The 287,705-nt window shown below is 42.2% G+C and overlaps 10 protein-coding genes, 1 long non-coding RNA gene and 3 other non-coding genes across 35 annotated transcripts in view; 7 read left to right on the top strand and 7 right to left on the bottom strand.

Annotated features, from left to right (window-relative positions):
• The window catches only part of PBRM1 (polybromo 1), a 56,462-nt gene extending 48,338 nt beyond the window's left edge, over positions 1 to 8,124 (bottom strand). For 2 of the 16 annotated variants that reach the window (XM_039558815.1, XM_039558826.1), the window contains exons 1-6: positions 7,997 to 8,053; positions 5,528 to 5,659; positions 4,354 to 4,509; positions 3,549 to 3,646; positions 2,829 to 2,976; positions 399 to 539 (exon numbers count right to left, since the gene is read on the bottom strand). In XM_039558815.1, the coding sequence (XP_039414749.1) occupies positions 399 to 539; positions 2,829 to 2,976; positions 3,549 to 3,646; positions 4,354 to 4,509; positions 5,528 to 5,575 (591 nt within the window). In that variant the 5' untranslated portion in view covers positions 5,576 to 5,659; positions 7,997 to 8,053. The other 14 variants (XM_039558818.1, XM_039558827.1, XM_039558819.1 and 11 more) reach the window with 11 other exon arrangements.
• Positions 8,125 to 8,161: 37 nt separating this feature from the next.
• GNL3 (G protein nucleolar 3) lies at positions 8,162 to 15,091 on the top strand. Its single transcript, XM_039558698.1, has 15 exons — positions 8,162 to 8,250; positions 8,543 to 8,601; positions 8,716 to 8,853; positions 9,462 to 9,575; positions 9,741 to 9,824; positions 10,065 to 10,200; positions 10,677 to 10,780; positions 11,042 to 11,177; positions 11,650 to 11,737; positions 12,102 to 12,285; positions 12,690 to 12,832; positions 13,515 to 13,651; positions 14,149 to 14,372; positions 14,568 to 14,649; positions 14,739 to 15,091. The coding sequence occupies exons 1-15, from the start codon at positions 8,238 to 8,240 to the stop codon at positions 14,825 to 14,827; spliced, it is 1,731 nt and encodes a 576-aa protein (XP_039414632.1). The 5' UTR covers positions 8,162 to 8,237; the 3' UTR covers positions 14,828 to 15,091.
• Positions 10,256 to 10,331, top strand: LOC120410707. The gene has a single exon (XR_005603026.1). It is a non-coding gene; the product is annotated as a small nucleolar RNA SNORD19 (small nucleolar RNA).
• LOC120410708 lies at positions 11,479 to 11,552 on the top strand. The gene has a single exon (XR_005603027.1). It is a non-coding gene; the product is annotated as a small nucleolar RNA SNORD19 (small nucleolar RNA).
• Positions 11,959 to 12,034, top strand: LOC120410709. Its single transcript, XR_005603028.1, has one exon. It is a non-coding gene; the product is annotated as a small nucleolar RNA SNORD69 (small nucleolar RNA).
• Positions 15,092 to 16,672: 1,581 nt separating the features above from the next.
• GLT8D1 (glycosyltransferase 8 domain containing 1) lies at positions 16,673 to 24,183 on the bottom strand. Its single transcript, XM_039558700.1, has 10 exons — positions 24,038 to 24,183; positions 21,719 to 21,774; positions 21,509 to 21,607; positions 20,862 to 21,078; positions 20,091 to 20,208; positions 19,460 to 19,544; positions 19,133 to 19,245; positions 18,459 to 18,625; positions 18,192 to 18,304; positions 16,673 to 17,547 (listed from the first exon to the last, which is right to left on the bottom strand). Exons 2-10 carry the CDS (start codon positions 21,732 to 21,734, stop codon positions 17,357 to 17,359), a joined length of 1,119 nt encoding a protein of 372 aa, XP_039414634.1. The 5' UTR covers positions 21,735 to 21,774; positions 24,038 to 24,183; the 3' UTR covers positions 16,673 to 17,356.
• A 31-nt stretch (positions 24,184 to 24,214) lies between these two features.
• SPCS1 (signal peptidase complex subunit 1) lies at positions 24,215 to 26,957 on the top strand. The gene is made up of 4 exons (XM_039558701.1): positions 24,215 to 24,408; positions 25,385 to 25,444; positions 25,763 to 25,849; positions 26,771 to 26,957. The coding sequence occupies exons 1-4, from the start codon at positions 24,373 to 24,375 to the stop codon at positions 26,891 to 26,893; spliced, it is 306 nt and encodes a 101-aa protein (XP_039414635.1). The 5' UTR covers positions 24,215 to 24,372; the 3' UTR covers positions 26,894 to 26,957.
• Positions 26,958 to 27,517: 560 nt separating this feature from the next.
• Positions 27,518 to 40,942, bottom strand: NEK4 (NIMA related kinase 4). Of its 2 annotated transcripts, XM_010389954.4 has the most exons (16): positions 40,759 to 40,942; positions 38,158 to 38,424; positions 36,955 to 37,152; positions 35,998 to 36,105; positions 35,186 to 35,340; positions 34,415 to 34,556; positions 33,147 to 33,572; positions 32,688 to 32,741; positions 32,328 to 32,465; positions 31,386 to 31,502; positions 30,970 to 31,033; positions 30,467 to 30,573; positions 30,269 to 30,357; positions 29,431 to 29,636; positions 29,168 to 29,301; positions 27,518 to 28,484 (listed from the first exon to the last, which is right to left on the bottom strand). In XM_010389954.4, exons 1-16 carry the CDS (start codon positions 40,849 to 40,851, stop codon positions 28,392 to 28,394), a joined length of 2,391 nt encoding a protein of 796 aa, XP_010388256.1. In that variant the 5' UTR covers positions 40,852 to 40,942; the 3' UTR covers positions 27,518 to 28,391. The 2 variants fall into 2 exon arrangements, with proteins under 2 accessions (XP_010388256.1, XP_010388257.1); XM_010389955.4 differs by lacking the exon at positions 32,688 to 32,741 and having other exon boundaries at positions 28,042 to 28,484.
• Positions 40,943 to 42,056: 1,114 nt separating this feature from the next.
• On the top strand, positions 42,057 to 62,362 carry LOC104683226 (inter-alpha-trypsin inhibitor heavy chain H3-like). 3 transcript variants are annotated; one of them, XM_010389953.4, is made up of 22 exons: positions 42,057 to 42,153; positions 46,293 to 46,316; positions 47,465 to 47,631; positions 48,626 to 48,730; positions 49,155 to 49,317; positions 50,022 to 50,132; positions 50,600 to 50,725; positions 51,151 to 51,267; positions 52,036 to 52,204; positions 52,524 to 52,649; positions 52,896 to 53,077; positions 54,074 to 54,259; positions 54,571 to 54,710; positions 55,105 to 55,259; positions 57,043 to 57,048; positions 57,807 to 57,830; positions 58,694 to 58,744; positions 59,102 to 59,215; positions 59,787 to 59,991; positions 61,036 to 61,208; positions 61,691 to 61,802; positions 61,903 to 62,362. In XM_010389953.4, exons 1-22 carry the CDS (start codon positions 42,064 to 42,066, stop codon positions 62,030 to 62,032), a joined length of 2,676 nt encoding a protein of 891 aa, XP_010388255.3. In that variant the 5' UTR covers positions 42,057 to 42,063; the 3' UTR covers positions 62,033 to 62,362. The 3 variants fall into 3 exon arrangements, with proteins under 3 accessions (XP_010388255.3, XP_019136016.3, XP_019136017.3); XM_019280471.3 differs by having other exon boundaries at positions 57,804 to 57,830; XM_019280472.3 differs by lacking the exon at positions 47,465 to 47,631 and having other exon boundaries at positions 57,804 to 57,830.
• A 3,235-nt stretch (positions 62,363 to 65,597) lies between these two features.
• On the bottom strand, positions 65,598 to 83,034 carry ITIH4 (inter-alpha-trypsin inhibitor heavy chain 4). 2 transcript variants are annotated; one of them, XM_010389951.3, is made up of 22 exons: positions 82,946 to 83,034; positions 80,780 to 80,934; positions 80,282 to 80,386; positions 79,245 to 79,407; positions 79,046 to 79,156; positions 78,833 to 78,961; positions 77,844 to 77,960; positions 77,102 to 77,270; positions 76,027 to 76,143; positions 74,355 to 74,536; positions 73,778 to 73,960; positions 73,062 to 73,201; positions 72,287 to 72,441; positions 71,776 to 71,808; positions 71,120 to 71,152; positions 70,642 to 70,695; positions 70,281 to 70,319; positions 69,693 to 69,806; positions 68,880 to 69,054; positions 67,360 to 67,514; positions 66,498 to 66,597; positions 65,598 to 66,012 (listed from the first exon to the last, which is right to left on the bottom strand). In XM_010389951.3, exons 1-22 carry the CDS (start codon positions 83,018 to 83,020, stop codon positions 65,937 to 65,939), a joined length of 2,580 nt encoding a protein of 859 aa, XP_010388253.2. In that variant the 5' UTR covers positions 83,021 to 83,034; the 3' UTR covers positions 65,598 to 65,936. The 2 variants fall into 2 exon arrangements, with proteins under 2 accessions (XP_010388253.2, XP_019136018.2); XM_019280473.2 differs by lacking the exon at positions 70,642 to 70,695.
• A 2,785-nt stretch (positions 83,035 to 85,819) lies between these two features.
• On the bottom strand, positions 85,820 to 89,537 carry MUSTN1 (musculoskeletal, embryonic nuclear protein 1). The gene is made up of 3 exons (XM_010389950.3): positions 89,228 to 89,537; positions 86,385 to 86,505; positions 85,820 to 86,164 (listed from the first exon to the last, which is right to left on the bottom strand). Exons 1-3 carry the CDS (start codon positions 89,234 to 89,236, stop codon positions 86,058 to 86,060), a joined length of 237 nt encoding a protein of 78 aa, XP_010388252.1. The 5' UTR covers positions 89,237 to 89,537; the 3' UTR covers positions 85,820 to 86,057.
• Positions 89,538 to 91,906: 2,369 nt separating this feature from the next.
• On the bottom strand, positions 91,907 to 125,668 carry LOC104683437 (store-operated calcium entry regulator STIMATE-like). Its single transcript, XM_039558963.1, has 8 exons — positions 125,495 to 125,668; positions 109,549 to 109,597; positions 107,660 to 107,755; positions 105,471 to 105,592; positions 98,699 to 98,811; positions 97,715 to 97,792; positions 96,802 to 96,951; positions 91,907 to 95,911 (listed from the first exon to the last, which is right to left on the bottom strand). Exons 1-8 carry the CDS (start codon positions 125,661 to 125,663, stop codon positions 95,795 to 95,797), a joined length of 894 nt encoding a protein of 297 aa, XP_039414897.1. The 5' UTR covers positions 125,664 to 125,668; the 3' UTR covers positions 91,907 to 95,794.
• Positions 125,669 to 128,082: 2,414 nt separating this feature from the next.
• On the bottom strand, positions 128,083 to 260,997 carry SFMBT1 (Scm like with four mbt domains 1). Of its 3 annotated transcripts, XM_020583733.2 has the most exons (32): positions 260,878 to 260,997; positions 260,432 to 260,572; positions 259,316 to 259,461; positions 257,955 to 258,052; positions 255,133 to 255,217; positions 249,940 to 250,027; positions 246,683 to 246,871; positions 229,387 to 229,702; positions 226,554 to 226,656; positions 226,296 to 226,428; positions 218,951 to 219,018; positions 210,079 to 210,173; positions 163,932 to 164,093; positions 157,558 to 157,652; positions 152,703 to 152,943; positions 152,259 to 152,347; positions 151,088 to 151,334; positions 150,281 to 150,378; positions 149,425 to 149,526; positions 148,390 to 148,540; positions 146,481 to 146,563; positions 144,447 to 144,573; positions 143,643 to 143,756; positions 142,210 to 142,252; positions 141,254 to 141,318; positions 139,672 to 139,811; positions 137,719 to 137,828; positions 135,869 to 136,044; positions 134,931 to 135,109; positions 134,562 to 134,807; positions 134,196 to 134,324; positions 128,083 to 133,563 (listed from the first exon to the last, which is right to left on the bottom strand). In XM_020583733.2, exons 13-32 carry the CDS (start codon positions 163,957 to 163,959, stop codon positions 133,423 to 133,425), a joined length of 2,604 nt encoding a protein of 867 aa, XP_020439322.1. In that variant the 5' UTR covers positions 163,960 to 164,093; positions 210,079 to 210,173; positions 218,951 to 219,018; positions 226,296 to 226,428; positions 226,554 to 226,656; positions 229,387 to 229,702; positions 246,683 to 246,871; positions 249,940 to 250,027; positions 255,133 to 255,217; positions 257,955 to 258,052; positions 259,316 to 259,461; positions 260,432 to 260,572; positions 260,878 to 260,997; the 3' UTR covers positions 128,083 to 133,422. The 3 variants fall into 3 exon arrangements, with proteins under 3 accessions (XP_020439322.1, XP_039414896.1, XP_039414895.1); XM_039558962.1 differs by lacking the exons at positions 210,079 to 210,173; positions 218,951 to 219,018; positions 226,296 to 226,428; ... (7 more) ...; positions 260,432 to 260,572; positions 260,878 to 260,997 and adding an exon at positions 202,814 to 203,034; XM_039558961.1 differs by lacking the exons at positions 210,079 to 210,173; positions 218,951 to 219,018; positions 226,296 to 226,428; ... (7 more) ...; positions 260,432 to 260,572; positions 260,878 to 260,997 and adding an exon at positions 201,703 to 201,783.
• Positions 203,075 to 212,666, top strand: LOC109143358. The gene is made up of 3 exons (XR_002043473.3): positions 203,075 to 206,878; positions 207,739 to 207,876; positions 211,318 to 212,666. It is a non-coding gene; the product is annotated as an uncharacterized LOC109143358 (long non-coding RNA).
• Positions 260,998 to 287,705: the final 26,708 nt, after the last annotated feature.

The raw sequence follows: 287,705 nt of genomic DNA, 5'->3' as shown, positions 1-287,705 counted from the left end.
CAGACACACATCACACTGTTAATGAAAACGTGCATCCCAACATCACAAACACCAGGCAAGCCCAAACTTCCTCTCACAACACTCCAGGAACAGCTGCACTGACTGAATGGGACACTTGCTGATACAAACCTCAATCCTGGCATGAATTCAAGCACACATCATATTATTCCAACTAAACCAGAACTCATATAAGAAACCCTCACAGCTTTTTTTCTGCTAGGCAAAAGTGAAACATACAATGCTGTGAAGTGATTAACTAATAAACTTGCATAAAGAAACACCCCTTGGGGCATAATTTAACAATGAAAATATTACTCGATGCTTTTTCACCCTCTCAGAGTCACCTGACATCCACAGTTACAGCCTCCTCCTTCCCCAGTTGTCATGGCCACACTTACTAATTCAGAATTTGCTTGATTGTCATGTCCTTCCTCATCATCATCATCCTCCTCAGCATCACCTTTCTGAACAAATTCATTTTTTGTGCGCAAATACAGCTCCCATAGTTTGCAGGCAGCTTTATATTCAGGAGAATCTGGCTGCAAAAACCAATCAGACATTCCAGTCAAACTTCAGAGCATTCTCATCTGAGGGAAATTTTAAGTTATTAGCTGAAAGGTATTAAACGCATTCAATGAGTAATAGTAAACCTGGGAAATTGCTGCTTCATTTGTTCTTCAACAGAGGAGTTAAGAATCACAGTAAGCATTTGAAAATATAACCTGTATCACTCAAAAGCATCCAAATCTTTCAGAAAACTTAGCAATAAAATTAGCTGGGTTGAGGCTTGGACAGGCCAATTAGATGAATCTGGAGAAATCACTGGGTTTTGTTGAAGCACAACACCAGCATTTAAAACAGACTAAATATCAATATGCCAGAAATGTGATTTAAGCCAATACTGCTGTCATTGCATGGCACTTGAAAATTAACTTCTATAGAAGAATGCCAATAAATATCTTTAAAAGCACTGCAATGGTTTATACTCAGCATTAACTGGGAAATTCCAAAGAACTTGACAACATGCTACCACCTGGGTACACCTCAAGATACATCTTTTAGGAGAGGTAGAAGCATTAGTTAGAAAATGAACTTTCAAAAATACAGAGCTGGCAGTGGCAGACAAGCACGTGCCTATTAACATTACTGCCTAAGAACATTACCCAGAACAAAGACAGCTTTTCCACCCATGTATTTTTCTTTCCCTTTCCTCTGTCATTTAAGCTCTATTTCAGGTATTCCTGCTGATAATGTCACCTTATTACTGCTGATTGCACTCTTCTTACTTCACTCTCTCAACCTCTGACAGCTTGTAATACAAATGAGAAACCAACATGAGAACTGTTCTTAATCTTGCCGTATTAGGCGCTTAATATTCTCAGCACATTAGACCAGGTGTTGTTTATGAAGAGCAGATTTTTAAGGGTATCCTGTTCCACAAGTCTGCTTCCCTCTGTATCAATGCAAGATGCTCAGGAGTGTGAGACTTGACCAGAAATACAGAACACCTAAAGGCTGCTGTTCTGCTGTAGCACTGCCAATAAAACACCTGCTGGAATAAAGACCTTGGCAATGAATCACTGTGCCTGGCTTGTATGTGCCATGGAACTGCCTGGGAAAGGTAAAAGGTGAAAAGAAGTTAAGTTTGTGTGCCACACCTCCAGATCACAGCTCCATAATTCTCTGGAAATGCCAACATTCCTTCATCCTGGAAAAATGGATACCTATTTTTAGTCTAATGCAAGATCTTCATGATACAGTTAAATGTTGAGCCCACAATTTTATAGGCAAAGGCAGCACACATTCTGTAAAACCCTGATCATTCTTTCCTACCATCAGGTCCTTTCCCCTCATGGAAAAGCCCATTAATGTTGGGTTTTCCATGCTGAATTCCTTGCAAAGCTCCAGGAGTACACAATTGATTTGGAAATCTTTGTACTTTTTCTGCTGGAAGCAGAATGTGCAAATGCATTAACATCTGTTTTTCAAGAAGCTACTACACACACACACAAGCAAAACAAACACTGCCTTTCTGAATGTCACCTGGTTACACCAGCTGGGTTATTCAGTATTTGGATCATCTCCAAAGTCAAAGATATGTGAAAGGCAGTATTAGCAGGTTTTGATTTGCTGTATCATATAATTCATCACACACAATTTCACTGGTTTATGGATTTAACACAACCTTTCATTACACAAGATTCATCCAATTTTTTTCCCACTTCGTTTTGAAAACTGCAATAAAATCCATTAATATCCATAATAAAACACACACCCAGTCTGGGGAATGGCCATGGGGGTTGTAGCCTTGATAACATTACACTCACATCTATCATCACTGACCATGACAGTGAATGTGCCTTTTTTTTCATTTGATTAAGTAGCAAATGGAAGAGAAAGATTCAACACTCCTACTGCTGTTAGCTTGCTGTTAGTACAAACAATTCCTTCTGGGGGAAAAAAAACAATGAATCTTTCACCATTTCAAAGGGTTACACAGAGTGTGTTGTAAAATGGGAAGGCTTTGATAGAGGAATATTTTTCTCACTTTATATCTCCATTTTTGCTTTTGATCTCTTTTAGAAAACTACATGAAGATCCTCCCCACATTATTTTACAATTTTCCACAGAAAAATTGCTACAGTAGGACATCTCAGAAAGATACAGCCAACATTATGGAAATATATGCAAATAACTGCAATGTGTGCTGTTCTCTTACCAATAGTACTTCAGGCTAAACCGAAGAGGTTTCAGCCAAACCAAGGCAGAATTTGAACATTTCTACCCCTTTTACAATGGATTAGAGTCTTTAAATGTAGTTTGCTCACCTTATAGTAAGCCTTTGCATTGTTAAAGAGAAGCTGGAAATCAGCAGTCAGCACATTCACATCATCATATTCCTCCATCTTCAGCTTTTGTTGGATTTTCATTAAATCAATTGGCTGAGAAACCACTTCATAATAATCTGGCTGATTTCTGTTGCAATGACAAAAACAGGCATCATATTCCAAGCAGTAAAACCAAAACCACAGCACTAAAGCTTGTGCATGTTTATGACCAAATAAACCAAAGAATGTTCCAATATATTTTTGTTACAGCTAAAAGATCTGGACAGTGGTCTAGCAGTCAGCTCACTTTATGTATGTTCTGTTACTGTCCTCAATTTTCTGAGTTTAAGAGAAAATTCAGCCCCTTATTTAGCTACTGTATTTTCAAGGGTCACTTCTCTTAACCTTCCCAAGCTATGTCCTTAGTATTACATCCCACCACTTATATAGAGTATTTCATAATCAAAGGCATAAATGTTTCAGGCAGGTGTCACAAGAAACATTTTAAATTAATTCAGTGTATCTTTTTATTTTGCTGAAAAAGAGATGGTAAGCACATCCCATTGAATAATTACATCAAACGCTTGGATCAAACACCAGTGTGAAGCTACGAGAAACGTAGCTTGGATTTTTCACAAATTATTGCTGAAGTATTTATCAATTTCCACTCCTCCCTAATTAAATCTCAGGTTCAAGGTTTAACCAGACCTGTGGTCTTACCTTCTCTTCGGTGCCCTGATGAAGAGCTCACAGAGGAGCCTGCCCTGCTCATCTTTGTAGTCTCTGATGGTGTTGTAGAGCTCATGGCAGACAGCAATCTGAAATGCAAGAGCAATGAAGTAAGGAAAAAGGAGACAATTTTAAGGAGGTGACAAACAAAAGCCTGCTCACAAAGCGAAGGACAAGCTGCCCATCCACAGCACGCCCTAAAGCAGAACTGAGAAGCAACTGGAGCACCTCACACTTTAGCAGGATACCTGACAAGTGTGCCAGGTACTGCAGAATACAGGGATCTTTATTTCAGTGCTAATTCTAAGTAAAATATCCAAAATGTAAATTAATTCAGTGCAATTCTCTCCAAGTCACAGGCATCTACAATAACAACAGGGGTTCTTCTGCCCTGCAATTAATTAACATTACACTGCTCATGCAAAGGCATAGCAGAGGCATTGTACACTTCAGCAATCACTGCTTGTGCCATTCTTACTCCTCTCTGCATTTGCTACGCAGACACTGCTCTCAACTTCTGCACAATATGATTTCAGCTCATTCTCCAACATCCTTCCATCTGCTAAAATCATCAGCAAAAAGAGAAAAGCAGCAAAAGCAAAACAGGAAAGAAAAAGATGAAACTGGGGAGTCAGTTTCATCCTAAACAAAGCTCAACCAAGGCAGGAACAGATTCAGGACCAGTGTACGTGTGCTACATATGGTCATTCATTTTACAGTCCAGCATATCCCACACAGGGATACAGTATCCCCAAGAAAGAAAGAAAAAAGGTGCAAGTAGTAAGAAGGTACTAACAGGATCTACAGTTGGGAGATTGGAAAGTCTCCTCCTCTTCCTGCTTGGGCCTGGTATATTGGTGGAGTGATGGGCATCATCGAAGTCTCCTCCGCTGACGCTGCTGGAAGGAGAGGTAGCTCTTCGCCTCTTGGAACCCATGGAATCCAACTTCTTCTATAATGAACAGAAACATTCTTAAAGCCCTGGCATTGCATCCAAGCCCTCTGCTGAGAGCTACCTGCAGAGCTAGCAAAGCTTCTGATGACGCATTCGCCAAATGCTACAGGTCAGTTAAGCCATTTCTGTAAACACCAACTTTGTGAAAATTCCCAAGAGTAAAGGGAAATAAAAATGCTCCTTCAGTTTTATAGTCACCAGTGACAGCAAGGCCAGAAACCCCCAAGCTCACAGTAATGGAGGTGAATTTAGCAGCTCTTGGCAGAATATATTCTTAAACTCCTGACATTTTCATACCCCATCCCATGCATGACAACTAAGCAAGAACCACTGTTTTCAACCAAAATGCTGTACAGAGACACATGCTCAGTTCTGGTATAAAAGCACTTCATTCCATGTCAAACTAAGAAAAGACAAAAAACAGGCCAACAAAGAAAAGAAACCCAAACAAACAACCAAAACAAATTAAAAATGTAAAAGGGCCACAGAATACCTTGTGTTATATTCAAGTGAAAAAGAAGTCTGGACCACTGTGGGACCTCCCACTCCCACTTTATGTGTGGGATGAATGGCTCAACCATGGAGAAACAGAAAAAGCCCCCTCCTCTTTTGGCCATAGTTTTGCATTTACCAACACAAGCAGTGACAGATGAATAACCACCATCCAACAACTATGGTAATTTATGGAACAAGTTGTTGGCTCTTGCCCAACTTCCAGTGACAGCATCAGAAAAATATCTTTATTTGTGGCTATCTCAAAGGCTGAGGACAGAACAGATGCATCCATCCCAGCCTATCCCCATTTTCCAACCAAATCCCGGGATTTCTTTTAGGAGGCACTCAGGTGATTGACAAGGTATGGCAGCACAACATAACTGCATTAAAGCATTTTTGTTAGAGACAGAGATAACTTCAGGCACACACACGAGATGAATAAGGTAGGAATAATTAACAGTTAGGAAAAAGAAAAGCAAAAGGGCAAGGCAGAGGAATGGAGATACAATCAATAATTTACCAGATTTACCAGAGTAGAACCAGCACCTCGAAAAGCCAGTCTCCTCATAGTGTCTGATGGCCAAGCACAGATACTGCGAGAAGGTGACACTCTAAGAGTGGCAAACCAGTAATGGTGTTAGTACAGCCACAACTGGAAGACAAGAAAAAGGAAAGAGAGAGAGAAGAAAATTCAGAGTAGGTAGATAAAGAATAAAGTCAAAGAATAAAATGGATAATTAGAGTGACAGAGAAAAAAGCAAGAAACAGAAGGCAACTTTTTTTAGCCCAGCAGAAACTCTACGAAGTAATTTTGTACACAGAATGCTAGACACTTCTGTCATTGTCACAGTAAAAATATATTTCTCTAATGTTCCTGAATATGCATTACAGATTTCACAGCCACTTGCTAGAGAATGATTCATCAAGCAGAGCAGAGAGTAAACAGAAGTGATATCTGACCTGAGAGTACAAACCAGAGAGCTGTAAAAGTTACAGAATGCAAAGCAGTACAACATAACAACATAATCTTAAGGTCAACAAATACTTAAACCTCCATCACCCTTGAGAGTGGATTTTTATACTCAGAAGTAAGCAGTAAGTATGCAGCCATACACTAAAAATACACTGTTTCAATTTCTAAGCAGTCTCCAAGTTTGAGTTTTTTCCCAGAAATTCCATGTGAAATATACAGAACCATTTTATGGCAAAATGTTTGCTTCTATGTAGTTCATCCAACTCCTGCCTTCAATCAAACCCCAGAGAGATTCTTTTCCTGTTCAGCACTCTGGACATTTTCATAACACGGATGTGCAGAGAAGCTCTGTGCTTTATTGGCAGGCAATTCATCTGGGGAACTGACAACCAGCCTCATGCTTTGGCACTGCCTCCAACTTTCATCTGAGAGCCACAGTCTGGAGTGGCTCACCCAGGCACATGCTGGGAAACACAAGCCCTTGGTTGTGGAAGAAAGGCAGGAGGGACTACCAGAATCAATAACTCTGCTTCAACCAGGAACCCAAAAGTACACTCAGTCCAGTCCCATCCTGAAATAAAGATTTGGGAACCTCATAACCGGCACCTGCCTGCAAACTGCACATCAGCTGCTCCATGCCCGCTATCTGAAGCACAACGCTGTGGCTCAGCCATACTCTGACACTGGTGTGATCAAGACACCCTCACCACTCACACACAGCCTCCAAAACACATTTTTCCCCTCTAATAACCGTGCAAAACACGTGTTAGTCTGGACAACATCACAAACACTCAGTGAGAGACCTGCTGATGTACAACTCTTACTGAAGGTGAGGCTCCAAAACACAAACTTCTCCCTAGATTTCCACACTGCTAAGCACAGAGAACTCTGCTGTGCACAGAAACACACTGTTTTACTGAAGAACCTGTCTCCCAGAGTTTCTTCTGCAATCTCACTGCTGGCTCACAAGCCTCTCGACAGTCACACCAAGAATCTCCACCACTACAAATGAGCCACCTCCAATGCAACAGGAGCCTGAGCATCTCCTTAGTAATTGCTCCCACCAGCCATAAAAACGTCACAAAACCACAGCAAGAAATGCTTTGGCCATTACTAATTCACGTGTATACTGACACATACACAACGGGGGAAAGGCTGTCTGTTCCAAAAGCTGCATAGACTGACCACAAGTGTCACCCACTCCAACCTCGCTACACGAACAGGTTTTAAACATACTGGACATAACACACTTAAAATAAAACAATGCATTCTAGCACACGTTTCGTTTTCTGCCTCTAGGTAGAGGAGAGCTAAAAGCCCATAGATACCCCGGGTAGTACTTACTGCTATCAGGATCTCCCACATTTCGCCAGACACACTAAACATGATAAATTTAGCAAAGGGAACAAGGGAGGGAAACGCAGCCAGAATTTCCCCTAGTTACCGATCCCATTGAAACCTGCTACGGGATGGGAAGAGGGGGATGGCAGCAACCAGGCACTGTAAAAGGGCAAAGCTGGCGAAAAAGCGATAGGGACAACACATCCATCGTTTTATCAACACCGGGACAAGAAACAAAGATGCCAAATATGTAATTTCCCCGAAGCGCCGGAGCCCCTGCCCGGGAGGTGAGGTGTTATTCCCGGCAGGACACAAAGAAAACCCCTTTCCCGGCACGGGCGGACAGGAGAGTGTCCCGGGTCCGCCCCGCGTTACCACCACAGAGGGCAGGACCCGCCGCTGTCCCCAGGCCCGCTCCGGGAGCAGCCGCTGTCACCCCTCGGGCCCGGCCCGGCGCCGGGACGGGGAACACGGCGGGAACGGGGCGGGAAGGGCTGAGGCGCACCCGGGCCAGGGTCCGGGGACCGGGACGGCGACAAGGCCCAGGCCCGGGACAGGTGACAGGGGCAGGCGCCGCTCGGCGCCGCGGGGCCGCTGCGCGCTCGGGCGGCGCCGCCACACAAAGGGAGGCAGCGGCCTCCAAGCTCCGGCCCGCGCCCCGCCCGCGCCGCTCACCCCGCCGGCTCCGCTCCGCCTCCCGCAGCCGCGGCCGACCCGGGGTGGGTGCGCGGCGTCCGCCCGGCCCGGCCCGTCCCGTCCCGCCCGTACCGCCCGTCCCGACACCGCCGGTGCCGCCGCCGCCGCTGCCGCAAAGCGCGCCCGGCCGCCCAACGCGCCGAGCCCGCGCGACACCCCGGCGGGGCAGCGCCGGCGCGCTTTACGGCAGCGCCCGCCGGCGGGAGCACGTGGCGGCGCCATGAAGCGGCCGAGTGAGCGCCGGGAGCGGCACCGGGGGGGCACCGGGGGCAGGAGGAGGCGGCAGCGGGAGGCGGCCTGGCACCGGGGGGTGGTGGGCGCCCGGTGGCCAAGCGAGCGGCAGCGATCGAGGACGGGGGAATCGGGGACCGGGGCGAGGGAACGGCGGCCCGGCCCGGCCCGGCCCGGCCCGGGGGAATCGGGGCCGGGATCTCAGGGGAACGCGGGGGTGGGAGCTCGGTCGCGCCCCGGTGGCGGGGGATGTGTGTATCAGCCCACGGCGCTGACGGGCGCGGTGCGTTGCAGAGCTGAGGAAGGCGAGCAAGAGGCTGAGCTGCCACAAGCGCTACAAGATCCAGAAGAAGGTGAGTGAGTCCCGGCCGTGCGCGGCCCCCATCGCTGCGGTTTGCGTTTCTGGGGCCGGTGCTTTGATGGGTTTTGGCCTTAGACTGAGAAAGTTTTCTTGTTCTTGTCTACAGATCAGAGAACACCACCGAAAAGTCAGGAAGGAGGCCAAGAAACGCGGACACAAAAAGCCCAAGAAAGATCCCGGAATTCCCAGTGCCGCGCCGTTTAAGGAAGAGCTTCTGCGGGAAGCGGAGCAAAGAAAGCAGAGGGTAAAATACAGTTTGTGGTAAAGAGGATAAGAACCGAGACCATCCCTGTCTTTAAGGAGGCTTTATGTGCATAAGTGTGCGCTCAGAGGTGCAGTCATGGCAGACTGTAGACGGTCCTAGTAGACTCGTGCTTTGGAAAAATAATATATTTATTTCCAGCGTTGTACAATGTGCAACGACTTGCTCTTTTGTTTTTAACCTTCGTTTTCTCACTGTGCATATAAACATGCTGGACGTGGCATTTCTAATGTAGTCAGAATTACCTGTGCTGCTGGGCTACAGAGATGTCCCATCAGAGTGCTGGGAGTTAAATCATGGCATTATGTGATTACACAGAAAATAGGGATCTTCTGTCTGCAGTGTAGACTAGTGTGACATGGGAGCAGCACCTTTATCAGCTGTAGTGGTTGCTGTGGAACTGCCGTTTTGGGATCAAGCTGATGGATGGTTGCCTCTGAGTAGGATGCAAAAAAAGAGTTCCTAGAGTCACTTGGACAGCCAGGACTTCTAACTGAGCTGTCTCAGGAGCTTTGGTCAGAAATGGGGAGAAAGATTCCTTACCACCTTCAAAAATGGTTTATCTGGCCTGGGTTTTTGTTTGCAATCAGCTTGAAGAACTGAAACAAAAGCAGAAGCTCAACAGACAGAAAGAACATGAAAAGAAGAGGAAGCTGGAAGCTAAAAAGAATGCGGCCAAAATCAAGGAAAAAGCAGAGGGAAAGGTAGGTGTTCTGTATGATTTTGATTCTTTGAACCTCTAGAAGTCATCCTGAAACTGCACCTCTTAAGCAGCATGTTACGTGCTACATTTTCATGCTGAATATGCACACAAGTATTACACTCTAATTCTCATTTAAATAATTACCTTTTGTTTTTATTTGCTTCAGGAATCCCCTGGCAAGTCTAAAGGAAAGACTAACAAGCTGCTGAATAAAAATTCAAAGAAATCATTCTGCAGAGAGCTCATGAAGGTGAAATGCTTCAACTATTTTTATATCATTAGATGAGAGTCAGCAATGAGACCACTTGTTATTTTCCTTTTTTTGTATTGCTGTTCAGAACATGAAGTTTGTCTGTGATAAACTAGAACCCTGAAGTAAGGGATTTTACAACACAAAGTGTTTACAACTATTTTTGTAAGCCATAGCTATTCCAGAGTTGTCATCTGGTCTGTGATGTCTTATTTGAATCTTGTCTTTTTTCTGAGCCAGGTGCTTGAGGCCTCAGATGTGGTTCTGGAGGTTTTGGATGCCAGAGATCCAATGGGCTGCCGGTGTCCTCAGCTGGAGCAAGCTGTCACTTGCTCTGGAGGAAACAAAAAGCTGCTGTTGGTTCTGAACAAAATTGGTAAGAAACACAGGTTTTCTCAAAGTGTTACTGGCACTGTGGTTCTGTGGTAGGTGAGCTATGAAGAAGATTTTAAAGGAATCTGAGATTCCATTGAAGACATAAGATCCAACTCTGAGCTCGCTAAAAAGGGTGGAAATTACTGAGTTACCAGCAGCTAAATAAAGAAAATAAAATACCAAGAGCAACAACAAGAGCAAAGGCAGCTTTGTAGTAGAGTAGCCATTGCAGGGATTGTGGGATAATCCTTCACAGAACATCACTCTGTACCATACAAAGTCTTCTAGCTAGACCCCAGCATCAAAAACCTAATACAGAGGCCAGAAATGTAACTGTGATGTGTTCTGCTAAGGCAGAAAAAGACACACTGGGTGTCTTGAGGGAATGTACCCAGTATTTTACTAGAGTTCTCAGCCAAACATTATTTGTCATAATAAGATTCATTTAAGGAGTGAAAAAACTGCTATTCTTTCCAGATTTGGTGCCAAAGGACAACTTAGAGAAATGGTTGAATTATTTGAAGAAGGAGTTTCCAACAGTTGCTTTTAAGTCAGCAACAATGATGAAGGACAAGACTATGGTAAGAGCACTGCAGGCTGTCCTGTGAGGAAGTCATGTGTGTTTGTAGTCATACATGTTGAGCCATCTTTAAAGTTCCTTTTCCCCTGGTTTTGCACTTCCATGACTGATGGATGTGCCTTTACACTTCAGCTGAGCTTTGCAGTACAGTGGGGGAATTCTTACCATTGAAATTACAGTAGATGAATAAATCTAAGTATCCATATTTTGTCTTCCTTAATAGCTCCTGACCACAGGATTTTTTTGCCTTTGAATCCTGTAGCAGGAACAGGTCACAAAAAGACGTGCACGTGTTGATTTCTCAGAAACCTCTCAATATTTCGGCAGCAAATGCCTTTTGAAGCTTCTTCAAGAGTACAGCAAGACCCAAGACAAAGGCATTCAGGTTGGGGTGGTAGGTAAGTGTTTGGAGAAACAGGAGGAGTTTCCTTCTCCCTAAAGCTTTGAGATCCTGTAAATATCTGACTGGGTAAAACTGCTAACATCTGGTTTGCTAATGTGCTTTCTAGTCATTGTTCTCTGCTCTAAGGCTCTCAGTGTTGTAATACTTGAGCTGACAGTGATCCATGGTGCACTTCCATGTGTAGCATGGGGAGCTGTGGGAGCACAAGGAAGGCAGGATATGTGCTCCATTGGCACTGCCTTCCACTTGCCTGGCAAAAATCCCACTGAATGTAGCACCACAAGTACTACAAGTGTGAGAAATGAGGATACATTCTTTGTCTTACTTCTACAGTGAAGACTTCAGATCCAACTCTGATCTCACACTAATGCTGTACCTTAGCAAAGATACCTGGAAGAAGCAGTTTTGATCAGTGTTAAAAGCTGTTTTTTCACTTAACTTGCAAGGATTTATGTGATTTTCCTCAGGTTTCCCTAACGTGGGAAAGAGCAGCATAATCAACAGTCTTAAAGGAAAGCGTGCCTGCAATGTTGGCCTGGCAAGAGGTGTTACCAAGTAAGCTCAGTCTCATAAAAGCTGTTCCTTTCCTTGTTTGTTTTGTTCCAGTTACCTTGAGTTTGTGTTTCAATCCAGTAGGGGCAAAGCACACCTTCGTTGTGCAGTTTTAAATGCACATTAAAATTTGCCAGATGAAAGGGACTGATCTGTGTGATGCAAGCTCTCTCCAGGGGATACAGTGCATAAACGTGATGTTTTGTATGTTTAAATTTCTATCCTACACAAAGCACATGATGACAAAACACTGGAACTGACTGTATGAAGTACATTCAATCCAACACTGAGCTTTGTGTCTTGCATCCCTCACCCTTACCAGTCCCTTCACTGATTATCTACTCACAGTGCTTTTCTCTCTGAATAGGTCCATGCAAATTGTGCACCTCGATAAGCAGACAAAGATGTTGGACAGTCCAAGTATAATTGCAGATCCTTCCAACAGTACCCTGGCTCTGGCCTTGAGAAGTATCATAGACACTGAAGGATCAGACTCAGCAGATGTGCTCGAAGGTGTAAATGCCATCATAAATCACTGCAGTAAGCAGCAGGTGAGCTCCAACACTGCTTTTAAGACCTCATCACACAATCAGAGAGTGAAAAAGGATGATACTCTTTTTGTGTCCTATAGTTACAGTGAAGACCTCAGATCCAACTCTGATTTCACTCTAGTTTCAAGCGAATTAACCTATGCCTAATTGCCTTTCAGTTCTGTGAGAAGTGTTGTCACAGACCAGTGTGCTGTCTCTATACACCCACGAGTCTGGGTGAATGGCAGATGAATTTGTTAATGAAGTAGGCATTTGCTTTGTAATGTTTACTCCCACGTGCAAGAGAAAAACAGCTTTTCACTTACTCTGTCCTCACTGTTACCAACTTGATTTGCTCTTTTATTCCTAAAACTGTGTGAAAGGTGGGCATCCCTTTCTGAATGTGCTGTTTTCTTTTGTCCTAGATAATGATGCACTATAATATCCCAGATTTCAGGGATCCTGAAGAGTTTTTATCTTTACTGGCTCAGAAGAGGGGCATGCTGAAAAAGGGAGGTGTTCCTGACATAGAAAATATGGCTAAATTAGTGCTTTGTGACTGGACAGGGTATGTATGCTGTGAACTTGCTCTATGCTGCTCACCTTTTTCTCACTCTTAATCCAGCACAGCAGAAGCACCGAGTCCAGCAAAGTACTTGAGAGGCTGCTTTTTTCCCTTCCTTTCCCACATTTTACTTGGGTAAAGAGCTGGATTGTCCAACAGATTTGGAGAATGCCATCCACAGATAATTTCCTAAAGTAGTGAAGGATACACAAGAAGAGTCAAAGCCTGTTGCATGTTACTCTATAGACAGTTTGCTGACTTAGGCTGTAACTCTGTTATGGAAATCTGCTTTCCTCTCAAATACCAAGTCCATGTAGTCCTCTTCTAGACAGGAAAGGATGGAGCAAACTTTCTGTGGAAATTTAGGGTGGTTCCTATATTGTGAGGGTACGCATAAATGTAACTCAGAATCAGTAACTGACTGTGACTATCTCCCTTGCTCAAGTGACTCAGCTGCTTTTACAGCTCATGCTTTTACAGGTGACCTGTGGTGACCACTTAATACTGTTGGACAGCTTCAGAGTCAAATTTAAATAGCTATTGAACTGCTGTTAAACAGATATTAGTACATGAGTAGTTAAACTCAGCAGTTTGAGAGCTTTATGCTTTGGGTTTTATTTTTAAATACAGCAATTTAACTATGTTATCTTCAGTTGTTTTTTAATGCTGATTTTTATTTTCTCAGAGCCAGAATAAAGTACTACTCACAACCTCCAGGATTTCAGAAGCCACCACCCTATCTTACAGAACAAAAAATAGCTGAAATGCAGGAAGGCTTTAATTTAAATAACCTAGAAGAAGAAAACAGCAACACTGTTCAAGGTAGGACTGTTATTGTAACAGACTCCCATTAACCATAGAGTCACAGCAGATTGGCCTGGGTTAGAAGGGGCCTTAAAGACCATCTTGTTCCAAACCCCCTGCCATGGGCAGGGCCGCCTTTCACTCATACTCAGAGCCCCATCCAGCCTGGCCTTGAACACTTCCAGGGATGTGGCAGCCACAGCTTCTCTGGGCAACCTTTGCCAGGGCCTCACCACCCTCACAGGAAAGAATTTTTTCCTGCTATTTAATCTAAACCTACTTAGGTAAACTTACTTACACTCAGATCCAAGTTTTCCAGTTCCTAGTAGTTTTCTGTAGATGCCTTAGGGAGAGCTTTTCTCAGAGAATTGTCCTTGCCTTGGTGGCAGAACCCTGTGTGGGAGCCCTGTCTATGGCAGGGAGGGGGCAGAACTGCAGTGTCCCCTCTTGGAGGCTGGGCTTTACATCTGTGCTGGCTGACAGGGACTGAACAGACACTTCTGTGTTTTCTGCAGCTTTAAAACACCCCAGCCCAGCAAGCAGCATTGTTTTTCAGTCAGCTGGTATGACAAATGGGACAATAGAGGAAAATAAAGTGATAGAGGAAGGACCAGAGTGGGCAAACATGGAAACAAGCAAGGAAGAGGAAGAGGAAGAAGAGGAGGAAGAGGAATTCACAGAAAGTGATGATGATGAAGATGATGTGGAAGAAGATGATGATGATGATGATGTGGAAGAGGTAAATGAGGGTTTCACTAGGGTTGGGCTTTTTTCCTTAATTAAGGAAACAGCACTGTTCCAAGTCACTTGGCCTCAGCAGCGAGGCTCAGCTAAGCAAGGGGACACCCACAGTATCCCCAGGCTCTGTTAGGTTTCATTTACATGGGAGATTTCATTAGTGATGTTTAAATAATGTCTGACCTCTGACTTTTAGGAAAGCCAAGTTCAGGTCACCAGAAGAACAAAGCCTGGAAAAGGACAAACAAATCCTACAAATTCCAAAGAGCAGACGGCAGGTGTGTATTCAGAACCCTGGCTTGAAGGATGGGCTCTGGTACCCCAGCACTTGCACAGGTTTCACTAACTCATGATTTTGTCTTCTCAGGAAATGAACGTTCCAGATCACTGTCCTTCAGCTTAGATAAACCAGCAGATGAAGATGATGCCTATGATTTTAATACAGACTATGTGTAACAAATCAGGTGGGAAGGCACTGTTTGGAGAGTTACTACTGCCTTTCAGAAGAGTCAGGAAGACTTGGGTTGCAGCAGAAGCTGGAGTAGTGCTGCATAACCAGAGCTGCTGCAAAGACTCAATTGTTGCTATGTCAAATAATGTACATAATAGTGCATCTCCCTTGACAGTTCCAGATTTTATACAGGTCTAGAAAACTGTTACCCAGCTTTAAGTCTTACAGTTTATTTCCTGTATTAAAGCCTATTTTAAAAATTCCTAATAGACGTGCTTAGTCTGTTCATTTTGCCTTATAAAAAGACTTTTTAAGAGGACAAACACTTCATCTTTGAAAAAAAATGATAAATGTTTCATTCTAGTCATGTTCAGACAATTAAATCTCAAAGTAAATTTTCATGCCTGCACAAAATTTAATTGATTTTCCTAGAGAATTACAAAGACTTTACCCCGAGAGCATGATTTCAGACAGTAACTTTTCAGTATATTTTTGCAGAACTTGTAGAACTTTCACATGTAAAAGTTAGCTAGAAAATGCTCCTTTTACAGTGGAGTAACTTTAGGTACTTTATCTAAACACTGTTTTATGTTCTGAACCTTCACTGGGAATGGTAGCTGAGATTATATTAGTAATCCATCTCCACTGGGGAACAAGTTGATTTATCTTACAGTGCTCTTGAACAAGAGTGTTGTTTCCTGATGGCACCTGTTACACCTGGCAATAACTGGTAAATATAAAGCAAAACACTGCCCTGTGCAATAAGGATGTGCTACTGTGCTTAGCCTGTAGCAGAACTGGTAGAGCAAGAGAATTGCCAAGAGGCCCTGCAGCTGCTCAAAGAATTAAGCGTTTACAATAAATGCCTGACACTAAGCATCTTCCTCCTGTGCATCTCTTTTTTCCCTATTAACTGAAAAGTATGATTTCTGTGTTCTTTGATAAATGTGTTTTCCCTCAATGTATGCTGAGGCATAGATTCTCATAGGCAGCTTAAAAAGGTGTCAAGTGCAGACACAGTTCCTTTAAGCCTGCTAAAACACAGCCTGCTCAGCTAAATTACATTGGCATCAGCTAATCCAAGTAAAGTCTTTCAAAGTTGGTAAGTGAATTTACTTCATTTTGCCTAACTGCTTCAAGGACAGTAATGGTTCTTGTTCATCAAAACCCAGGAAAAGAAACAATAGGTAACAAACCATATTGGCATATCCATGACAAAAACAACTCTAGGCAGTGACTGCAAAGAGAAAAGCAGTTTGAAATCCTTCTAAAGCAAAACTAAAACCATATTCAGTCATGAAGTAGTCCTTTACCTCTGCTGCCCTGTGTTTCAGACCAGGCACACTCAGCTGTTACTGCATGAACACAAAACCTTTTGTCTGAACATCTTCCACTGAGGGCTCTTCACAAGCAACTTGAATGCAAACCTGTATTAATTGGAATAGTTGTCACAGTGGCTGCTGGGATATATTGGTTCAATCACTCAACAGTACAACTATGAAAAACCAAACCAGCTTACCTGTAGCACAGGTGAGGGGCAGCTGGCTGCAGAGGGCACAGGCATCTCACTTGATGAGTTCCCAGACAAGGAAAGGCACAGCAGGAAAAACTATAGCAGAGCCAAGCTCCCTCGAGAGAACTATGAGGAACTCAACAATAACAAAATTAATCTGTAATTCACACAGCCTGGTCTCCAAATATGTATTTTGTACTATTTCAGAATTAGATTGCTCTCACAACAACCAGAGCAATTCACTTTGGCTTCAGTCACTTGCTACTGTGTCTAAGTACAAAGGAAACACTTCTTAGATCAAGACTGGAATTAGATTGCCATTTACCTGAGGCTGAAGTCAGCATGTTACAATTAGCTTTATTTTTGAACAAAGTTTCATCCACCACTTTACAAAAAATCATTTAGTGTTCACTGGCAGTTAAAACCATTTTGCATAGTGAAATAATACTTGAAGGATTCATTTTTCAAAAAGGATTCAATTTTGCAGAATTCTGTAAGAAAGACTTAAACAGAAATGGTAGGGGAGAGATTTCATGCAAGACAGGGTTGTTGAGGGAATTATTTCACAGGATAACAAAACAAAACAACAAAACAAAACTCAGAACAAAACCCAGGCAGCTCTTAATTACAGTACATTACTGTGCAAGATTTGCTGGTGCAAGGACCAGCTAAATTTGTATCTTGTTCTTAGAAACTTTGTTTCTGTAATTGACAAAATGATCCTCCCCTAGAAGACTTGTAGTAAAGAGCAGGAGAATGCAACTGAAACGACATAAACAAAAGTACTCGTTTATGGAGATCTTCTCTTGTTTTCTGTAGTGCTGCTGGAGTAGCATCTTGTGTCACACAGGTGACACGAGCCTCCTTTGGACCTGTGCATTTCAGAACTGCACCTGAGTAAGTGCATCACCTTGTGCTCCAGAAGGCAAGGATGGCTCTGTAATACAAATTGGCTAAAAGAAATATTCTGCTTGGCTCCAGAAGTTTCCTGAGAAAACGTCATCATTTATTCAAATGGACTCTACTTTGCTTCGTAGGCTTCTGAGTGTCTGCGGATCAGGTTGAACTTGCCTGTAGGGTCAGGGACATACCACTTCTCCCAGACTTCTGCATAGGAAGCTGTTCTTCCCCAGGGTTTGAAATGTCCATTCCAATGGAGCAGCTTGGCAGCTTTCACAAACTGAAGAGAGTACCTTTTCCCAGCACTTGACCCTTCAATTGAAAAAGAAGCATTAGTGCTTGAAATAAAGGCAGCAGATACACAAACATGCAATCATTAACTTCAAAACAAAGGATTTAACAAAGGAAATCTTATCATTTATGGAGAAAGGAGGTGATAGGGGAGGCAGAAATAAGGGCAAAGTGAAAACCAATCAGGTGCAATGGAATGCCACTTTGATCTCTCTCAGTGTCTATTTTCATACACTGCCTTAACTTCCAAGTTCTTTAAAGCCCGCTTAACACCCAGATGAATTGAGCAGCCAATGTATTGCTCATCAGAAACACAACCTGAAAAAGCTCTCCCAGCACTGGGGTTTCACCAGTAGGACAGACCTGAATGTCTGTTCTTCTCAACAGTTTTGGAAGAAACACCTTGGATCACATCAGGTACAATACATTTGTGGAAAATGAGAAGGATTTTGTGAGTAAGTCAATTCAAGAACTAACCCCCAGCAGTTTGAGAAAGACTCAAGCCCACAAGCCCCAAGACGGTTTTGCAAAGATGTTTTTCCTTAAAGAACAAAGGACAGAGTAGGGGAATAAAAGCTCACTTTACTGCATCATCCACGAGGTGTCCAGCTACAGACCTGGAAAAACACCCTGAGGGAGCAGTACCACAAACGCTTCATACGTACCGAGATGTCGGACGTTCCACATGGGATCAATACTGGAATGCTGCTTGTAAAATACAATTAGCAGTGGAGGTGTTGTGACGCTGCCAGCCAGAGTCTTACTGTAGAGTTCCTCTCTGGAAGTTGAAAGGATGCTGATCAGTTGATTTTTCACTTGCAGCAGCACAACAGGAATCCAGAGATACATGTGCAGCCCCCCATTCAAGAGGGAAATGCCACCAGCAGAACCCAAGCCCTGAGCAGCTGCCACCCCCAGCCTGGGGAACTTACACCACATTAAGTGCCATCCACTTCTCCAGTTGTTTAGTGATGTTCTGTAATTTCCATTCAGTCAAATTGGCAACGAAAACTCCGGGATTGAAAGAGCAGGTGTTAGCTTTCATAGCAAGCTTTCTGATGGTTTCCTTTTTGTAATCTAGAAATCCAATGTAATTATACTGGGGGGAAAAAAGAGAGTAGAAATTAGCTTCAAATACGGTGAAATTCCTTAAGAAAAGTTCTGCACAACTCACAACAGACAGGTGTAAGTTGAAGTTGTTAGAGCAAATATCTCTTCCTTTAAAATGAGAGAAAGAAAGCTTAATAGGTATAATGTTTTAAAAATATGATTATATAGACTACTTATTTTAAGGAATGCTGCATGCTCTTAATATATTATTAATATGGTACCAATCTCAGATAAAGTACTTTTTACACATTCAGAAATGAAAAATTGTCCCTCAGATGTTCTTAGACTTCCTGCTGTTCGACAATGAGAATTGCTCTCATTGTAAAGCACAGCAAAAATTCCAAGTAATTTACTGTGCCTGAACAGAAACTGCAGGTCCCATTTGTAAAACTGGTTTGGGCAGGGACAGCCACATGTTTAGGTTTACAGCATTTGGAACATTCCCAAATGCCTGAGATCTACAGCATTATTACCATTGAATAGGACTAAAACTAACCTGATTGCCTGCTCCACGGACAGCAACTTTACTACTGGTTGAGTCACAGTCATCTGAAAATGCAGCTGCATGTCCAGGTTTCAATGGAGTGTTGTAAAGTTCAACAATATCATCTGGAAAATGGAAGTAAGCACAGGAAAATCAAAAGCAATCCTGACTTAGTGCTGAGTTAGGCTTTGTTCAGTCCATTGTTACATCAAATAAGCCTACTCAGTTTAACCCAATTAATTAATATTTCCAAAATTTTTACAGAAATGTCTGGGTTCTGTGAGAGATGAGATAGTGACTTCAGCATAAGGCCAGTGGCAGCTAACAAAGGTCCCATACCTTGCACTATTACATCATCATCCACATAGATGACCTTCTCTGCATGAGGTACCAAGTTGGGCAAGTAGAATCTTGCAAAGGTCAGCTGTGAGAACAGCAAAGCAAGAGAAGTGAAGAATTAAATGAAAAGAATTGTTCAAATAAATGTGAAATTGACTAATTTTTCTGGCACTTATTTTGGCAGTAATGTCCAAGACAAAATGTATCGAGGAAGTAAAATAGGCAGCAATATCCTACAAGTAACTTAAAATAAACAGGTTCCATTAATTCCTGGTTTACCATGAATGTATGCATTGATAAACTAACTTTAAAACTGATCTATATTAGAATTTCTTATGTCTCCATATAGATCTGCAGCATCTCTGAGGTGTTGGCATGCTTGACATGCCAGCTGCTGTGTTTCACTGTGGCTAGCAGCAAAAAATGATCCTAGCCATGCATATGTAGATATTCAAATCCATCTCTCACTATCCAGAAATTAATTTTCACTGAAATCTAGGAAATTGATTTTATGAAAAATTGCTTCTTTGCTAACAGATTTGGTTTTGATCTCTGGTTTTGTGTTCAAAAGCCAACATCAAAGTATTGTTATTAACCAATAATTGCAAAAAATAATCGATATCATCCTCACTGGTTTGAAGGTGTCTGCCTTTTGAGGATCCACTTGTACTTTGCCTTCTAAGACACGAGGGTCAAAATCCAAAATTCGGTATCTCATATTTTTCAGAGAAGTGCTCCTCAGCCACATCCTGCAAGCAGGAGAAAGGCACAGATCTTGTTAGGTGAGACAAAACCAAGTGAAAAGCAAGAAATCCAACTGACAGTGACACAGATCTTGATGTGGCTACTCACTTCCTAACCAGCAAAGACATCTGGGATGTAATCGGTGCTGGCATCGGTGCTGTCCCGTGTGGCCACAGGGGCAAGCCCAGGGTCAGCAACTGCACACCTGGGACATGTGAAAGGTACGAGGTCCCTTCTTGTTTTATCAGAAATACACAGTCCTATTATCACAGGCCCTTCCCAAAACCATCCGTGTGGACAGAAGGGGGTAAAAATAACAGGATCGAACAACAATCTACAAAAATGGAGAAACATGATTGCCAGCATTTGAATTGCTTAGATGAAATGTAGAAGTACCTTTCACAACCCTTCCACCAACAAATTCCACCCTCACTGGTTGGATATAACCCCACTGGAAAAGATGTCTCTTTTGCATCCCTGAAGCCTGACCGGAAGGAATGGTGGGACTCCCACAGCAGCCTTGTCAAAAAGCTGCCATAAGCAGCAGCAGATGGAGCTGGGAGTCAGGGGAGTGCAGCTCCAGGGAGAGGCAGCTCACTCTCTTCTCAGAAACACAGAAGTACACAGTGCTGTGGGAATCCAATGAAAAGATCATTACCTCAAGTGATCCACAGTATCATTCAAAGTAACAATGTGGAAAACCACGTTGGATCTGGTGTGCTGGTAAATGCTGTTCATGGCTGCAATTGCACCCCCGAGCCTCTCATCCGACGCTGCAATGACCACAGAAATCTCCTTGTCATTCCCCTCATCTGTCAGACTCTGGGGAGCTGCAGGAATGAAATCTATAGGCTGAAGTCCTAAGGGGCTTGGATCTGTGGAGTATAAATGACGTACTTGTTTTTATTACTATATATTATTATTACCACACTAAAATTCCCAACACTTCCATTATTTCTGCTATACACTTGGATGTCTGAGCTGAGGTGTGGATTACAGTGAGCCAGTATCAAACACTCAGAGCATCGCTTTTGAGAATCTGAGATGCTAATAAATAGAATACACACACATTTACAGAAAACTGCACACATTTAACCACACATTCACACACAGCACAAGATATTAAAAGGCTGAGCTACAGTAGTCTGCACTTATCTTTGGTCCCCTCTGCCATGTCTATAACCTCATTAACTTCCCCCCCACCCAAACCACAAGGTGGGTTCTGTCTGGCCAGAGCATGTGTTTTTCCACCAAATCTTAAAACAATATTTACTTTTTTTTAAATTAAAATAAAAACCAACATACCTGACAATTCCCGTCTCAAGAAGTCACTGAGGCTTAGGAAGTTATGATGAATAACTAGCAAAAATATGACAACAGCCACTATAAGGATGGAAATGTTCACTGAAAATTAAGAAGAAAAAACTTTATCAGTTTAACCAGAGAAGGACTGAGAAATCCAGATACAAAAGATATTAAAACAAACCAAAACAAGACAAACACAGATTTACATACCTTTCCTTAATGTCATTTTTCTTTTCTTATTTTATTAGAATGAGACTCCTGCAAACCTGCAAGAAAAAAATACAGCAGTCACTCCCAGTGCATTCTTCCATGAGGCATGGTGCACTATCACCAGGAGTGTCACAACAGTTTCAGTGGCAAATGCAGTGAATGCTTCCCTCTGTCAAACAGATAAAACTGTACGTCGCATTTTAACAAGTAGTATGGTCTCAGTAAGCATCTAACTACAACCACAGAATCACAGGATGGGTTGGGTTGGAAGGAACCTCCAAGATCACCTGGTCCCAACCCGCGCCATGGGCACAGACACCATCCCCAGCTTCTCTGGGCAACCTGTGCCAGGGCCACACCACCCTCAGCAGGAAGAATTTCTTTCTAATACCTAATTTAAACCTGCCCTTTGACAGTTGACAGCCATTCCCCCTTGTCCTGTCATCTATGTCCTTGTCCAAAGTCCCTCTCCAGTTCTCTTGGAGCCCCTTTAGGCACTGGAAGGGGCTGCAACAGGTCCACATCCTTCTCATGTTAGGGACCACTCCCCACATACAATGACATATCTAAAGATCTCACAGATAAAAAAGAGACATGCAGATCTTGCCACTTACTTCACTGTCAGAAAAAAAAATAAAAAAGCCAAACTCCTGCCAGTCAAAAGTAAGTTGAGAAAATCTGGAAAATTATGTATGGTTTCTTTACTGTTGAAACAATTTATTTAACTATCTGAACTGGAAGCACCCAAACAATAAGATAAAATGTTACATGTTTCTCTCCATGCTTAACCAACAGCAAGATTCTGGTGCTTATGAGATTTTAACAAATAGGATTCATTACATGCTTTAAAAACCATTACATTCTCTACATAAAATATATATATCAGAGTATCACCTGAAGTGTCATCACATGGAACAGGTCACAAAAGTGGGAAAGAAGGCAGCACCATCATATTATAGAAGGGGGTAAAAACACAACACTGATGCAATTTTGGTAGGAAATTCAAACATGCTTTTTCATGATTTAAGGGTCAAGGTGAAATCAGAACAAGAGTTGCATATCCTAGCGTGTCAAGGAGCTCTCAAGTAACACAGAGGAAGATCTCTAACAACCTGCAAATTTCCAGAAACGGTGACAGACTTGTGAAATACCTACATTAAAACACCACAAACTGTACTGCGACTGTTACATGTATCAGAACCAACCACCTCCTTCCCGCTGCTGCATTTCTACCCCAGGGCAGACACATCAGCGGAGCCCAACAAATCCCTGCCCTGAGCCGTGTCTCGAGCACCACCGCACTGCTGGCAGGGGCGGGACACGGAGCTTTGCCTGTGGAGCACAACGCCACGTCCCGCTGTGGAACGAAGCACTTTGCAATTCCCAGCGCCGGGACTGAGGCGCACACAGACCCGGCCGGTGCCCCGCACACAGACCCCGGCCGGTGCCTCACACAGACCCGGCTGGTGCCGCGCACACAGACCCGGCCGGTGCCTCACACACAGACCCGGCCGGTGCCGCGCACAGACCCGGCCGGTGCCGCACACAGACCCGGCCGGTGCCGCGCACACACAGACCCGGCCGGTGCCTCACACAGACCCGGCCGGTGCCGCGCACACAGACCCGGCCGGTGCCCCGCACAGACCCGGCCGGTGCCGCGCACAGACAGACCCGGCCGGTGCCGCGCACAGACAGACCCGGCCGGTGCCGCGCACACACAGACCCGGCCGGTGCCGCGCACACACAGACCCGGCCGGTGCCGCGCACACAGACCCGGCCGGTGCCGCGCACACACAGACCCGGCCGGTGCCTCACACAGACCCGGCCGGTGCCTCACACAGACCCGGCCGGTGCCGCGCACACACAGACCCGGCCGGTGCCGCGCACACACAGACCCGGCCGGTGCCGCGCACACAGACCCGGCCGGTGCCTCAGGTACACGCGGCAGCCGGGCTGGGGGCACTGACAGAACGGCCCCTGCCCAGGGATGGTCACGGACCACAATTAAACACACACCGCGCTCCCCGGGCTGCTCTGCGGGGACAGCCCCGCTCCGGGGCCGGCGGGCCTGTGCCCGGCTCTCCCGCACCGCCCGCGGCGCCCCGGCCCCTCACGGACCGCCCGCCAGCGCTGCCACCGCGGCAGCGCACGGCCCGCGGGTGCCCGCCAAGGTGCCTGACCGCCACCAGGCGCCGAGCCCGCGCCGCGCCCACCCCGCCGCGCTACCGGGGCCGCGGCGGCTAGGGCGGGAGGGCGGCCCGCGGGCTGCCGAGTCAGTGCGGGTTCCCGACAGGCGGCCCCACGGCGCTTCGCACTTGCCGGGGTCCTGCGGGGCGAAGCCACCGTTGCCGAGGAGACGCGTCCCGGCGGGTGAGGGGAAGCGGGACCGGAACAGCCCCGGGGCGGCGGCGGCGGCGCGAAGGCGATGGCCGGGGCTGGAGGCAGCAGCCCCGCCCGACGGAGCTCTGGGCGGGGCGGGCGGGTCGGACGGGGCGTGCTTCCGGCCAGCTCAGCAGCCGCCTTCCGCTCCGCCGCGACCAGCGCCGGTAGCCGCGGGGAGGCCGCGCCGCACCCCACGAACAGCAGGGCCCCGACCGGGAGCCAGGAGACGGCTGCGAAGAGGAGCGGGAAGAAGCCGGAGAGGCGCCGCCGCCATGCTGAGCGTGTTCCGCTCCATCCCCACGCAGATGGTAGGGCCCGCCCGGGCCTCGGCACCGGGGCACTGCGGGCAACACGGCCGGACGCGGGTTTTAGTGTCCCCTGCCCGCCCGGCGACACGGCCGGACGCGGGCTCAGCGGCCCCTGCGCGGTCTTGGCACCCGTGTATGAGGCACGACTAGGGGGATGCAGGATGAATCCATGTAATTCCGGTTTTTGACCTGGGAGTTGGGACTTTGAGGTGCTGTAAAGGGATGGTACTACGCAGCTGTTTAAGGGAAGCCCTCTCTGTGCTTTCCTGCCTGTGCTATAGGCAGACAGAAGGGAATGTGTCCTCCAGAGATCCACGTTTTCTAACGTCATGCAAACATAAATTAGCTGGGTTTGGAAGGAACCATTAGAGATCATCCAGTCCAGCCCTGCCAAGGCAGGATCACCTGGAGCAGGAACGCATCCAGGTCGATTTGGAATGTCTCCAGAGAGAGGGACTCCATGACCTCTCTAGGTAGCCTGTCCCAGTGCTCTGCCATCCTCAACATAAAATTCTTCCTTCTGCTGAGGTAGAACTTCCTGTGTCTTAGTTTATGGCCATTGCTCCTCATCCTGTCACTGGGCACCACTGAGGAGAGTCTGGCACCATCCTGTTGGCACCCACCTTGGAGATATTTATATGTCAGTCATCTCCAAAACACAGGTGCCTTCTCAGGCACCCCCTCTTCTGTGGTGATACAGCTTTTACTTAGTGATGTTAAGCTGACTGCAATGATATTTTGAACTTGCATTACCTACCCTGGTCAGACAGTGCTTGCTTCTGTTTCTAGGTGATGTGGTCAAGCCTGCAGAGGAGGTGTTTACAGACACTGTAAGAAAAATAATTCCAATCTGGTTTGAAAGTTGAACAAAAATGCTGAGAACCCATGGTCAGGTAGACTGTAGGATCTAACCTGAAAAGTTAAGTGGGCAGGTTTGTGTTTTAAATCACTGACTAAAAAGAGTCTCTTTCCACAGGACTACAAAGGCCAAAAATTAGCAGAACAGATTTTTCAAGGAATCATTCTTGTCTCTGCAGTAAGTATAGTAGACCTGTGGGTGAGAACATAAAAGACTATTTTGTTTTCTGATCTTACAAATATTTTTCTTACTGTTTAGGGTCACTAAAAGCTTTAAACAAAGTCAGAGGGACTGTCATGGCTTAAAAATTTTCTTCTTCCCATCTTTCACTTTCATTGTTGGCCTGCAATTTTGAAACTGTTAGAAAGATGTATGAACTGTGCTTTTGAAAAACTTTTATTTTCTTACCTATATCCACTCCCTGCAACTTAATCATGTCATGGGAAATGCTTTTCTTCATTTAAAGTTTGATTTTTTCTAAATTATATTTTCCAGGTAATTGGTTTCATCTATGGATACATCACTGAACAGTTTGGATGGACTGTCTACATAGTTATGGCCGGATTTGCTTTATCGTGTTTGGTAAGAATGCTTTTTACCCAAACCAAAAAATACATGCACTATTTAATCTGGAGTAATTGTTAAATTGAGGGGCTGTCAGCAGACTAATGTTTGCTATGTAATTCAGATTTATTAATACATATTTGTACTTCCTTTGATCTGCATAAAGTGCTCTGCAGGCCACTAAGTGCTTTTTTTGAAATGCTAGCAGGATTTTTGCAATTTAATACCACCTTTGAGTTCATATTTCATTTCAGTTAAAAGTTAGTGTTAAGTCCAGCTGGCAGCATTGTTAACAGAAAGGACAGGGAGGCTTTCTGTGCAGTAGCAGCTTGTCATGAAAACTTTGCAGCTGTTCCCTGCTGCCTGAGGAGAGAGACAAGGAGGCAGAGTATGGAATTGCACAAGTAATTCCTTATCTCCATGCATGAGAGGTGTCCCACTCCTATTGGGGCATTCCCAATTCAGTTTTACACGTGGTTCTTATATCTTTCAAGCATTCAGATAAAACCCGATTTGACCAATCTCTACTCAAGCCACACACACACATTCCACTGTTTGAAAAGCCACTGTAATTCTCTGGCATCATCATCCATCTGCTCCTTACTTAAACATCCCTTAGTCCGTCTGGCTGCAGTTACTTACCCGTGATGCCAGGCAAGGAGAGGGTCTCAATGCAGTCTTGGAGGTGCTGGAATGCTGGTGTCACCTCAGGAGTCCGGGGTGTCCTTTTTACTTCAGAGTGGGTGCTGTCCTCCTCCTTGCAATGACCTGGGCTGCTTTGGTCACATACTTAGTATGACTTTGCAACATAAACTGTAAATGAGTTTTCTTAGGACTAATAGATAATTAGTTAGGGATGAAGATTTTCCTAAGAAGCTGTACAGAGCAGCTCTTCGGCATCTCAGTGTCCACATTCTGACTCCACTCCTTTGCCCTCAGCTGACGCTCCCTCCGTGGCCCATGTACCGCCGCAATCCCCTCAAGTGGCTGCCTGTCCAGGAGTCGGGCACGGAAGAGAAGAAGGCAGCAGACAGGAAGCCAAAGAGACATGCTAAAAGCTAAAAATGATGGTTCTTCACGCTGTTACTTTGTTAAATTTTGTTAAATTAATTTCCACTGAGTAATACTTCTTGGCTTAGTGTTTGGGTTTTTTTCTTAGTACTTTGTATACTACCATGAGTACAACCAAGCTCTGCAGGGAGCATGAAGGCTTGAAATTAGGTCTGGAGTTTCAGTCGCTGGGAAGTCACTGGGAACACAGGGATGAGGGGAATTATTTCAGAAGGCTACTGGAGGTCACACCTCAAGTATTTCACTAAAAAGGAACACAGTGAATCAAATGAATTCTAGTTAAGCTGTTGCCATAGCCTAAAAGATAATAAACAGCTGTCCAACTATGTGTAAAACAAGCTGTCACTAGTGCCAGGTTGTAACAAATACTGTGAAATGGTACATACCCCACAGTTCTGAAAATAACTGTTCTAGGATAGGAGACTGCAGAGGGGCAGTTTTTGTTTAGAATAAATTTCCCTGGAAAGAGCAAGTAGCAATACAGCTCTTGAAACATTGTAACTTGAGCATGTAAGATCCATAGGTTTGGTATTTTTTTTTCTACTGTCATGTCAGTAACCTCCCTCACAGGTGCTGGAGGTTACAGTATTTCAGCTACAGGCAGGAAAAGAGAGAGGTTGTTCATTTATAATTTTATTTTACAAATTCGTTCCCTTTGACTTCTTTATTATTTAAAAAAACATGTGTTTTCTGTAGGGATGGTACACAACAATGCCTTGGGGTTGTAGTGAGATACTCTGGATGCAAACAAAGAGAAATAGGGGTTTTATCTTTGTCTTGCGCACTTTCATTCCTAAAAGGAATTAGTATTTGTAAGGCAAAGGGATTGTTCTAGCTGGGACCATGGTAACCATGGCTGCATTCCTTTCAAACATTTTCAGACTTATTTTACCCAGTTACCAAATAACTTTCCCCCACCTTGGTGACTGCCTCAGCAACAAAACACAAGAGCAAAGTGTCTCCTTACAAGCAGTACAGCTGCCTCCTTCAGCACTTGGACTTGGCAATTTACAGAACCTGAGGATCTTAAGTTCTACAAAAATTAGTAGTTGTCTCTTCATGCTAAATTTTCGCAACTATCTGATGTAATAGCTTCTAGCTTATCACACCAGAGCCTTGGCAGAGATTTTGTTACTGTATTTAGTATGAGACCATACCAAAAACCTTTTGCTATGATAAATTCAAATCAGAACATAATCTTTTCTGACACTCCTTAGTATACAAAACTTGGTATCCACCCCTACTTGCATCTATGAAAAGCTTTTTAAAGTTTCATTAAGAGAATAAAAACTAAACTAAACAGTTTCTCTTCTGAGAAAGTGATAGCCTGGTTCACATTTTAACATGAAAAATACTACTACAAACTGTTTCTGCAAGTTCACCTCCTTATTCCAGCAAAGGAGATCAACGGATAAACGTGCTTTTTAAGCTGGTCCAGTCTATCAAAGGAGCTAGAAAACAGTTCTTTTCTCCAAGGAAAAGATTCTGGTCAGAGCTTCACATTTTCTTCAAGAAATTTCAGGTGCCGAGCCTTCGCACTGTAACTCACGTACTTATCTCCCATGTGCTCCCGCAACTGCAGCTGTTCAGATACACAAAACAAAACCCACAACATTACTGACACTGAAAAAAAAGCAGGAGCTGTCAAAATGTTAACAAAAAATACCAAAGCACTCAGCTGAAATCAGCATGTGAAGCTTGGCAATGTAGATGGGAGAGAAGAAAAATGAAAGTCATTGTTGTCTAAAAGCAAGAGACTTCCAAATCCCACCCAAAAATTTAAAATATAAGATCTTCATAGGTTACAAATCAAATACTGTATGGGTAAGTGTAACCAAGTTTTGAATCAAAGGAGCTGGAGGTATTGCTCATTCACCTCTATTGGGGATTGACGTTAAACTATTTCTTATTTTGGACATAAGGGGCATGAGGCAAGTAACGTGAAGGCAAAAATCTGAGAGACAGAAGATGTTATTACTGGGGAAACAGCACAGAGTAAAATAATGTGCATCCCTTGCATCTTCCCAAACTCAGGGACCATGCTACAATTCTAAGGCTCTGATGGTTTCTGAAGAAGTTGCAGTTGAACACAGTCTACATCTAGAATCAAATTTAAGAGTGAAAATTACAATATACTTAGGCCCTTGCCTGCCCCGACTACATAAGGACTTTTTGGAATCAAAGTTTACCTATCTCAATAGGGTAAAGACCCTGCTCATTTATCTAGGTTTATAAATAAACAATTTAATTATGAAAGACATTCACCTCTCTTTTCGCTTCATCATCTTCTTCCATGATTCTGTACACCTTCTCAAGAAGTTTCACTCCCAATCCTTGCACCACATCAGATCTCAGGATTTCAACCATTCTCCTAATCTTGCAGGGGACGGATAACATATCTGTTAAAAATAGAATACAATCAAAAAATCAGTGCAGTAGTAATTACTTTCAGTACAGACAATTTTCATACTCTGCAGAAGAATACAGGATGACTCGAAGTATTACCACAGAATCCTAGAGCAACAGACCTGAAGGAATGTCTTCCATTTTTAATTCCTCTGATTCATCTGGTGATTTTCCATGCAAAATCAAAGTATCTCGGTATTTCCTATTTAATTTAAACTCTGGGGCTGGGGTCGAGGTTACACAGCACTCAGAGTTCTCCTTGGAGTCCATTTTCAGTGTCCATGTCATCAGCTGCACCAAGTCATTCATTTCATTCACATTGCTTTTCCTAGGAGAGAAGGAAGAAATAATTCAGTCACCATCATAATGCAACTTCCACCCTGCATTCCAAGGACTTTTAGTAAGTTTAGTGAGGTCCTAGTAAGTGTTCCATGTTAAATTACTTGTTGTAGTGCAGTTTTATCAATAGCAACATCAGTACTATTTCATCTAACAAAGGCTCAGAGCCCGGTCACCACAAAACTCCACAATCCTACTGGCCACTGCTGACTTTGGTAATGCAACAAATTGCATCATTTGAAAGCTGCTTACACTGACAAAAATCAGAAATAAATTCAGCCTCATTTACAGTGGAAAGGAAGCACACTGGCACCTTTTAATTTGTGCTTTTAATGCATCTTGACAGCAGATGTCCTTTGGTGCTGGAAGATTGGTTTCCTGGGAAGCTACAGTTCACAAAAACCAGAAGTACGCAATCACATGGCCCAGAAAGTTCAGTATGGGAAGCGTATAGTCACAGAGAGACAGTAGTTCAATGGAGCTGTTTTCCTTTATGCATCACATACTTTTTCAATCACTCACTATACAGAGATAAAGTGTGAAAGCCATTTTTTTTCCACCCCAAGTCTAAGTCCAGTATAGCAGTGAAAATTCTTGCACAGTATTAAACAAAATCCTTACCTCTCCTTGGAATCACCATCAGACTTGTCTGTAGAGCTTGTGGAAGAGCTTAACTCATCATCAGACAGGCAACAGGCTTCTTTCTTTCTCTAAGGGAAGAGGGAATAAATGACAAAAATGCTAATAACTGAAAGTAATTCAGCAGTATGGCATAAATTATTGTTCTTACATGGAAGAAATACTTTTGACAAAGTTTACCTGAGAAATACTGGGATCTGATGAGGACTGAGGAACTTTAACACAATTTTCCACAAGTGATTTCACTTCAACTACTGCACCATTTAATGATTGTCTTGCTGGAACCACTGGAAGGATGACATTTTGACAATATTTACAATTAAGCTCAACTGTATTCTGAATTAGTTTCAGGCTCATGCAAGTAAAAGTCTATCACCTGGCAGAAGACAGGCAGGGAGGTATTCTGCTAAGAGAAAACATTGAAGCTTCTGTCTGGAAGTGAGTATTCTATGTTTCATGTACATTTCAAAGACAAGTTATCAACAGAGGACACAATTGAACATAACTAAGAAGCAGAAGAATACAGACATGTTAACAGAAATTTTTATTTAACGCAGAACTAGACCCTTAGTGCATCTTTCTGAGGATGGCAGTGAAGAACAGACAAGAAGTTATCATTTCTTCACAAAGAAGTTATTAGCCTATTTATATATAAAATACTAACATGTAAACATAAAAATTACCAGAGGGAAGCATCTCCCGAGACTGTTTCAGCCTCCTCCGTTCTCTTGCTGACAAGGGCCGCTCCTTCAAAGGAAGATAATTTGATATTAATTTACCATCACCATTATGGCTTTTGTTATCTAATTACCTATTAAGCAAAAAAATCCTTTTCAAGTGGCATGGGATAAAGAGCTATTATTTAATGCTTAATTATTTATTACAAAGCTGTCTTCAATGAGACCAATCTGAACTCTAGAAAACAGGCTTCTGACCTTCAAGGCTCAGTGAGGCTCATGCCACACTGAGCAGGTGCTTGACAGGGCTTTCATGAGGTAGGAAGCTACTACACATTTCTTTACTCACTATGCACCCACTCATGGAATGAACTGCTCAGAAGGAATGAGACAAAAACAAGCAGACAGTATTTATCACTAACCTTTGGAATGGCTGCTTGACTGGGTTTGGCACTGTCTGCAGGCTCAGGGTGCCCTGCACCCCTCTGGGCTGTCTTTGGGGTCACATCAGGTAGAGGCCAAGGAGAAACTGCTCTGAACTTGACAGAGAAGTGAACAAGAATTTTTTTCTTTTTAATTAAAAGTTCGAGTACTCTGCAATCTAGAAGACATTCTTGCATGGTAAAGCTGGATGCCAGAGAGTTTGAATCCTATTGTAACCTCTTCACATCTCCCAGCTTGATCCTTCCTTCTCCACATCTCTGCTTGCATCCATTTCCTTTCTCTCCATCCCTCTATCTTTTCTCCTTTCTCCCAGACTATTTTTCAGCCAATGCCTTTGCAACAACCATCCCCACCCCCAAATAGCAAAACCCAAAGAGAAAGGTTATCAATCACCAATCACCCTCTTCTCTAGCCTTGTGTAGCCAGTGCCTTTCCCAAATAAACCTCCCTGCTCAGTGTGGAAGACTTGACAGGAGTTCTATCCTATATGCATGCCAAGATTTTCTTCCTACAGTTTGCACTCAAAAGCTCAGGGCAGCCCTTACACATCTGTTCTAAAGCACTGCTAAACTACTACCCACCACAGGTTGCCTTATCCACAGAGGTACTAGCTTGTAGTCACAGTGAGAAATCCTGATGGAATTTCCTAGGAAAGACTGCAGCCCAGCAAAGGCACAGCCCATCTGGCACACCCACCTCATCCCTGTGAGGGTTATTAGGATTTGCAGATTTACTCAGGCTGCTTCTAACAGCCACCTTCAGTGATCTGCATTTGTTACCGATGAAGTTATACAGACACACATGAAACAAGAACAGCATTAAAACACCCACCATTTTTTAGAAAATAGGTCCCACGTTTAAAGAAGAAAAACACAGGAGTCTTAAAGGAAAGAGGAGAGGTATTTTTCTAGTATCTGCACCTTCTCTGAGCAGCCTTCAGCAAGCTCTCTCTTCTGCTGCTGCTGTGAGAGAGAGGGTTCACTGACAGAGCTGTGAGGCTGCAAGTGGAAGGTCATTTTTCCCTGAGCATCTCCTGAAGCTCCATGACTGACATCATCCTAATAAGCAAAAGCATTCAAAAAAAAATGCAGGCATGTCATTTCCAGATCTACACACACACTTAAAAAAAAAATAATCAAAACAGGCCACTTTACTATTTGGACAGCAACCACCTTAACATAGCACAGGTATAACCACAATAAAGTCCTACTTGATAGACAGATTAAATACCTGCTGCCCCAGCATCTTTACTAGCTAAACCTTCAAAGAAGGACACTTACTTGAATTACAACAGGAACTAAGGGTGCTAGCAGCTTGTCAGTAGAATCCAAGCTCTACAATAAATAATGATTTCTCATTAAAACTCTCATGGTAGACCAAAATGCAGCAAAAAGACAATCACCACCAATTAGTCCCCTACCCAAAACAAGATTATTCAGGCCTATTTACTACATAGAACAAAAGTTACAAAATTATTCTTACCCTGTCTGTTCTCAGCTGGAAAAGCAAATATTTTCCTCCATAAAACCAGAATTGCAATCATCTAAATAGATGCAATCCCAAAACTATTTCACCAGAGTGCCTTTGCAAATCTGAAACCAAGGCTCCTAACTACTTAAGAATCTCAATAATTGCATCAGCAGCATCCTACTTTAACAGAAAAACATGTGCAGCAGCTCTCTAAATTTTAAGAGCTGGGCACTGGTTAAATCTACTTCAAATAAGCATAAATGCACTACCAGGTCAGGTTGCTTTTGGTCTTTTGACACAGGCTCCAGGAGTTTCAAAGTGTCATCATCATCTTCTACAGAATCAACAGAAGACAGCTTAGACTCAACACTTTCAGCTTTAAAAGCCTGTTTTGCTCTTTGCTGTTGTCTATCTTCCTTAATTGGTGGGTTATTAGATGTTGTTTTAGAATGGTCTGGAATATGTAGATGTTTTGCTTTATTATTCTCTGGGATACACTCACTGCCACACTTCTCACTTCCATGCTTCATCCTTTCAGATAGGGAGATATCAATGTTCACTCCACTGACTGTGGCTATGAAGTCTCCCAAGCTGTTCAGATCATTTTTGCTTGGTTTTCTTTCCAACTCAACAGCTGGTTTCTCTGAGGGACAAAATTTGGTGGCTTTACATTTGCTGATGCAATCTTCTTCATCCTAGCATTAAAACAAAAAAAGTCATTATCTTCTGAGTTTTACACACATATGAAAGAATTCTCTAAGCACCAAAGGAAAATCAGGAACATACCAGAGCACATAAACTGAAAGGAAGTTATGATTAATAACAGATTAGGAGCCTCAAAAAAGTCAAAAATCCACATTTTAAAAGAGATACAGATTTGCAAATGACCTGTGTCAGATATTGGTTTATACACATGGAGTACACCTACTTTTCACCAAGACCGTAAAAGAAAAGTTGTACTCACTTGGCTCTTCCCTAAGGGAGGAACAAGCACCAAGAGTTTTAAAGATGTACTCTACCACGTATATTCAGTATTTCAACACTGAAAGCTCAAACCCAGAACAGCAGACTTATTACAGAAAACAAAAAAACATGCACAGGATTAACCATTATAAAAGGTTTGTTCTAACCACTGGAAAGAATTTCAACAATAAACAACTTTGGTTGTGACTATAATTAGTTTTTAAATATATGTTTTTGATTGGAAAAACCTATTACCACTTGTCATGAAATACTTGAAAAATTATTTGACCCCAAATACTCCAAGAGTAATTCACATAAAACCAGGTGTTGTTTAGTTAACATCTCACAGATCTTGCAATTAGCTTCACTGATCCACAGCTGTTTAATTACTTCCACTCTTATCTAAAAACAATTCCTTCCCTAATATAAATTTTACACATTGCTGGGATTCAGACCTAATGTTCTCAGGAATGCTCAAGGCACTTATAAAACTCAGGTTTTTATCTAGAAAAAGCAAGAGGGATTTGCATTTTGTTAGCTTTTCTTTTTTAAGGTAAAAAACCCCATATCTTACAACTTTGTATTTCCTGGCTGGCTCAGAGGAGTGGTTTTGGTGTGTAACATTCCTGCTGTGAGATTCATTCTTTGCTGAGATGACAGAACAAGGGTCTTTAGGTTTAGAATTCACTGTTTTCTTATGATTTCTAGCAGCTTTCCTGTAAAGAAAATGAAAGTTGCTCATTCAATCACCATCAACAAGGTCGTAAGATATTTCTTTAGATTATACTAATTTAAAAAAAATCCACTCCACTAAAGAGCTCTCATACAAAGCATATCAGATACTGTGCTTTTTCGACAGACTGTGCACAACATCCTCATTTTCAATTCTAGAAAAGGAGCTTAAAAACACAATTCAGACTCTGCCAGCAACAGACACTTGTTCTGCAGAGCACCAAGGTCAGTCCTACCTGGAAGCAGTAAAACAACTGACTAAACCTGACTAAGAAAAATAATTATTATCAGTGTATATCAAAAGGAACTTGGTTTTTCAATTCCCAGACGATAAATGCCCTCAAGAACCATATGGAAAGGTGTGTCTTTTCTACCAATTCTGTTTTCCTAAGCACTGCACAGTTTTATCCTGCATTTGCAGAAAAAACTACTTTCCACTATAATTCCCTCACATTTCTCAAAGAGTTCAAATAAACTCATGTTCATATGCTTTGTAGCTGCACATAACAATTTTTTTTTTATCCTGCTACAAAACTCGGGGAAAGTTAAAAAAAAAAAAGACAACAATAACATGAATATTTTGCACAGAATCACTCAAATGAAAATGTCTTACGCCTTTGTGGCTTCCAAAAACAAAGAAATCTGTTGTTTGATATAGGGCTGTCGCAGGATGCTTTTCACACTAGGTCGTTCCTCAGGTTTTTTACTGAGCATAGTTTGTATTATTTCTACCAGCTGTGGGCTGTAATCCTTTGGCATGGGTGGCAGCTGTGAAAGGAAAGGGAACCTGATATTATTTAATATATTCATCAACAGGGGCTACTGCTAGAATGTTTATGTGTGACCATTATGGTCAGTTACATACTCTGCATAAAAAATAGACTCATTGTTCAAATGCTCAAAGTTACCCAACTGCTTCATGTTAAACAAAATATTGAAATTCCAAGTGTGTGTCTAAGACCTGTTCCTAATTTTATTAATATGAACAGTAAAAGTTCTGTAAATAGGCTTAGGAATTTATATAAAATAAATCCATATTAACTTCATTATATGCCAAAGCAAGAAGACACTTAAATAAGCTAATCTTACATAACAGGAAAATGGCATCACACATTAATTTTGTTTTTATGCAATATTTATGCAAAACCAGAAGCAAATTAAGAAGGTCATCTCAGAACTTTGAAAATTAATCAGTATATTCTTTACATGAAGAGGTAACAACACACTCTAGCCATATCTACAAAGGAACAACTCCCTTGGTCTGGTATCACTTCATACACCACCACGAAACAACAGTCTTACATATGATGATGTATGTTACATTTAAGTAGTTTTAACTCCATTCAATATTTCTAATTAGAAAACATAATCTCAATTTCTAGATAGAAAATCCAAGCACATATAAAAAATTTCAGGAGTTTTTACCTTCCCTTCAATAATTCGATAAGCCAAGGAGTTCATGTCCTTGGCATTGAAGGCGTGTTTCAGTGTAGCCATCTCATAAACACAGCAGCCCAAGGCCCAAACATCAGACTGAAAAAAGGGGAAGAGAAGATGTTTGGGAACTTCTTATTAGTTGAACAAGTTTTACCTTTGGACTTAGTCACCTGCTTTCAAAGAGGCTAATTAAGCCCAAATTCCAACGCAAACCTTTGGCTTCAGTCTCACTCTTCTATTTTTAATTTTGATCAAGTGAACTATTTTCTTACAAATATCCCCAGTTTTTTTCCAAAAGGAAGTGTAGAAATTAGCTATTTTCAGGGAAGGGGAGTTGCTTGTTTCCTTTTTTAGTACAATATCTGCCCTGACTGTAAATGAAAATTCTTGATTTTTCATTGGAAGAAGTTTCCCCTCAGCTCTTGCTCATTGCAGACACTCGTATTTAAGTTGTGTGTGGTTTACAGCAAGAGCTGAACATGTTTGCTTTATTCTGTCATATTTTAAATTCACAGTACCACCGTTTATTCATCTCCTTAGAAATTTCCTTTTCCTTTTTTTGTTTTTTAATGCTGCTGCTATTTCTAATATAAACTTTTGAGTGTAAAACCTCCTGACTGGCATATAATAAATTTAGAAAGTGCATCTCTCTAACACAGACTGATAATTCTGTTCCCATTCCATATCTCTCCAGCTGTGAGAGGTACAGGCAGCCTGCTGAACACCTTGGCTGTGATAACTCATCACATGCTATGAATTCCCAAACACAGTTCCAGAAATAAACATTCCTACAAATCTCTCTCCTATTTTTCTTGTTCGGTCTTTGGGAAGATTACAAAGACTTGGAAGCAGTAAGAAACCAAAAACCACAGATAAGATTGTAATGTTCTCAGACAAATAAAATAAGGTGCCTAAGAAAAGAGAAATGACATTTTCATACTGTACCTTGTAGTTGTAGGGTTTGTTAGAAAAGAGTTCAGGGCTCATGTAGTACGGGGTGCCTATGAGAGTGCTGGCCATGTCATACTGGTTTTCCAACACTCTGGCTATTCCCAGGTCTCCCACTTTGATTATATTTGTTCGTGTCAGGAAAATATTCTGAGTTTTAAGATCTCTGTGCAGAATGTGCTTTTCATGTAAATACTAGAGGAAAAAAACCAACATGTAAATTGGGTTAATTAACTCCTAATTGGTTCTTTTACACCAAAAAGTAAAATTTCATTACACAAGTGAAAGAGGTAAAACACAAAAGCAGAAGAAACACATAAATCACTCTCAAGGTCAGGAGTGTCCTGCTAATACAGTATTGCTGAAATAACATTAAAAGTGACTGATACAGGCAGGGGCCCAAAACCTGGCACTGCTTTAAACAAATCTCCCTGCATGACTCTTGTAAATCAGCAGAAAAGAGAAAATAAAAATGCAAAGTTAAGACTGTAACTCACTTTCTGCTGCTTTCATTTCTTGACAATCTTAGTTCAAAGTATAAAATTTCAGAGGAAATTATAATGTGAGTTTTGTGTAAACAGGGGAGAAAATTAGTCATAATAAACAAGAACAGGCAGTACCATAGACCTGTGTATGTTTGATCACAGCTGCCAACTTTAGGATAGAATTTTCTGTCCAATTTCTTATTCTTTAGTGTTAACATTTATATCTGGTCTTCATTGCTGTAACAATTACCTTTAAAGTTTGATAACCCTCAATTACAAATTTAAAATAGGAGGATAAGGCTTAATAGAAATAATGAATTAATAGTCTAAATTTACCATTAAAAACAGCAGTAAAAAGACTGAACACAAAATGCTTCTGAAATAATCTTTTTTTTTTTCCAAAACTACCATTTGTAAATTTAATCTAAACTTTCAAACCAGAGAAGCACTTCAGACAAGAGCTGCAAACACCCCGAAAGCAACCACTGTCTACTGTGCTACAGAGGCGTGGACATAAAATAAGTCAGCAATTTCTTACTTAAAACAGTTGATTTGACTGCAATGACCCATTTTTCATGTACTAAAAACCATTGTATTTAGATGCTAACCCAGCCAAACAGGAATCCAAAGGCAGCAGTTTAGCTGGAATTTTTAAATGCATAAAAAGCCAAATTAAGTTTATATCTGAAGGTGACAAAATTACACTTCATTGTACCTGCAGGGCCATGGCAATCTGGACAAACCACTCCACCACCTGATTCTCAGGCAAGAGTTTGCCCTTCTGCTCTTTGAGTTTGTGGTAGAGGTCTCCTCCCTCGCAGAAGCCCATCACAATGTAGAGGTGGCCATCGTCCCCCTGCCAGGACTCTCTGTAGGTGACGATGTTGGGGTGTCTCAGCTGGGACAGAAGCTGTGCCTCTTGTTCTGCTGCTCTCTTCTCACGCCTGGAAGCACTTCTAAGGTTTAACTTTTTGATGACATACTGTAAAAGACATGGCAAGGGGTATGGTAAGAGATGAAAGTAACTGCAGAAGGCCTAGGGAAGCATTCCTCAGAGCAAATGCAGTATTTGAAATCTCCACTCGTTATTCTACACAGAGGCTGCAGTATGGCTAAAAGTTATGCAAAATTTCTTCTTTTCTATCCTTACACCATTAAAATGGAATAGGTGTGTTCCATTCATCCACCTGAATACAACTCTGCTCAGGAATTTTGTGGTGTTTTGCTTTCTTCTGACTAATGTTCACATTTATCTTTTTTTTTCCCCACTCTCATTTTAAATGTGTCTGTCATTCATCTTTTAAACCTTAAACCTGTTTGTGCACCACAGTTACTCTCAAACAGGCCACATCAACAGTAACCTTAAATATACATAAGGAAAGTATGTAGTCATACTCAAACAAATGATAAAAGTCATCTGAAAGAGACAAAAGGCCTTATGCCCATTCCTAAATTTCTTTTATTCTTTATTAAGATGGGTCAAGAACTTTTCAAAGCTACATACAAAAGTTATCTACTTCCTTATTATGTACTACATTAAATGTAATTCTAAGGAATTTCAGGTTTCAGCAAAAATATTCATGAAGCTGAAGCTGAGACAATAAAATCCATTTCACCACCCACAACACCAATATTTAGGTCTGACCTGGCCCTATCCTGATGTAAATTTTGTAGGAATCACTTTAAGGCGTCAGCTTTCCACAGAAAAATCATGTCATGGTTACACTCAACCCTGCTCTTATCAGAGAGGTTTTAGATCAAAACTTTTAAAATATTTTTACTTGCTGAATTTTAGCATCCTCAGAGGTGGTTCAGTGTCTGCTCTCCAGGCTGGGCCTACTAATTAGCCCAGTACATTTAATTAGTGCTGAGGAGATGCCCCTATATACCAAGGGAACCAATTACCCAGAAAATCCACAGCACCTCTTGACTTTGTGCTTCAGAAGCCTGCTGGATATAATCTGTGATGATGCAAAGCTTCCAGGAGGAATATCACAAAGCTAATTGTGTACAGCATCACCTGACTTTAAAATAAAACAGAAATGCTGCAACTACTGTGTTCTGTGTGACAAGTCAATTACAATTCTATCTTTGGGCATGGAAACCATTTAAGCTTATATCAGCATCTTTTAGACAATACACTACCAAAATGGAAAAAGCACATATATTAGCCTTAATTTAAACTTTGCATCGATTATATTTAGTTTAATGAGCCCGTTTTTCTGGCAAGATTCTCTACAGAAGTCTATTGCAATGCTCTTCCACCCTATTTGATACCAAATTGTGTACGAATCCCATTTCATTTTGTGTTAAACACTTAAAGCCACTTGACCTTCTCCACAAAAAATACAGCACTCAGTTAACAGCAAATATGCTTTAATAAGACACAGTTTCTTTCACAGAACATGTGGCACTGTGCCAAAGGCACAACAAAAAATCCTGGTCATCGTGCTACAGAAGAAAATTTGTAAGAGTTGGCAAAAGATAAAACACAGTAAACTGTACCAAATATCTATGGTGCAACCACAAATAGAAAGCAAGGCTCCCAGCAGTGTTAATGACCAGCAGCATGACAATGAAATCCAAGGACCTGTATCCAAGTGAAAGTGACCTCAATGCACTGTTTACTTTTAGGATGAGGTTAGCAACTCTTTCGAGGACATTGGACTATGCACCGTGGTGACGGCCTGGAGGGAACAGGTCCTGCCATCACTGCTACCCAAGCCACAGGTCATGGGGATTCACCTCGGGATTCCAGCCAGGGAACTGCTCTCATCCGGGAAGGACAAACCCTCTGATCCCTGCTGGGAACAAACATTCTCCCATCATCTGCAGTAAAATCCCGGGCATAAGGCCCACACACAAGGTTCCTGTGGCACTGCTCTGTGGATGTTCTCCATCCCCGTTCCTTTGCCCTCTCACATTCCCTATCAAACACCTCTGCTTCGGCCTGACAAGACAGATTATTTCAGTTTTCCAGCAAAAATGCTTGTGCTTCTACTCTGACACAACCAAAACCTTCCCGGGAAGTCTTCTCCACACCTTTAATAAAAGTTCTTATAGACAAAGGAAGAGAACAGAAACAGCAGCTCAGGTGGCTGCAGCCAACACCTGGTGATGGTCACAGCCCCACCCTGACAGGATGCCACGTCCCTGGTCATACCCAGGATGGCTCAGGGCCACCAGCCAAAGCCGGGCCACAGCCGGGTGCCGGTCACAGCCCAACCAGACGCCACGGCACCCCCAGCCCAACCCAGCCCGGCCATTCCCCTCACGCCGAGCCGTGCCCGTACGCCGCGGCCCAGCCCTCCGCTACCTGCTTGCGGTCCTGGCGGTGCCGCGCCAGGCTCACCTCCCCGTAGCTGCCCTTGCCCACGGCCCTCAGGAAGCAGTAGGCAGCCAGGGGCATCCTCCTGCCGCCGGGCCCGGGCAGCGCCCGCTGCCATAGAGATGCCCGGAGCAGCCGCGGCCATGGAGCGCACGGCGCGCAGCTTTACGGCGCGGGCGCGGCGCCGCGGCGGCCATTTTGGAAGCGGGCGCGGCGGCCATGTTGAGAGTGGGCAGCGCGCCTGAGGGAGCCGACCCGGGACAGCGCTGTCCCGTCGCCAACGCCGCGTGAGACGAGTCCCTGGCGTGCTGCTCCGTGACATCCCTGCACTGAGCCCGCGGAAAGGCTGGCGACAGGGACACGGCTGTGCCACCACACCCCACCTGCCATGAGCCCCCGCAGAGCCACGGCTGCTCCACAGAGCCATCCCGTCTCTCTGGATGGAGCAGAGAATCGGTTAAAAAAAACTCCAGGCTGGTTGAAAAAGGAGCTCCTGGAGCTCTCCCGTGTCCCTCCCGTGCCTGAGCACCTCATAACACTGACTGCAGGAAAACCAGAAAATAGAATGTTTTGTTATCACTGAGCATTTAAGCCCTAGTCCTCAAGGTCTGTGTTTCATTAACGGGTGAACTGAACCAACTAAAAAGTTTAAGAGAGAATGAACACTGTCAAGATAACATACACAGGAAAATGGCTCTGCACCTGCAGGCTGGGTGCACACTGAGTGTGCAAGATGCAAGACCTGGGAGCTTGGACCTGGTTTCAGCCAGGTGAAGATGAATAGGAACCCATGTAATGGGAAGTTGCTAGACTAGACAGGATACGTGTCAAACAACGATACCTAAATCGGGTACGTGAGTGACATGGAGGATTACAGGGGTACTTTTGAAATGGAGCTTAAATGGCTTTCACAGATTGCAAGCTCTGTTATAGATGCAGTAAATTTGAGCCAGGGAAAGCCTTTAAGGAAGTATCAGAAAGATGACAGTTTTCATTTGGGGAAAAAGTGAGTCTGGGGTGGAGATTAATCTCAGTTGCCAGTACAGAAATGGCTGTGAATTTCTGTTTGGAGCTATTACATAGAAGAGACATTGCTGAAATATTCTGTAAATTCTTTAACTTTTCTTACAGTATTCTGTAGATTATACTAATTCAAATTTCAGCATCTGATTTTTCCCAAATGCCTAATGCTTAATCCCACTTCTCTCATTGGGTTATTTATTAACATTTGGTAAACAAAGCTTTAGATATTTATGCATATCATTCCAATTGGACCCTCACTTGTTTTCCAAAATGGAAAACAATCTATTGCTTTGTATTTTAGTATTGATTCCCGCCTTTGCATCCTCAGACTTTTTGCTAACACATGTCAGAAACATCAAGGTAAGTAATCAACCATGTATGGGGCTCCCACTCCTCAGAGATTAATTTCTTGCAGTTTATCAGCATTTATCAGAGAGTTCGTACAATGCTGGTAGCAGGAGCTTTGTGTTCTCTGGTACCACTGGACACAGGATCAAAGCTGAAACTCAGACTGGGACCTCTAATCAGCCTCAGTTTTCAATCAGCTCTGAAGTTCTTCTCTCTCTCTTTTTAGAAACATCCCTTTCCTTTGTATTCCCTGTCATCACCACATAATGGTGGCATGTTTTAGTAAAGTATTTAAATGTGTAAAGCAATCAGTGCTGCCAGGGAACTGACTTTGGCACCTGTTTAGCAATGCCAGCGAAAAGATGGCTCTAAGAAGCAGAAAACAGAGATGTAACATGGCATCAAGATAAATGCCTACTATCCAATTGTCATGGTAGGATTTTTCTCAAAAGATTTGCATGTTAGCACAACATAAGATACATCTCTCAAAGGGGCCATTCTGGTTTTGACTGGATCTCTGAGTAAGGCAATGCTGCCTGATGTTTTGCCTAATTTTCTTTGGTTAAATTGCTGGCCACTACTCCTCGCCTCGATATATTATTTTCCTCTCTCTAAGTGGTTATGCACTCTGAAAAGTTACAGAGAGCAAGTCTCTTTAGGGAGCATTTTGAGTTACTGGGTAGAACAGGACAAAGCAATTTACAGTTGATTGCTGTTGATTAGGTTATGATCTTTGCCAAGAATTTTTCTTTGAAAATCAGGATAGTAACATGTCTAACTTTTAAAAGTCAACTTGAGATTTAATGCTGCAAACTGGAAATGCCAGGGATTCTTATTATTTAACCATTATGTAGCCCAGATATAATGGAGCTTTTTCCTCCTACCATAGTGCCTGTTGTTCTCCGTACGTCTTGCAACGCTAAAGCTTTTCTAAATGGAAAACTGCCAAAGCTCTGTGCAATGTTCCATCCATACATGCAGAGCACTGTGGAAAAGTCAGTTGATTCTCCCCGTTTGGTTCTGTACTTTATGCAAATGTATTTGATTGAAATGGAGGAGGTTGCTCTGTAGGATGAAGGTCTCGATGCCCACCCGTGTCTTGGCCCCTTTGAGCAAGCAGTATCCAGTGGAGAGTGGTGAAGCGTGGCTGGAATTCTGGCTGGCTGATGACCTTCAAGCTGTCAAAGCTGCTTGTAGAGCCACAGCCAGGCAGACACAGTTGGCAGACCCAATTCTGCTGAAAATGGAACAAAAATCCGCATCATAATTCCCTGTGTGTGCCGGCACACCTTGTTCCTATGCACGCAGCTACTGAGGCTGGGAAGGTTTCTTCTAGATTAAAAACGCCCTGTAGAACTCCAGAGCATGCAAAACACAGGTAGCAATGGCACAGCCTTGCCTTTATGGTCCTCTCATTTTGGCAGCAGTGAGGCTCCTGCATAGCTCACAGGGAGGTTTGCTTTGCACATCTGAGCTGCATTATGGGCTCTTTTCCGTGGCACCCAATTAGCATCACTTGGGGTGTGAAATCTTCAATGTTGCTGTAGATTCAGAGATAATTTTCATGCCTTGTTTTTCCTATGTAGCACTTAGGGATATATGTAAATACCTTGTTCAGTGTTGGGAATTCCCAGAGGTAACTTCAAGTTAACAGTACAGTCTTTGCTGAGTCTTTAAGTCATGCTGTGGTTTAGTTTCCCAAGTTGTACAATCAGGGCTTCTTTCAGCAAATACAGTAATGCAGTCCTCTTTTCCCTCCCTGTTTTCTTGAGAGTTCAAATTTCTCTTTTCCTCTCTAATTTCCATAGATTTTTTGCACCTCTATTCTTTTCTGTTGCCACAGCAAAACAGTATCAAACAAAAGAAGAGTTTGTTGCTGTTACACAACTAAAAAAAAAATAAATTATAACAATTGGTGCACCTGGCAAGTATGTCAAAATAATACAGAAACATTTTATCAAGTAACAATTATCCAGGGTAGAGGATGTTAATTCTCATTTTGGTCTAGAATTGCATAATCATTTTGATTGGCACACTGTTGCTTTCTATTCACATAGTTTAAAATTACCTTGATGTTAATGATGGCTCAAGTTACACCCAAGTGAATCATTAAAAAAGAAAAACTCCAGAACAAAATCACAGACTTAAGAGTCACGTAATCCCCCCCCCTGTGCAAACCAGGGTCAGCTAGAGCAGGTAGCTGGGTGATGTCCAGTTGGATTGAGTATGATTGAAGATCAGCCCAAGTACAAAGTGAGTAATGCCTTTCACAGAGAGATTTTTCTGTAGTTTCAATGGAAATTGCAGAGCACCCCTCAAAATATTTACAGAATCAAAATAGAACTCCTGCAAAACTACTGTTGAACCCATAATTCTGATAAAGAATGTGCACAACAGCAATTCTGTAAAACTTAAATGGGGTACAGTATCTTTCAATTTGGAAGCAGTAGTCAGAATTGCAGAATTTGTAGATATACACATTTTTATAGGTTTAGGGTGTTTGTTTGTTTGTATTTTGTATCAACTGCCTGGTAATTCCACTGTACAGAAAAGTTTGTACCAAACAAACAGACATTTCATGGACTTCCATCTTTTCATTTCCCATACCTCAGTTTGTGATTTGTAAGGGGAAATTACCAGCTGTAATGACAGTATGGATACAGAAAAGATAATTCCAGTATTGGACAAGTTGGATTTGAGTTGGTGCACACTCTATACAGGCATTAAAGGAATCCACATATGCTTGTGAAACAGGAGAGATGGACACACAGAAATCATCTGGATGGCAATAACAGTTTGAAAGATGAATCTAAAGAAACGTACACAGATTTTTTTTTGCCAGACTCTTACAGCAGCAGAGAAGCCTCCTTCCTCAAACCTTGCATTACCACAGATTTAATAGTGTCTTGAGAAGAACCCCAAAATAAACAAAAAATAACCTTCTGTGTTTGTGTTTCCAACTTGTAAAACTCCTAACTGTGAAAGGTACTGAAAGCCTTAAATGTACTTGAGATGTGTATCTGATTTATTGTGTCCTTACCCCTGTATTTGGTGGAGTGGGTAAACAGGATTCCACAAAATGTGACCCCTGAGGCTCTTGAAGCCAAACGAGATAAGGTGTTTGCAGCTGAGCTGATGGGAATTGAGTTACACAAGCTGTTATTTTAACAGTACTCAGGAAGTTTGTTTAATGCCTGTCCTCTCTTTCAGAACAGAGTACGTGATATTGTTGTACAGCTTCTGATATATGCACCTACTCTGGGAGCAAATATGGAAAAAAACCATTTTAACTACTTATTTCCCCCCCTTTCCTCCATGCAGCTCTTTGTAGTGACAGCCTCTCCTCTCTGTAATCCTGCTGAATTACCTTCCGACCTAGTCATGTTAGGGTAAGAGGCTGCTGGGCTGAAATAGGAAAAAATTAGAGTCTGAAAAAATGTAAGGGTGCATCTGCCTGATAGTTTGGATGTGTGTGACTGGGAAAAAAATGTGCAAACTGGGTTTTTATGCTTTGATAAAACCTGGTTTTTTTAATTCCAAAGGAGAATAAGTTTAAAAATACGTACTACAGGACACAGATACAGGAATTCCCAAGAAAAGGATGTCACTATGAGGACAAGATATTTTGGTTTTACTTGAGGTCACCATATAGCCAACCTATACTCAAGGAAGACCTATTAAGCAGATTTCAGTGTGTTCTTTAGTCTCAATGACATTTAATTATGAATGGCAGTGAGTAGTTGAGCCTCTTTTCCTCTCATTCTCCCTCACATTTCAAAGATCCATGTTTATTTTCAGCTGGAAGAAGACACTTTTTGTGTCACATGAGCAAAATACAAAATGAGCAACATTCGAAGTTTAATTTACCTTTCAAATTCACAGTATTTAAGGTACCCTAACATCAAATGAAAACCAAAAGGTTCACCAAAGCTGGGAATGCCATGAGCAAAATAACTACAACCTGCCTCAGATGCCTTGCTTGTTCTTCCCTCAAATTTACTTCAGTTTATTAATGAAGATCTTTCTCAAGCCTTCCTTCTCCTGGACAAATTCTTTTGACTTGTGACAACTACAGAGGTGCTAAGAGATTTATTTCTAAATGCAGCTTTCCAACCTAAGTCATGATTTTCTCTCTTTTTTTCTCTTTACAGAAGCGAAATGCTGATAATGACTTGGTGAGTAAGTCTTGGTTCTGTCCAGGCTACCAAGATTTTATAGGGACAAGAATATTGTTACTGTGTTTACAAAATGTTTCTGTGAGTCCAGTCTGAGCAAATGGATATTTCTGAGTGTGTGTGACAGGGGAAACAGCCCAGAGCTGCTGTTTTAGGCAGTAGGACTAATTAGACAGTTCCTTTCCAAGCTCTGGTGGAAGCTCCTGGGCAAGGAAAGAGAATGAACAAATGATTTTTAATCTTGTTGTATTTGAATAAATACCTAACTTGTTCTGTATCTCTAACAGACATGCATTCTATGTTGGTTTTGTTTTTACTTTTATGTTGCAGTTACTGCTAAGGAAGGCAGGAGACCTCATCTCTGAGGCTGATTCCACTTGACCTGGATTGCCCTTCAGCAATGCTTAAATGTTTTGATTGTTTGGGGACCTTCTTAATCAATCAGCCAAAGACCAGGCCCATCATAAAAACTCCAAGGTTCTTTCCAGTGCTGGTTTTGCTGCAAGAAGCAGACCTTGTTGTGCAGTTCCTAATGGGTCACATCTGTTGTTACCCATGCTATCACTTAGTCTCCAGCAACCTTATACCTGAGCATTCAACAAAAATAAGTATTGCCTTGCCCATCTCCTTGTTTAAAAAATACTGATCTCCAGTTGTTGGGAGGAAGTTGAGAATAACATAAAATAGAATTTGGAGGCATTTGGTCTATTTTTAAACAAGAGGATTACTTACATCCCTGCTCTAGGAGTCATCCACGCCTCTGATAACTACAGTCACAAATACAGTGAGGCAGCAGTAAACACTTGTGCTCTTTGAATAACCATAAAAAGTCACTCTCTCAAGTAGAGAAAAAAACCTGTTCTTATAATGGCAATATTTTTGCTGTGGTGGTGGTATTTTTTTGAAGAGTCTATAGGTATAACTTGTGGAATAGCACTATCATGTCAGTGAAATAGATATCCAATGAACCACAGCTGTGCTCCAGTTCTTATATTAGGTCTTTCTTTTTTTTCTTTTTTCTTTTTTTGCTTTGGAGTGATCAGTGTCCTGCTGTTGATTCTTTTTAAAAATATGATCATGACTGATTAACACATACATCAGTGTAACAGCTAGTGTTCTTTTTGTCTTTTGCATTTCTCAATCTACAGATTGTCAATGGGATAGAAATCTATAGCATGAAAATTGATAGTAAAGTAACTTCCCGATTTGCCCACAATGTCATCACCAGTCGAGCTGTCAATCGTGGAAATGTGTCCAAAGAAGTCTTCTTTGATGTTGAACTCCCTAAGACAGCCTTCATTACCAACTTCAGCATGTGTGTAATCTTTACAGTATTGTTAAAGAAGACTGAAAATCTGTGCTAATTCAACTGGGAGAAACTGAACCCAAATGTTCATTTTTACTTTGCCATTTGAGTACATTTCTAAATGCCTCCTGGGTAATTTTCTGGTACTATTAACTTAACATGCAAGATATGTGGAGAAAGGCAAACATTGGTACATCTACAGAAAAGATGACTAATTTTCAATTGTTTCTATTCATCATCATGAATAGAAGGGAACCTTAGGGAATGGGGGACCTTTCCTGCAGATTCATCCACCTTTTCAGAAATACCACTTACTTACTCTGGTGTTATCAAACCAGGGAATTTCCACTACTTAATTTCCCTGATGGCAGTATAGCTTAATTTATCTTTTCATTTAAATATCATATTTGAATGAAAGGCAGGAAGTAGAATTATTCCTTTACATTTGTACCTGTAGTTGCAATCATATGCAGTCCTCCACCGTGATGAGGTTTGATTCAGTTAATCCATCTCTGCTAATCACACTGTGCCTGCTTTATTCCCAGTGAAGAGAAGCAGTAGCTTTAGGCCACGACCACTCATAATGCACGTTAGAACTTCTGTTCTAGAATGAGGTGAGGAGAAATGGCTGCTTAGTCATCTAAGGAGTTCAAGGATGAAATGCTCCTCTGTAGATAATATCTGAGATGAGTCACATCCAGAGAGTTGGTTTGCCAATAGATGAGGTGGTGAAGCTGCTGAAGTGTAGGAATATGGCAGGTGTAAATCGTGTTGCTATAGCCCAGGTTTGATCTAATTCAAAGTAAAAATTGGTTTAGATTCTTTTATGATACTGAGCACAGAGCTCTTCATTCCAGCTAAATTCTCTGAGGAGCCTGGCTTCAGTGAAAGGGCTCAAATCTTGGCAATAGCAGGTCTGTGAAAGTGGTTATTAGCAAACCAATCAATAAAGGGAGAATTCCTGTAGTAGCATTCAGCTAAACTAAGACTTTTTCATCTGCAGGACAATTGATGGTGTCACCTATCCTGGAACTATAAAGGAGAAAGAAGCTGCAAAAAAGCAATATGAGAAGGCTGTTTCAAGAGGACAGACTGCTGGTCTTGTCAAGTAAGGATCATGTCTTGTGTGGCTTCCACACCACCATGCCATAGCAGACTGTGAGACTGGAAATGCTGTGTTCTGGCACATTGCTGACATATGGGACCAAAGAACAATCATTAAGTTACAGTTGCTGTAGCACAGGTCATAAATACGGTGTACAGCCTCTGACTACACAGGCACTGTCTGCAACTATGGAAAGGCTGTTGCTGCAACTTTCACTGACTTTGTGTGACCTGTTCCTGAGATTAAGCTCACTGGGAAATTTGAATAAATTCTACAGATTGAGTATGATTTTGAGTATTGATTGATGACTTTTAGCAATAGATCAAAATTCTCATCTTTGTTTTACTTTTTTTGAAAATCATATGCCACCAACATTAAATACTGTGAAAGAGGATAAAGATTTTTTTTCCTACCCACTTAAATACAGAGCTTCAGGAAGAAAAACAGAAAAATTCACTGTCTCAGTCAACATTAAAGCAGCCAGTAAAGTCACTTTTGAACTCACATACGAGGAACTGCTGAAGCGACAGTTTGGAAAATATGAAATGTTCATCAAAGTAAAACCAAAGCAGCTTGTCAAAGATTTTGAGGTAAATGGCAAACTGATCAAATTTGACTGTAATTTAAGAGATGATGGAATTCTGTGTATCTGTTGAAAGTGGAGTACCATGTTCATTCCTATTGGTTCACAGGTGAGCTAAAGGCCATGATAATATTTCTCAAGAGTCCCATGGGGAGTCCTCACCAGCATGCTTTAACGCAGGTTTTTACTTGTAAACCTGACAAATTTGCTCATCTACTGAGCATTCCAAAAGAGATCTTGTATGAAAACCTGAAAAAGCTATTACAATGCCTTGGAGTAATTGTATATGCCTTTATAGCATAAACTCCAGCTTTCTCACACCACCATGAACCAACATCATCTTTCAATCATAGTGATGCATATATCACATTCTGGAATACTGCAGCTTTTGTGTGCTAAAACTGGTCTTTGATCACTCCTATCTGCCTTGATAGAATACCAGTATCTAGCTTTCCAACAAGTTATATTTCTCTTAAAGTTTATGTATTTCTAGCTTTACTTTTAACTTCTGTGTATGAAAAGGCCTGTTTGGCTGAAGATGTGTCCACACAAGTGTAGGTTTGGACTGACATTATGAATCACAAAAGTAAATATCTTTTGCTTTTATGAAAATCCCTCTTTCCTGTCTGTAGTTGCTGATCCTCCTGTAAATGGCTGAGTTGATGTATTGTGGTTTAATCAATGACAATAAATTTTCAATTAATATTTCAGATTGAAGTAGATATCTTTGAGCCCCAGGGTATCACTGAGCTGGAAGCGGAAGGAACATTCATCACCAATGAGCTGCAAAATACCATTAAAAAAACTTTTTCAGGAAAAAAGGTACATTTACTACTGCATTCCATGATTTAGTTATTATGGTTATAATTCTGAAATAATAATGTCCTTGCTAGCAATGGCAGCGAGTGAAAACCTGGATATAGTAAGACTATATCTCTTACAGAAGAACTGAATCAGTAACAAGGAGTTTTCCCTTGTCTGGGGATGGTAGAATTCCTAAAACATACAACAGCCTTATCAAAGCTGTCATTCAGAGTGAAGAGCTGACCCCAGGCAGATGGGGAAGTAAGCATATGGAAAAAGCCCTAGGTAGCAGCCTTCATGTATCAATTACCACCAATAAATTTCTAAATACATATGGATACATAAAAACTAGTAGCCAACCCGATAAAACAGATTATTCTTATGTCTGTGAATATAAATTTATCAGCTTTAAAAAAATGCAGATGTGTTCTTTAGAAGATTTTCATCTATTAAGGTTGAGATCTAAGGAAGGCTTTTCTTTTCAGGGTCATATCTCTTTCAAGCCAACCCTTGATCAGCAGCGAACCTGTGCAAATTGCTCACAGTCTGTCTTGGATGGGGATTTTACTGTAAAATATGATGTGAAGAGAACAACTCCAGATAATTTGCAGGTAAATCTAACAACTTGAAATTCTGAACTGTTGAACAGTTTAACTCACACAGTAAAAGTTAGGGAGCAGTGAGGGCCAGCTGTTTCCTAAGGGACAGGGAGCTGAGTGTGAGCAGGAAGTCAGTCTTCAGGGTGGGATCCAAACCAGTGGAGTCCATGGATAGGAAGAGGTATGGCTGTGATACAGCTGGAGACAGATGTTCTGACACTGTAGCTCAGGCAGGGACTAAAGGTCCAGTCTTGCACTTAAATGACACTCCTGGGCCCATGGACAGAGGTGAGACTGGTCAGGGCCATTAAAACCTTTTAGACCACTCAGAGGCTAGACATTAAATGAGGGTAATACCTCCTTTATCTGTTTTACCTTTGTAATATACCAAAGTTTTTCGTGGTGGTGTGGGGTTTTTTTAATGTTTTCTTTTCCAGATTGTCAATGGCTACTTTGTACACTTCTTTGCACCAACAAATCTTCCAAAGTTGTCCAAGAATATTATTTTTGTATTGGATACTAGTGGCTCAATGTATGGAAGAGAAATTGAACAGGTGAGTTATTACATTAGGATAGAGTTCCAGTGAAAGAGCTGGAACAAAGTGCTGGGAGGGGGATGGTGCTGGAAGGGACACGACACCTTACAGTGCACATGTGCTGCTTAAACTGTACCAAGTGGCTTGATGGTGTGACCTCTCTAATGCCCAGTACCATATGTATTAGTCTGCAGTGTTACTGCAGAATAAAAATCTGTACATTTAGGCCATATTTACTTAGAAATGTCATTAGTTCAAAACTCTAAATTTCAGCATTTCCAGAGAGTGTTGTCATGTGTACTTGACAGTTCCAAACAAAGCTGTACGTACAGATTATGTGCATTTTGTCTGTTCATTCTGTATCTGGGATGCAGCAGCTCTTTTCAGAGTTACGAGTGAGCTAATGCTCAGAATTTTCAGGTTTTGGTGCTGTATAAAAATATCCAGGCATGCTTGTTTATGAGCTTCTCCACTAACCTGTTGCTACCCATTTGCCATCCCAGCTTATCTCAGTGTAAGCAACCAACCGTGATGGGAAACCTGATTTTCATCTCAGCTACAAAGATTTACCAGATGTTATTGCAGCTGACTGACTTCCCTAGAGTTACTCTGTAATAGACACAGGGACTGGAAGGAACAGAACAAGCTCAGAATTTTTGCATATATACTATATATACTGTGTAGGAGTAAAAAATAGCCCAATGCTGAGAGATTAATAATGTAAAATCTGTAAGCATCTATTCTGTTAAACGTTGAATCATATATTTAAATGTCTTTGTCTTATAGACAAAAGAGGCACTGCTAAAAATTCTAGATGACATTAAAGAAGATGACTTCTTCAATTTCATATTATTTGATAGTGAAATATCTACCTGGAAAGAAACATCAATCAAGGCCACTCCTGAGAATTTGGATGAGGCAAGGAAGTTTGTTCAGCGCATTTCTGTTCAAGGCAGTAAGTACTTGACTGGCCTTGCCAATAGGTCATTGTGTGAGTTAATTTATTGATTGATTCTGTGAACACAATGCTACAGTTTGTTGGGGTTTCAGATTGCTGATGAGGCACTCCTCAAGTTCAATTGTACTCAGAACACGACATCTATTTCTCTTTATGTTTCCAGAGTCCAGGTACTTTTCTATCTAGACATCCCCCTGCTTGTAAATCCAAATCCTTCATTTTCTTACTGTAATGAAATCTCTTCACACCCCAGTGAAAAATGGACCTTTATTTTGACAGCCTTTGCTGAACCCAAATTTCTATGTCTACCTCATAGTGACAAATTTACATGGTGGTTTGATGAGAGGGATTGATATTCTGAATGCTGCTCACGAAGAAAACCTTGTGCCCAGGAGAAGCGCTTCTATAATTATCATGTTAACAGATGGCCATCCAAACGTAGGTAAGTTTGTGTTGGATGGAATAATAGAGAGTTCATTAACTAACAAAAAATGCTAGTTAAAATTGGCCTTCATCTTTGACTTCTGGATATTTTCGTGATTTAAATGCTACTATACTAGCATCATAGTACTAAATCAAGTTTTCAGTAATGTCTCCTAAGAAATATGAACATGACAAGTCATATTTGATTTCGTGTTAATTTAATCTATTTTTGAAAACAACTCAAACATTTCCTGGTTTGATGCAGGTGTATCAAATACTCAGGAGATTGAGAAAGCAGTAAAGAAGGCCATTGATGGCAAATACACCTTATACAATCTTGGTTTTGGCAGTGGTGTCGACTATGGCTTCTTGGAGAGGATGGCACTGGAGAATAAAGGATTGGCCCGTCGGATTTATCCTGACTCTGATGCAGCTTTGCAGCTTCAGGTGTAGTAATTACCACTTACATGAGATCAGAGATACATTAGGTCAGATAACTATACATACATTCTTATTTTCAAATAATCAAAATCCCTGTGTGTAATCTGATACTGGGATACTCCAGAGTCTGCTGTGATCAGAGTATTAAAATCATAGAATAGTTTGAGTTGGAAGGGACCTTTACTGGCATGTAATTTTCCCCTTCCCTTATATAAGCAGGAAGTGCAAGGACAGTAAAAGGGAGATACTGGGGGCTATGGCAGGGAGTTCAAAACTTGGCATAGGGTGACACAAGTCACAGTTCTGAAGGACACTCTGGTGGTATTGCTGCAATCATTGTATCTCCTGCACCTCACAGATCATGTGGTTAATGTCAAGTCAACGGACAAGAGGGGTAACAGATCATAAAGCTCTAGATATTCTTTCTTTAGAAACTTACTGCAAGCAGGTGTATCTTACCACACTCCTGAGGCATTTTAGAGTTGTATAAGACATGGAAACAGGTATAGACCATACAGGGTTGACTTTTTTTACTTCTCACGTTCCAATGGCAGCCATTCAAAGAATTCACCAAAGGAATAGATATTGGATTTCTTTGCAAGCTCTGCTAAAATCAAATACCCAGTCTTCTTTGATTATGTTGTCATGTCAGTCTCTGCAGAGAAGAGATCTAGAAAATTATCTCTATCAAGTAACAGGAAGCTTGGGATCCCTCTTGATTTATATTGATAGAATTCATCATCCACAGAATGTTATTCTCAAATATTTTTCCTCTCTCTTAGCAAGATTGAAGAGTTTGTATGTCCTTTCTCATTTCCATTATTTGTAGATTTCTAGGCCTTGCACTCTGAGATTTAACCAAATTTCTATATATTTCTTATAAATTACACTTTTAGTTTTGATTGCTGAAATAGCAGGATGTTTCTGGTTACAGATCTACCCACGAATTAAAGAAACAATGATGGTTAAAGGTTTCTTTTTTTTTTTTTTTTAATCCTACAGGGGTTTTATGATGAGGTGTCAAATCCCATGCTCATAGATGTGGAGTTAAACTACCCAGAAAATGAAATATCAGACCTAACTACTAACAGCTTTAAGCATTTCTATGATGGGTCTGAGATTGTGGTGGCTGGGCGCTTTGTAGACAGCAACCAAAACCATTTGTCTGTAGATGTAAGAGGTGAAGGTGTAAGTATGGATTTCTTTGACTTATGTAAGATACACAAAATCTCTGCATGTATCTTTTACCTCCATTCTGATGGACAAAAATGCCATGTGAATGTGGGAACCAGGTTATGTTCTGTAGTGTACGCCTGTAAACTTTCCAGAAACAATGGGACAAAATTCCTCATACAACACTTGCAATTTCCTGGGCAAGTGTGTAGAACCAGACTGGTTTTCAATTTCATAAGATTTTCAGGTTTGAAGGTCTTAATTTTTGGGAAGTTCTGACAGTCCCTGGCTACTTATGATACAGAGAATACTCTTACTCCCAACAGGCTGACAACGCCCTGTCATACACTACACAGCAAGGTGCGGAGCAAACAGCTCAGGCTTTCCAAGAACAACAATACATATTTGGAGAGTACATTGAAAGGCTCTGGGCTTATCTTACCATTGAACAACTCTTGGAAAAACGGTAATTATATCTGGAATAACACCTTAGCTCTGAACCCCTTACACCCTCTGACTCCTGCAGCTTCCAAGACATGAAGCTGGCATTCACATCCCACTGAGCTGCCAATGGGAAAACAAAAATCAGCGAGGGAAATCCACCAACCTATTCTCCTCCCTAGCCTCAGTATTCCTGTTTCAGGTTGCAAATGAAACAATTTAAAATTATTCCAAGTATAAAGCACAGTTTTGCCTTTCATTTGGATAGCCACTAGAATCAGAAGTGCTCCTAGACTGTAACAAAGATACTGATAAATTACCTGCAGAGACATGACTTCACTTTAAAATAAAATATTTGATCTGAAATTTGGTGAGTAATTCAGCAATCACTGATGCTGGGAGTCTCTTCCTGTATTCAGCATTACAGCTACAGGAGAAGAAAAGGAAAACCTTACAGCTCAAGCCCTGGCTCTCTCACTAAAGTACAAGTTTGTAACACCACTGACATCCATGGTGGTAACAAAACCAGAAGAAAATGATAATGAAGAAGGGATTGCTGATAAACCCACTGAAGGTATAGACATCTTCACAATTGTACTGTATTTGAGAAGCCAAGAGTTCCTTTGATGTTCCCCTAAAGAAAGGCTTTCATGTGGGTACAGTTTTAAATATGGATCTGAAAAATTTACTTTCCAAGCCTGGCACATGTGTGGTTAATGCAAAATTACTTCTCGTTGTAAAGCTCATTTCATCAAACCATCCTTCATTATTAAATCATATGGGCAAAGTACTATAAATTTAAAATAAATGTATTTTAAACTAAATATAAAAACAAGACCCTGAAAACCAAGAAGCATTTCTAATCTAGTAATCCAGCTATATTCAGATGACCTCGCATCACTTTCTCCTTTATTTTTCTACATACTTGAGCCTAGGGGGTAGATGTAGTAACCTCTTTCCATATGAAAAGGGAAAATTTGCATGAGCTCTTCCTCAGGCAGGATGAATCAGGTTGTAAAAAGTTTGAGATTACATATGTAAAATATATTACAATAGTAATACATATTGCAGAAAGAGAAGCAAATATATTGAAAGCACACAATTTGTTTTCAACTCCTCTGATATTTAGGCTAATTATGAACTCCTTCTTCAGTGAAACATTGTCCTTTCCTGCAGTTCAGCCTCTCTGTTTAAACCCTGCGTAACAAATACTCTTCCCCTTTGGCCAAGCAGGGCAATGCTCTCTGCTCAGTGTGCCCCCAAGCCACCCTAACTTCATCTCCATGTATTGTTTGAGCCACCCTCATCCTACAGGTCTGACAGAGGCTTTCCAGTCTCTTCTATCAACATCCTTTATTTTTTCCCCAAAGTTTTGCTTAGAGCCCCTAAAAGTTCCTTGCAGGCTCTGTGTGGGCTCTCTGCTGCCTTCTGGATGAAAAACTTTCTAATCTCCTGATTGTGGCATAGGAACTTAAGGCATTTTAGAATAACAGATACTGGAGATCAGTGAGATTTTTTTCAGCTGCAGTAAGTCCTGAAACCAGTGAATTGTTAAGTGCCCTTCAACTCTGAATAATTCTTCAGGCATTCTGCTGATAAATTTTTGCATTATTTTTCATAACTCTCATAATGGAATGCTGGCATAAAACTGCTTCATGATTAATTTAACATTCAAGTCACTACACAGCATAATGACTTTAAAGTTTGCAGCTGGCCTCCCTAAGATGGAAACCCCCAAACATCTGACAGAAGTGGCATCTACTCAGTCATCTTCAGTTCTTTGCTTTCCCTTTCTAGGTACTTGTAGTACGAAGGCTCTTTTCTGAACCTCTTTTCAAGGAAATCCTCTCTGTATATAGATAATATAGAGCAGTAATAGGAGAAAATACTCAAAGCATTGCTCCTGTATAAGAAAAGAAAATAATTTTACTCACCCTGAATTCTCAATTCATGAATCAATTTACTGCATCATCCAGTCAGTATTAATAGAATCACCCAAATGCCTGGAAAACCACAAAATAGTAAAACCAATAATGAACATTTTTCAGTATAGGTATGGCACAACAATAAAACAATTCCAAATAGAGCTCTTGTCCCATACATAATAAATTGTGGTTCTGCTGCTCCACATAACAGCTTTTTACTTTGAGTACATTTCTGTTTGATCTACAAATACTGGGTTGTATCATTGGGAAGAAATAGCATTGAAAAATACTGGAGATAGCTGGTTGAATTGTCAAACAGTTTTGGGGGTTTTTTACAATGTTTTAATAAGAATCCTTCCTGTTTAATTGTATAACTGAAACTGTAAATTTCTATTTTTCTTCCTTTTACTTCTCACCTGCCCGTGGTAACAGCTGAAGGTATGTACATTTCTTATTAAATTTACTCAGTATTTTTAATAGAGATGGATTTTCGACATTACTTATTTGATCTAGGATGCAAGATTTTCATAAAGTTCTTAAGGAATTAATCAAGATCGTGTTATAAATAGATATACAACTTCTCAGATGGATAAGTTTGTAAATAGTGCTTTCAGTTCAGTTCCTGTCTCTGATGATTGCACCATCCCACCACCATGGAATTCAGGCCCAGTACAAGTAAGTTGCTCTCCAGGGCTGGCACTGGGGACTTGCAGGTACCTGTGTGTAGCAATCTCATACAGAGATGTCTTCATTCATGCCATGATTGCCACTTCTAAAGCACGAAGCCCTGTCTTCGGACACCCTGATGGAATTTCAGATGTAGAAAGAGCAGAAGACTAGAACAATGTGGAAGCAGGTGGGCAATTCTTACCTGCCAGAAGTACAGTTTCAAACAAGGTGGCACAGAGGGATCAGGGATGAGCAAGTTTTCCCAGTCTCATACAGAACAAACCCCATGCTCTTGGAGAAGTAACATTTTTGCTGTAAAGCAGGGTGTGCTTTTAGCCCCTTCAAGACTGCTGCTGTGTAGCACTATTAAATAAACTGTTTTGACTAAATTTTTACTTTTTAATATTTAGAAATTTATACATAAATACAAGATTTTTTGGGTTGGTTTTGGAGGAAGGAAGGAAGTGGGTGAGATTGGGTTTTGTTCTTTGTAGCCTCTAAAATAACATTTTGTTTCATTCAAGTAGGGATGTTCACAGGTCCTTTGGTGGGTAAGTAATTTAATTTTAGTTTCTGAATGGAGCAGGATCTGTCAACTGAAATTACCAGATGCAGAGACACCTTTTCTGGCAGTAGAACTGCACTTCAATAAATACTACCAAATTCTGCTCACTGCTGAAAACACACTTAAAGAGGTGACAAAGTTTCAGCTACATAGTTTATAAGGAGTAAATGCCTGCTCATCAAACCACCATTTTTTCCTGAAAGCTGTTTCCCAAGAACAGGGGATGGACTTCACTTTGCATTTCCTTTGGAATTATATAAAGCACGGGACTATGATGTCAGCATCTCTGGCTAAATTAACATGTTCAGTCACTGGTACAAAAAGCATCTGTTTTATTCAAGAGACAGTAACTGATTCACCAAATTGCTGGCTGGGCAATCCTGGAAATGGGAGAGTTAGATTTATGTTTTTGCTCTGGAGATTAGTAACAGTCTCTCTCTCTGTCTCTGTCTAATTTTTTCAAGTCTTCACTGAAAAGACTTAAATTCATTCTGGGGGGGGCAGGGAGAAAAAAAGTTAAAAAGTCAGAAGTTTTCAATGGATGATGCTGCATTTCTTTGTTGCAAGCTTAATCCTCAAGTCTGAAATATTTGTGTCCTACAGATAGATTGCTTGGGCTATATGGAAACCCTCAGAGCAATTTAGACTACAAGTGAAATCTGTCTCTATCCTGAAGCTTTTTTTGATTCAAAAGCAGCACACACACTGTCATTCCATAGACTACATGCTTTAAAAACTAGGATGCAATTAGTGATTTACCTAGCATATTAACTCCTTGACATCTTATACAGACCATGCAATTTTCCATTTTGGTGTGTGTTTTTCTAACAACTTTCTTTCCTTTTGCAGCTTCACCACTATATCACACACATGCACCACAACCCACATGGTATACTAGTGGTGAGTAGTTTGAGTAGTGTTTGTCTAGGAGAACAGAAGAGGGTTTTTAAGGCTAAATTACACAGTTCTTATGAATATTTTCAATAATTCCATAAAAGCAGCCATTTTTCATTTTTAAGGGGCAAGTATTTTGATTTGCTTTAAGCATCCCTCAATGTCTATTAAAGATCAAGTAATTGAAATTATATGTGGTCATTTTCTCAGTCCACCTTCCCATCAGTAGGTTTTTATGTTGATAACTGCCTGTTTCCTATTAAGTAATTTATATTTAGTTATAATATTAAGCAATATTAAATACTCTTGTGGAGCTCTGACCCTGTGTATCACTATACAGACACCAGCGATTTGCCTTTACAGTTGATGGAGATCCACACTTCATTATATCAGTGCCACAAAAAAAAGATGCCATTTGTTTCAATATCAATGAAAACCCTGGTATGATCCTAAATTTAATAAATGACCCAGTTACAGGTGAGTCTTTAACTTTTTTTAAAATACAGAATACTTCTAACAAAATATGTTTAAAGGCTATTTCTCTCTTTATAATGCATAAGCTTTTTTTCCCAGCAAAGTTAGCAGGAGGTCCTGTAGCTATGAGAGGGTATCATTACCATGACTGTTTTCACTTCTTGGAGCAAAATGAACGTTTAAACTTAGTTTGAAAACCACTGTGAGGGTTGAGAGTAGTAATTTTTCTCAGTGAGTTGTAGTAGAAGCAATAAAATAATCCTTAGGCTGCCAATTCGTGGAATATCTGGTAAAGAGAGGCTGATGTCACCCAGACTCTCTGTGCCCATCACACACACTCCGTGCTCTGGGAGAAATGCAACTTTTCTCAACAAAATGATGGTTGGCTTTGTGGAAATTCACAGAACAACCCCCAGAACTCCATTTTACTTTGGTACAAACATGCACAAGTAATTCTTGTATATTTTTCAACTAATATTTCTTAAGTTGTTGTTCTTAAATTTTCAAGACACTCCTTGACATTGGTTGATCAGGTCCTGTCTATAAAACAATACTTGTTTCATTTCTGTATTAGGCATCACAGTCAATGGAGAACTTATTGGTGATAAGAGAGCAAATAGTGATGCAAAGATCCAAAACTCATATTTTGGAAAACTTGGCATAGCAAATAAGCACCTGGATTTCAAACTGACAGTAACTCCTGAGACAATCACAATTCAGAATGGTGATGAAAAAACAGCTTTCACCTGGCTGGACTCAGTCACCTTGAAACAAGCAGGGTAAGACTTACAGAAAGGGTATCAGGTTCTTGTATTACTTTCTAGTCTTCTGAAAATATTTTAAAATGTTGATCAATAATATACTTCTAAGATTTGTTGTGTGAATCTACAAAAGAAATTGATTCAAGCCCTGCTGGATTCTGCTCTCTACTTTGTTGTGTAACTGCTGAATTATTCACGAATTCCTCTGCTTGGAATAAGTAAATGAAGATTTCCCCCTGATTTTCTACTACTGTGACTAAGGTAAAATTAGATTTGGTATTGTGCTTAATGTAGCAGTGTCTTGCAAATACTTAAGGAGTAACTTCAGACATAGTGTGTAATCTTTCAAAGGCATAATAATGTCCCATTAAAAAAATCTCCATTTAAAAAATGGAATTTGTGGCAGTTACAGAATTGATATTTTTTTCTTGTCAGCAGGTATATTTCTCATGGGATCTATTACAGAATCATTTATACCCGTGCAGAAGGTTTATAAAAGGAACAGGCAACATTGTCTCTTCCTCCTTTACATTTCACTGTGTAGAATAAAATTCCTGCTTTCTCAAGGCCTGGCAGTGCAGCAGAAAGAGCAAACTGTCATTCATACACATGCTTTTTTTATACTAAAACAGGCAGTTTGGGAATTGACTTCTCTGAAAAACTAAAGGAAAAATTGTCATGTAGCATCCAGGCAAGGAAGTGATGGTTTAATCAATAGAATTTGTATCACTGAGCACGAGGTGCTGTATCTACATATCACAAACCTATCTGTGACTAGTTATACTGTTAAAGAACAGGTTTTGCAAAAAACATCTTACTGAAAAGTTGAAAGGCCCCATAGCCTTTTCCAGTGTCATTTAATATGATTCTGTGACTGTCTGTGACACACAGAGAGACTCCATGGACCAAACTAGGCAGGAAACCCTCTCTTTTAAAAAACACCGAGCAGTTTATAAAGCCACATTTGTTTCTTGGACATGTTTTGTCTTCTCCCATTTCTTCCTGTTGTTGTTAACTCTGGTTAACACAACACTCTAAGTCATGTTTTTCTTTTTTCCTCAGTTTAACTTTGATAATTAACAGAAAAAAAAATCTGGTGCTCTCAATGGGCAGTGGCGTCTCATTTGTTGTTGTTTTGCACCAAGTGTGGAAGAAACATCCTCTCCACCAAGATTTCCTAGGACTCTATACATTGAAAAGTGATAAACTGTCTGAACAGACCCATGGATTATTAGGTATGACTTTGTTTAGTGTTTCTCTGCTGGTCTTTCCTTATGAGGCTACATAATTTATAGACAGAATATTGTACTTGTGCTGAGGATAATCACACACAGAAATTTCAGAGATCAACACATGCATTGTTTGATTTTTAAAAAGCTGAGGACTTGGAAAACATGTAATAAATACAATGGACTAGACAAGACACCAAGTGAGGATACCTTGAAGGATATCTAGAAAAGGCTGTAATTGTTCTGTGCACTCAGAAGCTGGAATTTACACCCAGATGATGTGGACACAATTCTGGGTTATAAAGAGAAAATAATACCAATAATACATAGGCATATGTTCAGCCATACCTGTAACTTGTTGTTTGCTTATCCAATCAAAACCCCGAAGGCACATGGAAACCAGCACAGGAATGTAGAAATCCTGGGATTTCTGCTTGATTTGCTTCTGTTTTAATGCCTGAAATGATAATTTTGGCTTCTCATTCTAGGACAGTTTTTCCAGCCCATTGATTTCACCATACTTGAAATTCATCCTGGGTCTGATCCCAAGAAACCAGATGCCACAATGATTGTTAAAAACAATGAACTGATAGTAACAAGGTACAAAATTATGAAGTCCTTAGCAAAGACTTAGGCAAGATTGCCTTGTCCAGGTGCAGTTCCTACCTCAGTACTCCCATGGCTGTGTTTTCCCTTGCAGGGGCTGGCAGAAGGACTACAGAAGAGATCCTAAACACGGGGTTGATATTCCTTGCTGGTTTGTGCATGACAATGGAGCTGGGCTGATAGATGGTGTTCACACAGATTATATTGTTTCCAGTCTCTTTTAAGCATCTACAACTTCCTCCAAATTCACAGGCAGGCAATATTTGTCTGAAAGAACAGTATTTTCAACATATAAAAACTATTCAAAGCATATAAGCATACCGTATTTAGCAAGGACAACGGTCCTTGAGGGATGATGGATTCTCATGGAGAGTTTTACTGTGTATTTGATTCAATCTGAAGTGCAAGATCCCTCATCCTCTGAAATGTCCTCATTAGGTTTAAAATTCTGACTTAAAATGTTACTTTGTAAAACATAACAGAAACCCCCTACCCAATTTTTAATTAATAATTGAGTGTCAGGATTGATTAAATAAAAGCATCAGTACTCAGTGCCTGGTTCTGTTATTCTGACATTTCAATGTTCTCATTCCAGTTTCACAAAGCCCAGGGTGCCACATGTGTTTTGAAATTGAGCACAAGGGGACATCTGACAGCTCAGCCCAGATTTTGGGATAATCCCGTGGTACTTGGAACCACCTGACCTCTTGACTGTGCAGTGCTGAGGGCTGCTGCCAGCACAGGAGGTGACTGTTGGCATCCGGGACTTCTGTATTTTAGCATTTTAATTTGAGCCTAACTTTTGAATGTCTGAATCTTGATAAATTAATGAAATACCACAGTTGCAAGCAGCACTCACATTTAAGTAATGATAGCTCTTTTGGACTGTTTCTTTCTTGAGTAAGACCCTTCCTTCTGTTCCCATAAAAGAATTTATGAGCACATCCAGGGCAAGTGCCCCATTTATTTATATATTCATTTTTTACTGCAAGAAATTGCAGTAAAAGAAATTACTTCTAAAGCAAAAAACCCAACCAACAAAAACGTGTTCTATCCTCCCCATATTTCTTATTTACTTCAAGACTTTTTTTAATCAAATCAGCCACAAAAAGGCAGTTATGGTCTCAAATGGCAAAGTAGAAATTTCCTCAACAGTAGTAGGACAAGGGAAGTAATTTTGTGGAAAACTAGAATGCACACACAGAGAAAAGGGGAACGTAGTGGGAGAAACAGATGGTATAAGATGTGATGGGTTAAATTAAAAGGACAAGGATAGAGGTGAAGAAAAATGCATCAGAATAATCAAAGAGGAAAAAAATTGAGGAAAAAAATACTTACTTTAAATTTATGGGAGATACAGGCCATTTTGAGGAGCAAAATCCTTTACTGAAAGCAACAGTTTTGTAGAAGAAAAAAAATAGGTGAGGGGAGAGGGTGTCACAGTGGCTGCAGATCTTTGCCTGCTAAATCCAGACAGAATTGGTGAATGAAAACAGTAATTTCTACAGAAGGTAATAAGTGACTGAAAAATGGAGGAGGCAGGGAAAGCCACAGGAAGGAGTGAGAGAAGACCAGAACATTGAAACGAATAAGGTTAAATTTACATGGTTCTAGATTTTTATTGTAAGAGAATTAATTAGATGGAATAGAATGAAATAAAGCAATGATCCATTTTGGATCCTAAAACAGGAGCTGTGGCACTGCCCATCAGGGCTGGTCCTGTCCTCACTTGCTCCATTGACACAATAAAGCAGAGCAGTGGACCTTGACCTATGCTGGCTGGCAGAGTTTGGGAGCAAGGCAATCCTGGGCCAGACAGAACTTTCCTGTTTGATTTATGGGGATGAGGCAAATCTCTGGAGCTGGCAGAAGTCTTGTCTGTGACTGAATTGGGAGCCACGAGTTGCTCTCAGGGGCTCTGGTCTGCTTTTACATGGCTCGTGTTCAATAAGTGCTCCAAGATTCCTGCAAGGTAGGAGATAATAGCAAATATAGCTAAAGGTAACAGGGAGGGCAGAGAAAAACAGCAGACAGGTGCTCACAGGTAGATAAAACATTTACTCCTCCTGCTGATGGCTACAGTGCTGGTTAAAAGAGAAGTGTGGGGATATATCCTGTGAGATATGTGTAGACCTGTTACATATACACTGACACTATTTTGCATTGGAATTAGAAATTACAGAATGCCAAATATTCATTACTGCATCTGCCTTCAGCTTGGGAGCAAGGGAAAGGAACAGAGGAAATCAGAAACCCACCAGAACTCACTTTGTAGCGTGGAAAGCACCGGAGGGGAGTCACTAAACAACAAATTAAGACACAATTCAAGTGAAGAAGAGTGGCATGGCTCCTGCTTACAGAATGGAAAGCACACGTGCAGAGGGGAAGCAGCACTGTGTAGATTTTGGAGCTGCGGTAGCCAGGCACGCCAGCGACTTTGGGCTGCTGCAGAAAGCACAGAAATCTCTGTCAGCACAACTTATCTATTCAAAGTCAGATAAAATCTTTGAACAATGTGAAGAGTTTCTATTGTGCCTTAATAAATTCCCTGGTGCAGAGTTTCTTTGCAGCAAGGGAGAACTGCTTTAGCAGGGCAGCAGCTTCTTGGGGAACCTCAGGCACTGCAGTTTGAGCGCAGCTCTCAAGCATGGCTGTACCTGCCTGACCCTCACTTAAAGCAGAGGGTCCCAGGTGAAAGCTGCCCCAGCCATGAGCCACTGCTCCCTGACCAGCACTGCTTCTATCCCCGCAGCTGGCAGCAGGGCAGGAGGGGACACATAGACACCCTATAACTGAAAGCAGGGAATGTTTAATCTGCAGTAAGTCTGCTGATATAACCCAAGATCAACAGCTTGTGATTCAAATCCTGAGTTCATCTATAATGGAAACAATCAGATTGGGAAGCCTGTTTTTGATGCAGTGAAGTGAGCAATCTGGTGCTTCCAGTTTCCAAATTTTACATTGTTTGTAATGTAATTTATCCAGCAAAATCAGCACCTTGAAAGTACCAGCAGTTCACACAAACATATCTTGGCATCATGTCTGCACATTTCTTTTAAAAAACAGGCTTCTAATTACACAGTTTGTTTTAGCTTGTTGACTTTGGCAAGAAACTGTTTCTCTTTGAGTACATTGCTTTAAAATAATAAGGTTTTTCCAGTTATATATTATTGGCAGGATAGAAAGCAATTTCTGTTAAACTGCCTACAATCCTGGCATATTTATGGGTTCAAAGATACAAAGGAACTGAAATTGTAAAACAAAATCTTTTGGAATTAAAACTGACAAAAAGCGGAAGACTGAAACTACAGCTTGGATTCCTTGGGCAGAAGCCTCTGTGTTTAGTCTGCAGTGTTACCTCCGAGCACAGCAGGTTGGGTTTGAGCTGTTAATTATTTGTAAAACATCTTCCAATGTTTGCAAAATGTATGAAATGGTGCCAAAAAAAGCTGCTAACTTTTGGGGTTGAAATGCTGTCTTTTGCAACCAGAGGTTTTGCAACCAGTCAATGGCTGTTCTGCAGATGTTTTCAAAAGGGAGCCTCAGAGACTTTTGCAACAACGAACCACACCACAGCTGGTGTGGGTTTGCATCACACACACAGCCCTGTTCACTGCTGCTTTCATGCTTTGAATGGTCTCAGAGAACAACCTCCAAGAGAACCGTGATACAGCAATGAAATAGAAAATGAGAGACATGGTAAACTAATACTGTCTAAACTTCATGGCATTTTCACAAAATGTGTGGTTCAAGAACACCATCATATATAACTGGACAGAGTTTTAGAAATCTATTTTTTGGCTTGGATGATGCCACTACTAATTTTTATTTGGAAACCTAAGTCCATGTGTCCATATCAAATTGTGAGCTGATAATGTCAATTTTATTTAGTTCATTCATATGAATCTTCAACAACAAAACCACATTGCAGATTAGAAACCATTTTCAAATAGCAAACAAGCAAGCACAGTCGCATCTTGAAAGTATAATTATTTCAAGGTAAAATATTTGTGACATTTATGTATAGAGTGATAGTAAGGCTTTAACTGTGTGGTTTTCTTGATGAAAGTATCAAAAATACTTGGAACAGCTTCATTTGCATAAGTTTTCTTCACAGAAATTTTTTTCCTAGGGAGTTAGATCTATTGACCAGCAGGAAACAGGATCACTGGCTGACTCAAGCCTGTAATCTTTCTTGTACAATCTGAAATGAAATCAAAACAAGAGAATTTGTGATAACACAATCAAAGGGCAGGGCCAGAATTGCCCTGACATGCAGATGGCACTAGGATTCGGAGGCCTGTGTGGGCAGAGGTGCACCTCAGCACTCTCAGGATCTGCATACTCATGCCATTTTTTCCACATCACAGACATGTGCTAAAAGCAATTGAAGGATAGAAAATTTTTCTCGTGGCAAATCCAACCGAGGAAACACCCTCCCTTGTCCAGGAAAACCATGCAAGCTGTAGCCCCAGGGTATAATTATTTCCCCCCAATGAAATAGGAGCCTTGAGCCCTGTAGCATCACTTAAACAACAAATTCAGCCTGTTAGGGAAAAGCTAAAGTGCACGTTATTTGCACCAAAGAAGTGTGTTCTTACAAACACTCCCTCAGTTTAATTTCTTTTGATCTCTGGCATTTGCTGATAAAGTACATCTCAAAGCACACACATCCTCCATCTCTGTTACCTGGAAACTCTGTGCTCAGATCCAGACACCCTTAGGAGTCTTTCCACAGCTCTCTGATTGCTGGAGTTATCCCCAAATTGTGCTTTTGAATAAAATTGACCTAAGCAACAGACACACAAATTAATTAGAAATACAAACCAGCTGAGTGTTACTGTTTATTTACCACAAATGGCAGCTCTAACACCAGGAGAGCAGCTCTTTATCTCAGAAAACAAACCAAAGAGCACGTTTGGATGCTCCATTATTAAGTTTAGAAAATTCCTGTTTCAGCTGTGATCTCCTGTAATCCTTAACACCCTCCATGGCAAGGTTCAGCCTTGCTCTGATGAGTTTTCACAATTATTTCTTTCTTGTGGATTTTGGAATATGCAGCCTCTCCATTTGCAAAGTTTCCAAAACAACTTCAACTTAGGTCCCACCAGGATTTTTGGAGCCAAGACATTCAGGAGCAGCTGGCTTTCATTTTCTAACCATGATTGTTTACAATTTTATGTCCATTATTTATAGTCTATTTTTTGACATCAAATGAATTTGCTGCAGCAATCATGTCATTCCACAGCACTGTTGGGGTTAAGCCCAACTATTATTTGTGTCTTACTTTTACATCTTCTAAACCCATAATGGGCTACTTAGGGTTGTGCCACTGGTGAGTGGAAAAGCATTGTGTTATGTGTGTTATGTTTCCAGGGTGAGACCTCCCCTCTTCAGAATTGTTGGGGAGTAGAAGTTAAATGTCCAAAAAGACTTAATTAAATGCCAAGTTTCTCAAGAACTCCCTGAAATAAACCCCCAACTACACTCTCTTTCCAGGAGCTGAGTTACAAGACTGTTATTTGCTGTACACATCCATAATGATACACACCCAGAACTCCACTGACTTTGTCTGAAAAACGGTCAGTGTTCAAGAAATAGAGCCCAAGGAAATCATCTGGAAACCTGACCAAGGAAATTTGCACTGTGACCGTATCAGGCAGTGATACTGTAACGCTCCTTTCCTCTTCAACCGACACGCTCAGTCTAGGAAGTAAATTATGAAATTATTTCCAAGAAGAACGTGAAGAAAGAATATGTATTTAACTGACATTAATTAATCAAAATAATTTCATTTTTGCCTTTTATCTCTTTGCAATTGCATTTTTCCTGTAGTTATTTTTAAGCTAGAAAATACTCAGTAGAATATCTTTTCTCTCTGTGCTGCACTACAGGTCTTGCAAATATACCAGGGGAGAATTCTTTGCTGATGAATACACCTTATTATCCATAATGACAAGAAATGCTTGGATGGGAAAAAAAAAATTTTTCTCACCATTTTAATGAGGAAAAAGGTAGACTAAGAAAATAATTCAATCTGTTTCATGAACAAGTCAAATACTTTTTTCTTGGATATTTTACAAGTTTTTTCAGACCTTGCCTTTCTTCTGAGCCATTAATGTTATTGTTGTCTCAGGTGGGCTTGCAGAACGTGAATGTCACTGTCATTTTACTCCTGCAGACAGGTTTGACAAAGCCACCCCGAGTGCTGGTGCAAGGGCTCGGGTGCTGGATTGAAGCAGGAGGATCATTCTGCTTGGCAAATTATACTGGGACATAAATACAGCAAGTTCTTGGCTCTGTTTGGATTACAAGAATAATTGAAAGCAGTTGTTGTAGGACTTGTTATTGTCTAGAACTGCGTGTGGGGAAGCAGCGATGTGTGTCCTGTCTGCCCCAGGCCAACACTGGATCCTTGTGGAGACTTATTCCAGCAAAATAAAAAGGCTGGGGGAGCCAGCTACACTCAGATCTTCCTTGTGCTAGTGAAGGATCCTGCCCTAATTACTCTAACAAATAAAGTCTGCTTTTAAAGTATCCCTTCTCCTACAGGAGGCATTTAGTTACAGGCAGCTATTCCAACACTTTATGCCTGCCCATAAAAAATGTCAGCTGCCCAGATGGGAGTTACTGCTAAAACTGAGGAGAAAGAAAACCCCAGCCTGTGTGGAGCCAAGTGCTGTATAAAAGGGACAGTAAATGTCAAAGCCATCACTTGGCAGCGCTCGCTTTGCCCTGGAGGAACACAAAGTGGCTGCTGGTGGCACCAGGGCTGCTCTGCATGGCTGTGGGTCCTTTCCTTTGGAACATAAATACATGAACAGCAGGCTGGTGGTGCAGTTGTTCTGGTTCTCTTTACACAGGCATGGAGAATTAAAATCAAACCTACTTCATTCTCTGTATTTGAAATGGGGGATTATGAAGATACCCTGCTGCTACTCACACTGATATACTTGCTGGATAAGGACATTTGGAAGCACTTACTTCAGGAAAATGGGGAAGCAGAGGCCTGAATGAACAAAGATCTGACACATCTTCAAGTTTAGGAAAGGACAGGGAGGTGTTTCTTACCCCTGGATGGTGGAGGAGGCTGACTTCATCCACGACAGCCAGTTGTTCTTGTTATTGTGGCTTATAAGGATCGCGTGAGTGTAGACATGGATTTGCACGGGGGGATTCACATAGTCAATATCAAACTGCACAAAGTGATTTACTCCATTTCCAAGTTTCCCCGTCACAGTAAGCCCTTTAATACAAATTTGTCGGGTGATTCTTCTCTTAAGGTACAAGTGATCTTAATAAATCTGCTTCAGTTTTGTTACTGAAACAACTTCAGGGTCTCATATCTAGTTTTGTGGGGCACAGTACCCTGGATTTCAGCTCCCCGTGCCCCAGGACTGTGGTGGGGTCACTATAGCCTGTTTAACCCCATGCTTCCACCTCCTGCATAGAGGTGTCTCTGTTCCATAATCAGAGCAGGTACCTGGGGCTCGGGCCATGGCTCCTTGAGTACAGGAGTACAGAAAAGCTGCTGTACATCCAGAGCATGCACCTTTCTGTTGGTACACAGGGACCATGAGGTTTAAGGTCTCTGCATCCTCCAAAGCCCCAAGGGCTGGGTAGGAGAAAACCCTAAGGACCAAAGATGTGACACCAGGAGGGAAAGGTGACCCTCAGCCAGACCTGTGAGAGGTGCCCCCAGCTGTTGCACCATTAATATTGTCGAACAGAAAGGCAGAATTTACCACACCCTTTCTGGTCAGTGCAAGGCAGCAGGTATGAGATGGCTGTTCATGAGAGGGGGTTATTCCCAAAGACACAGACTGCACTCACAGACCCAGTGACTCTCCTTGTCTTGGTGTTGGGGTAACATGGCTCACTCACCTTGCTCTGGATCTGACAGCAGGTGGACAGAGCTTTGTGTTGTTTTATCAATATTTAAGCAGATTCTTTCATTTTGTCTGGGTAATTGCAAGAGAAGTTGTGGATGTTCGTCGACTGAAAAGACAGAAGAAATATATCAGCAACAAAAAAATCTAGCCTGTGCCCTGGATAGGCACAGCAAAAATGATTTATAGATTTATACCTAAAACATCAGTTATAGCTTGTATAGGATAGAACAATTAAAAACAAAGTAATAATTGTTGAAAAGGACACCCAGACACAGCACCTCGATATGAATGAAACCAACAGATTTTTAAATATAGTTTACTAAGGACAATGAGCCCTTAAAAAAGCTTAGGCTGTTGAAGACCTGTTGTACTGCATTTCTTACATCCTCAAGTCAGAGAAGTTTTCTCATGGAACATGGGGATAATTTTTACTTAAATGGAAAGAACTAGCCAAGATTTGCAAGAAGAGGTAAAATATTTTCACAGAGTTGATGCAGTCAGAGAAAACATTGTTGCATGAAAAAGTGTACATTGCAGTTACATTAATAATTGAAATGGGACTAGGATGTGTATCACTTACCAAGAGGTTGTGGTCTTATGATGCCTCTGAACCTGGAGACTGAAATAGATAAAATTAGTAAGAAGAGTTTAATGAAACATTTTTCCCTAAGTCAGCTGATTAACCAGGACAAATGCTGGACAGAAGCCTTTTTAACAGAGCTCTTCACTGACTCCCATGAAGAGCTTTGCTTAAGACAAGATGTCCCAATGGGAAAAAAGCACAACGTGCAGTGCCTGTTTCTCTCAGGATGGACCATGCCACGGGGCCATGCTCAGCTGGAGCTGTGGGAGGGTTTAGAGCTGTGTTTACAAGGGTCACTGTGCAGTGTTGAATGCAGCACACCCAGCCCAGCTCCTCTCACCCCACTGTGCACAGTTACCTGTTGAAGACATCTTCTTGTTGCTGCCAGTTTTGAGCTCAGAGCGCCTTCGACCTGAAGAAAGGGGTTTTCCCAATGTTTTGTTGCTTTGGGTTTATGTCTTGCATCTCCCTCCCCACCCTTTGAAACAGGGAATCTGTCCTGCTTGTTGCCCACTGCATTTTCTGGATACCCCAGGACTGGTGAACTATTTTGTTTTTACATCCATTTCTTTCAGCTTACTAATACATACTTTTCCAGATCTTTCACATTTATTTTTAGGAGGTATAATATGGTTTTATTTCTGAAAAGGGATCAAGATTGTTTTCAAAAGTTTATAGTCCATTAGAAAATATCTGTGGACAGAAATACATATAATAAAAACTAAATTGTGTATCAAGTGGGCATCTCCAATCCAAATGCATTTATTAAAATCAATGAACATATGAAATTAACTTCATAGAATTATTCTGAATAGAAACAGAGGAGGAGTACTTACCAGCAGGTGACCCATTCATCATTCTATAAGTACCTGGAGAAAGAAAAGAGAGTATCTGTGTTTTACTCACAATTGCATCACATACCTTACAGGAGTGTTTCTGGTCAGGGAGTTTTCTGCCATTAAACTCCCCAGCACCACTTTGAAAGAGGCAATGTCCAAAAACAGGGCAGCATTGTGATTCCCTCAATATATTTCTGTGACATAACTAGAGCAAAACCCAAGGTTCTTCATCTATAAAATTATTATTAAATAAATGCTGTTTCCAGAGAGGAAAAAAATACTGAAATCATCCTCAGAAGACATTCTTGAGCTGAATTTTTTGAAAGATGCTACACATGTGGTAGAAAGAAGCAGAAAGCATCATTAACACCATTGGCTTGAAGAACTACTTTTCCTCGAGAGCATAGATAATTTTGACCTTTGAGACTTCTGAATGGAAGATTTTCTCCCTTTGACCCTGTTACCCACCCAAAACCCACACAGACTGTGGTAGGCATTGCTTATAATTTACTTCACACTTTTTTTCAAATCTCAGAGACTTCCCTCTATAGAACAGCCACCATGAACTCTTTTGTTTGGTTGGTTGGTTAGTTAGTTTGTTTTTTTATTAGAGACTATGAAAATATGCCACTGGAAAAGAAGAAAACATTTACCTCCTGCTGGAAAACTGCTGGGCTTCTCATTATCTGTCAAGAGGAAGAGGGGCAGATTAGTATCATACAGTCAACACTGAATTACTTTACCCATGTAAACAAGCAAACTGGTGCAAGGGCTTCAGGTGTTTTGTGTTAAAGGATGGGTATATCCTTTTATCCACGTGCAAAACTCTGACTGAGGCCATGCCTTCCCCCCTGCATTCATTTTTCCACTTAAATGCTACAGAGAAAAGTGTGGAACCCTTTTGCATTGTCAGGAATGTAATAGTAAACAATTATTAGACTACTTTTAGTTAATATTTAAACAAATTATTTTCCATTTCAATAGTAGTGCCTGTTTCATCACTTCACCTTTCAAAAAAATCCTGCATATTTTATTTTGAAAGGAAGCCAATCCCTGAACTCCTGCCTCCCATTTGCCTCATTACGTCACTATCAAATGAACCTAAGTGGAAGTCAACAACAATTAATCAGGAAGAGCAGAGTGTTTCAGGGGGGCTGTTTTTACCAGCCTCGGTGGGTTTGTTTGCCAACTCCTTCTGCTGCTGATCAGAGGGTTTGGTGACCACCATGGAAGTGAGGGGTGTGACAAAGCTGTACCGCAGGGACAGATCCAAAGCTTGGGCCTCCAGGGCCTTCTGGTCCTCTTCTTCCACTGAAATACTAAAGTCTGTGTTAATGATGAAGAAATAACGTGTAGAGACTATGAACAAGCCATCTTCAGATGCCTTTGTATATTAGCTGTATCTTCACAGATATTTTTTAGTATTGAAGGGTCGGTCAGTAGTCTTAAGGGGATAACTCAGATGCTCATGTGGCTGAAATTATGGAAATGCTTAATTCTTTGCAAGACTGGAGCCTATGTATGGTTTAAATACATAAAAATAATAGCTACATGATCTATGAATTATCTTATGGACATACATATTGTTCTATTCCCTAGCTATTGCCGTTTCCTTATCGACAGGCAGTATTTCTGGGTGTGCAAGAACAGCTCAACACAATCCATACAATTGAAATCTATTTCATAGTAATGCCATGAAGAATGTTTTACATTACGTTTTCCTATTCCTGAAATGGAATGTTGCAGTGCTATCATAAACTGAAAGGCACTTCATGTTCATCATATAGTAATATAGTATTCTCCCAGTATCTTATGTTTTTGATACTGTCTGGAGAAATATTTCTGTTTCTTTGTGTTTTCTGACCATATAATTTGTGAATAAGGAATTTGTGTTTTGAGAAGTTAGAAGTTTGTTATGTGAGGCATTAAAATAGCTTACGCTTTTTCCAGAAGCTGCTGAATGGTTAAGTAAGCCCACAGTCTCTCTATGAAATTTCCAAAGACGTATTTTTGATTTTGGAATACTTGCTCCTTCTCTTTGACATTTGCTTCTTCCTTAAGAGTCAAGTCACTTGTATGCTGAAGTGGGAGAAAACTGACCATCAAAAAACAGCTCCAGACTTTGTTTACAGTCACATTATTAGACTCAAGAGAACATCTTTCAGTACCAATTGTCCTTCAATTTTGTTCTTTCCCATTAGAGAATGCAACTCCAAGAAATCTAAGAAGCATGTATTTTAAATATATATTTCTGGACTTGAAACAATGATGAAAAAAGGAGGTAATTAAATTGTTCTATTTCAACATTTTTGAGATGAATAATTGAGATTTCCTACTTCATTGTAACAATACAAACCTAAAAGTGCTTAAAAGGACAAAATATTATGGGTTTTGTAGAATTAAAATTGCTGTTTGCTTATTTGTGGATATTCTTCAAGGTTTTTCTTCTGTATTCAAATTCAAGAGAGGGTAATTTTAGCAAATTATTTGAGAGTTCAAACAATGGGAAAACAGCTGCATGCCCAAATGGGGGCATTCCAGTGAGCTGTTCTGATGAACCTATACTAAACACAAAACACTTCTTGAAGCCTCCTATTGTACCACGAAAGACAGAAGGGAGAGATGATTTTCACAATTAGTAAACTAAACACTTACTGACTGAGCTTTAATTTCTACTGGCAAAAGATCCAGCTCATTGCTAATTTTTCCAGACACTATAATTTCAGATCCTTCAAAAAACAGCTTGAAATCGTTCTTGGTTAACCCTTGAATGGAATTTTCTGGATACTGCATTTCAATTTGCATTAATATTGGGGTAGCCACTTCTTGATAAAAGCCCTAAAGAGAAGCAGTGAGACAGAGAACACACACAAATGACAGCAAAATTGTGCAAAGCAAAATGTGGAATGTCTAAAACCCCCTTAAAAAGCTTCTTTAGTAGTGCAAGTCTACTGCAAACTTAGAAATTGTCCACTTCCCCTGGACAATTTCTCTTTCTACAGTACAGAAAATTCCCAGTTTGTCTGAATGTGGCTGATTTGAGGACTTTGAATCATGGATACATGGAGGGTACAAACCCTCAGATACCCCAAAATTGCCTTCCTCCCGCCCATAAATTAACAGGTAAACTCAAACCCAACATTGCATCTCAGAAAATCTGTGATTTTGCTGCTAGGACTGTATCAGCTGTAGCTGATAGATGTTTTTTTCTGGCACATTCCTTCCTCCTGACCTGGAGCTGCAGGGCTGCATCAGCATTTTCATAGATACGCCGTGCTATTCCCCCATTGCTCAGGGCCATTTTCTCCAGGAATTTATAACTGACATCAAACCCAAAGCCAAGGCAGAAAAGAGCATATTTCCCGTTGATTGCTTTCTGAATGTTTTCTTGAATTACTTCCACATTTCTCTCACCTGTAAATGAAACAAAAACATGCTGTTGTGGGTTTGGGTCTTTTCAAGTGCAAAAAGACCACAGCAGGTTAGTGGAAAATCCTGCCTGAAGTTTTTAAAAATAATTCAGAATAAAATACTAAAAAGATATGGGATAGAATGCTGGTAATTGAATTGGAGATAAAAGCATCACTCTGCATATGGAGTGCCAAAACATGATTCTCCCCTTAATGACTTTTACTACATTCTAGTGATGTTGTCATGGCTAAATGCAAAATATTTTAGAGGATTACAGGGCCAGAAGAGGTTTTTAGTACAGAAGGGACACACACTACAAGCTAACAACACGAGGGATGGATACACTTCATCAAGCATTCAAAAGACAAGTAGCATCCATAAAAATTATGTGTGTCAATTCAGAGAAGAATGGATTGGTTAATGGTGCAATTCCAACAAACTGCCAATGAACTCAGCCATGCTGCTCTCCCTGCTCCTTTGTGTGACAGAGGGAAAAGATTTTCACACCATCATCTTATCCCATTTGAAGAGCTGCTGATGGCTACGTATGAATGAAGAGCTTCTCCATCAGCATTTCCAGGCAGAAACTGTCACTGCCTGTAGCAATATCATGGGAGCAGCTCAGATGTTTCCCTCTCAGCTGCTTTGCTAAGGAAGACAGTGTATGCAATAATGCCTGACACTCCACCCTGGCCTGATTTCTAACTGCTGGATGTGGGGAGCACTGGAGACTCACTGTGGCTGTGCTGGGGAGGCAGCACTGTGAGATGAATTTTATTTAAAAACCCAAACAAAATCAACAAACCCCAGAGCAGAATGGTTCACAATCTAAAAAGCAGACTGATCTTATTTAGAGGGCTTACAGAAGAATTAATATTGCTGGCCTTGGAGGATGCTGGTGCCACACAAAACTAAGACAAACCTCTGTTCAGGACAAGAAGTTTGTGCTATTGCACTGGGAGTTGTTGCTTATTTCACCTGATATTTCAATCTCAATCCTTTGGTTTGTGCTGTCACAGCTGATCACTAATTAAGACATGGAAAAGAATACAGAACAAGAAGCACATTGAAAATATCCCAAGTTTGAGGCACAGAGGGTGAAGAAGCACAAGCAGTATCTCTCAAATAGGACTGTACACAGTTATCTGCAAAAGGTCCATGTTTTGTCTCTAGGTATTTTACTTTTCTAATTCAGCTGTGCCTGGAGTATCTCCAATTCCCTCGAGTTTATAAGCTGGGAAGCCAACGGTATGCAGCAAAACAATTCCCAGCTGAAGGATGCGCAGTCACAGGCAGGCAGGCTCTGCCATCGCTCCCTACAGCCCTCACTCAGCAGAGCCCTCTCATAATCCCCCTCCCCAGATCCAGCTGTAGCTCAGCCTGCGTATTCCAAAGCTCTTCTGAAACACAGGCGAAGTCTATCAATATTGGGAAGCAAGTGTAAAAGATAAAAATCCCCAGGGGAGGGCGGACCGAGCGTAGCATTCACTCACCAGAAGTGGGCTGGCCATCTGTCAGCAAAACAATCATGGAGACGCTGCGCTCCGGCAGCCCCTCGGCTTTCTCCAGCACGCCCACGGCAGCCAGCAGGGCACCACTGATGTCTGTGCCTGGAATGAGAGAGCAGGCATCGCTCACCTAAACAGGATAATCATCTGCAGAGATTGCTGCCCTTCATCTGCAGAGGCCCTGCAGACTTGTTTAAAGTTTCCTGCAGGAAGTAATCCTTCCGAGAGAGGAGGATTTAGGGACTTAGCCTACTTGACTTAATTACAGGGTATTATATTGCAATGGCAGTGCTGGAGTATTCTTTTGGGAGCATTTTCCACACATATGTCATGGGAAATACAAACATGTCTAGAGCCATTAAAAAGTGCTTAAATAAACACGCTGTCATCTGTTAACCTATATTTAAGAAAAGCTTCCCTGCCTTATCTAAGAAGTCAGAGAAAAGAACTGAGCATGGGTGGGTTTATTGGTGTTAGTGCCTGGGGTAAGGAAACTTCTGTTACTACTCAGAATGTAACATTAAAGGGAGACAGAGCTCTTGAGATGTGCTGTGAACTAAACAACACCAAGCACACTGAAATGCCACATGTCTATTTTGCCTGTTTTATTTCCATGGCATGGCTTACAAGGGAGTATAACTTTGGATGTGTTTTTTGTTCCTTTTTTCAAGGGGACACTTGATATAAAAAGAAAAATAAGCAAATTGCTGTCAAATGTTGAGTGAATTGCCATTTTTCTGTAGAAAAAAAATGTGCTATCAAGGAATCTTCCAATTATCTCTGTCATAAAAATTGGAAACAAAACTTTGTGGCATGTATGGTTCATATATGATGTAAGCATCTCTTATGTATATTATATATCTATATCTAGCTCATAATGTAGTCACCAGTCTCTCCACTCACAAGCTTTCTTTCCCACTCATCACTTCTAAGTCTTAAAAATTGACTTGCTTTGTAAGCACTGATGGTAGCTCTGGGGCGCTATATAACTAATAAAAATAATTGTTTTCTAAGCAATTCATTTCACTGGGTGCATATTTGTGGCTACAAGCACGTGTACCTCCCCTGGCAGTGAGAGTCTGCACCAGTGCTGCAGCACTGGCCACGTTCTCCTCAGTGGCTGGCAGCAAAGAGCTCTTCCACTCCATCACTTTGTTGTTGAAGGTGATAAAGTTGAAATGATCTTCTGGACGGAGGTCCTGCAAAATCTTCAACAGGGCATCCATTGTCTGTTCCAAGGAGCAAACAATCGCTTTGGTTATTCCAACTTCTTTGCCAGAACTGGGATTGAAATTGCAGTGTAATGAGGGAGTTCTCTACAGCTCTGTTCCAGATGCAGCCCAATGCCTTTATTAAACCCTAAGGGTATGTTTTAGGTTGAGACCATCAGAAGTAGCTGATTTGCTTAACTTACGGACCTGAAAAACCAACCTATGAGGGCTGTAGGGGGCTTGTCTGCTCTCAAGCAGAGCTACATACACAGTCATCAATAAACATAAAACAGATAACAGACAAATTAACTCTTTAAGCTTCATTAAAGAAAAAAATAAACACAAAAAGTTCTGCAAAGATACAGAAAGCACTCTCTGCCTCAATGCTTAGTACCCATGAAAATAGCTGTGTCAGACAAATGTTACTCTTTAATAACTTCAATCTCCGCATATGTATTTTCAAGCATTTCTGTAAGTATGAACGTTTTGCTGTGTACAAAACCAGTGTGTGTTTCCAATGAGAAATTCCCAGTTGCTTCCTCAGAAGGCTGGGGTGTGTGTGCCTGCTGCTAACAGAGGTCATGAAGTTACCTGGTCAATTTTTCTGCCTGCCATGGAGCCACTTCGGTCTATAACAAAGATGATGTTTTTGGGAAACACTGGCATTTCTTGGGGTGCAAAGTAGTGGACAAAATACCCATTGACAATCTGAAATACAGAATGTGAAAACACCTATAAAAGTGCATCTAAAGAAATAAAGAATAAATCTTAACATTCTGGCACAGCAAGTGGTGGGGAGCATGCTCAGCATTCTGCTCTTCTTGATAAGCCGAAATCAAAGAATTTAAATTAAAGAAAGTAAAATGTATTTCCTAGCTGGAAGCAAGACTGTCTGTAGAGAGAAAATTACAAGAGAGCAGCATGCATACATACATATATATTAGACACCTCAGTGCCATATGTATGATGTATGCATATTATCACAGTATATCACATTACCTCTTTATCATGACCTATTAGCACACCTCTGCTGAGTGACTGTGGCTGCCACCTTTTAGCACACCCGTGTATACTTCATTAGTGAAATGATATGGAAAATACTGTATTTTATTCCCTAGAATGTGCATTGGTTCATAAATATTTGTTAAGTTCCTGCTGTATTTAATTGTGCCTCAGTTATCACAAAAACCAAAAAGAGACCAAGCATCATTTTAAGTTATATAAATCACATTCCTCTAAACTTCATTTACAAGAAGGCACAAATACACTTCAGAGGAGCCAAAATAATAATTAAAACAGAGTGTAAAGAGACATCTATGAAATACCAATATAGATTTGGTATTAGAATAAAATTTGAAAAATTAATTGTTTTTCCTGAGTGATCCATTTTTGCAATATACCTGGTGTCTCTGGGGATTTACCGAATATCAGCCTCAGTTCCTGCTGACCCAGGATTAATGGAAAGAGCTTTTCCTGTCATTCTTGGTGTTTCAAAGCAAATGTTGCTGTTTTGCTGATTGCACTTCACATTCAGACTTACCTGTGATCTGAAAGCATTTTCGTTTCTATTTCTTTTTTACCTGTATATCACCTGCAGTGGCTTCTCTCTTTACATCATAACGCACAACAAAATCACCATTGAGGAGTGTTTCATCGAGTTCAGAATTTTTCTTTTGTTGATCTACAGTTGGCTTAAATAAAATATGAGCCTGCAAAGAAACAAGAAAAAAAGATTTAAAGCAAGATAACCTAGAGCTGCCACTGGCAGTAACCTCTGGCAGCTGCTGCTTTACCTTGGTTTCGTTCTGCACTTTGGTGAGTGCCTCGGTTAACTCGTTTGTCATGAATGTGCTGTCTGTCTCCAAGAAGCGGATGCCCTGGGGCTCGAAGATGTGCACATCAATCTGACAGCAGAGAAAAAGTCAGCATCAGCTTCTCAGAGGGAACATAGCTGTACCCAAAAACCACGGCACTGCTCCCTGCCCAGCTCACCTGGAAGTGCTTAACCAGCTGCTTGGGCCGGACCTTAATGAGCAGCTCGTACTTCCCCAGCTGCCTCTTCAGCAGCTCCTCATAGGTCAGCTCAAAAGTGACTTTGCTGGCGGCCGCAATGCTGACAGACACATGGAACTGCTCCAGCTTTCTGTCTGTAATTCTGGGGGGCAAGAACAGGGATTTAACTCCTGCAGGGAAGGCTTCCTTGTGGTGGCTAGAGTTTGTGAAGTGTGCAAAATAAAGGCCAAGGGGCCACATGGGATAAATAAAAAAAAAAGAGTAGCAGTAAATATTGTTCATTCATCACAGAGAAGATTTTTACATTGCAGGCGCTATTACGTACATCACATGTATTTATTAGTGTGCCATGGGTTCAAGCTGAGAAATGGAGCAGAAACCCCTGCATGCCTCAGACTAAACACCTGTGAAGCACAGATTAAATATACCCTGAAATTGTGATCTCTGCTCAAGTGCCGTGGTGTTCCGTGCTTGTAAGGAAGCAGACTCAGCACTGAGCATCATCCCATAGTGGCAAGGTGCTCTCACATGACAGGGAGCCAGGCTGGATGGAGCTCTGAGCAACCTGAAATGTGTCCCTGCCCACGGCAGGGGGGTTGGAATCTTTAAGGACTCTTGACCCTGAGATTAGCTCAATTGGTCAGAGCATGGTGCTAATAACACCATGGTTGTGGGTTCAATCCCTCTATGGACCATTCACTTAAGAGTTGGACTTGATGATCCTTGTAGAACCCTTCGGAGAACATTCTGTGATTCAGTGATTCTATGACAGCAAGTCCCAGGGTAATGCTGAACAGGGACGCTTCCCACTGGAGCCCATTGCAGGACCACATATAAATCGTATATATGTGAAAAAAAATATATACACTCAACTGTCCCTCCCACCAAGAACCCAAGACTGATTTTCACATTTGTCCCCACCAAGATGTAGCTGTCTCCAGGGTTTAACCCGCCCCCAGCCAAACAGGAAGCCAAGCAGGGGTGTTGGAGCAGCCTTACTCAGAATGGCAACGTACTTGACGAGACCGGCGCTCTGCCCTTGCGAGACTGCCGTGTCATACTCATTTTGAGCAGCAGCTTTCTCCTTTATTATTCCTGGGTATACTTCACCATCGATGGACCTGTTTGGTTTCCACAAAAATTAATTAATATTAGAAGGAATGCACTGGGGAAAGAAACTCAAGTTTTTTTGTGGCTCTCTGGGCAAGGGACATGGTTTGGCTCCCAAATCCCTCCCCACCCAGGAGGATGCCAGCAGCCACCACCACCACACCTTGTCCTTGCAGAGTCTTGAGGAGGCTGGAGCAGGAGAAATAACACCACTGAGCACATCTGTCACCCACCCTGTGCAACAGGCAGCCTGGCCCTGGGCACCTCTTTTTTATTTGGCTGCCTACTACTTTGCCCCACAGAGCATTTTTGCAGAGGACCCTCTTTGTGCACTTTGCCCACCAGCTCCTGAGCAGAAAGATGAACCCCCCCTTCTTCACACCACAGGTAAGGACTGATCCTACATGGAGAAGTTGGTGATAAAGGCTGTCTTGGGTAACTCCACTTCAAAGGTGGCCTCTCGGGACTCATTGGCTTGGTTGACAATCCTGCTGGTGATGACAGTGTGAGCAAATCGTGATGTGACCTTGCAGTCCACGTGGAGGCTGTAGATTTCAGGCTGGAAAAAGATAAACAGACTGAAACAGAAACACTCAAGTTTTGATCCCAAGTAGTCCTTACCTGCATGATGCTATTTGAAAAGTCGGATGAAGGAATGAACTATTAGCCTGGCTGGAACTGGGGAGGGGATTGTTCTGGACCAGTCTGCTTATTCCCTTCTCTGCCGGCACAACCCCTGCCCCATGCAAAACCTGCAGCTTCATCTGCATTTTGCTGTTCCACAGAAGCTTCTGTTGAACCTTTTTCTCTCCTTGGGGTACAGTGAAGCAGCTGCTGCATCACCCCAGTGCATTGCCCAAGATTTACCTCAGGAAGATCAGATGCCTCTTTAAGCCCGACCCAGGGAAGGGCCCTGTTTTTTGTGTGACTGTTTATTTGCTGTCCCAGCTGCTGACTTTGCTGCCTGTTTTTCACTTTGGTACCTTGAGTCCCACAGGATGTTTAGCAGATTTGAAATCCAGCATGGGCCTCCCAACCCCTCACTTGGTTGCACAAGCGGAGATGCCTTTTGAGCACTCATGTTTCTCCTGGTCTGGTTCTTCCAGGGCCCCTGATGCCCAAAGGAGGAGGGCACCATTCTGGAGCTGCCCAAGAACACCCCAGAGCATGGCTGGACTGAGAACTGCCTGGAGCACCTGCCTACATGAACACCTCCTTTTGCATTTGGGATGTCTCTCTAAAGATCCTAACCATGTTTCAGCAGTGGCACTAGGAAAGGTTGATCTGGGCATCACCAGACACACAACAGTCCAACAGCTGATTAAAGTAAAAAAGCTCAGCAACAGAGCATATCACTGCACTACTGTTTTTACTTTTTCACCCTCCAAGTCTCTTGAATGGCTAATTGATCTTTAGCTATTTTGATAATTAATCTCCTGTACTTTGCTTGCTAATTAATAGCATCCAGTGGCCTCTTCTCAGTTAGGACACTGGCTGAAATTCAAAAGTTTGCTGACCTGCCATACTCAAACCTGCCCATGGCACATTCAGAGTGAGGTTTTGTCATAAGGAGCACCAAGCCCCAGGCTGTGGCTCAGTGGGGCAGTGTAGGCAGGTGATGGTCATTGGTGCCCCCTGAGGATCCTTCCAACACAGGAGGAGCTTGTCCTGTGCAAAATTTACCCACTGCAAAATCTACTCCGCTGCCAAGTGCCCAAGGGATGCTGCAGGGAGGAGGACCTGCATCTCCTGCACTCGCCCAGCCCCAGCAGCATTTTAGGCTGTGGCCAGCACAAACCAGGGGTCAATGGGATGCAGCATGGGGAGAAGCATTGCTGTGCCCCTGGTGAAAGAAGCAGAGAGGACCAGTCCCAGGCATGTACCCAAAAGCAAAGGCACTGTGGGCCCATACACCCCCATCCATGGCTTCCTGCAGAGGTCCCGGCTGCCCCTGCAGCAGCCACGAGGCCTCGCCCCGCCTCCCAACACCCACCTGCATTTCAGTTCCACTTCACACTTTTCTGAATAGGCACGATGGTCAGAGAAACCTCCCGATTTAAAGCTTCCTCTTCTTCTCTAATATTGGTGTTTTTACAATGCCACCTGTCACACGTACCCCGTGATGGTACAGAACACAGTTTGCTCCTCCAGACAGTGCAAGTAACTTTCTACTTCACTCTTTTCCATTCCATATATATTAGTAAACACTTGTCAGAAACCTCCTGGCACTGCATAGTGCTTGTTTGGTCCTGTGTCAAGATCCAAACCTCATCCGGTGGCCAAGGCAGAGCTACTGATCTCTCAAATTTGGTATCTTACATCCCTGAGGAAGAGCATGATCAGACACATCTGCAAATGCCTCCTCCTACATTTGTACTGTAACAGCCCAAACAAACAACCAAAAAGACCTTAAAATAACCCAAAGCTCTAAAATCTTAACACAATCCACCCAAGGCTCCCCAGGTGGTGGTTACCAGAGGAGTTACCTGCATTACCTGGCCAGTTACCGCGATACCACCACATCACCAATTGAGCAAACGAGATATTGATAATAAAAATAGAGCAAATACCTTCTGATCAATAGTTTCTGCTAATACTAAGAGTGAGGAAAAGACCGTCCATGCAAGCAATGCTCTCTGCTCCATTTTGGAAAAAACAAATTTTCAAATGAAATCTCTATTTATCTGAATCAGTTAATGAGTAACTTGTACTTGGGGATATCACGTAGACTTTGAAGAGACCCAGAAATTTAATATTTACCTGTTAAACATAGGTAAAACTTGGACTTGGCTAATGCTTATTTTTCCAACAGATCTTTGCTGTTAAACATTAGAATTTTAATGTTTCATAACACATAAAATTAAGAAATCCCTAGGTTGTTTTTTTTAAAAATTAGATTTCACTGTGTCATGTGAAATCTCTCAGGGAAATTATTTGGTCTGTGCAACAAGCTGCAGGAATCTCTATCATATTCCACAGTAATAATTTGAAAGGGCACATCCAGGACAAGCAACATTCACATGAGATACTACAGCTGGTGGATTTCTCAACCTTTGTGCCTCCCTGCACAACTGGCCCATGGGAAGTAAAGAGCAGCACTTATGAAACACCTCCTTTGGTGAGGTGACAAGCCATAATCCTTGGTGGGTAATGCCATTCATTGTCATAAATTAACACAAAAACCCTGTGCAAATACAAACATCTGTGTTTGCTTCATGACTATTTTACAAAGTGTCCATGTGGAGAGCAAGTGGCCTCACAGTTGCAAGGAGACACTAAAGCAGAGCTCAATAATTTATTACTCACCAGACATCTACAAGTTCACTACAAAGAATGTGCTAAGCACAGCCTGGTCTTACAAGGCTTGTGCTTTAAGTAACTCTTTTAAAAAATAAACTTCATTCCTCCCTGGCAGACTGTTTATACCACTTGCAAATACCACATCCTTTATAGCAGGACATGTAAATATATATATTTTTAAAGACAAAAAATTAAACTGCTATAAATTCGATTAACTTGTACAACTCGTGTAATGCTTTAAGCCCTTAAAATACACAAGATTAGACACTTAGTGGCCTAAGAGCTGTAAGAGCCAAAGCTTTAGCTTTAATTAAGTGGATCTGTCATCAGTTTTCTAATGCCTACATGTAAAATCACATGGATGTTAAAGAGCTGCTTTCACTGCACAGATTTAGGCTGCATTGTCAGCTCTGCCCCTCACATTTTTTAGATGAGGTCCACATTAAAAGACAGGAAAACTAAAAAAGATCCCCAGTCCTTATCATCGCACTTGGAAGCAGCACAAGTAATTGAACTTGACAACATCCTGGAAATAGAGCTGTTTGCCAAATCCCACATTTCTGGCAGATACCTTACTTGGCTTCCCTGTAGAATCTGTGTGGGACACAGAGGTTTCTGTGCTTTGCTAAATCAGCACCAACATATCCAAAGCAGGGTCTGAAATACAGCACCCCCTGTCCTTTCTACTCCACCTGCAAACCTGCAGGTCAGGCCCTTGTATTGCACAAAAAAAGCAACAACAACATTTTGCCCCACTTGTCCCTCTCCACCATTTTTATGACTATTGAACAACCTCCTGCCAACTTCTCATCGCAGGTTAATTAAGGAGGGTTTGTCAAACCCAATGCAAAGGCAGCTCCAACATTATCAGTGCAGGAATTTTTTCCACCATGATTTTTTTCATGCTCTGGAAGGATCTTTCTTGGGAAAATGCTCTGCCAACATACCTGTGAGGAGTCTGTGCTCCATGGAGAAATTGTGCCCACTAAAGCGAGAAGGCAGGGTCTGGACTGCAAATAATAATCTTTTAAAGTGAAAAAAGCAGGGCAAGGCAATGCACCAGCAATATCTATAAGGAAGCTGTTGCCTTAGAGCCAAAGGATTTGTTGCTGCCTTATGTGAACTCCTCCCCAGAGCCTCTCTGGGATCTGTGTGGACACTGTCACATTTTATCTTTCAAGTGTTTGGGACACAAAAGCCAAATATTATACATTTCATGATAAACAGACAACTTTGGCATCACTTTTATCTCTTAATCAGGTCTAACCTGTGTAAAATAAAAGTAATTTCTTAAAAAAAGGGTGGCACTTACCTTACCATCCCCAGACGTGCTGCAGAGACTCGGGGTGTGTGGAAAGCATGGCAGGTGCCCAGAGAGGTTTCTCTGTGTTTGAGCATAAATATCCAGCTGAGGGGAAACATTCTGGGGTTTGGGAGAAAACAGGTTTGATGTTTGATGCAGCAAATCAAGAAGTAAACAGCTTTGAAAAAAAAACAACTTCCCCTCAGAGTGTGCCGGTGTTGTACAGAGACACTCATTGGCTTCTCATCTCCATGGTCAGGCAGGACATGGTGGCTGGGTCTGTCACCCAACTTCTCACTCGATCCAGTGGGACAGGAGGAAAAAGCCACTGGGGAGCGAGCTGAAATCCCTCCCTCGGTGCTGGGGCACTCTGAGAGTCGGGCCTCTGCCGTCCCAGCTGAGCTGCATGAAGGGAAATCATGGCATTGCTGCCCTGAGGGATGTGAGGGGAGAGATGTGAGGGGGGACTGTGAAGGGGGGAGCCATGAGGGAGAAACCGTGAGGGGGAACTGTGAGGGGAGAGCCGTGAGCGGGAAACCGTGAGGGGAGACCCGCCACCCTGTGCCATGCCGCCACCCTGTGCCATGCCGCCACCCTGAGGTGCCACTGTAGGCAACACAAATTCGGGTGAAATCTCCAAGTTTCTGTGCTGCCTCTTTGATCAGTTCCTCCTCAGCTCCCTCCTGGTGAGGGCGTGGTGTGAAGAAATTACACTGACACTGAGACCATCATCAGGGTGTTTGAGCTTGCATTTGACAGACAAAATCATCGCTGGTAGTGCCAAAGCGCCCATGGAATTAATCTGAGCCCAAACTGAAATGAGTCACCACAGTGTGCCAAGCTGAGTCCAACAACCTTTTTTTATTAAACCATTACAGCAAACATTGTCCAATACAGAGAAAGCAAGCATGTAATAAAAATGAACATGGAAATTTTACTCTTTGATATGAGTATATTTCCTACTTAAGGACTTACAGTGGAAATTAGCTCCTTGAGTCTACAGTGACTTTAGTGTAAGGAACAGAAATTTTGAAAAATGTTACAACAATCATTTGGGTGAGACACGTCCAGCTCCACTGTCAGCCAAAGACGCTCTTGGCTGGCTCGTCCTTTGGTTTCTCAAAGACTGTTTCACCTCCTGTCCGAGCCCGGCTGAATATGGAAGGTGCTGCACAGCCCATTTGTTCTTGGAAAAGAAAACCAGGAGAGACAATCAGTGAAGTACCACCCAAATTTGGGGAGTAAAACTAGTGCTGCTGAAATACTCAAATACACATTTCATAAATACTTCATCTGTCCATCAGATGAGCAGCAGGCTGCTGTTCCAGAGGTGACTCTTTCACTTGAAAAAGGCAATTAAGTCATTGTTTTACTCTGCTTAATTGTTTCCAGTCAAGGAGACTTACCACACTGCCTCATCACTTGGTAGGTTTTGGATTTAATTTCCTGGTTTTTGGTGAGGTTTCCTCTGGCTCCTTTGAGGTCTTCTTCCTTCACTGGAGGACGCTTCTTTTTCACAGGGGCTGGCTAAGAAACAGACCCACATATCAGTATTTTGTGTTTGAAGCACAGGGAACAAAGCTGCCTCAACCCAAAGGCTATAACGTACAAGTTGCTAACACAACTTTTTCACCTATTTCAGTTCTGAGATTACACTCAGCTACTTCGGATCTTCACATAATCACAATTTCACTGCCCTTCCCAAAATCTGTTATCATTCTTACTGTTCTGAAATTGTCTTATTGTACAGCCTTTGAAAGAACAACGGACTACTTAATTTAATGAAGAATTATTTTATTCTTAGATTTTCTTTGTTCAGCCCTGCCTGCTCATTCTGCAGGTAATTCAAGGATATGTCCAATATTTGGAAAGAAAAAATCACTTCATTACTAAGTTGGACTTGTGCCTCCATCTACTTACTACTTCTTTGGGAAACTGGTCAGAGAGATTCCGAATCCAAACTTGCTTTAGTTGGAATAAACACTTGACCCATAGTTATCAATCTTAAATTTAAGAAACAGAAGTATCTGAGCACTCAACAGGGCTCTCTACTGAACACATCTGAAGCACTGGACTTGGAACCCAAAGAAGGAGAAGGAAATCTAATACAGAAACAGATGCATCATCAGGTGGTGCACTGCAACAGCCAAGTACTAATCTGTTTACAGTTTATCCCACTACAAGGAAATAGGGATAACATTGCTTCATATTAGCCTATCCCTATCTTTAAATTAGCACTCCACAGTCAGACACAACCTCAGTCTGCAGCAGCCAACATCACAAGCATTCCCCCTTCAGTTTATTATTTCATGGTCAGATTTCCAATGTCCCACCAGGCAGCCCTCATGGCAAGATGCAGGGCACAGGGGTATGATTAGGAAGAACAGAAGATTCCCATACTCCAACTCCAACAAAATGGATTTGCACACTGAAACATCAACAAGAAACTTCTCTGACCATCACTACATACACAGGGCTTCTGATATTTGGGTTCTGGCAGTGGTGGAGCCCACTCAGGCACTTCAGGCTAAAAACAGATGTGGAGGGAATCAAATCCCTTAAGGTCTACAAATGGCTGGAGCAGCAAGTCCCAGGGAGCTTGCAGAGACAGCACATGCATGGCTGGCTCTTAGTCGGGTGGGCTGGCTCCACTGCAGCCTTTGGCATGTTTTCTGTCTGCTGCAAACTCCTGGGAACGCTCAGAATAGCTCACTGTCAGTCCCACTTGCATGTATTGTGGGAAAAAACCATTTACAAGATCTCCGGGGAAAACACTCATGAGTAGCCAAAGCAAGCAAAGGGAAACGGTGGCAGCAAACCCTTCAAAATTCACAACAGCTTGTGCATGGTTGTTCAGCTGGTGAACCAATTGTCCCCACAGCCAGGGTGTCACCTGTCCTTCTGTAACGACAACTGGCATGTGATGGGAACAGTCCCTCATACCCATGGCATGCTCCACAGGCAACCAACCCAGAAAGGGAAAAAGCCCCTTGCTTTATTAACAGAAATATGAAGTCTGCATAATCTCTGCCCATTATTGGCAACAGACAGTAACTGTGAGGCTTCTTCCCACTGGGACAAGGGAATTCTTGGGGACAGGGTGAGGAAAGGTGGTACTTGGAGATGCACAAAGTTATAGCCAGGCTGAGCAGAGCTCTTGAATGTCACCCAGTCATTTTAAAATAAACCATCTCATGCTTTGATCACAGGAGGATTTTCCAGCAGGCCAGTTGCTGTGGATTAGCTGGCCCCAGCTGAAGAGCAAAGCTGGTGCACAGAGAGGTTATGGTGAGCCCTGGCCAGCAGCTGCCACTGTCGCAGCCCCACCACTGCTAAGTGCTCCCAGATTTGTGAGCAGGGTTTGCCAGGAGCCATTCCCAGCTGGCACAGGCATGCAGCCTGTGCTTTATCTCCTCCTGTCACAAGTCAAAAAGTGCTACTTTACAAGACTTATGACTGGGTTTTAAGTCCTGTTTTCCTTGGAGTAAAGAAAATCAGCTGAACTGAGTTAGACTGTGTGGCTGAAGAACTGTGCTCTCCTACTCTGCCTGTGCTCCTATTCTCCAGCCCACCCATCCCATAAAAACCTCATGCTGAAGAGAGCTCTGCCAGGCACATGCAGCTTGTATTGCAAATATAACATTTATCTGAAACGTCAACATTTCTGAGCTAATTTTAAGAGGACATTGAAGCACTGATTATTGGGGCACACGTTAATTATAAAATTAACATAAAAGTATTCATTTTATACAAAATGTCAGTCTCAAATATCCTAACAGTTATAATTTTCAGTCACACTCTTTTCTCCTGCATGTTAATACATTAAGCTTTACACAGTGACATTTCAGAACAGCCACCTCTTTCCAAAACAGAATTTCAAAATCACTGTCTGAGAAAGTGTGATGGAAAGGCAGAGATTCCTCCTTCTGTGAAACATCCCAAAGCAGAGCAGGGGAAATGATTTTTCCCTTTCTACACAAATAAAAATATTTAAGGTAAACCAGAACATTTTAAAGCTAAATTTATTAACTATGTAGAGGGCAGCTGCTTTCCTTCTTCACCAAATAACCTTTCCTAAGAATGAACTTGTTAAAATATTTTAATCACACAAGTCACAGAGCAGAAAAGCTGAATTCACTGGTTAACGAGAGGAACTCGCTAATAAGCTTTTCCAAGCAAAGCATCCAAACCAGTACCAGGTTTGCCAGGCGCTGCTCCGAGGGCAGGCAGCGCACAGATGTCCCCGTACCTGTGACATAACTGCGGTGCTCCCTCGCTGAAATCCCTCCCAGGTCGTTCCCGGCTTTGATTAAATCCAGCCCGTGAGCTCTGCGAGCGCCTGTTGTTTTCCTGGACTTATATAGAGCATCTGAGTGAAGTCATGAGCCGGGTCATCTTCCCAAAGCAGCGCCCGGAATGATTCAGGTTGAGGGACGCTGTTGTTGTCGGGAGGTTTATTCCTGGCGATGACTCGGGCGTGCAGCATTCACCGGGCTGGGCTGATGGGGGCAGGCAGCTGCGGCAGCGGGACGCGGGGAAGCCTGCTCCCTAGAAAAACGCTTCCCGGGGAGTCCGCTGGGGTTCTATTTATAACTTTAAAAGGCAAAATGTTGTTATGGACACAAAATTGACTCTGAATCCTCTAGGGGGAGGGAGGGGAAAAAAAGAGTGGGCATTTGTTTCCCAGCATAACAAAATATGTGTTTTCTAAAGATGATATAAACCTAATGTCCAACGCAAAACAGCGCCCTGGATCACTTTTGCACAGGGATCTTTAACAGGAAAGTATTGAGACTCTTTTGGAGAGTCAATAAAGTAGGGTATGGTTTTACCGTTACAACTCTATCACTGATCATGCTCTGATGCTGGCTCTTACACAACTGAGACAGTAAAATCACTTTCTACTTCCAGCACTATTAGCAAGTTTAACCATTTCACCCACATCTGTATAGGAACAACTTACTCACAGATAAACTCGGTGTTCCCCACTGCACATGCTGACAGTAGTAAAACCTTTCCTACAACTTTTAATATTTGTTCTCGAAAGAATTTTTTAATTAAGTAAAGCCCCACCACCTCTGAGCATGAATTCAATTTTTCATGACTAGGAGAAGGTTAGGTGGGAGATTGTTTCCCTTTTGTTTTTTTTACATTAAATCTTTACATCATGCAAAAAAATCAGCTTCTGTAACTGCACTCAACACCTACAAAGAACCAAGACACCAGCCAGGTGGGTTAATGTGAGAAGGGCAGCCATGGCAGACCTCCAAACACCTTCCAGAGATAACGACTGTTGCGGTGGTAGAAATCTGCCCTGGCCTTTCCTCAAGCTCTGCCAGTGCTTTTAGGGTACAGAGAACCACAAGAGGTCCCAAAAAATTTGTTTTTTCACTACGAAAACATGGCATCAAACCACAGTTCTAGCGCCGTATGAGCAGGGCTGTGAGATCTGTCGGCTGTGAACTATACCCCAGGCCTCCCAGTGCCCAATCTGCCTTTAGGCTGAACTCTTTCCAGGCCTGAAATCTTCTCCTTTATTGGGGGAATTATTTGTAGGCTAAGAAGCAGTTTGGCTGTTATGTCCTTAGCCATTCCTTAGGCTGATTTTCTATTTTAAACCCATGGCTTAGTAACCAGAAGAAGTGTTTCTGCAGAGCACCAATGCCCTTAGTAGGCCAACAAAACAGAAAACACTGACTTTTGAAAAAAGACAGATTTTTTTTCTATTGTACAAAGTAACACTTCTCTAAGATGTTTCTCTACAGTCCCACAAGCGTCACTATTCTGACTACCTATTATGACAGGAAAATAGCATCCTGCATGTTTAAAGCAAATATTTAGAATTCAAGACACTGAACTATTATTTTCCCTTCGGCTTTCAAAATTGCTTCAGTTAATTGGTACTGCATATTCCTCACTCAAAAGCAACAGAGTTCTGCTTTCATAGCAATTTAATCTATACAAACAAAATCATTACACAAACAAAATCAAACCACTCAAACCGTGTTTGCCATTTGGGGCAGGTGAAGTGCTCAGAGAGGCAGGCAGCACATCCTAAGGTTTCTAAAACACCCCAAAGCCTGGACAGCTCTATTCTCTTCAATTACACATTTCCTAAACAGGCACAACCATTTCCTTGCACAGATTATGGGCTATTTTTCCTCACAAAGAACCCAGCCTTAATCTACAGTTACTTACATTTTAGAGTAGAAATCCTGTTCACCTGGTTGAGGTCCTGACATCTGTTAAACGGGATGTGAATGACAATGGAACAAGATGGCTCATTTATCCAATAGTGGCCATTAAAACCACAAGTTTTAATCTTTCCACAATAGGAATTGTGGAAAACTCCTTTGCTGAGGAATGGTTCCAACTAAAATATGATGATGACCATAGAGAATTTAGTGAATGTACACACGGCTGCCACTGTGGTCTCCAAATCTCAGGGGAGATTTGACTTTTCCTCCAGGAAAGTGCTAACAACCCCTCAGGGGACTGACACTTGGTAGAGCGAAGATTATACTCTGAATTCCCTGTAAGGATGCAGTGGGTATGGGGCTACTTGGATGTGGTAGGTGGAAAGTATGAAAATAGCAGGCAAATGTTACACAGGAGTTACAAAGACAGGATTGCGTCGATACTGTGCAGCTCCAAACCTGAAAAAAACCTTCCTCAGGGAATGGATCTGAGAGGAGCCTACAAGGATTCTTAAACTTGTAAACAAAATTTGCAACTTCAGAACAGTGGCTCTTCCTGATCAAATGGGACTTGCCATTAAGGTAGATGAATGTGCTGAAATTAAAATCAGCGTAACTGCGCACAATGAGAGCTGAAGTTAAACTCAAGTAGCAGAACCTGCTTCCCACAAGAGCACACTAAAAACACTGAAACACAGGCATTTTGAAACAGAACAAGTATAAAACAAGTGTACAAATCTGTAATAAGTCAAACTTTATTGTAAACCATTATACAACGTACATCAGATACCCTTAAAAGTTTAAGGTAACACCACTGATTAAACAATATGGTCCAAACAGGGCAGCAGAATACAGCTGTTGGTTTTGCTCACATTGGCTATACTCTGAATTTACTTACAAACAAACCCCACATTCAGTTTGAGACGGATACCTACGCAAGACAAAAACACCTACAAAAGAGTCCCTTTTTTAAAGATACTGCAGTTTTACTTTGTAAAACCATAGTAGTCATTTTCAGTAATTGAACTGGAAACTTCACCTAAAAAAGTTTGCACGCCTATGCTGTAGATGTGCTCTGCCTTGATGTGGCTGAATTTATTCGCTTTCACTACTGGTTTCTCCTGTAAAAAGCACAGCAAAGTTGCAAACACGGGTTAGTCAAGCACAGTGGCAGAGATTCCTTGTGATGCTCAGCTCTGAGCAGAGCGGGAGAGCCCAGGTCCCCCTCCCCAGGCTCGGCAGGAATCAGAGCAGACACCTGCCAGAGGGGATCACTTTGCATTGCTCTAATTTGCAACTCAGTTTCTGAGTTTTCCCTGAAGAAAAGCTGTATAGTACATTTTAGTTAGCAACATTAACAGACAGCATTCACCTACTTAAAGTAAGACAAGGGGACCTGAACATATTGAAGCCAGAACTTGGAAACCACATATTAGACAACACCAGTGTTTTAAGTTTATGCAGATGTGTCACAGGTCAGATACTAGGAACAGTTAATACATTTAGGTTGACCACTCGTGGTAAATTCCATCTCCACCAATATTTCTGTGTCTCTTCTCTAAGTTACAATCCCTTTCTCTTACTTTGGCATACACTACATAGCTTATTTTCATTAAACAGAATCCTACTTCCTAAGCACAGCCTGAATTAAACCTTTGCTATGAGTTGTCCTGAAGTACATTTGCCAGGCAGAAATCTGAGTGACAATTTGAGGATAATGCAAACATGATGTTGCAGTATCACTGCTGGATCAACTCTTTATGAAAAGTGCATTTCAGACTGTACTGCCAATACATTTCAGTGAGTGGTAAGACACAGTGAAGCACTAGGCACACACTCCCTTCTCACATATGCAAGCCAGTCAGACAAAAGCACGTGTCCTACTCATATTTATTGCAAGAATTCCAATTTTTACCTTACAGAGAGGAAAACTGCCAATCTTACATTTTCCATCTCTTTCACAATGATAACAAAGAATGTACCAAAAAACCCCCCATATTTTGTTATTTAGCTAAAATTCTGAATAAAATTATTGTCTTAGTAGAGAAAGTAATTTTTTTCCCCTCTGAAGGTTGCTCCTCCTGTTACTACTGTTGGTATTTAAAACACTTCTGTGTCTTTAGCTCATAGTGCTTTACTACATCATCTTGCTAGGCATATCAAGACCTCACATCAAGTGACATTTAAGCACTTAAGACATGAAAAATTAGGCATTCAGAACCTTTTCTATGATCATATTCAAGAAACTGCTCCATAGCACTTTATACTGCTTTGTACTTGGTCAAAAAGCTTGAGGTCTGCTCAAAACAAATATTTTTACATGATTAAGGCCATAATTTTATACTGACACTTCACAGACTAAACACGAGACTAGGATAATTTTGATAATTGAAGTAACTGGAGGAGGAAAAAGGAAGATAAGATGCAAGCTTGTACAGTTAAATTTGTGTGCGCTGCTCAGTTATCTCAGCTGGCAAGGACAGCCATGGCTCTGCACTGGGACGCAGCACATGGTCAGGAGCTTGAGTTCACTATCTGAAATAGAACAAATCCTATGCTAAAAAAATAAATGCTGACATTTGTGACAAGAGCCAGTCCTAGCTCTTAAATCCCTTTGGAAAAGTGAGCTGTATGAGACTATTCTGTTGATGAGTTCCTTGAAGTACTGTGCTTTTGGAGATCTGCGCCCACCCAGTGGTCAACAGTCAAGATGACTCACACAATCAATAAAAAAACCCCAATCCCCCCAAACCAGAGACAACACTGATTAGGGACCTTTCCCCATCCCCACCCCCCCATGTCAAAAGAACTCAGGTAAGCTTCCACTGTCATTAGTTTCTAGATTTAGTCTAAAGGAAACACTAGTACTTTAACTTATTGCAGTTCTTACATTTCAGTGCACAGTAACAAAGGTCAGTGGCTCAACTAAAACCTCGGGTTTGGGAAATGTCCCTTTGAGCCAGCTGGACACTCCAAGGTGTCAGAGCATCGTGTCCCCTCAGCAGCCACCGGGAAAAGGGATGCTGGAATAGTGAAAGTAAGCACGTGAGCGCACAGTTCAGTATTTACTAAGGCCCAGTTAAGTGGTCTGGATAATAAATCACATTAAGACCTAGTAAATCTATAAAAAAATGTAAAAAATCTTAAAAAGTTCTGAGCAGTTTTCCAATGAAACTGGTTTAAGGCTTGGAATTTTTCTGGTGTCCAGATACTACAACAGATTTGCATTTAAGGTCTGTTGTCACCTCTTTGACACATCGCCTTGTCCTGCACAAGGTTTAACTAAGCAAGGAAAGCTGTCAGAAACAATAATTTAAAAAATATGCAAAGCAAAAGGATGTCACTGAAAACACATCTGCTAGGTTTCAGATCACCACATGTTCTCAATTATCAGAAGAGACACTGAAAATCCCAGAAATGCTGTGGTAACAACTGCACTGTACCCCTTGGGGTTGTTCTTTTACTACTGAAAGATAATGAGACTTTATGGAAATGGAATAGGAGAAATTTTTTTGTAGTCGCCATTAAGCACATTAAGTAGAAGACTGCTTTTTCAACAAAAAACAAGGGACAGAATTGTATTTGCAATATTGTAGCACAACTGCTTCAATCAGATCACAGTCCTGTACTGCAGGCCCTAAAATAGGAAAAGTATCAGAAATGTTCCGTATTTTTTGGGTCACTTGAGAGGTATGCACAAGAGACTTGGAGAAACAGAAATAATTAGAGTCATCCATAGATACTCATTTCACAAATAACTTAACACAATGGATTTTTGTTATACGCTAAAGTGCACATTTGTCAAATATGCAAACACCACCTCCTACTGAAAAAGGTATTTTCAAATTATATGGTCAAGAGCACACATAGGACTGCATTTTTTAGTGATATTTGGTGACTTCAGCGGTGACAGAGAGCTTTTCCCTTTGCAATCCCTTTGTCTTAAATCAGGACACAAGGATAAATAAGATTTTCACTACAAATCTTTTGACCTGTTCTGCACAAAAAAGGGAACTGCACCCTTTTCTCTGACAAAGAGAATCTTTAAATACAACTGTATGAAAATATAACTTAAATATAAAATAGTCAAATAGATTTGAGAAGACTTGGAAAAAAATCTTTGTTCCACCTATTAGTTCCATAGGTACCCAGTAGCAAGTAAACATTTGTACTTAAAAAAATAACGTTAAGTTACAGCTCGTAACCATACACTATTCTGCTCTAGGAATTATGCTGCAAAAGCCAGTTTTAGTAATAAAACACACTCCTTTAACTTAGTCAGCTCTGATGCCTTTTTGAGAACTCCTTACACTGTCCCATCAGTAACCCAAAAGTGAAAGATTCTTTATTTGTTCTCTCTGATCTTCTCTGACACCTCCCACGCGAATCTCCTTAGTGACTTGTCCCTTTTCCACACATGATGAGGAGACATTCTTGCATAATTGGTCAGTGTGTTTGTAGTGCAACTGAACTGGAAGTCTTCCAACCGCTTTGCCTTCTGTTGGTAGACCTTGCTTGTAAGTCAGTTTGTATGAAAAGGGAGATGCAATTGCAACATTAAACCCCACTGACAGAAGTTTTTGCCATGAAACCTGCAAGTCCACAGGCCAAGGAATGTGTCATACGGGCAGACCAAAGCGATGCTTCTTCTTCTTGATGGGCTTTAAGTTGGTCAGTCTGCGCAGGTCCTCCTCGGCGTCCGACTCCTCCATCTCATCATCTGCTGAAATAAGGATCTAAAAACAAATTACAGCTTCTGAGCACATGGAGCAGTCACACTCCTCCTTCTTTCTACTTTTAAACTTTTACTTTTTTTTAATGCTTGCAAAGCACCTTATTATTTGCTCAGGAAAGAGTTCAGAGAACGCAATTCGGATTTACCGCCACACTATCAAATATCATTGCACATCCTATCAGGAACCTCCAGTAAATTTTGAGGCAGGATGGATGCATATTAATCTCACTACAGCCACTGACTCTGAACCTAAAGAGTGATGCCTGCACCTCCAGAACAGTGGAGGCAGCTTGAGAGGTCTTTATTTAAGCTCTTGATCAACACTGGTAACAATGCAGTCACATTACCTGGCAAACCACATATAAACAGCATTGTTTATCACACAGGAAAGTTACATTAACTTACTAAAGCTAAACCAACTCACCTCCAAAGAAATCACCCATCCTTCAGCTGAACTAAAACCTGCTCACTTAATGTAATTTAGAAGAACATTATGCTAAGGCAACTATGTAAATAATTCTTGAAAATCAGGTCAGTTGCCTCCACCAGCTCCCTCTCACTTAAAGTTATTAACCTCTCTTTGAATTAGAATTGTCTATTAGTTTTGTACTTCCTGTGAGGTTTTATTTAGAAGCTCTTGCAACAGAGCTCACCTGTGATATTTACATACATTATTGTGTCTTCCTGCCCATCTGGAAGGAAATTAATTGCCAGAGTGGTACAACAATGACATTTTCCTTAACTGGTTCTCAACTGCAAATGCTGGGAGCTACTGCTAGAGGTACATGCTCAGAAAATCAAACCTAAGTTGACAGTGCTACAAAGAAATCAATATCAAGAGGGATGAATTGTATTGATATTGCATTAATTACAATAATTAACTCTACATACTTCTGACTCTGACTCCTCATGTGATGCTGCTCTCCTGTATCGCACTTTACTTCCATTTCTTGAATCTTGTCCTGCTTCCTTTTCTTCAAGTTTAGCTTTTGTCTTCCCTTTCTTCATAAGAAAATTATCTACTACCCAGAACATTAATGCCTGTTAAAGAGAAGGGGAAAATGACAGTTCAGCTTTCTTCAGAGTAGAAGAAACATCCAAATACTGACCAAATGAACTTGACAGTAATTCTGAATTGGCCAAAATCTAAATCTTGTATAGGCACAGCGTGACATGGCTTGTTACACCTTGCAGGAGTGCTCTAGAACCCAGCTACTTTAGTCCTTTGTGGAAGAGATGAAAATAAGAAAAGCAGTGACTATTCACAGTGATGATATATTAACTCTTCATGTAGCAATGCTTTACTAGCACTTATTACATGCAAGGACACCCTCTGGCTCTAATTCCTAAATCCCAGATTGCTGAAAGAGTATACTTTGGGAAGGATGACTGCACACTTGCCCTTTTGCTCTGCTCCACCACAGGCTAGCCCCTAATAGCTATGGTCAGACACAGGATACTTCACAGGATGTCTGTCCTTAGACCAACTGCTTCCTAAAGCAAATTTCACTGTAATTTTATAATCTCTATGTCAGTATTTCAGTACTACAGTCAATCTACTGAAGTCATCAGGCCAAAGAGGACTATGAGGCATTCCTGCTGCTCTCCTGAGCCTGGTTCTTTAGCTCCATATGGATTTCAGCTTTGTAAAATCTACATATCCAGACATTTTACCCATTGTTTAACAGCCCTTAAATTAACTTAAGCACCAAGGTACACTGTGTTTTAAGGACTAATGTTAATTAATGAACACATGGCAGAAGGACATCCAAGTAAACATCTCATGGAAGTGAGTCGTACTAACGTTAACAAAGAAGGGAACTATCAGCATGACGATTGCCAGCTCCAGCTGGGGGTTCTCTATGGGATTCAATAAAGCCACCTGTGAAAAGAAAAGGATCAAGTTCAGCTCATGGCAGTATGAGCACACAACTGGGTTAGGCAGGGCAATGTTCACTTACAAGCTAATGTGACAGAAATAACGCGGATGAACCAAAAAAGGGCAGCTTGGAGAAAAGCAAAGTATTTAGGACAACTTATAAATTATCACAGATAAGTAAGTGGGGCTGACAAGAAACTTATCTCTGTCATTTTTGTTTATAGAAGTCTGAGGAGCTGAGTTAGAATCATCTTGAACATTTTAGAGCTGCTCCCAAGGAACATGTTGTAGATTCCATCTTTAGGAAATTTAAACAGAGCAGAGTTTTGCAAAATATACAGTAAGAAGAAGAGAGTTCCCAAAGTAGTCCAGAGCATACAATAGAGCTAACTGGTTTTAATGGGCTGCAACAGCACCACTTTGAATATTTGGCTGCACAGAGTCCATCAAAATAAAGATTTATCCAGTCAGCATCAGTGGATTCACTAATCCACTGCAAATTTCTAAAAGTCTACAGTTAAGATCTATCAACAAGGTAAGTAAGGCAAAGAAAATTCTTTAAAATACTACAAGAATACAAAATAGCGTAGGCAAGAATTAAAGAGTTAAAAAAAAAGAAACAACCACTTAGTAGTTTCAAGGGCACTTTAGACAAGGAGATAGAATAAATTTTAGATATTTCAGTTTACAAAAAACCCCTCAAAATACGGTATGATATTCCTGGCAATGGATAAAGGCCTCATTAGCAGCATTCCAATTAAACTGTAAGAACATACCACTGCCACAGAGTTAATTGGCAATGACTGTAGACAATTATGATGCTTGAGCCAAACCAATAAATGCTACTGGAAGCCTTTACAGCTTCCACCTAAAATTCACTTGTCTGCAAAATGCTGTAAAAACACAAACCTCTTTCCACTGAGGTATAAGCAGCACTATGATGATGATGGTTTTCTCAAATGTCATAATCATTATGTACAGAGCACACTGGCCCACCCAAGCACTGCACTGCAGCGGGTCACCTGCAAGAAGGAAGAAAGGTTCGATGTATGCATAGGTTTGATTTTACTTCATAGTAAACATCTTATAAAAGCAGTATTAGAAGAGGCAGCAGGGCAGCTAAATCCTCTAGAAGTGCCTTCTCCAATTTCTTTAGTGCCACTCCTTCCCCTCCCTCACCCCAGCTTTCAGAAAGTATCAGAAGCTGAATCTAACAGGACTTTGTCCCATTCAGCAACACCTGTGATATGCTCACACTGTTCCACATAACCTGATGAAAGCATGACAGATAAAGTTTCATTGTGTTTCTCATCATATTGTTAATTTTGAGCCTCTATCATGACATATTAAGTGTCTTAAAAGGGAAAATTTGAGGGAAACAAGGCTGGGGAAATGAAAGGGAATAGACATTGCCCTTCAGTGTAAGTATATCTATGATTTCCACCATTGTCCCCAGGCTACCTTAAACTTATTTTTCCTCTCTACAAAACTGAAGCAACAGGTGCAAGAGCTGCTATAAAAAATTTACTGAACAAAAAATTAGGATTATATTTTAGTTCCAATGTGAAAGGGTTTGAAATTCTGCTGCACCTCGAGGACAGAGTGAGGACCTGAGTGCATGAAGTTATCTGCCAGGACAGAAAGAAGACCACAAATATTTGAACAGGAAAGCTTATGCACACTATTAGACTCTTTGAAAGAAGGCAGAGAAAGAAAAACAAGACAAAAAGGGGGGAAAAAGAGCACTGATAAGCCTAACAAGCTTTGCAGGTGAGTTTGAAGCTGCACTTCACTGGAAAACAAAATCAAGGTATGGAGGGGGTGCAGCAGCCTCTGCAATCTCTTCAAAGGCAGCTCCAAACTCTTAGCTTGCAAATGAATAATGGGCAATGGAAAATCAGATGCCTTTATGTGTCTGTAATGCATAATGGACAGTTGCTGCTTCCTTTTCTGGAACACTTCTGAAAGGCTTTCAGTATTAATATTCGGTAATAGTCTGAGACTTAGTGTTTGCTGCTGAAGTGCTACACAGAGAAACTGATAAATCAGACTGGAGTTCAAAACAACAAATATTTCCTAAGTGAGCTTTATAGGATAAGTTTGTGATCAACACTCAGCAGTCCGAGAGGAAAGTGATTAAAATGCTCAAGCTTTACAATTATATACTGCAATTTACAGCTCCTCTTGTAAAAACCCAAAAAGTTAGAAATTTGAAAGGGAAAAACATCAGTAAGTCAAAGTCAAGCAACTGTGATTCTTCTGAAGATACAAGGCCTGAATTAGATCTGAGAATTAAATTTTAGCAATTAATGTCTATACTCTACTACAGTATCCTGCAGTGGTAGGGAGAAGAGAGATCCAACAGGCAGGAACTGTGCAGCAAGATTGATTTATTTAATTATTTTACAAACTCTTTATAGACTTCTTTCTTCATAGTCTAATTGGTCAAAGGATCAGCCACCCCTTGGGGGTGATTGGCTAGAATCCCAAAACATCCATTGTCAAAATATTTTTCTACTGTACCATAAACAAAGCTCTGCAAGGTCGCAGGTGTTCATAGTTTATAGAACTCTGCTAATATCTTCTGTGAGAGAGAAAAGTATCTCACGGGACTGGAAAGAAGCAAGAGAAATTCTTGCTAGCTGTATTTTTGTATCCACAATACTCCACATTTTTATTATAGCATCCTCTAGCTTTCCTCATTAAATAGCAAATACTAAAAAAAAAATTTAGATTTAGCTACAGCCTTACCATTGAAACTAAGTTTATTCAAAGTTCTCTTCCAATCTTTATTTAGTTTGTAAAAGCAAAGACAGTGAAAACAATTCTGCATCTATTGCAACTCTCAGGAGATTCTATACGTCCAAAAACTGTGAAACTCTGTATTAAGAGTGTTGTGCACTCTCACCAATGAATGTTTTGTTCCATAATGTTTTTGTGGGGAGTGGTGTTGCTTTCTTTGGGGTTTTTTTGGGTTTTTTTTTTTGGTACATGACTGAAATTAGAAGTTGCGTATATTAAATTCTACTTGAGGATTTTTGTGTGCCCTACTGCACCTACAAAATTATTTCTCAGCTGTAATTACAAGTGGGGATAACAGGGATGCTGCCTACTATTACCAAGTCCTTTGACAGTGTCCCAATAGTATCCTTGAAGAAAAGCTTGGAAGGCACAGACTGGGTGGATGAAGATACAGTTCTGCTATGAAGGAAAAAAGCTTTCCCAGGGAGAGTGGTTAAACCTACTGGAGTAGGTTGTTCAGATAAAGGGGTTCTTAAATCTCAAACCATGGATAAATTAAAAACTGACTGGACCATGCCCTGAACAACCCATTTCAGCTTTGAAGTTAATCCTGCTTTGAGCCAGAGGTTGGATTATATGACCTCTGGAGATCCTTTCTAACCAATTTTTTCTATGGTTTTATAAGTAATGAAATTCAAGTTAATAACATTACCACACCCAGAAGGTGCTCCAATGAATATTTGGGACATTTGTACATTCAGAGGTTTGGTACACAAACTCAAAATTTTAACTTAATGTTGAAGCCATAAAGCTCTAATTTAATTTCTAAAGTCTCTTACAGTAATCTCTTGAATTCCGATTTTTACCTGTCATGTACAGAATAATCCAGGAAATTAATTGAAATCTTGCTACTGCAAGAAAAGAAAATAAAGAAAGAAACTAAAAAATTATGAATCCTCTGCAGTGACAACTGTAGCAGCATTTTTGGAAAATGCTGGGCAATGCCAAACCAGATACTTGTGTCTGCCACTGCCATCAGCTGCTTTGCGGAAGTATGTTTAGAGACAGTTCTTGAACCAAATACCTGTTATTCCTCTGTCCTGTAACTTTCTTCTGTTCTTCAAATCCTGAAATTTTTTCTTAAGAAAATGCCAACTCATAGAACTACTCCAAAATAAATTTTAAATAGTTTTGAAGTCAGTGCTATCTACCCCACATGGGCATAAGTAAGTTGTTCTGCAAGTGGCAAATGAAGAGCTGGAGGGAAAAGATGCATCAAATACAATTTCTGAGCTCTGCCACAGAGAGGCAAAGCCAAGCAAAAAGGCCACACCACAATTCAGTTGCCAAAAGAGTTTATAAGCACCAGGAGGGATTTATCACCTGTTTTCTACTCGCAGCAGCTAAAGTAGCTCAAGACAAGAAGGGAAGGAGAACGCAGGAAACATTCTTTTCAGTACAGATCATGACTACTTTTCTCCTCTTTACACACTCCAATATATTAACTGATTCTGCACTTCTATTAAAATCCAACTGCAGATGTAATGAATCTGAAAATACAAAACCAGAGATATGAAGACAAATCCAATAAAATTAAAAATTCTGATGTAAAAAAGCCCTCGAGGGAGCGTCATGCTCCTTTGTTCATAAATCAGACTGCAGTGCTGTTTTGCTGTACAAACAGCTACCATTTATAAATGCTGATATTTTGATACCCATTCCTTCCTTGAGGCATTTATGCTTAAAAACTAACCTCCATATAAAGAAGAGGCTTTTCAAACCAGCAGGACACTGCTATTTTTGTGACAGCTTCAAGTAATGAATCACCAGGGATCAAGTAATAGAGCTAAGAAGGGAAATGAGCTCACAGTGAGAACTAACTTGAGACAAATGATTATTTAGGCTCTAGAAACACAAACATCACTCAATCACAAGAAGAGACTTGTCTGGGGCTGGAAGGAAGGCTCCTGTTTGTTTTCCCACACTTACAAACAAACTGAAATCACACTGATCTCCAAGCTGAGGACTTGACTTTACTACTCCAGATAAAATGCACCAAGACTCTGATACTTTTCAGTGAGCCATGGGGTGGAGAAGAGAGGAGACCTTATTGCAGCATTCCAGTACCTGAAGGGGCTCCAAGAATGCTAGAGAGGGATTTTGGAAAAGGCCACGGAGTAAGAGGACAAGGGGGGATGGCTGCCCAATGCCAGAGGACAGGGTTAGATGGGATATTAGGAAGGAATTCTTGGCTGTGAGGTTGGCAGGACACTGGCACAGGGTGCCCAGAGAAGCTGTGGCTGCCCCATCCCTGGAAGTGTCCAAGGCCAGGCTGGATGAGGCTTGGAGCATCCTGGGATAGTGGAAGGTGTCCCTGCCCATGGCAGGGGGTGGAATGAGATGGTCTTTGAGTTCTCTTCCAAACTGTTCTGTAATTCTGTACTAAACATCCACATTTAACTTCAAAATACCAAGTTCTAAACACACTTGCAACCCCACAGAACTGCATTTTAGTGCCCTCTTCTACCCTACTTGCTTTATTTTAAATAATCTTATGAAAAATAAAGGTGTTCTTTGGGTCAAACTGAAAAATTTTAAATAAACTGGTAATATGAGGGTTTTCACTCCAGAAACAACAGGGACACTTAACAGAAGATGACAGCAAATGATCCAGTGCAACTTGTCCTTTTAGATGGAATTTCTCACTGAGGGCCTAACCTTACTGCACAGCCAAAACCAATAACTTTCCATCTGCTCTCTAATTCTCCTTATATCAGAAGCCTCTTCCACATGATTAATGGAAACACAGATTTGCAATATGCTTTAAAATAGTCCCTACAATAGCTCGATTAAAAACCTAACACACTAAGGGCAGGACAGCACATTAATAAAGATGCAGAAAAGAAAGTTAGTGACTAATAAAATGATCTGATATTAGAAAGAACAACTAAGTAAAGAGGATTTCTGTAATTTCATACATCACTTATATACACACACACAGGAGAATACTCAATAAACAGGTTCAGGTGTTTTAGATGTCCTAATTCAAAGTGACAATACTGGAGCAGCCACAGACCACCTCCACAGCAGAACACAGGTCCATTTGTTGATTTTAAGAGCTTAATTACTGAAGTCAGAAATGCCTCATTACTAAAATAAAACTGGGTTAATTTCGAAAGTCAGGAAGAAATAGTTAAATTGCAGGAGAGTGAATGTACTCCCCACATCTCCCCATTCACCCAGACTGCTTATTATCAAAAGAACATTAAAATGGGAAAGGACAACAGATTACACACACAAAAAAACCCCAAAATGTTATTAAGAAGAAATAAAATCTAAGATCTGACATGATTACAAGTACCTACCTATAACTGTAATAGATGCAACAATTTTTTTTCTCTAAATGGAAACTCAAGTTTTATATGGGCTGAAAGCTGCTCAAACATCTTTAAATGGCTTCAAGCCAAACCAACAATCAGAAAATAAGGCTCTGGGCAAGAGGTCTCACCTCTTTCCTTGCCCCTTCACCTTCCCTGGGCATTGGTGCTTACCTAATCCCTTAGAGACACAAGTCTGGGGACTAATCTGGAGGAACTATTTACTTTTTTTACATCTAGTGAATTTTTGATGGTTTAGCTCTCTTGGCCAGTTCCCTGAAGAGTCAGATATGCACCAGTCCAAGGAAAAGAGTGGAAATACTGGACTGTGGCATGTGAGATAAAAGCAGATAAACTGCATTGTGGCAGTGCTGATTTCAACAGCTTAAGTGGCCATAAACTGCACCCTAAAAGATGCACATTAAATCTATATAAATCTAACATGCCCTAATGGTATAGGCAGTTATTTCTCCTAAGCTGCTTGTCATCATCTCTAAACCTCTGACATTAAAGCAAATAGCAATTAATGCTACTTGATTGCAAAGTTCTCAAGCTTTTAAAGTGCTCCAGTTTCACAAGGCCTTTATTTACTCTTAGTTCTGTCAGCTACTTAGGATTATTAAAACCAAAGAAATCTACAAAACCAAAATCCTACCAATAATAATTATAAAACTGCTGTGAAAGCTCTTAATTTATTAGGCAAACATTTTTAACTTTAGTAAACTTTCCCCCCTGCCAAACCATTGGAGTTTTTGTTTTTCTCTCTGATTAAGAGCCACAGTTCACTTGCAAGGCAACATCTCCTCCCATTCCTATCTCAAGGAGCTTCAAATGTGATTTTTAGCATGTATACAAAACTTTGATTTTCAGCAACCTGAGAATAACAGACTGAACGAAATTAAATGTTGATGGTGAGTATGTGTGATACTCAACTGCAGCTGCAAATCCACAACCTCTGCACATCAGTGGACTTCTGTGTAATGTAATAGAAGATAAAACTCTGCAACTTCACCTGAAAGTGATTTCACGGTCTGTCCCTCACACATTTTCCACCAAGGATACAAGCCCTACGTGCACAAGCTCCAATGATCATTACTTGAGGAGCAGCACAGGCCATCTTGCCATTCCTTTCACTGAAGGGATGTGGCTGCTTAAAGAGGGCTGGCAGAATTCTTGGTCTGTATCTTCAGACAATGGCATGTGGTTCAGTGAAAGCTTTAATAGAAAATGACCTTCCAGCAACCATTTTTTCAGAAGTGTTTCAGAGTAAATTTATCATACTGGTATTTTTTCCAGGAGATTAGTCAATATCATAATTTGTTGAATCACTCCTTAAAAAAATAAATATTCAAGCAGTTGCTCCAAACTCAGTAAATGCTCAGAACTTGTTGAGCTTTCTAAGACAGAAGGTGCATGCTTAGATATAGAACTTAAAAGAACCCTCATGACAAGTGAAATATTAAAATGATTGTGAAATGATTTTAGGATGAGTTAACCAATTGCTGAAGTACTCTGAGATTCTACCCTGAGAATCATTTCAGTGCCAGAACAGAAACATTTACCATATTCCCCGAAGCGAAGGGACTCCCACTGCTGCCATTCCACAATGCTGCTGACAGCACGGATCCCGATGTAGATTAGCAGCATTCCTAATGTGGCATCCAACAAGAAATTGATAAGGTACCTGAAAGGAAAAATAGAAAAGAAAACAAGGAGTCAGGGTCCATTTTCTGCAGGCTCAGGGTATTTTAACACCATGATAGATAAAAGATCTGCAAATATGTTGAGAAGCCAGAGTATTGAGAACAATCATTTACCTACTTCTGTAATTACAGATAGCCTGAAATTTAAATAGTTTTAGAAGCCTCAATATTTTATTTCTGTCTTTAAAGATCCCACAACTTTCTAAAAATAGTTATTTTCTAATAATTGTCCACCAAATCTGAGTTTTAATTAACTTCGCATTAGCCAAACATTAAAATCAAGGCCGAGTGTTTGCAGAGGAAGCTCGGCAATTCCGAGCCTGCACGAGTCCCACAGAGGCCACAAGAGGCTGCTGTAAGCCCGCAGCAGGAAGGCAGCAGCAGGAGCAGGGAAAACAGAGGTGCCAGCATCTATTCCACATCCAGTGGGCACACCAGGGATGCCCGAGATTCCCAAACACTCGGGGCTCACCCTGGGATGTGTCCTTAACCTGCCCACCTGTACCTGGCACAAACAGGACCTGCTGTGCTGCTGCCAGGCAAGTCTGGATCCGCTTTCAAACTTAAGAAATATTTTTCCTAACGTAGGCTTCGGTTAATACTATGTGGTTTTTTTTCTGCCATCAAGAATCCGCACCCTTGTCTGAGAAATTATGCAGCTCCACACTGTAATTTCTGTTATGCTGAGAACACTGAATAACCTCACTCTCTTACTTGTTCTGTGTCATGTTACACTTAAAAGTGGAATTTGAAAATAAAAATATGTAGACTGCAGAAGAGAATGCACATGTCAGTAAACCCTTTATTTTGAAAACACAACACGAAGGTATTTTTAGTTTTAAAATACCATAATACACTACTGTGCTACAGTTTTAAACACTGACAATTTTTGGCATGCTTTTGTTACCTTACTTGAATATATACTTTGACTTATAAAAATGGAATGAAAGTAATTTGCACCTGCCAGTTTTTAAACCTATCAGGAAATTCTTAAATCTATGAGCAAGGAAAATCCTACAATGATGCCTGGAATTATTGAAACTGTAATAATTATAATTCAAACTTTACAGTTAATGTGCTAAAATAAATACATTTTGCCTAGCAAAATGCTTTGTGGTGGGAAGAGAAAAGCAGTGCTCTCCTTACACATTTATACCACGCAGGAGCACAAAAGGAACCAAAGGGGAATAAGAGATATAGAAAAGAGGCTTGTGCAGCAACACAAGCATGTTCCTTGAGCTGCGTGTCTCTTTTGTTTACCAAAGAACGACAAGTGAGCAGATGCCATTGAAAGGAACTGGATTGGTTCTAAAAGGCAAATTACTGGGCTTTTAAAAGTAATTTCACAGCTTCCATTACCAGCAATGTGTAAGCTACTTTGAGCATGAGCCTTATCAAGAACAAACCCAAGCAATTACCATTTGCTTCAGGAGCTCCTGTAAAGAGCCTGTTGGGGTCTTAGTCATAAAATCTTCAGGTTTAATACACTACAGAGAAATGCTTATCTATTTAGTCACACTGCTCCAAGCATGACATTGCAGAATTAATTTCTGTACTAACTGCCTGGCTACCAAGCAAGATTCCCCATTTTTAATAAAATGAAAATAATACTGCAGCAGCCAATGTAGGTTTTAGAAGAAAATACAAACACAAATGATTTTTGCTAAATAACCCTGAAAGCAACCTCACTTTGTATTAGAGCCTTGCTTTACTACAGTGAACACAACTGGATGTTCATTTCCTTTGGTCCCAGCACCTTCAGTAAACAAACCTGAACTGCAATGTGCAACCCAAGTCCTCATTCATTCACTGGAGAGGGACAAGTAGAAAGGCTTTGCCCTTGGTTTAAAATATCTACACACAGGGCAGACTCCTGCCAGCCATGAACTTGAAGAGGAGAATTCTTAAACCTCAAGGTTTTTAAAGTGGCTGATTTTTACCATGAAAACTGTATTCTGAGCTCTATCTTGCCTTGCCATCCACATACACCATCAAACTCAGCTACAGAACTTCCATAAAGACCAGTTATTCCAAAATTAAACACTTACAGTGAACAAGGGTCTTCTTCTGTAAGGTCTGATAAGTAGACATTTGCAAAGTGGATGAACAACATCCCTATGGCTTGCTTGGAAGTATCTAAAAACCTGTGTAGAGTAAAAACAGTTCTTAAGACCCACAAACAACACAGCCAGACATTGCAAATTTATGTTAATTAAAACTCCATCTCTGCTATTAATTTTTTTTCTCCAAATGAGAACACCAGAATGATAAAAGTATCATGGTATTTAGCCTTTATTTAACAATGTTCCATTTTAAATTCTGCTGCTATTTCTTCTAACAATAACCCAAATCATTATTAACTTGAAACCTACCACTGTAAACATAAAGTCTACGGATATCCTCTTGGTGTCATACACATTATCCAAGAGCTAATCCTGACTAACTCTAGCTAAGTCTTTAATAACCTCCTGGAAACAATGAGTATCCCAGTCCTGATAGGTATTTTGGACCTTTTATGTTTATGCATTTTTAGCAAGCTTATGGCACAGACAAAAATAAAATCCTCATCATGTGCTTGTGGGCGAACAACCTAATAGTGACTAATGAGTCCTTTATCTACAGTATTTCACTTAAAAGCCAGCATATTTTTCACCTGAAAGCATGAAGTGGTTTCACTGAATTTTATCTATAGTGCAGAGCCCAGAACACACTGCAAAAGAATTCCAACCTTGACAGTATTATCTCCAAAGCAGATGATAAAGTCAGAGAGAAAACAGTTTGTTACTCAAAGGGAAAATATAAACCCCCACTTAGACAGTGATTCAGTATTGACTCCAGCTCTTACCATTCTTTTATCATCATCCTTTACACAAAACCAAAACTTTCAGTGGATGTTTCATTAAATGTAAATCAGAAGAATACTAACAAGAGTATTCTGCAGGCAGGAGTGTATTCTATGTATTATACAGAAAAACAACCATTTTGCCTGTTGTTTCCACATCTAAAAAGATCTAAACACCCCAACAGATCCAAATGACATTTTATGCCTGAATTCATCTACCCTCCCTGATAACTGTCTTGAACTTCAATCTCTTCATTCACTGCATGACACAGAAAGCAGTGCTGGAGATGAGGCAGGAAGCCAGTGAGTTACTTATCTAATCAGTACACCACGCTATAAATAGCAATACTTGAGTCCCGGAACAAGATTCTTTGCTTAAAAATTAAGGGCTATCAATGCACTTGTTAGAATTTCAGGCTGAGGTAGACTGTAGTACACAAAGTTTTTGTACTTATTTTTTCAATAAGATAAAGGTCAGTGTTAGCTTTGAGAAGCAGCATTGTATGAGAGGAATTTAAATCACTGAAGTCTTGAACAAGTGGAATGGCAGCCTAACACACCAGTCTCAAAACTGGTGCATCTTATGTTGGCATTGCTTCAATCCAGTAACTCTTAAAATGTAATAAACACAAATACACTTTTTATACCTTGTATTTTTTATGGTTGATGTACTTGTATCTTTTATCACACTGTTTTCTATTTTATACATAGTAGGATACCTACAAAACATGGAATTTTATTTGAGCCCAGCTGAGATCTTCTGATAAGCTTATGCAAGTTTGTAGATGTTCAGGTGCATCTTAGCGCTGCTCTAAGTTTCCATCTTCAGGAAGAAGCACAACTTGAAGCTTTATGTCTAAAAGCACATCTCTGCAGATTCCTGGAAGTGTTCAGTAAGAAATGTCTAGCCAGGAAACACACAGAAGGTAACCTGACTCATGCATTTTGGTAACTTTTTTGGTTCCTCACTGACAGTTACCAATTTCTTGTCATCACTTTTCTTTATTTTAGTCATCATACACAAACATCATCCCTTCAATTTCTAAAACATGCAAGAAGAAAAAGAAGTTAAGAATGAAGCATGCAGAAACTTACCATATCCTCCAGGGACGTCTTTCATGCTTTGGTTCTCTGAAGCGTTTTACTAGGGAGAAAAAAAAAAAATCATTGAAGACAATCAGCAACTTCCAAAGCAACAAAAATACAGAAAAGTGAAAGCAAATAATCTGGCAGAAATGTGACATCCTTCAATGAATTGGATCTTTCACTACATCAAACTCCAAGGATCCATTTCTTAAGAAACTGTCTCCCTTCTGTCCCCTCTAAATTCCTAGAGCTCCATCCTCTGACTGCCAATATTCCTCACATGAAACAATAATCCACATCTGACCACCATTCCATTGGCCTGAGCTTTTACGACTGCCCATCCAGAAAATTTAATTTCCAACAGAAAAGCAGGTATTAGAAAGAGCTGTTTCTTTTCCTCACTGGAGACCCAAAGTCAAATTTGAAAGTATTTTCATAATATGGGGCAGTCTATAATATCAGAAAGAAATCAAGTGAATTAGTAGCAGGACAAATACATTCTCTGACAAAGTATCTCTATTTTGTGGGCAAACTGAATTACAAAAGGAAAGCAGGACAGATTTTCTTTTAGTCTGATAATCCCTTCACAAAAAGGTTGACAGTTGTTAACTTATTGAAAACGAAAAAAAATCACTATTAAAATTAATGACAACTATATACAAAGGCAAAAAAGTAGGTAAGTTTATCTATTGCAGTTTTAATGCAGTTTATAACACAAACTGTTTGAGCATCTGATAAAAAGCTCCTCTCATACCCTGCCCAGCTACTTCCATGTATTTCCAACCCCTCCCAGGTCCATCAAGAAGGATCCAGATGACTCCTGAAGGAACAAGTGTAGGAAAGTAGAGGGACAAGGGGATAAAAGCAGTTGCTGATGTGTAAACAGTGACTGGTCCATACATTTGCACTGTCTGGTCTGCAGTTTGTCCCACTGTCCTAGGAAATGCCATTTCTAACTCCTTCTGGGCAAGAAAACCTTTTTTCCTGCTGGGAACACACACTCAGCCATGCCACAGTTCAGACCTGGGCAGGGGCTGTAGCAGCCTCACCTCTGCCAGATCTAGCCTAATATCCTAACACAGATTTATTCTTTAATACAGCTCCAAATACTAAATCCTTACACATCCCAAAGACAGACCAGAGATAACAAGGTAATGTGAAACCTTTCCACTAAGAATGGGTTTTACACATGGGTTTTACTTCCTTCTGCCCAAATTTCAGTACCACTCACCAGTTCCTTCAACACAAGTCTTGAAAAATAATTATTTAGGCTCTTATTTCAGAAATGATCTCTTATATTAAAATAAATAAGCCTTGATTCCCCACCACCCCTTCAAATTGAAGAGATTCTGATTTAAGAGGCACAAACCATAGCAGGTAGAGTCAGCAAAATATCAACAGGTATTTTAACCTGCTTCTCCAGATATTAGTGATGAATTTCAGTTTAATATAGGATGCTCTGTGTACGTCATGCTTGCCCAGCTTAAAAGCCTTTAAACCACATTCTGGTTTCTGAACCAATCTTAACTTTTTCAAAAGTAAGGCAATTTTCCCCAAAATCAACTGTCCTCATAAAACCATTAAATAAATCACCTTCAAGGTGGAGGAGCAGCACTTTCAGGCTGTCAACCTGCCATCTCACTGTCACTGCTTCTGACAGCAGAGAGAAACTGATTCACCCCCATGAGAAATTAAAAAGTGACAAGACAAAAAGACTGTACATTTACACCAAAGATAATGTTGTAATAGCAACATTTGCCAGCAGTTTTCCCTGTGAACAGCATGACACAAATATAAAACTTCTGTTAAAAATGAGCAACACTCAGCCAAGTTAACCAGTTTGTTATTTATTACAAGTCCTTCCCAGTCACATTATGGATTACTTTAATTAGTGGCACTTTTGTGTAACAACAGGAAGCCACAAAGCATCACAAAACAAGTGCAAGAAACAGAAGTTTCAACTTACTGTGGAGTTAGTGCAAGATGCTTTTCTGCAGACAAAATGGAATTAAACTGCTAAGGTGTGCCTGCTCTGGGCAGGGGTGAACTCCAAGCTCAGGCTGTTGTCTGTTATCGCTATGAAGTTGTGTAATGCCTGTGGATTCATTAATTTCTTTTAAAAATTCACAAAAATTCATTTTGGAAGAGGTTATTCAAAAGCAATTCAACTGAAAGCACTTCAAATTTTATCTGTACTGAGAAACAGACTTGAGACGGTTTGTGTTTCTCTGGCCAGTTCTAGAAACACAACATTTCACTTGAGTTAACATTAAACAGGAGAGCAAGCTTGGAAAGCCTGTCTTTTGGGAATGTACTGGCTGGCTGATCACACCACAAACTTCTATCCCCCCAAATTAAATGAGTAAAATCTTTAGGAGGTGCAACCTGATGAATATGTACCTGTACATTTGAAAGCCCAGTAGATCCACATGAAAGTGCTGTTTTCCCAGCCCAGCTCCTTGCAGCAGTGTCTGTGAGCATCAGGTGTTTCTGACAGATGCAGACATTACCAGGTACTTCCCAACACATCCCTGATAAAGAATCTGAGCCTTCCCAGTAACTACACTGAGCAAAAACCCAACAGACAACCACACTGGTAAGCTGAGGGTCCTCACCATGCTCGCTGTTACTACATTAATTTTGGAACCAAAAGCCAGCATGCTTTTTACAGAATCTTTATTGGCAATTTTTAAGCACCTATTAAATTGGGGAGGGGAAAGCAATTTTTACCCTTTACCTCCCCCAAAAGAAGTCAGGATTGCTGTTCCCAGCCCCACTCCCGGTTTCTCTTGGCAGTCTCAGCACAAAGCCGGGCTCTGCGTGTGTCAGCTGACAGATGGATCTCAATCTGCCGGCTCCTGCCTGCGAGGACGCGGTGCCGCTCCATATGCTCCAGCTCGGAGCTCCGCACTCGCACCAGCAACGACTCGCCAGAGTTAATATTAATTAACTAATAATGTTCAGAATTTCATGCTGAATTAAATGAAGAAAGAAGTGCTGCTTGTTTATACGTTCAGTGCCAGAATTTTTCAGGAAAGGAAATAAAAGCACTTCTGCCAACAAGCGTGTGAGCTGCCAGATGGACACATAATAGATAAGCATATAAGACACAGTATTGCTTATGCAAAATTCAAGTTCATTGAATTGTCTTCCCACTTCATTGAAATTCTAGGAATAATTAATGCCAGAGAGGAAGGGTTTCTAACACTTACTTTAACATAGCAGTTTTGCAATCAGAATTTCAGAAGACTCGTAGGGAAGAATAAAGGCCAGAACAGAGACAAGAAATAAAATAAAACCTCTCCAAATTGTCAATATGCAAAGCAACACTTGAAATTCAATCCAACCTTCCTCTCCTTCACCTCCTCAAGAAGTCCCACAGGAACTATTTTGCTGATGTGAAGTAACTTCAATATGGATTCAAGAACTCCAAGTTTCTGGATGGCTGCTCTTGTAGCAGCACAAAACTGGCTCATCTCACACCTTTGAAACATTTCTACATATCATGCACTACTGCATTTCTTAGATGCAGGTTCTGGCAGTTCACAGTAAGAATCTTTCCAACCCCAGTAAAGATCAAAGATTTCTCCAGCTCATTAATTTGAAATTAAAAAAAAAGTAAAATCAACATGTTTGATGTCCTCTGCAGCTGCACTACAACAATACTGCTCTTCTGAGGAGAGAGATGGGAATTTCACCTGTGTTTCCAGGGCTTCTCAAAACTCTTTCAAAGATGGGTCACAGACAAAGCATGTGACTAAATGTTTCATTTCGTAAACCTCCTACACATTTCTGTCATCAGAAAAGAACAGCTGAGCTGGTCAAAGAGAAAAGGAGGAAAGGTTGGTGAGGATCATATTTACACGTCACATTCCCATTTCCTGACGTGTGTGGGCAGTTTCATCTGGGACGGAACTGCACCCTTCTCACAAGTGCACAGGCCACAGGAAACAGCCACAAGTTGCAGCCAGGGAAATTCTAGGGTCAAAGAAGTAAAAAATTTCCAGTGGGAGCAATTAAACTCTGCAACAAGTTGTCCAAAGAATGTCCAGTGACTTCAGTCTGATAGACCTTGAGAATTCCCACGGACAATGCTCCAAGCAAGGGGACATGGGCTGGCCCTGCTCTGAGGAGGTGGGAACAGGTGACATTTGGAGTCCCTTCCAAGAAACATTGGTCTGTAAGTCTAGAACTCATTTTTTCATGATCTGATGCTTAAAAAGTTCCAAGATTTGAACCAATTATCAAAGGACTAAAGTAGGGCTAACTGAAAATCAGACACACACATATGCGGAGGGACAGAATTTAACAGTGAGAAATCTGCTGTAGCTTGAGCTTCCCAAATAACGTGTTTGCAACCAGACAGATCCTCCAACACAGCCCTCACAGTGCAAGACTGCTGGGATCTGCAGGCTACTTTGGTATTGATTCAGATGATTTCCAGCACTCACAACAATTATTACAAGTTTCCTGTACAAGGCTGCTTTGCTCACTGAGTGTGGAGTAACAGCTGAAGTTACACCAAGCAGTAGCACCCGAGCTTGGAATTGGATGCAGATTTTCATACGGCCACTCTCAGAGAATGGCACTATTTTCAGAACATTTGGTTATCAGACCATATGCCTCACAAATTTGAACCTGCAAATTCTAACCCTGTAAAAAACTTGTAAAGTCAACTACATATGCAGGCCAGATTTTTATTTTTTAAAATTCTATTTAGGAAGACTTTGAAAAACACTGTTCTACTTGTTAGTATCAACACTTTTCCCACAACAGTGGGAACCACGTCTGTTCTGAACAAAGCATATGCACACTAATAATTCCTGGAAATTCACATGACTATGGAATGACAACTACCAGCGAATTTCATGTTATTTGTGATCTTTATCATTAACTTGAACTTATCTCCCTTTACTGTTAAAGCAAAGCATTTAAGAGGCTTTTCTTGCCATTCCACTTTTCCCCCCTTCCCATTATTTTCTTGGTACCAGCAAAATGAGAATAAGCAATTACATGAGATTACATAGATTTCCCCAAAACAGAATTTTTCTTTTTAGAATTAACTATGCAAGAAACAACATGCCCAATGAGAACAGGCTACAATGATGCCTTACAAAAAATATGTAGGTGTATAAACCATGTATCACTCAGTTGCCAAAAGCTTTTGTGACACTTATGAGCTCAGCATCTCCCCAGTATCAAAGTCAAAAAAAAAAAAAAAAGGAATTCTGTGTGCATCTGTTTTAAGAGAGGTAATAAACATGATTGCAAAAAAGACCAAAAGAATCAGTGTTTTTGGTGTGCTGCTCATTTCTCCAGCCCAAAAATGCACTATGCTCTTGGCAATTCAATTTTTGCCCTACTGGAAATCCTTCCTTCTACTCCTGTGTCCCATTAGCTACATGCCCAAATGCAGCACACCCTGACAGTCTGCTGCTTATTTCCCTACATAAGGGCCCCAGAATTCTACATTATATTTTTGCTTAAGGACCCAGACTTCTCCACACTTGAGACACCCATTATACTGAAGCAGAAATTATACTGGACTAGAACTCATTTCTAGTGATATTACTGCATTGGAGAAAGACACCATGAGCCATGGTTTCTTCATGATGAAAAAGGTTATGGAATAACTCACTCAAGGGAAAATTTTATTCTAGTCAATATTAGACTGACATACTATGAAGTGCATGAGCCCCCAGCTTTGCTGCCCAGCAAAAAGGATTTTTAAAACCTCTGTAAGACAGAAAACAGTATTAGTCACGTGAGTACCCAAACCCTTTCTTAATTCTACTGTGCCCTTGGCCTTAATGATTCTGTAGTGTAAATAAAAACTGGTCCATTAAAGATGGTCACCCAGGGAGAAACTTTATACAAAGCTGGACAAATAAAGTTTAATGACCCAGCCAGTTGGTTATTCAAGGACACGTCACACTAAAGATGCTGTGTCTGGACAGCCACGAGGTACCTGCAAACCACAGATCTTATCCCAGCCTCTCTGTTCCACTGGCAGCAGTGATGATAACATTGTGGTTAAGGCAGCAAAACCTTTGGGGGCCTGACTGGCACTTTTGTCAGAGCAGAGAACAAGGGGCTCTGTTTTACTGCAAAGTTAAACACACCAGTGCCAAGCATCCATCAAGCCCAGCTATCTCATGACCTGGGCTCTTTTGTCTAAGCACAGATGACATGACATGACTGAAAACAAGGTGTCAGCACTGGATTTCACATTATTTATCAAATGGGCAGAAGTGCTTGCTGGATAAATGCTGGTGAAATAAAGTAACTGAAGTTACCTTTGTAAAAACATTTACTTCCTATCTGCTTCCATGACCAGCTAAAAACCTACCTGTAAATTTTGTCTTTACAAAGGTTTAGTGAGAGCTAAAACTTTATAGTCATTCTGTAGGGAATGGCTATCACAAAGTAAAGCTCCCCTTGACAGAGCAGAGGAGGAGAGGACAAATCATGATCAGGAAAAGAACCCTAAATACTGCTATATGAGCTTTGGAATAAATCAGATGATTCTGCTGCTTCAGAAAAGGCAGCCAAATGCATTACATGAGGCTGGTGGGTTTTTTATTCCTAACATGTACGTACTTTAAGCTCCAAAAAATTTTGCTAAATCCTTAGCTTGTACAGATTGGTTGCGGGAGACACAAATAAATCATATTACCTGCATAAAACTCAGCCTAAGACAATTTCAGCAAGACTGATCTCGTGGATCCTGGTAGCACATGACAGTGTGGCTCTGACAGATGCATTAGCTTGGCTGTCAATAAAGGAAACAAATACGTCTTAGCAGAGCCAGCAGCTCAGACACACCACATCAACAGCCATTGTCATGAAGCTTTTTTCCTTTTTTTTAAAGGTAAAGCTTACTTTTAAAACAGCTGAACTAACTTAGCAGAGGAAGAATTAGACACAACTTCTCAGTTTTGATTGCTAACCTATTTGCTGTCTCCCCAGAGAGAGCAGCACTTTAAAAGCCATAAAATGCAACTACACACACCCTGTAAACAGAAGCATCCAGCCCTCAGCTTCCCAAAAGCCATGACAATGCCATGGCAATACTAAAAATAAAGGGCTGCAAGTAACTGCTTTAAGAACTCTAAGGTAAACAGTACAAGTAGCTTAGGAAATATTTATCCAAATAATAAAGTTAAAAGCCACAATTCAGTCTTAAGAGACAGGCATTTGTTATCTTTGCATTTAGCATACACAGCACTGCTGGGTCAAGGTGTGCTCTGTTTGAAAGTCATAATAAATCACAGTTTCCCAGCACTTTCAGAGACAGATGCATTTGCTATTCTGTTTCTTCAGCAGGTACGAGATAGTTAAAGCAAAGCAAATCTAAGCTTCCAGTGGAAATGCCTGTGAGACTGGCTTTAGAAAGTTAATACAGATCCCTCTTGCAAACATTTTTATACCCTGAATCAGGTATCATTAAACAACTAAATGAAAAAGGAAGGTTGCTAGAAAAACAGCTGTACCATTCCTGTCATGCTATACAAGCACCCAGTGAAGACTGAAAAACACAGTCTACTGTGTTCAAGTGGATTTTTTTTCTCTGTTAGAAATCAGAACCATTTGGGAAACATGAATTATTTAGTACAAAACAAATAGAATCAATCCATATTAATGTGCACTAAGCAGCAATTTACGATTCACAACACCATTTTCACGTACAGCATTCACAAGATCACTCAATAATACATGAAGCTTTCTGAACGTTATTAGTATGACAACAGATATCAATGAACTTTAAGTCATTCAAGCTGGTTGTTTTAAATCAGCTCTTGGGAACAGGCAGAACTGCCAAAGCACAACTTCAAACTCAATCACCATTCATTAAAATATTAAGCAAGGCAGAAACTGGAACAGTTTTAAAAGCAGAAAGCAAACCTGAAATATAAGTTCAGATACAATAACGATGTAAAAGGAAAACTGTAAAAACTTTGTAAAAACAATAAAACAGCAAATATGTTAAATCAAGGAGGCCAAAGGTAGATATAAACTGTATGTTCAGAGGCTGTTTAAATTCTAAAGAGCTTTGCTTACCAGATTCAATCTTTCTAGGCTGAAACTATCAAACAAAGAAAGCATTTAAGTCCTGCGTATATAAAATAACATACGCTGTTAGTCACACCACCTGCCTCAAAGCAAGGAAGGTGTGCTGGAAGATGTTGAATAGCAGCTTCTCCAGCACCAGGAAGGAAGTAAAAGTGATTATTCTAAAAAGGAACTAAAATTTTAGGGGAATGGTTGGTCTTAGAAGCTGGGGGTAGCCAAAAACGTGATAGAAGGTAAAATGACTGAAAACTTATCAAAACGTATCAAATTACAAAAAATGTTTGATTATTATTAAAAAAAAAAAAAAAGGTGCAGTGCAACATCTAGAGGAAAGAAATCATAAAACCCAGAAAAAAACAAGTTTAGTAACTTCCTTGACATGACTTTCTCCTGCTGTAGCTCTGCACGTCTGGGAACTAACTCACACCTGGAACTATGAATCTGAACCTTGAAGAGTGAGCTATGAGGAATTTGAACTGTAAATCCATTTTAGCTCATTTTCATTCTCAACCTTCCTTACATATGACAACAAATATATATAAAATGTGTGATCAGGGTAAGTGGCAGAAAAACAGGTCTTCAGTATCATGACCATCACTGTGAACAGGTTTAGTTATTCCTGACTAAACCCTAAAACCTCATCCCCACACCACATCACCAGCAAAGGCAGACTCATGCAAGCTCTGAGCTTGTTTTCAGTTTGCCAGAGATTTAACAAACTGAGTTTCACAGGGAATAATTTTTGCTGAGAACAAGAAATCTTTGAGAATGCAAAGAATTTCCTACCAGTAGGCATGAGAAAGCAGACCTGATTTTTCACTTCATCAACAAAATCCACACAGATAAGACCTTGTTAAATACCACTTTAAGAATGCAAACTTCATTAACCATGAAATTAATATCACCACAGAACGCAAAACTGCACCCTGTGTGTCTGTACAAATCAGCTCCTTACAGATTTAATTATAAAACACTGGTAAAGAAGACATTCACTATGCACTTTAGAGTTAAACACCAGTCTAGCTAACAGCCCAGAAGTTCATCCTAATTAAACACAGCTTCAGAGTTTCTCGATAATTTATCATTTTAACAGTTTACAAGTGTCAGCATAACTTATCCTTTTTCCTAAGCATTTCATAATGTGAATGACATGTGTAATTGTACTTAGAACAATCTTATTATGGGGCCTACAACTACATCCAGCAATCAGCTGAGTAATAAGAAAATGTAACACTTTCTGAGCCAGCAAGACAAAGTAGGGCATCAGACCTAATAAAAAGAGACTTACAGATTGCAGATTATTTGTCTAAATTGGGGCCTTATTTTAATTGTCTTAACTTTTACTGGCATGGCATTTCAAGGACACTTAGTGACAGTAAAATACTAATGACCTGACATGATCAGGACATGAGGACCAATAAAGTGCTATTACAATCTATGTCAACTAAGAATTGGACATCTTGCAAGCAGTTTTAATAGAAAAACAGGTTATTTCCTTCACTTAAAAAGGATCAGCTGAGCAGTTCCCAACCCTGTTATTACTTGCTTTTATACAGCATGAAATTTGTCAGCAAGATTTGCCTTTTTCTGGAGAGTTCACAATGGACAGAATTTATTCCACATAGATGTTCCATATGTTAAAGAGTACTACAATCTTAGCATGGTAAAAGAAAATAATTTACTTTGCTAATTTAGCCAGGGTTGGACTTCTTTCTTCTTCTACAGCTCAAAGTGCATCTCTCCTATTTGTCTCAAGCACAGCTCAGGATGTCACAGAGGCACTGGAAGGGCTGATGATTTATTTAAAACAAACAAGCAGCAGCAATGCTACATGGCTGCAAGCGATACCTCACCATCTGGGGATAAGGAAACACTGGATCATTGTAAGGCACAATTTACTAGGCCGTGACCAAAGTGACCTCACAGGGCTTTTCCAAGTCCTGCAGCTACAAGCAGACAACCTACACACCAACAGCTACTGCAGTGCACTGCGATACCGATCGTCACTAATTGCCATGGAATGGGACCGAAGGAGGAAGAGAATAACACATATTTCTACTACCATCACCCCATCCTGTTTCCTCCCTGGCCCCCAGCCAGCCGGGAGGGAGCTGCCTCAGCCCTTCACTGCCAGGCGGCCAAGCCCTCGGCGGACTGTGGGTCAGGTTAGCGCGTCCCTCCGTCCCTGCACGCCTGCCGCGATGCCGAACCCCCGGCTCTGACCCCGGGCCCGGCTCGCTGTCGGGCGGGGGGCGGCTGTGACCCGGCCAGGGCTGCCCGCGGAGCTGTCCAGGGTCCTGCCCCGACCCCGCCACCCGCGAGTCCTGCTGCTCCCCGGGGAGCTTTTGTCACCTCCTGCTTTTAAAAAATGCTCTCCCAAACCTCGCCTTCTGTCACAGTTCAACAGCACATCTTACTAGTCTTCCTCTACCTGCAGAGGGATTCATCTTCGCTGCTGCGATACCCAAGAGTGCTCCTTAAACTCATTCCCAAGCACACATTGGAATGCCAGCTCTGCATTTACCTGGCAAGTCACCAGGAGCTTGCACTTGTGAAAGTTCTAGGAAAATGAACAAAGTGCGTTTTGCATCGCGTGTTCTGGTGTGCAAGTACAATGCTGTTCATATTTTCATAACTAGGAATGTTCCCATTTGTGATTTGAAACTTCTGTGTGAGACAAGTTTTGATATCAGACACACAAAGGACCCTGCTGAGGGGTCCTCAGGAATTCATGTAAACACACGCTGCGATCACTCAGAGCAAATACATTCAAGGATGCAGCATTATCAAGCCGGAATAATATAAAATCTTTTGAAGAAATGCTTTTATTAATAAAGTTAGCAGGCCACTGCCCAGCATCTCAGGAAATGCCATGCAGAATAAACTAGTTGCTGTTTCTCAGAGGTCTGTGCTTCACGGCTGATGTTAGAGAATACAAAATGTTTGTAATTTCTAAGTCTGCTCAAGCAGAAAGAAAATTGCTATAGAAAACTACTAAATCATATGGTTTACACCTTTTGTATCCAGTAGCTTATTTTATGCTGTTTTGTTAAAGGCAACTGGAATTACTTTTAATTCCTTCTCCCCAGAACATTATTCCCATAAAATTACTCCCTTACCTTCATGCAAATATGAAATAATTCCTCTGAAAAGCACATTTTTGCGAAGGCATTTCAAATTCTACTAAATTACCTACTTAGATAGCTTATTATGTGAAAAAGCATGTCTTCTCCTTGGACAGCTTTTTAAGTGGGAAAACCTTGCTGTAAAGTTAACTAGCATTAAGGATATAGTCTCAAGGTATTTCCTTTAAGGTACTGTAAGCAAAGAGAGGACCTTACAATATAGATAGTATATTTTATTAGAATGGTTTCTTTTTGTTTCATCTGTCACTCTCAACAGCAAACTTACCTAGTCAATTATTCACTGCACCTGTACCCAATCATTCCACTATTGTAAACCCTTCTCAGCCTGAGTACAGACATAAACTGTAACAAAGCCATAAAAAGGGAACAGACTCCCACACTCTGGTCTCCTTTACAGCATATTTTTATTTTCCTCACAGATAGACATAAACCTTCTACATGTAGAGAACCAATTGACTCCTCTATTTCAATAACTCATCAATACAACTCACATCTGATTTCTCAGCCATTCCTAAGCAGCCCAAAACAAACACTGCCACACTCTGATAAGGTACCAGTCTTCTGACAAACAAGCTTAGTAAATAAACTACTTAAAACATTTTGTCAGACAGGGTAAAGGAATGGGCAGTGGGTTTTTCCCTATCCCTTTTCCAGGTTTGGGTAATAAAAATGGAGTTAATTAAACCTACGCCTAATGTCATACATGTATGAGAATACCATGCCAACACCCCTCTCTTATCATTCACTACCAATAAAAGCCCAGCCACAGAATGCTCAGAAGGTGCTTGCAATTACTCACAGAACACATGGTATTATACTAAAGTATTTAAAGCCAGCTTCGTGGCATCAGGAAATAAACACAAATATTGCACCAAGGAACCTCAAACACCTAAACAGCAAAGCCATCATTTTAAATCAAGATCCTTATGAAATAAGAAAAAAATATGATAGCAGCAAACTTTGAAAAAAATCTGATCTTTGGCCTAGTGACCTGCAGCATAAACATACATTTATTCCATTGAAGGAAACTCATTAAGACTTCCTGTTATGAAGTGGCTTGGCTTAAATAAACCAGGGTGAAAAACAAACGTGTACGCAAGGCCAGAGGGATGAGAACAAAACCAAACAATACACTTAAAACCAGCAGGCTAACAGGCTTGAGAGTTAGTGACCAGAGTCCAAGAGGGCTGCCAGTCCAAGCAGACTTGCCAAAATGAGGCGGTTTTTTATCAGTTAGTTCCCTTGGATAGGGAGTGAGAGCCTGCGGTCAGGAGAGACCCAACAGAAGTCGTCTCACCCAACTTCAGTTCAGCTTTTTGTGTACTGGAACTCCTGTAGCACCTGGGTGAAAGTGTTTCACACATCTTTAGCCTCACAGCTGAGCAGTAAAATTAATTCACAGTAATTAAAGACAACACACAGGTGGGCTCTGATAGTATTAGGTATATTCACTACTGATTCAGACATCAGGAAAGGATCTCCCTGCACACACTTCACATCAAGAACAGGAGGGTACAATTTGGAATCAGAGAGACTAAGGAGTGGATTTGTGAAGCCTTAACTTACAACAATAAAAACCACATGCAAACTTCTACTGTTTTAAGGGGGATAGGGAAGCTCCCATATAAACTCAGGATAGATGATCACCAGCTAAAGCACCTTCTACAAGAAAAAGATTAGGGGGTTGTGACAGGTTGTATCTGAATCTAAAAAAACCCAGAAGGAAGTCACTCATTTAAATGGTAGGGTGAGGTGAGTGAGTGAAACTGATCCTCATTCCCTGTGTTTCAGAACAGGAAGGCAAGAGCTACAAAGAAAAGGAAACCTAGGAATTAATTTCAAATGAACATTTTGTCAGCTCAAAGCGAGAAATTCACTGTTTCTGTCACTTCTTGGTTGTGCCAATTCAGTAGTGAGGGAACAGTGGTAGGCTGATAATGTGCCTGGGGCAAAAGCCTTTCCTACAAGTACCAGAAGACAGTCACAGCAGGGCAGTTCCCACGCTCCTCCTGGCAGAGAGCCACCACATCTTCCATGAACTAAAAACCTGATTCTTAACACATTTTAGCCTTTAAAATACGAAGTTTGAATGATGTCATTGGCAGGTCAGCTGACAGCACAGCTTTACAGCACCTGAACACGGGTATGAACAAAAACGTGGCACACTGGAGTGTCAGACCTTAAATTATTTTGCTTTAAGAATCATCCTTCAGTTATTTGCACATGAACATCCAGCAGTGAGGCACAGAAAAGGTCCTTCTTCTCTTACAGCTTACGTTTAAAAATATTTTCTTTTTTTCCACTGAATGCAGGCATGGTAAAATTAATCTAGAAAAGGGCACGTCTGGGTCAGCCTTTGATTTAGCCACTTACCAAAATTTCTTATTCTTTACCTGTCAAATCGAATATTTTTCAAAGAAAGATAGTTTCTGTGCATAAAGAGCAATTGCACAATGTACCTCTGGTGCCATTACTTTAATTTCTTTTACTACAGAGGGTTCAGTACCTTTAATCACAACCAAAGTATTAGAACATCTTCTTCTAGTGTTTCCTTTCAAAAAAAAAAAAAAGAAGACAAGTGACTTCCTCCTTATTAAATTTAAATACCAGACAGTCATGGGTCTTCAGTTCTTTTATTTTTTACAGACAAGAGCTGGAGAAATGATACAGCTGCACACAGAGAATTACCACTGTTCCAAAGGGACCTGACTGCAGTCACAAATCTCAAGCAGCCCCTGCCACTTGTTTCTCCCTCAGCACCAGCACCTCTCTTGTGCCAGACAGCTACAGGACCAGAGCTACTCCAGCCTAAAAGCAACCACAACTCCTCATTTATTTTTCTTGCTGTATCAGTCCTGTGATCCAGCTCCAGCACCTGTGTCATCCCTCCTGCCCCAGCAGCCCAGGGACAGGAACAGCTGTGTAGGTGCCCAGATGTTTGCTAAGGTCACGGTCTCCCTCCGGTCTCAGCCACAAGTTCCTGCTTCGCTGTCACATCAAGTCCCATTTGTTGAGGAAACTTTAAAGGGTTTGGTACAACACACCAGGTGTTTTGCATATGACATAAAAAGGCTAGGAACATTCAGACAAACAGAATTTTTGCACAAAACAGCCCCTAAGAGAGAGAGAACTGCTCTTGTACCAGTGTAACGGGCCCACATGGCATCACCAGCTTCTCCTCCTGCTCAGGGAGAGGCACAAAACACTGTGGAAGAATACGTGTCTGTCAAAGCTGGGACAAACATACCTGTCCCTCTGTTTCTGAATAGATGCACCTTTAAGAATGATAAGTTGCTATGTTTTTGCTCTACTCTCCTTTGGACAAAGACTCCTTTTCTCACCAGTACATTGCGAGGACTGGCTGGCTTCCTTCCACTCCCTTCCGCCACAACTGCATCAACGGTCTCCTCACAGCTCATGGTTTAACAGTACCTAACCCAAGTCAGAAAGTGCAGCCAACAACAAGGTTTTCATTTTTCTTGTCTTCACTTAGTCCAGTGTTACTGTAGAATGCATAAAGAAAAAAAGATACCATCCTGACAACTAACATCTGTAGTTCTTCATCTTTTTATGCTCAATCCATAAGAATTACCTATTTGTATCCCTTAAATTTAAAACCAACACTGTGTACCCATCACCTTCTTACACAGATGTACTCCTGTTTGGAAACTGCTAAAACTTCTGATTATGAGGCTGCAGTCACTGACCAAATGCTACACCAGTGACTACTGCTGCCCTTCTGCCACAGGATGACAGCTACACACATAGCTTTTAGAAGAGCAGTGTAATTGTTAATAGTGACTGAGACACTAAGGCATGCAAATGTCTGAGTTAACCATAATAGTGTGACAGCAGCAGGAAAAGGCATCAGTGCAATTCTAATGTAAACAGGATCTTGGTCTTTAGATCAAACTGCAAAACACATCTGCAAAACATGTTCTCTTTTCCCTCTCCCACTTTTTGCTACTAGCAAGGTCACAGTCAGCTGAGTAATGGCACTGGGCTTCTTCTCCCCTCCTCAACCCAAAGGATACTGACTAGACCACGGGATAGAGTCAAATCCACCAGAACTGTTTCACGTTGTTGTGACTCCCTCACCACAGGGCTGGAGCCACCACAGACCTTCCTTGCCTTTCCACCACAAAAAAAAACAGTGTAAGGAGCTGCTGCCCATCAGCTGAGCTCTTGTCAGCGGCCACACAGCTCTCGGGCTGCTCCAGCTCCCAGGAATGGCCCTCCAAGGAAGCGAGGCACGATCGAAACAAAGTGCGACTTTGCTGCTGGTGACATGACAAGGTGCACCTGCAGTAAAACTGCTCAGCCAAACCCGTGACTTCTGTACATCCCAAACCCGAGCGGCTCCGCACACACCACCTCCTCCTGCTGGCAGTATTCCAAACAGAACACACACCCACCCATAAATTCTATCAGTACGGGTGCAACATTAGGAAGGCAAGTTTGAGAAAGCGAAAGGACTTGAGCCACCGCCTCTGAGGCCTCCCCGCACGGCCCCGCTCCGCCTCACCCGGCACCCACAAAGCGCTGCCGGCGGCTGCGCCCCCCAAGGCCGCCGCGGCCCTTCCGAACCCTCCCCGGCCGGGAGCCCGGGACTGCCCGACCCTTCCCGGGACGGCCTCGGGGCAGCGCAGCCACGGCACCGCTAACGACCCTGACCCGTCCTCGGGCCCGCCCCGCCCGCTCCCCGCCAGGCCGGAGGCCGCGGCCCCGCCACTCACGCATGAGGGTGCTGAAGGCCACGACGCCCAGGAGCCCCTGCAGAAAGATGCCGAATCTGTCCATGAGGGCGCCGTTCTCGCAGCCGCGGTCCCCGGGCCCCGCCGCCCCGCCGGGCCGCGGGGTGCCGGCGGTGAGGCCGAGGCTGCCGTTGGGCGGCGGCGCCCCCATGGCGAGGCCCGGCCGGCGCCCTCAGCGGCGCATGGCGGCCGTGCCGGCCCCGCTGCCGCTCCGCCCCGCTGCCTGCGCTCCCTGCCCGCCCCGCTCCCCGGCCGGCACCGCCCCTCGGCCCGCCCAGCCCTCAGCGCTCCGCCCGCGACAGCGACAGAGACCGGCCCTCGGGAGAGGGTTCTGGCCCCGCGTCCCCGGGAGCAGGGGGTTCAGCCCCAGGGCTGCCCCGCTGCGCTTGGGCAGAGCCGGCCGAGGAGCACGCTAGAGGAGTGTCCGGTGCTGCGGGCAGCCGCCAAACGCTGTCTGGCTCCGGCATCCAAACACTGGCTCCAGCATCCAAACGCTGTCTGGCTCCGGCATCCAAACGCTGTCTGGCTCCGGCATCCAAACACTGGCTCCAGCATCCAAACGCTGTCTGGCTCCGGCATCCAAACGCTGTCTGGCTCCGGCATCCAAACGCCGGCTCCAGCATCCAAACGCTGACTGGCTCCGGCCTCCACCCCCATTTCTAAACCGCGCCACAGCCGTGAGGAATCCCTGGGTCAGAACCACAGCACCCGAGGCTTTGCACAGCCCAGGGTCAGGCAAGGCTGCTATCACTCTAGAAAATTATGATCTGGGTTCTTTAGCAAAAATGTTTCTTCCTTTATAAAGGACAACCCCCAGCCCAATGGATTAAACAAAACATGTCAGCACTTTCATTTGGAAAACTGTGAAACTGGACCTGTTGGCCAGTGAGCTTTGACTGGCCCCATTGTGCCATACCCCTCTTCATCCTCACCAGCTAGAACTGCATCAATTTCAATTTAGGTTCTTATTTTTAGTGCAGGATCAACCCAGGTCATGTTGCATTGTACTGCTTTCTTAGAAAATTCAATTTCTTTAAATATTTTAAAATCCCTGTCTAAATATGAATTCACTTATCAGTATGACTCAGAAAGCACACTGAAGTCTGTCAGAAAACAAAGCTGAGCACATGAAGCAATAATTCTTCAAATAACACTTGTTGTGTCTACATCACAAACCCACCTGTGTGACTGTCCTTCCTGGCAGGTAATGACAAACAGTATTGGCACAGACAGCAATTTTTCTGATTTTTAGGCTGTGCCATTAAATGTCTGGAAATTACAGTTAGAAAAAGAAATGCTGTCAGTTCTCTGACCTAGAGAGCACACAGCCAAAATACTCTGTCCAGTGCCTCTGGCCCCAGGTGAACACTCTTCTGCTCTGAGCTGCCAAAAGCAAGAGGTCAGGAAAGCAAATAGTTACCTAACAGAAAAGACAAGGACCAAAGCAGGTTGCTTTTTCTCCCCCTTGCACACAGTGGTAACAGCCCCCAAACACTGCATTTCCAACCTGGACTTGACCTATTTATTTGTGGCCCAGGGGTGGTGTTTAAGCTTTCACAGCTGCTGCTGAACATTAGACATCCCACACACATACGTGACCTGGACCCCAGTACTGATTAAAGATTTACCTAATGCTATTTACACAAAAACCTTACATTTCAGACACGAATCTGGAAACATAACTCAGAGGGCTTATGCCTCATGTTACTCCATACTCCATGCTTTAAATTCCCCCAAAATACCTCTTCAAGGGTTTCATCTCCTCATGACTCCTATAAGCCCTTCTGAAACCCGTGGCAGACAAATCACTGCCTCCTGCTATGTACTATTCACAAGCCTTCAGATTTCTCTCAAGCAGACAGTGCTCTGTGAAGGCAAGTAGAAGATTTATGTTAAATCCTACATATTTATAGAGGTCTAAAGACAGTGTTAAGCAATTCAGTTCCATCCCACTCCTATACATTTTCTGCACCCAGTGTAAAATCAGCTCAAGGTAACTGAAGTGCAGCCAAGAAACAAGTGCTGAGTACAATCTGTTGGAATACCAAGTAAGGAAACAAGAACTTTGCAAGGCAAAGTTGTTTCTGACACATCCTGTGGACTCTCATGTTAGTCAGAGGAAGCGAAGCCAGCCCTTTTTAAAATTTCAGCTTGCTGAGGTAATGTTAACCTTTACAAAACCATCCAGGAGGAGCAGCAGCACCTGCAAGGTTTGCCCTGGATTGTATCAAGCAGCTTCCAAGGTTCAAAGAAAGCAATAAAAGAAAATTACTCCAATTTGTGGTCCTGTCTTCAGCTCCTGTATATTAATTGGCTTCAGCACCCTGTGAAACAAAACCTGTTAGCCCAGAAGCAGGTTGGATAAAGAGGACTCCTGCATTTGAGGGAACTGAATAAACCCAATCAAGCTCTTTAACATGAAGCCTCTGCAAGTGGTATTTATGTGGCTTGCATTTACCTTTTATGCAACTAATGGAACACGCCAGACAGCTTTCCACAGTTTTCCAAGATGGAAAACTGCTCATGGTGAGCAGCAGTATTTATGATGATATTAATACCAAAGCCATCAGTAACAGTTTAAGTATCTTTTTTAATTTTCTTACAACCACTTAAAACTGTCATATAACACAAACTTTTGTACACTATTTACAGACAAAACAAGTAAAATATCCATCCAAAATATTTTTTAAAAAAATCCTCTGATTAAATTGTTACACCTGCTCAAACAATGGTGGGACTTAATAGGCATATTTTCTTGTGCATGTTTCTCTTCCATGTAGTACTTCAGTCTCACTGCATATATATATTTTCTTTTAAAAGTTAAAGAAAGATAAAACAACAAGCAGAAGGGACACAACACAATATGCATTTAAATCTTTGTTTGAGAACAAGCAGCTAATTAAAAAAGGCAAAATACAGGAAAAGTGCATCAGTTCCAATGAGTTAGTATAAGAAAGAGGCCCACAGGTGCGGAGCTGTCACCCTTTTGGGTAGAGTCTCCTAGAAGACCTCTGATTGTCTATAGAGATTATTTTAAATTTATTTTAAACAGGAAATTATAACCACCAAAAAAAAAAAAAATTAAAAGGAGAGGAGAAACATGACACCTCCAGATTTTTTTTTTTTTTGCCATGAGGTTTCTTGGAAACTGGTGCTCAACAGCTTTCAGAATGGGTGAGAATTCCTTTGTGCCCAGAGCTCAGTGCTGACCCTGTGCTGTGAGTGAGCATGCCCGAGCCCCAGAGTGGCTCCCCTTGGTCTGTGCCAGGCCAGGGGTCCATTTTTTGTGCTAAGTCACTCAGACCCACTGCCTTGGAACTTCGTCAGCGCAAGACCTGCTCGCTTCCATGGCTTAAAGCTGAGCCGAACACTGCTGGCTGGGCACCTGAACAGAGCAACTTTGTCTTCTCATCAAAAGTCCATCTGCATGCCTGGTGCATTGCAGAACAGATGCCACGCTGAGGAAGCTACAAATGACCATGGAGACAAAGTGTCACTAACCTTAGCTCATTTTTGTTGTGTTTCATACAGATTGGCATTTTGGTTTTAGAGCAGTAAAACAGGCTTGTTGTCTCTGGTGTTCCCAAGTCCCATTGTAATCCCTCACCCAAAGGGCTGCCTTTGAAAACAAGGCTACGTGCACATTTGGGGAAGGGTGGCAGCACTCTGAAACAAGGGGTCAACACACAATCCCTTTGAAGCGGAGCCTTCATCCTACATCTGAAGTCTCCTGACCGAGCCTATGTCTTTGTGCTTAGTTACTTTTAGGTAATCTGAGCTCACAGTAGGCAGTAACCAGGCTGACACTACGTGACAGGACTGGTTAAAGAGTAGCTTTGTACAGGATCATATTTTTGGCTTTCTGGTAAGGCTACTTCATCTAGTAACAACAGATTTGGTCCAAAGGCATCCAGTCTCCAATTCGAGCTTGATAGTTTTGAAGCCTGTTTTGCTACATTCAAAAATCTCACAAGCCGCTGGGCTTTTTGCCAACGAAGTACCAAGGCTTTGTACTTTATACAGAAGAATGGAGTGCTCAGTCCAATCGACTGTAAATATATTTACACTTCTGTGGACCTAGCAGCTAAATACTCCTTCCCTCCTTTAAAGCATCACTGGAATAAAGAACAAACACTAGCAAATCCTAAAACAACAACAAAATACTGCTAAAAGTTGTGACAGACAAAGTAATCTTAAAACCCACTCCCGAACTCTGTATGTACTGTTTCCATCAATCCCAGGAGAGACTGCAAACACTCCTGGAGTTCTATACAACACAGAAATTAATCTGCATATTATTTCATTCCTCAAAGAGGAACTTTCAGAAATGTTTAGAGTTAGGAAAAAAGTAGTCTTCATTCACCAAGATCAGTGTTGTACCTCTCCTCTCCTGGAAGGACTGCTTTGAGTTTAGGATGGACAAGCTGCTTGTGCTTTGGGGATAATTCTACCACATTCAACCTCCATGGCATTTTTGGAGGTCAAATACTTCTCTATTACAGAATCCTTGAGTTGGTGCAGAAAGCACAGAACAGTAACCCAACAAAATCTTTCTGCCTAACAAGGCTAAGCTTAGCACAGCCAAAGTGGCACCACCAGGTTTCTAAAGCTATGATGTGCAAACCCAAGATTGCACAATGCACATGAAAATATGCCAAGCAAGAACACAAACCCTCAAGCATGTCAAGCCAAGGGTAAACTCCTGTTACCAGCCACATAAACAGTACACAAGGCTCAGTGGAGAGTTCATTTTCTTGTACTGGAGACATCTGTAGGACACCAGTCCCTTTCTCCTGGACTCCAGCTTTGTTGTACTGTCCGGTGAATGATGTCCTAGAGGACAGCACAAATCCCTGAACCCTAAATTACTGCAGTCCCAGCAATTTCTGATGGTGAAACATTGCTATCACCCAAATCCAGGATTCAGCCACCAGCTACACAAAATCCAGTTTTTAAGAAACAGAGCGACTAAAGCAGCGCGTGAGCTCATTTCAAGTCATATTGGAGTAAGATGAACAAGTAAGTGCAGTTGTGTCATCTGCCACGCATAGAGAAAGAGGAACTTGAAACAGTCAAGTAGAAACACCATCCATCAAGATAAAGCCCCAATTATCCCTTTTAAATCCAGCAATAAAACAGAGTGCATTTTTTTCCAGGAAACAGAGTGTACAGTACCCGTGTGCAGCATAAAAACATTTCACAAATAATGAAAACATCCCTTTTGAAAATCTCAACAAAAATAGATCCCATTGGGACCAGACTGTCAGTGCCTCCCAAAACAAGGCAGAAAAATCCAGCCTATAAAACATGCCAAAGGTGACCAGTAAGTATCCCACTAACAGCTGAAACTGCTGACTGCTTTATTTACTGAGAAAAGGAAGTATGACATTTGTATTTAAAACCCCAGGCACCACGTTAACAGGTCCACTAAATTACACTTTCAGCTCTGTTCTCTCCTGACAACTACTTAAAAAGACATCTATCTGTCTACGGGGGAAGGTGGAAGCAACATCTCTTGGCTATGCAGGTCAATTCTGCCAGGCATCAGAACAACAGAACTCTGGGAATTCTACTGCACTGACCCAAAAGCATCATCTTCCAGCCCAGAAGTTCTCTACTGGTCAAATTTCTCAAGACAAGATGCTGACAGCAAAGCAGCAGTATTTCTTTTAAAATTTTTTCAAGCCTAATGGCTTATGACTGAGCTTGTCCTAAGGGACTGGAGTACAGGCAAATGATCTATGAAGAGCCAAAACATCCATTTATTGGCCACATATCTGGTGTAAGGAGGAAAAAGGGACAGTTTGATTTCAGTTTAATTGTGTCTTCAGACTCTGCTTACAATGTGGGAGAAAAAAATTGTCCTAGCTACACACTGCCCTCCCTCCATCATAAATATTCAGCTAATTAATAGTCTGACATTTATGTTTTAATTCTGGAATGAAAAAAAAAAAAAAAAATCTGATTTTAACACTTGTGTGAATAGTTCTGCCTTGACCAGGCAGTTATTCTAAGCGGCAAAAGCAACAAACCCCAGTTACTGAGCTCTGCTTAGTCCCAGCAGTTTTCACTGGAGGTGGCTCCCCCTCAACACCACCGTGGCAGGTACAGTCACAGGCTGTGCCAACTCAGCTCTCAGCCTACAGACCACATCCTTGCTGAATCCTACAGCTCACAGCTTTGGAATGGCCAGTCACACTGGGCCTAAGGGACACTTGAATCATTCCATTTGACCAGAGTAACCTCTGCTCATCAGAACCCAGTAACTGCATCTTTGCTAAACCGATTCCTGCAGTGAGCACCTTCCTAACTCAAATGCATTCGTAGGCCAGGGGCTTCCTGCAAAGATGGATTTGAATAGGACATAAAGGACCAGGGCTGCACATATCCAGCTCCTGCCTGTGCTCCTCCAAACACTCTGAGAACAGGCAGAGTGAATGAATACAAGCCAGCTGAAACTCAATGCTTATTTGATGCAGATCTTGAGTCTGATGCTAGTTTCCCCACACCTTTAATGGAAAGTAACGTAAGCCCTGTTATTCAATGTGTAAAGCAGGTCCACAGCAAGTGGCTGATTGGGTTTTATCACCCTGGAAAATTAAAATCAGCAGTTCATCCTAATGTGAGTCTACTGATGGAACTAAGATGTCTCACTGGTCCTTTTCCTTTTCTCTAATAAAAGCACACAAATCTCTTTCCAACCCACGACATTTTCACCAAGTCTGATCCTGAGCATCTGCGGCTAGTTAAAAATACAAAGTCAAGCTCATCAGTTTCCAGAATGCAAACATTGGCAGAGCTATGTTGCAGTCCCCTATTGATTGCAGTTTCCTTAGTGTATTCTCTAAAAAGATGTTCAGGTAGCAAAGCAAAAGTCTGCTGACAGGCTCTATGTACATGGCCCAATTGTTTGTTAGAAGAAAAAGGAAATAACTTCACACAATTGAAAAAAAAAAAAAATCTGACAACCCAAATATAGAAAATGCAGAGGCACTTTCTCTTTCCTTCCTTATGTCCTACAGCCTGCCTGTAAGAGAAGTGCAAAATAATTAAGTTTTCTGACATCTGAAAAAAGGAAACACCCATGTTATGCCTACAGAAGTTTCAGCTAAAGCTTTAGAACAGAAGCTCTGTGTGCTGACATTGGTTTGCACTCTGGACATGCCCACAGAAGCAGGACTGCTGTGCAGCCACAGACCACTTGTCCAGAAAGAGCAGTTCCCTCCCTTTTTAGTTCATCACTTCTATTGTTCAGGCTACAGAGGTAGTAAAAACAAAACCAAAACCAACAACAATGAAACAAACCAAAATGAACAAAAAAAACTTGCAAAGGAACCACACTCTTGCTATACTGTACATTCAGAACCCTGTGGCCACGTTGTTGTCCTAACAATGAACAAATTCATTAAAAATCTCAACATTAACACACGAATGTGCAAAGAACACATTCCAAAGTCAGTGCTGTGGTAAAGCAAGTGTTCATCCACAGGGAGGGAAGGGGATTGTGTGAAACATCAGGAACAGAAAGGTTATTTCTGGCAGCCTACATGCGAACGTAAACAGGATTCGTTTCTCCTTTTAAAGTTCTGTGCCAACAGAACTACTGAAATGTCATTTCTCACACGAGGAGACTTTTCTGTAATCATTAAAAAATACATTAAAAAAAGGGAACCATAGAGCAAGAGACTATTGTGTTCCCAAGCTGGCAGCTGGTAGAGTAGCCCCTATGTTTGCATTGGCATTTTGCTCCAGATGTTGTCTTCCTTTTGTTGAAATAGAAAAATTGAGGCTGACACACACTTTTAGGTCATCTGGGCCTCAGTTTAAGTTCATTTGGCTTTACTTGCTAGAGAGGAAGGAGCATGTTTTTGTAGTTGTGCTTCAAAGGTCCACTTCAACTTGGCTGCTCCTCAGTTTGCAAACTGCTGGTAGAAGGCAAGTTTGACCCTCTCAATGTGATGGCAGAGTTTAATAGCTGGTCCAAGCTTCAAGTCCATGCACTCCTGAACAGTGGGCAGGGTCAGCAGCAGCAGTGCCTGGCCATCGATTTCCTGTCAGAAAACAAAAATTCCATAGTGACTTTGTTGTTTTTCTCCCTGCTCCTTCAGCTTTGACTTGCTGTAACTTCAGATTTGTGACCGTTTGTGAATTAGATGTTTCTTTCATGCTCCCCCAGGAAGCTTAAAAATCTCTCACACACACAACAAATTAACTCCTTTCTTAAAATGCCAGCTCAAATTCACTGGCTGAGGCACAGACTCTCAGGAGACTCTATTGTAAAAAAATACAACCCAATGAAAGAAACCAAGGGAATTTCATGCAGAAGGTAATTTTAACCAACCATTGCATCTTTCTATAGAAACAGAGGTTCTACAAGATGAAGTATATCTGGAACATCCACCACCACCAACCACCCTAACCATTAGCTCCAGTAGTACAGTTTTAACGGACACTGGTTTTTATGGCAAATTTTAACCAAGATGCAAAAAAAGTGTTGACTCTTGTAATGGCCTGAGAAATCTGAAAAACTCTGTTCATTCCCTGAACTCTCCTCTCCCAAACTGCTGCAGGCTGCACAAATGTTTACTTCCTCAGAACCGTATTAAAAAAATTCTTTTTCTGACTCCTTAGAGGACAAGAAGCCAAGTGACAGATTCAACATTTAACAGACAAAAAATGATACCTGATCAAGGAAAATCCTTGCCAGTGGAGCACAGTCAGTGGATTTGAGGAATCGTACCACATCAGCCACACTCCATTCCAGAGGGTTGCTGTCCAGCTGCAGCTTTTCAGCAACTTCCATCTTTATGTCCTAGACAAGCCAAAAGAATTCCTAAAATATCACATATGCTTAGTCTTTATTACAGGTCTATGATACAGCCATAATAAGCACAGTGGATTTTAATTACTCTGTAGCGTTTTCACAATGCCTTTCCATGAGGTAACAGAGAACACACGTATGGTGGTTAATACTCTCAAGATACTGGTGCTTGCCTAACAGGGAGAAAGCCAGGACAGAAATCTGTTTTCCAAGGTAATTCCAAGTTACCTTTGGCGAAGGAGGTTTATTTTCATCATCAGAAAAGGAAAAGGTCCTGAGCTTCCTTTTCCGCTTGTCTCGGTCCTGAGCCAGGGAATGAGACAGCTCACTCTGGGTGGGAGATGATGACAGGGATTTCTTCTCTGACACCTCTGATTCTTCAAGCAACTCATCTTGGTGCTCTGAGGTGCTGTCCTCAGTCAGAGACTCTTCATCCACCTCGTCCTGGTCATCCTCCTCTTCTGCCCCACTGCCCTGAAGAGTTAGGAATAAAGAAAAAACATTGTAACCCTGAAGTTACAAGGAACTAATGTTTGCTGTTTCAAATGAAGCAAAGATCACATCCCAGATCTATGAGCGCTGCTGGCAGTGCCTTACCTGGGGAGATCCAGCTGGAGTGTTATCCACGGAAGTAGAAGAACGTTTTTTCTTATGAACAAAGAAATGTTTCCGCCTCTTCCGCCTTTTATTTGGTTTCTTCATGGCTACTTCCAGGTTGCTGTGGCCACCCGGGGGCCGACCTATCCGCTTGTTTTTCCGCTTTCCGTAATAGTGCGCTACCAGGACAGGAGAAAGGAGCACAGTGTTGAAATGCACCTTCAGTGTCACTAGTTATGTTTGCCCCTCATCAGGACTGGAAAATCAGTAGAAGGACATTTCCCAAGAGGAATCCCAACTCTGCAAAACTTCAAGATCGCTATGTCTGTATTTTCCTCTTCAATTTGGTTTAAGGAACAAGAATTACTGATCAATTTTTCTGTTTGCCCTGTAAAGATTTACTTCCTCCATCTCTGGGAAGCCCCCAAATGATCCTATTTTATACAACAATTATCAAAGATTTGGTCCAATTTAATGGCACTTTTTATGATGTTTTGTAGTTTTTAAACATGGCCTCAATGCACTGTTTGTGCTCACAGTGTCAAATGGTTAAAGCCAGTTTACAAAAACCCTAAAAACTAAGAAAGGAGCTTGAAGGTGTTGCATTTTTTTTCCCCACAACAAATTGGTAAAAGCAATTATAATGCCACTTAAAATACAACCTTAGTCAGTTCTTGTCCCAAAAGCTGTTTTAAAAAGATAAAGTTTTAAACACACAACGGAAGTTAAGCCATGGTTCTACCACTTAATACAGAATTAACTTTTTCTCCCCTACACACAGGCACATGAATATTTTGTAGACCTCTGTATGCAGTGCTTGATCTGCTCCTTCTGTAAGAAAAGCAATGTATTTTGGATTTCTTCTGGAATCAAAGCCAAAAGAAGCTAAAATATAACACTCCAAACTCCACCTTGGTATGGATCAGGGAACTACTCACTGTATTTTGTCTTTGTCAGCACAGAGCAGTTCTCTGAACACTTATCCAGCACCATCTGAGGGCCAAAGAGGTTTGGACAGCATTCCAGCTTGATGCATGTTTTCCTGCAGAAATCTGCCACCCGATCTGCCGTCCTCACAACTTCCACGGTGGCACGGTAGCTCTTGCCTTTGTATCTAGCATTGAAAACATGGGCATAATTCAGGAATCTTCTAATTACCAGGATAAAAGGACTTCATTGAGGGGTGTACGAGAGTATTGAGAGAAAAAAAAAAAAAGCAGTGATGAACTTTATGGACAGCCAAGTCCAGGAAACAGGAGCTCCTGCCTCTTACGTCAGCTCCCCAAATAAAGGAAAGCCAACACAGAGGTGGCTGCAGTACCAAACGCAGCAACACTGCCCCATCAACAACTACAAAACATCGTCTGAGAGGACTGCCCCAGAGTTCAGATATTTTGTTTTCTTTGTTCACAGATGGTTTGTTGTCTCTCTGCTTTTATGGGACTGCAGAAGTGCCCACTGTGGACAGCTGGTCCCTCAAACCAAGGCCGAGAGCACCCACTGAGCTCATACAGGTAACATCAGACAGCTTTTGGTGAGCCTTTCTGTGCTCATCCTGTGGAGACAAGGGGACCACTGCCACATTTCTAATCAGCTTTTGTCTAACTGCTGAATAATTCCCCAGGACAGTCACTTGCCATGACTCCAGGTACTGCACCTGTTTGATTTAAAAGAAGAAAAGATTTCTTTTTGTTCCCCAACCTTGCCATTACCCTGAAAGAGCTGCACTGTGCAAAATCTGCCAGAGCTGCTCAGTATTTCTGCTTTGTTCTCCCAGCATAGCTACAGGCATGTGCTGATATCTACCAGAGATGTTTCAGGCCTGCAAGTACATAGTTAATGCCTTGAAAAAAAGAGCTGTATCATCACAGTCCAGACACCCCTGGTGTCACTACAAAACACCACTTTTGGTGGAAAAAGAAAGCAAACAGCAACTTCAGTGAGACTAAACAAATATTTTTTTTTTTTTTATTCCTCAGCTACACCTTCTATTTACACTAACCTTTGTCATCTTCCTATTGCCCAATTCAGAGCAATCCTTCAGTATATGGAAAGATGTCTTTTTATACATGAAACTGATCCAACAAAAGAATTACTGACATGTTCAAAATTATGTAGGGAAGTGTGCAGCAGCACATTGGGAAAATCTAATCTCTAATATGCAAACACAGTGACCTAATTACAAAACCATCCCTAGACTATAAAGGAATATCTGGACTTATCAAATATATGCAAATATGTTCACTGCTTTTTTCCTAGCTGTAAAAATCATCTTGCAAAGAAGCTTCAACCCAAAAAGCTCAGCAGGAAAACTGGGAGTGCTTTAGGGTAGACTGCTGTAGAATGACTTCCATGCCAGGCCATTTCAAAGCTTCTAACTTTATTTCTGAAGAATCTTTTTCCACTAAGAAATTTGTGTGGAAGTGCCTGAGAAGCTTCCTAAGGAGTACATGCTTCTGCTTTAAAACACTGGCAATTATCTTCAGGTGAATTAAATTATCTTAAACCTCACCCACAGGTCTGTCAGCACAATGTTGTACCACTACCACACCAGTCTCTAGCTGCTCACATGCCTGTAGCAGAGTACACTGCCATACCATGGAGCATTAAAATCACATGCACTGCACCAGAATTCATAAAGAAATTTATAAAGAATTTAACATTTAATGGCTGTTGGCATCTTGATACGCTCTAAGCGATTTTTCCTTCCCTGAAATGTAAGTTAAAGCACAGACTGCAGAGGACAGCTACTGGGACTGACTAGACAGAGGACAGGACAAGAATTTACTTGGCTTTTAGGGTCTCTCCATGGCCATGCCATGCAGCCTCTTCATCCAGCTGCAGCTCTCGCAGGACACGGCTGGGTTTGTAGGCGGCGTTGATCAATAGAGTGAGAACCTAGAGTGCGGGAGGGAAGAGCAGAAAACACGTGTAAGTTATTTGTACAATACATCTGTTCTAAAGTGCCAGGGCAGAATAGGAAATTACTCCTATTCATCCAAATTATCTAGCATCAAAGCACTCATTCACAGCAGGATTACAGACACCTCCTGACAGTGCCAAAACGAACACCGAGAGCAGCCGACACTTTGGGCCTTCCCAGCCCTCAGAATTTGTCTGCAGAGCCACGAGTGTATCCAGCAATTTCCAAGTCATTGCCCTTGAATTACACATCACTAAATTAACGCCTGGGGCTGAGTTCTCCCAAACTTGCATAACCTTGGCTAAATCAGAGTGATTATTTTAAAGATTGTATGTCATGTGAAGATGTGCCAAAAAAATGCTGTGGGATTTTGCTGCCTGCCAACCCTCTACTTACAACAAAATTGTAGTGCAGAATCCTAAGCTCTCATCTGTTTTGCTTCCATGAACCATGATAAGGTTTGTATTTTAATAAAATGATAATTTCTTGGGTACTGTAAAGTAACTTGGAAGTTGTGAATAACCTGAAGTTAGTGGGGGATAGTACAAAATGTGCACTCTAATTGTACTTTTTATGTTCACTATGTGCTCATTCCAAATCATTCCCAACTGGGTGCATCACAACCTTGACATTACAAATTTGCAGTTTTATTGCTACTAATGCAGCAGTCCAGAAATCAAAGAAAAGTATTAAATGTAATACAAGTACCAAACTCTCTCTAGGATTCATACAGTGAGCAAGACTCACAAGTGAAATGAATACACAGCACCTGCACATCTGCAGGATTTGTGCACACTTTCTGCTTTCAGGCAACGAAGCAGAGCAAACCTTCAAGGTCAAACAAAGGTGCCACAGAATTTCACATTTGCTCTTTTGCAGTTCTTACATTAGAGTACTGAAACTGGCAGAAAGGATAGGGTACTTTTCTGCATGCAAAAATGGGCCTTTTTCAAGAATCTGCTTGCTTCTTGACAACCAGACCCTGGTTTTACAGCATGTCTGCCAGAAAGTCTTTCTTAAGGTCTCTCCCAAGTTAAGACACCTGGTAGGGAAGGTAAAATTCCTGGTATGTCAAGCCAATTCCTATATATAAAGTGATCATTTCATGACAGCTCACATGTGCATATACAGTCAGTTATGTCTTGGGAAATTTCCAGCCTCTCAGGTCAGATAAGCACCTCATGACCTTTCTTGAAATTTCAGAAAAATAATTATTGGATTGAAGTATCTGTAAATTTGCTGTGAAACACCTTCTGGAGAAGAAGCCCTTTGGCATTAAAGAATGGCCTCTTGCTCCCTCAATTACCTTAAGAAGCCAAACTGTAATTTCACCTGATCTATGCAAATTGTATCCAACTTATAAAACACAGAAAATTCTATTCATTTCCCAATCACTGAACGTAGTTTGCCATTTTGACTAAGAATAATCTGTATTTCCTCTGTTTTACCATCCACAGTGCAGACTGTAAAGGAATTTTGGGATTATCTCCAGCTAAATTCTGTTAATTAAAATGGAAACATTTATTACAGCTATAAAAAGATACTAACTCCTTTGATTGTAGTAATTACAGGTTATACTGTTTTAACAGAAAATAAGATTTAGCAGTAGAAGGCTGAGTGTTACTTAGATAAATGAGAGGCTTTTGCTCTTATCAGCCATTCATAAAACCATTCATGATTTATACTTTATTATATGCAAAAAGACACTCCTTACACATCATCAGCTTCAATTCTTGAATTTCCCATCTGTAACAGAGAAATACTCCAGTGTTTGAGACACACTGCTATTTGCAGGCCCACCCTGTCCCTCCAGCTCACCTCCTTCAGCACCAGAACACAGTTCCCAGGCCCCACGGACTGGGGAAGCTCTGCAATCCTGCCTTTGTTCAGGTAAGGCCCCGAGAAGCACCGGTGGTTGAAGTAGATCTTTGGGCAGCAGTATTTGCCATTGATTACCACTGAGAGGTGAGAAAGGAGAAAACAAATGTTTAAATCACACACTGCAAACGCCCCGGGAAAGAATCTCACAGTACGTAACAGTTTGTCTGCTGTAAGAAAAGGAGGGGAAAAAGCCTTGAATGACAGGGATTTGAGGTAGTTTCTGTATCACGTTTGCCATGGCAGCATTAGTTATGCCATGTTGCCAAAACAGTTTTCATACTTCACACCCATGCCTGCAAACTGTCAAACTGCAGTAAATAAAGATGGTCATATATCAGAAAAGAAACACTCCTTCCTGGCTAGTCTGCTGCTTCATGGTATTACACCAGGGAGAACAGCAAAGACAAAGACAACCCCAACTTTTTGGTAGCAGAAGCAGTTCCTACACAGCAGTTACAGATAAATTCTCCAGTCAATTTTCTCTCCCCCAAACTTCTGCCACCAGAGAAACTGGCAGTTATTCTCCACTGTTTATCCTAAACTGCAGTATCACATTGTTTTGCATTTTCAGATTATTTTCCTTTGATTAGCAAACAAAAGATGCAGCAACTGATAAACTGACCTTTGATGAAGTGACATCAAGCTCTCTAAACCTATTTAATGGTTCAGCATTGCTCAAAATTCAAGTACTAATATATATTGCAACACATTTGTGTACAAAACCAATATTGTTTTACCCAGCAGTGTTGTACTTTTTTGATTGAGCAACACTATCACTTAAAGACCTTAAATTCAGCAGTTGAAAACTGCCAGATAAATGAAGTCAAATTTACATTATGAGTCTATTAAAAGCCAATTAAGATGCTAAACAAGCACACATCATTTTTATCACACTTGCTTTTGGTGAAGCTTCAGATGTGCACTTCACTGTACAGAAAACAGCAGAGGAGGCACTCTGTTGCCAAATGGATGGATCTGTGTGACTTTCACCAACAGATGTACTTATTCATCACATTCCTTCTTGCAACATTTTACAAAATTATTAGATTTTGCCATCTGGCACACAAAGCAGTTTACTGTTTGAATTGCTTTTGTTTATCACCATGATGAAGTTAACATAAAAACCAGAGAGATCTGCTTCCCAAAGCCAGAATCAAACAACTCCAGACCACAGATATAGCACACCTGCTTCTCCCACATTATCAAAGATAACAGGTGACAATAAAAAAGGTCACCTGCACGGGTCACACCACACATTCAGCTCCACATATCCTCTGCTGGAGGAGCAATGTTCTGGTGTAAAAATCTGATTTCCAGGTTTAATGCATATATGAACTGCAGAACGGCAGAACAAAAGCAACTGCATGCTTTTGTTTGTTTCATTCATTTTTGAAGTTCAACAAATCATTAAAGGATGAAAATCTCCAAACCCTTTCCTCCTCTTCCCTCTCCTAACAGTGCTGAGCAGGTGAACTCGTACAGGATTTTGCTTTGTTAGCCTGACCTCTGTGATCAATACCTGAGTCAGAAGAGTTCAGTTCCTGGTTCTTTAGTCCATCATGAACTGTCCTTGAAGACAAAATTCTGAAATGAAAAGCAGGTTGGGAAAACAGACACAGTAAAGACAGTCACCTCTCTGTTACTAAAACACCATTATATTTTTTTCCTCAGCTCCAGCCTTATTAATCTGCTTTTTATACCTTCCCTGTTTCACAGTAATAACATGCAGAAACTACCAACTTCCATTTGGAAAGGACTTCTGTCCTGCTACAGCCAGCAGCAATCCTTCCTTGCTTGAAGTCCATGGGGCACCATGGTGACAGACACCTCCCAAAACAGGAGTTTACATTCCCTGACTCCTTTTAATTTCACCTTTCACGGCACAAGGCAGGGTAGCCTCACCTTATGCATGCTGAAAAAGCTGGATTTTCAACAAAATACAACCAAAATTACTCCACTGGGATCTGGTAAGGATCCCAGTTACAAAACATGGGAGAACAGTCTGCTCAGTATTTTAGGAGCAATGCAAACACTGGCAGGACTACTGACAGCTCTGGTGTTTGTAAAGCTGCAAGAGTCAATAAAGCCAACTGTGAGCATTCCATGGAGCACTTCTGAGCAGGCTCACAAGAATGAGTCCCACATGCATGACAGAGTTTCTAGACTAATTGTAGATATTAGCAGAACTCTTCTTTTGGCCTACTTTGGGCCAAATTTCATCTGGGAAGGAACAATTACAAGGAAACAAATTCCAAGCTTTCTATCTCCTCCTACTGTAGTGCAAGAGGTCTTTTAGAACATCAGCAGAATCTACCAGCATTAACACAAATGGACTGTGGAATCTCTCAACCCTCAGTACAGCACATTTGCAAAGCTAAATCTCCCCTAACACAGCACATTTTCCAATTAAAAAAAAAGAGACAAAACTCATGCCAAACCCCAACAAAAAATAAAAGCAAAAAACCTGTTACTTACTGTTTTTCTGGTTGAACTACAGCAATTTTCTTCTGCTTGTTTACTGAAAGAAACAAAATACCCAACAAAATATAAGAGGCAAGCAAATGAAACATCTAGTACAATACATATAGTGGACTCATTTCTTTTAAGTTATACAGCAAAAAGGATCTATGTTCCCAGTCACTGCAGTGTCAGACAGCTGACCCAGCTGCACGAGAGGCACACTGGCCCAAGTAATTTGAAGAAAACCAAAAGGTTTACTTAAACTTCCATATAAAAAATTCATTAAATCAAGCATGCATATGCCCAGTTTTCAAGGAAATCCAACCTTTTGTGCCTCTCTGTTTGCATCAGAGCCCCTAAACTACCTGTACTACCAGCCAAAAAGGAATGACACGCTTTCTCATTCAGCTCCCAAGGCTATATTGTTCAGCCCAACTTGCCATTTTATTGACACAGTAACTGCAACACTTCAGCTTAGAAATGGAATGAAATCGGCTGGTTAGAAACACAAATGGCTTCAGATAATTGCTATGGAGGGAAACACTACTGCAACCAAGTCAGTCATCTACATGATGGGTCCACTTGCTAATTCTGGCTTTCACAATCAAGTAGTAAAATAAAACAAGATAAAGCAACATTATGCCTCTTTAGCAACTTCAGGCTTTAGCCCCAACAAACTTCTGGATTTTTTTTCACATCATCTTTTATCTAATTAGGATCCCCCCTTCTTCCTCGTCTGTCCTTGGCAGTGCAAGCAGATTAGTTTCTCTTGCTTTGACATGCAGAAAAAGACAGCTCATTTCAATCTAAAACTTTTCTTATCTTACACTTAATGAACACTCAAGAAATTCTTTGGTTTCTCCAACCCCCATTTAACTTTAATAAATGTCTCACCAAGCAGTTGAGAGAAGGCACTATCTTATTCTACTTACTAGTGTAGTTAAAAAGGTAGGGTTTACCTCTCAGCACTTTGTCATTAAGGGATCATCACCACATGGCCCATTGTGAAATCAGTCCCCTTTATTTTGACTCCAAAATGTGCACACACTCCACACTGTTTTGTTGTGGTATTAACTTTACTTTGCACAAGTGCAAATGTAAAATCAGTATCAGGGTCAGACACGTGACAACATCAGACAGAAGTAAATGCAGAGTATGGAGGGTGTGTAAATACACAGATAGGATTTCTTTGTTATCGCAAATGGATTGTCCTCACAGGCTCCTACAGCATTGCAGTGGCCTCAAGCCAACACTGTGGGGTTTGGAGTTGTTGTAGGGCTTCCAACTGGCCCCAACAGCCAGAGAGGCAGTTGTGCAACACACAGATTCTCTGTGCATGATGAACGTTTCCAAATTCAGCGATGCCAGCAATAACCCCGCAGTAATCTGCTCCGGCAGGTCTCACCAGCTCTAGCAACCCACCACTGCAAACAGAAGAGAACTGGTACCTATTGCTTTGCGAGGAGGCCTGAGCTGATATCCATTCGTCTCACACCAACCCACTGGAAATATATTCATTGATTCCACACTCACTATACACTCAGGGACGGGTTTCTTGGAGCCTGTTCAGTTTAGAAAAGGAAAAATTGAAGTAAGTCATAAACCCCCTAACTTGGTTCACATTCACTGTATGTTTGTTAGTGAAGCTGCTTTTACTTATGGTGCATCTGGAACACAATAACAATCATTTATTCATCCCCTTTACTGACCAGATTCTTTCCTGACCTCATTTACTTCCTCCTAAAGGCTGGAGATGGGAATTTTCCTTCCGCAGTTTCGCAGAGATGCACAGCGCATAGTAAGTGCATGCTGATGTACTTCCAATCAAGAAATGGGATTATAATGGAGAACAGCTGACACAGGCTTACTCTATCTTAATGAAGAACCTCTGTAAAACTTTCCTTCCCAGGTCTGGCCAAAGCTTGCTCAGAATGCAAGTCACTCATGTGTGAAACTGTCACAAGGGCCCTGCTTTCCACACGGCCCCGCTCAGCACTTTGCACGGTGCATGAGCCCAGCACTGACACTGCAATGCACAAATGCCATTCTTGGCTTAAATAAGCAGTGCCAGCCAAGGCAAACTGGAAACACACAATCCAAGTGGGTTTTGACTGTGATTTCACCAAGGAAATTGTGACTTGCTGCCCATACTCTGCACACAGTGAGTTTGCTTCAGATGCTCCTCAGGTTTGGGGATGGCACTACAGCAGAACCAAAGAGAGCACTCCTCTCTTCCCCCAAACCAAGCTTACCCTCCAGCTGAAGCCAGAGGTAAGAATCTTTTAACTTGGTGACTGTAGCAATGCAAACTTCTTCAGGATCAACTGGGTTCACAGCCTCGAGTTTCATGTTCTCTTTAAATCCATGGTCAGAAGTTAACTAGGAAAAAGCCAGAATACTTCAGTAAGACACCAGCTGTGTATCCAGGATAGGATATGAATATCCATGAACAGGAGCAACACATAAAACCTTCAGTGTTTGAATAACACAGAAAGATACTCAACACAGACAGAGGAGATTTCAGATAATTAGCACACTGAGTACACATAAGATATGTTAGGAACGACAAAGAATTTAAGTTAAAAAAGGCTCTACAGACAGACCTAGCAAAGAACGTATTTGTCTTCAAAAAATAAGGATGCTGAGGCTCACTGAAGGGATTGAGTGCATTCCCAGCAATCAGAAATTCTCTGCTGCTTGCCACCTGAGTGATAAGTCTGACAAATAATCTGACCAGGTTCTCCATTCTATCATGTTAACTTGGAAATCCATTTTACGCATGCAAATAACATTCCTGCCTCATCTGAGTTCTGGCAGGCAGAATAGGAAGCTTTCTTTTCATTTTACGTTTTTTGGATAAGTAGGGTCTTACTTTATTCACCAATATAGTTTGCATTTATATATTTTTAAAAAAAATCCCTAAAACATAAGAATAGGTATTTATCCAGCTCTGGAGCTCCTGAATTAAAGATAAGAAGTACCAGCCAGACAGAGGACTCTTCTTCCCAGAGCCACTCTGCAATGTAATTACAGGATCAATACATTATGAATTCTGGAACTAGTCTACAGTGATCAACTCTTCTCAGAAAAAGGATAATAAATTCAATGACCTGCTCTAAGATGCTACAGTTTACAAGACAGAACAAGGACAACAAGAATTCATAGCCAGCAACACTCTCTTCAAAAACTGGTAATTATTCATTTTAATTTCTCCCCCTAAGCACTGCAATAGCCCAAGTATGGTAAATGGAACTGGAATGCAGGTGTTAATAGTACCCTTTTCTGCTTGACAAGCTAATGTGCTTTGGGGGACAGCAATACTGTCACTGAACCAACAAAGCCCAAAATCTTGCAAGTCCTTCAGGCACGGGTTAATGTAAAATGATTATTTGGTACTAATTTAAGATGACTTCATATTGATTAATACAATGGAATTAATTTTTCAAGCTGAAAGGATGGAAGATTGCAAGAGTGCCCTAAGTAAATGAAAATAAGGTCTATTAATAATAAAGGCCCTGTTTCCACAGTTACAGGAGTGCCAACGACTGATGCTGTTCTATGTCTCTTCCACGGACTCTTACACATCTCAATTCCACAAAACAAGCATTTATTTCCAGTCTGCTTTATCACAACTGAAAGTCCACTGCTTCCTTATCTAGGAAGCTGGCATGCAGCTACTTCAGTTCACACTCATTTATAGTCTCTTATCTCTCCTGCTTCCTGAGTTACCAAAGGTAAGGTATTAAGGTATTCAAATGTGTTCAGAGGAGGGCAACAAAGCTGGTGAAAGGGCTAAAGGAATGCCCTGTGAGGAGCAGCTCAGGACCCTGGGTTGTCCAGCTGGAGAAAAGGAGGATGAGGAGTGACCTCACTGTTCCCTGCAGCTTCCAGAGGAGGGGAAGTGGAGAGGGAGGTGCTGATCTCCAGTGACAGGACCTGTGGGAATGGTTCCAAGCTGTGTCAGGGCAGGTTCAGACTTGGCACTGCGCAGCACTTCTTTACTGAGAGGGTGGTCAAACACTGGAACAGGCTTCCCAGAGAGGTGCTCAAAGCTCCATCTCTGTCAGTGCTTGGACAATACCCTTAACAAGCTTTAACTTTTGGTCAGCCCTGAAGAGGCTCAGGCATTGGACTGGATAATTGATCATTGCAGGTTCCTTCCAACTGAAATATTCTATTTGACTTGGAAAGGAAACTAAAGTAAAAAACATGCAAAAGGTTCTTCTCCCTGTAATGAAGAGTACCAGTCAGGCAGCAGAAGAGATGTTCCTGCAGGAGAAGCTTACCGAAGGGAAACAGCTCTGGGGAGCCGCCTCAGCACCGCACTGTTTGAGGTAGTCAGCCCAGTCAAAGTCCTGCCCAGGGTAACCTAGGAGAGCAAAGAGCCCAGGGTTAGAGTTTAACAGCTGAGACTCATTTCAAACCCACCTGACACAGAGCACTGAGATCTGTTTGGGTCACTCAGGTTTGTGAGCTGACAGGGCTTCAGCGAGCCATGTGAGGTCAGACCACTCCAACCTGAATCATCAATCTGCCAAGCAGACAAGGGCAGCAACTGAAACATGGGAAAGCAGTTTCACCCTTTTCACAGAGTACAGGTGAAATTCAGGAAAAATTTCTGCAACTGCTGTTGTGTCAGCTCTGAAACAATTTTTTTAAAACAGAGCACTCAAAATGTGCACAATATCAACATGCTACTCTCTCAAAGACATGTTAAATACTAAGTCGTTAAAGAGAGCAGTTAGATGTGCCAAGAGCCTCATCAAGTCTGATAACAGCTGTAGATTTGCACACATTTGAAGGGAAGTGTCTTAACAAGGAGTCCATCAGGAGACAGAGCATCCCTTCAAGGAAAATTAAATTCTTCTTGGGGGAAATACTTGGTTTCCCTGTGATCTAACAAAAAACTGAAGGAAAAGGGGCACAGAAGTGTGCTGCCATGTCAGTTTGAGGCTGGCAATAAATTGGCAAGGACAAAAGTGCTGCACTTATTCCAGTCCCCTTAAAGGGAAACCTGTAACAACAGTTTTAAGAAACCAAAATTTCAAACTCAGTCTAAGGATACAGCATTAACATGACAATCTAAAATCGTAGAGAGCCATAAAGTTTCCCCCACGCCTCCTTTTCTCCAGGCTGAGCCCCCACAGTTCCCTCAGCTGCTCCTCACAGGACTTGTGCTCCAGACCCTTCCCCAGCTCCATTCCCTTCTCTGGACATGCTCCAGCCCCTCAATGTCTGTCTTGTAGTGAGAGGCCCAAAACGGAAGGCCAGGGTTTGAGGAGTGACCCCACCAGTCCAACCTAAATTATTCTGTGACTCTTCTCCTCAGAAAGGGCTGAACCACAGAAGGACTTAATTATTCATTTTTCTCAGTTTTACCAGTGCCAGTAGGGCTCTTGAAACCTCACACAATTCAGAATGCCCACTATGTCCAGGAGGATGAGAACACAAAATCTTTGTCAGCTTCAGTAACATGACTATAAAGTGAGATTTCACTTTTCACATGCAAAATTCTAGCAAATGCTGGTCAGGCAGAGCCACTTTCCATACCTTATGCAAGGAAAGGCAGGAGACAAACACCCTATGGTCTCTGCTCCTCTGATATAAGGAGCAGCAAAACCAAAACATTCTGAATTGTGAGGTGGCAAATAAGAGAACAGAGACCCAGGTTTTACAATACCATTGACATTTCCAGTTTGAGAAAATGAATAAATATTTTAGCAGTGCAGGAACACTACCCTATTCCCTTATGTCCTGAAGCAATGTTTCAGCAAACTGCAACAGTGCCTGATAGGTCCTTGGTAAAAAAAATAGTTCATTAACTTCTGAGTGATAAGATAGCCTAAAAATATTATAAAATATTGGATAACAATGTTCCATTCTAACCAGAAGCAAAAATCCAATGCAAATACTACTGTTTCCGATATCATGTTAATTAAGGCTGAAACCAACATTTCTTTCAGCCCTGGAACACTCACTCCATTCCTTCCAGTGTTCAGGCTTTCATACATGACCAGCATCCTCAGCCTCTCTCACCTTCCCAAATCCAGGCTCATGCCTGGGAACCTTCAGTTCCCCTAACTCAAACCTCCTGATTTTCAGAACTGGATCTTTCTTGTGCTGCTACGTGCAGTTGTTTTGCCCAAGTGCTGTTCTGAGCTGAGGGGTGAGCAGGAGGAGGCTGCACAGATGTACCTGGGGGGGGGCTGAGGTGCAGCCCGTTCTTCAGGCTCCACTGCACCGGGAAGATGCCGGCGCTGCTGACGTGACAAACGTAGCGCTGGCCGGTCGCACGCTCGGGTCTCAAGTCATCGATTTCTATCATGAAATATTTGTCATTGTACACCTGGAGTCAGCCAAAAGAGAACCACAGGCTCTTATGAGAGGCACATTCTGATCCACTGCTCCTTCTCCCCCATTTTAATAAGGTTGTTAAACAGCAATACTGCCTGATGGAAATCCTTTACCTTGAAATATTGTGAGGTTACAAAAAAATAAAATTAAAAGAATCTCTTGGATTCATAAACCAGCAGACTCATCTGCGTTATCCAGAAACTTAACAAATACAAATAATAAAACTTAGTGTCTGAGCCCTTAAAAGATAAGGTGATCAAGTGCTTTAGGAAAATTTCTCATGAAAAATGCACAGAAATTAGCATTTGTGGTCCTCCTGCTATTCTGTAACAACCTGCTTATTTCAACAAGGCTGAACTGTGTCCCAGAATGGACTGTCACAAGTAAACCCACTACAGTCCTGAAGCAAATAAAAGCAGGACAGGCAAATAGCAAGAAAAGTAACACCTGATCATGTTGGAGAGTTTTCGTTTCAACTCTGAAACCCCTTGTTTGGAAATCAGGCCGCCTAAATGTCATATGTACACAGTAATGACGTAACCTTTGCAAAATCAAAACCCCAAAAATCTATCTTCAGATGGATACTCAGATTAAGAGGGATTATTTCCAATTTTAAAAATCTGGGCTTGACAATTTTAGCCATTTGATCTTTTGAACTTGTATCTTTATGGAACTTTTCCCCTCCATTCAAATCCAACGGCTTCACCATCAGCAGTTGTTTTATCAGGCAGCCTCTCCCCTGAGGGAGACACACAAAGTACTTTATTTGAAAACTAGTGCAAGATTTTAAGATAACCAGTTCATGAGAATTCCCTGAGCATCTAAGAACAGCAGTAGAACTGAATCTTAGCAGGACTAGCTTAAGAACCCTGGTACCTTGAGAACTGTAGCAGGACAGATAACAAATGGAGCCATTGGGTCCACAGCTTCCAGCTTCATGCCTTCAGAGAACGAATGCACTCCGATCACAGGTTTATCCTGAAAAATGACGTGTTGCTGTGATTACCTGCCCTCCTCCACCAAAGAGAGATGTACCTCACATAAATCAGCTGAAGAGGGTAAGTTTTTTAAGAGTTTTTTTTAGTTCATTCCAAGAAATCAGCATGTCTGAGCACCAGCAACTTTTCTAAATGGAAGGCCAACAATGCCCCCTGAGACTGACCATTTTTGATGAGTTTTAGGAAATTGAGTCCCTGTGTCCTCTGACATTCTCCACGCAGAAGCAAGATTTGATAATACAGAGTGGTCTTGTAAGTCAATAGAAATGTTTTGAGGTCCTTCCCTGTAACTTTTAGCACTCATCATGAACTGAGAACCATACAGGTCTCCATTTCCAGTCTAACAAAACCCTACAGAACAGGGTTCCTGCTCCACAATTATCTATATCTTGCTCTGTGCATGACCCAACACATTCAAGAGCAACAGCACCTCTGCTTCTACTTATGGGTCCAAACAAAGCTGAGAAAAATGAACTAAGAACCTGAAGGACTAAAACATGTGAACTATGACGACTAAGGACTCACATAACTGTGATGGGTGCACTGTCTAACTTATCAAGAATTGATACCAGCATGATTATTTTTTATTATAATTACATTTTTTAACTAGAGTGAAAAAGGAAATAAATTTTTAAAACCAACAAAACAGGGAAAGAATTTTGGGTGGCTGACTTCCCTGAATCATTTCTCAGGAAAATAGCATTTCCATGGTATCATCCACAGCATTAAACTACCTTAAAAAGATCTGTAGGAACAGATGACTCCTCTTCCTCCTCTTTCACCTTCTTCAGGATCTCTTGCCAATCTGCTTCGCTCCTCAAGGACCTAATGGCTTGAAGAAAAAGAGAGGACAAGAGTGAATAGCCATTTCTCCTCCTCTTTTCCCTCAGAACACAAAACAATAAAGTTTGATTTGTGCCCCTCTAACTGCCAAATTCTTTATCCCAAGGCTTCCCCTCATCAGGAAACATGTAACATCACTAGTAAGCTCATAATCCACCCCTTTGTGCTTCTGCCACTTTCTGCCTCACTCCTCTGATGACCTGCTCTGACACGGACATGCCTGAAAGATATGTCCGCCCATCCCAGCCTCTGCCTCCACTTCCATGCACTTGTTCCTTCTTTTAAGGGACATTTTCATATCTTTAAACAGTATCTAAATTAGTCCAGTGGGCTTGAAGGGTCTCAACTGCAAAAGCTCCTGCTGAGCAGCACTCCAAAACTGTAAGACTTTTGCCACCCCAGGAATACAAACCTACCAAAAATAACCAAATAATGAAGGCAATCCCTTCCTCACTTCTTTCCTTTGCACAAACAGGTGGAAAGTTTTGACAGGCAAAATCACTTAGCAGCTTTTGAATGAGTGGGTGGAAAGTCTTGTAGGACTATTTGTACCTTCACCTGCATTTTATTAGGTACAGGACTTGTCAGATCACACTGATTATGTGACCACCACATGCACCCAGAAGGCAAATTCAGAGCACCAAAGCAGCAGCCTCTACCCTCTGATCACCACATACAAGATCTGTGTTTTCAAGTACCTAAAGGTGGTTGCAGGCTGTATCCATGTTGAGCTGCCCAACCCACTTGGTGAAGGAAAGGGTCCAAGTAGAACAGCCACTGGTCAAATTTGTCTGAATCCTCCAGGCCCTCATATCGCAGCTTAAGCCTCCCACCAACATTTTCTACCACAGTGACTATCCAGGCTTCCAGGGAATCCCGGATGTTTTGCAGTTCCAGTCGGGAGCCAGGTGCAATGAGATCCAATGGATTTTTCCCTCTGTGAAGCTTCAAAAAGAATACAAATTATTCTGTACAACAGAACAAAACAAATGCCATACTTCCACCTCTTTACACACATCCTGTCTGCATAAATAAAGTATGAACACAGAAGCACAGAAATCCATGTCCCTTCCTAACACAAGTCAGAAGTGACAATGTTCAGAATCGCTGGTGTTTGTGTCAGAGCTTCTGCACTGCCTACAGTCACACACTTCACTTAAGTCCTCATTATCATTTTCAGAGACATTATCATTTATATATTCCAGGTTTGAAGGAAACGTGAATAATCTCTTTTTAAAACTGAGTCATCCAGCATACAAAGATGACTAGACAGAAACATACAGACAGAAATGTTAGCTGTAATGAAGATGTCAAAGGCACTTTCCAAAAACCATTATGTTCTGTACTTTACAACCAGAGACTGATATAAGGTGCAAATATTGTTTTAAGTGCAGAGGAGGGGATTAAAATTTGGTTCTTCACTAGCAAAGATGTAATATTTAAGTGAAACAATAACGTGCCTGTTAGTAAAAAATGCCAAAACAAAACAATGCAAAGTGAAAGGAGTCAATTGAGAAAGGAGACAACACGAAAGCCAGATAAATAAAGCATTATTTTCTCAGAGCTGTATGGAGAAGGAGCAGAATAGGAGGAAGACTGAAACCTTAGGGAGTTTAAAAAGGTCTTTCTTTTGACAGGATTAATGAACAACCCAAACCTGCAGCAACAGATATGTTTCAGGACAACACTATAAAAATTAAATACTGTAAATAGGAAACACTAGAGAGTGGAACTCTAACGTCAACAGCATATTACAATGCTCCCTAAACTTAAAAAGGGAATTGAACTGACAATCCAAATAAGGATTCCCTTAATGATGAAGGGCAAAACCAAGACAAAACCCAGTATGCAGCTCCTCGCAGCACTTACCCCCTCCAGCAGGTTAGCAGGAGCACTGCATGCCCCCTTCAGCACTCGCTGAAGGAACTCCTCCTGGTCAGGTATCTTGTCCTTGATACCTAAGCAAAGAGTGAAAAAGAAAGACTGTGATTTTTCCTGCCAGATTATTCAGACACAAGATGTTACCACACCTGCCTAATTCATGAGAATCTGCCACACACCGGTAACAACTTAAAGAAACAAAACAAACAAATAAAAAAATTTAAAGGAAATATCAAAGCAGTAGATTTTGGTGGGTGATAGATTAAGATAACCACAAGCCTCTGTCATGGGGTTTCAGGAAAACACAGCAGATAACCTCACCTTGTCCCCAGCAACAGCACCTGCACACCACAGCAGCTACGCTGCCTGCCCAGCTGATACAGGACAACAGCACCCTTTGGTGCACCCTCTTTCTGCACACAGAGCTGGTACCTTCAGGCACTTTGAGAATCTTCTTGTTCTGCTGACACCAGCCGATGGGGTGCAGATCAGCTGTCAGGATGTCACACCAGAAGTCGGCCTTGCGGTCCTCGCCGTAGCCATCGTAGCGCAGCAGCAGCAGCTGCCCACACGTGGTGATGATGGTGGCAACCCAGTACGTGTTCTGGTCAGACTTGACAGCGACTTCCAGCTTCATACCAGGGGCAAAACCATTCTGCAAACTTGTATCCACCTGAAGAAGAAGAAGATCATCGCATCTGAGCGCATCTCAGAAAGTTTGCTGAATACCAGGGGGAACAATTTAGACAAGTTCATTAGCAAAAAAACTCAAGCCAAATGCCATCCAGTCTCTTCAGAGAAACAGCTTCATCACGTTATGGAACCCAAACTGGAATGCACACAGAATCATCATTAATGAAATCTTCTTTGCATTTCAGAGTATCTTTTCAAGCTTAAACCAATATCGTGCCATTCATATTTCTGCCCTGAACAATACCTTCCCGCATCACTGAAAGGCTTTCCCACTCACAGCTGGGACGTCAACCTGAGCAAAACTAAAGGCCAAACTCTGCACCACAACTTTGACTTGCTGCATTAAACTGTGTCATTCAAGGTCTTTGGACAAAAAGACCATTTAAAGTACATACACATGCCTTAGGCAACAGTATCTGTCTCTTCCACCATGCTCATCTAAGAAGTCACAAACCTGCACAAACTGCAGAATAAGGATTTTTAAGCTCTCTAAAATTAATTTAACCTCTCTAATTTAAAATTAAATTAACCTCTCTAATTAATCCAAGAACCTAAATAATTCTATATGCAGCACTGTTAAATAAACTGCATGGAACATAACCAGTCTGTGTTCTTCACACTTTGACAACAATAAAGCACCAAACACTGGGAGTGCTCTGTGTGTATGTGGGTGTGCTGTGTGCAGGTGACCAATCTGACTGCACAGGATTCAGACAATGAAATGGGAGATTTAAAAGAGAATGCAAACCTTAAGCTTCTTATATCCCTAACTTCTCCTTACTCAAACAATCCCAAAAGAGCAGATGGACCCTGTTCTGATCTATGCTTAATTCCAGGGCATCAGTCCTAATTAAAACTCTGACATGTCAATTCCCCATTCTCAGTTGACTGTAACTGGTGTTTTCTTTCTTTTTTAAGAGGTCCCTTTCCTCTTTGAATCAACTACAAGAAAGGCTTTCAGTATGATGCAGATGGAGCAGATATTTTCTGGGGTATTTATTCCCAGTTCTGCGCTGACAGTTCAGTAACTGCCATAGCTATTATAGTCTCATCAGCCAGCACATATTGGTTTGCTAAAAATAAAACTAAGAGAACTACACCAGAAAGAAAAGCATATGCTTGTGTTAACTGTTCATATCCTTCAGGTTAATGCCCTTCACTTGGAGAAATCTCTTCTTAAAAACATAATCAGCAGGACCCAATACCTGCAGGCATTTTGAAGTGGTATTATAGAGGGTGTCTCTCAAAAAAACCAGTTGTCTTGTTGAAGAGATATGCCCAAAAACTTCATGTTCTGATTCCGGAGAGGAAAGCCTGGAGCTCGACGCAGAGTTTGAAGAATTGGGAAATCTGTGCAGCTCCCGATACCCAACCTTTCAACAAAGCCTCCCGGCAGGGAGAGTGGCGTTCGGCAAAACACAGCGCGGCAGCAGGAGCGTTCCCGCGGCCAGGCCGCTTCCCGGGAATTCCGCGCACGCCGAGCCGCCGCCCGCGCCCTCTCCCGGCAGCGCCGCGGGGCCGGTGACAGCACAGCGAGCTGCGGGCTCTGCAGGAGGGCTCCTGGGTCGGCAGGGCAGGCTGGGCACCCCCCGAGCATCTCCTCTGGAGCAGCGTGGCCGAGAGGGCAGCTTGGTGCTGTCCACAGGGCAAGCTGAGCTGGCCAGGAGCTGTGACCCCAACCCTATTCCCCCTTTCCCATCAGGTGCTGTCACGCCATTTGTGCCGCTGCACGAGCCAGAGCCAGGGATGTGACTCAGCTCAGGGGGGATAAAGAACAGACAAAAAGGATTAAGAGCATGCAAAAACACACAGGAAGTAAAAGTGTTCAGATGATGCTTAAGACCAACTTGATTTTAATGGTCACACACATATAGAAAGAGGCAGAAAGGAATTAAAAACCAGCATTCAACAGGTCTGGACAAAGTGTATTTAGACTTGGGGGGATAACACTGGCATTCATTACAGCTCCAGGTTTTTGGTAAGTTCTTTTTCCTGCTACATTTTATGCCAAACAGTCACTTTGATCTCGATATTGATTAATTTTTAAAATGCTAACAAATTAAACATTAGAACATACTTAATTTGAGAAGTAGCTTAAATTTTCCAATGTGTCTTACTCGTAGCAAGGCAAAACTTTCAGAATTAATATAAGCATACAAATATAAAAAGTCACCTCTCTCATCAGCAAGTCTGGTACTTTGCTGAAACAGTCTGTGTAATCATGGATTACATTTTCTTAACCTGACCATGTATTCTCCTCCAACGTGAGTTGGGTATTTCTCACCCACAACTCACAATGGGAGCTCACAGTCTCACTACTCCAGTATTTAAAAAGAACCAAACTAAAGCCGCACGGTTCCATTTAGAAATGCATTTAAATTAATTAATTTATCATATATGTTCATTTGCTCTTGTGCCAATACTATTCTTCGGCTTAGATTTTTCCACTGTTTTTCTGAGAGTAAAGCTTGTTAGGTCTCCTGACGTTGGATTATAAAAACACGTCACTCTTGAAGTCAAGCAACTGGGACCACAGAATTGAGCTGGAGGGACCACAATCACTAGCACAGCCCCATCAGTGCCTGCAGGCTCTCCACTGAAAATCACTCACCTGATGTATCCTGGAATCACACTAACCTTTTCTCAGTGCTCTGTCACAAAGACAGGCTGTCACTCTCCACTGGGAGGCAGTGAGGCTCTCTGCTCCTCCTTTTCCAACACATTACCTTCTAACGGACCGCAGAAACCCTGAGCGTGTGACCTTGCACTCCTGCATTTCTGTAACTGCAAGGCTCTGATATAAATAAACTCCTCCCTCTGCCTGTCAATTCAGTGTCAGCAGTAACTTCTCAAAATTTTATGCCAAGCTTTTTACAGAGCAGTCTCCAGCTAAATTCTACGGAACTCTGCTAGAAAATGCCCAGTAGTTCCACTTTGAACATGCAGGCATCTATTTCCATGCTCACTGAGGACCCCTCACAGAGGTCCAGGCCCCGAGAGCAGCGGGACAGGGCTGAGCAAAGGGCTGGGCTTCACTCACACCTCCTCACCAAACCACTCTCCACCACAATGTCACCTCACCGACAAAACTGCACCATGTTCCTCACAGGTAGGGATTAATAACAACGCAAAATGTGGAGGTTTTTTAAACCTAATTCTATTTTTACCAACATGGCCACAGCCACCAGACCTTTGACTTGACACAGCTGAGCTGGTGCAGGTGCAGTGAGTCTTTCAAAGTGTGTCTACTGCTGATTAACAAAATGCAGCTACAATATTAATTTAGTTGGCCACTGCTGTAAAGCTGGCATTACAAATAGTTGTATAGTGTCCAAGCTATGATAGCAGGCCTCTTTAACAGAGATCCAGTGAGGTAAATCACACCAAAAGAGACAGACCATTCCTTCTATTACTGTAAAATGCCATTGCTCTGGTTCCATGCTGTGCCCTCAGTGTGGGCTGCATGGACACCACCACTCTAAGCTGGCTCTTGCTACAGCCTCAGTACACCCAGGAAAAATAAAGCAAGCACAGTCCCCTTCCCTTCAGAAATGAGATACCTGAAGTTTTACTTTGACCAAAAAGCTGACAATTCCATCCCAGTGTTCGCAGAGCCTCTGTGAAGTCTGTATTTTCTGCACATCTTTACTACTAACACAACTGACATATTTTAACCGATTATTTAATAGTCTTCATTTCTCCAGGTTACCCTTGGACTCAACATGCTTCGTGATCCTTCACAGACAGACCTCAGTCTGTTTTCCTGCAGATTTAAGTTTCCCCATACTGACAGTCATGGTATTGGACCCAAAAGCACAAGCACCACAGGGTGTCTTCCAAGCAATGTGTCACACACAGTCACCAGCCTGGCACTCGGGAAGGTGCTTTAATTGCTGGAAAAGAACCAGCAGGTTTGGACATCAGCTCTGTACAGCTCACCTTCACTGAGGACCCTGTACAAGAAGGCAGATTTCACATTCAGATCTCCCCCAAAGGGACAGTGCTCTCCAGGACTTTACCAACAAACATTTAAGATGTCCAAGGGCAAAGACAAGGGCTTATCAAGACTTCATCCTATTCATTAAGCCTGTGATCAAACAATTATCCTAATCAGTTTTCTAACTACTACAGTCAGGTGTTTGGCAGAGCTGTTATTTTCTCCCTGCCTCTTTGAGGTCTGACATTAAAGCATTCTTTGAGAGCACATTTGAATTCTGCTGTTCAAGAAATATTCTGCCACCAGCTTTCTAAAGCTACTCCTCCATAGCAGTTGTCCAGTAGCAATCACCAAAAGAAGAAAGAGACTGGCTATTCTGAGCTTCTTGAGAAAAACCAAGCTTTTCTTCTGGTGCAGAAAAGACCTTAACTCCTTAGATTTCAGCACTTGTGGGTGGGGTTACCCCGTGCTACGTACAGAGAGGAAGACAAGAAACAATAATAAAAAGGTTAAATTCTGCATTTCTCTATAAAAAACACAATTCCAGTTAGTCTTCCAATTTGAAAGCAGCGACTCATTCAAAGAAACTCTGAACATTTAGTGTATCACAGAAACGATGCAGGAGACAGTAAGCACACCCACAACTCCCTTACTCACATGTTTAAAAGATCCATGGGGGGCTGCAGTTGCTCCTGTGTCTTCTAGATACTCATCCCAGTTGAATTCCATTTCTTCCACACTGGAACCAGCATCTGGAAGAGAAGCCAAACTTTTCTAATTCAGCAACTCATTGGCTTAAGTTTCAGGCTACTACAAATCACAGCAAAACCCGCTTCAATTCCAAATGACTGAGTACACAAGGGTGCAGTGAACACATTTCAAGAAATGGACAACACTATTTGGCCTTTCTTTGCATGTAAACAGCACTTTTAAGTAGGCTTGGTCTACAAAACAGTGAAATCCTGAGGATTTTGGTTTATCACAAATTTGCTTAGAACTTGTGACAGGAGAACACAGAGCTCTGTATTTCTATCACCAAATATGAGAGACTCAGAACTCTTGGGACACTGGACTGTTGGTGTTTTAAATTAAAAACCACCCACTAATAACAGATTTGGAAAGAAAGCCTAAAAAAACCTTTGAAATATGACTGTGCTCTTTTTAAATTTAGATAGTATGCATTTAGCTGTTCTAAAACACCAGAAGCAAACAGAGGGATTCAGGGTAGTTCTAAAGAAAACAGCTTGAGACATAACTGAAATAAAGACCACTCAACTTGGTCACTTAAAAAGCCCAGCTCATAAGATGTAACAACTTCTTTAGACCAAGAAAACCTCATTATGGGATGCATTTAAAGCATAAATATGCTAAAACCACTCAAATCACAGTTCAAAACTCACTCAGGCTGTTAGGGAAGCATGCACCTGTAATAAGCCACACTACAGATCAGTCAGATTTTCTGTTATTATTGTCAAGCCTGTCCCCCAGCCCTGGTCTCCCCTTCTGTTCTGGCTTGAGCCACTTCCCTGCTCCTTTCCCATTCCCGTTTTATCTGACATGTACCCACTTAGCTAAAAAGACACCAAACGAGCACGGGGTGGATTTCAGGTCCCCTGTTTAGTTCAGCAGGCAGCCACGTGACATTTTTCCTGCAAGCACACAGTGGGATGGCCAGGGAGGGTCCCAGCCCATGCAAGCAGCATTTTTAATCTCAACACACGAGGTTCAGCTTCAGCAGCAAAATGTGGTGGCAGTGACAGGACACAAGAGCAGAGCTTTCATTTTCATTTTCAGGCTCAATTCCACCATCTGCACCAGAGCTGTCTTTATGAATGAACAAGGAAGCTTTCCCCCTCTCAGGACCAGGAAACCTGATACCCTGTTTATATTTGAAAACAGAGAAATCTCTGTGTATCACAAGCCCAAGGAGAGCTCAGCAAAGGTTACAGGACACCAGCATTTCCTACACCCCGTGCCTTTCCTAGGACAGGCAGTAACTGATCTTTCAAGCAGCAGCAGTTGGAGTAGGAAACATTACAAATAAAAAAAATGAATTAAGTACCACCACATGCCCTTATCAGACCCCTGGACAGGCTGAAAACCTGCTTAGTAAGCTCTGGGACAGTCCCCAGTCCCCCAATAGAAAGGAGAATATATTTGTGCAAAAGTCTGAGACACGTTAAATAGGCTGAAAACCTACAAGTCTTGAGTTTAAAAGGTTTGTTTTATCTTCAGACTGATGGTTGAGCTCATCTTTGACTTTTCATTGTGACTCTAGGAGTTATCACTTCCCAAAACTTAAAAATGTATATTCAGTTAGCTGTTGTTTGCTGATGACATTATCTATTTTAAAAGAGGCTCTTATCTCTCCAGAACCCAACTTTGTCTGTTTTTAACTAACCACAGCTGGTTATTTTGGCCTTTCATAAGCCTAAGAGCTCAAAAGATTCAGAGCTTGAATATCACCATCACTTTTAAGGGATAATTTTTAACTTACTGAAGAAATGACCTGGAGAAATGAATAAGGAGTTTTATTTAGAAATTTTTTGAGGGAATAAAAGGTTAAGACACAGACTACAGCTGTTTGCAAATTAGGGTGGAGCTGACCAAAGCTTTTGCTGCAAGCCATTCTAAGAAAAACAATTTCATTGCAAAATGTTGTTAAAATAGATTAACATTTCTCAACTCATTTAAACAGAATTTTATTTTTATACGACCACAAAAATGCTTAAGTTCACAGCTCCAGAACCAAAGTGGGAACAAACATCAGCTCTGGTCAGTCAGACCCAGGAGCGAATTCTAACTTTCGCCCCACCCAACAAAAACCATCTCACCCTTCCCACCAAAAATCACCCTGCAGCAACAACCCCACTCCCCTCCAGCCCCAAAAAAGCAGGTCCTGCATGGTCTAACATGTTCCTGTTTGAAGGGAAGCAAAGCAGTGTGGCTGCTCTGTGCCTCCCAGGCACTCTGAAAGCCGGCAGCTCCTCCGGGAATGCCACAGGGACCTGGGGCTGTCCCCAGCCCTGCAGCACCGAGTCCTCAATCCCCGTTATCATCAGATAACTGCCGGAGGGGCAGTTAAGCTCCTTAAATGAGGCACAGGTCACTTCACACACTGAAAGGGTCAATTAGTAACTTATGTTGCCACTTAATTGCTACAAGGAGCTCCCAGGAAAGCGGGTTTGCTGCTGCTCCAGCGACCCTTCGCCTTTAACTGCGGCTAAACCCATTCCCAACTGGATGGGGACCGCAGCTCCTTTGTCACGCCGCTCACCCACGGGCTCTGCAGCCTGTCCCATATCCAGGAGAGCTCTTTCCTAGCAGGTCTGTGCGGTGCTGAGAAGGGCCCAGATTGCTCTGTACTGCACAGTGCCCAGAGCTCACCAGCACAACCAAAAGCTCACTAGAAATCCATTTTTCATCAGAAAAACAAATAAAGCTCCCCAACAAACCAAACCAAACCAAGTCATAAATCCACGTCCAACACTCATTTCAAATTTACTACTCTTCCCGGTTCATTTTAGGGAGTTTCCTTCAGTCAGAGGGATTTTTTAAAACTTCTGCAAAAAGCACCCACAACTTTTTCTGTTTATTCATTCATAAAAGTTGAACTCAGCTTGTGTTTACACTTTACAGAGGTTTTACAATTGAGGTGATCAGCCTCTAACTTCAACCGCTGAGCCCAGAGCTGGGGAATTTTCCTCCCTTTCAGAGGCTGACACAGCTGAGGGCTGTGCTTAGCTATGGTTTGAACCAGTCTGTTTGCTCCTTCTCACAAACCTGCCACAGCACTCCAGGTTATTTAGCACAGCTCCTGCTGGAGCAATGTGGAGCAGGAAAAACTCACAGAACAAAGCTCCAAGCAAAAATGCAGTATGAGGATTCATAGTGAGAGCAGTAAATTAGCTTTTTAATTGTGGCATGTGGTAGGACTACATAAACAATGAAAAACCTCTGAAATAAGCCTCTCTTTTTCAACATCTGAATGCAGAAGCACTCCAAGAGTGCAGCAAAGGACCATCTCTGGTAAGGCTTTCAGAGTCAGAATCCAATCACTTTTCTGGTTTTATTGGCAGGACAGTGGCAGCAGAGCAGGCCCTGCTTAAATCAAGCCTTTAAACTGTTCTGTTGGCATTTTTGCAAGACCCTATTGCACAGCTCCATCCTCACAGGTTAGCAGATCCCTGGAGACACAGGACCAGTTTAATGAAGCCACATTCCTGAGGGGCCGTAAGTCTGCATTAAACACTCTGATCAGTCTGAGTTCAGACTGCTCAATAAAACCACAGACATTTACAGCAGAGATTCTTGCTACTGTAAGGAAACTTGCAAATCAGTGTGACAGATGACAACAAGCAAAACCATATTTAATGCATTTGATTCTAAAGCACAATTTATTCATCTAATGCTGCATGAGTGTACGTATTTATGCTCTCTCTTTCTCCCCATATCCTTAATTGCTACAAGCCCTAAATGAATTCAGCTTTCCACTATGTGGAGACTTACTTGTCTGTATTAGACAGGATGACTGAGCAGCACATCAGCTCAGAGGTAAAGCACAACTTTGGCAAACGCAGGGGAAGAAACCTGGTGCAATTCCCATATCTCTGGCCTTGTCATGCAACCAGTTTGTGTCAGAAGAACTTTCAAATCAAGCTAACATTTTACATTTTAAGTAAAATCTGAGAAGTGTCCTACAGAGGTTCTGTAGAGAATGTTCATCCACACTGGAGGTGAGAAAATTCTCTGTAAGAATACCAGCAGTTTCCTAGGCAGGTGCATCACTTCCCATTTGTCACTATTTCTACTGGCATTATTGGGAACACTCACTCTTTCTGAATTTTATCACAAATTACATCCTGCTGCTCTCTGATACATACAGGCAGAGAAAGAATATGGAATTATACCATTTAGACTGGAGAATGTAGTGAAATATTAAGGAAGTTAGCCCTTAAAAATATCTGAAATGGAAACAGTCTATGCTAGGCTGTTCTGATCTTTGGATTTGAGCTAAATTCTCACTGCAAATAACTTTCATGCATCTTTAATGTGATTTAGTTGAAGACTGTCACATTGGACGTTTAAGTACATCACAACTGAAGGTCTTGCAGACTTCAGTAAGGCTAACCCAAAGGTTTCTCACCCTGAAATGTAGATATAGTTCAATCTGATTTTAATAACAGTTAATCTTTTTCATCTACACCAGCTGTGAGGCCATGAATAAATAAAGACAGGTTGGAATTTCAGGAGTTGAGAAAGACTGTGACAAGAATCAAAGTTGTGTTTTCCCTCATAGTGCAGGAGAGCACCACAGCCAACAACCTTGAGCTCTGTCTGGGTTCTTGGAGGCAGAAAGCTTGGATGTAAAACCAGAAAAACAGAGGAGAATCTTCAAAAACTGCTGCAAATTATTAAGTGGAAAAAAATGACACCAGTCAAAGAACACGAAGGGAATGTTTCAGCAGTGGCTTGGACTGGTGTAATTCAAAAGCACTTCAGAAAATAGCATTAGAGGGCACAACAAAACCAATGTATTTATGCTTATACAGGCAGCATTTGCTGGGAACTATCTCTGAATGCAAGTAAAGCTCTCATCATTTATTGTTTGCTCTTCACAGCCTCCTGTACTCAAACTTGGCACAAAAGGATGCTCAGGGAAATAGCTGCTGAGTAATGTCAAGCCAGTATCAAACCTTTCCTTAGCTATTCAAAAGCACATTGTGAGAGAGGACTCTGCGACCTGGTGCTTTTTGAGGAAGATGGAAAAATGTCAATAAAGGTTTTAAGATGAGGGATGTGCTATCACAGCCTGTGGACACACCACTGCTGACCATGTAAACAACTCCTCACTGTTCCTCTCCCCTCCTTACACTCTGTGACAGAAGCCAGCAGTTTCCACTAGCCAAGGAAAAAGTATTTGCATGTGCCAGGAGACATTCTACATCCACATCCATGACGCCTTTTCTTGATTATTTGAGGATGTAACATTGACAACAACTTGACTGACTTGCTGTAATTAATAATCAAAAAGCTTATTTCAGCATCATAAAGCAGATGATAGCATTCTCCTAAAAAGCACCATAGATTAAAACTATGTTTAACATTTCTTCAGCAACACTTACAACAATTAGATTTCCATAAAGGAAGTACAAAATTACCAATAGTGAACTGTCCTGCGAGAAGAGCAGTTTGTTGGACAAGTACCAAAGGAAAGTAATACTCTGATAAAATCTTGATCCAATTGTTTACACTGGTAACTACAAATTAAAATTTGCTTTATATAAACTGTAATAGGCAGGGACCTCCTCAAAGAAAAGGACAAGCCACGCCAGGCAAGACAGAAAAGATGGATGGTCCCTACCCCCACACAAGGGTACAATTCCAGAACTGTTTCAGAAAGCTGTTAGTATTCCCAGCCATCCCAGACTAACATTCTTCCTGGCCTGGTGTTCCAAGGGGATCCAAAACCTGAGCTGATTTATCGTAATACACCACTCTGCAGCAGGTTAGGAACTGATATCAGAAGCCTATCGAAGAGGACACACCAAGGCACTTCAGAAAAACAGGACAGATTACAATGGCAGCAAACAGCTTCAGTTATCTGACTTTCCAAACTAGCAGCACAAGCTTGCCAAAATATTAAGAACAAGATGAACACAAGGACAGAACTAGATACTAACCACTCTGACAGAAAAATGCCTTAAAATAGTGCTAACACCACCAAACTTTTCATAAGCCCATCTCACAGTGGTAGCACAAAAAGGAAAGTCACAGCTTCCCAAAAACACAACCACCAAGATGGGTCAGATCTTGGTCTCCCTTAAGCCAGTGATACACCCTGCTTTGACACAGAGCAGTTACAAACACAGCCATGACAGTGCCACAGCCAGAACCTAACTCAGAATCTGTGAAGCTGGAGTTTCTCCCTGTGCACAGCACCAGGCATGTGCACCATGGGACACTCCCTGTGCTCATCTTTCTTCCACATTTCTAGAATAGTTGGCCAGAGAGCTGGGCTGGACTGTTACCTGCATCATACTGCTGTTCTCCATTCATCTCCACAGGAGCCCAGTGGTTGTTCCCAGCAGCCAGAAGCAGGGGAAGCCAAGGCTGTCACTGTTTGGTGGTCATGAGTCGTCTCCTGCCTTCGACAGCAGCCGGGACATTCAAGAAGGGATCCTGGAAAACACCTGAAAGGAACAACTGGTAAGAAAATCTTCATGGGATTTTTAGCTATTAAGATAGAATCCTAGAATGGTTTGGGTTGGAAGGGAACTCAAAGATCATCTCCTTCCAATCCCCTGCCATGGGCAGGGACACCTTCCACTATCCCAGGCTGCTCCAAGCCCTGGCCTTCAACACTTCTGGGATGGGGTAGCCACAGCTTCTCTGGGCAGCCTGTGCCAGGGCCTCCCCACACTCACAGGGGAGCATTTCTTCCTAATATCCAATTTGCAAACCTGCTCCTATGAGCAGTTAAATAATTATTTCACTACGAATGGTAGAAAATGAGCAAAACCATGTCTAAAGCAAGCCCTCCAGTTCACTGGCAGTGAACCACGAGTCTTCTTTCCTTACAAAATTCTCCACAAAAGCAGAGTTGTATAGTCAATAAAAGTCCAGGTAACATGTATCTTTATTAATAACACACTCTGACTGACAACTTTATAAAAATCAATGAGATGAGTGGCCACAAACCCACATAAGATTATTGGCTTAAAAATTCTTGTAAGAAAAAGATCATTTCAATAAGTTTTTGCATTCCAGCTGAATGTCTGTGAAGCACCTAGATTTTTGTTTTAAGTGAGATACCTGAAATAATGTAGAGGACAAATAATCAGGTTCTAAAAAACACAGGCTGTGCTTCTGAGATAAATGCGTTTTGAATAACAATGGTTTCTAAAAAGGAAGTCCCATACATTTGAAAAGTCTCTGATTTCCAGTTTTGAACAGCTAGAGTGTCAGTGCAGACAACCTGATAATCCTTAGAGGTACACAACACTGGTAGCTTCCCTCACACACAAATAAATCAACAAATTTGAATAGAATAAAATATCCAGCAGCAGTGCTCAGTCATGTAGGAAGTTCAAGTACAATCAAAACTACAGTCAACTTCAAAAATTTTCATTACATGTGAAAATGAAAATTTTTTGAGACTAGCAAGAGTTACCATAAGAGCTCCTATTGAATGGCAGCTTAATGCCACAAGAATCTACTGTATGGAAGATATTAATAACTTTTATTCATTATAGCTTCACAGGAATGTGTCTGGAATAGGACCCAGCTGCCAATTTCTGCTATATGCTTCTAACCTGTTCTGCTCCAGCTCAGAAAGTATGTGCTCAGCATGTAACTGCAAGGTCACACGTTAACTCCCAATTCAGCTCTGCCTCTGTGACAGAGTTACTGAGAAATCAAGCACAGGTTCCCCTCTCACTCTCCACTAGTTCCCCACACATTTTTTCCAGGCTCTCAGGACAAAGCAGTGCAGGATAAGATAACTCAAGCACGTGTTCCCAGACTATCCTCTCCCAAGACCTTCCTCCTACACAGACTGAGCTTCCACCTATTCTATCTTTTATAAAGTGATGCTGGAAGATGATGTCACTGGCAGGATGCTCAGCACACAGAGAAGAACCAACCAACAAAACACTTTTTAATCATTAATTAAAATATGCCTTGGTAATGGCCTATCCCAAGTCTATCAGCTGTCACAATGCTTAGCCAAAACAAAGGCAATGCTGTGAGCAAAGCATGTACTCCAACAAATCTGGGGATATGCCACTGCTTTAGAATAGTGAGCCCTGGCAAAGTATCCTCAGAATTAGTTGCAATTAAGCTATTTTCAGTTTATGGGATACAGCTCTCAATTAGCTTCTATAACTAAACTACGTGACGTAACTAAATTCTGTATTTTTTGCAACATGAAAATATTTAAGACACCACCCTTCCCCCCAAAAAACCCCCAAAGAAACCCACAAAACCAAACCCCAAGCACCAAAGAAGCTGTTGATTTAGAAGATGCCAAACACTGGCAGCTCCTGTTGAAGTTGATTGATATTCTGCCCAAGTCAAGTTGGGTTGTTATTCAGGATTTCATAAGCAGTTGTGGTGTTTTATGTACACAAAACTGAGAGTACTTGTAATTAGCACCCACCATGGCTGCTGCTTACAGTCTGGCACCCCAAAGATTATCTTTTGATAAATCTCGAGGGAAGTGGAGCACAAGTGCTGCTGGAACAGAGCTGATTTGGAAATACTTTGGACTCTTCAGTCTCACTTCTGCATTTCAAATCTTCTTTCAGCACATGAAATATTCAGATGTTAGCAACTGGAGGCAGCATTAAAAACAGTTACAGTTCATTAAAGCCAGATGGCTCACTTGAATATGAAAAGAAATCAAACATAAGTTGGATGTTGAATTAAAGTAAATCAGCTGGTGTCTGAGGCTTAATATTATTTTAAAACAAAGGTGCATGAGACAATGGGGACAGGAGACACCCCCAAGGACTGGGGATGGAGCTCCAGCAAGGATCAGGTTTCAGCGAATTCCTTCATGCCAAGGCATCCAGTAAAATCTGTTTCAAACCCGCGTCCACCACAGAGCTGCAGCTGGCATGGGCAGGCAGGAAACCTGTTGCAGCTCTGCCAGGGCAGGGCAGGGGTCCCTTAGCACCTGAAAACCACAGCTCTGCTCCCTAAAATCCGCTGCTAATGCAGCAAGGGAGGTGAAGATCCCGTCCTTTTGTTACTCTTGGAGGTGGGAGGAGAGGGGCTCCTGGTCCCTATGCCCATTCACACACATACCTGTGCTTTTTCACTTCCAGAAATAGCAATTATGCCTTTCCTAGGAGGGGAACTGACACTTCTTCTAAAGACTTTTTCTAACACATTTTTTATTCCAGGACTCACGGTGGGCCCGATCCTGATGCTGCACTGGACAGGGCTCCAAACCACAGGGCACAGACCCCACCACAATCCTTATTCCTGATGCTGCCGTGCACAACTGCAACTACAACCTACACTTCACTTGCCTGTGCTTCTATTATTGCTGCAGAAATCAGCAATTTCCACAGCCTACAAAAAACACCCCAAAACAACTTCAAGCTTTTTTTTTTAACCTTTTTCCTAACCTAACACCACTACAGTCAATGATGAATATAGGTCTCAGCTAGCCCTTTTGCTACATGAAGATGAGATAGTGGCTCCAGGGGAAAAGGGGAGCATGTTGGAATCAAGAGTTGTATGCCACTGGGTACTTGCAGGCCACAGTAAAGCCACTTATCAGTGTACAAGCAGATCTAAGGTAGAAATGCAGTTGCATGGGGTCCTCTGCCCTGGGAGATAAGCCAGGCTGAAAACATCAGCCCTTTGGAAAACACGCTTGCATCTGCTCAGAGGACAAGGAGACTCCACCCAGCCTGACTGAGACTCTGCCAACTCCTCACTGATACAATAAAGTCAAAAATGGAAAGGACCTTGTTGGATGAGAACTTAAGTTGAAGTGTTTTATTAAAAAAATTAAAATTCTACAGCACAAAAAGAACCCAATGCAATGAACTTCTCGGGTAGGAGCCAACTTAATTTTAGGTTCAAGTTACAATGTGTAGTACTTGATTCATAAACATTTTTGTGAAATGCATTCCAGGTATACTGGCAAATTTCTTATCACTCTTAGTTAACTGTTTTCAGCACAAAACAAGGTATGTTGTGCAAATTTCTCAACTAGAACCAAAATCAATGGTGCTGGAGAAAATTACCTTTCAAGCTATTCAGTGTGAGCTTCATTCACTCTCTTGTAGCAATACACTCACAGTTACACAAACAGCCAAACTCTCACACTGGGGTCAGTACATTTCCTTAAAACAGCCCCATCATTTTGGGGGAAAATGTCAAAGACTCTGGCTAGCCACTGCTGCCAGCTTGGTGGAAGGATACAGCTGACTACCTGCCATAGCACATCAGCAACCACTTCCATCAGGCACAACAGCAGATTTCTGCCTCCTTTGAACAAAAATCTCACCCTTGAAATCAGGACTGAGAGAGGCAAAAGGAAACAAATATTCGGGAGAGCATCTGGTGTAAGAAATCTCTAATACCTGTGATGGAACTGTTTAAGATTCACAGATCAGCAAGTGTCTGCACAATCCCTGCTGCTGTGCTTGGATGGGGAGCTCACCAAACCCCACAAAGCTGCAGGAGCTGCGAGACACCAGCACAGGGGTGTTTACAGCCACCAAGGCTTTGCACGGTTTGTGGGCACAAACCCAGCCTCTGTCTCAGCTGCCACATGGAATACGACTCTCATGGTTTGTCATTCAACAACCATAATGATGCTTCTGTCAGACAGGACATTAAAATTATTTTCTCAGGAAGCAAAGTGTTATTGTACACACATCTATGTCCTTCTCTCTTGCTCCATCCCCCTGCCATTCTCCCTGCTGGAGCCCTTGGCAGAGGTCCTGCTTCTCCAAGAAAGGGTCTCCAGGGTCCCATACTTCATGCAAGCTCCAAGTTCTCCAAGCCTTTTACAGTCAAAATAGGGTTTAAGGACTTCCTTGTAATCTTGTCTTCTCTTATTTAGTCCCTACCGGCTGGAAGCATGGATAACACTGCAGATAGGTTCTAACTTTCAGTTGTATAAACAAAGTAAGTATTTCACAAGCCTTCCTAGTACCTGACTTCCCACAAACAAAAGACAAAGTGGAAGATTTCTCACAATCTCCAATTTATGCTGAAATTCCGATTTTCCAAGCCATTTTAATTGCTGTTTTGTGACAAGAAAAAAAATCAGTTCCAGTTGTTTCTGTAGGAAAGAAAACTACCTGCCACAGAAACCTTGGCTCAGCATTGTTAGCACACTCCAAATCTCTCCAAGACCTGCAAGGTCCAGAAAGCAGACTACAGATAAGCAAAATAAAGTTTGATGCCTCTATAACAAAGTAATAAAAATACTACCAATTTCATTAGTCACAGCTGCTGAAGGAATGATCCCATCCAACATGGAGAACAGAAGCCTTTGGCTGACTTGCAGTTCTTTAAAGCATTATTTTTACACACACAAATGAAACAGCCAGTCTGTAAAAAGCAGCTTATTTGCCTGCTCCTGTAAGGATTTATCAAACAACTGAATCACCTTTTACGCAGGTAGGACCACTAACATTTCCTTTAGGTTGTCTTGACTGCATACTGGATATATATATCCAAAATAAAAGCAAAACATTCCTATATTTAAAAAAAAAACCCAAATAACAGGGGCAACTATGTTTCCACACTTCTGCAGTTGGTAGCTCAACAGTAACAAAGGAGTTCATCACCTCTTCTTGCCCCTCTAACCAGTCTTAGTCAAATTGGTACCATTTTGGGCTTTTGTAAGAGGCCATAGGAGCTCTGTGCCAGTGACCAACACTTCTCCAGCAGCTCGGGCTGTGCCTTGCACAGCTACAGCAGCAACACCAACCAACCAGCCTCCACAAGAAATATTTTCTTCACCAAAAGCAGTCAACATTTCTGACATTTCAACCCCTCTCATCTCTCTCTACCAAGTCTCTTCTTGTCAACTTATTTGGGCTTTGTCCTTGCAAGAGCAGAAATTATGTTGGTCTCTAATATTCCACCCCTGCTCCTTGCAAAGTGTTCCTGAAGACAGGGCGCAGGATTCCTGCAACCCCTTTCATCTCTTTGCCTGCCAAGAGCATGCTTCAGTTTTCTTATCTGAACAGCTTCTGTGTGGCCTCTAAGAACAAAACCCATTGAACATGAAGATTATATATGTATATAAATGCAAACAGGAACCATCACCAGAGTTAGATTCATTATTAAAACTCTTAATTAATTAATTTCTCTCACACCTGCACTGAAATCTCTGCTCACAGACCAGTAGTCCTAACAGTTCCATCCTTCCAACTCCCTGCTGCTCCCATGGAATCTGTTTTAGCAGAAGAGAACTCCAGGTTCATCCCTTCCATTGCAACAGCAACGCTAAGACTCCTCAAAGAGAAGTTCATTTAAAGAACACACCTTCTGTTCTTACACTTCCAAAGAAATTCTTGTAAGACGTAAAAAGGGCAAAGAATCTGCTGTGAAGGATCCAGGCCATTGCCAACAACAGCAGGCCAGGCTTACAGAGTTGTGTGGCTCTGGAACATGCTTCACACCTTCCTCATGGAAGTGACCACAAGCAAGCACCCCTGCAGAGGATGCTAAGCCAGCCTGCACCACTGCACTGCAGTGCAACAAGAAACGTATTATTCCTGTTCCAAGGGCTTATCCAAAACAAAAGGCCTGTGTTTGTGACAGCTTCCCTGTGCTGACCCAATGCCCACCATCAAGGTGGCAGAACACCAGCATGGACTGCTCTGTCCACACTGAACCAGCAAACCCCACAGTTATTTACAGGAGTTAACACCACTGCTCTTCTTGTTCTTCACCTCCAGGACCCAGACAGGTGTCTGAGTGATGCACCCCCCACAGCAGCATCCCAGCTGTGCTCCTGGTGCCTCCTTGCCTGCAGCAAAGGGAAGGCACCTGCAGCAGCCAGGGACAGCAGTGGCTGTGTCACCAGGACAGCAGCAGGACAGGGCAGGGCCACCGCCCGCAGCCGACGCTGCACCAGGGTGTCAGAGCCCCTCATGTCAGGTTAAAGGCAGCAAGTGCTGCCATTACACAGTCAAATCAACAGGAACCTCGCAGCAGACTGAAAGGCTACAGCCTGGCAGTCCTTTCTGCCTTGAAAATGTGGAAATGTCTGTGAACGTGCATTTTATTAGCAGAAAAATATTTACCAGAGGAAAGGAGAATCTATTTGGTCACAAAACGGGACCAGTGCTCATACCTTTTAACTTGATCTTTTATTAGAGCTATTGTACGTCACAGGAAAAAAAACCAACCAACAATAACCTATTTAGCAGAATTCTGCTGATACCATATGTGATGATTATCTTTTCCATTTAGGTTAGGTCAATTTAAGTCTGTTTTCCAATCCTGACCCCTGTCTGAAGTCCAGTGGCTTCCAGGATTTGACTCAATGCCTGGATCTGCCTGACCATCCAGGTAACACACCTAGAACCGGGAAGCCTGGTTAATGAATCTTGAAACACTCAGGTCCAGCTCAACAAATTACAGGATCTGACTTTACAACTCGTGCTGTGCTACCCAGCCACTAAAGCAATTTCCATGGGACTGCACGTTAAGTCCAGGTGAGAATGTAAAAGTCACAGTTCTATTCCCAGCTAATTTAAGTGCCACTGGACAGACCAAGCATTGACTTGACAGGGCAGTAACACACAATAGGTGTCCCAAGAAGTTCCCTTATGTTTATAAGTGGTTGCAAATAGGAGCTGTTAAACACTGATCAGTTTGCCTCTAACCTTTAAGGTAGTGGGGAGTTCTGTCAAGTCCTTAAGGCTTGTTTTTCCTTTTTAAAGGCAAAATCTCCAGCATTATTCTGCTCTCCTCATCTACTTTCATGGCATGCAGACTACAAGCACACTGGGGGTTATGGGCCAAATAAAGAAACCAGACAGAACACACTACTCTCTTTTCATTGTTGATTTTTTAAAATTCATATCCTATTGCATGAATACAACTGCCTGAAGTTACAAGTTGGAAAAGAAGATGAAGGAAAAATGTGAAGTTCCTGCTGCTCCCAAGTCTCAGACAACAGCCTGGCAGCTTCTTATCCTCCATACAAAGACAAGCAGCATGAACAAGCAAATATTCTACCAGTCAAATGTAGTATGATTCATGGTGAGATGAAATAGAGCACTCAGATGGAAAGAAACTGACTTGTACCTCTGGATCTGAACCCCTGGTGCATGTAAGTATGGAATCCCATGGGACATAGTGATGGGAAAGGGGATGCTGCCCATGAGGAAGCGATAGGCAAGAGTTTATCTGCCAGCAGAGAAAGGGACCCTCTACACTCGGTTTGAGGAGCTTCTCACTGAAATGTTCCCCAACACACACAGCACTACCCAACAGCTGCTTTCTCAGCTTCCCCAGAGTAACTACATGACAGAAATGGGTATAGCATCGTGGTTTAGACTTTTAGTGAAATGACTGAACTTTTTGTCAGTCACCACCAGTCTCACTCTTCTGGCTTGAAACAAAAATACCTAAAACTCACTCAGATGCTGTTCAGGAGCCAACTCTGAGCCAATGCCAAGATTTGAGATCTGCAGCACAGAGCCCTAGAAGGCAGCCTGTGGGGAGCTATGGGTGGCAAAGCACCTGCATTAGCTCTTAACAACTATTTGCTCCAAAACAAAAGAAAATCACACCCTTTCCATGGTGTCAAGGAAGAGCACTGGCATTGCTATGTGGAAGAAGACAAAGTACCAACGGATGAACATAATGGAGGATACAATACTCAGCTATCCACTATGTGAGAGAAAAGTGTTTTAAATCAAAAACTACATTCATTACACACACACAGGCAATTAACAAAGAAAATTAACCTGTAAGTGCCTGAAACATGAGAATTACTGGAGAAAAAAATCATCTGTTAGAACACCAGATTTGGAAACTTATTTTGATCTAGAAGGCTGTCAGGCTTACAGACAACACAGGAAGGTCAATGCAGTCTTCACAAAGTTACAATAAATAGCTCCCTCATACTGCCACAAGGCTCGATTTATTCAAATAAGCCCTCGCTGCTGACTCCTAGTCTGTGCATATGTTATAGGAAAATCTTTGAATGAAATCTGAGCAGGACACTCAACTTGGCTCAGCACTCAATCACATAAAGGGAAAAAACTCTGCACTATCTTCCAAATCCTTCTTTGAAAATGAACTCCTGTTTCAGAGAACTAACTAATGGATGTCACCACTGCAGACAATACAACAGTTAAAGGAGAAGACTGGTGGGGGGAGGAAGGTACCTTGCAAATAAGACATTTTTTAAAAAGTCCATCACACAAAACACCTCCTGTATGTAAAAGCACACTCCTACTTGTTTCCTTCCTTTGTCATGTCACTGAAATGGTACACAATACAGAAAAAAGTAATACATTATGCTGAAGGGCCTCGGTGATTCTCTCAAGGGCTTCTTCAGCCACAAGCTACACACTGAAAGGGCAGCTCTCCCTGGAATGCCACCACAACCACAGGACAACTCCGATCCCGTCAGCCAGTGAGGGCTCACACCACTACCAGACATTTGAAATCCACAAAAAAGCCCAACTTTACATTTATTCCCAATAAGGACACTCTCCACCCCATCAAGAAGAAGTGTAAAGATTAGGAGCTAAATCTATTTATCAACACATTGATCTCTTGTTCTAGATCCCGTTTTCCTAGGGCAAGCAGGAACTCCAACATATCTCCACAGTTCAATTGAAATTGAGTTCAACTCCAGTTGAAAAAAGGTTTAACTCTTTGGTGCACATCACTTGTGAAATCATAACCAAATCCTAGCTTTGGGTTTAAAAATCGACTCAGTGTTGAACTTTAGCTTCCTATTTTTAAAATATTGGCACTGATACTAGGGGAAAACAAAGGGAGTGGGATTTCATTTATATTTCTTTGCATACATGGATCATTAGGCCTTCTTCCCTGAACAAACAATCCGTTAGTCAAATTGTTACTGGCAGGCTAGAGTGAAAATTAAGATGGAAAATAACTTATTTCAAAGTTTGCTGTTTTGGTATTGTATAATTTCAATCTAAGTAATTTAATCTTAAATAATTCCAATTTTAAAAACCCTTAATCACAGGATCTTTATTTGTTTTTACGCCCACTAATGACATTTTAACATAAGGTCTGTACAGACAGATGCAACCACAAATCAAACTGTCCCACAGACAGAAAACCTATTTCAACAAGCAGTGGCACTAAAAAAAACCCCTCCATGATTGCAAATAAAAGCTGCAGAAGCAAATAGGACACAGTTTTAGCAGAAGCAGTCATCACAACAAATCAAGTTGGATCAAAACAGACTCAAAACTCACAATTATCCATACAAAGAAATTAACTTATTCCTGAGTGACCAGCACAGGTCACAGAACAGGCAAACAAGCAAGGAAGGACTCTCTGCTACCTACTAGCAAGAAGTAAGCCTCAACCTACTAAATGATTTCAAGCGCTGAAGGTAATAAATTTGGAAAGGATTAACAGGAAAGAGGACTCACAGGTGACAACCACACCCAGCACACACTGACCACACTCTACAAAGCCACCTCATCATCAAGGCCATCAGTGCTCAGCCTGCGCTTTCAGAAACGCTGATAAGCAGTTCTTCATTTCAGATGAAACCCGAATAAATGAGGCTACAGACTTGGAAGAGTCAGGACTTGGGGCTTGCTGTTTCATTTTCTTCACAAACCCATGCTTCAAAGTCCAGCATCGTTTCAGGACTTGTGTGCCTCAGGTTTTAATTGTCATAGCTTAATCTCGCTGTTTCATTACCGTGCAAGGCAAGTCTGATTACCAGAGCAGTCCTGGAACACTCCCAAATAGCTCTGCAGGCAGCAGGTGCCAGCACCAGCACAGCATCTGCAGAGAGAGGGAGCCCTGCCCTACCAGCCTGGGGACACGGAGCAGTGAGGACACCCCTTCCTCCTCCTCCTCCTCGCAGCTCCTGCAGCCTGGGACTGACCCACTCTTCCCAAAGTCCTTCACCAGAACAGAAACACCAGCAGCAGAGAAAATTAAACAGCAGTCGGTTTCACTTCTTCCATAAGGATATGCTCTTTTCTCCTCCTCCCCAGCAGACCAGCTCAATTCAATGCATGGTACCTATATACCATCCAAATGTTAGTCCTTGCCAGGACTACATTTCCTACTCACGGGCACTCCCCAGTTTAAAAGTCAAAACATGACTGTCAATTATCACCTTAAAATTGAGGGGCAGCCAAAAAACAAAACCACAATTCCACCATGCATGGGCCCCACTATGGGGAATGTATTTCGAAGCCTGTGTCCCTTTGCTCGAGTCTCCAAATGTGAATATAAGAACTTCTAATTCCACTTTTATTAAATAAAATCACTTTCCATCTCAACCACCGAGTAAAAATTATCACCTCAAGTCAGAAATCCTAGATGAGGCAAAATTCAACTTCCTACAATGCATATTTAAAGATCCCTTAACAAAGTAAGTGCTGAGGGCAGATTTTCCTACATCCTAACCTCTACCAGTTGTTCAAGAAAAAGCCCTCTCCAGTCTGATTTCAAGTCAGATCTTTACTTTGATCCCCAACCTGTTTCATAGGTCTCCTGTGCACTCTTGAACACCTACTGTGCTGTTACCATGAGATGCATTCTGACCTGAGCTGCTCCATATCTTCCAGAGATAGTGTCACTGATGAGAAAGTCTGGAGTATAATCACCTTGAACTAATCTAATCTAAGTTACTTTAGGACTGATTCGACATGATTCACCAGCCCAGCGCAGGATCTATCACTCCCATGTGAGACATGATAAAACTGCAGAGGAGGTTATGTGATTTCCCTGCAGGTGCAGGAAAGCCCATGGCAGAAGCAGGATCAGGAGCAGCTCAGCAGCCCGAGGTGTGCCCGTGTGAGCTGCTCAAGTGGAGCATCTGTCAGACACTGCTGGGGCTTCAGAGTGTAACAGCAAAAATAAGTGTATTTTCCCTGATGGTGACAAATACGAGTTTAGTGACACTGCTCAAATGCTAAAAGCAAAGCCAGCGATACTGAATAACTAGACAGAAATATCTGAATTATTTAGTAGACAGTGCAGAAACACCAAACAAGCCAAAGCATGATCTGACCAAGAAAAGAACAAGGAAAAAAAAAAAAAAAAACCAACAGCTATTAGTTTCCCGCTGGAGAGAAGAAACAGCTGACTGCAGGATTAAGACAGCAGCCGTGGCAGAGAGGAGGGCGAGACTGCACGGCCAGGGATGGTGACAAGCAGCACTGCTGCTTTTTGATTGCCAATTACTACATTGACTGAGCTGCAACATGAGATAACATCCCCAGACTTCTTTCTTTTGGACAATCTTTCTGAAACACTACCTGAAACCCTAAAGTATTCCTTGGTTAGTAACAGAGAAGGGCAATGGAAAATCCACATTTCAACTACTCCTTTTAATAATCCTGTAGAGAAAATCCTGACCAACTGATCACAGCTAATATTTCTTCCTCATTTAACTTCCAAAACTCTGTCTCCTGCAAATGACATTTTATTTATAGCAGTGGTATTTGCTGTATAACTGATTGGGGAAGGCTGTAAATGAGCATCATTGCATATATATGGAAAACAATGATAAAGCAGTCATCAAAAAGCTACAGAACATTTAAATATTCAAATAAGGCAATCTGCATACCCCCCCACCTGAATTTTAATTTTACAGAACTTATTTCATAGCTTTGTGCCATAGATGATCTGTGCAAGCCACTTCTTCTCCACAGAAAAATCACATCTTTCACTTTTAGATGTGTCCAAGTGATATTAATTTCAATTCTTGGAGTGAAGGGTAAAGAAGGCTTTGCTGTAGGAGGACAGGTTATTTTTAAAGTCTAAGTGCTCAAGGCAAGAAGGCAAAGGTGAAGATGCTGATGAGCCAGAATAAGGTTGCAGTGGCAGTGAACTGCATCAAGGCTCCTCACCCACCAAGCAAAACAAGGTTATAATTTGCAGCTCTGTAAAATGGGAGCTATCAAAATAGCAAGGAGAGGAAAACAGTGCTGTGGAAGTAAGGGAGACAGACATCACAGCAAACCAGCCTTTATATTGAAGCAAGGACTTCCAAGGGAAAAAGAAAATCAGCTTGTGGGAGACCCCATAAAGAAGTGGCTTTTACCAAGTAGGTCAAAAAGATGTAATCATAAACTGGAAAGTTAAATTAACACCTGGCAGCTCTGGAGCTGGGGTCACTCTGAAAGCACTTTAGTTAAAAAACACAAACACAAACACGATGCTCTTGCAGCCTTGCAGTGCTGAAGTTAGAACATGCCAAAACTCTACCTTTGCACTTCAGATGCTGCAAATGTAACAGGTAAGGGAGATGAGGAACTTTTCTTGTTTAAACCTTACTCTAAAATGTAGAGTGAGGCAGATTTTAAACGCTTTTTCTTTCCATGGGCTTTTAAACATTATTTTACCTATGTGCTCACTCAGTGGTACCAGTTACTTTTTAAACATTTTTGGCTGTGGAGATTCACTACTGCCTTAGAACCAGCACTGTTCCCCCTCCTTAGTTCTGCTTGGATTCAAAAGAGCAAAAACCAGAATATTCCTCAGACAAGATCACTTTTAGCACCACTCAATTCCCTGACCACAGACACATTACATCATACATATTTAAAGAAGTATCGTGCCTGAAAAACTTAAATTTGGTAAGAAAAGCCTCAAGAAGGAAAAGGGTTTAGGCTTTTCCTCCCGGTACACACACGGCTGGGGAGAGGGGGAGCGAGAGAAAGAAGAGGGAAAACAGGGGGCCAATAAAAGCAATCACTGCAGGTTTGCCCTAAGGATCAGAGAAACTAATGGGAAAAGAAAGAGTAAACACCTAGAAAACATCCAGTTGCTTCAGAAACAAAGTTTCCTTCTTTAAACATTAACCAGTTAGTCCAGAGATTTCCATGAAAAAGCTGGGGACCAAGCACACCAAATGCTTCAGGAAAAGACCTGGTAATTTATTTTACTGACCCACACCACAGTGGTACAGCAAATCTCTTCTACATTTAAAATTCCTGCCCTACAAGTTCAACTTACTGATACATCAGTGTTACAGTGATTATTTCCTAGATCTAAAGAACACAGAGAAAAATAGAATCAAATTAAGATAAATGTTATCTATACAGGTCTCATTCTGCCAAACTCTTTGCAAAAACAAAGAGCTAAGAAAAAACTCTTGCTCTTCCTCACACAGCAGCCACCCCAGGTCGATATAAACAGTTTCTTTCATGACTGGAAGCTTTTCTTTGCTTCAGCCAAACAAATCCACCGCATCCTCCTCTGTGATGTGAGAAAAGGCTCCAAGAACAACGTCCCAAAGAGCTTATTCATTTTCTGCATCCATGAACTCTACAGCATCCATTACTACAATAAACACTGTAAATATTTCTCACAGCCTCCTAAATTGCCAGCTTTCAATGATTTTTACTCTTTAACCTTCTACTTTCCACACTCCGTCTTCTCTACACGATGGTACACAACCCCACAAATGGTGATACCAAGATTACTGCATTATTTAAATAACAACAGAGTTAAATTTAATTGACATTAATTACAAGCTGGTTCATTAGAATGTCAGTTACTGTGATAAAACTCAGTTACTGAAAGAAAAAAACCTAATGCCTGTTTCTAGCCTAAATTTTTTGTATGCATCATGCCGTTATGCTGGCTTAGGGCAACCCAGGAGGCTGGGGACGTGCTCGGTGCTATTCCTGCTTCCAGCTCTCAGGCACCAGCACTCAAAAAGGACAACTTCTGGAGGGGAGAAAGGGGGAAAGAGACTTGGCCTCTTAGTATTCAGCATGAGAGAGAAAAATGGAACAAAAGTAAATTTTTTAGAGCTGTCTTTTTCCTCTCCTGAATTTTATTTCAGTCCAGCACTCATGGACAGTTTAGGTTTTTGGTGAGTTAAGGGAAGTGAAAACGCAGAGCTATCTCAGGCTTCTGATTCCAACTACCCCGACACAAGCAGGGGCCTTGTGCAATTGCTTTGTTCACCTCCATACCTGGATTCAGTGAAGAAATGGTGGAAATCACACTGACCCTGGGTGTGCACCACAAAAATCTTCCACAAGCATCATGCCTCCACAAACAAGTGAGCAACAATGAAGAGAGCAAAAATCAAAGCACTAACAGTAAATGTCCAAATAAGTTCTTGCCTCAACATGTCCTATGAGAACCTCTGATGTTAAAGAAAGAGGAGGAACCTGAAAGAAGAGGTCAGGCTTTTCTTGAGAATAACAGCTCCTCAGGGCTCAGCCTCAGCATGCAACAAGGAAACGTATCTCAAAATGTCTGTTTCCAAACTCCACCACTTCCATGTTTTTAAAAAACTTGTGAACATTCTTTATAACTTGGCTGTAGTTCCACTCATAACTAAAGCAAAATAAGGCTGCACTACTCTGTAGCAGGTAATTCCACACCCACTCATTCATCCCTACCTCACACTAAACTTTCCACTGGAACAAACTCACGCAGCAAAGCCGGAGACTGTGTCTAAGCTAAACCTCCCTTTATTTGTAAGATTTATAAACAACTACTACTACCCCCTTCATCTTCCTGATCAGGTACAGTATTCAATTCTAGTAGCAGAGATGAATGAAACTTCCAATCTTCAGTTATTTATAAGCCTGTCAGTGTCCCATCATCCTGGCTGCCACGCAGTGTGCTTTGACTCTACAGGATGATGGAGCAGCGGCTCCATTCCGATGGAGCACAAGAAATATCCAAGCACAGACCAGAAACTATGGAGCTCGAGTAAGAAAATGTTTGTGTTCTAGATTTACATGAACTCCCCAAAGTTCTCAAGCAGGCATTAACTGGCAACATCAGCACTCACAGCATTCAGCACGTAGGTCAGTGACTGTGTTTTGGCTGAGAAGAGATGTGCAGCAGAGGCTCAAACACAAGCTTGTGCCACAGCCACAGAGCAGTACAGCAGACTGGCACTGTTCTGTGGCTCTCATATTTTGGAACTCTCCCCAGGCATTGCGCCAGGAGAAGCCATGGGAAGACAGCTCTATCATCGAGGACTTGGCTGATCAATGCAACTTGGAGCTACACAGCAGCTTTCAGTGAGTTTTGAAATGCAAAACAGGAGTCTGGATCATACTTTCAGGTTAACTGCACTTAAAACAAAACTGATCAGCAACAACTGATTTCTTTAGTTATCAGCCCCAAATAATGTTTGGGAAGCCTTGAAACGCTTTCTCCCCTTCTAGCTGTTTTTTCTTAATGCTTTCCACCCACCAGAGCGTCACCCACTCGCTCCAGAGGTTCTGTGCTGTGAACAGAAGAGCAGTGCTGTTACAGCTCTAGGAGATTTACACACCACAGTCCTCAAAAAAACCAATTCACAACCAGCACAAGGGAATTCAGCCTTATTATATAAGTTAAATGTTGATATTTAACAAGCTCCACATATTTGGTCATTGGATGGTTACACACACAAAGCTCACCTGTTTTATTAAAATTATATTTTAGTTATCCTAAGGACAAAATTCTATGGTGCACTTTTTTAATCCAAGAACTTGCAGAACTGAGACACATCTATGGGATCAGTCTCCTTAAAGCTGGTTCTGATGAGAGAAGCATTATGCCCAGATTGTCTGAAATAAGCACAGCCATTCAGAGATTCTCATTTATCAGCTAAGTTGTATCACTATGTCATTTCACTACGGATTAGATAAAGCTGTCCTCCATAAGCTAAAAAATAAAAAAAATAAAACCCCACCTTCTCTCAATTAGGAAAAGAGCCAAGGGAAACACAAGCATACAATGACCAAAAAAATAAAATCAGAATTTTTCCATAGAGGGTGGTTACCTCTGCTTCCCTGATGCCAGCAGTACTGCCAAGGACTTGGAGGGGCCATGTCTATCAGCATCCACCAGTACTTGATTAATTGCTCCTGACCAGCTTCCCATGCAGTGCCAAACATGAGATGACCTTATCTATGCTGATATTTGAAGCACCCGACATTCAGGCATGTTATATAAACTAACTTAACCAGCATAAATAACATGGTTTGCACCTCATCACATGGATTCTTCCCATACCACAATCTGAGGAAGGAACCCCCTCTATCCAATCCTTTGGGTGACCAGGAGATGCAGGTTTTCCCAGGGAAGCTCCAGCATTACCCTCCATGTGCATCCTTTATCAGTTAATGGAAGGCCAAGCACATGGTGAACTTCATCGCTTTAGTCTGCCAAGGAAGTCTACAGGCAGACTAACAGTTAATAAAATAAGCATCTATTATTGCACTAACACTGAACTTGTATACTTTAGAGAAGACTGAAGCTATTTTACTCAATAGCAGCTGTGTTTATACTATAGCACAGTCTGGTACCTCTGAAACTCAAGTGAACTTATATCCGACAGTAACTGTGCTGGTTCCAAGGGAAAAAAACCTGTTAAGAGGAGAAACACGCTCCAGCTTCTTGTGTCAAATGAAAATCTTTATTTTAGCAGCTGCTTTTAAAGGTACAACTTCATTTACCATAGATCAGGAATATAAACTGAACCTCAAATATAGGGAAAACAGTTGTTTTGTTAATAAATTTCTATATATTTAATTTACTTATATGTGAAAATTCATCTGTGCTCACCAGATCAAACTTTTAAGGTACACAAATACATTTTAATCAATATGAAAGCCAGCTTACAGTTTAGACTCTGAGCTGCATCCATCAGTCACTGTCAAGAACACAGCACCTGTACTCTTCATTCTTCAGATGAAAAAAAAAGTCCATTGTCAAGATAATTCAGTGTTACTTATTAATGATTTAGGCTCAGTGGATATCTTCCTTTCTCCTCCTAGCAGGCACTGAACAGAATGGGAAATAACACTTTTATCTAGAACTACCAAAAGCCTCAGACATCCATCCTGCATGAAGCAGTCAGCTGGACCAGATCCATGAAACTCATTGCTCAAGAAAGGAAATATCTACTTGCTTTTACCTGAAAACCACAGTTTATTTAATGGTGATGATGCCAGATCCATCACAAGAGCACCACCACAGAGCTAAGTCCCCAAGTGGGGAATACCATCAGCCTTTGAGCATCATCTGTGAGCCTTCTGCTTTGGTTAAGCAGGAAAACCATTTGGTAACCAACAGCACTGGCACAGACACAGCCACCAGTGCTCTGAGCCTGCCACCTGGCTCCTGGCACAAACAGCACCAGTTGTTCAACCTTAGATAATCAACCCTTCAGCCTGGTCATTTCCCTCCTTGCTCAGGATAATATAATGTCATTTTGTGGGTTTTACTTAATATTTCTTCTTGGGTAATCACTCTTTAATTTTAATTGCAGCTTACTCAATTCGCCTTTAGTTTATGGTGCCAGATCCATTTTGGACTGGTGAATAAAGACGATGTCCCCTGAGCTTAGAGTATCACAGGTAGAACAGATCTAAAGAGCACCAAATTCTAAGTTCAGAGGTCTCTACTGCCCAGCACATCACGTTACCCTGCTGCCTCTAGAGAGCAGCAAGAGGACAGCTGCCTGCTGCTGCAGCCAAGCTCTGGAGAAGGGAATGTGACAGTCCAACTTTCCTGCAGTGCACTGCATCCCTAGCACTCTTCTCCTCTAAAAGGAAAGCAATGAACCCCAGTGCACCCTGTCTTGGCTTTCTTCTAAGCCAGCAGAGAAGACAAAATAACAGAAATTAGGAACGTCTGAGAAAGTGCTACAGAGGGATGCAATCCTCCCACCCAAATAGGGGAAAACAGAGAGAGAAAAATGAGGAAATATGGAATTTATGGCTGGCTTATTCCTCAGGCTGGCTGTTTCCAGCTACTTCCACTGCTGTAAGGATGATCAGAAACGCTTTCCCAAAAGGCCACTGCCTTCCTAGGAGGCAGCTGGGGATTAAAGATGCTAAAGCCAAATGCTGCTCAGGAGTTGAAGAGCAGCTCTGAATTTTATCTTAAGTTTCCTGCCCTCCCTGCTCCAGAGCCACTTCATTACTGTCACCACAAACAGAAATAAAACCGAGCAAGTGGTGGAAACGCCACCTGTCTGTAACACCATTGACACTGACCTGTGAGAGGCTTCCACTGAGCTGATCCACGAGCCAGAGACAACGATGGGCAGTCAGGTGGTGACATCCAGCACTGCCACACAACTGCTCAGTCTTATTCTTTTAATCAAAATTACCAAGAGTGTAATGAGTTCTGGTTTTAGCTGTCACTGAACACAGACAACGTGGATTAGCTCAGCAATGCTGTGTGACCTTGGGTGTGCTCTGGATTTGAGTGAACCCATGCTGGCTCTCTGCCTCTGCTCTCAGTACCTTTTTCATTTAATGCAAAATCCCAAGTTAATTTTTTTCATAGCTGATGCATTTATAGTCAGTTCAGACAGAGACCATATCATGAACATCTATTACCAAGAATTCATAACTACCCAAAAGGCACATAAATGACAGTGGCCTTAGAACCATCCTGATCTTAAACAGATGCCTACCAAAAAGAAAAAACCAAAGCCAAACCAATTCTGTTATAGTGATTCTTACTCATCACTGTAGCACAGCCTATACTACTTTGCTATGAAGAAATTGTGGGCAGAGGACACTCAAGATTAGCTTCCACAATTTATGGCAGCACTGATGTTAAAGACAATAAATGCAACAGAAATAAATAAAGTAGGAGTTAAGTTAAACGCCATGAGGGCTTATTAATTTAGAATGTCACCAAATTAATCCACTATCAGTATCTAAGGAAAAACTACTGAAATCAAGTGCTCTTGGGGAGTTGTTAAGAGGAAACAAGAAATTTGGTTTAGTCTTCACTGCCACTTCACTGTTTTAGCAATAATGGGATTCCAGGCTCACACTCCAGATCTCCTGTTTTCAACAGTAAAGCTGAAAATAACCTCCTACTTTATCAGCATGTGCTTTTTGTTCTCTGATGCACCAAGCTAAAGACTTAATATGGGAGTGTTGTCTGCAGACAGCAAAACAACATCTGGCAGCTTTCCGAGGATCCTCTTTGAAGCAACTCCTCACACTGCAAACTGCACAAGAAATCATCTGGTGGCAGAGCTGGGGAATGCCCCAGGTACGATCCAAGTCTTCACATCACATTTCTACTTACTAGAGATTCAGACTCCTATTGTAAATTGCTGAATTACTGTATCAGGTGTCCCAAGAGGGGACAGGTGCCTCCCCCTGGTTTGTACCGTACTTGTACTTCACAACAGCTTCTCCTTGTAACACAAACAGAACTGGAGAATTCAGCTCAGGTGTGCCAGGGCATGTGGGACTTGTGTGATAATACCTGAAGTGATACTGCTGTACAAACACTGCTGTGCTTTGCAGTGCCAACCTTTTAGTAAAAAAAGGGCATCCTTGCAAAGAGACAGCAATAAGGGTGATTTTTTAAATGGAAAGATAATAAAAATTAAAGTAATTTTGAAGGCATCTCCATCTACAGAGCAGATCCCCACAGCTAAAGCTAAACCATACAGGTCACTTCTGCCACTGAGCCAATGAGATTGTGCAGGAGAAGCCCAGTAGCATGACATCATGATGATGTGATGTCACACAGGAAATCAAAATTTAATCAAAACTTGGAGGAATTGCAGATCTCCTGTTGGTCAAAACAACCACATTTCAGCACAGCTTAAAACATGTGGAACATGTCAACACTTCCTAGAAATCCACTATAGTTATTCATATCACACCTTCCTTATTCAAAATTTCTACCCAATTTTTCTACATGGACTCCAGGGAGCACTTATTCCAACAGCAAGCTCAGACTGCCACCTCAGTTATTCAAAAGTATTGAGTTATGAACCTTAAAATGTTTACTAAATTATTAAAACATATTTATCAACAGCTTTGCCTTAGATATCAGATTAAACAAGACCTAATATCTAGCTTTTCACCTGCTCAGTGAAATACCTTTCTGCTTTACATACATATTAAAATGACAACATCAGAGAAATAGATGATGTCAATTTATGAGGAGAACCAGACATCATCATCAGAACAGGAAAATTCATGGTTAAGGAGAAACTGAAATCAAGTAAGGGGAGACAGAAATTTTGCACAGCATACAAGTTTCCCCCCGCTCATAATCAGTCACGGTCAAGCAGCTGAAAAGGCCACCTGACACATTTATGTGGAGAGAGCTGGATGGCTCAGGGGATTTGCAAGACATTAAAGCTCACCTAGAACTGCTCCACAGTTTGATCAGTGTAAGTATCTCACTCGGGCACTGAGTGCAGGCTGGGAGTGCTCCCTGCTGCTGTGGCAGAGCTGCAGCGTGAGCCGGGGTGAGCACAGCTAAGGTGTGAGAGGAAACCTGGCACTGAACCAGTTTTGATAGAGGCACAGGAAGCCCTGCACGTGAGGCAGCTCCAGGCTGGCAGCACGAGGGCAGCTCAAGCTGGGAGGTCAAAAGCCACTGATGGGGTGTCTGTACAATAACACAAAGCAAGGCAGGTACCACAGGGCAGTGACAACAGCCCGTGTGCTCCCTGCATCCTTCATCCTGGCCAGAAATGGGCTCAACTGACAGGAAAAACAACTCCTTTCTGTTCTAACTAGAAGAGACAAATGGGTTTGCTGCAGTTACACAGAGCAGTGACTGAAAAGCTGCAATGGCCAAACCCTGGAATTTTTTTTAAACATTTTTCTTTTCTGGTCTCTCAAAGCAAAGATTGTTATGGAAGGTTCTACAAGCAACAAAGAGCAGGCAGGCAACAAAAATGGATCATTACGTTTTGTGTATTACATGCACATTAAACCAAGGCCACCCCATTCTAGGCTTTCTCATTCTGGCAGCCTGTTATTTCTGGGACATACTGTTAACTCCAGTCCTTCCATGCACTGGTACCTCCCCTTCCCCTGATCAAGAGTCAAACTCTTTCCTCCAGCCACAGTATTCACTGTAACACTCTTCATCTTGTGCCCAAAATCATACTGATAGCATGAACGAGCAAACATGAATTCTCTTCTTTCCTCATGTCACTTTGTATAATTTTTAAGGGCTTCCTGTATTTGGGTAGGTACAATCTTGTTTCTATTCTAACACAATATTCCATTTCAGTTCTTAAAACCTGATGGGCAACCCACAAAAATCCAGAAGGCATTACACCTCTTATCTGCTGCAACTCTGAACTAATGGTACTGCAAACTTTGTGTTATTTTCACAACAGGACAAATGGTTTCAGCCTTTTTATTTGTATAAAGTCTGCAAAGGCTTTGTTAGTCTGCAGGCGAGAGTGTGGTAAGAGGAGAAAGAGGTAAATTAGCAAAGGCTTGGTTTTCCATTGTTAATCTATCTAGCATGTTTACAGTGTCCACATTGATGAGAAGAGTTTTAGTCTAAGCTCAGTTTACTTTTCAAATAACAGTTAAATATATAACAAGAAATTATCAGCAAACATTAGTTATCACTGTAGCTCCCTACAGAAGACAGTCAAAACTATCTTTTTATGCTTAAAACAATTTATAAAACGGATTATAGTGATAAAATCAGGCTAATGAGCAGCCACATATGAAATCTTATTGACCAATGTAAAGGAATAACAACACAGAGAAGTTTAAATAAAGTTCAAGTTAAAATAGTCTTGCTAGAAGTTCTTGGTTTACAGTTGCTTGGTTATTGAAAGACACAGGATAACAAGCCATAAAGATCAACTCTGTATTAGCACATTTGCAGCACAGTTAAGGTTATGTCTTTGCAGTTTATAAATTTTTTTTTAAACTTTCCAATTCACCCTTTCTCAAGTTTTTCAGGGGGATGAACTAATGCTAGGTTCACTTTCCATTAACTTCCACTTGCTTCCCTGAAGCAAACTTTAGGCAACAGAGAAAGAAAAATATCCCACACATTTGGGGGACCCTCGTAACTTTGAATTTGTAGTGTGGAAATGATTCAGCTTGTTGGCACAGAAGGTATTTTATGACCAAGTCAGCGAAGGGCAATCCTCATCTGCAAGAGCATCTACAGCCTGCAAACACACGTGAAGGCCTCGTGCATCTCCTTGTACATGAATTGAGATGAATAAGAGAACAAAACAACTGCTGGAAGCGAGTGCTGGCAGAAGTGTATCCCCAGCACTGCAGTGGCAATAATAATCAGACTGCAGAATTAAAAACCCACCATCAAAAGTGGGAAGATAACAAACGTGTGTGAAAGGAATGACAGAGTGGGGGTGACTTATTATAAAAAAAAGAAACCAAAAATACCCTACTCATATAAAAGTGGCAATGGTAAAAAAGACAAATTCCTGTTGTTGGGGAAGAGAGCCACCTGTGAGCATCTATGACTGCCCTGTATTTATTCTGTTCTGTAAGTCATTCCTTGCACTTCTCTGGCACCTACAGCAGGTGAAAGCTGCTGAGCCCTTTGTATGAGGAAGCATCAGAAATACCTAGAATACCTTGATGTGGTTTTCTATCAATACTCAAAACTTCTCCCCAAGATATTTCATGAAATACATGGAAACCACTGTTACAGTCTCCAAGACCCAAACATTTACACTGCAGTTGCATCATTGATTCAATCCATCCCAAAAGTGGGTTTAGACACCATAAAGACCTTCCCCGCAATCCCAGCTCCACTCCCCACCAACACCAACCCACTGCCAGCAGCTAATTATTAAACCCATCATAGATGAGGCTCCTCAAAGGACTACAGGCACTTAAAGGCATTTAAAAGCTGCTGTGAAACTTTTAATGCAAGACACATTTGGGAAAGGCCAGTTTCAGATTGAAGCCCAGAACTTCTCTGACACAGCTGCCAGGAAACACATCCTCAGGGAAGGATCCGAGTCACACACAGTGTTTCAATTCATGAAAAACACTATGAACATGGTTAGGTTCCTCCAGTTCTATCTCCCAGCACATCAGGAGAAAACAAGCAAGCTCATCTCAGGTTTTCCACTGACTTTTTCTGAAGGGATTGTGCCTTTTTTTTTATAGATTCAAAATGCAAATGCACTGGTTGCAACCTGAATTCAGGAATCTGTTCCTGAGCAGTGATTACACACTTGCTCTCTCCAGCTGAAAAGCATAGCTACTTTTAGTTTCTGATTGCGTATCTTCTAATTATTCGTTTTATCAAAGGAACTAAATTGATGGCACAAGCTATTTTTACAAAAGCAGACAAACAGGACATAAGGCATTCCAGGTAAAAGATGAATAGAGGCAAGAATGTTTACTGACTAAGAAACCTCACAACAAAACTTACACTGCTTTTTTTCTTACATTACGTTTACTCAAGCAATTTTTCTTTAAGCTTGCACAAAATATTTAAGCAGACAACAAGACAGGCACATAAACTGCTTTAAGAAATGCATACTTTCTTTACAATAATTCAAAATATATCCTTACCAGAGAATTTTTTTGCACAAAGTAACTTATGAAATAATGCTACTTATATTTTACCAAGCTATCAGCCTAAAGTATCAAATAATCCAAGGAGTTGTAATACTTAACTCTAGAATGCTGTGAAAGAGATGAGTTTCTGAATGGCATTAAAAGCATAAGAGAAGAGCATTCAAAAGACCTTCTGAAACCTCTTGACTGTCAAGTCCATGTTCAATCCTGATCTCTGTACTCATCTACATTTTTCTTTTGCCTGCTCCCTCCCACCTTTCCTTCCTCACAGCTTCTTCCTCTCCACCAAATCAGGCATCATCCCTGTTTGTGAAATCAAACCAGCTGCAGTTCCTGAAGGAATGAGGTCCGAAGATGGACAGCCTGTCAACTTCAATTACTCATGAACACCTACAGGTTCTCATTTCTGACCCAGCTGCAGAGCAGGTCAGTGTGTGTCTCACCCTGCTATAGACAGAATCAGAATATTTCTATAATAAAAGCCAGTCCTGATAAGGAAATGCTTTAACTCCAGCCAGGGAATGCCTCACTACCAAGAGGATAGGTGGTCTAACCCAACTCCTGCCATTAGCATAAGACTAAGCTGCTAATTAGCAGAGAAACAGCACAGCAGAGCAGATGTGTATTTACTACACCACCGAACTAGCACTTGGCACAAAACTCCAGAGAGGTTTCTTGAGTTCCCAGACTAATGCGGACCTCGGGCTGTACATCCTATCAAAGGTGTTCAGCACCAGTGTGGATGGCTTCAGTGGAAGGTGGAGTGCAAATGATCTGAAAATCTAAGTCCAAACGATGCAACTTTGGGAATCAAGCACTGCATTAGATGTAAGAGGAGAGAACACGCTGTCCCCGTGCTGCCTCTGGTTCCTCCTGCTGCCTGAAGCACTCGGGCTGACAGGACAACTGCCGCTAGCGTGAGAAAAAAGGAGAAGCAGCACTTCATTTCAGTCCTTTTTTTATTTTTTTCACAAAGAAAGATTAGCAAGCAGTGAAGGAAAACTCTCCAGCAAACTGCCTTAAGTAGAATGCTCGTGTGAAATCACACTGCCAGTCACACCAACAGACGTCATCCTTTTCGCATCCTCTCAAAAGTGTTTCCCCCAGGAAACTAAATCAATAATCTTAAGCAATAGCAACTGCACACACAAAGCAGACTGCTTTAAGTATAACATGAAAAAGCACTGTTCATGTTGTTTTTAGGATTATGTGTTTTAATTACACCCCTTCGCCCTCCTTCTTGCTTTGTAATTGAATTTTCTTTTATCTTTAGAAGGCTAACTTTATTCATAAGAGGCTGTGGATGGCAGAGTTCAATCCTTTCACTGTAGAGTCCCGAGGTCTCCCACTGCTTTCCAAGATTTTATTCGCATTTTGTTTTAAAAGGGTTCCAGCTCAGATTAGCAAATGGGATTTTAATGGAAATACATGCATATCTAGAGGAGGTGCACTATATGGACAACACACAAAAATTTACCTTTTTATCTGAATGTAACCCAGAAATATCAATGTCCCAAGTTCCATCACAAAGGGCTTAGTACAGGACACACTATTCTATGTGAAATTACAGATCTGGGTACTATAACATTTTTCATTCTACCTGTGAGATTCAACAAATCTCACAAAGACAAGCCGGCTTGAACACACTGCCATTGTGTCAGCAATACACTCTGCTGGCTGCCTGATGCCCTGACACAACTTCCCGTGTGTGAAAAGAAAATCCCTCTCCAGCTATCATTACTGACCGAGCAGAACCTGGCCACCATTTCAGTTCCACTGCCAGCACATCTCTTAACATTATGTCCAAGCAGAAATAATAAGAGGCTAAAAGCACAGAAATATGGTTCCTTCTCACCTTACAGCCTGGACTACTTCATACACTTTAGGTGTTAAAGCAGTACCTAAACCTTTCAAGTGAAGTAAGTGACGTTTCCTAACAGGCTAAGAAAACATCTCGGAGTAACAAGGCTTTAAATGTGGCATTTTAAGTCTAGAAAACTGAGAAAAACACACACACTAGGCTGGCTGTAATGCCAGTATAGGTCTTCCTGGATTGATTAATTCCAAGAGACTTCAGGCATCAAGATAAATAATCATCATGAATCCCCCATATGATCTTGGAACATCTTCAACCAAACATGATCTTCAAACCCTCTGACAGGGAGCCAAACAGGCACCTATTTTCACTGTAGCTCATGAGCTGTGCTTGCACTATCCACTGAAATGCAGTTTTAACGCGCTAAAGCTCCCTTTGAGTCACCTACCACTCTTTGCACATGCAAACTGTGATGGCAAAACACAGCTTTTCCCTAGATCTTTTCCCCCTAAATGGAATTACCGTATTACGAGCTGTGCTAAATCATGGAATTCTCTCTCTCGAGGCAATGCCACAAAAATATGGCATTGCCTTTTTTTATTGCTCCTTAACTGATGTGCTCCCTTCTCATTCCTCCCTTTAAAAAGTACTGAAAGCTTAGACAGAGAGGAGAAAAAAAAAAAAAAAAAAGAAAGGTTAAGAAAAGAAAGACAACAGCTTTAAACAACAAATTTCAAATCACAAGAACATTAACAGGCCTAAAGGCCTAAGAAGAGTTAGAGCACAGGGTTTTAGTAAAGAGCTCACAGTAAGGGATGATGCTCTTATTATCCCAACATCACGAATGGTAAAGTTACAAGAAAATCTGTTCTCATTTTAAGATTTTTTTTTCTCTGTTCATACAGAGAGAAAAACAAGACTTGAGCCTAAGGGCTCAAAAGACAGAGTGCAACTGAAAAAGATTTCTCTATTTTTAGGAGTACAATTTCAAAGCCTGATCCTGACAACAATGGAACATTTACACTGTCATAAGAAGTGTTTTCAAATTCATACTTTTTTTCCTCCCCACTGAATTATTTTTGCAGCCCTGTCCCTGTAAAGCTCAGTGTGTATTTTTTCAGACATCACTCTGCTGTCACATGTAACCTTGTTCCTGTTATTAATATATACAAAAGAGAGATAATACTCCTCTATTCAAGTTCCACTTCAACCTTTGAATCATTAGTTGTGATTATTAAATCAAAATTTTAATTCTGTAGCAGGATGTAATAAAAACAGTGCCTCAGAAAAACCAAAGGATACCTTTGTCCTGAAAACACCACCTTTAAAAGTTGTTTCATGAAGTCTCCTGCATTTTCTTCCCCCATGCCAATATTTTGCATCTAAGTGTAGCCCATGGAAGTTCTTTAGAGCTAAACCCACTAGAAATACCTGCATGTATTATAATCACATGCTTCCGCTGTGACATTCGATTTTAAATATACTCTTGATTAAATGGAAAAGAAAACCATTTGCCTGGTTGTGTTTAAAAAACACATCTCTGCTGACAGCCCAAGTCTGTTTTGATTTGCTCCCTATAGAAATGGAGTTGCTAGAAAACATTAAGTGGCAAGTGCAGCACTGGATGTAAATTACACCATCTCCACTTAAGTGCTGCCCTCAGCAGCAACCGGAAATTGCACAGCCCAGCACTGCCACGATCGCTCCAGGAGCAACAGGAATGTAAAAAAATGAATTATCAGATCTCTATGCAAAGCAAGCACATCAACTGAGTGAAGAACCGGCCTAGAAAAATACTCCCTAAAAGCTTTCCAAAGCTGAGGTCAACATCTCTGCAACATCTTAACTTTAATTCTTGTAAGGTACTTCGTTAGCCTTTATGGTTACGAAAACATCTTCTAAACACAAAAGATTAAAAGCTCATTCTCTGGCACACCCAGAAGAAGTGAATGGCCACAAAATGAACAGAAAACTGCTGGGGTACAGAGAAACAGTGAATGGATTTTTCTAAAGGGCGACAGAAAAACACTCATTAACAGCAAAATGAAATCACTTTTCTTGATTCAACAATCTCCAACATATTACCTTATACCAAAGTAAATCATGTGCAACATAAATCCTTTGGATTGCAGCATATTCCCATATAATAGGGATTAAATGTAAGATCCATGCTCTCCTGTGCACATCACACAGGTGTGGCCACAAGGCAGCATGGAGCCTCCACAAGGAGACTGATTTGACCTTGTTCCTTCAGACCAGGGATGTTCATTTTGTCCTTTTCCAAACTGAAGCATCCACTGATCTACTCACACCATAGCACGCAGGCTTGGTGTCTGGGAATACATAGCTGAATTCCCACTTTGGTAATTTCAAAAGCTTCACAACCTGGGAACTTCAGAATAAGATTTTTAAATGTTGAAAATATCAGTGTTAAATTCCACACCATATGCTGCACAGAAGATCTAGTCAAAGATCACTAAATGGTAAAACTTCATTAAATGAAGTTAATTCATCAACTAATTTGTCAAGAAGTAAGAGTTTTAGAAAGGATATGATACAATCTGGGCATTAAGCTCAAACCCAAGTCTACTGATCACCTCAGGTGAGAGGCTGCTTCCATCCAATGAGACTTGAAATATTTTGGAGCTTCTTCTGGAAGATCATCTCAAAAGGTTCATTATAAAGACATGAAATAATGATAGAAAGAAAAAGCAGTTGTTCACAATACAAGGAGGACTAATGACTGTACTGTGTCCTCCTTTCCAAGAGAAGAACACAAGCACGAAATGAGTGTGAAGTTTTAAGACAATACAGAAGCATTCAAGAGATAAAAAATAAATTCTGTTTGCTAAGAACTGCAGAAGGATAATAGCAAATGAAATTAAAGGCAAGATAATAAGATATAGAAAAAGAAATAACCTCACCTATACAATGAGATCTAAATTAGCTACTGCAACTTGGAATTTTGCAACTGTTACAACTAATTCTCTTGGAACATCAATTTCATACTCATTAAGAGCCCCATGGAATGGAGAAGAAAACAACAAACACTGTGCTACAATTCTAGAAATCCAGAGCCCCTTGAGACAGCCAGTAGTGCTGGTGTCCAACAGCCATGTAAATACTAAAAGATGCACCAAAAAAGGTAAGAAAGACCATCAGAGGCTTGAAACACTTCGATAGTAACAGGGACGGATGTACAACTCAGTTTTACAGCAAAGGTAAGAACCAGCCACAATCAGAAAGAGCATCCCTGCCCTGCTCAGCACTGCAGACATAAGCTACAGATGGGCTTCAACATCTTCTCTACAACACAGCAGGTTTCTTCTTTGAGCTGAACAGTGCAACTACAGAAGAGTACAAGAGGCGTGCAAAATCAAAACTAGCATCAAAAAGAAATATAAGGAAAGGTTATTCACCATTTCTCCTACCACAAGGACCAGAAACCACAGACTAAGCACCTTTGCCATGGCACACAATAAACTGCAGAGCCAAACACAGGCAGTTGTGGATTCAGAAGGGATCAGACCAACTGACAGAGAACAGGGCCAATCCCTGGTTCCTGCGCGGTCGGCAAGAAGGAGCTGTGCTCTACTTCACTGCCTCTTACCCTCATTTCAAGAGATTTTTGAGGTGAGACACAGGAGTAGGTGTCCTCCTGATCTGACACATTATGGCAATTTTTATGCTCATCCCACTTTTAGCTAGACTTGAAGCCACTCTTCCTCCAGCAACGCAAAGAAACTTCTCAACCACCCCCAAGAGCCACCGCAGTGATATTTTTGTTTGAAACATCACTGCTAAGGTAGAATCTCAGAAGGGTTAATTTTACACACTGAAGTGGATTTTGCCATGCTGTTTGTCAGGTGCATTGAGGAAAGGCAGATAATGAAGAAATCATACACCATTAGTCTTTGAAACCCAAAAAACACTGCTTCATTCAGAGACTCATCCAGCCTGACTGCTGCAACCACTGTGACCAGCGTTCTAAAACCACACCTCTTCAGAAGCATCAATACTGCTATTTTTCCATAAAGATACCTTGAGTAATTGACAGAAAGTTGTTATTTTTTCTGCTATATTATCTACACTCACATCTGCGTGTAAGAATGATCAAGACTAATGAAGCATATTTTGATGTCATAATCTACGTCACAGCACAAAAGGAAAGCATTTCTATAAATTGCTTTAAATAAAAGCGTATTAAACAACACAATACTGCAATTTCTGAATAACCTAAAAATAGTTTCCAGTAAGATGCAACCACCATTTGGAAACAGAATATAAATGCAAAAGATTAAACCTGAATATCAAAATAAAAACTTAGATTTACTATGAAAAGATAATTTCTGCACTTCTTATTGGATAATTATAAGAATTACAATTTTTGTCGAGTTGCTTTTAGATGGAAATTGAACTCCAATTAGAAAAAAACCTGCACTTTCATTTTACTTGGATAATGAGTATTCTTACTTTAAAAGCATTTACAGAGAAGGCAGAAACAAAGAAGACAATGTTTTGGTATTCATTAAGTAAGAACATAGAGTTAAACCAAGAAACATTAACTTCAGTTTAAAAATGTGTGGCTTTTATTGTCACCTTGCCCTTCCTTGCTGTCTTTTTTTTCTATGAAGACCAGAAGAAGAAACAACCTTCCCTGATTCTTCAGTTTCCAGTCATTATCTCTTTCTTACATAACATGAGCCAGTAAAAAAATCAAAACCAGACAAAGCAGCTGTTGGACACACTCCCTCTACACTTGCAGTGAGGCTAGAATTATCTAGAACTGGCTTATTATCAAAACAAACTGGACTCGTGCTTCAACAAATCACTTCCCTAAATACATTGGTTTTAATTAAGGGGAGCAACAAAATACACGTTTAAATTTGCTAAGTTCAAAATGTAAGATCTGGCCACAAGAAAAAGGGGAATTCAAAATTAAGCTCCTTCTTCCTCCCCAAAATCTGTTTAAAAAGTTTAACAAATAACTTAAGACATAAAATAAACACATGAAAAAGAAGACTTTTGCTCTTGGCCACTGGAATAAAAAGCCTCACAGCTAAATTGACTGGATTTTGTTTAGCAAAAAGAGGAGGAAAAACTTCCCTGGAAGAAGAGATTTCCCTGTGCCCGTGCCCATGGTCACATTCATTTAAAAGGAGTTGATTAGCTCTATTCAATTAGCCAATTAGTGCTATATCTGTAACACTTGTGACTGATCCCGTGCTTGCATTATTTCTTAGGGCCATTAGTCTAACCCTCATGGTAACACTTTAAAGAGCAATGAGCAGAGTTAATCCTGGAAGGAATCACTGCCTACTTCAATAATTTCTTTTTTAGGATGTGCATTCGTGAGTTTTGCTGCCCCAATTGCAAGGAAGCATCCCTGTGTTCTCCCCCTGCCTGTCTGCTTGGCATTCCCTACCTGGACACTTCTTTAGGAATCCAATGACAGGCCCTGTAATTTACTTGAAAACACAATTTGAACAATTTAGTGCTTAACACATTAATGAGGGCATGTTTGGAACTTGACATTAGGAAAAAATAAATACTAATATTTATATATATATGTGAGGCAAAGCCTGTGTCTATAATACATAGACCTGTCAGGCTTCAGTAGCATTTCTCCATACTGCTGTGGAACATCACAGCTTTTTCAGCACCGTGTCCTCATTCAAAGTTATTGGGCACTGAAGCCAGCGTTGGCCTCCTTTCAAAAGGAGATGCTTTGACAAGAAAGATACTCTCAAAAACCCACTGGGGTTTCAGACAAGGCTTTACAGTATAACGGAGTTTCACAGACCTTAGATTTAAATTTTTTTCTCTTTTTTTTTTATGATTTCAAGACAAATAACTTTCTTTTTTTAAACCAAGAGGTCACGGCTCCCCATGCAGAGAGCAAAGTGCATGCTTGAGCTGCAAACGTGCACATTACTACAGCTCCCGAGGAGGCAGGGAATCCTAAATGGATTTCATTCAGTCAGGCAACAAAAAGAAAAAATACACCAAATAATAATAAAAAAATTTGTACATTTGTATGTATTTTCCCAGGTCAAGAGATCAAGAAAAAGTAAGAAATGCCAGAGCATCACTCGCTCCAGCACAGAGAGGTGAGACACCCACAGAACTCGCAGAGCCATTTGTAATAAATGTGCACCCAGCATCAGAAGGGAAGTGCCTTCACTTCCTGACTTGATCAGTTTCTTCTGGAAACAATGACAAATCTGAAGGTGCTATTTATGGCTTTCTGTCACCCATTGCCAAAAGAAATAGTGACTACAGCCCCTAAATACATCAAGACAGAGTTCATCTTCTCCAATCCACTTGATATCTACTTCAGGATCACTGCTCCAGTCCCTCACATCCTTGGAAAGGATTAAGTGACAAACAGCAAAACCTTGCAGGGTTCCCCATCACCGTCATTACTTTCAACCAATGACCCAATTCTGCAAGACAGAGCACCTCTTGAGATATGCTGAGAGCCCTCAACTCCAATCAGACAAAATAGGAGAGGAGGTCGCTCAGCCCTGCATCATTTACTCTTAGAGAAAAAAATAATCCAAGATGCATCTCTTCTCTCACTGATCAGTACTCTCAGAGAATCTCAAAGCTAGTTTAATAGCTACATCATTTTTAGATAACATCACATTCCACTAATCTCCTTCCCAACTCATCTGTTTGAAGAAAGAGATCATTTCTGTAGTGAACAAGAGTGTCCTCAAGTGTAACAGCAAATAAACCAGTGTAAATGAAGTGCCACAGCAACATAAACAATGACCTTGAAAACCAGCAAGCTGCTGCTCAGGATGACTCTAGGGACTATAATCACATTTTAAATGTCCACATAATCTGAACAAATTGCTGACATTACCTCTGTAGCTACAACTCACCTGCACTGTAGGTAAAAGCATCTGCAACCTGTCCATGTGCCAAATCCCAGTGGGTGGAAAAAGCCAAAATAAAATACATATGGCTCCCACCAACTTTAAGTAAAGGGAAAACTCTTACTTGTGCATTATTTGCCATGAATAACCCGTGCAGCAAAAAACTTGCGTCACTTAAGGCTGCTCTGTCTCATAAAAAAAAACAATGGCTTGAAAGAACAGAAATCCCAGTACTAGAGAGAGGCATTACAGAAGAGATGGTTGTTCTACTGCAAACATCACTGAAGCCCTCCTTACTTCAGGTTTTAACATTATTGCTTACCTGGTTATCCCAGGAAACAAAGCTCATTAGATTAATTCGGAATATTTGCATGTGTGCAGTTTTTTGCCTCTCCTATCGTGACCCTTCCTCAAACCCAGTCAACAGAACATGACTGAGGGCTTGGGGTTTCTATGACACTGAGATCCAACAAGTGTTGTACTAGGATGCTTATTTTCATAGGGAAAATAAATCCAAACATCACTGTCTCCATTGAAAGGTGAATGAAGACATCCCAGAGAATCCACAAGAGGTAAAGAAAGGGAAAAAGAGGAGGGGGAGAGAGAGGAAGAAAAAGACCTTGGGACCTGGGCTTCCCCGGTCGTGTGGCTCCCAGGCCTTCTTTATTTGCACACTTCCCAGCTAAACACTCCTCAATGGTGTGTGTGGGTGATAACCCAACACTCCCAAACCAAACAAAACAGAAAACTACCCCGAAGACTTACAGCTTTCCATCTTCAAAGGCTATTAAAGCATTCCCCTACCACTCTGTAACTACCATGCAGCTTTGCATTACTTAAAATTCACTAATTTCCCAGAGACGTGGAGAGTTACCTGGAGAGTCCCAACTGATAGGCACAATATCTTGTTCCAGCCTAAGCTCACACCCTCCTTTCTCACAGGAGAACATTTAAAATACTCAAACATGTAATTCCCCTAAGAGATGCCCTATTAAGAATGCAGAGTAGAATTTATGTTGTAATGCTTTAATTCTACAGACCAGCCTTCACTAGGAACCCTTAAAAAACCACAATCTCACCCATAAATAGGTGTAAAATAATAATAATAATTATTACTACGATTATTATTATTACTACTATTACTACTGTAATTATCCTATGATCACCACCAATCCTCAGAGATTGTCAGCAAAGTCTGGCAAAAAGGAAGAAAAATCAACACAGGTACAGAGTGAACAGAAAACGTGTGTCTTATATGCACCAAATCTAACTTAAAAAAAATGTATTTATATTCTGTACCCTGGGAACCAAAACTATTTTAAAATCAAAAGAGCACTAATTAGCATCTCAATGCTTCTTTCATAAGTTTTATCAATATAAAGAAAACCATGCACAGTGGAAAGAATTATGGATTAAAGTTAGAAAAATATGTAATTCCAATAAAATATCACTGCACTGATGTAATGGCTTTAAAAATCATAAGATACTAATGTAAAATTAAGATAAAAATTTATTCTCATTTTTGACTTTTTCTGAACTTCAAGAATGTGAACTGCTAAATCTCCCTTTCAGGATCTCACACACTGTGAGACACGTTTGCCTTCAGGACCATTTCAACAAGCATTTGAATCAAAACAAAAAAAATCACCTCCTTCCCTCTTATTCTATCCCTTGACTTTTCAAGTTAGAAAGTAATCCTGAGAGGGGGAACCACCCCGACCTTAAAAGCTTTAAGTAACACCCACTTCAGGTTTAAACATAAGATCTAAAACTCGACAGCCACTTCCCGAAAGTAGAAGGAAAGGAGCACAAAGTCAAGTCCACTACCAGCAGCAACACTGATACTCCAAGAGACCAAAACAAAGATGACACACAAAATCTGCTAATCATCAAGCAAGATGAGCGAGATGAACAACACCAAAGAAAGCTGTCATAGGTCCAGAAAACACTTGTAACTTGCACAGGCTACACTGTTTCAAGTCAATGACCAATCTACAAGACACAGAACTGCACACTTAAAAAGTCAAGAAACTAAACCCCAAGACTATTCTGTAGCATTAAAGCTGCCATGTCATTATAGGAACAATGGATGTAATGCAAGCCCTGGGGTTTCAGGCACTGGAAGCTCTCTCCCCAAAATGCCCCTTGCTAAACACCTTTAGGCTTACTTTTCCCATGCACTTAAAGGACACTATAGTGGATCTAACATGAATCATTTCACTGTCAGCGTGTTCGTGTAATTAAGTTGCCACGTACCTCAAGTGCATCAGTTGTAGGACAATTACTTAAATCAAGCCAGCACAAAATGACTGTATTGATGTCTGCATCACTGCATGATGATCGTGCCACGGCCAAACTTCACAAGTTGGAAGCACAGCAATGATGTTAAGGTGAATTCCAAATACAGTGGATTCAAAAGGCAACCACGACAGAAAGATTGTGGTCTACAATTGTCCCTGGTCTGCCATGAAATGACCAAAAGAACCCCTAAAAAGTGTTACCAAAACATACTATGGCACGTGTTGTTTTTACTCATTAATATCTTCCCCATGAGGCAGTGAAAGAGTTCCCAGAATATAAAGATTACACCATGCAAAAACTCTATTGGTCATTAACATGTCAGTTTACACTTAATCCACCTTTTCCCTACAGCAATTGCTTAGGAGATTTGCCAGGTTTAAGAATCAGATAAGATAACTCAATACCAGCAAATTAATAGTAGAGGGGGAAAAAAACCAGCAAAGGAAAACCCATACAGATCAATAACTACAGAGATCTGCTACTGTTTCCCTGCTCTCTGCCGGGCACTGCTGTCTCCCCTGGAGAAGGAGCGTGTCAGCTCTAATGTAACAGGATCCTGAGGTGTCCCAGGTTAAGTGCCCAGCACGGACACACCAAACAACAGCAAAGCCATTCTCCCGACACTCCTATGCCACCTCCTAACTATGAGTCATTAAAAAAGGCAGTGAGATCAGTTTTATTTGGTTGCCTGTCTTGTCCATAAGCATCTTCCTAACATAGGTTCTGGGAAGAACCAGATTTCATTCTCATCCCTCAATCACAGCAACAATTCACAAACCAAATGCAAAAGAGGAAGTGGCTGAATTGAAGGCAGGAAGGCCACTAAGTCTTCTCTCTAGAGATGATCTTTTAGATAGATAGATAGCTTTTTACTCATTTTTTTAAATTGTAAAATCCATGTCAGTAACGCCTACCACACAAGAAACCCAGGCTTTCAGTTAATTGATCTATTTTTACCTTCACATTGATTTACTTTGTCCCAACAGCTGGCTGTTTTGAAACAGTAATCACAGACCGCAGCCAGACCAGGAATCCATCCTGCTGGATGCTGTAGATCCTACAAGTTACAGTCCTCACACCTGAAGGAGCAAAACTACTTGCCATTAACAACTTTTCCTCTTAAAAGACAGATGTTTCTGACCAGTTCACACACATCACAAACCTTAAGTAGGTTGCAACAATGATATTTCTGAAGTTATAAGGTGGATTATCATTTTTTCCAGTGTGAGTTTTGCGTGGTGCAGCTTATATTCTGCCTCACGGAACCGTTCGCTATGGTAACCTCCTGGGCTACTGACAGCAGCCAGCTCCCATAAAGGAAGGAAGGAACAGCAAAGAAACAGCAAGTTAGGCCTTTTCTTTCTCTGCAAAACCTCTCCCACCAAAATTCTGCTGTCAGAGTGGGTGAAACTGTCAGACATGAGGGTTACCATGTACAATCTTTTTATAATGGCAACAAGTTTCTCCAAAGTAGATATAATTGTTCTGCTAAAGCATGCATGGGACTGTGAAACAGGCATCACTGGCCTATTTCTCAATAAATAAGGGCCTTATAGAACTGCAATAGCGAATGTAGTTAAAAATCCACAATTAACTGCCCACGCTGTTTTTCTTCTCCTTTCTTTATTTCCACTGTGTGTGGGGCGGCGGCGGAGGGGGGATGGGGGGGGGGGGGTTGGTAGCAAGTTTGCAAAAGCCACAGACGGAAAACTTGCTCAGTCCTTCCGATGCGGGCATTCCGCCCTCCCGCTTTCACCCGGCGCTGCCCGGGCGGGAGCCCTCCCGCAGACGCTGCCCTGGCGCCGCTCCCTCCCCAGCCCGAAGTTGGCGTCCCGGGGCATCCCCGGCGGCCGCCCGGGCAGTGTCACCGGCGGCCGATTTACGACTTCAGGTGCAGGAGCGGCGGGCAGCGCAGACCGACTCCCCGAGAGACCAAAGGCTGTGTGTCGCTCGCCGGAGCGCCGCCGGGCGCGGAGCCGCCGGAGGTGCGGAGCGGCGGCGGCGGGCGCGGCGCGCACACAATGCCCGGCCCCGCGGCAGCGCAGGCCCCGCAGCCGCGGGCGGCGGCGCTGCGGGAGAGCCGGCGGCGCGGCCGCGGAGGCGGCGCCCGCCCCTCTCCCCGCACACCACCCACCCCGACCGGGAGGCGAGAGCCGCTCGCTGACGGGCCACTTGACGGGGACCGACGCCAGCCGCTGCCCCGGGCGGGACGCGCGCCGCGCCGAGCGGAGCGCGGCCGCGCCCGGCGAGGGTGCGGAGCGGAGCGGCGCGGGGTTTAAAGGTCCCCTTCCACCGCCATTTTGAGGGGGAGGGGGGCGAGCGAGAGGCGCTCGGTGGGCTCGGCCCCCCGCGGGCGCGGGCAGGGACCGGCCGCGCCGGGGCGGCGTCGCGGCGCGCACAAAGTTCCCGCGGGGGCCGGGCGCGTCCCCGGGCGGGCGCGGGGCCGGCCGGGAGGGCAACTTCGGCCGAGCGCGCCGCGGGACGCCGCGGGCCCCTGGCGGGAGCGCGCAGAGTTGCGCGCGGGCAGTTGCGCGGCGGCGCCCGGCCAGCCCCGCGCATCGCTCCTCGGCGCGGCCGAAGGCGCGTCCCCCCCGCGCTGCCGCCGCCGCCGCCTCCCCGCCGCGCTCCGCCTGCCTCTTCCCTCCTCCTCCTCCTCCTACCTCGCCGCCTTTTTCCCGCATCCAAACTTCGTGAGCCCGGAAAAACCCTCCGGGCCCCGCGCCCCGCCGGCAAAACGCCCCCAACAGCTGCGCCCGGGGCCGCTCCGCCTGCGCGCGGGCGCCGCCGCCGCCCGCCTCACCTGCGGGGAGTTTTTCCAGCCCTGCGCCGCTGCCGGGGCTCGGGCTCCCCAGCGCTCCGCTCACTGCCTCATTCCAATATGGCACGGCCCGCCAGAGCGCATGCGCCCGCCGCCCGCCCGCCTGCCTCCCCCCTCCCGCCCCTCCGCCCTCCCCTCCCCTCACGGCTTTTCGGGCGCTCCGGCTCCCTCCTGCCGCGGGCGCGCCGAGCCCGCCGCCGCCGCCGCCCGCCCGGCCCCGCGGGGCCCGGCCCCGACCCCGCCCCCGCCGCGCTGCCCCGGGCTGCTGCCCCCGGACACCTGCTCCCGCCGCGCCGGGGGCAGCGCGGGATCGGCCGCCGGTAACGGGACGCGCCGCCGCGACTCTGCCGGGGCGGGGCGGGCGTCCACGCCCTGCCCGGGCGCCGCGGAAAGGGACACGGCCCGGCGGGCGAGCGGGCGGTCGGTGCCTGCCGCGGGATGCGCGGTCCTGTCTCCATTCCCCCCCCCCCCCCGCCCCGGCGAGGATTTAGCCCCCTTCCCCTCGGACAGAACCGGCCCCGTCGGTCGGGGCGCGGGGACCAGCGGCGCCCCCCCGGCCCCCCCAGCGGGCCCGCGCAGCCGGCGGGGCCGCGCCAGCGCCGCAGTTGGCGGGGAGCGGGCGGGCGGCACCGGCCGTGTCGTCCCCCCCACCCAGGGCGGAGACCGGCGCCCCGCGCACTCGCCGCCGCTGCCCGCGGCGCAGCGAAGCGAAAGAAAAAGGAAGCGGGTTGTGCAACACCGCGCTCCTGCCCGTGCGGCGGGGACGGAGGGGCGGAAAGGGAGCGCCCCCCGCCCCGAGCCCCGTAGCCGGTCCGCACCGAGGCGGTGGCCGGGAATGAGCCCGCCGGTCGGCGGGGGACTGCGGGAGCAGAGCGCGAAAAGCCTTTGCGCTCCCCGGGAGCGCATCCGCCCGCCAGCGGCGGCGGCCGCAGACGGCGGCGGGAGCGCTGCGGCCGCGCTCCGGTCCGCTCGCCGCCGGGAGGGACGCGCTCCCGGGCCGCGGGCTCTCGGCCGGCTTGCCCAGCCCGCGGGCACCGGAGCTTGTCTGTGCGTACGTGCCCTCGCGTCGTGCTGGACACCAGTTGCTACCGACCAGAAACGAGTGTTCCGAGGCGAAGAGCAGGCGGATCGAGTGAGCTGTAATGGTTTGTCTCTGGAGCAAAGAAGTGCCAACAAATAAACAGAGCGGCAGTACCGGAACAGCGGGCAGGAAGAACGAATGGAACCATGAACTTGCTCATTACGCATCCAGCGGGCAGATCGCACACACCGCTCTGCGCGCCGCGGCACCGCGGAGACGCGCCGGGCTCCGATTACTCCTGAGCGATGCGGTGCGATGCCAGGCAGGATAGAGCCGGCCACGCAGCCCCTCTCGCAGAGAGATGCTGCTCTCCACAAGGATAAGAAACCTCCTTTTCCCACTGGCTTGAAGTAAAAAAGTGGCGACCTTTTCCGTGGCACTCGGGAGGGAGCACAGCGCGCCCGCCGCCCGGGACAGCGGGCCCCGCTCCCGACAGGAGCCGCTCCGGGGCTCGCAGCGGCCGCGGCGCTGCCCGAGGACGGGCCCCGCGGGGCTGGAGCGCTTCGTGCCCGCGGTTCCGTTTCCCGGAGCGGCGGCCCGCCCGCTCCCGCTGCCGTTCCCGCCGAGGGGCGGGCGAGGCCCGGGCCCTCCGCTAGAGGGGGGTCTCGCCATGCCGATCCGCAGGGCCCCGCCGAGCGCTCCCGGCCCGGCACCGCGCAATTAACTATTCAAATGAAACCTCTGCCGCACCACCTAACTGAGTCCCAGCAGACGCCGGCTGCATAACCGAGCGCCGCTCCAGGCAGCCCCAGGCCAGCCCGGCCAGACTTCGTGAGTCCCCCGAAGATCTCCGCGGCCACCGCCAGGCACGGCAGCCACCCCCTCACCAAAGCACAACCGCTAAGAAACTAAGGACTTGTTCTGCAAAAGCCCCAAACTGGTGTGCAACAGGAAGAAAACCTCAAAAGTCAGGTATCACAAACTTCTCAGGCTGACAAGAGCGAGAAGCACGCCCTTTCAGACTGCTCGTCGATCCTGGAAATGAGTCCTTGGTACACACAACTGCGTACGGAAAGAAACGTGATCCACCAGTCTGCTCCGTGAAATATATAAACCATCTTCTATGTCCTATTAATCTTCAGTCACAGAAGGACAGCTGTTTACAGAACCTTCGCCTGGCCAGCTCCATGATACGTTAACTTTGTGTAATCTCTGGTGATTTGGAGGTTATAAAGGCACGGAAAGGAAGCGGAATCTTTCTGGACCTTCTGGCATCTTAACAAACCTCCTGAAACGCGGGACTAACACACTGCAAATACACATTTCATCACACGGGGATTAAATCTCCTTATAGCCTCTTTTCAGGAACGGGAATTTGTGAGAAACCCAACACCATTTTATTATCCAGTTTGGAGGATGAACTGAGTAACTAAGCAGCCATCAGACAGCCAAGGTGTGCCTTGCTTCTACCTTCAAGGCTTTTCTAGCATCCACTCTTTGAAACTAGAAACTTTCTAATTTCCAGTGTAACTGTATTCACGACCAATTTATAGCCATTTGGTCTTTACCATATTGCCCTTCAAATTAAATAACTTTTCCTTTCTGATATTTGCCTAAAAAGTCCCTATAAATAGCAATTAGATCATCCATTCTCAGTCTTTCTGCTTTGCTTTTAATCTTCTCTCCAAATAGGTTTTCCACTCCTCCAGCGTCCTTTTATACCTTCTACCCTGTGTGCACTGTTCTAAACAAGGTCTTAACAACTGCCTTGTACCACGATATTAATACCTCGCAGTCTCCTGAAAATGCCTCACTCGCTGCATCCCAGAATACATTAGCATTTTTAAGACCACATTAGAGTGGCATCATAGTTATCCTACAACCAATAATGTACCTGGATTCCTCCTCTTGTAATCTCACATTTGATGAACCTCTGAGCTTCCTCGCAGTTATTCTAATTAATCTGTGAGTGCATGACTTCTTGCTATTATATTCCAACCCATTTCTGGTACTCCAGGCAATAGATCAATTGTGCTACAGCAGTTTAAGATACTATACCATAAAAATATGCATCTTGTCCTATTTTTCAATTTAGTTACCACCCAGCCTGCTCAGAGGTTTCCCCTTTTCCAGCAGCTCACTGCAACCTGTCCACACTTTTGGCCATGTCAGGAAGGTGGCAAATGTTGTCCCTGTAAAGCAGCCTGCTCCTGAGCTTCTGTGAAACATCCAGGCTACCCACAAATTCCTCATGTCCCATTTCTTCAACCAAAGCTATCCCTGGCAACACATGAATCTCCAAGAACCACGATGGTTCACCTGTTTCCCTACAACCTCACACTGTGTTTTGGCACTTCTTTTTGTTTTGGTGCAGACTGTGGTAGGCCATTTCTTCTACAAAATTAAACTAGAATGCTTCATGCAAAATAAGCCACATGTCTTTTAGGAACCTTCTGATCATTAAAAACTTATTTTCTTTGTTTACGTTAAGTGATAAATGAGGAATTCTAAATTTTCCCTTAATTGATCCAGTAAGTCACATATATTGTTAGCATCACACCATCTTTTCCTTCAGTTGTTCTCTCATATTAAAGAAGACCTGTTTTGAAGCTGAAGCATTCAAGCTGTGCAAACAGCATTAGATAATCAGTACCCAGGTTTAAGTGCCAGCCAGTTTTCCCTAGCAGGGCTTTCTGCTCCTTTCAGCAAAACTTTCAGCTTGCCTTTGTTTTGCTACATTAATTAGCACCACACTCCTATAGACTGCAAGTGCCAAGAAGTCCCTCTGAACTTTTTTGTGCACAGACAGCAGGCTCAAGCTGCACATCCCTGCACTGAGAACAGGGCTGGTGTAGGTTTGCAGTTCTGTGCTTGTACTCAAATGAAACTCATGGAACAGAGCATTCCCCTTCAGTGAAGTGGGGATAATTCGTTTACAAGAACACTGTGTCTGTGGGAGCAAAATGCAGAGAAGAGTTACAGATACATTAATTCAAATTGGTTACGTGTTGGTTAAAAGCTTTTGTCCCTACTTATAGGGTAGATTTTGTTGAGTAAAGGTTATGAGACGTATGAAGAACATATATGGGTCTTACTGGAATTACTATTTGTGTCTTACATAGGGAATCCAAGAGTGCTTCTGAAATCCTTGGATCCCTTGTGACCTTCTTCATCTGCAGCCCAACTCATTAATGGGAAGAAGTTGGTGTTTGTGGAGGAAACAGGGCCCTTACAAGAGCTGCAGGGGAAACATTGCCCAGGATTCCCAAATGTGAGCTGAGACCAAGCCAAGCCAGTCTGACTCTCCACAGAGAGGTCGCCCCAGTGGTTTGAACTCATGAAGTTTTCCATAACTACACGGACTTTCTCAGCAAATGCTGTTGATCTTCAGCTGTTAGCTTAGAACTGCATGTCTTCTTCCAAAATGTACAATATTCTACTACAGTGTTAAAGAAAATTTGCCAAGGACTTTTTAACCTTCAATGCTCTCCACAGCTTGTACTTCTGGGATAATAACCAGAGACATGCACTGAAGTATTTGCAGTTGCCATTTCTGTGGCCAGTGGATCAGACTAACCCAGAAGATAACCTCCTGTGGGTGACTGAGTGACATCCCTGGACTTCTGCTTTGCTCCTCCTGTTTTCAGACTTTGGTTAGCCTGAAAATTATGGCAGTTTTAAAGCTGGTGAAAGGCTCAGCTGGCAGCCCTATGAAAGACAATCAGTTCATCCTCAAAGGAACCCTAATATAGACACAAGGGAAGAGCCACTTGGACTCTTCCCTTTGCTATTGCAGATGTGTGCTGATGGCACACAAGGTGGTGGACTTCAGACCATGCAGCTCCTTCAGTGGCCTTGTTAAAGATGCTCCTGCCGTGAGCAGCAGGTGCCAGGTGTGCCAGCAGGGTGTGGTGTGGACACTGGGGATGTTAATAGCTATTGAGGCAACACTTTCTTTCACATATTAAAGGCATTTTGCTGGCATGCAGATATGCTCGATCAGGTTCAGCTGTAGGATGAGGGGAAGAAACAGATCCAAGCAGTTTGCTCCATACCTTCCCTTCCCCAGATGTCTGCTTTCTGGCTTAGAGACTCCAGACTTGGCACAAGAAGGCTGTGTCATTTTAGTGATTTTAGGTAAGTGACAAAAAAAAAAGAGGCTACAGGGCCTTTAGTTAGGCATTCAGCTGGCAGCAGCAAAGCATCTGTAGGCTGGTCCCTGCAGCACGGGACACCCATCTTCTACCTTCTCTCTGTTCAGCTTCTGAGCATGTTCTTTTATGTTTGACTGCTTTTTTCAGTGGCATTTTTGCTTCTTTCTCATTTCTCTTGACTGCTGTACATCCTATTTTATTATTTCCTATTAGTGTCTATTGTACCTCACTTGGGTTGTTTGGTTTATTTTTCACTACTGATTAATTCCCAACACTGTAAGGAAAATAAATTCATTGAAGAAACCTGGTTTTTTACCAGCCATGGTGCTGTTCATTTTACATATGTAATGTTCCTCTGCCCTTTGTTTAGTCTATTTAGACTTAGCTTTTCAGAGGGTTTTAATCTCTACTTGTGCAACAGCTCCCTATATACGAGGTCCAGTGTTAGCTGTGTTGCCCATGTTAATGTGTTTATAATTAAGATATTAGGATATTTTCCATACTATGAAAATCTTCATAATTTTTGTCATTTTTAATACAGCTGAAGACTTTGCATGTGTAAGGCACATCATACAGGTCACAACAGAGAGGGAAAAACTTCTCAGGCTAAAGCCTGGGAGAGATGAGGGCAGAAACTATGAGTAATCTTGCAGTTTTGCTAAATTATAGGCAGACGTGGTTGATGCCCTTTCCCCAGCTTACTGTGTACCAAATAGGAAATTGCTGATAACTCTGAAGATCTGTGATACCTGATAAAAATACAAGAAACTCCATTCCTCCCTAATCTAGTTCCTTCCAGTCCTCTCTTTCTTTTTTTGGTAAAAAAGACTCTTTTTTTACCAGGTCTCTGTAGATCTCCTGTTGCCACTGGAAGCTCTGTGAGATGGCACAAATGAAACACCCATCATGTAAGAAACAGAGAAACAGTCCCAAAGAGACCCTAACAATGACCTAACAAAAAGCCATCACCCAGCTCTGAAGGTAAAGCTGGACTGGGAACACTTCTGTTACTACTTAAGCACATTTCTTTTTTTTCCATGGCATCAAAGAGGATGAGAAAGTTCCAGAGGAGAAGGAATTCTCTGTCACCTTCTTCCAGTACAATTTTTGTAGTAGGCACCTGTATAACTGTCATAGAGGACTGAAATATTGTTTGTGCTTGTGGCAGGCAGAACACAGGAACATTTAGGCACCACTTGCTTTTTCATGTCTCCATGGTTTTATACCTCTGCAGTGTGGGCTGTCCCTGTGAGCACATTACTGCAACAGAACCAAGGTGGACTGCAAAACAAGGAGAGCCAGGCCCAGTAAACTCAGAATAAAAAATGAAGCAGAGGGAAAGGAAGTGTAGTCACACAACTGGGAAAGGTTGAGTATAGAAACACTCCATAAAGAAGATACTATGAGAACTAGAATATTCACCTTTAGAGAAAAGCAAAGCTCCTCTGTTTATATGATACTGACTTTGCTCTTTTAAGGTTCTCCTCTTAACATTCCTATCCACTTCCCAGCTTTTTATACAATTCAAATGAACATTTGTACAAGATGGTTTACATCAACACCCACTGCTGAAGTACCCTTGACTTCAGTCAGGCCATACCCTTCCCACTGTTAACTTTCAAATACTGCCCGTATTGTCAGCATTTTCCTGTATTTGACTATGATCTCACCAACTGCTTAGCAAGTATTTGCAGAGGAATGCTTTGGGGTTTTTTTTAACAGATATAGATGCAAAAGAGAGGCAGACAACATGCTTTTAGTGATAATATTTAGATACCAAAATGAGGTTGTGCAAAAACAGTATTATAATTTACCTGAGAACAAAACCCCAATTTACTGCTTTCTATTTACGGGCAAAGTGATTTTTTTCCCCCAGATTAAAAATATTTATGTAGTTTTGGAAAATCCTGATCAGCCCAAGCACAGAAAACCATATTAGGAAAGCCTATTATAAACAGCAGTGAAGCAGCCCATCTTGTTTTGTTATGCAAGCCAAATGAAACACAGAAATTAAACCAAGAGCGGGAAAACAACTAAGACTTAAAACTGCATTGGGAATACTCCAAAGACTCATTAACAGATGAAAAAGTATGATTATCTTATTAGGAGTACTACCACCCATACAGAAGCTCTGATCAAAACAATAATTAAACCACCAATAACAATCTCCCTGCATCATTAAATACTTTTGTACAAATAAATTAACTCTGCCAGCCAGAAACATCAAATGGAGATAATTTACCTCAACCAGTTAATAAGTCTAAATACTCAGAAAGCCTCTTGCATTCTTACCTGGGAATGTGCTATCATTCTTCTTCCAAAAAAAAGCTTTTAAATAAATGATTTTGACAGCATTCCTATAAATTTTTGTATTTACTCTGCCACGGATAAATCAATGAACCATGTGGCTTGAGATAACAACCTGTCCCTTTGCCAGTGGTGAAAACTGATTCTCTTCCAACTAGCACATGCAGCTGGGCAGGAATATTTATTTCTGAGCAAAGTAAATGGACACTCAAGTGCAATTGTTGATATGCAGAATCTGGCAACAAATCAATACTGACTTTAAATACCCAATTTATGCCATTACTTTTTAGTACCCATGAATCTTGTTAAAATCCCATAGCATGATGTCCTGAAGTGACACAGCCTGCTTAATTTCTTTTGGTTTGTGGGTTTATCGAATTTGAGGCTTTAAGAATCCTGTTATTGGTGAGTATCAGTTTCCAGCTTTTCTCTTTTATTGGCTTCCTTTGAAATATCTCTGGAGCTCTTATATCTTCACTTCAATTTGATTTTTTCTCCTGTGTCTGAGAAGGGTACAGGTCTGAATTTGGCATGTGTGTATTACTGCCTTGACCTTACAAAGGCATCCACTACTGATATCTGGGGTTTTAAGGGCAGATACACTGCCTTTATTCACGCTCCTTTAAACAATCTAAAGAAAATTAGACAATTGTAAATAGATTGTAAATATATTAGACAATTTGCCAGATCATTCAAAACTGCTTTCTTGACCTACATACATAGCAGTGCTCATACATATACCATCTTGTAGTATAATTATCAAAAATCTAAGATCAGGATACATAAAATTGCCTAGATTTCTTAGGTGAGAATCAAAATTTGGACAGATATGATGCAGAAACCAGGCGTTGAAATTCTTATAAAGCAAAAACTAACCTTTCCAGATGCATTGCCAAGAATGGGTCAGGGCTAAGATTTATCAGCAGAGCAGCACTGGTAGGGAACTTCAGTCACTCCTGCCCATGCTGGACCTGCTTTGGGGAAAGCAGAGTAGTGTAGAATCAGAGATGTGTTACTCTGGAAGCTTTTACTAGCAGAAAACTCAAGAGAGTGTAAAATTACTGTTTTGAAATAGATTGGATCCAAGGAGCCTCGTGTTACCATGAAGGCTTAATGTGCATTTTTAGGAGCATCCCACAAGACAGGTTCAGCCTGTTCATGGAAGTGAGGAGACAGGAAACCCCACTGGAAGAAGAGAGGAGAAAGAGAACTTTGTTTTCTGGTGTGCTAGACTCTACACCATCTTTGACTAACTACTGTTTTAGCCTTGATTTGTGCATATGTTAAGCAGCTGAACAGGTTTACATGTTTATTCATTTTCTCCCTTAATTTAAGAGGAAGTTGTACAACAAACCTAACTGTGCTGCCCTAGGGAAGATACAGGCTGTGTCCCTCAAGAGGTGCAGGGATCAGCACAGCCACGAGCACCTGTGTTGTACCTGGGTTCCTCAGGAAATTCTACCTCATTTTTGGAGCACTTGTAATGTGCATAATGCCATGAGAGTCAGACCTCTTTCTCACTGGTGTAACACAATTTACTGCTGCACTGTCAGAAAGCAGACCAGTCCCTGGAAGTGTCACTGAACACTTGACTGTTTTGGGGTTTATTTTGTGTTCTTTTATGCCATCTGTTAGGAACTACCTCAGAGGAGAAGATAGTAAACCAGGAGGACTGGTCTGATCCATTCTAACAAACCCAATATTCCTAAATCATGCTCTTTAGTTTCCCAAATTAACTTACCTCACCGTTTCCCCTTTGTGGCTGGAAAGATTTATTGTTTTTGTTCAACCTGAAAATCTGCTGGCATTAGATATATTAGGATACCCACAGGTGGTTCTTTTGTCATCCTATCACTGCAGTGGGAAGATAGCAAAATAAATCAATAAAAACAATGTCTTGGCTGATGCTTGGGGAAACCAATCTGTGGTTGAATACATAGCTCAGCAGCAGCCTGCCCTATGCACAGGCAGCACTAGGTACCATGGCTTCCAGTCACTGGAGATCTCAAATAAGGATTCTGGGTTTTATTTAGTGTTTTCCCACCACTCAAGTTTCTATCTAATTCTGTGTCCTGTTTAAAATAACAATGTCTTATCTTTTTTTGTTTGTTTCAGGTATCCACCAGAGTGAGGATTATTTTGTCACAGGGTCAGGTTTTCTTTCTTTGACTTGAGCACTGCTGCAGCAAGAGCCTGATATAAAGCTGGTTTTCAGTTGCCACTATCCGAGGCTTGTTTTCAAAGACTGTATGCAAATTGTGCCAGTGCTGCCTTCTGCACTTCCTCCATTTTATTTTCTATTGAGACTGAATGTGAAGAGCTGCAGTCTATTTAGAACACCATGGCTCTTGCAGCAAAAAAACCCCCAAAGCTATTTCCAAAAGTGGAATTTCTTAGAATCAGTGTATTTTCTTCTTCTTATAATAGAAATGAGTATGAGCATTCTGAGCCTTTAGTTATCCTCCCAGGTCTGAGAAGATGTGAGGAGAAGCAGAGTGGGTATGGAAAGAAAAGCAGTTGATTAGTAAATCCAGTTAAGGATTTAATCCTTTGTTAAGGAAACAGCATCGAGACTGCTGGAGTGAAGTGAAACGTAAGAGAAACAAATGGCAATTTACCCTATAGCTGCATTCCCCAAATTATTTTCCCCTAGAGATGCAGTGGACATTAGCAGGCACAGGCAGCTGCTGCGGAACAGCCTCTGGTTGAACTTGTACCCCAAGACCCCCCAGCTCCAGGGCACACAGGGCAAGGGATGAGGCACTGCCCATCCTGGAAAAAACCATGGCACGTGCCCTACACAGGCACTTGTGCCTGTTGCCCTGGACTGTGGGGGTCTTCTGGAGTCCAGATTAGCAGGAGGACTGTGGCTCAGAACTCCAGCTAACCTAGGAAGGAACGAAGCAATGCCTGTCAGGATCTGTGCCCTCAGAAGAACGGTGCTTTGTCCTACTTTTGCCATGGATTTTGTACTTGAAGCCACAGATAACTGAAAACTCATAAAGACGTAACTGAAACCATTTGACAATCAAAGCCATTGACAGGCCTCTACTGGGAAGCACAGCTTTGGTTTCCTGGTGTCCTATTAAGGGAAGACTGGCACCGTGTGCTTTGCAGATCTGGGTGATGAATTTCTATTTTTTAGCTTGAATACAGTGTGCAAGTGCAGATCCAAAATGTGAAACACATAAGGGACAAACAATGGCTGTTTCCTTACAGGCTCCCATGCCTACTATACAGAATATTTTTTTACCTTGTCAGTCAAATATAGGAGGTTTTCAGTGGAGGTAATCACACAATAGAAACAGACCTCCTGTTTTCCAGAGCTTTTAGATTCAAATTCCCCTTACTGCAGAGCCAGGTGTCCCATGTTTCTGTTGCAGGAGTGAAGCTCTCTGTCCCGGAAAGCATTTGTTAATTGCTTCCAAAAAAACCTGGAGTGAATAAACATTTAACTAAATAGCTAAAACATGCATAAGGTGTCCTATGCAATTTTCAGCACTCTCAGCTGCAGCACAAGATGCTCGTGTAGCAAGAACAGTCATGCCAGATGTTAGGTACAAACCCACTTGTTTCCACTGTGGTAGGGTTTTAACTCGATGATAATTGTGCAGAGCCCTTGCTGAGGTAGAAAAAGCCTCCCTCAGCAGATCTGAGACCCCTCCAGCACCAGAGTCTTTGTGCTTCGTTTGCATCCAGCCTGAATAGTCAGGAAGCCTTACAGTGGATTCAGGAGCCAAGGCTTGGTCGCCTTATTTACGAGAAGCAGAGTCAATGCAATTATGCAATTACTATTGTGAAGCAGGAAAAATACTATTTTTTGTTAACATTCACTGCTTGCTGCAGCGAGAAAGAGTGCTGGGGGTTGATCACCAAAATTACTCAGTTAAGAGCTTGGTTTGCTCTTTTATGTCTCCCGTGTGGTCCGACTTCTGGGGTGTTTTGGGGGTTTTTGTTCAAAAACTGGACAGCAGAGGGTGCCAAACCCCCAGAGGGAGCGCAGCCAGGCCCAGGAGCTCCGACGCATCCCCTGGATTCCCCGCTGGAAGCTCTGCTCCAGCACCAGTGGTGCGGCTGGAACCTGGGGAGCCGCGGGCTCCCTCTCGCCGGGAGCTGTGCTGGGCAGTTTGGATGTGTCAGCACTTCCAGCCCCGTTTGTAACCTCCTTCTTTGTGGATCAATCCAGGCTCTTGCGAGCCAAGTTATTTTCTCTCTGATGTGCAATTGGCACTCAATGTTATCTCAGGAATCTGAAGCCACGTTTTGTTATCAGGATGTTGCAGGGACGGCTCACTAAATTAAAAGCAAGCACTTGATCATAGAGAGCTGAACACAAACACTCCCCACCTTTAATATGTGCTACAAATATGACACAGCCACCGAGGAACTAAATCTGTTTAACTTGACATGGTTCACGCACAGCTTTTTACTCTGGACAAGGAAACATGAGATTAAAACATCAGCAGCCCTGAAATCCCATTCCCATCCTACAGTGAATTATGAAGTGGCGTTATATTAGCAGGCATTTTTTCCTGTTCTAATAAAAAGATACGCATTCTACATTTTCTGCAAACACTACTCATGGGAATGAGATGGAAATTGGTCCTTGAGTAGTAACTAGTTACAATAGCTTCTAAACAAGCCTAAAAATTATTCTGATTGTATTTAGGAGCCAAATCCAGAAGCCTCTATTGTATTCAGATTCCTGTTCTTTGCTGGAGTCAAAAATTGCTCTACTTGGTCCAAACATTTCTTTTATTTTCTATCTTAGAAGTCCCTGTCCCGAGGATGAGCACTGTCAGCTGGCCAATTTTACTGCTCACATACGTGGTACACATCACTGGCCCACTATTTCCACACAGGAATGGGATCCATCATTCCTAACTCAAAACTGTGCAGATAGCAATTGATAATTTGTAAACAGTTATTCGCTTTGAATGAGTTATGTAGGCTCTGTTTACTTAATCCAGCTATTTGTCAGCTTTATCAGTCACTTATCAACAGAAGCAGGGAGCAGGGCACACATAACCCATTCATCATCCCTCCTGTTGCTGCAACACGCACAATATATATTGCACAAGCCACAGCACTGGTGAAATAGCTCACAATACTACACTGCCAGCACAACTAACTATGAGAGTTACTTTCTCAATGCCAAAAACTTGTGGGGTGCTTCACAGAGGGGTAATGTTCTCACTCAGCCCCAACACTTGGGCCTAACAAACCAAGTGATGGCAAAACGTGTGGCAAGAGGGTGGGCAGGGGTCCCAGCTGGATTGGGAACACTCAACACCCTCGTGGAGCAATATTTTATAAATGCGGAAAAGTGCTGAAGACTCAGCTCAAGAGGCCCTGTGGTCCCTCAGGGTACAAGGATGTACAATATTTAATTGTACTACACAAAGGTTTGTACTAACAAAGCACCCCACAGGACTCAGTTACCCCTGTCCCTGTCCCCTCTTCCCTCCCTCCCTCCCACTTCATCCTGTGCATTTATTTTTACCTCTGAAATGTCCCCCCTGGCAGGCCCTGGCCTGGCTTCATCCAGCCCAGGTGCTTCTGTCACAGCTTCAATCAAAACAAAATTGTCTTGTGCCTTAACAAAAAGAGTTAGCAGAAAACCAAGGTTAGGAAATCCCCAACTTGCCCTTGTCCAGCAGTAAATAGTTCGCTGCTGGAAAAAAGCCATACACCACCAGCCTTGTGCAAACCAAGGGCATTGGGCTCAGCACACAGACAGTAAAACACCAGGAAAGAGGCATTGGTGCTCTGTAACCTTTTAAACAAAGTCTGGCAGGGAGATGGAGACTTAGAAGAGCTTTGAAAAAATAAGCCCTTTCTCCTAGGTCTTTACAGGGAAGGTGGAAAGCTGTTACAAGAATTTCAGATGTAATAGGGCATGAAAACATCTTTGCTTGAAAAAAACCTCTCAACAGCACATTTAAAAAGGTTATAATTTTGTAGTTCTCACAAATTCACTATTATTTTATTTGTTCCTTATTTCCCCCCAAGATGTTCCTTTGTTTCTTTGTTTCACTTGGGGAGGAGAGTTGTGTGGGTTACTACAATGAGCGGCAATTTCCTTTCCAAGGGAAAACTTGTGCTATATTTCAATCCAAAAATCCACATGCCCCTTTTAAGATGAAAAAATTAAAGCTTAGAAATAATTCAATAATTTCTTCAAATTTAGATAAATCGCTTAAAAATGAGCTAGTTATGGCATAGAAGCTGACAGGCTGAATTGGCTCTGCTCGTTTCTCACTAGTAGTCCCACACTGAATTAGGAAAGGGGGGTCTTGCAAATGTCCCTGGGATGTGTGGCTTCCAGGAACCCTACTTTGAGTAGCCAGAACCTCCTAAAAAAAGAAGCTTTCCAGGACACTGCCAAAGGGATCGTGGAACAATGTCAAAACTCAGTTAATGTGGCCATGCAGTCACTGATCCTTGGCTCAGTTCAGACACTTGTGAATTCTGCAGTGTAGATGAGCCTTTTGGAGAGCTTAATGCATTAAGAGAATCCATTACTTTTTTTCTGATTTATTTTATAATGGCTCATTTACATGCACTAAGAAACGGTATTTTTATACTAGTTAGAAAGGCACAGATTGCCTCTCTGCAGTCATACAGGTTTTCAATTTTAGACAAGATCTTTAAAAAATTGACAGTATTATGAACTTCCAAGAGGCTTTTCGAAGTCACTTAGGTTTTTAAAATCTATTACGGTTATTTTTTCTGTCATATTCCAAAGGTTTATATTTTTGGACTCATGGTACTAACAAATCCTGTTATATATGTTGAGCAATATGAAAAATAGGGCACTAATGTTTTAAAGTCTCTAACACATTTCTCAAATTGACTGTAAAACGTGGCATTTCTACAATACACGATTGTTTGGCAGGATATAAAAGCTTACTGCTTCTCATTTGGGTGATTTGCATAACTTGTTCATGGCATCATTTGTAAATATTATGCCCATCCCAAGCTGCCACTGATAAAAAGAGTAAGATTGCTTTTGCCAAAGCATGTCATAATATAGATGAGGAAAAAATCCTTCCTGTCTAAAAAGAAGGAAGTTATACAAAGCAAGTTAAAATTTTATACTGCATTAATCTCAGAAATCACTTTTCATGTCTGTTAGAGAACATAAAAGTGAAAAAAAAATTCCTTTCACTGTGCAAAGTGGTTCTACAAGGATTGGACAAGCCAAGGAGCAGTGGCTGTTCCCAAGGAGGCATTTGCTGAGGGCATGGTTTATACCAGCACCCAGAAAGCCCCTTTGCCTGTGCATTAGAGAGGATGGGCTGGGCTAAGAATGTGGTTCTGGCTCCCCAGGCCCACCAAGGGTGAGCACAGAGTGAACAATTCTGTTTCAGGCAGACAGATGACAATTCAGTTTGCCCACTGACCTGTGCTGACTCCTCAATACTAACAAAACCAAACCACTTCAACAAATCTATTTCACCCAAAGAGACTCAATACAGAGGGGAAGTTCATTTTACTTAGCAAGGCGGGGCAACTTCCACATCATCATTTTAGAGCTTGATTCAACATTCATGACTGTTCTAGAAAGTGGCAATTTTGCCTCATGCTACAGAGTTCCCTGGCCTGCGCTTGCTTCAGAAAGGTCCTTTGAGAGATGCTGTATTTCTTGTGGATGAAGGCTGTGGGGAAATGATGCTGTCTGTCTTGGTGGCTCTGTCACAGTCACCAAACAGATGGATTTCTGGAAAGCAGATGTGTTTGTTTGCCTTCACAGTCAAGAATATGTCATTGTGGCTGTTTTGCGACCTCCTTGATTAAAGAGCTCAGATGAAAATTTTTGTCTCTGTAGTTATTTAGTGGGAAGGAAGAAGAGTAACTGGGATCCAGAGGGTAACCATGTCTGTTTCTCAGAGTTGCAAACTCACAGTTGGCAGCAGTGCTAACATCCTTGTACTAATTTTTATGCAGTTAGTTGAACTGGCTGTTGTAAACTTTAAGGTAACACACCAGGCCCTGAGAGGTGGCAACACCTGTAGATGTGAAGGTACCACTTTAACAAGGTACCATTTACACATGATCTGTGACTGAGCTCTGAAGTTACCATTGTGGTGCTGAGCAGGGATGCTAATACACTGCTCAGCCCCACTAAATCTCACAGCTGGCCTAACTAAAGCACTTTTCTCCTCTGCAACAACCACAACACAGCAAATACCTCAAAAAGATGCTCTGACTTTTGAAATCACTGAAATTTAATGGCTTGCTTTGGATAGTGCTTTCCCCCTGTACCTTGCATTTTTCTACTTCCTAAATTTAACAAACTACCAATAAATGGCTTTTTTCAATCAGACCTTAAAGTAGGAAAAAGAGATTGTAAACCAGCAGCCAAGGCAAAGGAATCCTGAGGGAAAGCACTTGGTGATATTTCCTGTCGTGAATCTTTGCCTGCCAGGTTGAATTTGAGAAAAGAGGTAGAAAAGAAAGTTAGAATTTGTCTCTATCATGAAAGATGAAAAACAAGGGTAGGTCACTAATTACCTCTCTAAGGTGATACATACTCTACTGCTTTAGTATAGAGATGTCAGTAATAACCTCAGGTATAGAACAGTGCTGGCACTTTAGTAGATAAAGAAAATGAAAAGTATTATAGATTGTGTTCTTCCCATCTCAGCTGCAACAAGATTCAAACACAATTTCAAGCCCTTACAACCCCAGTGTTTTGCCAAAGTGAGATTGGAAATGCTTCTAGGAACATAATACTGGATATACCTTTCTTATTTGCTACAGAGCAAGATTAACTTGGGTAACGAATTTATACTGATGAGTGGAGTTCAAGGTTAGGGATTTTTGAAAGCAATCTCACTATCTGGGCAATAAAGCTTGGAAGTACGTAAAAAAAAATCTACTTTTTAAATAATTGTTCTAATCAATAATGCTACATTGGATTGTAGAAGGTGCAATTAAGTTTTCAACCTGGTTCTTGAAGCTCTGGATGGCTGATTTTTAGGTCAAGCAAAGTTTTTCTTTAAAAGCTGTGGAAAAGATGAGGCTTGGTTTGTGAGAGTATGAAATAAGGCAAGATAAGGATTTGTATTTTAGAATTTGCTCTGAATTCAAGTTCCTGGTCTGCTGATCTTAAAGAGGAGATTGAAACCAAGACTTTCACCTTAAATACCAGCAGAGGGTTATTCAGGAGGTTGACCCAGCTCTCTAGGTTTAATCAGAATTGGATCCACAAAATTATTCTTAAAAATCTTCCCAGAAACACTTTGCTTTGACAAGCCCATATCCTTAATGAAAAACCAGGGTATAAAAATGCTTCTGAATATTGTTTCTCTAGATCATACAAATAAATTTACTTCATGATCCCCACTTAATTACTGCTGTACATGCAGATAAGTGCTGGGTCCCGAAGACTCACCAAACAGAATTAAAACTAGATGAGGGAATAAGCAGCGAAAGAATGCCTTTGTTAAGGGATCTTGAATAAAACCAAGCAGCAGAAAAGCACAGAACCAGCAGTGCCACAGCACTGTCTGTGCTGTGCCTTTCTGACGTGGCTCAACAGGACATGAGAGGTCACTGCTCATGCACAGCAGCAGCGACACAGAGCAGGGGTGATGCTAAGCATGGTTATTTCCCAAAGAACACATTCTGTGTGCTGGAGGCAACTCAGCTCAAAGCTTCTCCTTCAGACTTTGAGCCTCAGTTGGGATCAGTCCTTCATCAAGCTTGGGAATGGGATGCAGCTGCAGAAAGGAATACCAACCTGAACCTTCTCCAGAAGCTCAGGAGGGTGCATCTTTCAGGAGAGCACTGAAACTTGTCACAGAGCCTCTGGAAAGAAAAACCCAGAAGAAGTAGTCACTGACAGCAAAGCCCTTGTGTGTAGGTGCAAAGCCTGAGCTTACTGTTCTTGGACCAAAAAAAAAAAAGCCAAAATTATTCACAGGGCTTGGCTGGAAACATGGCAAGATAAAAGACAGTGAAGACAACTGAAGCTGTTGGTGACCTGGACTGGCTGACAGAACACAACGTCTACCTATAATTTGATGCCACAGAAATGAAGCATCAACTACTCAATGAAATCAGAAAAAATCTGGAGCTCATAGTGGTTAGAAGGCATTGCAGTGGCATACAAACATGTCCTGGAAAAACCCAGAACACCACTGTCCACCCAGTTTCTTCCCAGCAAAACTTACTCTAAATAGGCAGCTGGGAACAGATCCACCCCCAGAGATAAGGTGCCCAGCTTGCCCAGGGCTGCCAGTCTAACTCAGTGTCCATGACATGAAAAACAAGGCTGGCCAGGTGGAATGAGTAAAGAGATGATCATGGCTCCAGCACAGATCCACAGTTCAGTGGCTGAAAGAGATTTAAAGCACCTTGAGCCATTCCCAAGGATCAGGTGTGGACCTTTTGTTTGACTAAATCTCCCTCTGCAGCAAGGCTTAGGTAAAAAGGCAGCAGCTGGAAATCAATAGATGAGACCAGCAGCAGGAAGAAGATAAACATAAATTGCACCTGCAGAAAGATAGTGATGTGCATGTGTTAATCCTCCTCCAGTATATAAATCCAGGAGCTATTGCAGTTATCATGCTGAGCAAGGAAAACCAAAAAATGTAATGGCAGAAGCAGCCTGAGAATCTGCTACATGCTCCAACGAGATTTTTTTAAGGAGTCCCTTACTTTCATTTCATTCTTTCTGAACATTTTTTTCACACACAAAATGGTTTCTGGTTATTTAAACTCCACTGGCCAGAATGGAACCTTAAATTAAGGGAGGAGAAGGCAGCACAGCTGATGCCCTCCCATCTTAAATCAGCTGCAAACACTATTTCTGTAATGATCCTCAGTGCTCACTAACCTTTGGGCTGACTGAGGGACTACAAAAATTGGTGAGCTGTGCTGTGGCAGAAAGGAGAGGGATTAATCCTTTGAGCAGGACTGGGATTCCCTGCAGGTCTGTTGTGACAGAGTGGCCCAAAGTCCTGGGCACCACACTCTATTGAAGAACAACACAATCTGATTTTTCTTTTTTAAAAACTTCCTTCTTATCATCAAAATAGTTTGAAACAACAAAAGAAACTATAAACCAGGCTGGAAGCTCTGATTTCAGTAAAGCAATAGTTGCTACCCTGACAGTTACAATGTTACAGGTTGTATTTTTATTATATTTGATTTTTCTATTCTTAAAGGACTGACCACAAAATAAACCTTGACATAGCCAAAATTGGATGGTACTAATGAAGCACCCAAGAGGACAACACGCTACTCCTCTGTGTGAGCAGCAAATGATGGGTAATTAAACAGCTGTCAGTGGGGGGTGCCTGATGTATTTTTATTAACTTTTTGTGTCTGTTGCATACATGCTCCTGAGTGACCAGCTAAGGTAGGTCACACGGCATTTGAAGCTGGATTTCCTGAGGTGAAAACCTAATAACCTGCCAGAGCACAGCATCAGAAGTGCTTTGACCTGCTCGCTTTCTCGTGGTGGGGGCACAATTAATTTCTGATGTGGAAGGGCTGACTGACATTTACAAGCAGCACAGACACCTGCTTTGGAACAGGGATTTCTTTCTGTTTCTATGAACTGCGATACACAGTTCAGTTAATATCAGATAAACAAGGTCTACAGAAAAGGTTGCAGCTGCTTAGTGGTCTCAAGCTTTTTTTTTTCTCCGACAGCAGAAAACGAACGTACCGGGTATAAAAAGGGGGTGGTTTGGGGATTTTCTCAAGTGAGAGCGTTGTGTGGTACAAATGAATTTTACAGATAAATGCCATAATATTTTACACTGAAATCCAGAGATTAGCTGAGCCCAGCCCGTAGGATGTACAGTTAAGGAGTGAATATTTAAAACAAAATCTTGTATTTTAGTTTTGTTTTATTACTGCTTAGGAGAAGGCATAGAATGATCCAAGAGAAGAAAATGGGCACACACTGTTTTAAAGACTTTAAGCTGTTAAGCAACCTGATTTCAGGGGAAGATTGCAGAAGACAGGCTGCCTTTTAAAGGAAAATACCAAATATTAACACAGTAGCAAGCAAGATGAAATTTTGATGATTTGCCAAATATTCTCAACATGAATCCCAGAATGGTCTGGGTTGGAAGGGACCTTTTAAGATCACCCAGTTCTGATGCTATGTCACAGGCAGGGACACCTTTCACTGACCAGGCTGCTGAAACAACAGCTCATGTTGCACTCAAAGTAACACTTGATGAATAAGGACTTGTAATCCCTACAGCAACAGGACCAGAAACACAGGTAGGGGTGACATGTGTCAGGAATCCCTTGAACACTGTGGCAAGTTTGGTGGGGCCTGTTAGAAATGTCAAAGGGAATATTCAGCATGTGGCCCTTGACACAAATGCTCTACTGATATCCTGCTTTTCCAACAAAAAGAGAAAAAACACAAAGCACCTTAAATTCAAGTTTTGTCAGTACTTCTCCAAGGAATACCAAACTAGGTTTGTTATTTATCATGAGATGGGACACAGCTTCCATCTGTGTGATTGTTTTAATGGATTGAAGGGGTGTCTTTGCCCAGGTCCTGCTGCTGTGGCATCACTGATGCCATGAAAGATCACCCTTGAGGAGTGGGCAGCTCTTCAGGAAGTCCTTTATACACAATACATTGCACTGTGCCACTTAACCATCTAGTATTCAACTACTAAGCTGCCACATTTTCAACAAGTCCTTGGAGAAATGCAGGAATCCTATCAAAACTTCAGCCTTATCAGTCCTTGGAAATTCTCTGACATGCAGGAGTGCAGAGGGCATGCCTTATATTGAAAATAAGATCAGACATTTCCTTTGCCTCACAGCCAACTGTGCTTAATGGGATTCTAATTTAATCAGAGTACAGAATGGAGCAGATGTAACACTGATAAATTATAACAGGGATCAACATGCAAGAGCAGTGCAGGTAGGACTTGCCTTAGAGATTGACAGCTGCAGGAGAAACTACAAGTGTCTGAAAAGGACTTTGCATACAGCCGTGGGTCAGTCCCACAGAATAACCAATGGAAGCACACCTGGATTTTAAAATTGCTCTGAATGTATCGTACTCTGTCCAGTCCTACCCAAACAGTCACATCATTTCTCAAAGGAGGCCGAGTTGTTTCAAACAGGACCATAACTGCACCTACATTTTTTACAGCAGACTAAGCTGCAAACACACAGCAGAGGGAAAATGTGAGACTAGAACTCATCCAAAACCTTAGTTTTTGCTTCCCAGCTATTGTTTGCTCACTGAACGTGAGTTACTCCTGCTTGCAAAGCTTGCTGTTTGGACATCCCCTTTATGCCCCCTGAAACCAGCCCAAGGTGTTCTATAAGAGTTGCTCTACACCTTCCACCACGTAAACCCTCTCCTGGAACTGATGCATCAGGCAGGCAAGCAGGATAAACTGGAAGAAGATCCTTGCCACCACTGGGTCTCCTTGCCACAGGAGGCTGTAAATGCAAATGTACAGGGATACACAACTTACTGGGCAGATTAATGGGAGAAAGGTTCTTTGAAACAGGCACAATCACTGGTTCAGGAATTATGCTGCAGACGACTGCAGACTGGGAGGGTATTTTGGGTAGTATCCCTGTATGCTTGCCCTGTATTTATGTTGTTCACAGCATTTGCTGCAGGCCAGACACAGATTTTTGGAGTAAATGGGTCTTTTCCTGACTTGATATCTTATTATTCTCTACAGTGATGGTAAATGTCCCTGTCCAAAGATCTCGGTGCTTTGCAGTTAACATGTGGACGTGTTTTCCTTGCAGTGATGATTAGCTGACTCAGCTGCATAAATTAACCTCCCCAGGCAGCAAAGACAAGTTGAGTGCTGTGTGGGTACTTGAGAGGTTCAGTGCTGCTGGGCTGTTCAGGGAGGTCTAGTTGTTAAACTTTAGCAAGGCATCTTTAATATATGTAAATAGGCTTTTTACAATAAGTAATGTTGCCAAATTTTCCAGATTGCTTGCACTGTCCTCCATTAAAGCTGGAGGACAAATTCACAAAATACATTATTAGGGGAGGCAGCAGTAATGTTAGTGAGTGAATCTGGTGATGCTCTTAATCTTGGAAAACAAAGAAAGGATATTCTTGCTTCTCAGCAAGGTCAGTGCTATATATTGTCAAGCTGCCAGAAATAGTCCATGGTATTGTTTCAGCAGATTTAGTCAGAATATACAAAATTAAGTAAATCCCTAAAGAACACTATCATAAGGGCTAAAAGGAAATACTCCTGACAATAAAACTGAAATTACGTTACTTACAGGTTAATGCAAGTGATTAAGTCAGAATTTCAGTCAAAAGAAATCTTTAAGTATGAAATATTGCAAAGACACACTTAGACCTACCATGAAAAGAAGAAAACATTAAAATTTCCATGTGGCTAATGTAATTTATTCTAATCTGGAGACAAAATCTTCAACCATCTTAAACACGTGCTGTGTGACTTCACAGGGCAGAGTTAAATTTTTTTAAATGTTAGAATTATGTATTTGAGAAGCCATCCTATATGGTCACTTCCCTTCAATTTCAAGTTAATAAAAGATAAAAATGTAGAAGAAACTTTTCTGTGGCACTGTATATATTTGAATGGATGAAGCAGTTTCAGTCAGTAGTGTGTGAAGAAAGCAGTTCTAGAAAATTAATGCTATGAGCATTAGCCAAAACAGATTTTGGATCTTCTTTCAACACTCCATTCATCTTTCTTAATCTATTTCATGTTTTATTCACAATTTGAGTTCAACCACAATACTTACCTAAATTGGAATGTTGCTAACAGACCTTTTAAAAATCCTCATGAACTCTTTTTCAAGGTGGTATCATGGAACATATTACTGAAAAATAGCTATTCTACAATCCTTGGGAAAACTATTTAATAACTGCAATAATGCACTGAAATGTAATAACACACCACATTGATCTGATTATCACCAGATAAACACACTCCTTGGCTGGCTGAAAGTGCCAGGCAGAACACACACACTGCAGGGAACTTGGTCTGAGTGCTCTTTGTGAGTACACGTTACCTCAGAGGCTGTAATGGGACAAGTCTCCTTCTGTGATTGCCAAAATTACCTCCCTCTGGGATCTTTTATGAGTAGCAACAACAGGACAACTTTGTATGAGCGCCAGAACTGCCCCATTAAGGATACCTTTCACTTCAAATAAATGCTGGTCAATAAACTGCTTAAAATTGAAGCTGGGCTACATCGTGGTAGAGGATTGAATTTCTGGTTTGAGGATCTCTCATGCAGTAGTCAGGTAGGCAAAAGTATTGTGAGATGGGAGAGCTGGAGGACCACCAAAGTCCACAGTGCAGAAGTGCCCACTAGAAACACCCCATGACAGGCAGGTAACTCATTTCTGCTGCAGAATCCTGCAGTCCTGCTCTCCACAGACAGCTGGTGAAAGACAAGGCCTTCAAGAAAGATGATGCTGATACAAAGACTTCATGAAGAGGAACCTTAGTCTAAGTGTGAACCAAAACTTCTGCCTGACAAGTCAAAAGTCTGGTTTAGCCTTCAAAAGCAGCTGCATTCTTAACCCCACTGACCAGGGGATGCCAGGGTGGGCTGGTCCCAAGGAAGAAGTTTGGCAGAGTCCTCCAAGCAGACAGCTGTGTCAGCACAGAGTCTTGGGCTGTGCTTTTACAGCTACCAGTGAAGAAAGAAATATTTGTATTCTGACAGAGTGTACCAGCTCAGTGCTCAGGAACAATCCAGATACTGGGATATACCAGGAAAGGAACAGGGAATCCACAATGCATCTGAATCTTGACTGCCATGAGCTGTTCTGGTCACCAACCCTCTCAGAAAGGATTTACTAGAAGTGGAGAACACATGAAGATGGGCAATAATCACAGTTATGGAATGGCTTCTGCTTGTTAAATGACTTCAAATAATTGACCTAGGACTGCTAATGCTGGGAAGAATATGACTGCAGGGGATTTGGTCACCCAGTGCACAGCTCAGCTGTGGAGCCTATTGCTGAGCTGTTGCAGAGGTTAAATTGGATGTGAGCTCAAACACAACTAGGCAAATAAATAGAAAAAAAAATTCACTAGTGTGGTAGTTCAGCAAATAAAGACACAGATACCATCTCTGACTCAGGAAAGCAGAGCTGCAGCTACCTGGGCACAGGGAGAGTATTTCCAGTGCTTCTGCAACCCTGTAATCCTCCCTGTGGACCCTGCTGTCAGTCTCCAGTTGTGACAGGTACTGGTCTGGATGGGCTTTGTTTTACCTATTCTGTCTGGTTTCATGTTCTCCCTGCAGCCTTTCTGCATACAGCTCCATGATCCCATGCTAAAATATGCCTTTACTCAGTTGCTTTACACCTGGGGAGTGGCACAAAACCCAACCACCAGGGAGGAAAGTTCCCCCAGGCCCCTTGGCTGTACATCAAATTGCTGATCCTCTTCTCTGCTCAAAAACCTGACAGCCCAGAGCCACACCAGGGGCAGGCTGGTGTAGGCACCCAATTTCCCCAGAAGAGCCCAGCAGTGCCTGCTGCACCTGCTGGAGCCCAGCATTCCAGCCCCTAACAGAGAGCAGCACGTCTGAGTCCAGCAGAGGGGAATGAGGTTCAGGCAGCTGCAGCATATGGGCTCGGGTTCTGAATCTCTCCTACCAATTTGTACAGCAAACCTGCAATTTCTGTGGTAGCCATGGAAACTGAGGTACTGGAGCACAATGAAGCACATGTGTGAACGCTGTTGCCACCACTGAGCGTACATCACTCAGCACTTCTCGCCAGCAAGGGCAAACAGGATATCTGGGTAATCACAGGTTGGTTGTGGCCACTGGGTCTACACCAGGCTAAATAGGTACCAGACCACAGCAGCTGTTCTGCTGGGACCAGGGGGAGGATACCTGCTGGAAGGCAAGGCCAGTGGCAAGGAAGACAACCCTGTCCACTCCAGAAGAAAAGAAAAACAAGGAATGTCTGGGAAGAAATGCTCCCTGGTGAGCTGTACAAAAAGGATAGAAATCTGGCTTATTTTTTCTCCCTTCACATTGCTAGCAATCTCAATACCCCTAAAAGTTTGGGGTTTGATCGTTTCTCAGTCAGTGAACTACAGAAGTCAATGGAGTCATCTCACCTGGAGTGACAAGGAAAAAATATGCCCCTGCCAGTCAATTTTCTTGTGAAAGAAGTGTCTAGAAGCTGGTGAAGGACTCTCATTCAATGTGCAGCATAAAGCTGTAAAGAACTGCAAACTAGGGAGGCTCATCCTGTAAAAGTAACAAAAAAAAAGCAAACATTATTTCTTTCAGACAAGTTCTCTGTAGATCACTCTGCAAACCTTTTGCTTAACCACTGGTATTGAGGCCAGAGTTATAATTCTGCCCAGACTCACCAGGTGTTTTGGTTTGAGCGGGCTGTGCTGCTTAGGATTTTAATGTTGCACAGATCAGGTCAGTCTGGCCAAAGGCTGCCCTCCATTGGGGTTTGAGGCAGACCTGAAAACAGAGATGGTGACTTCTCAGGGTGGTTTACACCAAGGAACTTGAGATGTACAGTCTGGATAAGAATTTCAACAGGGAACAAACACAGATAACCCTTCAAGCAAGCTGGAGTAAAGCAAAAAAGCCCCCAACATGTATTGCTTAAATACTGAAGCTGTGTACAGTTAAGTGACAAAGGGGCTTAAAAATAGGGCAAAGCACAAAAGATTGCTGATAATTTCCAGCAGTTGCTTGGCTGACACAAAAAGTTGTCTGACCGGGGGTGATGCACACTGAAATGCTGCTGGGTGAGCAGAGAGGTGAGCAGGGAGCCAGCTCGAGGGTCAGCCCAGTGCAGGCAGCTGTGCTCAGCACTCCCACCCCACAGCCTGCAGCACCTGCTCTCAAACACAGCAATTAAGATTTCTAACACGAAGAGGTTCTTAACATCCATCATGTGGAAGCTGAACACGATGGTGGGGATGCCATGTCCTTGGCAGGGAACCCCTGCATTGTAGCTCCTAATTAGGGACCCCTGAGTTCACCCATTTAATGGGTACCTAAAGATCAAAACATAAGAACGAAACTGCTACATGCCCAGTTTTCATTTTTACCTTTGAAAAGGAAAGATCTCTGCCACCACTGCCCACCTGAAAAATCTAAATCCTGGAGTCTGGATGTGACAGTTTTTCAAGCAGTGTCACTGCCCTCTGTATCTGTTCTCTAGCCAGTATGTATCTATTTATTAACTGTACCTATACTTGGGTGTGAGGTGAGGACTCATCCAAATGGGCTCCATTTCATGCTTTTTTCTACTTTGGACTCACTAATCAGTTCACAGATGCCTTAGAGGGTATCAGCCTCACCAGTTGCCTGGTACCTCAGCTTAAGGGTACAGACATTGTGTAATTTGGGATGCCAGATTTGCAAACACAACAGCTCTGTGGCTGGATGGGCTCTCCAGCCCAGCCTGGTGCGTTGGCTCCTGAAGGGAGCTGACTAGGGATTAATTTCTGAGGTTTACAGGAGTGGTAAACTGGACACCAGGAGAGGAGGATCGATTACATGCACGAAATATCACAGTATTTCATATGGGATCTCTAAGTCACAACAGGCTCCTCCAAATGACTTTATTTCTGCCAACACTAATATTCCTAAACAATGTGCAATTTCAGAATTAGGCCAAGATTTAAGTTTATCAAAATAACTGAAGTGTTCCAAATTCTGTTCAGTTTACTTTTACTCTTTCTCTCAAAACTCATTTAGCTGGGCTTTTATGGTCCATGAGTACACTATTCACAATATTTGGGAGGCTGAAGATTGTCCCATTTCCCCAGAAGCACTTTCTCCACCAGCCCCTGGTTCCTGCCTGGCATTTCCACACATGTAATATTAAACCACAGCAAAAAAGAGAAAGCATTGCCATGGGTTACAAAAGAGGCACTGAAATTGGATGAGCCAAATTCTCAGGTCTGCAAAAGGGACAAGGCTTTACAGGAAAAACTACAGTAAATATTCACTGGCAGTTGAGGAAGAAAAATGGGCATTTAGTTCACTGGTCACTGCAGAGAAGCAGAGGGAAGAATCACAGGTTAATTCTGCTCTGAACTTGAAAGTCACAGAAGCAAAAGAGATCACGGATCCCTTGTTAATCTTCTCCTTTACAGCTACAATGCTGTGAGGCTGTGACAGGAGGGATGTGCTTATTGATAGCCAGGTTACTCAGAGGAGCAGTGGTGGGAGGGAATTCCATGAAAACAAGCTCCTAATTGCTGTTCCTTTTCTGCTGAGGATCATGCAGTGTTCATGGGCAAATTAAAGTTCAGATTTTAGCAAATGCACAGCCCCATTGCAAGTGCCCCATTATTTCTAAAGTGGAATAAATAATTTCCAGTGAATAACTCGGTTGCATTCTGCCTATGAAGCTCATACAGATCACTGTCCTCAAATTATTCCTGGTCAATTAAACTTCACAAGTTCGACTTTACAAGCTGTGAATATTTGAAATTTGAGCTGCTGCTCAGGGGTGATATTGATTCTCTTCTCTCTTTGGTTGAGTGCACAAGCTTGTCTATGAACACTTACATTAAACACTGAAAATTCATCTTTTACAAATACACAGGTGTAACTGAAATTTGTTTCCTTCATAAAATTTGGCTACTAAAATTCAATTACTGAAGTTAGAGCTTAATTTGATTGTAGTTTTGTGTTACAGAAGCACCTAGAGTCAAGTCCAGCCAAGGTTAAGGTACTCTGGGTACTACTAAAGCAGTCTGTGTCTTGCAAATGAATGTCCTAGAGCCCCATAAACATTTTAGAAGTGGCAATACATTTATACACAAAAGAAATCTTGGAAATTTGGGGTAGTTGCATTTCTTCATATATTTTATGGCTACTGAATAGTCACAGAACAATTTTGCATGCCTTGGGAGACTAATAAATTACAGCACATGACACAAACTCTACACAAAAGTCTGTTACACAGTTTTCAGTAGTAATTCAAGCCTCTGCTTAAGCAGTCTCAGCCTTCACAAATGAGAACAATATTTTGTTATTTTAGGTAACCAATCAGGCATTTTAAACAGAAAATATGAGCTCAAACAAACTGCAGTTGACCAGACTGTGATACTCAGTGAACTGTGACCACTGTGATATTCAGTGAGTACTTTTGTAGTGAGGTTGCAAAAGTGAGAAGCAGATTAACTAAGGAAAGTAGGAAAACAGCCCATGTGGCATCAGCAATACCTGGCTGCAGCACGAGGATGTCCTGGGCTTGTGGCCAGCGGGTTGGACCTGCAGCACCTCGGGAAGGCACGGAGCTGGTACAAGGTCAGGTGAGCAGCTCAGCAGGGATTTCCTTCTGGCAGACACTAAGGCACAGCTCTTGTTCCATCTCTTCTCTTCGTTGAAGGCAGGAGGTTTGCAGTGTCCCTCGTGGGTTCTCTGGAAGAAGGGTCCCCCTCTGGCACCAGGGTATGGATGCAGATGCAGCCAGGAGCGATGAGCAGTCCATGCTGTCACTCCTGTGTTACCAGTGGAGTGTTCCTTAGTCTGGAAGTTTCTGGTTTTTGGAGACAATTTGCAAATGGCATTATGTACAATGGGAATGTAAGGTGTAGACCCCTTGGCATGTTTTCTTTGTTATACCCTTTCTCTAAACACAAAGCTTTATTCTTTGTAAAACCCATGGCATTTATGCAGAATTAGGAGTTTTGGAGTTACTGAATGCAGCTGTTTCTGTCCTTCTCAGCTTTCTAATGCCCTCAGAAATCTGCCAGTTGGATAGGCTACTTAATACAGACAGTTTATAAGCTTAAAAATGTGATTTTGAGAGGGACAAACACTGAGTTTTGGACAAAGAAATGGAGTTGGAAGAGTGTGAAATGCTTTTCTTTATTTAGATTTTCTTTATTTAGATTTCTTCACTAGATGGTCAATGGAAGAGGCAAACAGGCCTGGAGGTACACTAGGAAAGAGATCTCTTTAAACAACAGGGCTTTTTGGCTTGTTCAAGTGGCAGTTAAGTCATCATGCACTTGGTTTTGACAACAGTGAAATTTTAGAGCACTGAGACCTGGCTTATTGGGAAAAAAAAGCAAGAAGGAATCCCAGTGGTGCACACAGGATACAGGATATGGCTGTAGTAACTGAACTCTACAAATTTCTGGCCTAATCTCCGATAACCAAAACAACTTCCCTGTCACATGGTTTTGATCTGCATTTGGGCAGTGCAGATGCCCAAGCTCCAGACAGTCCCTGCAGAAGGGGACCCCTGACCCAGCTCTGCTGTGCTGCTCTCCTGCTCCCCAGAGCCCAGCTGATGGGACCACTCCTCACACAGCCCCACGATCCCATTCCCATGTGTTCTGATTAAATTCACCAGATAGCCAAAACTCTTCTGCCCTTTGAAAGTTATTGCCTTCCAATAACCTAATAAAAGAAACATCTGGCAACCTTTAGAAGTTCAGATATGTCCTGTTTGATTTACTGCATGAAGGGAAGAGGATCAGGACTGGGAGACTGGAAACAAATACATGGATCAAACTTGACAACTGCAAAGTTCTGCTATTAACACTGCGTCTGAGCAGCTCCGGTGGCTCTAAAGCAATGAGATTATTATAAATTTTGTATTCATTAGCATCTTCTCTCTCTTTTTCTCCAAGCTACGTAGGCCAACACTGCTCAGCACTTCTTGGCTGATATACAAAAACTAAGCAGCTCCTTTACTGCACAGAATCATCCATGTGCATTAAATGCCACATCCAAATTTCTGGATTCTGGCCTCTGCTGTGATTAAGCACAACAAATTTGTGGCAATGGTGGCCCTGTTACAAACAAGACACCAACTCAGAAGTGCTCCCTGCATCTGATCTGGAGGGTAGGCCCTGACAGTGCAGAGCTGCAAAGGAGAATTCTGCAGGAAAAGGCTTTCTGCCACTGTTTGAGAACTGGATTGGGAACCACTAGGCCATACAATCCTGTGTATGCACACACCTCTGCTGGAAATACAGGCTCGGTTTCAAATACAAGGTTCTGTAGTTAGTGAAATCCTCTGCCTTTACCTCCCAATTTATTTTAATTATTTTTAATAGTTGTCAGTGAGGAAAGCTTTACCAGCAATTTGGACCTTTAATATTTTATCTTCTTTTTTTTCCCTAATTCATTTGTTATTCAGATTCACTCAGCCCTGAAGTTACCACACACTCTGAAACTCCATAAAATCTTGCACAGGTTCCCACAAATGTGGTCTTTGTGATGTTTCTCCCTTCTGTCACGATACTGAAGGTGTTGAGCTTTTAAATATTTTCCCTGCTTGGTCTGGGAGTTGGCAGGTTAACCTCCTGACAGCTTCATTCTTACTTGCTTATCTTTTAATTTCCCACTTGAATGAGAAGCTTTTGCACATACCAATGCAAGGAATAAAGACAGGAAAAGTAGTTATACTTGAATTTTTAAAAATATCATGGTACATTGCCTGCAGTGGAGCTGCTGTTCAAACATAGCTGGGTTGGCAAAGCTCGGTGGCAAGATGCCAGCAGGTGCTTCAGCTTCACACCTGAGCAGGAAAATGCTTTGCTGAGAGATTCCCAGCTACATTCCCAGCTTGAAGGACTCTTTCCCTCTTTAATTCAAGTACAGCCTTCTAGTCTGCACTGCAGCAGGTTGTGGTATTTGTAGTCATCATAAAATATTCCTGGATTTTTTCCTAATTCATAAGCAGATTTTTTTCTAATGTGAGGAACATATAAAGCTGATAATATACATTCTCTAAACCACAGCACCAGAGCTTTGGAAATAATCTGTGCAGCAATAAGGTTGACAGGAGCAGTGGCTTTGCTGTGTTCGTAGGTGAACTGTTCTGATGTGTGGTAGAGATTCAGTTAAGAGAAAGCCTGACATGGCATGAGCTAACTGGAGCTCACGTATCTCAGAAATTGAAATCACATCCTATTTTTTTACAAAAAGTAATTAACTCCTGGTACCTTCATTTTCAAATCATGAGTTTGGAACCCCCGTGGGCCCAATTTTGAAGTACTGAGCAACGACCCATAGAAAAATCACTTCATTGTGTCATAGGTTGGGAACTTAAGAGATATTTTAGAGAAGCTAATCAATAAAGATATACCAGCCATTAGACCAAGAAGACATTATTCTAGCTGAGACATCAACTTATATCTTTCTCCCCATGAAGAGTTAGCAATTTTGTTTAAGTGCATCATGAAGACAGAAATTCCCTGTAACTGGAGGAAAGAGGGTTGGATTTTGTTACACTGGGATAAGTCTAAGAGGAACTCCTCTCGAATTCACCAAATAAACTTTAGCCAGAGATTAATAATGAAACAGGAGATGTGGCAGATGGTGGTGCTCATGGAGGAACATGGTCCTATTTACATTTTCTCCCACTGAAAGGAAGCATTCAACAATTTTAAAAAAGAAGGCTCCTGACAATGGATTTGGAAACTTCTTAGAATAATCCATTTAATACAGGAGATACAGAAGAATTATTTCCAAACTGGGATTTGACATTTACACTAGCAAGAATAATATCTCTAATAATACTGGGGAGTTTGAAGACACAAGATCTGTTAATATTTCCATTTCAGTACACAAACTTGTCATCAACTGGGGTAAAGAAATCACACCACACTTAATTAAACAAATTAGGAAAAGGGTACAAGTGGAAAGAGGAAAGCAGAGGGGACAGGGAATGAATCATTCTTCTTTTCCCTGAGTCCATCCATCACTGGTTGCAGTTAGCAACAAAAAATCAAATTAGTTGCACCAGTGGTCTGTTCAGACCTGACAATTTCTGTATTTCTAGTTTAAATTAGAGTAGAATCAATGCAAGTTTTACAAAGATAAGTTAAAGGCAAAGCTTACAAGGCACAGTGTTCAATCTGCCCGGCAAGACAAGGTTTAGCCTTACAGGAGTCATTAAGGTTAATGCAATCTATACTGATGTGACGGGGAGATGCTCTATTTTCATTACACCAGAAAGCAGCTCTGATTCACTGTGCTTAGAGCTAATTGACAGTTTCCAAATCACATGGTAGTAATTGTTTACAGTTGTAGAAAGGGAGTATATTTTTTTCACTGCTGGTTTACTTGATACATTTATCCACTTAATCTCTCTCACTTAATTTTCTTTGATAGGTGGAAATAAAAAATAATTTAATTCTAGTATCCTTTGACATTTACTTTTCAGCTAAGAAACTGGTTTGCTTTTCAGCCAGGAATTCAGGTCAGGGGAAGAGCTTGAATACAGCTGCCTCCTCCTTCTGAGAATGATCACCCAGCTCACCCAGCTCTTTGATTTAGTTTGTACAAATCAAAAGCATGTTCAGAAAACCGAAAGATGCATTCAGAGTGCCACAAGCTTTCTTACACTGTGCACACTCAGCCTGCTGCACATCTGACTCATCTCTTCTACCTTCTCATCCTGCTCTTCAGACCCCTGCATACAGCAACTTCTGTGGAGTGCTCCCATCACTGCTCTCCTTGGAGGGAGTCTGGTGCTCCATTGCTGAGCTTTACAAGACCCTGTACACACAGGATTTGTTCAGAGCAGCTCTTCAAGCGAGGACAGGCTGAGGGGGCACTTGGAGGAGGTGGTGGGTGAGCTGGGGAAAACACCCAGCAGAGGTAGCCCCAAGACGAGCGTGGCCGAAGCTGGCGAGAGAAGAGCCCATGAATGAGCCCAGCGTCCGTGGGATGTGGGCCTGGGGTGCCCAGCTGGGCCTTTGCCCAGTCACTCCTTGCATTGGCAGGGCAGCAGCTCCAGGAGAACACGAGGCAGTGCTGCTCAGTAGGTCTCTAACAAACTTCAAACCCCAGCAGTTTGAAACCATTCTCCTCAAAACTATTCTCCTCCAAACCCCTCAGCTTCTGCCCAGCTCACATGGGACATTTTGTAGCATGGGCCTAGTTAGGGCAGCTTTCCATGCAGAGCCCATAAATGCTTCCAGCAGACTGTGCCGTTTGGAAAGCTCTCACAGACACATCCAGAGCTGGCTCTTTAAGTGCCCTGCTCCACAGAGGTTTGCTAATGGGATCTGGAGATCCTGCTGACAGCACTTTCTTGCTGAGGGATTGCCTCATCAGGTTCCAGGGACTTCCACAGGGACACACAGTGCATGCCTAACAAAGTGCATTTTCTGTGAGGGAAGCACAGGGGCAGGCATTCACTTCCAGGACAAATGGTCAGGTGATTATAGAAATAAAAGAAAGGAAAAAAAGAAAGGAAGAAAAAAATCTATTTATTCATTAATAGCCCACAAGGCACGCATGACAGGGAAATAAGAGTGAGCTAGTTTGGCAAGGCTCTGGTGGGTATGTGAACATCCCTAATACAGACAGGAACTTTAAAAAAATACATATAGGAGTTATCATCTATAGAGTCAAGTATATTTATTTATCTAGTACAAAATCAAATTTCCCTCTGAAATATAATGAATTCTGCATCAATTTAATAAAGAGAAAACATGTGGTAAGCTCCATGAGTAACCCTGACTGCTTCATGGTATGTAAAACTGACCATACTGATACTTGATGTCTTTTATAAACTTCAAAATGAATTCAGGAAACTTCTGCTAATGAGGATGGCACCGTGTGATGTTACATCTGCTGAATCAGGTATTTCATGCTGTAATGAATCCCATCTAGAGTCAGCTGTGTCTAAATTGAAAAACAAGGGTGTAAAATCAAGTGCATACAGTCAGGTTTGTTAGGTACTACCCTCTATGTCCAGGGTGAAATATTAAGAAAACAGTAAATTGTCAGATACTGGAAGTTAAAAGATGAACATGCTACCAGGGCCCAGCCACCAAATCCAGTGAGAGCTGCTGAAGGTGGTTAGTTTGGGGGGAGATATTACAGACTCAATTCTATGAAAAAAGGCAGCCCAGAGCATGTTCCAGTAGCATTTGTGACAGCAGTGAAGCAGTTAAGAGAACCAGTGCTGAAGAACAAAGTTAATTCTGCTTCTAAATCTGTGAGTTAAGGTGTTGCCTGTTTGCACAAGAGGTCTCTGAAGCATCTGTACACACTTCCTCCAGCTACTGCTTTATGAATCCTGCAATTTTCTCTCCACATGAGGCTGCAAACCTCTGTAATTCACTGTCTTTCCCTACATGTGCGAGTTCAGCAACTTCTCCTCTCTTAGAGTGAGTGATGGGATTTGCCAGGGAAATTCAGCACAGAATTGCTTCTTCCAAACACAGGCATTTTCAGACTCTGTTTTAAAGCAGTAATGGAAATAGTAGTGGGCCCAAATCATTTCAGGACTCTACAAAATCAATATCTTGTGGCCACATTCCCCCAGCTGCAGAGTTTGACAGTACGTCCCTTGCCAAGGCTGTCCTTTAACATTGGGTTGTTTGTTGTTTTAGGATCCCTGAATCAACAAATCTTTCAGAAGGCTGTAATATGTGAAACTTTTAAAATGTACAATCATTCAGTTTCAATGCCCAGGACTGACAGTAACTTCCTTCCTCTGACTATGGGCCTCACACAGTCTTTTATCTGACTCACTTAGCAAAGAACAGGGTGATTAAACACATCCTCTGCATCTCCCACCACATTGCATCTCTCAGCTGAGATTACTCAGTCAGGCATTACTATGCTGCCCTGAGCAGGCAGTACTGAAAGGTATTTTACACTGCCAGGTTGCTTCTTTTTTTATATAAAGTTTTATTGTTATGTAAATGGAGCATTTGTTTTCCCTTCCCTAACACATTTTCCTTCCTGCTCCCATTTAGTTGAGTGCTGCCAGTTTTATTTGTAGCTGGTTTTAGAATGTTGAAATATCTGGTATATGTCAGCAAAACTCCCACTGGTTTCAGAAATCATTATTTGGTCTGGTTGACATGGTGGTGTTGGGTCACAGGTTGGACTCAATGATCTCAGAGGTCTTTTCCAACCTAATTGATTCTGTGATTTCTGCAATTTTTCAATCAGTACTGTTCTCTGTCTTCCAAAGGTTCCAGGTAAAACCCACACATTCACAGAAGCTTTTGGGGTCTTTGATACTGTCCTGCACTAAAATACAGCCATCTGATGGCAATTAGACCTGTCAATAATTACTGGAGCTGAGTGAAATGGGAAGATGTAGACATAGGTTTGTAACCACCTCCTCTGTTTGTCACAGCAAAGCAACACGAGTGGCAGTGCTCTCCTGTCAGGAATTAGCTCTTTCACTTGGTTTCATGCCTGCCTGAGCCCCAGGGTGTGCTCCCAGAGCTATGGAGGGCTCCTAGCATGATGGATCCCCATGGGAGCAGTTCCAGATGTGTTAACACAGCTGTTTGCAAGTGCTGGCGCTCTGGAAGTGCTGCACACAGGAGGGAAAACTGGAATTCAAATTCTTTTCATGTGTCCTCTAACCATGGCTCTCCCAGTCACCAGCAGGGCTAACCTGAGCATCCTAATTTCAGATGGAAAGGTAAAAACAGGTCCAAATCATGACTTATTGTGATCTGAAACACAGCTTTGAGCTAACTGCTCAAAGACTGATTAAAACTCAAAAACTGGAGCCGTGGCCAGACCCTTCACCTTTACTGGACTGATTCTGTCAGGGGTTAAACAAACCTGCTGGCAAAGGAAACAGCTGCAGATTTTCATACTGTTTTGCCAGCTACCCAGTGGTTTACTGGAGCTGTCCAATCTCCAGAAACAAACACGAGGCTTTGCATGGTTCACATTCTCCCCCAATAACTTTTCTCTCTCGGGCCTGAGATTTGTTAATCCTGTGTTGCTCAACACATATGAGGGATCTGCAGTGGTTGCTGAGCATTTCAGCAGCTCATCCTCCTCTCAAATCATGTAAAGCTTTCCAGCTTGAGCAATTTTCAGAATTCATCTCAGGTCTGGCTGAACACAACGTGTCACATTTTCATTCTGACACCACCAGATGCCTGGCCCTGATACCCCACCAGATGAAACTGCTTTTCTGAGTAGAGTTTCATTCTGAATTTCCACAGGTGGTGACCCAAGGATATTTTTAAAGTGCAAATAAGTAAGTTAAGAGTCTACAGGGTGCCTCTGATGGGTTTTGCACAGCTCCAGCAGGCCCTCATGTTTAATGCTTTCACTTTCATTACCCAAAAGAACTTGTGCTGCAAATTACAGATAATCCAGTGCAAATGCAGAGTACGTGCATGGATCATCTCTCATGTCTGTAAGCAAAATACAGACTGCAGGGACTTTTGTAACCTTGGGCAAAAAATGTGTGCATGAAATGCTGCACTTGCCTTTGGAGAAGGCCTTGTTGGCAATGTCCATGATCTAACTCAGCAATCTGAGCTGGGCATTGTGAGCACTTCCTACATGTGGGAAAAAGCAGAACTCCTTCTTGTGTGAAGCTCTTCCATAAATCCTCTTCGATTCCATCCTCTGGGAAGGGAGTACCTCTCAGACAATTTGCTTACACTGCTCTGTCAGCAAGACTCTCAGTGTGCTTATGGAAATTTCAACTTTCAATCAATAAAGTAGGAGTAAGACCTCCTTATCTTTGGAAAAGAAGGAACTAAAAAGCAAATCACACTGTACTCAACTAAATAAAGGTATTTGTGTTGGATCTGATGAAAAGCCACCAGCAAAAACAAATGGGCACAGAAATACAAGAGGTGAGCATTTTTTATAATTTCTTAAGCTGTTTCTAATACACTGATACTTTTTCTGACAACTTCTCTAACAGGCTGAGAAAAAAGATGACTGAAACCTCACACTGACAGCTGAGACACCAGTGTTGGCACAATTTGGCTGATGGAGCTCGCAGGGATACATCACGCATCTAACACATGGTCTGTCACCCTTCATGTGCATGTGAGGAAAGGCTTTGGGGCTTTCTCCCAGTACAGCTCACCTGTGCAACCACACAACACAGGAAGCACTGACTCAAACTGGCACCACTTTTAAAGAGAAAGATGTATGTACTGAAAAGACAATCAGATAATCAGTGTGAAAACTACTCCTGTAAGACTTTCAATCAGTTATATCTACCCTTTTCCTCTAATCATGCTGGCCTTTATCTAAAACTCTTTCTCCTCAGAATGTACAGCTTCTACACAAGTTAAATACTTACCTTTCCCTGTCTGCACCTTCCAAAATGCAGCACACTGATTAATAATGGGCCATTTGCCCCTCTAACCATGAAAAAAACAATTTTAAAGTAGCTTTAAACCTAGAAGATGGGTTTTGGAAAAAACCTAGAATGTTCACACAAAATTCTGCAGAAAAACTTTCTGTGTATTTAGTGCTACCTCTTGAACAGATCATGCAAACCTGAAAATGCAGTAACTGGAGAACCTTCTCAGCCTGGAAAGCAGCAAGCACACACTTGGAAGGCTCAGCCTCCTGCAGGGTGCAACTTGCATCGGCTTTGCTTGGGTTCACTGATGAGCTCCAGTCAGTCAGGTCCCACTAGCAATGGTTATTGTTTTGTTCCTGTTTCAAGGTTGGTTGAGATTTTTAAAACAAGAAAACAATGAAGAGGAAACATTTATATGCAAACACTCGCATTCATATATACATTTACATGTTTGTACAAAAGCAGTTGTTTCCTGCATGAAATCAAAGCCTTGTAAACAGACACTGAATATTATCATATGGGGAAACGCTTCAAAGGAAGGCTCACAAACACAGTTGATCTCAGTTTATATTCAACACCCAAAAGACATTATTTTTCAGGTGGTGCTGAAAAAGAAGTTCCTCCTCCTTTAAATGAAAGGTTTAAACCTTTTTCATCAGAAAACCTACACTAAAAACATTCAGCCTGAGTATTTTTAAAACCAAGCACTTTCATTTTGATCCCCGCCACCTAACTGATATGTCATTCCTGTGGATTAATAGCCACCATAAATGAAAGAGTACCATATAGGTCTGCAGGGAGCTAATACTCCATATGTACTTTTTTCCCTCTCCTCTGTAGCCCTCTCCACTTTGAACGTGGTTTTTGTTATTGCTCTGTGAGCGTTTGGCACCAAAGCACTGCTGTACACTTGTTCTCTGAGCTTGGCGTGGCCACGCTGATTATATTAAACCTCTTACAATTTACAAAGTGTTTGGACTCATTTGGTCTATTCATTTCTGCTGCCCAACAAAAGAACTGAAGAAAATGAATCAATTTTTAAAACAAATAGGACTTGACAGCGGAGACACAGAATTTTGTGAATGGCAAAAGGTGCCTAATTAAGAGCTCTAGGGATGATGAGCCTTTCATTTCTCTAATGAAAAGGAGCTCTGTAGCTTCCAAGTATTATCCAGCTCCAGCAGAATGGATCTCTTCTCCAGGGAGAAAAAGACAATTAATTTTTCCTTTTCACTTAGTTACTGTTACTCATTTTGCCTTCTGTGTGAAACTTGGGTCAAAGCTTTCAGGTGACCATCATTTCCAAATGCTCAAAGACACCTGGAATGGATGTTTTCAATTTCCAGGTAGCACGGAATGACATTTCTAAAATAAAACTTGCTCACCATGTCCCCTAACAACTTGCCTTGAATACCTGGTATTTCTCTCAAAAAAAGGCAAAAGATCCCAGTTCTTTACTGTGTGTGTTCCAGTCATAATGGCAACACCAGGGCTGGATATAAATAAACCTGATCAGCCAAGCACACTGGTTTCCCTACCCTCTTTCATAATAAAAATATACAGAACATAAAATAGAAAGTTAATAGGCAGGGTTGCATCAACTCTTGCAATATTAGAAAACCAGCAAGGAGGTGGCTCCAGCCAACAACAAAGCTTGCTCTGAACACAGCCACTCACTGAACGTCCCCCAAGGGGAAAGGATAGGGTGTTTTCACATTTGATTACTCCTTGTAGGATTAAACTGGGCTTGCTTAATCCTCACCCACAGTGTGCCTCGTGTCTGCCTACAAAGTCCATTTGAGTCGTTTAGAGGATGCTAAAACTGAAGAAAGAGCCCTTAAAGCAGCAGCTTTACTTGTTTTGTTTTGTGAGGTTTTGTTTCGTTCTGGTTTTCAAATAAAGAAACTGGCCCCTATGTAAACTGGGGAGGGCTTGGGGCTGTTCTGGCCCACAGTCCCAGTCCTCTGTAGCTGCAATTTCTGTGTTTGTGGGGGGCTCGGGGCAGGCGCCAGGAAGAAGCCAAACTGCTGAGTTCCCACTGTCTTTGCAGTACTTAAACTTTCTGGAAATTGCAGTAACACCAGCATCCAAATCGAGCCCATGGTCTGCAGAAAGAATTTTATTGTACTGTTGCTTGAGCAGCAGAACCCTGGGGGCAATATTATTTACAGTCTCTGGATGAGGCTGGACTGCTTCTTAGCCCAAGAGAGCACTTTGATGTGCCTTCCTCAAGTTATTCATACCCTTTTTACAGAGGTTGCTCTTTAACCCTCCATCATTCCTTGTGATACTCTGTCTTCTCAATTATTTTGCTCTGAAATGAGATTAATGCATAATAGCAGGACCCCCTTTGTGTACTGAAGATTCCTTGGCATCAGTGAGGTGCCTCTGGCACTGTTTCTCCAGGAACAGCCCTGCAGGGACCCACAGCAACACCTCCAGTGTGGCTGCACCCAGACTAAACCAGATGCGGCCAAGGAAACCAGGAGCAGAGTTAAAAAATGCTTTTATTCCTCAGAAGAGCCATGATTTAGTGACAATTTGGGACAAGTCCCAGATCTTTAGTAACATCTGAGTTCGACCTGCCTACAGGGAAAGGTCCTTGTTCTCGTGTGTAGTAAATTCTTGTGAAAGAGCATCCCAAAGAATCTGGTATCCTACATGGCAGCGAGCAGCCAGCGAGCCTCAGGCAGAGGACAAATGGGCCAGAGCCTGATGCAGAATATTTGTGTGCTGTGGACACATCAGTCCAGGAAGGTGAGAACACAGGGAATTTTGTCCATTGTAGCCAGCAGGAAAGGTGTTTCCCAGCAAAATCATCTCCTACACCTCTACAGGCACCAGGGAACCTGGGATGGTGAGCACAGACCACGTTTGTGCTTTAAATCTGATCTTATTCCTGACCCAAGAGAGAAACTTCTCAGTTGTGCCCAACATTGAGAAGCAAAGAATAAAACTAAGTGGGAGAAAAAAGCACTTCCCCCCTATTTAAGCAGCACAGCTGCTGAGGCTGCAAACCCAAGCACAGAGAGGGTACAAATGGAAACTCAGAGAGAGTCTGTGCACAATGGTGGATGCTCTGCATCCCAGTAGAATGCACAGAATGGCAACTTCCCAGACAGCAAGGCTCTCATCTCAGAGTCCAGGTCATAGAAAACAGAGCATAGCTCAGTACTCACCTACTCATAAAATATTAGAGGTAATGAACTTAAACAAAGCATCTTGTTTTTCCTGGCAAACAAAAAGGAAAGTCATTTTAACTAAAGTGGCTTAAGTGAAACATGAGGAGCTGCTGCCAGCAATCCAATTTAGGCCTTTGCTTTTTTCTTTTAGTTCATAACCTTTCCAATGTACCCACTCACTGAGGATAACTTTCTGCTGAGTGGGACTGTTTATTTCACCAGCAGTCTTTAAAGCTCAGTGGGGAAAGTTGCTTTTTCTTCCCATTCTCTCCAAGATAAAAGTGGTCAGATGGGTGGAAATTTTATAAAAAGGAAGAGGACAGACAGGTTTGCTTACTCAGCTATCTGATAAGCAAACTCAGATACTCACTCTCCAATCTGAGCTATCACACACACACACCATTGTTGCCAAAAATTAAAGACAAAGGAACCTCCCTATAATTCCATTCTGCAGGTAAGTTTGTACTTAACTGGATAGAATTAGTGACAAATTAACTATGTGACCCTCAAAAATTCACAAAGATTAAGAATTTGCCATTTTGTGAGCTCAAAATAGAATCACAGAATGATTTGGGTTGGAAGGGACCTTAAAGACCATCTAGTTCCAATCCCTCTGCCATGGGCAGAGATGCCACCCAGAGCATCTGCTTGGACTGAGGGTAAATAGAATACAGAACTGTATTTCTAAAGTACACCCCGACAACTGATGTTCCAAACCTTCCCAGAAAAGGCTAATTTTGAAAATCTCAGTAAACATGTACACTGTTAGAAATTTATTAGCAAGAAATAAACCAACCTGACTCTGTAGCCCAGGAATCCACTTCTTTCATGTCTTGGCTCTGAAATGTGGTCCGCAAAATAAAAATTATAGCCAGATTTTCGTCTGTATATGTAAATATTTGCACTTATAAGTAGTGATTTGGAATTTTTGTAAAAGCCTCCAAAGTAAAAAGTTGGCAATCATTTTATGTAGTATTATTATATGAACTCCTTGTGCTGCTCTCAGAATACCAAAACCAAATTCAATTTGAAGTCCATCTCAAAGAATTTCAAAGTGGATTGAATGTTAAAAATGAAAACTTGAAAAGTTTGGTTGTGCTGAAAAGGATTATACTCGAGAGCAGGTAAAGCAATGGTCCGTGGGGAAAATGAGGAGCAGCCTCACCTTCCCCCTTTCAGATCTCAGTGTAAGTATTGATCTCCACTTGTGCTATCTGGAAGTATTGATGAGACCTGCCAGTTTTTCAAAGCTGATGTTGGTTAATCAGTGTTCTAACAAAGAACAGACATTTTTGCCTGTTTTGGCAAACAAGTGACTCATGTTTCAGTACTGATGACTCAAGTTATGGTTTCTCAGGTTGATTTAAATTGAAATCCCCAAATTCTGTCTTGATTTTTAAAGGACATTTTTCAAGACTAAGTCCAGAGGTTGTAAGCCAACACCATTTTTCAAACCATACAAATCACCCAGAACTTTTCTCCTATAATTCCTGTGCATCCTGCCATCATCAAACCTCCTCTAAGGAACTTTATTGAGTGTCCTGTAACTTTGGAACCTGAGGAGTTCTGGATGCATTCTGCGAACAATACATGGCACGGTCTGACTTCTGTCTCTGAAGTAACCAGAACCTTTTAACTCTGGAAAGAATGAGCTTAAAGAAAGGAGGAGAAATCCCATAGGCCATATAGGCAGGGACTAGCAGGTGCTGCCAGGAAAATCAAAAAAAGACAAAAGGAAAAATAAAAATAATGAGTGTAATAAAACCCCCTAAACAGCCTATTTGGTTTCTTCCAATTTCACAGTGTTTACTTTAGGCTCAGCAGGAGTCTTGAGCCAAAATTAGCAGAGAAAACTCCTAGAACTTGTTTTTATCTTAAGCAGGTTAGCTTTTAGTTCTTTATTCCCCCACACAGTCATTCATGGATTTAAGAGCACAAAAAGCTCTCAAAAGGCTGCAGAGTAATAGTTACTATTTATTTGCTTCTAACTGTAACTAAGGACTATGGCCTTGCCTCCAAGGGCAGCATTTTCTTCGGTTTTATATCCACACCCATTTGAACAATCAGCTTTCCAAACAATATTTCACCGAGCTACAGGCACTGAGTAATACTGGAATAAAATGAATGATTTTTAAACACTTGGCAGTGTTTCATTTTCTCCCTGGATTGTGGACATTGCTCACGAGGGACTGTTCCAGATCTCCAGCTTCTGAGCCTGCCTGTCCCCTCTTACCCCTGACAGATAACACATCCCCTGTGTTTACTCTCACAGTGAAAAACTTGGTGCAATACCATAAATTTGAGGATATATCACTGTGCCAATTATTCACAAAGTCTGTGCTTTGTGTGGGGTGTCGTAATGGTAAAAAGGAGTTGCACTGTTGTATTTGCTTTGTGCAGACATTTCATTATAGGCAGCTTTATGCATGGGCCATTCAGAATCTTGTGCCTTGTGTCAATAAAATCCAGGCTTCCTCATCTTTCCAGACCTTTCTTTAAGATATTTGCAGACTGTGGTGTTCAGCCTCACATGCAGATGTAGAAATTGGGCATCCAGAGGGTCCGAGCATCAAGAACCACCAGCCTATGGCTCAGGAGGTGGTGACCTGGAATTGTGTTTCATCCATCAGCTTTATTTCAGTATTCAGAAGGAAGAACTCCTCTTTGAAAAGAAAGCAAAAGTGCTTTTCCTTTATTCTTTTCCCAAGCATGGTTACACACACACACAGAGGGTTGCAGGCAAACCAAAGCACTGGTTAGAATTTCCCCCTGAACACATCAAAGCAGGGATTGAGGAAGCAGCTGATCATGACAGCAAGTGGAGCAGATTGTCAAGGGAAAGAAATGTTTTGGACATTTCTAAAGCAGTATCTCACTCTGCACAGTCCTTTTTTGCTCCTTGCACTTCTGTGCTGCTGGGTCAGAACATAAAACTTCCTCCAGCTCTCACCAAAACTTTGGAATCTTTATCAAACCCCAAACTTTCAATGCAAGGCTTTTTCCTTTTCTCAGGAACTGTCATTTCTCATGCAAAGCAGAAAGCACCCACCACAGTCTGCAGTTCTGTAGGAACTCCCTTTCCCAATGGAAAGAGCAGGTTTGAGCTGATTTTAAGCAATGCTTTTCCCTTGGCAGGGATCTGATATGCTATAAACCTACATTACTTGGGCTGGTTTTCTGTCAGTAGGAAGAGATGAGAAAATGTTCTTCATGGCCATAGTTATCACCTTCTGGGTAGAATTTCCAACACTACAATCCCCTTTTGAGTGCTCATCTGTTTAATGGATGAGCAGGATTGCCCTGTGCTAACAGACCCTAATCTGTTCAGCACAGTCCAATCGCTCCAATCTGAGAAAGCAGTCAATTTTATGGTAAAATACAGAAGTGCAAATATCTGAGATTATGAAATTTCATGCCTGTTCATGCTCCACTACTGACAGACTGAAACAGAAAATGCAAAAAACTTTCTTTACAGATCACCCATCCTACAAATCAGGTGCGACATCTACCTACAAAGTCCAGCAACACCAGTCTCCAAATGCATCTTGGGAACTAAGAAATGTGTTCTTTTTCTCCTTTCTGTCCTATCTTTGTCTTCCAAGATCTCTCCAGATCTTGCTTCTAGCACTGTAACAAGCAATGGATGGATAAAGAGAGCAGGAAGCATCCCAAATATAACCCTGGTTCCATAGATTTGACAGACAAAGAGGATCTGTAGGGATAATTTCATGTCTTGATGTAGTGATGAACCTTTGAATGTTGAAAATTAGTAGCAAACCTCATTAAAAATTGGTCTATTCTTTAAGAATAGGAAGAAGGACAGTGACAGCTCCTGCCCCAGGCGGTTGGGCTGTGGATGCTCCACACCAGCAGTGCTGGTTCCAGTGCTGGGTGCTGTGGTCTCACTGGTTCTCTCACTCTTTGTAGGGACAGGAAACTTTTCAGAAAACTGCCTCTCACTCAGCTCTGGGTTTGCTCAGCTCCTGCTGCAGCAGAATATAGCCCCAACCCCAGACACCAGCATGGTCTGGAGATACAAACAAAACTTACAGAGCCTTAGCAGCGCTCACCAGGGTTCATATTTCTACTGCAGGAAGAATTATGGACCACATTTTGTACAGCAGTTAATCTAAGAATACAATTCTGAATAACCTGATTTTGTATTTAAATAAACCAGTATTCCCCCTGCCAGTGGTTCCTTCTTCTCCAATATAATGTAAATAACACTTTATACATTTCATTTTTATGGTGTCTCTGATTGTATCTTCCACTTCCCTTCAACAGCAAAAATTATTCATAAATAATAATACATCTTCCCAGAAAAAGGAGAACATTTAGATTATTTTTTCCTCCACTCTTTCAAACACCTTTACATTGTGTGACAATTACCCATTCACTGGACTCCTGCTGCTGGGACAATTTAATGATTTTATTTCCTTGCACTTCTCCAGCTCAGAGGGAAAGAAACCCAGTGCAACATACAGATACCTGTGAACTCAGTTCTGCCAGTGGCCAGTAAGGACAAGAACCCTGTGCAAGGGAATTGTGCCAATACAGGCTCCTTCCCAGGGAATGCTGAATGCACAGACCCACAGAGTTTCAGAAATTACTTTCCTGTCATTTCCACAGAGAAAATGTGTCTCCTGTCCGTGGGCCATTATCATGAATAATTATGAAATTTGAGGCATCTCTGAGCAGATCACACCTGGAAGGACTCTCTATCCCTTATATTCTATGAATGATACTATTAGTACAGTGACCAGAAATCTTCAGAGACAAATGTCACACAGAGGCCTCAAGTGTGGCAACATCAGGAAACATCAGGTGGCACCTTCAGCACATGTAATTCTGTGTGAGCAAACATATTACAGTTGGGTACCATTTTTTGTGCTAAAAAGCATAAAACGAACACAAAATTAGAAAGCACTGTGCTATTAGTCCCCACCCCAGTAGTCATTAACTTCTTTAAAATGCTCCAACAGCAACAGGCAGCTTTCAATTTTAAGTGATCACACATTTTCCTAGCAATGTACATAAATGTTTTAAGAAAGTGTTATATTAGAGAATGATAATAAATAAATCGTGCTGAAAGCTCCTCTGATCACTGCACGGAAACACTTGCATGGATGCAAAAAACCACACTTGAAAGCCAAAGGCAGGACTTAACTGCTGCAGGCAGGACTGGAGAAGCCTGTAAGACTTCATAATAGAGAGGTGTGGGAGACACCAGCACAGCCCAGCCTCCCAGGCAAGATGGACAAATGGAATTTACCTGGCAGTGGGACATGTTGTGACCTTACAAAACACTCTGCTGAGTGTTGGTGAGCCTCAAGGGACTGGTGCTCAGGGAGCTGGGTCCCATCTAAGTGGTGGCATCTTGACAGCATGTGCCAAATCCTCAAGACAAAGAGTTTTCTTTCCTCTCCATCTCTTGCTGCAGCACCCCTCCAGCAGAAGAGAGCTGGAAAAAAAAAAAAAAAAGAAAAAAAAGAGAACATGTTATGCTATTAGTATAGCTACAGAGACATTTATAAACCAGCACAGAAAAGGGAGCTGCTTTTGAAGCCTGTTGTCTCTTGCAGCATTGCCAAGAATTGGAATCAGAAAGGGCTGATCATATTTATTTCCACAAAGAAACCCCCACCCACCTTGGGCTGAGTGTCTTTCAAGGAAACCAAAATTTTCTACTGCCAGTAACGGAGCTTACATCTGAAAATCAGAAGGGAACAAGAGAAAAGGTTTTTTGGTCATGTGATGGACAACCTGCACTTCACCCAGACCAAGTGCTCTCGGTAGCTCAGAACACCCCAAAGGAAAAGATGCCTACATGGAAGGTCATCACTTTTCAGAAAAACTGGGGCCAGCTTCAGGTGCTGTGCAGGAGTACAGATCAACCCCTGCAGCTCTTCCAAGTGTGTCCCTGCATGGAGAAGCACCACCAGCTGCCTGCCCACCTTGCCTGGCTGTGCTGCTTCTTGCTCCTCCCCGTGCACCTGTAAAGACTGAACAAGGCAGAAGGACCAGGGGGTTAAAACCACTCCAGCAGCAGCTGTGTTGGATAAAAGCATGGAGAATGTTCTTGCTTACATCAGTGTAAATCAGCAAAGCCTGATGTAAGACAGACAAAGAGTCTGTCGGGGTGAACAAGGCTGGAATCAAGCTGACAACAATTAGGACTCTCTCACTATTTTTCTCCTCCGCCTGCTCCCTGCTTCTGACATGGCAACCAAAACATATTTGTTCACAGTCTCATGAATCCTTTCTTCAGAGCTTTCCTAGAAATGTTCAGATTTCAGATGGTCACAGGGTTTTGCCTTTAGATTTCAAGCTCCTTGGGGCAGAAACAATGTCAAATCAGTGTGCAGCATTGTGAATGCTTATGAGGCCACAGAAACACCGACTGTACATACAGTTAACACATCTCTTCTGAGCCACATCCTTTAAGCACTTTGTAATCCAAACTCCCAAGAATCAAGGGCAGGAGCAGGGGCGTCTTGCTCCTTCCATTAGATTTTACAGCTAACAGAGTACTTCTTCTGGTGTGCTGCAGCACATCCAGCTCATGCCCAGCCATACACTGCTCTCTGTAATCAAGAAATCTTTCTTCCCCTCTGCCACTCATCTTAAATCACTGACTTCAGTCACTTCCAATGTGCCACTCCCTGGCAAAAGCTAATAAGATTCCATAAAAATGCTGTAATATTACAACTTCTGGCAGTGGCCCATCTATACCAATCACCTCAATACAGGATTTTTGGCAGGTATTTACACTTAATTCTCTACTTAAACAGCTATTTTATTAACACTTCACATGTAGTTGCTTGGCATTTCCCTTGAGCAAGGATGAACTTGGAACAGACACCTCCTGTGGCAGTGGGTGCTGGGCTCAGAGCAGACACAGGGGACGGCAGCACCCAGAAATCCCAGCCTCCCACTCCAAAGGATGAAGAGCAGGAGATTGTCAGTGGAGCTACATCCCAACCGGACATGATAACTTTAGGTAGGCATGATGAGCAATCCTTCACTGAACCCCTCAGGATTTTGGGATGGGCAGCTGAAGACCGTGTTGTTCAGGAGCATTCCAGCCTCCCACATGGCAGAAGCTGAGTGAGCTCCTGTGCTGCTGAGGTGACCTTTTCTGCTGGCCTGAGTTCATTCTCACAGGTTCGAATGTTGGCACTTTAATATCAGAATCTAACACAAGCCAGCAGTTCAAAGGTGAAAAGCATTTTACAACAGAATGAAAATCATAACAGTGTTCAGGAGACTCAAAATGACTCATTTCCCACTGGGAAATTATTGGTATTCCCTTTCCAGCAACTCTGCTGGTATCAGTGTCATTAAAAAGAGGGAATGGGAAGACAGATAAACAAAGTCTTAAAAAGCAAATATGTTCTGACTAGTGGTTATCACCACACTTAATAATTAGGGTTCTAATTAAGAGGATAAGTAACACACTAGCTATTAGCTTCTAGTAATTAGTGTTTTTTTCTCTAGATAATAACAAGCTAAAAAGAAAATAAAAAGACCTGAATCCATTTCACCATTCACCCTGTCCACATCATGAAAACTTATTACACATATTAATCATGAGCACCATGGAGCAACACTTTCAGATTTTGGATGTAGCTCAGTGTTTAAATGTGAGGCTTTTTACATGAACAGATTGGACCTTGATGATGTCTAATGGGGTTACCTTTATAAGCACAAGTCAACTCCTTAAACCACCCAGCCTTAACTCTGGCATGCCAGAGATGCACACACAGAGATCCAGAGCTGGGCAGCACAATGCTGCCATAGCAGGGAGGAAGCACAAAGAAATTCTTGCTGAGAGCAGGGCAAACATTTTCCAGGGCAGTGTTCTCATGGGTGGGAGAACTGGATTTAAATACCTGAAGCTAAGTCAAACAGGGAGTGAGGTTGAGTTGTCCCATATCCCTGTCAGGTTATGCTCAAGGATAATTTACCCCATGATTCACAGCCCTTCTGTCTGACACAGGATTTCCCTGTCTTCCTCCTCAAACCATGGCCCTCCAAGTGCTGTAAGAAGGAGAGAGCAGTGCCCAGGTCCAGCTGTGTTAAGGCTGGAAGAGGGGGGTGATTTCCTGGCAGGACACAGCAGAGGCTGCCCTGCCCCTGCATTGTGGTTCTGTTTGTGCACTGGGAGCCTCAGTGGTGATCAGATATCAAATATTGGTCAAGAGCTGAGCTACATTCTCTGCGTTGGCTTTTAAAACAAACCTTTGTGTGGGTAGATTAATACTCTCAGATTTGCCCATGGATAAGAATATCCATGCAGCTCTATTAGCTACAACAAATCAATAACATAAAATGCAGTGTCTTGCCAAAGCACCTTTTTTTTCCCAAACAATATGTCAAATTACTGTATCTGGACACAATGTAGAGGTGTGAGATACCACTGAAATAGAGCCCTGCCTGGGGTAAAAGAAAACCACTTTAGCTTAGTTACACAGCTGTGATCAACGACAATGAAGAAATCATTCCATCTCGGGTTGCTTTTAGATTTACCTGTTACATGAATCTTCTCCCAAACTGCTGAAAGCCCAGGAATGATTCATTCTCTTCTGTTCTCTTCAGTGAACTGGACTTTCCTTGACTTTTAGAAAAAACACAACACTTGAAACAATGAAATCAAGAGTTATTATCTGCTAAGCCACATTCCTATGCTCTCATACATTTCAGTACCATTTTATGAGCAGACACACACACACACGTGCACACACATTGGTTCCACTGGGGAAATGGGGTTGTTTTAAAAAACCCACATAACTACGAGCAAATATGAGCTTCTTAGAGGGTTTCTTTTAATTGGTCTTAAAAATGCATCAGTTGCTAAATTTAAAATTGTTGGTAAGTAAACAGTAGGTAGCATTATAGAGAGCCACTTCATAAAATTCTAATTATCCCTTTCCTATTTGTTGTGACATGCCCTCACACAGATTATGGGTTTGGACTGGTGCCCAGTCCTCGGCTTTGAAAATGCAAAGCAAGCAGGAGAGGTTTGTGTAACCTCCACTTGGGTTTCTGGGTGTGATGAGGACATTTTGTGAGGCTGCTGCAAGACAAGGGAGCTCAGGCTGCCTCACCTGTTTCTCCTCACCCCAGAGCAATCAGCATTTCCCCCCACTGCATGGGCTGCAAAGCCGAGCTTCTCCAGACCCTTGCTGACAGAGCAGGGGTGATCCCTACAGAAATGCACTCCAAAATCATTAATTATGGGTATTTCTCTCCAGATACCCTCCATGGACCCCGGCAGCATCCCCTCCCTCTGGCCTGATGCTGTCCATGCCAGGCTGTTGGGTCAATGCAGAGTTACTCAGTCACTGTCCTGCCCTCTCATGGGACAGCAGTTCCTCTGGGTGTTCCCATCCACTCCCTGGGATGTTGGAGAGTGAAATTCAAAACACTCCTCTCAAGTCTTTCAAGTTCCAAGCACGAAGTAAGGAAGAGGAAAGCCCCAGTGGGTTTGGGATCATCCAAAGCCCCGATGTTGCTTTCAGATGAGCACTTTCTTTTCGTGCCCCAACGTTTTGTGTCCAAGTGCACAGGGTGAAAGCCTTCCCAGCACATTGCAGAGACAATCTCCCCTCAACTCTGTGAGCTGAAGGTGGGTGCAGTGCCCTGAGCACGCTCTGGGCTCAGTGGTAGGTACAGTGAGATGGGCAAGAGGGACACCCTGGCAACAACCACCCCATCAGCTCTAACACAGTGTTGTGTACTTAACCTCAAGGCTATTACCATTATCCAGCTTAGCCAAATGAATGTAGTAGAAAAACATTTACAGTTGCCAGAGGATTAATCTTCTGAATGATGCATGGATTTTAGAGAAATGCCTTTGATTTATATAATGCTATACTAGGGGGTATAATTTCAATTAGTAATTGCTAATTTTGATTTAGTGTGTTACATACTGGATACAGCAGGTTTATTATGGTTATGTTATCTAATTTATTATGATTTATATTTACTTTAATGGGAATATATATTAATCAATAGATACACTGATTAACTAGGGATTATTAACTATCCTGCAACCCTGGAATAACACAATCAGGCCAGTAACAGACACAGAGTATCGTCAGATGCTGTGACTGATGCATCTAATTCTGAATCTTACCATGGAATAAACACAAAAAGTAGGTAATGATTATCAGATTCATAAATGAATATATCTGTTTTAACAGGCAGCATGTCAGATGCAGTAGCAAAGCTACTTGCCCACAGAGTCCAATTCTTCTCCAAGTGAATGATTTATATATTTTAATATGAAATGTATCACTCACCAAACAGCTTCTTTCATTGTGTGATATATAAATCCCACCTGTCAAGCAAATTTTGATATTGTAATATATCCTGTTGTCTTGCTTCTTTCAAGGGAGTCTGTTTCTAATTCCTTACATGTTTCCTGTCTCAGACTGACATCAGCAGCATCTTTCAGAACGTTACTGTCACGATGGCTACACAAAACCTCTGCTCAGTGCTTTGCACAGAGGCTTCTAACTAGCTGAGGTGCCCTGGGGACATGGGGACCTGGCTGAGATTCCTTTTGTGCTCTGCTCCTGGGCATGCCCCATGCTGCTGCCTGGCAGCACAGGAAGCTGCTAAAGGAATAAGGAATAGGAAGTTTTATCCAAAAAGACACTCTGCCTCAGTCTCTGATGAAAGGTGTGGAGAGCTGTAAGACTGAGAGAAGAAGGACAGAACCTCTGACCCCTCCAAGCCCTCAGGAAGGGCTGTTTGTGAGCCTGTTCCACTGTTTTGATTACAAAAACATGTACCAAGCTAATGTGGGAATAAGGGCTCTGTTTGGATCTTTGGTTTGAAAGAATATCTGCAAACTCCAGCTGTTTTTCCAGTTTCAGTGGCACTCTACTGCCTTGATGGACACTGCTTCTGCGCTAACAACTGGGAAAGAGCTTGTGAAATTAGGCAAAGACCCCTTGCTGCAGAGGCAGGACAAGCATCCCTGGATGCTCCCAGCCTGTGTGTTATTTGACACACGTCAGTCAAAGGAGCAGGACATTCCCAGTGTCAGATGGAAGGAAACCAGCACCTGGCTGTGACAGTCATTGACAGCTCCAGTCACATCAGTAAGGGAAGGGTCATCCCCTTTTGCCGTCCTTCCTCTAGGGACCTGCTTCCAGAGCTGCATTTCTCAGCCTCTTTTCTGCTCAGGACCATCCACATGTCCACCCACAGGAGCTGCAGCCCTCTGTGGATCTCCCGCCTCTGCAGTTCCCTGGATGGAACTTTCCTCAGTCTGTAATGACTCAACACCCTATGGTCCCAAAACCTGCTTGTTTAATTGCTCCCCCAAAAGCTCCACAACCTGCCTATCCAGCCCTCTGCATTCTCTCAACCCCCAACAGGCAAGAAGCATCCCTAATACCCACCTTGCATTTTCTTTGCTGCAAAATTTACACCCTTTTGTCTTGCTCTTATGGAGAAGGAGGCAGGGGACAACAGGGATACAGCCCCATCACCTCTGGGATTGTGTTGTCAGAGCAGAGACATTTCTTTCCTCTGCTGAAACTCTGCTCTTGCTCACAGATCATTGTTTCTGACCCCTCCTCTTTCTTACTGCTGATCATTTTCCCTGGGATGAGAGGGGAGAGCAGACATTTGGCTGAATCACAACATGTAGAAGACCTACTGTACCAAAAGGGGAGAAGGAATAGTCACCTGTGGACTTCAGTGATTATAAATCATGTCAATGGCAGGGGGTCTCTGTCAGCTGAGACCAAAAATAAGACTCCCAATTCAGCAAAATTAATTGGAAAACTTTGGAGAAACAGAGGAGAGGGCAAACCACCCTTTGATCACCAAACCCAAACTCCTTAACTCCTCCAAGGCAGATCTAGAAAAGACAAAATGTATTAATCAACAGAACTCCCAGGGCTGAGTGTGCCAAAAAAGCCACTATTTGCAGAGTAAGCAAAAGCATATGAAGAGCATATGTAGCAGAGGAAAACAGAGGCTAGTTCCAGCGATAAAAAATAGTCAAAATAAAACACCCCCAGAGTAAAGATTTGAAAACCATATGCAGGTTTCTAGGTAACCAGCCCAATTTTTCTGATGCACTGAGGGCTGACTAGTTCCCACTGAAATCAGTAAGGGGCTGTTGATTGCCTGGTACTTTTGAAAATCAGGCCAATCCTCCAGGAGCATGAGCAGGGGTCTGGAACGCCTGATTATGCCCCATTTGAAGTCTGATACGCAGCCTGATCCCATCTGAGCCTCGACAGCACTGTACCTGCTGTTCAGAAACTTGTCTCTCAACATGCACATCCTCTGCAAGGATGAGAGCAGAACCTTCCTGCCACAATCAGACTGGGGATGGAAACCTCTCTTTCCATCACCACACACTCCACCCCCCTTACGAAACTGAATATAGCAGCTGCAATTATGAAAAGAGAAACCTTTCATAGATGCTGCAGCACATCATCAAACACTTTATGTCATATAATGCAGGGATAAAGCAATGGAAACTTAAATTTACAGGTAAATGAAACCTGCATGTAACCGTGACCTGTCCTAACCTACTCACAGGCAGACAGTGAGCAAAAGGTGAGGAAAGGGTGAGGCAAACAAAGTTAAATACAAGCCTGACAGAATATATTTCCTAATTTAAAAACCCCTCCAAATATTGGCTGTGAAGTTTTATCTTTCCAGTGCTGGCTACTGCTGTGCTTCAGTGAGCACTTTGGATTTGGGGCAGGTTCTCTGCTCACCCTTCTTCCCTTTATTCCCATTTGGTGCCCAGTGGCTGCATTGGGAATTGTGCTGTGTCCTTCCACGAGCACCTTCCCACCTGAGGCAAGCTCTGGCACCCACAGGCAGTGATTTACTGCTGAATCACACAACAGAACTGCCTATATCCTTTATAAATTCATAAATCCCAAGTAGGACAGTTTTCCCATTATGGCTCAGCTTTGTTTCAGTGTGTAACCCCCATTGCTGAAGGAGACACAATAAATCCTGGGGCTGTGAAATCCATTGTATTTATATATGAGGCTGCTTTTGGTCTCCATTTCCCAGTCACAAATAAACTGAGATCTTTTGAGTTTGCCACGGGGGTATTTATAGATTGCAGATGGTGGCACATAAAATCAGTTGGCTCCTATATTTTCTTTGGGACATTTTATTGTTTCCTGTAAGTCAATGAATATTTTTCCCATCCCACAGATTCTTTTCCATGTGAAAAAAGTCTGGATGATCTTAGGTTTTCTTCACACTCTTCCTTTATACTTGTAAGGCTGTGATTTATGCATGCACAGCGCTGCCCTTCTTGTAGCAGAGAGAAGCAGCATGAGAAACTGTTTTCATTATAATAAAATGGTTTTTTGTTTGTCACTTTTCTGTGTTCTACCTTCTAATGCCTCTCCTTGAAGTTACTTGGATAACATAATCACAGAAATCCCTATTATGCATTTATAAAAATGATCAGCCCAAGCATTTTTGAGAGTTTTGGGCAGTACCATTTTATCCAGAGGTGTTAGACACAGTTCCATCACAAAATGAGTATTTTCCCAAGTCCACCACAAGTATAAACCTGCAGATTTACAGGAGCTGCAGCCACAGAGTGGTAGACACTCCCCTGGTCCCCAACAGTTAAATATCAATAGTCTTAGAGGACCACAAGAAGGAAAATTAGAAAATCACTCCAAAACTTAAGAAGAAAATGAAGCCCATTAAACTCACCTGAGCTGTGAGCTGTTTGAAGGGAACTTCTCTCTTTCCAGATCCAATCAACAAGGTATGCTGGGGAATGGAGTCATTCTATAAACTTAAAATCAGATGAAGATTGTAAAACCCAACACAGATCACATCAGTAATTAACTTGATGGAAACAACAGCAAAACAAACTAATATCTTTTCTTCCTTTACCTCCTGCCAATTGTGTCTGTAGGCACAATTCAGAAGAGAGGGTCTATCTGTACACTGTGAATGCTTTGGGATACAGTCAGATATCAGTGTCAGGTACCATGCATGGACTGGTCTGTGGTAGGGTGGGACATGGACAAGTTCCTGAAGAACAAACCTCCCCCCCAAACTTCGGTTTCTTTATGTCCTCCTCTGCTGCCCAAAGGGCATATCAGGATTTGCTCTAAGTTCAGCTCCATACCAGGACAGTTTAGCAGCAATCCTGTCAACTGCAGCTGTACCAGCAGGACTAATTTACTAGGTGCTGATGAAAAACTCAAGTGTTTGAAAAGTGCTGCTTTTTTTTTTTCATTATTCACATGCTCAAAATAGCAATAAAGGTCAAGGATTTTTATTCGTCTTCTGTTAAATTAAATGCATTTATACTAAAAAACTTGAAACAAATTTTGCTTTTTGCTGAAACAGCTTTATGTTCAAATTACAGAAATCTGATAAATGAGTTGTTGAATAGTGTAGCTTATTCTTATTTCTTGACTTATTTACTACTTTTCTGCAGTACTTTCTAAACCTTACAAATAATTCTATAACTCTCCGCAATCGTATTTCTACATGTGAATTTTCGTAGGGAGATCTTGCCTGTCTGTATACAGGCTCGATCAGGATGTCTGAAGAGTACCTAGAGCATCAACACAGACATATCTGTTAAAAAAGAAGGCAAAAAGCACTAATTTCTTCTGCATCTGTCAACCAGAGCTGCTCATTATGCAGAACATCAGGGACAAGAGCAAGAGGAGAAATACAGGGTGGAGTATGTGCTCAGGTTAAGTGAGAAGTGATTAACATGTTTTCCCAGTCAGATTCTGACTGGTTTGAAGCTCTAGTAATCTGCTGGCATTTGATTAATCTTTTCATTTCTAGAGCAGCGGCTGTAAAGATCAGAATTTAGACAGGACTACAAATGATGCAAGATTAGCAGGCCTTGAGTTCCTCATATAAAGGATGTAAAGCTGCTAACAGGGTATAAATAGGTGTAGCCACACAGGAGGCTGAGAAAGGCTGAAGATGCTGACCAGGGAGCAGCATCACAAATCCAGGCTCCAAGAGATAATTCCATAGCAGAGGGGTGTAGAAGGCTCTGTTTGCCTGGCCACAGATTCCCAGCTCTGCATTGGGAAAGAAAGCAGGAATGAAGAGGAAAAATAATAAGAGGAAGTTGAAATAATGGTTTGATTTACCAGCTGGTGCTCTGTGCTGTAGACAATACAGTTGTGCTGTAGATTAGTTTAGCTCAGGACATAAGATTGTTCAGGAGCTGATTTGCTCAGAGTATCCAGCCAGGAATACCTGGACACATTGCATCCCTTTCTAAAACACCAACGGCCTCTAGGAGAGCTGTTCTGACTCCCAGGACTGCCTCCCACCCCATGTCTGCTGCATCCCCTTTGTGTCCCACATGGCCCAGCACTTCAGTCACCACCCAAAGCATCCAGGCCAGCTCTTCCTTTTCGATTCCTGCTTCTCTCCAAGTGCACACAGAAACATGCAGACAGCAGGGGCTCAGCACCTCTGTCTCACCTTTATCCTCTGCCTCTCCAGCTGCCAGGGCATCTCCAGCTGCAGCAGACACAGACAGTAAAAGCTAGGACCAAGGGCAGGCAAAGGGAATACAGTTGGAATTTTGGGCTCGCTTTTTAGCCTCATCCTTCCCAGAGACAGTGCAGGCACCTTCAGGTCTCCTAATTGCAGACCTAAAAACCCTAACCTCACCTCCCAATAGTCAAGTGAAATTAGCTATTCTGTAAAGCTCAAAAATGCAGCAATTAGACTGAACTCACTTTTAAAGTCCCCCCTAGCAACTGATCTCTGCAGGACAAGTGCAGTATTTCCCTCTGATTTTCAGGTATTTGTAGGGTACAACAATAGCAGGTGAAAGGCTCGGGTGCTTTGTACCAGAAATACTTTGCCCATGCGCTGTCGTGTCCAGCTCACACAGAAATCCTATGTTTAGAGAAAAATGTTTTGATAAAGAGCCAAAATGATCTGTTGCAGGTAGAGAAACACTGCTGGAAACCCGGGGAGATGAGAGAGCTGAGCCCCCAGAGCCGTGGTGCTGTGCTTGGAGCACGACCTCCCTGCTCCGGCGATGGGGGAAAGGTTGCTTTCCTTGCCCTGCCTCGAAGCAGCTGATTGGAACACCAGCCTTTCTTTTCATAGGACAAGAAATTAGGTCAAAACTTTCTAGGAAATTTCTGCTGCCTGTTTCAGAAGGCAGTTCAAAAGATCAAAGGAGAGGAATTCTATAGAAACCCGTGTGCAACCTCGTGTGGAAGTGAGGCATTAACGGGAAGAAATCCTGTGCCTGAGCAGTGCTGAGCTGACAGCCAGGGGCTTACCTGGAACAAAACCTCGGCACAGCTCTGCAGCAGCAGAAGGGAAGGCAGAGAGAGCACGTAAACTTAAAGCAGCTCTTCCATCAGCACCTGCCCCAAGGACAGAGACACCACTCATTCCATTAGCACTGTGGAATCGTTCCTCTCTGCTCCCAGCTCCACCAGCAACTTGGCTGCAAAGAGCCTCTTCAGGCTTTTACCAACAGCAACAAATCTTTCCCGAGCAGTGCAGTTTTTATCAGTACTTACAGCTCTTCACTTGTGTTCGGTATTGAATTATTCTTCCTTCCAAAGCTCTATTTTGATTAGGTGATCTCTTCCCTGAGACAAAAAAAGCCCTAAACACACTTAGGGCCAGATTTAAAAAAAACTATTAGACTCCTGCTTAATTTAAATGCATAACAGCAGGCAACTCAGCCTAATTCTCAACTAGAGCACACAGTCTCCTGATTTATACACACAAGTGGAATAGCTTTTGCAGATGCATATTTTGCTTTTTGCTTTATCCTCCTTGTTTTTTAATAACTTACCTTTACTTACGATTTTCTTAATTCAGGCTTAAATTAGACAAACAGTCATTTGGGACCAAGCCTGCATTGACCAATTTCCTCCAGTGGCTTTGAAACTGGAGTTCACTGGACTCCTTTTATCCGAAGTCACCTTGTGGTGTTTTAGGGCAGCCCTATCTTAGAGAGAGAACCTTGGTGTGAGTCATGGGGGCAAGAGAAGAGCAGAGGGTTTAACTCCACACGTTCTAAACTCCTCCCAGACTCCCAGAGGGAACACTGACTTGCACACTAAGAAGACTTTTATCACTGATAAATCTTCTTGCAATTTCCACACTGATCTCTCCATAGGTTCCTTTGATTCATGAGGTTGTTTGTCTGTTGACACTTGATTGAATTAACTACTCTAGAAGAGCATTACTGTCCCAGAGCAGGTAAGGGGGTTTTAACTCTTTTTTGATAGCTGTAGCTGAAACAAGTGGTTGGACATGAAGCTCATCTCTACATGATGGATAGATTTCAAAACGTTCCAGAGACAACTCTCTTTAGAACATTCGAAAGACACAAAGAGCTCCTTGATCAATGAACAGTGGGTATTTTTGCACAGAGGAGAAGATCAGGTTGCAGGATGTAATATTAGATAAATATCCTAAGCATGTAATTACCACTGATTGTAATTTATGCTGCAATACAGCTTGGCTAGCATCAGTTCCCAAAACATTTCCACCTGATCATGCAGTTCTTTCTAAAAGGACCCCAGAATGCAGAAACTCAACAACTGGTCCTTGAAAGTATCCTTGAAAGATACTTGCAGGTTGGACTCTTAGTTGCCACAGTGTTACTCTTTCTTAACGCCCTTAAACATCAGAATTTCAACATCTACTTGTGTAAAAGTATGCTATTTAAGCTTTTATTTTATTCAATATTGTATTACCTCTTTTAAGACATAAGTTGTACTCCATCATTAATACTTTCCTGTTTTTTTCCTGGCATTGATTCCCTGATTTTTTTTTTTTTTTTTTTTTTCCTTTTTTGGTTCACAGCTCACTCTCAAGGCCAAAACTCCACAGGCAGAATTTCTATCAATTTTAGTTGGAGTCTCACCTGATTAGAAGCTGCAGCAAAAAGTTTTATGATCGCACACAGAGCCTGAGGTTTCAGCTTTTCCTGACGGGTTTTTTCAGATTTGATTTCAGTCCAAAGTGTGTCTTGCTGGTCGGAATTAAAACCCAGTTCATTTTCAAAATTCCCTGTAAAGGAGAAGACATTGAAATAAAATGGTAAAAAAAAATCCCCCTAGACTAATATTGAGGTAATTTGAAACAGTTTTTTATTTAATTGTTTATGTTTCTTGTTTGACCTGACTGGATGACACAGCAGGAACAGCATTGCTTTCTAATAACAGCATTAATCACAGAATAAAAATATTTCTTGGTAATGTATAACAGTTCTTCTGAGCTGAAAACAAAAAGTAATGTTCATCTGCCTACAAGGTTTAAAGTAAATAAAAATGAAATACTCTATTGGGATTACACCATGGGAGATGATTGGGAATGCTGGCGTGATTTGACATGTAACAGCCCACTTTGCTGGTATTAGCAGGCTGTGAAATCGTATAAAAATGAAAAAAACAGAAGAAAAAATAATGAGTTTCATAAGAAAAATTCACTTTTTGATCTTTTCTCCAAAAGAAACTTTCTGTTCTGCATTTTGTCCCACACCACTTTTAGGGTTGTTAAGAAGGAGCCTTTTCACCAACAGCACTAATTAGTGGTGTGGTTTAACCTGGCAGCAGCCAAACACCACAGAGCCCTTTGCTCCCCACCACAGGATGGGGAGAGAATTGGGAAAAAGGTGAAATAGTTTTCTAGTTTAAAAGGTCAGAAAAGGAAGGAATACCAATAATAGTGATAAAAGAATATACCAAACAAGTGGTGCCCAATGCAATCGCTCACCACCCGCTGGCCAATGCCCAGCCACCCCACTGGCCAACTCCCCATTTTTTTGTTCAGTATATCCCTTTCTGTTTTGTCCAGAACACATACACATCAATTTTACTTCACAGGCTCTTGAAGTGTTTTTGTGGAAATGATTCAAACTTTCTAAATGTGACACCAAAGTCTGTTGTTTCATGGGTCTGTTTATAAAACCAACGAGAAGCCGCAGAGAGCTGCAGCCTGACACCAGAGGAAGCAGAGGGGTTTCACAAGCCACACTGACCTGGCCACGTCTGAGAGCTGGGGGCATGTGCAGGAGGACACCCAGTAGCTGAAGGAGCTTGTTTGGACAATCATTTCCCACCTGCACTGACTAAAGGCTCCAGCACGACAGGAATAAAGGTTCTCTCAGCCTGAACTGCCACTTCACAAGGAGCCAACAGCAGGGAATCAATCCAGAATATTTTTGTAGGATAAAAAGGAAACAGACTCTTTTAGAACCATTGCATTCTCCCTCATGTCAGAGACACTTCATCAATGTTTTGTAAAAGCAAACCAAGTCATTTGGTTTGAAAAGCACCACATTAGTACATTCTGGCTTTCAAACATGCATTTTTCCAAAGTGAACATTTTTATGCATGCAGATATTTTGAGGGGCAAGATTAGAAGAAACAACACTTCTTATCCCTCCCCTATTTCACCTATCATCAGGATGGTGATCTTTAATACCAAATGCAAGTTCCACTTCAGTCAGCACTGAGGCAAATGAGTATTGTCTGCTGAGCAACTTCATTATTTCATCAGCAGCTCCTCTGTTTCGTTTGGAAGCTCCTGACCAAGGCACTCCTTCTGCCTGGAGCCTGGTTAGTGCATTCACCCTGGTGAGACCACAGCAAGAGGCACATGAGCAAAGGTCCTTAGAAATGGAAATTACTCATGAGCTTTTAATGCAAATGAGAAGAGGTCAATCAAAATAAGCACACAGAGAAAACTAATTGGAAGTGAAATATGGACTCAAATGATAAAATATAGCTCAATTTTATACAGCTCAGTGCTCACATGCATTTACTTCTAACATCCAAGGACAACAGTATGAAAACATCAGCCTAAGCAACTGCTTTACACTTTTCTTTCTGTCTGTAGTGATACCTTTGAGGCACAAAGATCTCAGGTGGGTAACATTATTGCTTGAATCATTTCACCATAACTTCAAAATATTTTCTTTAATTAACATCACACTCGTGTAGGCATCACTGACTACAGTAACCTGTTAGCCTACAAACCTGAACTCATGTCAGAGATAAGGCTTTTGGACACAATGACAGTTTTTAAAATTTGGAAAAAAACACACAAGGGAAAAAAATACCAAAAAACCCATACAAAAACCTTCCCAAACGTTGTGAGGATGAGGGCAAGCAAGCCCACATGGTGTTTTATTTCCACTTATGACCCACATGAAGCACAAAGGTATTTTAAATTAGGAATTTTTATGAGAGCAGTTTGTTTTAAAGGTTTAAAAATTTTGCAGTGAACCTTCCCAACAGACAACCTGTGTTCCTTGGATGGATGGAGGAAACTGGGGCTGCCAGCTCCTGCCCAGCCTGAAGGCACAGGGAGGTGCCCAAGCAGCAAAAGCAGCACCACTGAGCTGCAGGGCTTTCACCTCCCTCCAAAGACTGAAAGAATAAGAGAAACAACCAGCCATAATTATGTGAACTCTTCAGAAATTCAGGAAATTAATCAAACCTAAACCCAAACCTCTGTTTCACACTGGACCCACACCTATTTTAGAGTCCAACCTAAGGCATGAAATTATTTTATACAACTGAAATGCTGTAAGGGAAGGTGCTGCCCAGGCTGCCCCTGCCCCAGTCCTCCACAATGAAAAGGAATGACCAGACTGCAGCAATGCTGGGGCACAGAGAGGAAGCACTCCTCTGTTCTGCTAATAAGTCATGAGCTGACTTTCCTGCAGGTACACATGTAGCTGTTAAATAAAGCAAATAAGAGCACCAGGCTGGCAGAGCTGTCCTTTGGAGAGGTCACAAAGCACTCGCCTTTCCAGCAGGTGAAAATCATGGCAGGAGAAGGGGGCTTAGCACCTACAGAGACACCAATTGATGGTGGGGAATGTATAAGCATCTGTTTTCGTAAGCCAGATAATTGGGTCCTTGGGAAGCAAACTAACAAGAAGATGAAAATCTCTAGAATTCAGATTTTGTTTTAAGCCACTCACTTTTTGCCAGCAATCATTTTATACAAGAGCAGTGACTGAGTACAGATGCAATTGTGGTTGTCCTGTCAAGGAACCATCTGTATTTCCTGGGTCCTGCTCCCCTCTAAGGGGCATAATTTCCCAGAGATCATGGTGTCAGAGCACTAACACTTTTTACTGTAATCTCTTTTTTCCACCTTTTCTTTCTCCCTGCACCTACTGAAATCTGTGTGAACACCTAAAAATACATATGACTTGGCAGATCTTTGCTGGGGCTCCTCACACATCAGCAGTCTGCCTAAGGCATTGTGTCCAAAAGCTGAACATCATTATAAGTTATCCAACTAGCTGGTAAAATGTTACTTCATTTTTGTTTCCATACATTGATTTCCCCCTTGATGTGACAGCCCAATCTCCCACTCACTCACTGTCAGCCACTGTTTTCCCTTGATGCTGACACTCAGTCATTCAGTCTTTTCAATATACACCTTCCTCAGCACTAAGTGTACACTTGCTCTGGGTTTGGCATGCTGGAATTACTCAGGAAAACTTCCTTTCTTTTGTTTAAAAATAATCGAAAATATTTCTTCATTGTTTAAGGAAATCACTTCCCCTTGGAGAATGACAGTGTGCTGTCTTTTATACATATACTGTATATTGCAAACAAGTACCTTGTATATATTTATATTATATGTACCCAATTTTTATGCCTTTTATAAATATAGAGGCAAAATCTTCAGTGACCACATGCAGTCACCATGGACCCCTGAGCACCCATCAGAAGTCTGCACTCAGCTGCTTGCCCAAGTTCCAGTAAGGTGATGCCCACTTTACCCTCGATGTCTCTAAAATTCCCTAGCAGAAAAGATGTGCTTTCCTTGCCCAGCTAAAGCACCTATCCAGCTCAAGGCATGTATTTTTGCTGGGACTCAAGCTGGCAAACAAGGAGGCACTGAAAGCCACCTGCAGGTAATTGCATCTTAAAAGAAAATCAGCATTCATAGACTGAACATTGTGTATTTGTTTGATTTGACATCTCAATTCTTTGCAGAAAACTGGGAATGTGTAAAGCACTGATGCTTTGATTGCTAGGGCTGACTGTTCTCTGCATTGTGAAGTTGGTCTGATACGTTAAAGCATCACACCCAGGCTTTGGATGATGAGTTTTCTGTTAGAGACTGATGTTCCTTCCTTGAGCCTTGTACCTAAATAAAGCTTTTGAAAGGGTCTTTTTTTCTACGCTCCAGCAATCCCAGCCCAGCCATTCACTGAATGTTTAAAGCTGTCCTTACTCTTTATACAAGACAAAGAGTATGGGCATCTGAAGACCAGACTCAGCTTGGCTGCTGAGTTCAACCATCCACCACTGTGAAAGCACAAACATCACAAGCTGTCTTAAAAAAAAACCCAAAATAAAATAAAATAAAACAAAACAACATCAACACTCCAAACATTTTAAAGAAGGAGCAGGGGATTCCACTCCCACTGCTCACCTTGACACACCTTGAAAAGCTGCATTTTCTCAGGATAAACACTGAGTCAGTTTCAGATTATTAACTCCTTTATATTCCATTTACTAAATTTTCTGTAACATTCAGAAATCTTCCTCAAGGAAATAAGCAAACTGATCTTTTTCTTATAATACCTACTTTAGGTGAGTTCTGATCACTCTCTGCTCCCTAAAGGGCACTTGCCACAACCCAGTGGTAACTCCTACACATCCTCTTCAAAACAGTGAAAGAAAAACCAATTCAGGTATGGCTGGGCAGTGAATGTAACTGCTTTCTAATCATAGTAAGTGTGATTAGAGGCAATGGTTTAAGTGTCAGATCTGGAGAGCATCTTCATGGAAGTTGACTACAAAACATATCTTCATTAAACAATGACCTGACCCCACAACAGCACTTTCCAACATTTCTCTCTGCCACCACTGTCAAAATTTTAGGTTGCTTCTTGACAAATATGGATGAATGTCTAAAAATTTCCCTTAATGGCTTGGGGTTTTTTTGGATTATGGTTCTGGAATCACTTAGCACTTAAAAAGCACTTGGTTAGAATTTAAAAAATGAGGCAAATTTCCCTGGTACAAACCTTTAGGCATTTTTAAGAAGAGGGTGCTATATATTAGCCTGAATTTTGTGCTTGTGACTGTGGGAGTATTGCATCACCCCCCATTTGCATTTCTCAAATGTGATTGCTCAGTATCATTCTGTAGCTGCAGCTTGTTAAGAGGAAATGGCCACTGTCAGGAAACAGCAGAAAATTCCAGTGCAATCACAGTAACCCACTCCTGGTGCCTTTTCCTTACACAAAACCAAGGGAGGATGGGCACTGGGGTCAGGCTGCCAGAACAGCCACCTGAGAGGCCTTGCAGTCTGGATCTGGTATTTATTTTAATCCAACATAGCCTCAGTTATGGGGGACTTGGCATGTTAGGAAATTCCCAGGTTTTATAAGATTTTTTTACAAGGATGTGCTTTACTGTACAGAGACAGAGGGTGAACAAGAGTTCCTGTCACTGCTGCTGGCAACCAAGTCCAGCAAAGGATGTGTTTGACAGCAAAAGAGATTTCTGTAATGGCCCTTTCAGCCTGAGGAAAATGATATTGAAGTCTAAACCAAAAGACTGAAGGTCAGATTGCAAAAGAGCTGGTATTCCTAATTGTAAACAGATTTTGGAAGAGCTCCATCTATATGGGCTGACTACATCTCAGTTTCTGACCACAAAACCAAACATTAAACTTTTTTTAAAACTTCTGATGCCTCGAGCCATGCTAGAGCCTATATTAAAAAATCCTCTTAATATTTCAAGGTTTTCTCAGTGCCAAACTATTAAATGTGTAGACTGATTTCCTTAGAGCAAAATCCTTCCCCAAAAACCTGGACAGAATGTCAGTCAAAATAGTTAATTACTAACCAAAAAAACCCCAGTAATTGACTGCATGGGTTTTAATTGTATGAGATAGTGTTATCCTTGTGAGAACTCTCCAAGCTGAGGCTGGAGAACAATGGCTCCCTGAACACAAAAGCAGTTCCCAAATCACAGCGGAGATGGTAAGGCTGAATTTGACCTCACTTGCTCCAATAAAAATTCAGGTTATCTCCATTAAAATGAGCAAGAAAGAGGTAACAAAAGGGGTGACAATGAGAAGAGAAGGGTCCTTTTGAGGGGAATTTGCAAAAAGCTATAGCTAAAACTACATTGGGCCTTTCATCAGCAATGCTCTATAGGAGGTAAACAGTTTAGCACACTGCTAGCTACAAAAAGTTACTATAAAAGCACCTCAAAAGTGGTTAGTAGACAGATTTCTTGCATATTCTTTCTTCCCTGCCCAGCAGTAATTGGTCTCAAACAGGGAAAAGTGACAATGTAAGACCTCCACACCGGGTGACAGGTATTCCCACAAAGAACAGCAGTGCCCATTGTCAACAATTTATCTCAAGTTTCACGCCTGGATTTTTTTTCTAGAGGCCCTGCATTTATATAAGAATCATCAGGAGAGTGTTTTAAAACTATTATTAAGGCTCAGAGTTGTGGGGGAAAGCTCTGAAGCGCAACACAGAATAAAAACTGCATTGCCAGTGCTCGAAGCCCATAAGACGACTTAAAAGGCCCCACCAGCTCCTTGCTGTGCATCACATTCAGTGCCACCTCCCTTTTCTCACATACATTGTTTTAGAAGTGTTTAAAGGTTAGTGGGTTTGCCTAGGTGTCCATAAAGCAAGCTCAGGTGCCCCTCAAAAGGTGCCTGTGGGGACCTTACCCAGAGGCTGGACAAGCTGAAGCAGCAATTAGTAGAAGCAGCATAGTATCTTTAGATTTTTGCTAGTCCCAGCAACATGAAACTTCAAAAGTGAGAGGTTGTTTATCCCCTCTTGGTTATGCTCTTTGGTTCAGTGTGGGGTTTGATTGTTTCCTTAACAATCTGACACACATCCACGAGTTTAAAATAGCAAACAATGCCTCCATCTTCCCTGGCAAAAACTGCGCACACAGAACATTTGAATCCCATGCAGTGATAGGCCAAATCTACACCCTGTTCTGTGCCGGACTATGACTAATTTTGAATGATTTGGGTTTTTTTTCCTTTTATTGCAGACAAACTGTTAAAACACACCCATATTTTACTACATAGGTGGCCCTTCTCTCAGTACAGCACACCCCAAACCCACAGATAAAAGGCTCAATAGATACTTACAGCGTTGCCTCCACTGGGTGAAAAGCTAAACAATTAATAAATAAACAATTAATAAACAATTATCAGTGCTGATGTGACTGATATAGAGATGTTCTCTGCACCGGACAGTTTCTACATCTGGAAGCACACAGTAATAAAATTTATACCTGTGCTACATGTCAGCAGCAACTGAAATGACATGAGGCTAACAAGTGGCAGATTTGACTGCGGCTCAGTTACTTCATTAAAACAGCTGTTAATTTAAACTGAAAGGAGAATCCATTCTTTTGGCTGCCCACCAGAAGTGCTTCCCACACAAGGGAAGAAGCTACAGCTCTGCTCATCAGTTCAAAAGTTCATTTGAATGATGCACAGGAGAACACTAACACAAGGAAATGCAAAGGAAACCCTGTTTGTAGCTGGTTCCACGATGGGATTCCATTAGGAAAAGACTGACATGAATATTTTAAACTAAGAAAATTTCAAGCAGAAGCAGAACATCTTGAACAGATCACTTGAAATTTTGTTCACAACTCTTCTGGCTCATGCTGCCATCCTGGTGGCTCTGCAGTCCTGTACTTCAAGTCACTATTCTTCTTTATGACCAAACTGTGTATTTTAGGTAGTAAAACAGGTAATTGTTCCCCTCTGTTGGACACTGCAGAGTATTTAGAGAGCCCCATATAACAGTTTACCACAGGATGCACAGTTTGGGCAGGGACACTTGCTCAGGCAAGAGACTGAAGACAGAGAGACTCCCCACTGATGTCTCAGGATGTTCTCTTCTGCTTTGCCAGTATATCCAAATAAAAAGTTTTCAAGTTTTTGATGAAAACAGAAAAAGGAAAAGAAAAAGTCCCCAATGAAATCCCACTGAAACATGCAGGAAAGGACACTTTTTGACCAGAAGATTTCAAACCACCAGTATCTACCACAAACCCCCTGAAAGTTACTGTGTGTTCTGCTGTAAATTAGAACATAGAAAAAAATCCCTCTTATTCATCCTCACATATAAACAGAGGCTCTAAAGTGGAGGCAGAGATCTCATGAAGATCAAGCAGGATTTATTTCCCCAATTCATCTGACACATGCAGCAAAGGAGCAGAGATCCCATGGAGGAAACAGCAGAGATTGTAGAACAGGGCTACCAGAGGATGATCTCCATGTGCCAGCTTGGTGCAGTTTAGGAAATAAGACACAGCTTTTCACATAACTGTTCACACACACAACTACACTCAGCTAAATTTAAGCACACATTAACAGCAGTTGAGTGCTCCAACCCTTCTCAAACTGGACAGAGATTGCAGGAGAAAGAGTGAGTGACTCAATTACCCAAAGGCAGCTCTTGGCAGGGCTGAGCTTCCCATCAGGGGGATTAGATAGGCAGGAGAAAAGCAGTGTAGCAAAGAAAAACAAAATGAAAAGAAACAGAGATGAAACAAGATTCTCTTATTGATTTGCACTGAAAGATGAATTACTTACTTATTACTGCAGTTGTAAATGAAAGCTGTGCCAAAAGGGTGTAGCTTCTAGAGGAAACCAAATTAAATATATTTTCTTCTTTCCTTTATGTGGAGAATGTGCATGTCTTCAGAAAGTTACTGAGGCAAGAGCTGAAAAACAAATAAAACAAAATAAATGTGTCCTGCATAGGACACATCTGAGTGTATGAATACATTACACATTCAATATACGAGAGTGCATGACTCCAGCAGAGCTACAGCCAGAGCCATGCACTGCTCACACCTCAGGGCACAACAGTATTTCCACACACAAGCAGGATTGCCAACAAAAACCAGCCAAGTTGGCACCTCAAAGTCCAGATTGCTGGCAGGTGCTGAACCTCCTCCTTGCACAGAACACCTGCCCTGGGAAGCTGCCAGTCTGATACCCAGATGTGAGCTAAGTGTGAGAGATCCTAACCTTGACCTCTGAAATCACAGGCAGGCTCCTCTGTGGGTTACAAGAGGAGAGGCCACAAGGGGAACAACTTCTGCAGCATCCACTGGGGCCAGCGCCAGGGGAGGATTCCCACCTCTCCCCCTCAGCCTGCTGCTCACTCCAGCACTGCTGCTCTGCTCTGTCGGTGCTCCTGCATGACTTTTCATAAGTGAAGCCACATCCTTTAGTGATCCTGAGCCTGACTCATAAAACACATTGTACCCTCACAAATGACCTGAAACTAAGTTGGCTTTGGTGCCGAGGAGCCTTCCTGTGGCTGAGAGAGAACGCCCAGCTGATGTGGAATGCAGGGAGTCCCCTCTCCAAGAGAAAAGAAGTTTCTAACCCAGAACAGCAAGATAATGGACTTCAAAGCTGTGGGGTTTATGCATGGAAAACCTGTCACTGGTGCAGGACTGAAACCTGCTTATCTTAGCCTTTCACATGGTGTAATTTGACAGGGCACGTAGCACATCTAAAGGGAAGGAGATGGAAATGCATCTAACTGTACTGAATTTGTTTACTTATTTATTTTTAAATAGTGACAGGACTTACTCTCTTCAGCTCATGAGCAGCCCCTGTAGAAGTGGATTAGTACACAGGGCACAGCAGGTGGTAGAAAGTAAAATCCTTTACCAGGTTTGCCCACACTGGTCAGAAATATATTTGTAAGTTGAAGAAATCATTATACTCCTGAGAGTCCTTGGGCAGGAAATGAGTTTATCATTTGCTAGCAAATGATTTTGACCTTTCTGGCAAAGGTTAGGGGACAAATATATTAACTGGAGTAATTTAAGTCAAGTGTAAAGTAACTAAGAGTTACATGGCCTTGGGGAAGAGTCTGGAGTCTTAGTTGCTGGAGATGTTTCAGCATTTGATGAAGTTTACTACTTTAAGAACAAAATTATCATCATAAATTTCTGGGGTCTTACCTGGATGGGACTGTGACAGTTTAAAGCTCTGAATAAAGTTTATTGCCCACTTCATCTGTCACTTGATACCCATAGCACAACACTGTGCCAGGCTGCCAGGGCTTTGTTGGCAGCTCTAATGAGGGCCATCTTTGGGATCACGAAGCCAGCACTTGCACTCCACTATTGAGGTGAGAACTCAGGTCCTCAAATGGCTGCATGAAGAGTGCCAGACAGAAATATTCCAACAGATTCCTCAGTTTCCCCTTGTAATCTGATACTTGTTACAACAAGCAGGAGCTCTTACAATGGTCCACTGCCACCTACATGTCCCACTGCACAAGCAGCACATGAACAACAGCACAGTTTTCTCAAAAAAAAGCTTTTTTAACAACCCACTCCCCCTCCTGAAAAAGCCTCACTAAAAACTTTTCCCAAGATCTAAGCTCCTCACTTTTCTGTGTTTCCTTCTGCTCCCACATAATTCTAGGTGCAAGAGGAAATATATGCAACTGGATTTCTACCTGACTTCTCCAATAGATAAGGTCTGGACAGATCAGAAGCTATTATTATCCAAATAATCAAGAAGTGGTTTTCTAATTTTATTGCTTTGTTAGGATATGAGACTACTTCCATTTGAACACACTTTACTATAATACCCAAGCTAAGGGCTTGTTGAAGCAATACCTAAATTAGTATCAAAGTTTATCACCTTAAACAGTATATCATTGCTTTTTCAAAATCTCAAATGGAAAGCAAAAATCCCTGTTGTGCTCAGATGCCTTGAACTTTGTTAATTCTTCATGTGCTACCCAGATTATTGCTCCTGATGTCAAATGAACATGTGTGGTCCTCTGCTCTCCCTCTGCAACAGAATGAGAACCAGCTTATCTCATATCAGCTTCTAGAAGAGCTCAGCTCTCTGAGATTACCCACAATGTGCTCTATTTTCTGAGCTAAATTAATATTTAGGGGAAAAAATAACATGAGAGATGCAAATTACTGAAAAACAACCAGTTGGCAAGTTAGCCCAGGATAAAACACTGATATTTGAAGGCAATGCACAGAACAGCTCAATGTTCAGTCCTGCTAACACGGCTTCAGAGGGTTATCTAGAAATAGGAAAGGCAGAAACAGAAGGTTGGGAACATGATGACTCAACTCTTACCCAAAATATCAGCTAGCCAAGCCAGGGACTGACATTTCTTCCTAATGCTGAGAAAAGGCATCCAGGGAAGGAGGTTATGTGGTGATATTTTAAAAGGGGCCTGAGTTCTCCCATGGTTTGCAGCTAAATGATTTTATTTTCAGGCTAGACTCCCAGCCTTGTACCCAACACAACGAGGACATTTACACAGACTATGGAAAATCCATCTATTCTCTATTTCACAGCAGGGATTTAAAATAAGTCTTCCCTTTTCCAGGAAGTGCTTTCCCATAGAACAGGAGTGTGTCCCGAGGCTGTGCAAGCCACCAAGCACATCCTCTTTGTGAGCATGAAATGCCTCTAGAGAAGCCCCAAAAAGTGACTTCTTCACCACTCTGCAGCCCAGGGAAGCAGGAAAGCAAACTCCAGGGCCTCTCTTCCAAGCCTCTCTGCCTGGAGCTCATCCAGTTTGTAACACAGACCAACAGTGGCTGAGCTGGCAGAGGAAGGAAAGTCCTCTGGCCTGATTAGAGCATCTACTTAACAGGCAGGACACCGAGGGGTCGGGGTCGGTTCTGCTTCATGAATATTCAAGTTCTTTAGAGAAAATGAAAGGGCACTAATGAAAGGCTGAGAACACCCCTGCAGCCTCTGCCCATGGTGGCTTGAACATTGGCTGCTGAGGTCCTTTGGGGTAGGATTTTGTCCAATCTTCAGCAAAGGCCATCACCCCAAAGTGCACAATCTGAGGAGTACCTTCACTGCTTCCCATCTCTCACCCTCACACTTCTGTATAAATCCAGCTCTTTATTTCCTTTGCTACTCTGATGTTCAAGACACGTTTAAAAATGGGAATGACTTCTTTCCAGACTACATCAAGGATTTGATCCAAATTAATTTGGGTTTTTTTATCTTAATGAAAGGAAGTATTTTATAAAATCCAGTCAAAATCCAACCCAAAAATTAATTTGGGTTTTTTTATCTTAATGAAAGGAAGTATTTTATAAAATCCAGTCAAAATGGACTTTTTCTTTCCAGCTATGGAAAAGATTCACATGACAGTAATTCAGACTTCCTGAGACTACAGACAAAAAGGAGAAAAAGAAAAATGCTTTAATAACAGTAACAATATTTACAGTTTAAAACTAGTTTTCGATCTGTGTTATTCATGTTTTGTCTCAGAGAGTGAAACTGATGCACCATCCAGTAACTCACATTGAAGCCCACAGCAGAACACAACCATGACTCAAATGCTGTAGATCATGCTGCCCTTAACACCATATGTCAGTGCTCCAACAATTTTCTATAGTCAAACATGAGATGAAGCCCAGACCACACTTCATAAGATACTATCATCACTCTTTTGACAGCTCACAGATTGAAACCCCCTGTTTTTTTCTATAACAAAGTATCTGTTCCTCAGAACCATGTGTTATATCACAGTTCTAACCTAAAGAAAATTCCAGTTTGCATTCAATGAAAGACCAAGTGGGAAAAGGAAGTTTTCGAGATCTGCATCAAGATCTTGCCATACATTTCTCTGTTCTGAGCTACTCCAGCATTCAGCATTTTCTATTGGCCCTTACTAGTGGTTCCTCTATTCATCTGAAAATTCAAGACAGGTGTGTATTGAAAGATTGAGTCCTGATGTTACCAAGGCCCCAGTTTTCACTTTTTGGAAAGTATTATGAATGTGGAAAAAAAAGTCACAGGTAGCATCTTCTCCCTGTGATCTCTGCAGCAGCTACAACAATCCCATCCACCCCAACAGCTGCCTCCAGTGGCTTCCACCTTCTCCCAGAAATCATGAGCCTATTGTATATATCTAGAATTTAGAATGTATTTCTGAATTGTAGAATGGTTTGGGCTGGAAGGGGCCTTAATGACCATCCAATTCCAAGCCCCTGCCATGGGCAGGGACAGCTTCCACTATCCCAGGCTTCTCCAAGCCCTGTCCAACCTGGCCTGGAACACTCCCAGGGATGGGGTGGCCACAGCTTCTCTGGGCAACCTGTGTCAGGGCCTCCCCACCCTCACAGTAAAAAATTTCTTCCCACTATCCAACCTAAACCTGCTCTCCTTCAGTTTGAAGCCATTCCCCTTATCCTGCCACAAGGAAGGGCTTTAGAGCAATGAGCAGCTCCCTCACCACAGAGAAGGACTAAAGACAGAGACTGAGATCTCCTTTTTAAAGACAGGCAAGTCAGGAGGCAGGTAGCTCAGCCACAGCACAGATCACCACAAACCAACCTGCCAGGAATTAAAAATCCATGTTCCAGTTGGGAACATACCTTCTTTCCCTCCAAAGCTGCAGCCCCTTGCTGACTACCCTTCACTTCCAAACAGCCATGAGGATGCAAACTCAGGATTCGCTTCCTGGCTTGGTCATAACGACCCCGAAACTCGCTGACAATTCCCGCAGGAATTCTCACAATCCCAAGGAGCGGAGCTGCCCTCTCCTGGGAGCAGTGGAGGCAGCAGGGCAGCCTCCCACAGCCAAACACATCATTAGCAGGTGGGGAAAGCTGGCGGAATGGGAAATTAATGCATCGGGCAGCCTCCTCCAGATGGACTGCTCGGCTTTCCCATTTACGGTTCCACTAAAATTGTACTATGGGATTAGGATTCAGCTTCAGCAGCATTTCTTCCACAGGCTTCAGAAAGAGGTCATTTTGCATCAATTTCTTCACAGGTTTTCCAGATAGGAACCGACATGGATTGTTAGGTTAAATTAATAGGGCAAAGATTAAGCGAATGCTTTGTCAGAACAAGAGCTTACAGAGGAGTTTACCGGGACTGAAAAAACACAACCTGAACAGGTACCTGGTGCTGTTCATGGCAGAAGTGTGTTTGCACTTAGGATTTTCCCAAATCTCCTGTTAATTTACGAGAAAGAAAAAGGATTCCTGATCTGTGAATGATGAAGGGGAAGGAAATCAGCCTGCAGCTGTAACCCAAAACACAGCAAAACCCTGAGCTCGTTGAAAGCAGAGTTTTCATTGCTACATGTTTTTATTACACCAGACTTGAAGCAGAGAACTGGGGGACAGATTAGTGGCAATATCGTAATACAACTTTAGCAGCATCAGCCAGCCCTTCCAGGTCCCTGCTCCCCTTTTGGGATACACTAGCATAGACAAAAGTGAGGAGTTAGCTCAAAAAGGCTGCAGCATAAAAAAATATGGGTTTGCTTTTTTTTTTCCCTGAATACACATATGTGATGTTTTTAAAGTAGTGATAAAAATCTGGGATTTCCAGAAACATTTTCCTACTAAGTTGTCGCCAGAAATCAGAAGGTGGATGATTTCTGCAATTTGAAGAGTGGGAAATGGCAGCCAGTATGCTAATTAGGAAGAGTTCTAGGAAAAACATCTAAAGCAAAGCCCACCAGGAATAAGACGGGTATATGCTTTTAAGATTAAAAAAAAAAGTATTTAAATTGCCTACCATAGCCTCTGATGGTTTTGTTTCTTATGGGGATTTTTTGTTTGGTTTTAAAAGAAAGTTACTTTTCTCTAATAACTTCTTCTTCTGCAGGCACTTGGGATGAGGACAATCAGGTGAGTCACTTCCTGAATATTCCTGCATCCATATGGCATGTACAGGAAATCCATTAGAATTAGTATTTCTTTACATGGTTACTTATTTGAGTAAGCCCTTGCCTCAAAGTGCTGGTGTTGTTCTCTTAACATAATAATTCTGAAAAATTACCCTTTTCTTCAATACCCCATAAGCAAGGAACATAGTGCTGCTCTGTGAAGACCCATTGCTCTGGCCCCTTGCAAAGAAAGTACCAGACTTCAGAGCATGTTTCCCCCAACAACAGATGCCTCTCTACATTTCAGAAGCTGCAGATGCCATTTTCAAGAGAGGAGGGGAAAAATGTCAGCTACCACTTGTAATTATTAAAAATTCATTTGTATCTGACTGCTTATTGCTCCCATGTATATTTGGACATAGTGCCATTCATTGCCTGACTAACCATAGCTGCCTCCTGACTTCCAGTCTGCTTGGGATTTTTGACAGGGCACCTGATGAGATATATACATAATTAGTGAGTGTTTTGCATATAACTGGATACAAGAGCTAGATCCTCACTTAGATTCAAGCCAAAGTCACTCTGCTGGGCACAACTCAGCTAAGAAAATTGCTGAGGATCTCCAGTAGAAATTTCTCATTTTTGTTTGATTCCATTTGAATTAATTTCTATGAAGAGAAATCAGGGGGGTTTTATTGTGGTTTGTTCATAATCAGGTTCAGTAAAGACTCTAGACAAATGGGCTTGGAACAGGTTTGGAAAGATGTGAGTAGGTTGTACTCTTCATGTTTAGTTTGTGGGTATCATTTTTCTCAAGAACTCCCTGTAAGCTGTGGGAAGGAGCCCAGTGAACATCACATGGAGAGACTGATCTTGCCAGGACCAGCAGCTTTGCCAGACACAGCTCACACAGGACGGAGGGACCACAGCAATTCCTGACCTTTGCCTTTCATCTTCTCTTTCCTCCTTCTCCTCCCCAGCTGGCATCCTCCCTTAACTGGCCAGTAGAGTCCAGAACTGGACTCTCAAGGAGGGGAAGGACTAGGCAAAAAGGCACAGAGCTGGCAGCAGAAGCTGGAAAGCAGAAGCAGAAACGGCAGAAGAACCAGAAGACCTTAAAGCCTCAAAGAAAACGGGATCTTATTCTGCCTGCCACCAGCAGATGGGATGCAGTGCTGCTCACAGGAGAGAGAGAGAGAGAAGGAGAACCAGAACAATAGCTACTCTCTGGATTTAAGGAAAGTTGATAAACCTGGCTGTCTCCTCCTCATCTTGCCCAAAACGGACTCAGTGGCCAGGAAACCTTTCAAGGAGCAAAGCATTAGCAGCAGGTGGTGCCACCTGTCCTACTCTAATTCCTTCTTGCTCAAACAATTGATGTCCCAGTTAGTGAGGAAGGTAAAAAACCAACAACAAACCCCCAACCCTAACTGCCAAATAGCCAGGGAGTGGGAGAATGGCAGTCAAGGAGACAGAATGCTAATTTTAGCTGAATAACATGAAATAAAAATAGTGTTAATAATAATAAAGAACTATGAAAATGTAACTGCTCAATGATGCCCTCTCTCTATGGTCTCCTCTTTTGCACCTGTGCCTGAAGATGAGTGATTAGACAGAAAAGCAAACCACAATCTGGTTTTACCCTGAGCTGAAATGCAAAGGCCAGGGCAGTCTTGGGAGAGGCTGCATCACATCCCGCCCTACTGTGCATTGCTGTTATCACTGCCCAGCTGGAGGTTCCCATGGTGCCACCTCTATGAAACATGGGCAGACACTGCCTGGCACATCATCCCTCTGTCACCTGGGGCTGAGGCACATCAGCCAGGTTTGCCTCATTTTCATCACTGTTGCTTTAGCTCTGGGCAATGTAAGGGATTTTCTTGTCAAATCTACCTTGCATGTCACAGACTATCCTTTCCTATCTCTATTTTAATATGCAACCATGTATTAAGCTCTCTGGAAAATGCTGAACAATAAATATCAGCTCTGCACTATAAGCAAGACCCTGTTGCAACCTCAGCAAAATTATCCAAGAGCTCTTTGGTTCTGCAGTGCATGTTGCAGTAGAGAGGCAATTTCTTCCACTTGGACTAAATCAGCTTGAAAGAAATAATGGTTCATTCTCCTGAGCTCAGGACTGACTTTTGAAGCAGATATCAAAACAAACACTTACATACGAAGTGAATTTCATGTTATAACAAAGCAGCAATCCAGCAATCCCCCCCTTCAATTTATGAACTGCAAGAGTTAGAACTAAGTTATGAGAAAAATAAAGGGATTCACTTCTGAAAGAGAAGGAAGAAATGACAGAAAGTATTTGGCACAGTTAAAATGAGTTTTATTTTGAAGCCATTCAGAATTCAGAACTAGGAAGAATACCTTAGTGAGGCAAATAAAGAATTTGCTGGCACCATGAGGAGAAACCTCCTACCTCAACAAATAAAACAGGGTTTGATTCAATCTCCCCCATGTTGTAATGAATAATATTCTTCCAGGTCTGTGTTTCCACTGATAATGATTGTGCTTGACATGCTCACGTTGCAGACATTCTGCACAGATTGCATTTTGCACAGGTTGAGTTCAGAGGAACCAAGGATGCCACCACGCTGCCACTGCACCTCCCAGACGTGGCCACACGAGCACTGAGCTAGGAAATGCCATTTGATACAGGGCATGTATCGAGAGAAAGCCAGGAGAGAAAGGATGGTCCAAGGGTTGGGGGAGGAAGGGTGGAGAAGGTAATTCCCCTTCTGTGCTGTATACTTCCTAAAAGTGATGCCTGAGCACACTAGAAAAGCAATGGTGGCCACATGCTCCTTTGCAAGTGAAAATAATGGAAAAAAGGACTAAACCAGCAGTTTCTGACTGGTGAGGAAGGAAAAGACCACTAGACTAGAGGGGGTTCTACACACCAAACCAGTGCCATTCCTGAAACAGTTCCACAACAGGAATTTATTGCAGAGATTAATTCAGTTTCTGATTTTAATTTTCACATAGCACCACAAACACCCTTTACCCACCCTCTGGGTATCCCTTCTCCAGAAACAGACGACATTTAGCAAAAGCCATTGCATGCACTCACTGCTGCTTGCACTTGATTTTTACACACACAATTTCTAGATCTTAAACCTACCTGATAATTTCAGATCTGTGTGGTTTCAAATGTGATTTGTGTTTAAGAATTCAAGTGTGTTCCCAGTGTGACATATTTTAATACCCCTCCCAGACAAGAATTCAGGCTGAAAGAGCCATTTCCATTCGCTCTTGCTCTGAGCAGGACCAGAGGCCACTGGGCTGGAGCACAGCCTGAACCTCCAATATTTGGCACAATTTTTCTCAGGCCAAAACTTCACATTCAGTTTAGAGAGGGTGACAGCACAAGAAAGAGTCATCGAATTCCACAGAGATGCCCACAGCTGTCCTGAGGTTCCTCCTGTGCTGCTGAAGTATGGAGTATGACTGAAGGAACAAGGGGATGTTGCACTCAAGTTTTCCAATTCTCAGCTGGCCACGCCACAAAACTCCTGAGGTCTCTGACCAGGGTGTGATAGTGACAAGTCTCAGGAGCCTTCATGCTTGGTATTGCTCACTCTTCCTTTCTGGCATTGATGGCAATTCTCAGCCCAAAGCAGCTCTGACACTTTCTAACGGAGCAGGAACATAATGCAGACCCTCCTCTTATCACAAGCTGGGCTTAACCCAGCAGCCCTCGTTCACTGGGGGATGCTCTGCTCCCCATGTCACCACAGAGGTGCAGCTCTCAGCATTTTCACTAAGACACACAGGGATGGGACTTGCGTGCTGCCTGTGGGGAAGTCCTGAGCACAAACACCTCCTGTTCTCTCTCCTTCCCCTATGAGCACAACTGTTCACAGCTCAGCAGCAAAGGAGGGAAACAGGAGACACTAGTAACCAAGCACATCTCACTTCCAGGCACTGAAAGACATAAATAATAACAAGCATAAAGACATTCTCTGGTCCATCTGTATTGCAAGCACTGGAATATGAAAGCTTCAGACCTGCTTTCAAAGCCCTTGGGCAAAAAGAAGTGATCCAACCTAAGGCTGTTCTGTGCATCAGTGGTGAAGCCATGAGAAGACAACATTTTCCTTTCTGCTGTCATTTTGAAGTCTGTTTACTTGTAACCTTAAAAGGAAGTGAATTACCTCAAAAGAAAAAAAAAAAAAAAGAAGAAGAAGAAAAAGAAGGATGACTGCCTGATCTCCCAGAACACCTCAATACCAGATAAATGTTCCTCCTACAGAAACGAGTATTAGAGCTTTTGGATGGCATCTTTCATTCTGTGAATTGCCCAATTACTTCAGAGAGATGTTGTGGCATTGTTGAATGCTGATAGAAACTCATTGATCTGTTCCCAGACTTCCCAGCACACAAAGGATGGGAAACACTCCTGGCTCCGAGTTTCTATAATGTGCCTTATTGATCCTGTGAAATGCCAAACTCTGCACTTATTTACAAACATGCTGCACTGCAAAGCCCCCATGCATAGAAAATGCCCTGCCCAATTTATTTCCTTTTTACTGAAACATTTTGTATGAAAAATTAAATCAGCTCTAAGTAATAGACATGGATTTTTGCTTATGTTTACCATGCAATTTTACCCAGAGAGAACTAAATGGGGATTTGTAGAATGCAGTGATTTTTCAGCTCAAAAAATCACTCATTTATATTATTAGCATAGGTTTAATAAACTTGTTCAGATCTGTCTTAGGAATGTTGGGCTCCATGTGGTTATTGATCAGTTTGCCTGGGGCTCCAGAGCTCTCCCTTCACCTGCAGAGGCTGTCCATACAGGACACACAGGAATCAGTGATCCTGGTGTTCCCAGACCTGCACTGTACAACCACTTTGCTCACACACACAGAATTTATTTGAACTTCCACAAAGCCACTTTTCCTGCAAAAGTCCAGGTTAATACGAGTCAGGAAAACACTCAGTTGCCACAAAAAACTTATCACTCACTTTTAGGGCTCTTTCAAGCTGCTTTAATGCCTTACCAAGCTTATTTACCTAACACAGTGCCTGATCAGTAGCATTCCAAGGTCTGGTTTTTGTCTTTTCACTTAGGCAATTTCTAGCCAGAAAGATTTTGTTCTCTGACACATGCCTGTTCTCTTCATACTCAAAGTTTTCACTGATACTACTTCAATCTCAAAGTGTGATGTTTTTGCCAACACACTTCTGCTTGTACTGTTTACCTGTTCCCTGCTACTGTCTGTCTTACCAGCAAGACTACTTAGGGCTAGTAAAGAACTGACTTTTCCTAACAACTTCACTTACTTAGCCATAATTCTGAAGCAGAATGATGTCCTTTCATCTATACTAGACGTAAAAGAATTGTGTTCATCAGGCTTGGTAAGACACTTCTCTAAAAAACCACAGAAAGCAGATCTGACTGAGAATGTATCATTTTCCACAGATGGCTTTGGAACAGATCAAGATTTGCCCCATACTTATTTTTATCAAATTAATAGGTATCACAGCCTTCACAGTACCCCCCTGAGTAGAAAGCTGCCCAATGGGCCACATTTGCTTTCATTACACCTGCAACAGACTGTGAAGAAAGTAAGGCAGGAAGCAGCCACAACATCCTAATGGTTTTATTCCAGTGTTTCCACGGGCTCTCATCAGAACAAAGAGTACTCTGCAACACTGAGCAGGTGCTCCTCTCTACAGGGTAAATACCATGATTTCTCCTACCTTCCTCTGAGGCCGAGATTGATCCCCAGACTGGCACATCCTCCATAAAGCTGTTTTGGGACACGCAAGTCACCTGCTCCAATCCTCTGCAGAGCTCAGACACTTCTGGGTGTTGCCTCTGCACTTTCTCCTTCCAAGCACAGGGTGCTCAGGGTCTCCCTCAGGGCTGTTGGCACACACAGACTTCCACAAGGCAGCAGTGGAGGTCAGCAGCTTTCCTCAGCAGCTGAAAGGAGAAAGATAATAACATCAAGTGGGAAATCATAGAAACACTCATAGAATGGTTTGGGTTGGAAAGAAACTCAAAGACCATCTCCTTCCAATCCCCTGCCACAGGCAGGCACACCTTCCACCATCCCAGGTTGCTCCAAGAGCCATCCAACCCGGCCTTGAATACCTCCAAGGATGGGGCGGCCACAGCTTCTCTGGGCAAGTGCCTCATCACCTGCCCAGTAAAGGATTTTTCTTTAACATCTACTCTAAACCTACTCTCTTCCGTGTGGTCATTCCCCCTTGTCCTGTCCCCCCATGCTCTTGTAATGAACCAGTCTGGGGTTTGCTGAAGAGAAACAGAACAGAGGGGTAAAAGGAAGGAAACCACCCCAAGTCCTAAAGAACACCATCCCCCTGCACACATCAAGGGGCACTGATTTGTTCAGTGCAATCGACCAGAGAAGCAAACACTTACCCCATACGTCTGTTTCTAAACTAGAAGAAACAGGTTAATGTGCAACTGATTCATAAGCCATGTGCTGGCCCTCTCCCCAGGGATGCATTTCACCCTGGAGTTTAATTAAACTCTTCTCCTTAGGCAAACAGTGTGTTTTTAAGAGATTCTGAGAACAGTTTTTTATTCCCAGTTGATTTTCTTCCATTATTGTATGTAGTCTTTTCTTATTTATATCACACCTTTTGTGTATTCCATAAGCAAATCTAAGTACCAAACCATTAGTATACTGTAGCTGCACAGGCTCTTTCCAAAAATTTACAGTCCCAGCCAAATCCTGCCTGAGTACAGAAAGTAAAGATCAATTTTTCCACATCTGAACCAGACTGGATTTAATTCCATCCAACACATTCAAATGACAGCTTGGGAAACACAAGATTCTGTAAGGTCCTGAGTTGAATTACAACCAGTATTAAGGCAGTGGACTGGAGATGTCAATTGTGGAATATCCTCCTAATGTTTATTAACTTCTCTGTCAATGAGAATCACTGCTCTGACAACAGACTGGCTGGTGAAAAATCATTGTCCATCTGTTCACAGCTCACATCCCAGGGTAAAGGACTTGCTTTCTTTGCTGAAGTGTAAAAAGTCATTTGAGTTTGAAAAGCACTAGAAATGCCTCTGCTATCACATGCAGTGAGCCACGAAGCTCAGACTGTTTTACAGGGGCACTGTCACAGCATATCAGGAAAAATCAGCCATTTAAGGACTTCAAAATCTCCCACTCTGGAGCCCAGGCTGAGGCCGCCACACGCACGGCTGGAGCCTAACAAAGGTCAGCTCCTTTAGTGTCATGTCACCGTGCCAGGCACTGCTGCAGCCACTCTGAAACACTCCCCACATCCCAAACCACCTCCAGAACACTGGGTCAGCCCATGCCATGTGCTTTTGCTCACCAGCAGGGTAAGAAAACCCTGTTTCAGCATCCCCACAGTGCTCCTTGAAACACTGTGCAAAAACCACGCGGCAGCCAGAAATGAGTCATGAAGGACTCCAACTTCTGATGTTTGTATCACCATGTACAGGTGAGTAAACCAACATCCCCTGGACAAAAATCACCACTGAGAAGCCTGGTACACCCAGTCTAAATAATTGACTGCGTGTAGAGTTTAGAAGATTAATAAATTAACTGTGTGCTGCGCTCCTTGCAAACCTTCAGGCCCCAGAACTAGACAGTTCGCATCAGGTGCACTGACAGGATAATACTAATTAGATAACAAAACAACAATGTAAAACAAATGATGTCTAGATAAAAAAAAAAATGCCATGGATGTTGGAGGTTTTCTCTGTGGGGAGAACACAGGCTTGTGCATTTTTCTGGAGAGAAGTAAGGAATGACTTATCTAACTGAAACTACAGGGGTGTAGACGGAAGGGAGCAGGAAAGACAGACGGTAATTCTGTGAGCTGGAAAGTGGCCAGGATGCTGGGGTTAGCAGCTACACATTTTAAAAAGCATCATGAGATCTTATGTGATTACAAACCATCAAGAACCTGGTTCTAATTCTTATCCAAGTTACATTTGGCAGCAGAGCAAGGCAGCAGTCCAAGGCACTGCATTCATTTGGGCTGAAGGACAGAAGTCACCTATACCCCACATCCCCGTCCTTTACTTCAACTTCTTTTGGATGTTTCTCATCTAACACTAGGATGCCTTGGAGAGCAAGTCGCTGGTGAGATGCCACATCCCTAAAGCTGTAAAACCCTTGGCAACCACCCCCTCAAGCAGGACTTGCTGTAAACAACTGCGGGAGGGTTCATGAGCACCGCCTGAGCAGCCAAAGCAGCGCTGCAGGGGGTGCAGAGGAGTCACCTCTGCTGCTGGTATCCCAAAAAATGCCCACATATGCAGGTGCCCTTGTGCAGTCCTCTCTGAACAATGTACAGACATCACCTTCTTTGGGTACCAACAGCAGCATCACAGCAGTAAACAAGCAACAATTCTCTCCCCCAATCCTGAAAAAGCCAAATCCCATTTCATTGGATCTACCACAGCTACAAGGATCCTTTTGCTCACAGAGAGCATAGATTGTGCTACCCCCAAGGTATGGTGCTTGTTTCTGCTTCTCATGCTCTTACTACACATTCCCCCAAGTTCTATTTGGAAAGACTCTTAGTTAAACTTACAACATTTATTGTAAGTAGCCAGGATACCATTACTGTTAGAACTGCAAGAGACTATCACAAGAGTTAAAATGAAATGCCAATACCACAATTTGCTGTTTACAATACAGTGCATGGGATTTGCAGACATGATATAGCAGTAGCACAGCAGTTCAAGTGTATCAAATGTGCCATAAACATCTAAATTGCTGGTGGTGTTTTTTAAAGGATCGAAGAGACCAAAGCAAATATCATGCCCCTTAATTGGGAACAATTGCAGAACATTTGCAGAAACCCAGGAGAGTATCTAGACCCATGGGCCCAGCTAACAAGGGCTGCAGGGATGAAGCAGAGAGAACACCTTGCTCAGCAGAGAGTCTTCCCATTACATCCCAGTATGTACAGGATACACATTTATCAATAACCAGAAGAGTTGCAGGCCTGGATTTCAAAATACAGCAACTATTAGAGATCCTTGTCTGATGGCATTTGAGCTGATTTGGGTTTCCCCCAGAACAAACCATGAGCTTTAACAGAGTTTGTTGGGATATGCATGTTGATCTCCTGAACACGCTGCTGGAGTGGTGGAGTTTTTAAGTGTATGCTTCCTCAATCATTAGTTATTTGCATATTTGTTTCCCTTTCTGCTTCAAAAGCAAGTCTCCCTTATCTCATAAGATCAGATCCACTTTAGAACAACTAAGATTAAAACAAAAAAGTTTTTTTTTATCTACCGTTACACTATTCTAAGCTTTAAACTTCCTAGCAGCTACCTTTATATTTCTTTCCAAACTTCAGCTTCACACATCATCCAGACAAATAATTTTAAAATAGTTAACACTACAGAAACATCGAAGCTGCCATAGAAAAGGCTTTTGAGCTTGAAGCATAACAGGGCACAATTTCATACAGGCATGGAGATTGTTTTTGGCACTCTCAGCACCTGAGGCACCAACAAGGACCAAGGTGCACCTGGACAACCAAATGAGCCCCAGCCAAAGAAAAGGGTCCAAACCCCACCCTGGGGGATGCACATTTTACAGTCTTTTGTGTGCTGGGTGAAGAATCAGTGACACTTTATTTGGAAAATTACATTCCAGGTTAGGAGATGGTGGAACAAGCAAGAATTTCAGGGCACTGCACAGGATTTTCTCTGAAGAATGGATACAAGACCTGTTATTCAGCACTTCAGGAGGCATTTGCCCTTGAAAGTGCTGTTGAGAATGACAATGCTCAGGACAATCCAAATTCTGGGATGTTTTTGGCCCCAGATAATATTAAGGAGGAGAAAAAAATAAATTGAAAGGCAAGCACATTCTCTTAATAAAAATCTTCTTATCTCTTCTCTATAAATTCTTGCTCTCGGGTCTTGGTCATTTTTAAAATCACATCAGGCACCAACCTGCTACACAAGTAACAAACCTCCAGGCAGTTATTATTCAACACTGGACTTAAAATTAATGTAACAATTTTTAGGTACCTCCAAGCAAAACAAAAAACACATTTCCTAAAATTTCCTACTTCAAAAAGGAAACAAATACACCTGTCTTCTTTCGGAAGCAGCAGAAAGGCAGCAGACAAGTTGTGCTGTGAGAAAAAATAAAGAAATCAACGTACAGATGATGACTCCTTGTAGGCCTTCTCACTGGCTGCAGCACTTTTCACTTGGCTGAATCCCACCTTCCACAGAAGCAATGATACCTCCAACAAGGGCATCAGCCAGAGAGGATTGGAGTGCATGTGACCACCCAAAAATACAAGTAATTAAATCATAAAATATCCTGAGCTGGAAGGGACTCACAAGGATCACCAAAGTCCAACTCCTGTCCCTGTGCAGGACACCCCAAAATCCCCCCACGTGCCTGAGAGCTTTGTCCAAACACTTCTTGAGCTTTGTAAGGCTTGGGACTGTGTCCATTCCCTGGGGAGCCTGTTCAGCCCCCCACCATTCCTGGGGGAAGAACCTTTTCCTGACTGAGGGACTGCTAAGGGACAACAGCCCAACAGGCATTCAGTAGAGGTTGGTGGGTTTTATCCAAGGTGAGGGAAGAAACAAAGCTTATCAATACACATTTGAACAAGACAGAGAGAGAAAGAATCAGAGGGCCAGTCCGGCCCTCATCAGACACTCTGCTCAAGAAGGGTTTGTTGACATTCTTTTGCCCTGAAAACTGATGCAATTTTCACTCCTCCCAGCAACATTACACTCTACTTTTGGGGTTCTTTTCAGGATCAGATACAGCAATGAGTTGCACACACACTCTCACAGGGGCTGAGTGCCATCCTGGAGGGCTGGAGATGGCCAGGGAAGGGAAGGGCAGCTGCTATGAGTGACACTGGCACAGCATTAAGAGCCAAAGAGACACCAGCCCTCCTGACCCACCTGCATTGTGCTGCTGCACAGGCAGCTCAATTTCCAGGGATTAAGAGGTGTGCTGTAGAGAAAACTTTGCACTTCTCCAAAGTCCCAAAATCCTTTTTTTAAAAAAATCTATCATATCCAAGGTTTCTCTGAGAACAAACCAGCATTTACTAGAAAGAAACTTTGATTGCAAGAGCGAGCTGAGCGATAAAAGAGACACCTGCGTTTGCTCCTCATTCCACCCAAGATGAAATTCCTCTACAAACAAATCCTCTTCCCAAAAGGAATGTTCTGGGAAGCAGCCTCTTATCTAGCACAGGGGGACCTGTTTGAGCTGTTCCTAAAGAAGGTACAGCTCCCCTAAAAACCACTCAGATGATAAAATGTGTCCTTTCTGCCATGTTAATTATGGAGAAGGTGGCACAAGGACCACAAGCCTCAGCAGGTGTCAGTGTGTAGCATCAATAGAAGACAATCTTGTGGAAAAAGCCCTCCCTGGGCTGCCCATTTAAGTTGCTGCTTGGCTTCCAATTTCTCTGAGAGCAGATTAACCTCAGAAGCAGCTCTGCCAGAGCGACAGATCGGCTTCAGAGGAGGCAGACAGGCAACCCAGGTACCAGGAGCAGAAAACATGGGCTTGCTCCTGATTCACTCAGTTCCCAGACAGGAATATTGTCCTTGCTGGCTGCTCTGCAAGACGCTACACGCCTTTCTCTGTGCCAACACACAGTGACATTTTATTCAGAAATTCAGCAGCATCTGCTGCTTCAGTGGCCAAGTTTCTGCCTCAGCAAAACTTGGACTGGATTTTAGCTAAGTGGCCAGACAGGTGATAACACTGTGAAGTCTCCATCCTCCTTCCAGTGCTGGCTTTTCACAGGCATACAAAGGGGCTAACACCTAATTCTGTAGGTGTGGAAAAGCTGTGCACTTCAGCTTCCTGTGTGTACCACAGGCACCAGAGATGATGTGCTGCTTGACTTCAGGGAATAGCTGAGTGTGTGTGAGGAGAGCCAAGGTCAGCAGAAAGGGAAAAGAGGGAATGCCAGAAATAGGCCTTAGGCACCCCAGAGATCCATAAAAAGTGGGAAAGCTCTGGGTGGGAGAATGTACCACAATCTGTTGTTGCATTTGCCCTATGCATGCTGAGGATGAAGGGAAATCCAAGTACAGCAGCTTTTCTCCACCAAGTTTTGTAGGAAAAAAAGGGGAGAAAACTGTGTCCACAGACAACCAAGAGCGTTACCAGGCAGAGAAGTAAAAGCAGCAGGTACCTAGTGCCACAACCCCACAAAGAGGTGTGAGTCACTGGGCTGGAAAAGTACACAAAAACTGTCCTGGAAAAGGTTTTATCCAGCTACATAATTTTACTGTGTTTTGAAGAAGTTTGGGCCATCTTAAAATCAAACAGATGCTATTGAGAGAAAAGAGCCTGTGGGCACCAAACGATTTAGCTTATTTTAATGCTTTAGCTTAGCAAAGTCAGCAGTCAGGCTGAGGGCAGCAGTCATGGTGTGAACACAAAGCAGAGGTACCGAGACCTGCTTTCCAGGCAATAGAGCCTCCAAGATGTTAACAAAATTTGTGTCTGCCAAAAATACCAGTGTTTTCTAGGGAATTCTTCAATTATTTTCTTTGCTCACAGTCCCTATATCCACAGTGAAAACATTCATTGGAGTGGGAAGGGCATGACAGGGGAGGAAGAATGAGGACAGGTAAAACTCCAAAAATTTTCGTTTTCAATCCTTAGGTTCTGCAAGAAGTGATACAAATACTCCAAAGCCCCCAGAAGCAGTAAGTGCTTTTCAGCAAATGAGGTCTTAGGTGGATGTCATCACTCAGATCACAGCCAAATACTTCCAGACTAATACCTGGAATCTTGGCAAGGCTGGCCAATGCTCACACTGTGCAGCAGATACCCTGATTTATGTCTGCGGGAGACAAGAGAAGCCATGGCCTCCTCACTTCTCCTGTCATAAAGTCCCTCTTTCAAGGAAAATTCAAGGAAAGAGTGTTTGGGAAGACTTTGCAAACAGCTGACTGTGGAGAACACAAAGCAGGCAGACACCAGGAGGGGTTTTGCATGCACAAATCCTGAGCTGGTAACATGCTGGATGGAGGGAGCTCCCTCTCCCTCAGCAGAATCTCAAGAGCTTGTCCCTCCAGACAGCTCTTGCTTGCCCTCTGTGAAGTGGGGAGGCTTGACTCCATCCACAACCCCAGAAATAAAAGGCAAAACCAGAGAGGCCATTCTGGTTTTTGGGTAGGCTGTGAGACTGCAGCTGCACCCGTCCCCTGGCCCAGAGGCCTCCTCTCGGCTCCTCACAGGGCACTGGTGGCCGCAGCGCTGCCAGCACCCTGCTCACAGCACGTGGTTCCAGTTATTCCCTTCTAACCCCTCTGCCTTCACATTACACAGGACCAATATAATGAACTCAGGTCCACTGTAAGTGGACAGGAGCAGAACTTGATCCAAAAGCTGCAAGACCCTGCAGTTCCCATTGAGGTAAAGCCTTGGCGTGAAGGCCTAAATCCCAGAGGCTGGCAGATGCTGAATTGCACATGTGTAGGATTAAGTCACATCAAACTCCAGGCTCCCATGTATAAACATTTAACAGCCACCTCTGCAAACACAGATTGAAAACATAAGCAAAGAAATGTAAAAACCAGGAGTGTCTTCAGCGTGTGCAGCTGGGGCTGCCTGGCACACGGCAG

This window comes from Corvus cornix, chromosome 12 (genome assembly GCF_000738735.6).
Source record: "Corvus cornix cornix isolate S_Up_H32 chromosome 12, ASM73873v5, whole genome shotgun sequence".
In the NCBI taxonomy this organism is placed as follows: Eukaryota; Metazoa; Chordata; class Aves; order Passeriformes; family Corvidae; genus Corvus; species Corvus cornix.
This window is presented reverse-complemented; position numbering and strand designations above follow the sequence as displayed.

Bases quoted from the DNA above. Each gene is read 5' to 3' on its own strand.
- GNL3 (XM_039558698.1), top strand. The intron at 8,602-8,715 runs GTGAGTGAGTCC...TCTTGTCTACAG, and splicing joins GCTACAAGATCCAGAAGAAG to ATCAGAGAACACCACCGAAA. The intron at 9,576-9,740 runs GTAGGTGTTCTG...TATTTGCTTCAG, and splicing joins AGGAAAAAGCAGAGGGAAAG to GAATCCCCTGGCAAGTCTAA.
- GLT8D1 (XM_039558700.1), bottom strand. The intron at 21,079-21,508 runs GTATGTTGGTTT...TATACTCCACAG, and splicing joins CTTGAGACGGGAATTGTCAG to ATCCAAGCCCCTTAGGACTT. The intron at 20,209-20,861 runs GTAATGATCTTT...TCCTGCTTGCAG, and splicing joins GATACTGTGGATCACTTGAG to GATGTGGCTGAGGAGCACTT.
- SPCS1 (XM_039558701.1), top strand. From the start codon at position 24,373: ATGCTGAGCGTGTTCCGCTCCATCCCCACGCAGATG. The intron at 24,409-25,384 runs GTAGGGCCCGCC...CTCTTTCCACAG, and splicing joins GCTCCATCCCCACGCAGATG to GACTACAAAGGCCAAAAATT. The intron at 25,850-26,770 runs GTAAGAATGCTT...CTTTGCCCTCAG, and splicing joins GATTTGCTTTATCGTGTTTG to CTGACGCTCCCTCCGTGGCC.
- NEK4 (XM_010389954.4), bottom strand. From the start codon at position 40,851: ATGCCCCTGGCTGCCTACTGCTTCCTGAGGGCCGTGGGCAAGGGCAGC. The intron at 38,425-40,758 runs GTAGCGGAGGGC...TGTCTTTTACAG, and splicing joins ACCGCCAGGACCGCAAGCAG to TATGTCATCAAAAAGTTAAA. The intron at 34,557-35,185 runs GTAAGACATTTT...TTTTCTTTACAG, and splicing joins TTTTTGGAAGCCACAAAGGC to GAAAGCTGCTAGAAATCATA.
- LOC104683226 (XM_019280471.3), top strand. From the start codon at position 42,064: ATGGAAAACAATCTATTGCTTTGTATTTTAGTATTGATTCCCGCCTTT. The intron at 54,711-55,104 runs GTAATTATATCT...TCCTGTATTCAG, and splicing joins GAACAACTCTTGGAAAAACG to CATTACAGCTACAGGAGAAG. The intron at 61,209-61,690 runs GTATGACTTTGT...TTCTCATTCTAG, and splicing joins ACAGACCCATGGATTATTAG to GACAGTTTTTCCAGCCCATT.
- ITIH4 (XM_010389951.3), bottom strand. From the start codon at position 83,020: ATGGAGCAGAGAGCATTGCTTGCATGGACGGTCTTTTCCTCACTCTTA. The intron at 78,962-79,045 runs GTAAAGCAGCAG...GTTTCTTTGCAG, and splicing joins AAGTGCAGAACGAAACCAAG to GCTCATATTTTATTTAAGCC. The intron at 74,537-76,026 runs GTGAGTGAATGC...TTTCATTTACAG, and splicing joins AGATGGCCAGCCCACTTCTG to GTGAGAGAAATGTGGAAGTA.
- MUSTN1 (XM_010389950.3), bottom strand. The intron at 86,165-86,384 runs GTAAGTCTCCTT...TTCTTTTCCAAG, and splicing joins CCAAGTGATGAGGCAGTGTG to AACAAATGGGCTGTGCAGCA.
- LOC104683437 (XM_039558963.1), bottom strand. From the start codon at position 125,663: ATGGGGGCGCCGCCGCCCAACGGCAGCCTCGGCCTCACCGCCGGCACC. The intron at 107,756-109,548 runs GTAAGTTTCTGC...TACTCTACACAG, and splicing joins AGACGTCCCTGGAGGATATG to GTTTTTAGATACTTCCAAGC. The intron at 98,812-105,470 runs GTAAATGTTTCT...TCCTTCTTGCAG, and splicing joins CCTTCGCTTCGGGGAATATG to GTGACCCGCTGCAGTGCAGT.
- SFMBT1 (XM_020583733.2), bottom strand. From the start codon at position 163,959: ATGAATGGAGAACAGCAGTATGATGCAG. The intron at 150,379-151,087 runs GTACTTGAAAAC...TTTTTCTTCAAG, and splicing joins CAGCCTGCAACCACCTTTAG to CCATTAGGTCCTTGAGGAGC. The intron at 142,253-143,642 runs GTACCAGTTCTC...TGTTTCTTTCAG, and splicing joins GCCTCCTCGCAAAGCAATAG to TAAACAAGCAGAAGAAAATT.